The sequence below is a fragment of the Aquila chrysaetos genome, chromosome 5, assembly GCF_900496995.4.
Source record: "Aquila chrysaetos chrysaetos chromosome 5, bAquChr1.4, whole genome shotgun sequence".
Taxonomy (NCBI): Eukaryota; Metazoa; Chordata; class Aves; order Accipitriformes; family Accipitridae; genus Aquila; species Aquila chrysaetos.
In genome coordinates, this window is record NC_044008.1 from 54,119,904 (window position 1) to 54,408,261 (window position 288,358).

Sequence of the window (288,358 nt, forward strand, 5' to 3'; positions counted from 1 at the left end):
GTTAATATAATTAAAAACCTATTTCTTGTATTAATGATGTTTTCCTCTAAGGTGGTGTAACTACCAATGAACTGCAAAAATCATAAGCCTACAGAAAAACATAAATGCTGGCTTCTTTATGTTGTAGGGTGCCAACTTTGTCTTCCAAAATATCAGAATAGATAGGTTCCTTGCAGAAGGATAAAAACCCAGTGATGTGATACACCAAAGTACCCATTTAACATAATAATGCAGTCTCCATCGAAAAGTCCACATATGGTCTCCCACGTTATCATCTTAATTTCCTCTATATTTAGATCAGGAATTCAGTGTGCAGTAACCATGTCTACCATGCAACAGTTACACCACAAAACTTTAAGAGATTTCAAACACAAATAAAAGAAGCCATATGATACAGGAGAGTGAACCATTCAAAACCAGCACAGTATTTTCCTTCTCAAGGTACAATATTCAATGCCAGCATTCCTTTGCTACAGTAACAGTCTTATACATCCATTATTTTATGGATCCATACTTTCATGACTGTATTAAAAAAATGAATGTATCTAACCACTAACCTTTCACTGGAAGGGAACTCCAAAACTGGGATTTTTTTATACTAGAAATCCTTTAGCTCTGTGTTGTACAAACTTGTGAAATCATGGAGTCCTGATCCTAAAAAGGGCCTCAGAAAGCTACTTTAATACAATGATGTTAAATAATTTGTATGACTGAATCCTTTTGTCCGAAGCAAGCCAAAAGCAAGCATCGCAGAAGATTTGTAATTATTAAACAGTTGTCTTTAGTCTGCATCCATCTCAAGACTATGGCAAGAATATATACACAGCTCTGCCTTCAAGGCAACAGTATTTGCAGATGGTAAATAAAATTGCAGGTAGCTCATGATGATTTTAACAATGACTGTGAAAAAGCTGAGGGATAAACTTCCTTTGCAGCTGGTACTGGGAGGGTGGCGGACCAAAATGTTTTATTAAAGGAAATTAGGAAATGATGAAAAAACAGACTATCAGGGCTACATACAGCAATCTTTGCCTCTAAAAACATTGCCTATAGTGGCTGAAGGGGAAGGCATAGGGGAGGAGAAGTAACTCACCATCTCTAGAGATCAGCAAGGGCTAGCACAAGCCCTGTGGCCACAGCGAGCCGTGGGGGCTGCGCAGACACCTTCATCCGCCCCGTCCTGCTGCAGGCTCGCACTGAGCCAAACCTGGGAGCAGCATCTTTGCGCTGAGTCGGGGATTTGGCTCAGTGTCCGCGTTCCTGCTTTCTCGCTAATATCCGTGAATCCTGTGACTGAGCTTGGAAACGACTGTCTCGAGCTGAGGATTAGCAGCGTTCAGGAGAAAAAGGCATCGGAACTGCAGCACCCAGAGAAATTAAGCATAGGACAAAAAAAACCTGCCACAATAGTTGTATAAACGCCTTCCTGCTACAGATTTCAAAGCATGAGTAATAGTAATGGCCAAACAAGAATCCCACCCTTGTTTGAATTTCTTTTTCTTTTCTTTCTGCCTGCTTTTATTCTAACTCCCTGCAGCATGTACCGCGGACTCAACAGCTTACACAGCAATGCACAGAACAGACGGCGAAACCCCGGGCAATCTATTCCGCAAAGCAATGAATTTACTCAGAGGTTGACTGTCTGACACAATTTCCTCCTAGATCTCTCTAGCCTCTGCTCTGAGCATCCGGGGCAGACACAGGATGCTGGTGGGTGTGAGAAAGGGCCTCACAGACTAGCCCAAAGCCTTGACCCGATGGGTATGTGCGTGCCACCCTTTGGCACTAACGTGAGGCTTAGGGCAGGCTCCTTTTTGGCTGGGTTTTTCCATGTTTACACTAGTTACAGGACAACGTTTACAAAAAGAGAGTTACACAAGTGATTTTAAGGAGGCAGGGCAAGGACACAGCCTGCTGTTAAGGCTGCACTTTCCACCGTCAGACCCCACTGATTTGTTTCTAACACTTCAACCACTCGCTCTGAAAGTGCCCATGCTGTTGGGAAGCTTCCCATGCTCTTCTGCAGGCCCTTTGAAAAACACAGATTTGCAATCACCATCCCATAGTACATACATATGTACACACATGCAGATGGAGGAAATGGACTTCAGTGCGCACAGACAACCTGAATTTTGGCAGGTCCTCAGAGTGAGTGGTTCATTAAAGAAGTTATTTCCTAAGAAAATAAATTGGAGCCTGGAAAACTATAATGACCCCTTGCCTTGGGTCACCGACAAGGTTCAGCAGTTTTGAGCCATGAAGCATCTCTCTACTATTTGACTTGACCACCAACCAGCACTGGCACCAGGCTCTCCTCCTAAGGACCAGCCACTACAGGGGGGTGACACTGTACATCTGGGCCATAATTTTCTCCATTTATCTGCTGACTCCAGGGAAGAGCAACATGGAAGACTACAGTTGGGGGGGAGGAAAAACCTCTGGATCCTTTATACCTACTGTCCATCTCAACACCCACCTCAATGCCATGTGGGTCTCTCCTCTCTGCCTAAGCCCTTTTCCACCCAGTCCGGCCCATCCCCTCTTCCCACCTCCATCTCCTACAGTCCTGCCATCCCTGTCTCCTTCCTTTGCACACCCTGCCGGCTCCGGCCAAGCTGCTCCCTCCTCTTCTCCCTGTTCAGTGAGGCACAAACTGGGGGGGCCTACAAACCAAAAGCAACAGGCAACAACAGACCTGGGGCTCTGTCCTGACAGAGCATCATCTATCTTATCTGTAACCACTCCCAGGGAAGGAGGTTTCCTAGCCTGCCTAGGTGGTCTTGCGACAGTTTCATGATGATAACAGGATGTTGTCTCAACATCCAGCCTAAATCATCCTGGCAAATTAGCAAATCAGTAAATTAAGCTGCCATGGAAATCTGGGACTTTAATAACCATTATTACATGTTGGCAGACTGCTAGATTGCACAATAGTTTTCTTTTTGTTGCACTGAATAAATTTAATTCTTTCAACCTCTTCTCCCATTTCTTAATCTCTTCTCGTCGTTTCCTTCTGGATACTTTCCAGTATGCCTGTGTCGTTCTCGGAGCAGGGCACCCAAAACTGGATTCAATGACACTTATGATGCCTCTGCAGTGCCACGCACGAGTAAGTCACTTCCCGCACCTTACGGAGGACACTCCTTCAGTATAACTCAAAACAAGATTTGTCTCTTTTGCAATAGTCTCTCGCTGATGATTCATTTGCAGTCCACTAAAAATCTTCAGGCTTTTTCTACCCACCCCTCTCCAGCTTAAACCTGACTTAGTAAATGTGCATTTTGATTTCTTCTTTGCAAATAAAGTACTCTGTGGCTGCTTTTATCTCTTATCTGGATCCACTCTCCAATTTCTTAAGGCCACTCTGAACCCTGACCCTGTTCACCCAAGTGCCTGAAATCCCTCCCAGCCTGATGTCATCCAAGAGTGTTATAAACATACTTCCATCTTCCAAATCATGACTGAAACTATTGCAAGTTTTCCCCAGAAAGTGACCTTTCTGATATATCACACATTACTGCACTACTTGGATCAGTGGAGAGATGAAAACTCAAATCTTTTTCAAGCTTCATTCTCTGTGAAGATATTTAGAAATGCCACGTTTATCTGGTAGACTGCAACTTCTGAAAATACAGACATTAATTAAAAACTAATACATGTGGTAAAGGTAGGATGCATTAAATTCAACAGGAACTAATGCAATTAATAAATACAATGAGAAGGCTATTTCCCAGTGAACTCTGTTTCTGGGATCAGCCAGCTACAATTTGTCAGTCACAGGCTTAGACAACTGAAGCTGTCGGATAAACCCTGCAGTGCAACCTTATCCATCCTGCCACATGAAGACTAAGATTCAACAAATAATGAATCATAACCAATTTCTGGGATCAACACAAGAAGAGAAGTATATCAGGGTACAGTTCATTTCAAACTGCCACTTTACTTTCATAACACTGAAGCCACCAGGCACCATTTCTAAATTATTGTAATATCACAGTATGCATAAGCCAGACCAGATTTCTCAGAGTTAAGAATCTAAAGTTATTCAATTTAAAATTGCTAAAGTCTAATTTTAATAGATCACACCAAGTTATTGCCCCAGCTCTACTCAAGATCCCCAAACAAAGCAGGAAGATAAGGACCAGGGGAGTCTCCAGCAGGATGAGCACCCACTGTCCAACATGAAAGGAGCTTGGGAAATTCTGGTTACAGAATTTCTATAGCTGAACAAATACAACCTCTGAGAAAACATTCTGGAGATTTAAGAAACAGACACTTTAAAAACCCATTTTAATTGGAAAAACCATTTTTCCATTATTTTCTTTTCAGTGCTTATAACCCTACAAACCATTATTTTCCTAAACATTTTTCAGCTGCAGCTTTTCCATGACATGCACAAGAGCCTCTCTCAGGCAAAGTCTTCTGAAACAACTACAGGGGAAAGCATGTGCAATCTTATATATGTAATACTGGAATCAGCTAATTCTCAGCCTTCAGAAACCAACTCACAAGAAGGAATTTTCCCCCTTTTCTTTCCAGTGTGGTCAAGCTTACTGTCATTCAGCTTGATTGCACTATACAAGAAGTTGCACTTTTTAGGCTCCAAAACATATATTTTTTTTAACAGTCTGTGCATATAAACAGCTTCCCACATTGCATATTTATAAATAACATTGTGCAAAACTCTCACCCATAAAACAGGAGTTAATGCAGTTCCCAAAGTTCGAAGTTGCTGACAGTACCGGTGAGACTGCTAAATACCTGTATCTCCTGACCAGGTGCAAGCAACATTTCTGTTTGCAACAAGTTAAGAAAACCGCTTTTACTAACCACAAAATGGCTCTGTAATGAGAAGGCAATGAGCAGCTGAAAGACTTCTGGCTACAAAAAAAGTCAGCACTAAATAAAGCAGAGACAGGACGTGGCAGGAGATGCACACTTTGCGATGGCTTTCACTGGCCAGCTCCCTACCCAACCTACACGTGTGAATTAAGCTCTATTTATAAGTCTTCCACCGATGTGGGTTTTTTTTTAAATGACCTTAATATAGTGCAGTTGTTATTTTGTTTCTGTTGAACTTAGCAACAGGAAACTCTGTCAGTCCTGCAGCAAACTTTCCATTCCACTGGCACTCCCATTCCTGCACCAGAAAAGCCAGATTTCTAAAGAGGTGTTTGACGAGGTGGGAGAGAGAGGAAGAAGAGAAGAGAGCACACAGTCAAAAAATCAAAATGCCTGTAAAACATGCAAAATGGAAGCCAAATTCAATATGTTTCTTTTCTTTATCCCCTGTTTGAAAGGAAAAGGCAGTGCCCTAATCTGCGTTTTCTAAAGATATATTACTTCATTACCAGATACCTAAGTATTAGTCAGGAAAATTATCTTTAATAAAGGGTTGGTAAAATGAAAATCATCAGCATCTTTACACTCACACATTCCAGTAATGAAAGACTCACTTATCAGACAGCACAAATTTTAGCTTGGAAAGTTATTTGCTTTAGTCCTTGGCTAACTCACCGAGCAAACAGCTACAGAAATTAAGCCTTAACTTGTTAAAAACATAATAAACCTGAGTTTATTACAAGCTTTGGCAAGACTGTTCTGCCACCTAAAGAGCTTTACTGCGGGATGAGCAAAGCTTTTTGGTGCTCCACCCTGCAAATGTTAACTCATCCCCACAATATTTTCTCTTTTAACAGCTTCATAATGGTACACTAACACACAAACACAGCTGCTCAATGGCAACGTGCACCAACACAGGCTGCGAGCAATTTAGCATTTACGAAACACTTTCTTTTTCAGGAACAAGAAACTATATATGAAATATAGGAGCAAATGCAAATCCAGCTAGGAAAGGTAAGACCAAAAAATCCAGCTGCTTTAAACCAAAAACCCAGGGGTGCTTTAAACCAAAATTACATTCCTGTCAAGCCCAAAATTCACGTTTTTTTTAATCATAGACAGTCCTTAAATATGGCAAAGCACAACTAATAGAAAACAATACCAACTGATTTCTGATCCCTGGCATACTTTTTTATATTGTTTCACTGACATGAGCAATACGGGGTTTCCCCCCACATTTGATCCCTGTATGTCTTCTCATCATTTAATTTTTCTTCCAGCAAAGGCACTAATGCTCCCAGCCAGCAATGCCTTTAGACCTCGGAGTCTGTGCATGCACCAACACCGACCACAGCCACAGTCCCCTCTGCCAAAAACTCCCTGGAGGGGCAAAGCATGAGAGAGGATAGAAAGAATTGCCAGGACCACGCATGTGCGAAGACCTCGGAGGCACTGCCAGCCCCCATGCAGCATTGCCAACCCCAAGCATGTTCCAGGGCATCACTTTTATCAAATTATACACAAATCTTGGTACAGCCCTGCCTTACGAGGAACCTTTGGGATCAGTCTCTGTGTCACCAACTGAGAAAACATAAATGTGGCTTAATCCAGTGGTTAAAAAAACACAAGGTCTAAAAGCCCACGCTATTTTTAAAAGGCTAAAAACGTCATGGTGATGGACGCCATTCAGCTTTACAAAGGCTACAGAAAGAAAACCAGCAGGTTAGGTGGCTGGCCACAGCAACGGTGGCATTTCTTTAAAAAGCACAGAAAAAGACAAGGTGACAATGCATAAGTGGCACTCACCACTTCCTCGCGGGCTGCGCTCTCGACACGATCTTTCAGAAAATCCACCTCATCTTCAGTTTTCATTTCCAACTTCCCTGTGAAAACAGAGGGTTCACACAGGCAATTTAAAAACAAACTTATTTCAGAACTGCTGATATTTTTCTGTTTATTCAATCAAGTCTCAAAAAAAAGAAAACCAACCCCAAAAAAGAAAGGAAAACCCAACCCCAAAACCCTTCAACAAGTCCGTTTGACTTCCAACATCTGGTTTCATTCCTGACTTTGCTGCTTGTTTGTTATTAGTTTTAACAACTGTCGTGTCTGGGACTGAAGGAAACTATGAAACAGCAGCAAGCACGGGGTAAAACTGAAAAGCTCTAGGTGAGGCTGAGCACATCTGCATGTATTTGCCCATGTATTTTCTCGGCTCCCGTTTATCTAGTTAAAGAACCAAAATTTTTGCTATTTTTCTTCTTACCATAACCCAAAGATAACACAAGAAACCAGCCTTGCCTTCTCTCAACAGGTATTTTAAGTGTTGAAAAAAAAAAAAATTACAAGCTTCAAAAATGCAGCCCACCTGCACTGCCTTAATGATGATGATTAGGTCCCTGGACTAGGAGCGCAAACACTTTTCTGTTGGAGTTTACAAAGTCCCAGCTGATTTTCCCCCTCCTCACGCTCCCATGATGGTGTCACCACCACAGTGGTACAAACATCACCTCCCAGCTGCTTTCTCTGCGCAGCAAAGCTTTCATTAGTCACCATTCCCCTGGGGTTCCCTTCTGCATACCTTTTCCTGGCATAAAGTTAACGTCCTAATACTCTCTCAACCCTAAGATAATGACTCTCATGACACACAGGATACTTTTAGAGAAGTGATTTGACCAAAGCCACCTAGACGGAGAGTGGCTGTGTTAGGGCTAAACCCCCCTCTAAACCTGTTCCCTCTCTCATTTCTACTAAAACCAAACACTGGATGGATGACAACACCTTCTTAAAGGCAACATATGTTTGCAGTGAGTTTACCCATTCAGGGATTTAGCAAGAGGAGCCTTCCATCTTCACAAGTTTTCCATTGGCATTAAAGTCAACCCTTCATTTTGGGACTATCTGGTTTTGCAATGTTCTATTGATAAACTAATCCAACATCATTAAATCAAATTGACAAGATCTTGTCTCGATTAGATGAGTTTGTGGGCAGACTATCAGAAATCAGAGGTAATTTCAAATTTCTGCGAGTCCCATTTGTTGGCAAAGCAGAGATCACGGTTGCAATGAGATGTGCTCGTGGTCCGATGGTTGAGATCTTGGTCCAAAGACAGAACATGGAAGGAAGAAACCTCTGGTGCACTGAGGACAGGGGAAGCAAGCGGGGTAGTGATACTCCATGCTGGGTAAGAACTGGAGGACGAAGACATGTGCCCTCAGGATGAAATTCAAGGGGACATTTTTTTGCACTCTGCCACTTCTTCCTAAACTTCTATTAAAAAACATATCTCAAATGAAAAGCACTATAATGCTATCACAGTCCTGCTACTTTAACAAGGGAAGGGAATTGTAGTGAGTGCTTTTCCAAAGGGAAAACGCCATTGATGAGAATGAGGTGAAGACTGGTAAAATTCAAAATAAGGTGATATTCTTCTACCTGGCAATGAATGTTTTCTTTAAATGCTGAGATCTACAAGATACACGAGGGATACTTCTCCCAGGAGAAGAGCTAGGGAGCATGGGTTACAGTATTTGTTAATTTAAGATGCCAAACCCCAACCATACCACCTAACCTTGCTGGGGTTGCTTTCTGCCAAGAAGCTGCATCTACTTGGAGGTGTTTTGTCAGCATACACACATGCCATTTCTTCTCTTTTCACCCAGCCTGGCTACTGTAGTACGATTTCATATCCTAACTGCCCGCTTTCCAATGAGTAGACTCTATCTGCCTGACTTGCAAATAATGTCCTTGCAGAACCCATTACTCAGCTGTAACGCACTTCTGAGTCTAAAGCTAACAGCATGAGGAGCTGCCTTATGAAAAGTAGGATCTTCTAGCTTCATTGCCTTCCTTCAGTGTTGTGATCAGTCACTAGATATTTGTCTGGATAAGGCAATTAGCCCTTTGAAGTCTCTGTTTTGGGGGTAGGCTGAAACTAAGTGGAGGCAATTAGATAAACAGGTATATATTTGGGAGCAATTTCACAATAAAAAAATTAGAGCGCTCAATGATTTGGAGTAATGGCAACACCAATTATCAGCCGGTTACGTCTCTGACAAATTAGCATGACAATAAAGCCCTCTGATCACACCCGTTTCTGAGAAACAGCCTCGTGACCTACACTTCCTTTGGGAAGGCTTTATTGTATTCTATAGAAAAAAGACCTGATTCATTCTGAGCACTGACGACTCCTGCATGGCTACAAAATACTCTGTACAAACCTAGGCTGCAGGGAAAACTCCCCAGAATCGACACAAAGAATTGAAGGCTGCCACTGAACTAGTACACAAAACACGCTACCCAAAGTTTAGACATGGGCATAAAGAATGTACACAGCAATAATAATAAACAATAAATCTGTTCTCTTGAATTACTGCCGTATCAAGAGTTCTAGATGCTGCTTTATAGGAGCTGAATTTCAGAAATATTTCAAATAGTGAGCTTGGATTCACAGCGGTCGCTTGTCTCCGCTTTAAGCCAATACTCTATTTGGGCTTCCCTAACATCTTGCCTCAGAGCAATCCTAAAGTTCTTCAAGAAAAGATACTCCGGCTCAAATTTTGCTTTGTGCAGCATCCCACTGCAAAGAAAAAATTCTTCCTTATGGAGAGGTCAGACCATTGTATTCCAAGACCTTTTAGCACTAAATCCTTATGTATTTTAAATCAGGAACAGGGTCACCTCCTTTTCTCCCCTCCCTTTCCATACCCTAACACAAAATGATGCCTTAATCTTACCTTCCTACTTCAGTCAGTATCTTATTGGACTGTACAGTCCCTTCTCCTTTTAAAACCTCACCTACACAATGTCATGCCTCCAAGAATCCAACCCTCAGAGATAAAGACCTGCACTGTATGGACAGAGCCAGCAGAGCGGGAAGCTCCCACAAGAAAGGAGTCCTGCCAGGTATTGAATTACAGCCACTCCCATCCTATTGAACTGTCAATCCACCACAGCACTAAAATAGGTTCTTTCTGATCCACCTTTAAATCTTTCTACTTATTTACTAATGATCCCCTGACTAATGTTTACTGGTTATCTCCCGACACATAGACTTTCTAAAAATCCTGAATTCAACGTAAAAAGGATTTGCTAGACCCGCCACTGACCCCCTCCCAAATTAATCCTCTCCCCTGACCCCAGTTATTCTGCTATCACATATCAGAACAAATCCTCTGCCATCACCCCATTCTGCATTTAGACTGAAGAAACAGCTCCCAGCATTGAAGCAGTGAAATAGCTTTATAGCTTTACAACCTCATGATTTATATCATGGCTGATTTTTTTTCTTTTTTTATCATTTAAATGTTTTGTTTGTTTGTTTGGTGCTGGGAAAGGAAGAGGCACTGTATCATTTTCTCATAGCAAAGAAAAAAATGGCAACTGAAAAAGTTCAGCTGCTTCCATTTAACAGCTGTCTGAACAGGTGGAATATAAAGATCAGATTACCTCCATGCTTCAGTAATAAATTCACCTATGATTTAATTCCAGGCTGGAGCAACAAACCCATTTCTCTTTCATTGAATTTATCCCTTTATTTCCCTTTTTGCAGTTACCTGGTGGTGTTCTCTATTAGCTCCTGTCACATGGGCACCAGATGTCTACGCTGTCCCGCAAGTCCCACCGCTCTTCCCCATTACCACTTATCCGTGGGGAACACCGGTCCCACTTCCCAGCCGATGGCAGCAAGTAAAACTCAACATCTGAGTTCCAGTACTGCTTAAACACACTGGAAAACACCACCGGCTGCTCTGCCCAACAAAAAAGCTTTGCAGCCCGGAAAAGGCGGTGGGGGTAGGGCTCGCTGGCTTTTTTAAATGACCTAATACTGCCAATTAGGAAGTGGCTTTGCGCAGTTCGGAAGGACACTAGCAGCTGTTTCAAGTAGAGGAGCAAAGAAAGAGAGCCCCGTTGTACCCTCTGGCTCCACGTTAGCAAAAATAAAGGGGAGAAGCGAAGGAATATCACTAAGCAAATAAACCCTCATGCCCACGTGAAAGTGTATAACTTGAAGATACGAGTAATCCAAATAGCTCCCTCCCATTCATTCCTCTCCAGGGAGGATTCAGGTGTTACAAATTCTTCTGCACAAATTCACAGGAGATGATGTCCTGTCCTTATCGCCAGTGCCAGCCAAGAAACATGCATTTGAACTGGAAGTTTTAATATGTAACTTCAGATTTCTTTCTCCGAAGAAAAACCCCAAACACCTATACTTCCTCCGCAAGGCAGGCCTCCTGCTCTTATTTCCCTTCCTTTCCTGATGAGACACTAGAGGCACACCTACAAAGAAAAAACTAAAAAGTAGGAAACCAACTGATTCTTCCTACCTGTAACAGGCTCAGCTCGTTGCACTACTGGGCTGACGTTCCTCTTCTTTTTTGAGGAACTTAAATCCATTTCTCCATTAAGGCTGGCTCCCACATCCACTGCAGCCTGGGTCTCAAGCCCCACTTTTTCTGTGGCTGGTAATTCAGGGGAACAAGGTGTCTCCGCTGCAAAAACCACTGCATCAAAACTTTTTACCATTTTAGGAACTTTATCCAGAGAGTAGCCATCACCTGACGAAACCAAACTCTTGACTCCCACATTTTCCAGTGACTCAACAGCATGCAAATAGCACAAACATGGCAAGAAGTGCGATTCAGGTACAGGTTGGCTTTGCTTCCCATCAGGCTCAGCCAAGACCTCCCCCTGAGCTGGTTTTGCAGTGTGACCAGCATCGCTCTCGCCGGCTGGACAAACGGTGTCGGTGCTGGAGTCGCTGTCACACGTGGGCTCTTCTGCGATGGGCTGAAGCGCTGCCCGGGGAAGCATGCTTTCCGTATCCTCCTGCTCTTCCGGATAGGCTGCGACAGGGGTTATTGTCACCGGCCTTAACACTTCCTTACCCTCAGAGGCATCACTCGGGGCTCTCATTTCTGAAGCATCCTTTAATTCGGGGGTACTGCTGCGCGGGGAGATTCGTTGTAGGGTTTGACTGGGATAATGTTCTTGGTTCAGGGCCACATCCGGACAAGGGTTGCTCTCCACACCTGGTGACTTGCCTGCCGATGCAGGTTCACGGATGCTGCTTTCTCCTGCACCCACTGCCCTGGTCTTGCACACTTCTTTGGCATAGGCTGTCCCTTTCATCTCCGCATCCACATCGCTGCCACCTGCCACAGGCCCCTCCTGACAGCAGGCAGAGGGTTTCACAACAGCAGCAAGAAGTTCCTCCGACAAGACCTGCTCCCTGCCACTTGCACGAGCCTCCTGCTCAGGCTCAGCTTTGCCTCCTTCAGCCTCCTGCAAGAGGCTCTGCTCCGGAGAGCCCTCATCCCCTGCATGGTCCTCAGGCCAGCCGGCTCCGGCAGCTACCTTGCCATGCTCCCCGCCACGCTGCTGGGCGAGCTCTGCTGAGCCTGCTGCCACCGTCACTGCTTCCTGGTTTTGTTTAGATTCTTCATTATGAGTTACAGAGGGTGTGCCTGTTAAATTGTCCTCCGCACAGTCTGTGCCCTTGGCACACGGAGCTAACCCAGGGTCGTTAACTTGCAGAGCTGCCTCCTGCCCGGGAGGTGCCACTGCAGCATCTCCCTCCTGACTCACAGCCGGTCCTTCTCCTCTGGGTAGGGGAATGAGTGAGTACATCTTGCTGCTCAGCCCCTCCTGCTCCGAAGCACTTTCTGCTATCTCTGCTTCGGTTTGTGCAGGCTCTTTTTCTGCCAGGCATGCGCTGGTATCCTCCAGAGGGAGTGATGCAGGCTCATATTTGCTCTCTTGAGCAGTGTCCGGTTTGAAGCTGTCGCCCATTTCATCTTCAGCGACAGTTTGATCAGCAGAACGGTGACAGCTAGCGACTTCCTGACCTCCATCTGCAGAATATGCACTTCCTCCATCTCCGCTGCTGCTGGTATCAGCTCCTGCTGGCTCCTCTTCACGGGCTTCGGGGCCCTCCATTGCTTCAGCTGCACATTCAGTGATCTTACCGCTCTCCTGGCAACGTGCAGGTTCTGCACCGCTTTGATTAGATCCACCAACATCACTGTTTTCAGGTTTAGCATCAGGGCCATCAGTTTCCATACTGTCTTTCAGGGAGGGCAAGCTGGATTTCCCAACTGTGCAACCTGCTTCCATATGCCCTTCTTGCTCCCCGCTGCCACGGATTTCCAAACCAGGATCAGGTTTTGATGCACATGTGGGAAACTTCACCCCATTCACCGCTGGCAACGCTGCCCCAGTACTTGCAGTGACATCCTGCCTCGCCGCAGCATGGGCATCGCCTTGGCTTTCCAAGAAGCCCCTGTTTACCTGATCAGTGCATGAGTCTGCTCCAGTCTCTTTGTTATTGCTGGTCTTGCAAAGGTCAATGGAGACATTGCTAGTGCCATCATCTGCATTTGTACTGTCACACGCCGACACCACTCCCACATTTGCATCCTCCCCATCTGCACTCTCAGTGCCATTAAAACCACCGAGTAAGGGCTGAGAGGCACTGGCTGACTCTTCCTTAGCTGGCAATTGCTCTTCTATGTTTGCAGTCCTCCTTTCACCAGCCTCAGCCATCCCATCCTCTCCCTGCTGCTGGCCCGCAGCCCTCTCAGCTGCCCCTGTACAGTTCCTGCATTCAGTTTGGCCCATAGCCACATCCACGCCCTCCAAGGAAGCTGGGGCTTCGCCTGTAGTTTCAACCACAGTAACAGTACTGTCAGCTGCACGCTCCTCAGCAGCTTGCACTTCCTGATGGGGACTATCTTTACTGCACAAGCCAGCTTGATCCAAAACAACTCCAGCAGATGTCATTCCAGCTTCCTCATTTGTATTTCCACAGGATGGAAGATTTACAGCACCGTTTACACTTGCACACAGGCTCACGGTGCAGTCGTTCTCATCTGATATAGTCCCAGAGCCTTCAGCAGAGGTTGGCCCCTCCTCTTCCTTTTTACTCAACGTCACTTTATTTTTACTTTCACAGAAGCACTCTGAGCTCTTTGCATCCCCCAGGCTCAGCAAGTCATTTGGCAGGTCATTAAAAGCTCCCAAACTCCTGCTGTTGCATTTATCCTCCTGGTGGGTTTGGTCTGAGAGCTGCCTGATGTCCAGGTGAACAAGATCAGATGGACATTCCTGCCTTCCTTCTCTTGCCATTTCTTCTAGGCTCTGAGAGGTAGTGGCCGGGTGACCATCTGGCTCTGCTGCTTTAGAACAGCTGTCTCCAGAATCTTCCAGGACAGGCTTGGTCTGCTGTCTTAAACTCTGTAACAAGAAAAAAAAAAAAAAAAAAAAAAAAAGATTACTTTGCTCTGTCACACATTTACACTGCCTCCACCATGTACAAGATCTCCATGTACATAATCCTGTTCCATGCGACTCCGGCTCCCTCTGTACCTCTACCTGGTGTCGCCTGGGACAGAGTTACAAACAGACTGCAGTAGGTATTCTATGTGTTGGTTTTGTTACGCAGTAATACTGAAATTATTAGAATGACAGAAACGTTGCTTAGAAAGAGCATCTGAAGGTCGGCTAGTCCAACCTACTGCCTGAAGCTGGAGTATCACCAATGCAACAACAGGTCAACCATTACTTTATCTTGCCAAGTCCCCAAAACCTACAGTGATGGAGTACCCACCACCTCCCTGGGCAATCTGTTCCCATGCCACACCACCCTCCCATGAAGAAGTTTTTCCTAACGGCCAGCCTGAACACCCTGAAGCTGAAATTTGTCCCTCTACCCCCTTGTCACACCATCTGCCACCACTGAGAATAACTGTAATCTTTGTAATTGCTCTTCAAGCAGCTGTAGTCCTATTTCTTGAGTGCACTTAAATTCAAGATCAGTAAACAGCAGAATTCAGTCTACCAAATAATGCAAATATATACCAGTCTAGTCCCAAAGGGCTTGAGGAAATGCTGCTTAAGAGCAACTTCAGATCCCTGTCCGATGGCACTCCCCAGTTCTCAGTGTTGCTCAATTTTCTCTCTATTGATGGAAACACTACTTCAGACGTTGGAATTGGCTGACTATGTCCGAGCACCACCACTTGTCTCTCCTACTCCTAGAACTGAACTAATCATCTAATGTATTCCTGAGAATTGCATGCATAATTAAATATCTGAAATTTATTTCCTAAATGGAAATAAAGATTTGAAAATGATGACATACTACTAAAATTAATACATGCATTATCATGGAACAGTAGCAACATATTCAATTCCTGTCTAAACAGCATTTTCCTTCCAGAGCATCCACTTTGTCAAGGATCCCCCAAGCTTTTATAATTTGATACAATCAAACTTTTACCTAAAAAGAACAGTCTATTTCAATATCTCCTTTTTTATTCTCTTCTCTGAAGCATATCAGTGTTCATATCTTAGAAAAAGTGACTTATTAAATTAATGAGCAACCTCAATCTTTCAATGTACACCCCACAGAGCTCCCTTGGTTTGCTTGGGGTTTTGCACTGTAAGCTTTTGGAGGTCACACTGGTTTCTCACTAAGTGTCTGTGACTATCCACAAATACAAAACTCCAAGGTACTAGTTAAAATCTGTTATTTTTTGCATTTATTTGTAAAAATACTCCAAAAAAATACATGCATCCTAGAAGCCTAACTTAAACAGGTCCCTGCAAATTTTGTTTAAGACTTTATTTTGTCAGAAAAATAGAATTTCATACCAAAAATGTCAGCTTAAACACCCCTTTTCTCCCTGAATATTAAAACAGCCAGTATGTTAAATGATGCATCTCAGAGAACTTCTGGGTACTGCATATACAAATAGTGGCTAAAATCATCACTGCTATGTTGAGGATATTGCATTTACTCATCTTTCCATACTCTGAGGTTTGCAAACGAGCACTACCACTGAATCACAGACCGCTAAACATACCTCTGTTTTTTGCCATGAATCCCCTATTTAAAATAATCCTGCTACCCAGCTCCCATATATGCTGTCACCTATGCCAGAGCTTCCTGGTTTTGAGGCATCCCAAGATACATTAGCATCGGAGGCAGGCAGCATGGCATCACCATCCATTGTGTTGCAACAGGAATGGGACGCAGGGCTCTGCGTGCAGCAGTACCCACAGGCTGCTGCTATTTTTTGCAAGGGCAAACAAACAGGATCAAATAGCATGCCGGCTGTCTGGTGGCTATAACCCCGCAGCAGAGCATGGAGACCATGCTGCTGGTTCCCTGCCAGGATGGACAGACACAGACAACACAGCCAGGATGGACAGACACAGACAACAGTGATGCTTGCTTGGGAACAACCAAGTTTTTCAAAAGGAGGGGCTGTGGCAGCCCCAGCATCCTCACAGTGAAGTCACTCTGCTGATAGCCTGAAAAATAGAGCCGTCTGCAAAAGAAGCCAACTGGCTTTTAACTGACCCAAAATGAACCTAAATGAAATAATTACAGGGCTGCTTTCCAAATTCAAATCAGATTAGATGTGAAGTGAAACAGTACTGGAAAGAAAAAGTCTAAACATAGCTTTTTCCGATTTCATTGTCAGGCAAAATGTACCCATCTGGCATTCGCACAAGCAAACAAGAAGCGAGCTGGATATGCTGGCCATGCTTTAGTATCTTTTGATGGAAAGGGGAAGCGATTTCACAGTTAGCCTTGGTTTGCCACTCATACCACCAGTTCCTGTTGAGATCGGGAATAATTAACATCTCAGGCGCCCAGGGAAGGGTGAAAACGGCTCAGGGTGGCCCATACCTCCGAACGTCCCCCCAGCCCACTGCCTGCAGACGATACTCCCCTTCCTTACTTAAAGGAACAAAAATATCCTGTTATTTAGATCCCACACGTCTGTAAAGGCGGATATATAAGCTGATGAAGGAACACCCACAAGCGATGCCAGCTGCGCAAGACACGTGGGTGTTTCTGAGAAGTGGCACAGAAGTGTCCTGCTGTTTCACCTTCCCATCCCAACCAAGACCCTGTGGCATCGATTTTAAAGCAGCAAGGGGAAGCCCTTCCAAAGCCCCATAGCTCCTGCAGTCTGACTGCCATGGGGTCCAAGAGGAGCGCAGTGAGGGGACCACTACGGACACGCACTGCATGTGGCCAGGGCAGGCTCACCCTCCAAGTCCTACACCGAGGTGCTAAGGAAATGGCTGTTTTCTCAATCACCTGTCCCAGAGACTTTCCCCTCAGTCTCCTCTCTGAGCGCAGACTTCCCATCTGAACAGAGACGTACCCACCATGCTCATCCCCCACAAACCCAGCCTCACTGTGGAGCCTGCCTTACACTGCCCAACGGCTGCTGGACGCTCTGGAGGAACAGCATGCCTCCAGGGAGGTTTTCCCTGCCCATCTGAGCGGGTCGCAACCTAAATGGAGAAGACAGGAGCTGGGAGCAGAGAGAGCCCACAAGGCCAAGCAGAGCCAGCATTGCACAGCCCCAAGCCTGCTTCTCTTCTGAGCTGCCTAATACAACTTTATCAGACCGCCCCGTGCTCAGACGAGAAGAAAATAAGCAGGTGTCCGCCTGGATGTTTGATAACGACATCCAGAGAAAACGTCTAGGTAAATACACCCCCAAAGGGTGCCTACGCATGGAAGTCCTTCCCAGGTGCCAGGCTGCAGCCAGCCAGCTCCCCTTCTCTTTCATCATCTCAGCCTTTCCCTTACCATGTGCTGGTGGCTCTGCATGTGCATCTGAAGGTGCCGTATGTCACTCTCCAAGCTGGCTGCTACCCCTTCCTTGGCTTCAGCTGTCAGCATGTAAACATCAAGCCCACGGTGGTGCTTCACACTGTAGTCCCCCGAGTGCACGGTGTGAGACAAGGTGCTCCAGGAGTCTGGTTCCCTGGCTTCCTCTCTGCAATAAAACAAGCACGGGTTAATTGGCAGGCAAGGAGGGATGCTGCATTGCGGGACACGCACGCTGTTCTTCACTCTGAACAGTCATCTAATCAATGGCCCAGGCGAAACAGAGCCCCGGCTCCAGGGCGAGACAGACAAATACACAGGCATACTTCTTGGTCTTGAAAATTAATGTGATGTAGAATTAATGCCATCCACAAGCTTTATTTCACAAGGCCCTTCGCAGGTAGAGACACCTGCTTTTTTTCCCCAGACTATGAAAGACTAGCAGCAAAGGGCACAATAATTGCTTATTAAAATGGAATTTATTGCAGGTGGAGATCACCAAAGCAGCTATTGCAGAACAACAGACACCTGAAAAACAGAACTGCAGAGGGACACATTAGAAGGAATGAGGATAATCATGATACAGATGCTACAACTGCTACACTGAAACCAGCATGCTGCTTCACAAACACCCAACAGCCATCAAATCATAGCAATTTTTTCACTCCTGAAATGAGTTTAGCTTGCCCTGTGAAACTGCTTCTGTGCAAGATGTTCTCAATGTTGTGAGACAGCTGTCCTTCTGCAGCACTATCACGAATTTTCTTTTTACCAATCAAAAGGAAAGAAAGAAAAGAAAGATGCTGTTGTAGATCAGAATGAAAAAATAACTCAGCAGTGACACGTATTCAATAGAAATTTCTATTCAGTCATCTCTTTTCGAATGTCAAACCCTGATTTTGCACAGACTTGTGACTCAAAGCAGTAATTCTTCAGGTCTCACTGAGCTGCACAGAGGCTACATTGCCCCTTTAAGGGGGGTAAGGAAACATTTATCTTGTCTTATCTCAACTAAAGCTTCAGGTTTATAGATTTCATTTTGAATCAGAACTGATTCAGGAAACCCAAAATCTGTTTTAACTGTCCTGGGACAGAGTGGCTCATGCAGCACCCTCCCAAGCACTGCATGTCCCAGGAGAGATGTAGAGCTGAGCAGGAACAGGGGATTATGCTGACCTGCTCAGGGGTGCAAGAAATGGAAATTTCTCCATTTTCCTTTCCATAGGGCTGCATCTACCGACAGCCAGCCCCAGCTGAGAGCATGTCCCCTCCCTGTCGTGAAGACTAGCCCCTGTCACAACAGGCATCCCCAGATGTCCCTTTGCAGCACAGCTACAGATTTCCCTAGAAGGGACAGAGCTGTGATTTTATGCAAATAATTAGGAATTCAAGAAGGTACATATACAGTAAATGTATACCACCAACCAGGCAAAATTACACATAGATTTCAGCACTGTTGTCGACGGGTTTCTTACTTTAAAAGTAGCAAACCTTTCTAGAGGGCAAGTGCCCACCTAGCAAACCACAGGGCTACCTCTCTGGGAAGCCACACAATTTAGAAAGCAAAGTTGTAATGAGCAAACAATACCACGATTAGCAACAGGAATGGATAGAGCAGGGTGGGGAAACAGTTGGACAGTTCATCACATGGCAGAGAAACCTGTGCAGATGACGGTGGTGGCAGTGGCTGTCCCTGCTCTGCCCCTGCACAACCACCCACCCCCTTCTGAGACTCATTTTGGGCTCAATCTGCAAGGAAATTCAAAGTGAACCCACGTCTTCCACCATTCACCACCATGTAGCTCAACTGACTTCAGCAGAATTACTCTTGACTTAAACAAAATCAATATTTCTATAGAGAAACAGAAGGAAGCAGTCCACTTTTTGGTGGTAATTAATATAAATCCATGGAGGCAGTGAAGTCAACTGAGCCATTACAAGTGACTAAAGAAATTACCTTCCTTTAACAGGAAAAACAGACCTCTCTGGAGTATTTTTCTTTTCAGCTGTCATATATGAGAAACCACTGTACTCAAAGGCCACTCTCAGAGTACAACAGAGGCAGTCAGCACAAAACCCATATTCACCCACTCATGGGGACAACATCAGCCGGATTAAAGAACTGAGCGTGATGAGCCTGCTCCAGTTTCTCATAAGCTTCAAGTACACTTATGAGCATCTTCAAATCAGCACCCACAAAGCAGCCTGCACGACTCGAGCCTTAAAGGACCCTCAGCGACTTCAAAAGCCGCAAAATCTGGAGCAAGGTGACAGGCAAGCACAGTCCCCTGCAACACCATGAGCATGCCCACCCCTCCTGCAATCTACCACCTTCACATGGCCCAGACAGATCAAAAAATCACTTCTGCTTCCAAAGACAGCAATTTCTTTTCATATTCAAGCTAACAATCTGTGTTACACTGTATAAAGAGCTTTAAACCTTTTGAAAAACCAAGATCTTTCTCACATCCAGCCAACTACAAACAACTCCAAGCTCTCATTTTCAGTAGCAGCCACCTACGCTGCACAAAATTAAGCAGTAAGGTAGTAGATGGCTCAATCTATTGACTCCTTCAAATCATCCCTTTCATACACTGCTGCATCCTGGCACTAATGGTCTGCAGCAGAGAGGACAAATGAGTATTTGCAAGCATTAATTTGTTTGCACACCACTATTTCTGTTGTTCAGGCAATCACTTCAAAGGCCATGTAGATCATACAAGATGACACTCCTGCTTGTTTGTCTTCATACACTGAGCTTAACAGTTTGTGTCTTTCCTTTATGTCTCAAGATGATGATAAAAACACACTTTCTTCCAGGGAAAAAAAACTTTGCAGTCATGTATTTTGTACTCCCTGGTTGTGAAAGATGCTTATTTTGTACAAATTAGAAATTTCTGTAATGGTTGCATAGAAGCGCATACCCAAGCCCGTCTACTAGGAGATAAAAACAAATATGCAAATATTTACTGAAGATTTATTAACAAAAATGTACATAGAAACTCCAGCATTTGAGAAGTCTGAAAATCTGCTTCCATTCAGCACAAAAATTCAGTTTGCTGCAGTTTGCCAGCTACAAGGGAAATCTGTCTTCTTATGAGGTTTAACCATCTGGGCCAATTCTTTCTCATCCTCTTTTCAACAGCTTCCCATTGAAATACGTGAAAGATACCAGTGAACTGAAAATTTCATCAGCATCATCTCTGAGCCCAACTGTTGCAGAAGAAAGTATCTTGCTTGGTTAAAAAAAGCAAGGACTGCTCAATAAGGTTGACAGTGCTCACTAGCTCCACCCTTGGCAGAACCATGCCGTGTCCCACTGAAGAAGCCTAGAAGAAGTACTCCAGCTCCAGTCCCTGCTGCTTCTGCTGCGGTCTTCTGTCCCATGGAGGTAAACCCAGAAGGGAAATTCCTGGCTTCAAGAAAGGACAGACTTACCAACCTGCCCTTCATCTGCAGAAAAGTGGCTCAAAGAAGGATGCCAACCCCAAACAGGGCGAGAGAAGAAGCAAACAAGCCTCCAAAATACTCTTAGGCCATGACCTGCTCGATCCAGGAGCCGATCAGATTGCTTAAACCGCAGCATCACCTCCTGCCCATTTGGCACCTAGGACAAAACGATAGGTTGTGGTTTTTAAACCTCTCAGCATCACCCAAGTAGACTCATCCTTGGCGAAGGAGGAGCCATACCGTACTCAAGTGCTGAATCTCTTCTTGTCTCGTGGGGGAGCAGATAGGATGGCCCCGGGCCAGTGAGCAGCGGAAAGAGGGAGAGGAAAGCCTGCACCGACACAGCACAGCTCCCAGCTTCCTGCAGATACACGCAAGATATTTTTAAGAAGAGAGAAGATAAGTGAGAAAGGGAGAACAAAAAAAATGAGTAAAAGCTCTGCCAGCCTTCAAAAGCTGCAGAAACTGTGCTCGGTAACAAGGGTTTGAAATTCAGCAGTGCCGGTGCTCCCGGCAGGCGTACTTTCTGGTACAGAGATAACAGGTTTTAAATGGTGGGGAGAGGAAGAGGAGGGGGGAAGAGATCAAAAGATGAACAAAAAAGCCTCAGTGGGTTAAGCAAAACCTCGTGTTAGGAAGATTTATCCCACAGTTTTACAAATGGGCAAGGAAGGCAGTGTGGGAACTCAAGGTGTTATTTCCTGGGGATATCCCCTCCAGATTTCTGAGCTGGACTTTGGCTGAAACAAAACAAACTCAGTAGCGTTGCCAGCTCTTATGATCTTGCTGCAAGCCTGACAGCAGCTGTGGGTTTATTCTGAAAGCACCAGCTCCCAGATTCATGTGATAAATAAAAAAAAACAAAAAAACAAAAAAAAAAAACCACACCACTTTTTTTTTTTTTTTTTAAATTAAACAAAGTCCCTAGCATTACAGCTGCCATGAAAAACTAGGAAATGCTAGAATTTAGATGCTGTTATCTGTAAGGCAAATAAAAACTAAACTAAACTGAATTTTAATCTTACATTCTTTTTATTAGTATTATTGTAATATCACACTGAAAATACTAGATCAGACAGACTGTGATCTGGGATAAACAAGGAACGGTGCCTACCGGGACAGGATGCTGGACTTGCTGACAACTGCACAACACGTCCGTAACACAGGTAATTTAAATCAAGCCAACAATCCCTCCTGTGAAAACCCAACACCCAGACTTAAAGCAGTCACCAGCACCTAAACCCAAGACATCTTAGAAATTTGACAAAATAGAACTTAAATGCTATTTGCAGAAGTGTTGAGGTAATAGAGGCTTTGTATACATATGATCAACTTTTCACCCACAATCTTTAGTGATATACAAAACTCTAGTGCACACAAACACTTTCTTGCTCCTCTTCATTTTTGTAGTCATCAATATGCATTGTATATTAAACTCAGAAAACATGTGCAACCAGTATATGCTAGAATAGGTTAAAACAAACCAACCATTCGTAAATTTGACAGATATGTAACATAGCATTCATACTTCAGGTGTTCCCAAGTGTTCCAAATGTCCCAGAAAAGTAGAGAAAAAAATGTCTCTTATATAAGAAAATTTTATAGATCACTCACTAATTTGAATACTTTTGATGTTGAAGGAAAGAGTTAAAGTTCATCTGATGTAGAAATGATGACTTAGCCCTTACAGTGCTTCGCACAAACATGAGCTGCAGTGGGTTCAGACACTGAACTGAATTCAGGATTGCATAACCTACCCTTCAATATCAGATTAAATATTTAACAACTTGATTCAAAATATTTAACACTAACTTCTCAGTCCATTGATCAACACACTATACAGTAGGAAATCATACAAGACAGAAAAGCTGGCTTGGTCCTTCAACAGCTGTTTGCAGACGCACATATCCTAAGAGAACACGTCCAGTATTTCCTACCACAAAGGGTCTGTGCTCCTAAACCTAAGCATTTTTTAGGCCCCAATGTTAGACATAAAAAAAAAATACAGCTACAAACTGTCATCAACTGTATTTGCCAAAAAGTACAATGAGCATTCCATAAGAACAACTGTCTGTTACTAAATCCACTTTTCCATTTGTTTTATTTTCATCATCTTATCTAACAAGAAAGATACCCTGCTCAGGATGTAGAGCTGTAGGTCCAACACAGAACTCAATGTCAACGTGGAGTCTCATCAGTAAACAAAAGAAATTTAAGGTGAATGAATGAAATGCACTCAAGAGCAAAAACAGATGACATCTGTTGCATTTTAAATACAAAAGCACAGTCATAGAGACTACTTCATCAAGCAATGTTTTCTTTACAGCTAAAACCAGCATTCAGATCAGGACAAGTGATATGGAAGGAAGACTTGTCTCTGCAGAACATCTCTGTGTGCTGCAAGCGAGCGTGACCACAGACGCTGTAACACAACCCGAAGATGAAGCCATCGCTTTGCCTGCCTCTGACACAGCAGTTTACAAAGTCTTCCTCTACAATAATCTGTTCAAACTTTAATCCCTACCATGAACATCACTACTTCTAGCAAATCTGCTCCAGGGACTGAGTAACCTAACTGGGTGTCCAGCTAACCCATGGCTGAGGCAAAAAAGCCAGCAGTTCTGGGAAATCACTTATCTGCATTTTCTAAATTTATCCTGAAACAGAGCTGGTCTATCATAATCACTTAGCAACCACACAAGGCTGTTCAGGGCTTACGGCCCCTACAATTTCTGGGATCACCTCCGGATCAGGATTGCTGGGGGGGGGGGAATAATTTTCTTCTCATATCTTACCAAATCTTCTCAAATCTCTTCTAAATCTCTTCTTTCTCCTCCTCACTGGCCTGTTTACATGAACATCATCTCCCAGGACCTTCAATTTCCAAGCAGGATATCAGAGACAGTAAAAAGCTGTTTCTACCATACAGACAAAGCCACTTCTCTCTCTTCTGTATTCAGAGGTGGATACATACAAAACAAAGGAGAGAAGGGAGCCAACGAATGAAAATACAAGTCTTCATAGGGATGTGGGAACACACTAGGAAGTCAATAAAATCTGGACCATGCAGTGGGTGAGTAGGTGGAAGACAGAAACACAAACTCTTCCTGCCCCATCATGTTCACACGTGGTTCCCCGTCCCCCCACTCCCAGTCTGCTCCTCTGCTGTGGCCAGAAGAAACCTAGAGCACCTCAGCCTCCTTCTAATCATGACAATCAATCTATTAAAACAATGGTGTTTCAAACAATAATCTTAAAGTTCAGCAATACACAGCCACAAAACCAGTCCCTGTTGGATCACTGCTCCTCCCACACTTTTATAGCTAAACAGCATCCTCTCAACACATGCATCTTTCATCAGGTCCTCTTTAACTGCCCTTCTAATGCATTTGAATCTCCCTTTAAATATTAGTCTTGTGCCAGCACTTAGAAAGACAAAGTCAAGTGTTCTCTCCTTCCATACCATAGCAAGCCGTACCCGGCATACTGCCCAGCATCCCGAATAGCAAACAAAAGGATTTGTTGCTTGTTTTGGGGTGGAAGAACAGAGGGAGAAACATCAGCATTACTTCAATAAACTCTTCAGCTGCTGATTCTGCTTAGCCAGAAATAAAATTACGTGTAGCATCACCTGCCCAGTGTGGCAGCAACCTTCTGGCCACCTGCATGTCCCCAGCTATGCCCTGCTTGTGCTCCTCGTACAACAAATACTAGAACTGGTGTGACCAAGGGGAGACTCAGAGCCTTGCACACAGTTCCCAGCTTGTAATAATGGCAAGGGTGCACACAGGGAAGGGGGGTTCAGCCTATACGTTCTCAGGCGTATAAGCACCCTGTTTACATACAGCTGCCACAATCTGGCACTGAAGTTGTAGCAGCCGGCAATGTTTTCAGCCCCAGGAAACTAGTGATTTTGGAAAGCATCTGCACCACAGAAAGCTCTTCGCCTACACAAAGACTGAATTTAATGGAACAACCTAACACCAACATTCAATGAAAAATGTCAATCTTTAATTATCGTCCCAATTTGGCAGGGCACTGTAAGAAATGCTTAATTTTAAGATCACGCTTAAACTCTCTGCTGAACATGAACTGGACATTTCTAAAATTAAACACCTGCTTAAATGACTTGCTAAAATTGGAGTGTAAAGAAATGGGGTACCAGGCAAATCCACTTGCAGCTCTGGCTCAGAAAAGCAGAAAAGTGTATTCCATTATAAAAGTAAAGTTACTGAAAAAGCTTCCTCATCTGAAAGGCACCACGGAGATTACAGCACAGACTTCACCAATTACTTACATAAAATCAGAACAATAGCAAGTGATAATCTTGAATCACAAAATGTTCATAAAACCCTTCTGCTACCAGTGAGTTATTCCTCACGTGTGTTAATTAAATCAGTTTAATTTTGGAAATACACATTTGTACTGACTTACAGTTTCACATACTGAGCCACCTCGTCGTTACCAGGAGATGTGAAGCAAGAGCAATCCCAGAGCTGTGCAGAACTGCTTTGTAGCAATAAGCAAGCAGAGAAAGCAGCAAAAGCAAAACTAATATTAGAGTAAAGAACTCGGAGACTGTTACAACGCTGAAACTTCTCCTTTGCAGGGATTGGAAAAATGCAGTTTTTCTTATGGGCTTTACTTTTCTCTTACTCCCCTTTTTCAGGGGTCATAAATTGCGCTCAGCTGTGAAGGGACGACAAGCATTTGGCTTCATGGAAAAAAAATAATACTTTGGGGTTACTAGACAGAACTCTGTTCTACAGAAATGAAATCAGAAATAAAATCAGTGTTGGTACGTTTTACATAATGGCACTTCCGACTTCTCTGAAATTCTGCATGCTCGCTATTTCTTGGAGCCATTTTCCTTGCCTGACTTACAGAGCACTGAAGAACATGGAGCTGGCAGGCAGATTATGTTACTACACCAAAGTGCATTTGAAAACATCAACTACTGCAGACTGCAGCTGTCCTATTGCAGAGGCCAAGTTACTCACATGGACCATACCACCCCTCTGTTCAATAAACTGTGCTGCCTCTTCAGAGCCAGCCCTTCTCTAAAGAGCAGAGCAGCAGAGCTCTGCCAACGCCCTGCAGCCAGCATTGCCCAATTTAAACACAGGGAAGTAACAGACTTCAACGAAGGGACCCTTTGCTTTGGAATTTGCTCCTACCAGACTCAGAACTTGTTGAAACTCAGAGAGGGCTATGCACCCTGCCTAGTTTCCAAAGCTTTTTCATGCAAGTAAAGATAATCTATTTAAATTGTATTTAAAATTTGTATTAAAAAAAAAAAACAAAAAACAAACCAGCAGTGAACCAAGCTAGTAGCAAGCAAACAAGAATGTTCCTAGATAAAATCCTTTTTTTTTATTCCCCCCGCCCCCCGCCAAAAAACCTCCTGCCCTTATGCATTGTCCTATGCCATTTGCACCACAGGACAATGTTTACTGGGCAGTTTTAATCCTGAAGATAAAACAAGCACCCTCAGGAATGATAGACAATCGATGAATAAACACTGCTATTGGCACCTTGCTCTCCATCTTCAGTGACCTAAGCGTGCTCTATCACAGCTCCTCAGTTTGGTCTTGAAAGCAGCAGCACATGCACCTTGCCTGCCAGAGGATGCAGGAGCCAGTGCACAAGCTCGACGCTACAGAAAGGAATACTTCAAGGGTTGCAAAACTTAAATTGGAAGTGTCTTTCATTTTTTTACATGAAGAACTGCAACAGCTGAAAAGAGAAAGCTCATCTGATAAACAGAAATTCAAAATGTCACCAGTGTAACTAGTTTTTGAGAAAAATATTTACACTGCAGCTGAATCAAGCTGCTTTGCAGCCAAAGCCCAGCAAAACTGCAACAACGGAGAAGGTTTTGTGTCTGCTTTTTAATGATTACACCCTAATTACAGCAAAATTTCACCCTTTCCCAATGCTGGCTGGGAGAATCATTGTAAAATGCAGGGTCCTGCAAATTAGCAAGCAAGTGAACAATAAAATCCCCCCCAAGGATAATGCATCACAAAACACACTGCATTCATTTATTTGGCGAAGTGCAGTTTAATTACTTGTAAAAATAATGACTCCTTTGTATGGGCTCTTGCTAACATGCGTTGCTGCTCTGTATTTTGCTGAGTGGTACAAGTTCCGTGCCAAATTTGCGTGCATGGATTATACAGCGTGCACATAAGCAAAGAGCAGAAAAGAGATTGTACAGTATCCATTGTGTTTTGACAGCACATAAATGACATATACTCTCTTCATGGAATTTGCTTTTCTATATTTTGAAACTCAATATTTCTCCTCTCAATAGGGATTTTCAAGCCTCAATCCCATCTCATTGCAAAAAATGCTAAGCACAATAAAAATCTCTGCTGGGGAATCAGGATGTGACTGTTTTGCAGCTGCCACCCTCCCGTGGGGAAGAGCTGTGGCAGTCCCCATGTCACACAGCGCTCCCACTGCTCTGGCAGCCCCGAGCTCATAGCACAGTGCTCCACCACCATCCCACCCATTGAGAAAGGGGGCCATGACTTCCAGCATCCACAGATTTCTGTTTGCAGGGCTTCATGGAGATAGCAGGGTTTTCAGAGTCACAGGATATGTGGCACGGCTGCAGATGTTTATACATTTTATTTCCACCCAGCAGTCCAAGAGGAACTCACCATAATGAACAGTTTAAGAATATACTAAGAAGAACAGGAGCTGGGATCTTGACAGTAACATTACTGAAGTTGCTAGTGTCTTATTTTCAAAGATGAACTGTAAAGGTCATCAGAGAAATCCCTTGGATTACACCAGCAGCATCCGTTAAAGGGAATGGCACAGGGCAATGCCTGTAATCCAAGTACTCTTCTTTTTTCTTTCCACTGAGTGAGAACTGATATTCCAATATTGGAACCGGTTGTGAAACACTCCACCAAATACATGAATAGCTGTTGTAATAGTTTTGTTTACTTCCCATTTCTTTTTAAATTACCAGCTCTACTCATATTCAGATTGCAGTATTTGCAGTAAGCTCTATAATCAAGTTTTGGCCAACTTAAGCTTTCTGTAACAGTTTTGGCCAACTTAAGCTTCTTGACAGTATGTAAAGTGTGTTAACATGGTTAGTCTCACTTTGGAGAACTTTGCTGCAGTTATAGGATGAATTTGCACATTCCAGTTTTACAAGATAGCCTGCAAGAGAGTTGTATGTTTTCACAGTATGACTGTTGAACTCGATGGAGAAAAAAGTAACACTGTCATCATCTCTGTATTAATCCCAGCAAAGGAGGCAGAAGAAAAGGTTAGAGTACAGCTCCTGTCCCGCCCTGCACCTTCTCCTTCATCCTCACTTTGCATGTGTTTAGCTGAATTGTTAGAGATGAAACTTAAATGCAATCACTCCAGCAAAATAGATCATATTTTTTGCCCTCTAAGACTCTGCCCAACAACTACAGAAAGCAGAATAATTTGCAATTCGTAACAGAGAAATGTTGCGTGATAATGTAACAAAAGCAGACTCCTAAACATGACATTGGGTCACTCAATATAAACCCCAAGTATCTGACAATTCAATTCAGAAAAACAAAGTTAATAACAAAGCTTAAGAGAACCAGGCATCAGAATAACACACATGCAGACCAAGTCTCTTCCTTTACAAATAGCCCCCTGGGGACTTATTTAAGCTTTTGGCCTTTATTAGCCTCAGCTTTTAAAGCTAGATCTCCAAACATTTACTATTCAAAAATAACTTATCTTCTGAAGGATTCCTTGTAAAACACTGCAGTAAATGCTCATGCCACTAGTTACTTGCTAGGAGTTTGTAAGATCTGGCTGCTTCTTAAGACCACTCAAAAGAGAACTGTTTCTGCTGTTAACTACTTGCATTAATTCTTACCTACATTTTTTTACCTATACTGGTAAGATACCTACTCTCTACAAGATGCCACCTTATTTCAATACAATTATCATTATTTCGTTTAACCAAAAAATTCCAAATCTACAAAGTAAGAACACAACAATCAACGACCACCACCAGGAAGCCTGTTAGCTCTCCCCTTTGGGGCAGCTGTGCTTGTTCAAAGAAAAGCTTTTTCACTTGAGTTTGTGTATGGTTTGTCTTAGTCAATAGTACAGAGACTCACTTTGGACTTTAAGAGACACCTGGAAGCAGAACACTGTGCAACAGAAAAGGAGAACATAACAATATTACTGCGTTTCCCCTAAACCCTAAGGACGTGCTCCCATTATTGCTACCAAGAAGGGTAAAAGCAAAATTTTATAAAAATTGCCTTTAAGGGTAGAGTATAACTCTATCACTATTCAGTAATAATGTACAGCAAAGGCAAGCATGATACAGAATGGAAAACCAGCAGAGGAACCATCAAGTCATCCTTACTCTGTCAAAAGCTGGTGCAGCTTCTGGTAGCCCCTCTCCAAGGCCAAGCTTACAGGCGTTGCCCCTTCGTTGTTGTGGATGCTGAGAGCTCCTCTTCCACCTGGCTGCTGGAGCAGAAACCACGTCAGCCGCAGCAGACCCAGCCTCACCGCAAAATGCATCAGAGTTTCCCGAGGGATGTTCTCTGAGAATAAAAAAGAAAAAAAAAAAAAAGAAATGGGAATTTGTAGGCTATGGGTTAGGTGAATGCCATATCCCCACCTCCCAGACACACCACACACAATGGCTAGCATGGACCTGACAGCCCGAAAGCCGAGGAACCTGCAGCACCTGGAAAAACACGCTGGCTGCCAATATCCAGGAGGGACCAGTACTTTAAAGCGAGGGACACACTACAGTGGGACTGGAAGTGCTCAGGACCTCTCAGGGTGAGACTGACCACAAACGTCAATGTGACAAAAACACCATTTCATAAACAGCCACAGCAACCACCAAGTTGCAGCGCTTCCAAACAGAACCTGGCATGGTCAGGTGGGTTCTTCTAGATGTCCAAGCCTTCTCCTCACATACCCAGGACCAGGTTTCAGGAACAGACAAGTTTCGTTATTTAATGGGACATTGATTTGTCCCAAGGCATGAAAAAAAATCAATTACATTTGAAGAACCAATCTAAAGCAGTTATAGAAGAGAACAGTTTAACATCTCGTGTAGAGAAAAAAATGAAGATTTTGCTTTCCTGGATTGATTACGCCTCAGACCAGCTTTTCTCAACTTTATACAGTAGCTCTGTCATTCTCAGTAGCAGCATTTATAAACTAGCAATCTCTACTGCTGCTTTTTATGTTTAATAACCGTGACCTTATAATTTGGTAAAAGTCACTCTTGAGCCTAAGCTTTCATCTCAGAAAAATATCCCCTTACTCTAAAAGCTGCAGCCCTAGAACGATGCTCTGAAAAGCTTCAACCAAAAATGAGCTCCAGGTGCACTGCTAAAATACAGTATTTGCAGATCAAAGCCTGTTACTTCTGTATGAAGGGCAAAAGCATTTGGGTTAAAAAAACCTGCAAGAAAATAAATTTGTTCTTTTAATTAACAAAGGATTTCAGTATTGACTGGCAGCAACAACAACAACAAAGCACCAACTAGGTCTCAGTAAACCATGCCAATAAGCACACTTGGTATAATACCTTTAATATCATAGCAATGATTTATTGGGTTATTAATTTGGTTGCCAGCCAAACCCATACAGCAGGTTTAAGAATACAAGTACATGATGGCTTTAGGATTTAATTAAGTATTTTTTCCTCAAGAAGTATGCCCCAAGAGAAATCACTTCTTCAAAGTGCTGTTGTTTTTCTTGCTTACTTGCTTTCTTAAGGGACATTGTTAAGACGTTCAGTGAAAAGCAAAGCAAAAATGGGCAGTTCTCCCCTGCCTGACATACAATTTTTCCCAACTTTTTGGATCAACTCCTGAAGAACTGATCTGTATTCAAGAACCAAAAGCTTTCTGGCACTGTCTTTCTTCGAAATGACTCCAAATTAGGTCTCTGGGCTACAAACCAATTCTTCCCCCTAACCTCCTCTTGATTACCGTAAAGCAAAACCATGCTGTCCTGAATACATGAGTGTGTCTGAATGGAGGTTCCAGCTGATCAGAGAAAAAGGGAATAGCTGAGCTCACTCAGAGACAAATTCTCAGCCTGTGGGAGAGTAACGACACGGATTTTGGTATTAAATGCTATAGAGTATAATGATTTAGAAATAAACAACAAAACAAGGTAGTTAATCAATGATTGTCAGCCTTGGATTTAAACAAAAATGAAGAATAACACACCATATAGACAGACATAAGGGAAAGGTTACTGATGAGGTTGCAAAATGAGAAAGTGTGGATACAGGTAGGACTTACACACAGTGAAAGCAGATGCCCAAGGTTTCACTCAATGAACTTGTACTTGCACAAAGCTCCTACATTACCCGTACACTGGCAGAGTCAGCTAGTGTAATTAAAGTGGTACAACTCTTCCTATTGAGATGTAAAAAGCATAAAAGCACTTCTGTTAGAGCAAACGACTGCCATCCAAATAAAGAATGAGTTGCACTTGTCCGACCACATGTGTTCTAGCACGGGGTCTGCTGCGCTAGCTTCTTTGTTGAAAGGAAAAATCATCTTTCTAACTAAAATGGAAAGCCTTGCACTAAAACTGAGCAGCGTAGACCTGCAAAGCATAAGCATGAGTCCCTGGACCAAAATGCTTCCTCCTCCTTCAGCTGAGAGCCTTACAGTTAGGTAGAAGCATCTTTTATTCATCATGGTTCACCAATAAACACACATACCAACTGCAAGTTCTGCAAGATGCAGGCAAATATTCATCCTGTCCCTGATCCAACTGGGTGCCCCTGTCTCTTATTTCCATAGATGAAATAGAAATAGAATCATAGAATCATTAAGTTTGGAAAAGACCTCCATCCTCAAGTCCAACTGCCAACCCAACACCAGCATGCCCACTTAACCATGTCCTGAAGTGCCATGCCTATGTGTTTTTTGAACACCTCCAGGGATGGTGACTCCACCACTTCCCTGGGCAGCCTGTTCCAATGCCTGACAACCCTTTCAGTAAAGAAATTTTTCCTAATAACCAATTTAAACCTCCCTTGCCGCAACCTGAGGCCATTTCCTCTCGTCCTATCTCCAGCCACCTGACAGAAGAGACCAGCACCCACCTCACTACAACCATCTTTCAGGTAGTTGTAGGGAGCGATAAGGTCTCCCCTCAGCCTCCTCTTCTCCAAACTAAACAACCCCAAGTTCCCTCAGCCGCTCCTCATAAGACTTGTGCTCCAGGCCCCTCACCAGCTTTCTTGCCTTTCTCTGGACACGCTCCAGCAACTCAATGTCTTTCCTGTAGTGAGGGGCTCAAAACTGAACACAGTACTCAAGGTGCAGCCTCACCAGTGCCGAATACAGGGGAACAATCACCTCCCTGCTCCTACTGGCCACACTATTTCCTGATACAGGCCAGGATGCCGTTGGCCGCCTTGGCCACCTGGGCACACTGCTGGCTCATATTCAGCCGGCTGTCGACCAACACTCCCAGGTCCTTTTCCGCTGGGAAGTTTTCCAGCCACTCTTCCCCAAGCCTGTAGCGTTACATGGGGTTGTTTTGACCAAAGTGCAGGACCTGGCACTCAGCCTTGTTGAACCTCACACAGTTGGCCTCAGCCCATCGATCCAGCCTGTCCAGATCCCTCTGCAGAGCCTTCCTACCCTCGAGCAGATCAACCCTCCCTCCCAACTTGGTGTCATCTGCAAACGTACTGAGGGTGCACTCGATCCCCTCGTCCAGATCATTGATAAAGATATTAAACAGAACTGGCCCCAAAACTGAGCCCTGGGGAACACCACTTGTGACTGGCCACCAACTGGATTTAACTCCGTTCACCACAAATGCCCCCTCCCAGTTGTCCCAAATGCCCATCTGATGTAATCTGCTCATATGACTGCATCATCTGAAAATCCCACCTTTTTCCCATTCTTTTAAAACAATCTTCTTTATCATCAATTTAGTAGACACAGTAGTTCCAGCATTTGGATGGAGGTGTCTACAAATGCAACTGAACTGAATGTGGCCCTGCCCCAATGCCTTTGAGCAACAACGACGTGCACAGAAGATCTGTACAAGAAGACATGGCATGTTGCCATCCAGAGCATATTAAACATACAAACTCACTATCCAGGCCCATTTGGAAGGCTCTGCCTAACATATAAACTGGCATGAGGCCATCCTAACAGATGGGCACAGATGATGGCAGCAAAGAGACAAAGTACTGTACATACAACAACTGTAGGGGCCCCAGGCAATGGCTTTAGAAGGTTTTGGAGTGTGCAAAACTTGCATGGCTACACTTAAAAGGCGTGTGCCATCTGTGGGCTGGATTAACTACTAATATATAATGAAAAATACATCTGTTGGTGTATGATGTTGCTCAGAATAAGATGAGAACAGGTCTGCATCAAGTACAGGAGTGTTGCTGGATGGAGAGGGGAGGAAGACAGATGGATCCCTTCAGCCTTCCTACCTCTGAAGGGATGAAGCTTGTAGCACAAAATATTGAAAATTCAGTCAACGATTTCAAGGTATTGTCATGGTGCAAAATGTCCATCCCAGGCAAGGAAGAATAAAAAAAGCTTTAACACCGAATAGCCAGAGCTCTTTCTCCTACCCCATATCAAGCATGAGCTCCGCATCTTAAAACGTCTGTCATTTGAACATCAACAAAAAGCTTCTTGTAATTAGGAGACTGTGGAAATACAAGACACATGATACTGCAAAGGCCAAGGTTGTTTTGTTCCTTTCTCGTTTCCTAGTAATAGGCAAGAGTTGAAACATATGATTATTGTTCCATTATGGCAGGGCACTCTAATCCAGCTGGCAAAACATAAGACTTTAGATATATTATTTTTATGTATTTTTTTGCAGCTGTGACACACTAACAGACAGTTTATCTGGGTAACTAAGGACAAAACCTCCATAGAAGACTGTCAAATATACATTGCTAACAGTAAAGGATTAATGTTTAAGGTGCTATTAGCACAAAACAAACAAGCATTGAAGAAAAGAAAATTTTGGGTATGACACATCCAAGAACACACAAACTGTTCTCTAAGTGAAAACTTTCTTTTTAGTTCTGATTAAGTAACAGGAAAAAAAATACTGTTCCTTTTTAAAAAAATCACTCTTTATATAGAGTAACCCACACCTAACTGCTCAGTTTATCCTCCATGCGCTGAGACATCTCATCAGGGAAGAGACAACCATGGACTAGAATAGCTTGAAGCATCTCTCACTAGTCTTCCTGTGACAGTAACCTTGGCTTCATTCTCACCCAAATTCACATATACTCGGCAACTTTGAAATCTAGCATTAAATCTGGCCTCAAAATCTTGTTCTCCTTGCTTCTGGTGGAAATGTTCTCACTGCTCAGATCAACCCCCAAGAAACATGGGGGGCAAAACCCAGCAACAAGCTATCACTTAACGCTGAGGTCCTAGAGGAAGGCTCCAGCAGACAACAGTACTGAAGAAACATCAAGGCAGACACTGTGTTTGGAGTTACGAGTTCAGTTAATAAAAAGATGTGTGGGTAATTCTTTTTTAATCTTGTAAACAAGAAATTTTTCAAAGGACACCAAAGGATCTTCATGTCCCTATTCCCACTAATATCAAAGGGAGCAGAAATTTCTCATGCCAATGATTTCTCAGCCACAAACCGAGCGGTACATCTCAGTACTGAGCAGCACATTTCAGACACAGTCTGAACCAGAATTATGTTCTGCTTCCCATTTTCCACTGCAGAGGGCATTAAATTTAGGTATGGAAAAGATTTTTTACATCTTATCAAGGACTAAAGCTGAACAGATCGCTTTGCAGTGTTGACACAGAAAAGATCATGCCAATGTATACCATAAAGTCCTTTATCAGAGGGCAGCGTGGAAGGTAAGCAGCAGATTGGGAAGGGATATGAAACCCTATGAAAAAAAGTACCTGTAACTATTACACTGAAAGGGTTCTATGAGAAACTATAGAGTGCAGAAGATGAACAGATAAAAGCTTTACGTCTGAAAAACATCATCAGCTGCATATCTTTAACATCCTCCCATGCAAAAAATATTAGCTCCTAATAATCAAATTTCCTACTATTTCTGAAAGCTTTTTAAAGGGGTTTTTCAGGCTTTTTGCTTTTTTCTTTAAAATAAGGTGTTTTTTGGGTTAATTTCTCTCTTCAGACTTTCTCCATTTCTGTAAAAAAAGAAAACCAAACAAATTAACGATCTCTAATCGTGGTGACACTTGTGTTGCGCTGTACACTGCAACCCTACTGGTTTTGTACGCAAAGTTATTAAACTTGTAACCCAAATCCATTCAGACTATTTCAAACCAGGGCAAAGCATTTCCCTCTCAGTCCACCTCCTACCTGGTGAGCTCAGGGGGTTTCATTTCTCAAGCAATACTTACTGCACATAGATGTTTATTCTGCAGCATTTCTGGGAAGCTGTACATATTCAAGAGGTCAGTAACCGTGTTCCTAAAGTTAAGGAGCTGTTAAGTGTTTTATGTAATAAGGTGGTCTACTGGTTATATGCCCGTAACTGTGGCTGACTATCTCACAGCTCACCAAAGTGACTGCTTCTCCTTACCCTCCCACGGGAATGGCTCCATACCATAGTTGATCACTGCAACCCTCTGCCAATGTTAAAGCAGCTCCTGAAAGCACCACCTCAGAAAGCTCACACCACTGAAACTGTAACCATAGGTCTGGGTTTCACCACTTACTCATAACGACCAAAATGAAAAGGCTGTTTCCTCAAAGGTTTTGTCAGAATATTACTTAAAAGAGATTTTGAAAGTGATCTGTTTTCTACTGATCGTTAACTAAGGATTAAGCTCTCTAAGCTTTTCATACCTGGGCCTTAGATCCTCCCTAACTTTTTTTCTGCTTTTTTTCTGCAACACAAACAAGCCATAACCATTACTCATACCTCCAAATATTCTGTTCTGGTTTTCTAGTTAGCTTATTTTCTCTTCAGCCATTTAAAATAGAAAATCACAGTCCTGTATTTACATTGCATGCATCCTCAGAATAAATATTAAGTTTTGATTTCTAGATATAAAGTGTAACAATCTGTTCCATTTAAACAGCCGCCTTTAAATGCCACTGAGAACAGTAAATAACCCTACTTTTCACAGCAGTAACAACTATGTTCTTTACAGAGTTACACTGCACTTGTAATAATTAAGATGGACATGATTATATGGCACCTGAAAGTAATACTGTGTTTGGAATACCATGGTAACAAGAGTAATCCTTAATTATGGATATTCTGAAATTGTGGATGCCATTTGAGTTCATACAGGTAGACAGATAATTAAGAGCAAGGCCCAGGAATCACCTACCACAGAGGGACAGTGTATGGGTGGGAGAAGAGCACAGTCCTCGGGACACAACTGCCCCAGGACAGAAGTGATGAGGACGGCAGCCGTGCAGGGAGGAAGTCAGGACACACTTATTTGCCCAAGGGGGTTCAGACACACTCTTTACCTGCAATGTAAATCCTTTCCCTACACACACATGCACTCTGCTCTGCCCCAGCAACACAAGGACACACTGCTGTGCCAGCTGAGCAGAACCATGGCACCATGCATGGCACTGCTTCCTCCGTCACCTTCAGCCTTGACACGTGCTGGGCTTTTGTTTTTGCTATTCAGTTCATTTAACCAAATGGTTGAGTATCTTCTGCCTGCCTCAGCAAGAAAGGATGGAGCCCAAAGACCTCCAAAGTTAGGAAACTTAGGTGCTCCCATCCCCAGTTCTGCTAGCACGGCACCAAGTGGGATCTGGAAGATATTTTACTCTCCCAAAGTCTCATTACCTGGGACCTCTGTAAAATATTTTATAACTGTGGGTAAATAGATACTTAATGCAAGTCTTTCTGGGGTCCTTTTCTCTAAGCTAAGGATTAAAAGCTAAGACTTGTTCTCTGAGGTCTTCTACAAATAGCAAGCAGGAGGCTGCACCTCAAGTGTCCTACGCAGCAGGTGGGTTCAGGGAGAATGAGAAAAATAAGAGATGGAGAGCAGGAAGGCAACTTAGAAGTCTGATGCACAACATCCTAAGAATAAACCACACAGCAAAAACATGGCCACCGTTACTGGAAAAAGAACCAGAACACCACAGGTCCCTTCTCTGATTTCCAGTCAGCTCCACAGGTGTTGGTTGACTGTGCTACTTCTCCACAGGAATATAATGTTGATCACAACACCCTGAAACCTAAGTATACCTTTTGAGAGTAGCTCTTATGAGGAAAAGCTTGAGAGAATAGCTTTTATATATATATACATACACATATATATGTGTATATATATATGTATATATATACACACACACACACATATATATTAAGGGGGAAAATATTCCATAAAGAAATTGTTTCCTAGATACCTATTAAAGTCAAATCAAGATCAAATCAGAGAGGCAAAGAATTAGAAATAAGAAATTTGTGCAAGAGTATCACCTTTCCACACAAAAGCAGGCAGGAAAAGCTGTAAGATGAGACCACTGATAAATCGTTTGAGAGAGGACTCTGTTTTCCGAACTCGCTTTTCCCATCAGGTATTCATAACATCCAGCCACTGCTCTCCATTGCATGACCATTACTGTCAGTGGTAAGACTAGGCTGGGTACCATGCTCCACACTGCTGGCTGCTGAACAAAAAGCTCATCATCAAAGCCCCAATCCTACAAAAACATAGTGTGGTGTTAAATTTGGCACAAAGGGTTCATTTAAAGCTTGCTGAGGTCCAAACAAATCCACTTCTTTTTCAGTGGATTTTGGGTGAAGAGCTAAGAACTTACTATCACAATTGTCTTTCACATTGTACCAGAGTAACATAAATTAATAAATATTTGGTTTTGAGCAAGTTAACCAAATCATTAAAATAATATTACTGTGCGAATTAGAATAACCAATGCATTTAATCTTTGGACAGTTTCTTTTTAAGCAATAAAACCTTTTGCTGCTCTAGACCAATAAAAAAAAAAAGAATGAGAATACTGCAAATGAACATAGTGGGGTTTTGAAAATGCACTGATGACAATACAGGAAGAAATGTTCATTTTATTTTCAATTTGTTTGAATGAAAATGGTGTCTAAAGAGGTAACAAAGGAATAAATGTAAAGACTACCTACTGTGATAGATTACCAGGATTACTGAAGCTGAACAAACTTCTATGTCGAATGGCAACAGTTAGCTTAAGTAGGTTACATACAAATAAATATAACAAAAAAGGGGCACTGGAATGTTCGCAAATGTCTTCCAGCAGTTTTAAATAATCTTGGAGGTATTTCTAACATGCAGCTGAAAGGATGTGCTCTTAACAATTTGGCTATATAACCATACCATACCTGTAATCCTGAGCAATGGCAAACTCTTAAAGAATGAAGACCTTGGTTTGGTAACCAAAGCATAAGCAAGTAGATGATTCTCACATAGCTTTGTCAACAGTAATCCTGCACGTTTCCATACTAAAAGGTCAAACCTACTAATGTGTTAGAAAAGAGGGAGGGATGCTGCTGCAATAACATAAGGAAAAATAATGGATGAATGCAAACCACTGAAGATTATTTTAATGCTGCAGCCACCAGTTTGCTGGTACCCAGGAGCACATGGGGTGTTACGTCCCTCCTTCTCCTCAGTGTGGGGACCTTAACTGTGCACTTCACACTGCACAAACCTATTGACACGAAAAATTAGTTAAGCAGCCTCAGCAGATGGAGCTGGGTGTTACTTTTAGCAGCTTCTCTGCCCTCTGGGGTGTGCGACGGCAATGAACTCCCTGCCCTCTGCTCAAAGACTGGTCGGGGTTGGGTGCAGGCAAAAGCAAGGAGAAGCCTCCACATAGAGCCACCCCCTCCTCAAAAATCACCACAGAGTTGTGCTTGATGGTGGATCTTCTACTTAGCTTCTGCCTGCAGAAAGGCCATTACCTTTTGTAAAAGCTAGACTTCTACTTCAGTCCTTAGAAAAATCAACTTTTAAACATGCTTGACAGCAACGGCCATCTCTGAACAGCAGTTCCCCATCAAGCTGCAGCACTCAGGGAGCTGGCTGAGGCTCCCGCCTCACTCCTGCCTTCAGAGGTTTTGCTAAACAGCAGCGTTTTGTTTCAAACCCACAAGAGCCCATAGAGACATGCCAGCTTAGAGGCAGCACTAAGAATCTTTCAAGAAGGGATCTGACATTTTCTTTTGTTCTCATTTCTACAGCATTTTCTACTTTGAGAAGGTTATTTGAAGTATCTGGTGCTGACATTTAGCAAAAAGTGAAATATGAATTGGAATAGCTGTTCATAGGTAGTGACGCAGCGCAGGACGGGGTGTCCCACTGGAGGGGCACTGGCCAGAATATGTCCAATTGTTCAAATGCTTCCACAGTTTCAATCTTTGCTGTGCTCTTCTCTCTCCCCCACACAAATTAACCCACAAGCACCAGTACAGGGGTGCTAGATTTTACCAGAGGTTTTTCTAATCTAGCACTCCATCATAAGTCAGGGACATCTCTTCCATCTCACTGTAGCAAAACAGAGTTTTGTGACGAAAAGGATGCTTACACATGCAAATCTTTCCCGTCACAATCACAAAAATTCCCCCAAATTCCCCATGTATAATTATCTCAATGGAAAAAATTACCAGATAAATCTGCCTCCAGCAAAAAAGCTGATCAGAAGATGAAAGACAGACCAAGACATCAATAAACTGCCCTTTTTCAGTTATTTATGAAAGGGCTCGCTAGAAGGGAACTTATTTCACAGTACCAATATTCTTGGATGAAAGTTGCATTTAGTGCCATTATGTTTACTCACTTAGACTTCTGTCTGCAAAAACCTCACTACAAGATGCCAAAATGCCCAGCACTACAGAGCTCAGCACTATCGAGCTCGCCCTTTTCACACTGTAGATGCAATGGATGCTCTACAGGTCCATTAGCATTCAGAGCCCCACGAGATCACAACTTTCAGGCACACAAGCACATGCTGAGCAAATCAATATAAATCTTATGGCCTGATTTCCCCAAGTGCTGTTTTTCCAAAGAATAATCAAAGTCAGAAAGAGAAACTGGATCTCAGCCTTCCCGCAAAATCAGCAACAATTCAGAGCTTCACTCAAAGTTTTTGTTAACTTAAGATCACTCTGACGTATTTTTATCACTTAAACCAGAAATGTCTGCATTATCACAACTTTTTTTAATGCAGAAACAAACATCAGTGTCTTGCACACAGGGGAAAAAAATACCAAGTGTTTACCTCCTTGTAAACATATGACAGCATCTCAATTTCTATCCAGAAACCATTAAATGTGTTCAAGTCTTTTAAAATCTGCTAACGCTGCTTGAATTGCCTGTCCGTGTATTCACATTTACAAAAGCAGTCAGCAAGTCAGTGACAAGTAAAGCAGGAAAATCTCCTGCAGAAAACCCTGTTGCAGCAAGCAGAACTGATCTGCTATTCCGAGCAAGCCACATCCCATTCATATCCAAGTGTTTACACTATTGCATCCTGTAAAAGATAACAGATGCCTCACAGACATTTTTGTTAAGTGAAACTCTTTGCCAAAATACCCTGAAAATTTACAGCAAGGATTTGTACACACTGGAACTAGTCCCCCAGTCCTTCAATATGCTTCCTTAAACTCCCTTGTGACAAAAAAAAAAAAAAAAAAAAAAAAAAAAAAGCAGAACTCCAAGGACATGGACATGCCATAGCATCCCGAAAACCTTGGCACTTATGCTTCAGCAGTCGCCAGAGACTTTGGGCCAGCCTTGGGGTTTATTTATAAGCTCTCAGTAGCCCTCGCTGCTGTGGTTAAGGGTCAGGGTTTCCCACCTTCGCCTTCTTTTATTTGCAAAATTGTCCAGGCTTATTTTGGGGAACGCTTGTATTTGCTCAGCCAGTGTCCAACCAGGGATGCGATACAAATCGTCAGGGGCAGAGCCCTAACTTCTCCAAGAAAAATCAGATTTATTTTACACATTACAGTCGCTTTGCACCTGTGTGATAAAACCAACATTTACCAAAAGCGCACAAGGATATTTCCAGGAGCATCAGACCTTCTAGACACAGGCTTCTTTCAGGAAATCTCAGAAGCGTGATACTGATACACTTACCATTGCATACACACACAAAAAAAACCCTTTCTGGGTATATGTTAAAATATTGACAATTTACAACAGATTGTGCTATTTCATATGAGAAGACACAGAGAAAACATCCGTGCCTTATGTATTTTAAGGTGGCTGAAGTGCAAAGCATAGGACGTAGATGTAGTAGGAGCATGCTGGTGCACATCACAACCCATCTCCGAGCACGGAGACCAACACACCTTTTGAAAGGTGTGTGGAGGGTTCCCAAAGCAGGGAACCATTTCTCCCAGGCTTTTTACCTCTCTCCCAACCCACGAGTCTCACGCGTGCCCTAGAGGTCCTCACCGGTCAGGGACTGGTCTGCTCCCAGCACATTCCATTCTGCCGGCAGTTTCAGGTGTCGAAATGCCAAAGCCACTTTCTCATCCAAAAAGTCCACGTCTGCAGCAGGTGGTCTTGACCGGTCCAAGAACCGGGTGAAATTTAGTGCCTGCTGGTTGCCGGCACAGGTGGCCAGAAACTGGGCAGCGTCATAGGCTTCATCCTGGACAAACTGGAAACTCTCTTCTGCCACAACGAGAACAGGATGACCTTCTCTAGAGGCACAAAGCGCCACCTTCACTGTCTCACAGCAGTCATGGCCTGCAAAATAAAACCAAGGGATATGGTAAAAAAGAACAATTGCATGCACTGAAGAAACACAACTGAGCAACTTGTTTGACCACATAGTCTTTAACATTAAATCAGGTAAGAGAAAGTTATTGAGAGTTGCAACTCTAAATTAAGCACTATCTTGGGAATTTATATGTATCATCAGGGTAAGTATTTATTACAGACTTTAAAAGGAAAAGATGTATAACTCTTCTGTTTGGCACAATATAAACCAAGAAATGTAAGCCACTCTTATCTGACCACACTATTTTTGATCAGCAGCAAGTAAACTCCAGAGCGTTAAGTAATTCAAGTGAAGATTTTGCTAACATACCAATGGAAATTGCAGTCCAAACAGTCAGGTTATACAGTCAAACTTTTCTCTTCCAGCTACACAGGACTCCAGTAACTCACCAGAAACCAGAATCCAAGTGCTGCAAAACTATGTACTCCAAATGCTGTCACAACACTTGGCTTGTACAGAAGACACCGCAATTTCACCTAAAACAAAGGCCTAAAAAGCAGCAATGGCTGTGAGAATGCAACCTGCCCAGGCATGCCCTGTGCATGCTCTCAGATCTCAGGCTCACTGCTGCACCTGCCCTTTGGATTTGGGTTCCCATAACAAAACTAAAACTAAGCTGCTTCTGCTAAATAAAAACATGGAAATGGCCACTTTCTGTATTTACAAAACAAAAAGGTTAGAAGCTTGATAACTTTTAGGTTTATTTATTTATTTATTTAGGGCAAGGGAAGCAAGAGAAAGGATGCCCTGGCATGGCAGCAATTTCATTGACTCAGAAACTAAAAAAAAACAAACCAACCAAACAAAAAAAACCCCAAAACCAACAAAACCCACAACACCTTTTTTGCAATTTTGAAAGGAAAAATATACTATGTGTCCAACACAATCGGCACTTGTAATTGTCAGACATGCCCCTTCAATAATAAGGTTTGTGTTTCAAGTTCACTGTGCGGCACAGTTTCTTGTTCCAGTCTCGGACTGACGTCATGGCTGTTTTTGCCAGAACAGCATGGACCCTGCACTAATTACTGGAAAAGCTTCTTTTTGCCCATGACCTCAGCATACTACTACATTCATGAAACCCTGCTTAATTAAATACAAAATGACGATTTATTTTTAAAGGCTTGAAAATTCAATTTAAGCCCCTATTTGTGGTCAGTGGGAAAGTTTCCTTCTTGTGTCGGGGCCCTTTGCTGTTGATTTCCCTGACAAAAGGAAAAATATGTCCCTAATCTTCATGGTCTTTCAGCCAACCTTCTGAATCTGTTCTGAGGCTTTTGGCATCTATACAGGTTTTGTCTGCTGAAAGAGGCGATCCTGAAGTTAATTGAAAGGTCAAAACTGCTATTAGGACACTGCGGGTAGCACCAAAATTGTCAGAGATGAGGCTGCACGGCTTCCTAAGCAAAGCAAATGCAGCTGGAAAGGTATCAAAGCCAAGTGTAGAAGGGGAGGATGAAAATACACCCGGATGTCACTGCAACAGCTCAGTACAACTGGGAGGCTCTGAAGCTGAAAGGTGAGAAAGCTTCTTTCCTTCCAGCACCAGGCATCTATTAGCAAGAGGATGATGTGAAAGCTGAAGGAATAGATTTACTAGTATTGATGTTATAAAAAAAGAATAAGGGTAAGAAGACCTACTTCTACTGTTCTTGGAAATATTGCACATGCATTGGTAATACATCACCAGTCAATAGGACAGGCAGTGGCAGGGATCTCAGCAGCCCAGATGAAACCCATTCAGAAACTCCACCTGCCCTCACAGTAGGAGCCTCAAATATTCAAGGGAGAAGTGAGCAGATGGTGCAACTTTTGGGGAGCTTGCTTTTAACGCAGTTCAGAAGTGTACACCCCTCCGCTTTCTTGCTTTGCTTATCTTCTTAAGGACATCAGAATTAGGAGCTGGTAAGACTAATTTATTTTGTTTAAAACCTCCACAAAAGCAGTGAGTTGCATGCAGCCTGCCGAGAATGCCATACTACCCTACAGGAGCCGACTCAAGTGCTGCGAACTTGGCTCTCCCTCACGCAAAGTGGTAGAAGTTCACTAGAATGCAAAGGTAAAAAATTCATAATAAAAGACTCCTTAATAGCATGAGAGAAGCTAAATATTTTTTTAAATATTATTTTCTGTCTATTCCCATAAGAATGACATCTGCAAAATACCCTAGAATTATGGCTACTCTGCCAGAAAGCCAGTTGACTTTCAGGATTGAAGCAGAAGGCAAACACGGCCCATGAGCAGTTACAGAGAAATACTTCAGGACACTCACTTCCTTGTCATGAAGCCAAACAACTCCTCTGAAGGACAGCAAAAGCTCCTCCATAATGGCAACAACTAGAGGAACCTCAGTCAAGACACATCGTCTTCTTAAACCAGTACATCATGGATGTACACAAAATTCCCTTGGATGGAGCATATGTTAAACACCAGCCCCCAAATTAAGCAAAGCTACAGGATTGTTCAATGCAATGCAAGGGGAGGTGACAAAAAGGCCACGTCCTGACCTGCAGACAACAATGGTTCTCTTGAAACTCCTCCAGATATCTAATACAGCCTTGAAAGGGAGGTGACAGAGCTGATGATCCATTTTCATCTAATAGGATCAAACAGGCATCCTGCTAAACCCTGGGGAATGTTCTTCGAAAGGGCAACCGCTCACAACGCTTTGATGTTCTCCTTCCTTACATCTGAGAAGATGTCAGACTCGGGGGGTAAGAGTCTGGGACAGGTTCTGACTTTTGGCAAACAGTTCAAACAAAAAAGAAGCCAGTAAGTAACAAGCATGGCCAATACTAAAAAGATTGCTCAAGAGGTCTCTGCCCCCCTGCTTTGAAACCTCTACAGAAACGATGTAAGCAAACATGTCCCCAATACATGAACCTTCTGAAGGAATTGTCGGTGGGGCAACGCTTCTCTCAACATCAAAGACCATTGCTTGCTTCGCCTAGACTAATATCTGAACTTCAACAGACCTTTTTCCCAGACCATTAGCAAAAGCGAGCTAAGCTTTCTGGCACTCTCAGGAGATAAGTGGTTATCATCTGTTAAACAAGCCCAAATCTGTTTTTATGAGGTTAAGTAACTTGCCCAAGATCACAAAGAGCTCTGGGCAGTGTCAGAACAGACACTATTGCTCTTGATCATCTTTTCTGCTCCGGCTGGCAGGAGCTTTCCTAATAGAAAGCAGGGCTTTCTCCTAATATGGGTTAGGCACCAAGTCACGCACTTTGCAAGCATCAGGGTGTTCAACTATCGACTACTATAACTCCCTCATACACCTTCCCCAGAAATGGAACAGAAAAATGTCCAACTCATTAAAAAGGCAAAATAAAACCCTGGGCATGTCAGGAAGAGTGATAAGCCTATTTATAGCCTATTTGTAAAGGTTTGCATTTTGGTGGGCTCAAAACACATGTATCTGAATAAATCACACAGATGAGTGCACCCACAGAAGGGAAGAGAAATCTCTGTGCTTTACAACATGATCAGGTCTGCAATGCTGCTCAGCACCCCTCCTGATTGCCTTCAGTCTTCTCCAGAAATCAGGCCCTTTGGCCAAAATAGCAGTCAAAAGCAAATAATGAAATACTGAACATCACCACACTGGTATCATCCAGCAGTATCCCAGTTTGAATTTTAACTCTTCTGACAAACACGACAGTGTTTCTACCTTGCTGATGTCTGAGACTGCACAGAATAACTTCATGTTTATGGCTAGGCTTCTCTTCTTCATACTTTTTTTTCTGCCACAGTACAAAAATAGGTCATTTATATGCTGGCTTAACTGTGATAAAAGTCAAATAACCCACCCCTTAATTCTTCCTGCATTGCATTTTACCCCATTTCTCCTTCTGCTACCCAGTTACTTTAAATTTAGCTTGGAAACAATTCACTACGTCTAGCTGTTTTGAGAAGTGCCAATGTATGGCAGGAAAAATACAGAAATTAAAAACTATTTCAGTCTATGCAGAGATGGGTGCAGTGACTGCTTGTGTTATGATAAAGCAAATTCCTCATCTTCACGTAAAACCACACTTTAAAAATTACTTTAAATGAGACAAGAACTCTTGAACTAAAGAATTCCTTACTGGGCCACTTAGTGAAGCTTGCTTTGGGCAAGACACAAGAACAAAAAATGAAAACATGGGGTTCTGGTCTCTCTGTACTTATCCCTGAAGAGATAAGATACATTAGTATGATAGCACTGCCTCCTCTACATGATAATGATACAAAACAATGAGCAGGAGAAAAGGTGGAGATTTCTGAGCTCTAAGTCATTAGCAGACAAGTTAATGTACGGCCTTAGACCTGTCCATCTAATTGGTACCTGTGTCTTTGATATGGGGTGTGGTTAAAAAGGCAGCAGCAAAACTCTTCAGACTTTTTCTTGTTAAACAGGGTGCACATGGAGACAAAACACCCCTAAACAGAGCTTTACTAAAACATGATTTCATTTCCTACTCCTCTAAAAGTGGAAATCCTGTCCAAACCTCCTATTTTCAGAATTCACATTTGAGCTATCAAACAATGGGCCCCCAGCCTGGGCAGCTATTTAAAGCCCTGCTGGAAGCACATGTTTGGGTTTGCCTGGTAGGTGACTAAGGACTCCAGTGCTAATTGCATCCTCTGAGTTACCATGGTGGAGCTGGGTTGAAAGAGGTCTTATGAAGAGATTTAAGCAGGACAGGAAAGCCAGACAACAAATGCAGCAAATCTCATGGAGTATCTTGGATTTGCATCCAAGAGATGTTGCCATCTGGTGGCTTGTGGACAGGGAAGCCAAGGGATCTCCTATAGCCATGTGAAAAGTGCTTCTTTTCTTCTTCAGAAATCCCAAATTCAGATTCTGAAAATCAGAGCCCATATTTGAAGCATGTTTGTGTGATTTACACAGTTATTGTGTTCACTCTTGCAACACAGGAAACCTTATGAAATACATAGGCACAGTACCAGCAATAGACAGGAGCCTTTGTTTTTCCTTTTAAACCCTCAGCTATTAATATGGAGAGTGTAGAAAGACTTTTTAAGGCCTTTATACTGCAGATGCCTTAAAAATCTATAGATGTGTAGACCCCACACATTACATCTTAAATAATTTTTATACAGATTCAATCACTTTTTCCTGTGACTGATGTCATCTAGAACTGGCATCATTTCCTTTTAATTACACTGCCTAGAGCAATTAAGTACACCAAAGAGGATGGACTGCAAAAAGTCGTCTTGGCTACACTGTTTTATTCTATTTTAGGGGTTTTTTTGTTTCATAATTAAGAGTATTTTCAAATCCAAAACTGGTATTGCCAAGTGGTCATTTGTTATGCAACTTGTTTACCCTTTTCGTCTACCAGTACAAAGATTGTAATTCATGAAATACAGCTTTTTCTATGAAAAGTTGTTTCTTAGGGGAAAACAGTCTGTGGTAGAAGACAATAAAGCATGAACATATGTAAAGGATTTCACAGTAAAAGAAAAGTTTGAAGTGAAGATATTTCCAAGCAAATTGAAATTAATTTTAGTCTATCCTTTTAACTAGCAGGAAGAAAGTAAGAAAGAAAGAAAAAACAAAAACCTGAGAACTACGGAATTAAGAACAAGTTAAAGATCGAACCTGCTTCTCTACCTTAGTTAGCTTAAGTATAGAGAGAAAACTCCCAGTGAGTCAAGGCATTTGGAGTAAACGGGAGTGTTTCAGCCCTGTAGAAACTGCTGGCAACCAGCTACCAGCAGGCAGGCAGTCCCTCAGGCCCTTTTTCTGCCTCTAATTTTGCTCCTCCTCCCCTTTGAAACCCATACAAGAATCCCGCACCTTTTGAGATCAACCAACAAGAGAAACATGATTTAGGTATTACAGAGCAAAGGCTCAGAGTGATACAACACATTGCAACAGTACACACAAAGGCAATTATATCTCCCAAAATTACCTTACTTAGTGTTTCAGTGACTTAGCTTATAGACAGGGTATTTCTTGCCCTTCACTTGCTTCATTAGGAGCTGCTGCAGCTCTGGATTTACAGTATGGGACTGTGTCTCCCTAGCTGAAATTTCATTTCAAATTTCCTCCACTGAGCTCTTCTGCATCTCCCACATACTACACACCCGTCTTTAAATGCAAAGCAAAATTTGTGCCCAATAATAGAGCCGTTATTGTGATGGCACACAAACTTGCACTAGATGCACTGCACAAATACTCAAGCTCCCCCCACACCAGCTCACTTTGTGAGCTTTCTCCTGCAGGAATGTTCTCCCAAATCTGCCCAAGAGCTTCCTGACGCCGAGATGCCTCCACTGCCCACAGCAGGCTGTGGTTAGGGCTTCTGACTCATGTGGACAGGGGTGAGGTTGTTCCTTCTTTTGTTAGTTTGTTTGCCGGATCATGATTTGAGGCTTTTTATTATTAGGGTTTTTTTTCCAGTGGGGGGAAAAGCTGCTCTAGCAGCAGAGGCAGGCAATGAGGCTGCTGTCTTGCAGTGAAGTTTCACTTCCCTGCTTTAACGCAGACTTTCTACACTACCACATGCAATCTGCTTGGCCATTCAATGTCTCAGTTACCCTCCTTACCCTGCAGAGATGTTGAGAAGAAAAACGTATATTAAAGATTATGACAGTCTCAGTTACTACACTAATAAGGACTTGCTGAAAAGCTCTGTTTATTACCAACACTAAGTAGGACGAGCATCCATGATGTTAAGTGGACACATCCATCCCCAACAGTACAATTTCAGCAGCAACAATAGTTTAGCCATAGGAGCAGAGCTGATACCATCTCTCTGCATCCTTCTCTGCTTGGACGTTTGGTATTTTCTTAATAACCGAACTCCAGCAACCAAGCTTTTTCAACTAATGATATCCAAACTCAAGCAACATCCAGTGCCATTACATCTCTCTCTGCCATGCCGATGGACTTTAACACGGTATCTGATGAGACAGCATTTCAAATTGTTCTGCAGAACTAGAGTGCCACTGGTACTGAGGAAAACTTCAATTATAGAGACTTTGAACCAGATCATTTATAAACTGAAGCATTGTAACAGTGACAGTAAAGCAATAGTTAAATAAGTTTTTGGTACCTTTTGCCTCAGAAGCTTAGTTGGAAGATGTAACCTGGTTTGTCCTTAGGCTGGCAAAAGAGCTACTGGAAGCACACAAAGCATCATCTGCTGCCTAATTCTTGTATCCCAGTAGCTTATTTTGATAATTCAAGTTATGACAGATCAGCTCAGATGAGAATCTGTTTCTTACAAGGGGAAATTATTTCCCTTAAATTAACACAGTCAATAGTGGGGCAGGATAACAACCCCATCCCATCCTTCAGAGCAAGTGCAGAAATACAGGTAAGTATTTTGTCCTTTGAGTAACTGCTGAATCTACATTTAGCCACATCTTCAAGTAAAAAAAGCTGCTCCCATAAATTTACAATCAGGAGTGCTTTCTTTTATTATGTACAGAAGTAAAAGCTTACATTTGAACTGTACTATTAACTATATATATTTTCAGTGTTTAAGGCTGATGATAAAGACAGCCTAAAAAAGAGGCAGATTGCTCTAGTAATTATAGAAAATGCAGCAGTCATTTGACTCTGCAGTTGTAAGCTTGTATTTAGGTAAAGTCTTTCAGGATATAGAGAATTTTCACACACAATGAGAATTTAGGAGGTATTCTGACATTTTATACTTCCATTCTATTTTCTTTTAATTTCTCATCTAAAACCACCTTATGTTGTTGAGGTGGGTTTTTTTAATGTGATTTCCTTTGAAAGCTTTGCTAAAACATTCTACTTAATTTTGGCAGCAAATGTAATTAAATAATTTCTCTTTCTGTTTTTTATGCTTCCGTACAACACCAAAACTACTGACAAAGTCAAGAAAAAAATTTTAAAATCTGGTTTTGTTTTTACATTAGCTTTAACAGAATTATGGTTACCCTTTTCACCCCAGCCCCTGATAGACTTCATGTGAAGGCTCATAGGGACCATATGAAACTCTAAGGACTTAGGATGAGGATGAAGGAAGAGCCTCCAAGCCCAGAATAGAAGCAGAAGAGGTACAAGGCAGGAAGGCAGAGAGGCTCGGTATGCTTGAGTGAATCAGCCTTTCCTTCATCCCAGGGAAGTGCAACACATCTTGCATTGCAGGGACAAAGAAAGATGCTCAAAGCTGGAAGTGAAGGATGAGATTTTGGTTACAAGCTGTTTGCGAGAGTTTCCTTGCAGAGCACTTGCTAAGTGCCTGGGCTTGGATGTTTAAACAAGGGCTGGTCTCCCACACACTGTCTCTTGTTCATGGCTAATCCTGCACCAAGGTCAAATAACGCCAGCTCTGAGTCACCGCAACCATTTCCAAGGCAACTGGCCGAATATACAGTGTAAACACATGATTACAGATTCACTGTTGAGTTCAGGAAGAAGGAGGAGGATGAGGAAGAGCTGGGTTGAAATAAGTCATGCTCTTATTGAAATCAGAGTAGTCAGTGCTGAAGCAACACTGGACAAATGCATTGGTGTCAGCGGAGGGTATGAAAAAAATTGTTTTTTCCCATTTTGCTTGTCCCCAGTAACCCTTTCACCACTGAAGTCTTTTTTTCTCAGGTAGTTTTTCCAAAAGGAGGTACGAGCACAGAAGAAGGTGTTATTGAAATGGTTGCTTTACATGTGAGATGTCACCTCTTCCCTTGCACTGCGGCCCCAGACAGTGCTATCTGGCAGGAACGGGACTACCTTTCTGAAAGGTCCGCTAAATCTTTGCCTGATACAAGCTGTATTTTGGGACAGCAGCTACCCCTATCTAGCATACTACACCGCAAGATCAGGACTCTACTGGGTCAGAAAAAAAAAGAAAAAAAAGCCCATTATAACTAAAGAACAATTGAGAACAGTTCCCTCCTTTCCCTTTGAATCACAAACGGTGTCAGATTTCCCACTAACAGTGACAAAACGAACCCCAGGGAGCCCTCCCCAGTGACTCAGTTACATTTGGGGCCAGCAGGACAGGCAGAGCCCAGAGCATCACCCTGGGTACCATCTGGCAGCCACCACCCCAGCCTCATCCACCACTGCTCCAAAGACGTCAGGGCCAGTGGTGATAGGAAAGCATCACTCTCTCCCGGAAATCCCATCAAGTATGCCGGTTCCCGCATGGGCTGAAGGGGAACACTGAAGCTTTTCAGTTCCTTTCTTGGCGACGCAGCCACGGTCCCGAGGGGGAGGTGAGGTCATTGCAAGCGGCGCTGGCAGAGCCCCGCGCCTGCCACACAAAAGCAGGGAAGGAGTCACCCCTTCTTCTCCCTCCTCTGGGAGAAAATAAGCACTAATCTAATTGATTGCACAGCGCTCCAGTCATCAGTAACTGTAAAAAGACTTCTCTTCCCAAGCCAACTGAACAACTCGAACAGAACAAAAGGAGGAGGAAATGAAAAAATACGGTGGCCAACTTTTAGCCACTCATTCTCAGGAGGAGAAACTCCTTAGCCCAAATTTTACTTCACATGCATCTCTCATAAAACAATACTTACAAGATAGATAAAAAGGCAAACCCATGAAATACACTTGATCACTTAAGCTATACTGTGCATAGTGAAACATGAAATACACTTGATCACTTAAGCTATACTGTGCATAGTGAAAATGTCAGGCGTTTTTCTCACACTAGTATCAACATGCTGCATAGCAACAAGTCAGAATGAAAGGTTAATGGTAAGGACCGCAGCCTGGAACAGGCTTATTCCCACGGTCCTGAAGTCACTGAAGGAAAATGCTGCACTGATTTGTTTTGTTTTGTTAATGGCACAAAGGCTTAAAGAGAGTGGTGGGCTTTAACGTGAAAATCCACCCCGTCTGAACCGGCTGTGCTGGAGGGATGGCACCAAGCACCTACATTGCCTAACACTGCAAGTGTTTCAAAAACTCTGCGTTGGCTCTGATCTGCATGACAGGATTTAGGGGAAAAGGGTTGTATTTCACCAGGACTACAGCAATGAACCTCACCGAGGTAAGCAGATCCTAATTGTAGCTAGGACTTACCAGGCTGTACATCATTTGGACAACAGCATCTCTAACCTGACAAACATGTCTTCCATTATCTTGCTAGCATTTAAAAGCCTTTACTATATGTAAACATAACGGTGTATTTTCTACAATAGAATCCCATAGTTATACATTAAATAATTGGAATCTCAGAGTCATATAATTCTAGCAAAATCAAGCAAGAGATTTTTAAAAGACATAAGCAGTCATCCAAACTATGTGTTCTACTCTCTCTGAATGTGTAAATGAGGAAAAAGACAACCAACAAAAGAGCATTACATTTAACTCCACTTGAGCTAACCAAATTTCACAGACTGATACACTGATATGCAAAGAAAGGCAATTGTTTACCAGGAGAAATTGTCTCCAAACTCCCAGGATTAATCTTCCTCGTACTTGTGCAGTGTTGGACAGTTGACCCAGTGAAGACCAAGTAAAAAACTACATCATCTTCAACTTTATCTTCCTCAGTCAGTTGCACTGTAATAACAGAGTCACCCTAGGAAAACAGACAAGAAAAAAGGTTAGGTTTACATTTGCAAGACCCACATCATATAAAATAAAACTTCTCTACCTACAAGGCTCCTACTCCCTGTTTATACACTCCTTTCACATGACCCGGGGCCCATCCTAATTTTCAGATATGCAAGTCATCCTTAGCATGCCTAAGCATCACAGCCAGCCAACCAGCTAGAGAATATGTTGAGTGCAGCTCTAGGAAGAGATATATAGAAATCTCAAGGGTATATTCAAAATAGCAACTTAATATGGTGAAGTCACGCCAAGTCTGACAAACATGAGCATTTAACCCACACAGTTTTTTTTATACACACGTGCGCACATATATGTATGTATCCCCCCACATATGCATAGCTAAAACAACAGAATTGGAATAGTGGCCTAAAATTGCCTCTGTCTTCATAAATTTTAACAAATTCCCTAAACCTTGCTTGAGCTTTCACATTTCTCCCATCCAAGCTAGCCACTGTGCTGATAGTTCCAGTGTAACCAACTTAATCACTGAACACATCTCTCATCTGCAATCCATAAACACACAAAGATAAAAAAGTTTTATCTCCACTGAGATTTTTTTCCACCTTCCTTACCAAAAAACAGTAACTGTGGCTGTACAGGCAGCAGTAGCTCTTCCCATTCATCTATAAGCTCATGCCTTGGTGAAAAGCTCTGTACATTATCAAAACCAGCAGTTCTACAAGCCCTGAAAAGAAATCTGTCGTGATCTGTTGGCTGAACACTCCCACGTAGTTCTAGGGAGGCTTTGTTTCACTATCAGTATATTCTATCATTTTGCTCATCTTTGCTATCAGCAATAATTACGTTCATAAAGGGCACGCATGGTTGTCATAGTTAACCCAGCACAGGATACAGTAAGTACACCTGAAATTCATACACCTGCATGGACAAGAACAGGAGAAATATCCACCAACTTTAGTTTTCCACAGGGAAGGGAAAGCAAGGAAGGAAGATGGCTTTCAGTTACTACAGAACTAAGTGAAGCATTTTCATTTGATCTCACCATACATCATTTATCTGCCCAAAGAATTATATAAACTACAACACTGAGAACAACAGACTGTGATGTGACCTTCTGCCCCTTTTCTATCAAGATCAAAAACAGTTGGGTGCCCCAGTTTTACACTGCAGCTGCATTAGCCAGCTCTCTGCCACCATCCCATTGAGCATATGGTTAAGGCTGCAAATCTGGAGAAGATTTTATTATTATTATTATTATTATTATTGCAGATTATATAATTCTAATTTGCATATGTAATAGAATACGCATGTCATTTCATTTAAAACCGTCTCCTTAAGATCACTCAGTTCATCCCTTCTCTTTGTCAAATATATTGCAGAAAAATCCCAGACTTCCAAGCTCTCCCATACACCTGTGCTGCGTTAGCATCGCTTCCCACGCTCTGTCTCACATCTCCCCATTCTCCCTCATCTCAGGCTCCTTTTACGCCCCACTACAGCTTCCTCCTCCAAGTTCATGTCCAGTACTCCCCCTCTGATCTGGCCTGTCTGGTACCTCTTGCCACAGGCAGGACTGCACTTTGTTTTGATAGAAACAAGGTTTTGCAGTGCAGTACACAACCAGCCCCTGGTCTTAAAAACAAATATATGAGTCAGTCTTACAACACACAGGAAAGAAAACCATGAATTCAAAAAAGATAAATGGAGCAGCGAGTCTAGTTTGCATTTCCAGAGGTTGCAGAGTTACAAACGTACATTTTAGGAAGGTCTCAAGTGATAATATCAGACCAGCCTTCCAGCTGGGGGGAAAGGAACCATGCAGCAAAAGTATATATTGTATATAGTCAGTGTTGAAACAAAAACAGGTGCAAAAAGAAATAAATCAAGCTTTAAATTCAAGCATGACCAGCACACATGCTGAGTTGAAAACTAAATATTCCATTTCAAGCAAATGGATCCAGTTTTGAGCGGATGTTCAAAAAAACAAAAGCTGAAGTTTCAACCTACAATCCCTTTGTGCTTTGGTTTTTATATCCGCCTTTGTTCAAACTGTTCCTCCCTTAAGGCATGAACATACAAAGCACTTAAATAGACTTAAAATGCAGGTGACATTTCAGGACACTCATCAACAGGGTTGACTGTTTGAAGTGGTATCTGTTAAAGGACATTTTTCTTTTATTTAACTCAGAAATCAAGTACAGCTAGTCCAATTCCTGTGAAAGGAAAGCAAATCCGCACAGAGTGCGCATGAGAAGACACCCATCTATCCATGCGAACTACTCACATTTCAAGGAAAAGCAATTTAATTTGCAGCATTATTGCAAAAGGTAATTTGTATATTTTGTTATTGATAAAAACCTTGCAAATACACGTAAGAAACCTCAACACCAGAAGTTCCACATAACCTGAAATCCACCTAAGCTGAGACTTAAAAAAAGATGGCTGAATTTCTTATATAGATACCTGACCTAATTTTGAAGGTGGCCCTGCTTTGTAGGGTGGTCAGACCAGATGGCCTCCAGCAGTCCTTTCCAACCAAATTATTCCACTCTTACATTCTAATTCAGTTTGTTTCAGTTATCATTTAAGTCTAAGAGGAGCACAAATTATCATCAGCTGATATAAATTTAAAAGGCTCTTCAGCTGTGTCTAAGCAGCACTTTCTGGTGGGATGGTTTCCACCACCCTGCTCCCTCCTCCTCCTCCTCTTCTGGAGGACCCTCCAGCAAAAGACTGAAGAGGAATGCCCAATATCCTTATTATGATAACTGAGCATCTTTTTTGTTTACTTGAAATTTTAAGTTGTCCCCAAATATCTTCAGCAAGACCAATAATGTGCCACTTAGTTGCTGCGTACTTCAGTTTACTTACAAGTGTCATCTGAGCTACCTCTTAGCTGCACTGTGCCTGGTACAGCTCACTGTGCATTATGTGATCTGAGATCCCAGATATAGAAGAGCAAAGCACTAAATAAGAATGACCGTCCTCCTTCAACACACCTCTACTTCCCAGTTATTAACAATTTTGTTGTCCACTGCCAATTTTAAGTTGATTTTAAAAAGTTATATTCAAACAACATATTTATTTGAAAAGGAAATAATGCACAGAACAACCCTCTCTCTTTCCAACATTTTTGGAGTTAAAGAAAACCAGTTACAAATGCAGCCAAATTCCTCCAACCCACATAGAAGACTTTCCAACAGCCCTACTGCATTCAGCCTCCAAAAACTTTTTAATTGAAGTATGTTTACCTTTATTCATTTAATATTGTCCAAAAGATGTCATCTGTTCAGTATCATTGCCACACAAGGTGGTTATTATAACCCTTCTTTCATCCCAAACGGCTAGAAATGGGAGACCAGCCTGCCAATATCCCTTTGGTGAAAGTACAGACAGATCAAAGCCATTCCCTGGAATGCTCCAACAAATAAGAATAATTTAATTTCAAAACTAGTTTGGATTGACTAATATTTACTTGGCTTAAAGCCTGTTGGAAATGAAAACATTCCATTTTGGTCCATTCATGAAAGAGGTCACCCTCTCCCTCGTTCAGATCTGAGAATCTCTGGTTTCAGATAGCTGTAATGGGATGTAAAGAAGGTGGATGTGGCTCTTTTCTCTAAATATATTCCCTTCCTCAAACTGAAGGGAGAAAGCAGGTCTGCCTCGCCAAGGGATGGGTGCACTGGAAAAGCCAAGCCTGACCTTGGACTACTATAAAACAATCCAGAACGAGATTTTAGAGTGGCACCTCTCTGAACCTTTGGCTTAGTTAAGGCAGCTGAAATGCAATTATCTCTAAAAAGGCCCAAATACTGTTACTAGGTCTAAAAAACAAAACTAGATAGACAACGCACCTGTTTGTCAGCATATTTTGCTGGCGTTAGGACAACTCCACCTTTTCAGGTATTTGTTTTTCCAATGCTGCAGTTAAAGGCATGTGGATTGTGTGTAGGCAAAGTACAAGCAACTCTGACTAATCATTTCTTCTTTCTCAGACTTGGATTCTGTGTCTGTTAAAACAAACTATTTACCTTCAAAGGTTTGTTTTTTTTTTTTTTAAATAGATGACCTCAGCAATATTTGGAAGTGACGATGAAGCGAACAAAATCTTTAAGCTCAAAAGAATTAACATCTCTTATGTTATTAGCTTAAAATACTATCCACCTTCCAAAAAGAAATAATTGGTTTAAGCATGTAAAGACATCCTTCTCTTCCACTTCAGGCTCTGGAAATCTGTCTGGTTCTGTGGAATTGATACTATTTGGGACCACAAGGACAGCCCCAGCAAATGCAGAATTCAAGACCTCAGGATGAGAAACATGAGTTTAGCTGGCAGGGGGGAATTTTCCCTGAGGGCTATCAGTTCTACCAGCAACAGGTACATCGCTCTGCAATGGACTATGAAGGGAAAACTATTCTTATCACCTTAGCATGCTGGCTAACAAATTTTAAAGTTTTTATTTTTTTAAAAAAAGAAGGCAAACTGTATTTTTATAGCTGAAGCATGTGATTTCTAAGCTGGTTTTCCCCCCATGGTTCATAGTGGGCATTTTGAAGTACATTATCTAATGCACTAACCACCCACTCTGAACTCTCCCCACACACACAGTCTAAAAATACTTATGAAAATGAAGCATGTGTTAGATAGCAATACTGGAGCACTCAAGCATTACTTTAGCATTCTGCTTTTAATGAGAAAACACTAACAACCAGTAATTGTGAATTTGTTCTACACAGAAAAGCAGAATTGCTGCTTTTCCACCTCTGTTTTTTCATGCAGGAAAAGCCTAGCCAGTGCAATCCTAATGAATGGAATGTCCATGGGTTACATGGGTTAGAGATTCACATGCAAGGAAAGAAACATCCCTCCCAGTATACTTCCCTCTAAGAGCTGTTGTAGATGTTGGCATTATGATGCTTTATTAAAGAGCCTGGATTAGATGAGTAAACATAACCTGCCACTGTAACAAGTTTTGTTTTGTTTCCGCTATTCATAACATGAATGCTTGTTGGGTCATTGCTTATTGCATTATGTTGGGACACAAAAGGAGAAATATGCTTTTGAAACACTTCCCTCCCCCCTCCTTGGGAAGCTCTAAATAGCTCCCACAAGAGCTGCACTGTACCCAGGAGGACAGCACAAAATCACAGTTCTGGTTTCTTCCTCCTCCTTCAAGGAATTCAGGCTCATTGGTACCTTTATTAATTTTTATATGCAGTTGGACTTGCTGTTACCCCAGCTACTGCTTGACACAGAGTAGACAGGATTGGGCTGTAATTACAGCAGGAGGCGAGTCCTTTCACATCCCTGTGCTTCGAGTTTCCCCATCAATGAAGTGGGAATCATGGTTCAAACACACTGAGTATTTTTCATCCAAATGGCTTTTAAAGGAAAAGCTGGCTTTTCAATCATATGACGTTTTCTTTGGAAAGTGTACAGGACCAACCATAATTAAGTTAGACAAAATCAAAGGGAAAGTTGAGACAATTCCACCTCAAATTGAGAATTGCAGAATACTGCAGTTGGAGGATGGAAAAGACAACTGCAATACAGCTTTAGAAAATGTAGCAGAAATCACCCTGCAAGAAAAAAAGTAAAATGTAATTGTTTAGATGCTCGATGATCCATTACCATCTACCTCTGCCAGTACACAATAAGATCAACAGCTAAACTTTTGCTCCCAGACAGTGTCCCCATCTCGGCTGAGTATCTTGGAAGATCCCTCCCATCTAAGGTTACTTCGGGTTGGTGTAAACATACGCTTAACCCCCTGGAGAACCACATCTGGAAAGGACACTCGCAGCACACGGACAGACGGACATCTCCATGCAGAACAAAACCAGGCACAGCTGCACGGGCTCCTGACTGCAAAAGGAGATGGGGGTTTGGGCAACTATTTTTAGAACAAACACGACAGTGCTCCCACCTCCTGGAATAACCCATTTGATTGAGAAAGGCTTGGATTCCAGTTTTTCCAGGTCTCACTAAGCGCTCCAGCCAGTCAGCTGCAACACAGGCACCAAGCACTATCACTGCTGGCTCATAAAACCAAGGGATACTCTTCCACAGCAAGAAAATAACCTACATCCAGCAAACACTTCCAGGCTGCTATTCCCAGGTTAACAGAAGCAGATGAGCAGCTCAGCCCTGAGGAGTGGAATGCAGGGATGGGTCCTACCTTCAAAACATTCAGCTGAGTCCCCTCCCTCTCTGCCCTAGCATGGGGTGAGTTTGTCAGTGGATCTCACTTAATCTTGAGAGCATTTTCTCTCATGGGAACATTATTAGGGCTTCTAAGTTGCCTCCTCGTACTTCACTCCCACATGCTGCAACACCACAGCTTGAAACATCCATCTCCTTTTGCAGATGTGGCTGTTTACCCGGCAAGCTCCCAGCACACATATATAAAAGGAACAGACCATGGGAGGAGGTCAGAGCTATCTGTTACAGCGAGATAACAGCAGTCATTACAGACATCCTTAATTTCATAGAATCATAGAATCATTTAGGTTGGAAAAGACCTTCAAGATCGAGTCCAACCATCATCCATGCCCACTAAACCATGTCCTGGAGTCCCTTGTCTACACGCTTTTTTAATACCTCCAGGGATGGTGACTCCACCACTTCCCTGGGCAGCCTGTTCCAATACCTGACACAACCCTCTCAGTAAAGAAATTTTTCCTAATATCCAATCTAAACCTCCCCTGCCACAACTTGAGGCCATTTCCTCTCATCCTATCTCCAGCCACCTGACAGAAGGAGACCAGCAGCCACCTCACTACAACCCCCTTTCAGGTAGTTGTAGAGAGCGATAAGGTCTCCCCTCAGCCTCCTTTTCTCCAGAATTTCACCAGTACATATTGACCCAGAGGAGCATTTCAGAGAAAAATCGTGTCAAATGCAGTTTATCCTGCAGAACTCCAGTCCCCAGAAACAAAGGTAGGGCTGTGAAATATGTCTGAACATGAGCAGCTCTAGAAATCCCTCCTCACCTGGAGATATCCCCCTTGATAAAGGCAATGACCTGGGTCAGGAGCATGGAGAAAGACAGATGTCGTTCAGCTGGAGTGTTGCAACCTCCTGCAGATAAAACTTCCAGGGAGAGACTCCAGAAATAAATAGAATGGCAAGCTGCCAAGTTTGGGGTAGATTCGGGTTCTTTTTCATAGTCAATGACTTCAAACTCCTTGATCTTAAAGGTGCATGAAGCAGAGATGGTTTTTGTTCTCTTAAAATAAATTAAAAAAAAATATGAAAGAAGACAACAGGAACTACACCAATGGTTTAAAAAAAGTAATAATAACAACAACAACAACAAAAAAATCAATCTCCAAACCTAACTTTATTTCCCTTTTAAATTAACAGCAGTGCTATTATTTCTGCAGGCAAAAGGTTTCAGGTTAACGGCACAGATACTTAGTCCCTCTGTGATGAGAAAGACAGATTTTGCAAAGCAGTCTCTTACCCTTAGGAAAACACAATTGCAGACTGTAACTTCTTGCCCACAGGCCACCAAAAGAGCAGAATGATGGTACATGTTTTTCTGCCAGCCCGCATAGCAACTTGAGGTGATACCTTCCATGTTTCATTAATGCTGCACTGAGCCCAGTGATCTCTTCTTCCAATGCTAACCACAAAGCCATGACTGGAACACTGACATATATGCAAAATAACTTTCTTCTCTCCACCACTTTCTTGCCCCCAAGGTGAGAAAGAATTTGGTCCAAAAATAAGATTAGCTTAGCACACTGATGGATAAAAAGTTGATGCAGGGCAAAGTAGGGATGCAGAATCAAAAGACCAATTATTTAAGACTCTTTGGGTAAAAGGAACATGTGGGAAAACATGGATAAATAGCCCTGAACTGTTGCCTCCAGGCCCAAGCTGGCTTCCACAGATCCATCCTGAGTGCGACCTGTGCTAAAAACACAGCATGGACTCCCTCCATTTGCCTGTCTGCAGAGCCAGCATTGTTACAGCTGATTTATTAATGCAGTCTCACAGCCACACCACATCCCAAGCCAGTCCAGGTGTCTAATCCTGCAGCAGCGTTTCTTTGCAGAGATAAATAGTTTGAGAAGAGGAAAGGGTGGATCTCCTACTCTGAACCAGTGTGAGCAACACCATCTCCTGCAGAAATGGGTACACTTGAAGAAATCTGTTATTAGTAGCCCACATCCTTCGACAGATCACACCCCTGTCGGTCTCCAAATCAATCAGGTCAGAGACAAATCTTTATTGAGTGCCAAGATGCTATTATAAGTATTACATACATATTAATCCAGGCAGCTTGAAGGAGATGTCTACAGACTGCCAACAGAAAATCCATCAAAGTAACAGTATCTTGTTAGTGCTGAAAGAGACACATGATTTATCTTTATGGGTACATCTTCATGACATACCACTTTGCTACACAGAGTCAGGCAAGTTATTAGATTGGGCTGTTAATAGCCAATTTAGCTGTATCATTGCCTTAGCACAGGGCTCCACATGCTCTGCAGCACTTACGTTACCAACACTTGTTCAGAGCATACTTAGTCCATCTGCTTGGTGCCTTCTGTGCTATGCAGACAGCCTTCACAAAACTGAACAGCCAAGGTCATTTCTAACAATTTTTAGCATACAGGAAGACATGATAAAATTAACAGCAAAATGGCAAAAAATCAAAGTTAAAAAGAAAAACAGAAAGGATAAGAAAAGTGCCATTCAACTGTGTGTGTTATATGCAAACACCTAGGGGAAGAACTGCTATGACAATTTTATTGTTTGGGTGCAATTGGCAGTATAGTGAAGAAAATATTTATTTAATTTTTCATTTATTTGGGCAGTTTAGTATTAGCCAGACCATTCATTTAAAACATTGCATGCTTGCTGTCCTCAGTCACCATGGCCTATACTGCCTGAATAAGCAATTATGGACAGTAATCCCAAATCCCTTCTACTGCAAGCCCAATACAGCTCTGGTACAGAGAAGGAGGTACACAAGCAACAATACATTGGGGGTTGCCCTCTAAACTATGCATGTCTCCATGTAATGCCACCACATGAACACAAAGACAAGATGAAAGACAGGGGAAATTTCTCTATAGCAGAATATCCCCTCCAGTATCATCCAGTTTCCACAAGTACTGATCTTACTATTAGAGGTTTTTTTCAGAAATTGTGGAAACTACTACAGTCAACTCCTATAAACACACCCAAATTGATAGGAATGTCTTGCTCTGGCCTCATCCTAAAGCCTCTTTCTTCTGTTCTTCACTACACTGTTGGAGAACCGAACCAGAGAATTTTATTACCAGCTGCTTGACTGATTGATAGTATTTCCTGCTAATTACTCACATAGCAATAACAACAAAACTGTAGTGCTTGGGAGAAATAGCAGGCAGTCTGAATGTATTCAGTGACTAACAGAAATTTAGCTATTCTCTTGGCACTGGAAAGGTGGAGAGTCACAATTCCTGGAAGATGAAGTACATATGATGACACATTATTTGAAACAATCTCCTTTCACTAGAGTATTTTCACAAATAGCCTTGATATGTCTTAAAGGAAAAAAAAAAAAAAAAATCAGGTTTGAACACTAACACCCAAAGGCATAAGAGAGCAGAAGGATGGTGTTTTCCTAGTACTTCAGCCTCCTCTACAGTACAGCAAAACCCTCAAAGAGACAGGGCTCAGAGTGTGTTTCAGAGTGCTCATTTTCCTGCCAGCTGCAAAATATCCTCGCCAGTCTTTAAATATTTCACAACTACAGTACTTAGAGCTACTATAATTATTGAAGCCCTTTTTAAAGTAACATTTTTTGCCGGTAAAGAATAGAAACCATTATAACTATTATCTTACTGAAGAAGTAGCCCCCGCAACCACAGCTACTAGAAAGATGAAACTTTTGCAATGCTTAGAATAAACACTTTGAAACAAATATACAAACGCAGGCAGCCCGGCAGAAAGCAGCACTGAAAATGTGTCCTGCAACAGAACTGCCACTTGATGGCAGTGCACAGCATCGATCTTTGCACAGAACAATTAATCACAGTTTATTTTATTTTCCACTTCAGCACAATATGGAATTGCTTTACTGAGCAAGGCAGAGGACGAGCATTTGCAGAGACACCGCATGCAGCACAACCTTCAGAAGCAGACAGGAGGCACTGCAGATAGAATGCAGGAGATTTGAGAGGTTATTTGAAAACATCATACCTTCATCAAGTCAACATCTTTATAACCACTACTCTCACATCAGCTTTGCTGTCAGAACTACCTATAGTCTAACAAAATGACTGTCAGCACTTTGTTACAGAAAATAAAGCAGGGACATGTATCCTGATGAATGAGATGGGAAATTTGTTTGGTCATTCTAAAGCTAACATAAGAATATTTATGAACTCTCTCTATAAATAACATTCACAGAGGAAGAATAGTTGAAGAGTATTTTCATCCTCTTAAACACCAAGTCCTGATCTCTGTTGCTCATTCCTCCTGAGAGGAGGGGAGGCAACACTGTCAGCCAGCACTAAGGATGGGACACAATCTCTTAATGTCCTTCCAGATATTAACCAGCCCATCAGCTACCTCAAGAAAGAAACCTAAATTCAGAGCCCAAGACATACACATCATTTCACCTAGTTTTAATAAAACCCTTAGTGTGACAATACAAGGATTCCTTTTGCAGTTTCAGAAAACAGGCTGAAGCAATCTAATAGCTCCCCAAAAGAGAAGATCTTTGTCTCCCTGCTTTCCTACCCCTCTACCCCATACCAGCTCCAGCATCTTTCTCCTGGAAGTCATATTATTTAAAGTTCACATGTAATGCCGCAAAGGGGTGGTGAGTTAATGGCAAAATTTCAGACAAGTGCTCCAGACTAAGCTAGACCATTTACTGTTTACCAGCACATTCATACTCACAAAACAGGATCACAGAAGAAAAGATCAAATAGATAATTATGGGAGGAGGGCTTTGGACCCAAATCACCAGCATTTTTAGTTTCAGATAACATGGAAGAAGGGTTGAGAAAGGGCCACTGAACTGCAGTTTAATCAATGGCTTGTCCTGGAGGAAGGTGATGCTGATAGGCAGGTGGCCTATTCTGACTTCTCCAGCCAAAGCTGCTTTCAGTAAATGCAGTGACGAAGTGACCATTTCGCAAGGAGTCCTACACTAACATCGCACAGGTCTCATGAGCTAGCAAACACCTCACTTAAGAGGAGCAAGCCAAGCAAACAGCCTCATGAAAACCAAACTGTGCAACCCAAGGTCTTCACTTAGGTACTCAGGAACTGAGAAGCAGCAGGTAGCTTGCCAGAGGATGGTGCAGAGCTCAGGTGCCAGCTGCCAGGCACCCATTTCAACAGAAGGGATGGCTTCTTGTGTGATGTAGACCAGAATTTGGGAAGTGGAGGATGAAAAGAATCTAGATCAAGGACTTAAGTGACAAAAACTTAAAAGATGAGGTCAAGCACCATTTAGCAAGGAAACTATTTTGCCTGCAGAATAAAAGCAGAACCAGACAAGTTGCAATGTGCTCCTGTGAAAAAATCAGTTTATTCAGGCGCCCCAACTGACTTTCTTAAAACCAACCAAGAAGCAGGTTCTTCCACAAGCAAATATTTTATTTGTAAAAGGTTCTCAGAGGCCTTCTACTCATTCATAATTCAAAGACATTTTGAAGGCAGGGCAGAAAACTAGTTTGTCATTAAGAAGAAATCAAATACCCAACAAATAAAAGACAAGAAGTTTATCAGATCCTCTCACCACAGAGCTGAACTAAACATCAAGGCTGATTCTCCTCTTGCCTAAGGACCTTGAGAGAAAGTAAGACAGGGCTTCTGTATAGTGATTTTCATGAGAAATTCACACATCAAAAGCATGCAAGGTATGTCATACTTTTTCTGCTGGACTGATCTCAGATATTCAGGCATCCCAGTGGCCTTTGTCACCATACATGCCACAAAGCAAACAAATTCAGCGTTAGTAGAAGAGTAACTAAAGCACAGCTTCCAACCTTATGACAACATTTTACTGTAGGTTTATAAAGGTATTTCATTTTGTCCTTTTGTCCCTTTGGTAGAGACTTCTGAAGATCATTAATTATCTAGAACACAATAGTGCACAAGTCACACCTGAGATGGTTTCAGCCACGGTAACAAGCTGGCTGCCAGGCAGGCATGCCTGCACAACACCTCGCTGCACTCACGGACACGGGGAAGTACAGCACTTGGGACACACACTGCTGCCACAAGCCTCAAGCTCTCCATACTGTGAATGTTTTTCTTTAATCCTTTAATATTTATTCAAAAGAGGTTTTTTTCTTAAAACATGAACATCAGAGGTTATCACAATTGTTTTTCTCAGGAATACACAGTGCACTTCAGTAGGGCATCAATTGGTGTGAAACATGCAAGTGGGAGAAAAGTATTACCAGCATTATCCTTTTCTTCCCATTTGAGATTAAAGCAGGACACACTGGGAAATCTACAGTAGCAGTTCATTCATTAAAAGAAGAGAGAACCTACTGCACCCAAAACCCAGGTTATATTAGGAGAGAGTCAATGCATTCTTTCTGAGGCTTTTGAAGTTCATACTTCATTAAGTTGCATGACATTTCGGCTTGGAAGTGGGAGCTCTCATCTCTATCAAAACTCTCCTTGAGAAACTCTGCAGGTTACACAGCTCATAAGTGGCAGTTTATACAAGAGACTCCATCCACAGACCTGATTAAAGACCAAAGTCAACGGGAGCATTTTTATCAATTAAGTGTTTGCCCTCCCATGCAATCAGCAGTTATGACACATTTGGGTTTGTCACTCCAAATAACGTGGGCACACCTTAGACAAACCATGCAGAGGAGGAGTGCTGTGATTTAAAACAAGTTTGTTCCTCTTAATCAAAAAGGAAAAAGGAAAAAAGTTTGCAACAATACATCATCCTTTTCCAGCTGCTAATCTTTTCCATTTCACACCCACTGATCATTATCACCATGAAGAAACATTCTCCTCTTAAAGGCAGATCCAAGGTTGTAGCCTTGGTAGTAATCAAGAGGTGACACTTAATGCTTCCCAACTTGTCCCCTGCATGTCACCCCAGTCCTTTCCCAACACATTCATACCCAATACTGGTCTCAGGTGGTTGTTCTAAAAAAAAAAAAAAAAAAACCAAACCAAAAAAAACCAACCAAACAAAAAAAATCCAACATTGATTTTAGAGTGGCAGGAGATGCGACTGGGTTAGAAGAATGATCAATAACATTACAAAGATCCTATAGCTAGCAGAGGCTGAAATCAGATGCTATGCAGGTCACTTTTGAAGTAAGATCTTTCAGGACATTCTATGCAGCTGAAGGCTCAACCTTGATAATTCATGCACGTGCACTCTATATTTATTAAAGTTTGGTTAGAAATAAGGATACAGCTTGTGATCCTTGATCCTTTTGTAATTAAATCTCCTGCTGAATTGTCATGGTTTAACCCCAGCCAGCAACTAAGCGCCACACAGTCGCTCGCTCACCCCCCACCCACCATGGGAGAAAGAGAATTGGAAGGGTAAAGTGAGCAAACTCATGGGTTGAGACAAGAACAGTTTAGTAATTTAATAATAATAAAAAATTGTAATGAAAAGGAAAATAACAAAGAAAGAGAAATAAAACCCGAAGAAAGACAAGTGATACAAATGAAAACAATTTCTCACCACCAACCATCACCACCATGCCCAGCCAGTCCCCGAGCAGTGGTCCCCTGGCCAACCTTCCCCCTAGTTTTATTGCTGAGCATGATGTCATATGGTCTGGAATATCCCTTGGGTCAGTTGGGGTCAGCTGCCCCAGCAATGTCCCCTCCCAAATTCTTGTGCCCCCCCCCCCCCCCAGTCTCCTCACTGGTGGGGGGGGGTGAGAAACAGAAAAGACCTTGGCTCTGTGTGAGCACTGCTCAGCAGTAAGGAAAACATCTCTGCGTTATCAACACTGTTTCCAGCACAAATCCAAAACTTAGCCTCATGCTAGCTACTATGAAGAAAATTAACCCTACCCCAGCCAAAACCAGCACATGAATACTCTGCTGGCCTCTCAATTAATGATAACATCTATAAAAAGATTAACACTTCACCTTTACAAAGCTCTTTCCCATTTTCTTTCTTTTGCCTGCATGTTACCAACAGTTGAGTTTAAGCTAAGTGACTAACTTAAATTATTTAATTTATAAACAGAGAACTTAATGAATCACAATAAAAAGGTCACTTAATAATAAACCTCCATTGTTTAGAGCATTGTTAACTCTTTTTTCCCCTATCTGCATACTCCTTGATGATCTGGATATTCCAATAACACATTGACAATGACTAGGAAGTACCTTTACAATACTGAAGTTGAAATTTTGACTTTTGTTGGTAGAGAGATACAGCTTTTATAAATAGGTGATGATCAGTGAGTTCATTGCAAGTATTTAACAAAAACAAACAAAACTGAATCTCCTGACTTCCCACCTCCCATCAACCAGACTTCTGCAACGCTCCCATTCCACCCCAGCCCCGGCAGCAAACGGAACAGTTTGGTCCTTCAGCTTTGAGACCCTGGGCTTCCCCAGCACAAAGCCTCAGGCAGATCAGAAAGAAGTAAGGTTTGAAACACTGTCCTTCATCCACTATGCTGTGCCCAATAAGAGTGCCCATATCGATGGGACAGCACTGAAATACAAGAAGGATGCGGGTAAAGCCAGTTTCGGATTTAATCCAGTATGTGTATATTAATAGAGATGTCCCTGACTACAGTCTGAGGCAGGCAACCAAAGGACTGTCCAGCCACACAGACTTTTTTTGTGCATCCTGCAGTAAAATGCAGCTGAAGAAATCAATGAGTCCTAAGGACCTTCTAGTACAGAGCCCCTTTTCCACAGAATATCCACAGCCCCACCACCAAAGACTATGTAAAGCACGATCCATGTAATCACACACTGGGAAGAATACAACCCGTGAGAACAGCAGCAGCAGAAATCAGATACACTGAATCCAGCCAAGTGACAGTTGCTTTTTGTAACTGTGACCCATGCTAGTGAAAAAGCTGGGAGATAAAGCTCATTCTCTGTTAAAACCCTCCCCACGCTATGCTGATTATGGCTCTGGAGACTACATCTGCCTTAAAGTCAAGCTTGTATCACAAACTTTTAAGACCACTGCTGTAATATGGAGAACTCAAACCATCATCACAGTTATGTGAACCACAGAAGACCTTGTCAATAAATTCTCCACTCTACTACTCCACTTCTTCAGAACATCACTGCTGGCAGCAAGACAGCAGCTCATGTTAGTACCCCATCAAGATACCTGAGGAAGGAGGAAGTGGGTTTGAACATTTCAAATTCACACCACCAGCTACAAAGTAACACTGCCTTTTATAAAGGCAATTACATGTTGATGGTGGTACAGATGGGATAGCTGCTTGACCTACAGCTTATTTACGCACCAGCATTAATGGTATCGCACCACAGTGAACATTCCCCGTGCTATATTGAGGAACACTTCGCTGCCCTATCTCTCCTGGCACGAGCTCCTCTGCCCCATGACTGCACTGCTGTAAGCAGCACCAAGCTCCAGGGCCAGGACAGCTCATTAAACAGCATTAAGGGCAGGTAACGAACAGCTCTGGGTGTGAGATACAATGCTCCTGGGGGGACCAACTGAGCGAGCCAGGGGCCATCTGTTTGCAGAAGAAAGGCTGAGCTCTTGTCCCAGACCAAACCTGCAGCAATATAATGCTTAGCTCCGGTTCCTGGCAACCTCATTAACCAGCGAACAATCAGGCAACACTTAAATGGGACAGACTTCTTTAATCACAAAAACACGACACTCATTATTATTACAGGATGTGTTTTCCACCTTATCTCTTCGTCTTTACACTTACAAAGGCCAGTAGTCTCATCATTACAGGCTGTAGGACCTCCCAGTGGCCACAAGCTCTGCAGAGGCAGGACAGCTGATTTTTACAGAAGAGGCAAATAAAAGTCTAATCAGCCAAAAGAAGTTATCAAGAAGGATGCTGCAGATGGTCTTCTCTCTATTTATGTACACTGACTTGAATAATGCAAGAATCTTTATCTCTTTTTTAGTGTGTATGTGGAAGTACCATCTTTTCCATCACCCACAAAACTTTGGTCCCAAGTACACCACACATCTCAGGTTCCCAAAACACTTTTCATAATGGTATTAATCTGGGCAACCCGGTAATTATCAGAGAGGATAAAATGTGCTTTAGCTCTCTAGTCGGCTTCCAGGAACTGAACTGGAGACATGATTTTTTACTTTCTCCTCCTAAAAGGAGTTCAGTAATGCTAATTATGATAAAAACAACTACCAATGGAGCTTTCAGGATGAAACTCATGCAAGATTTAAAAAAATTAATAAACAAAATTAAGTAATCTTGAATCTAAACTATTGGCTTAAAAGAAGAAGGGCTTAAAGGATCCAATGCAAAGGTATCAAGAACAAAAGGGTGAAATCTGGGGGAAGCCATTTTTCCTGAGAGTAGACAAATGTAGGGAGATCCCGACATGTCTGTATTGCCTGTTATTTCCAGTCGTTTACTTCACAGAGATGAAATTCCTTATGGAGAAATTCACAGGATACTGTTCTCAGTTATTTGAAAACAAGCTCAACAAGCATGTAGGCAGAAAATGAAGTTGATATCACTTTGAAGAAGGAACCTGGTGAGGTTTGGTGTTCACTTACCAATGGCCAGGCCACAAGACTGTTGTGTCTGCCTTTTGAAGAATAAAAATACCAGGAAGATACATTTTTCTTTATGATCTGCTCACACCTAACCACTCTCAGATGAGATGAGCTGTCAATTAACAACACGTGGAAAACAAAACTGATCTTAAAATGTACAAAGCAAACAGGAAGATTAAATACAGAATTTTCAAGGTCCTTGAGTTTCTCTTTTTGCACACACACCCCCCCACACACACCTCTTCCTTAAGCTACCAAAATTTGTCTGTTTTGAAAGGCAGCTGATTGCTTATACACCTGGCCAGGAGAGGAGGAGGAAGAAAGAAAAGGGAGTCACTGATATATTAATAGTTGTCATCAACTTATTTGCATTGCAAAGAAACACTATATTGAGTACCACATAATCATTATTTTACACTGGGCTACATATGACCTCAGCCCAGTCCTCCTCACTATCACGTGGGGATGAGGACTTTTAAGTATACCACTCCAGCATTACATATTAAATACAAACCCACACAAAATGGTGGGAAAATAAACTGAGTCAGAAGATAAGACTAGGAAAACAAAGCCTCAAGATTAGTTAAGTCATACACTGTTCAAAAGACAGGATAATTTCATCCTGCTTTCTACCGTTCATGTGTTTCTACTGTAGCATCTACATCATATATTCGCACAGAAGTTTCATTCTCTTTTAATGTGTCCTAAGTTTAAATTAAGTTTCTTCAAAGTCAAGGTGCATTCAGTAGACTTGTGATTTAACAAAATTCAGGCAACACTTAGTTTCAAAATACAGAATATGGTGGTGTACTCCAGGAAAGTCATTCTCCCAAAGTCAGGTCACACTACGCAGTGTTTTAATCTTGCTTCAAACACAAGATTTAGTACAGTAAGAGAGAATAAATTACAATACAAACTTCCTGCTAGTAATTAAAAGTAGGCAAAATTTGAAAGCTTCCATGGCATTAAAGGCCGATATGATCCATTACCTATAACACACAACACTTTCTAAGATACAGGTCTATCACCAGTCCTCATCATTTGTCCTTCCTTCCCCCTAAAAGCCACATTTGCAAGCAGTTTTCCCTTCAAATTTTCCATCCTTGCATCCAGCTCTACCCTTGTTAGTGAGGTCTGTGGGTACGACCATAAGCACAGGAAGGCTTCATCAGCTAACCCTGCTCTGAACATGGCAAGGCAATATGGAAAGTAAATGGTTACAAGCCTGGCTGGCAGCTTTGGCACAAATTTAACACACATGCATACACCCCCACAAATCCAGGTCTAATTTGACAGTCCCCATGTTCTGCAACAAAGCTGCTATTCAAGAGCAAGAGGAAGCTTGTTCCTTATTAATGTTGCCATCGAGGTTACAAGCTTCCAGGAGGCTGACGTAAACTATTCCCTGCTGCAGCAGTCGTAGCATAGCCCAGCCGTTCACTGCTTCCAGTTCCTCCCTGCCACATTTAAAACTCCAACCAGAAAAATATTATCACAGTGGGCAAACACTGCACACTGGGTTGCCCTGTTTTCCACACAAGCGATTTCTTCTTACAGCCTCTCAACACATCAAGTCACAAGAGCACAGCCATGCACTCCAGCACGCTTTTGAGAGGAAAAAATAAAGGCAAGGGGATGCCTGCATGGTGACACCATTACAGGTCTCAAAATGTCTTCAAAATTGTCTGCTGGAAAAACAGAGGAGCTCTGTGACTTACCTGAGCATTACCACCAAGCATTTGCAACTGAATTAATAGAAATAACATATTTGGGGAGCAAAGAGAAGAGGAGCAGCGTCTCCAAAAAGGGTGGTGGGAAGCATTTTGTGTGAATACTAGGAGAGGAAAAAACTGTTTAAGTTTTGTACTCACATATAATGGAGCTTGCTGTGGATTAAGTTTCATGACCTCAGAACACTGAAACAAAAAAGAAAAGACAAGTTTAAGGTATTTTTCATAAAATTTTAGGTACTTCTTCATAAGCTGCTTTAGCACCCATACCATTACTTTTTCCAATAGTCACTTTTACACAATGATTTTCTATTTTCTCTCTTTCAGCTAAACAAGGATCTGTCAATTTTTTATTTTTTTTTTTTTATTTATGCTCACATTAAGCAAAGACAACTCTCAAATGACTGGTAGAGCAAAGCACTCCTCATCTGAGCCATCGGCAATGTTGCCAATGAGGACGTCCCAAGTGAAATTCACTTCTTCACATCCATCTCAGTTCACCTTTCCTCCTAGCAACCCTCACTTCATATCTGCTTTTTATGGCAATTATCAATCCTTAACTGCTATCTGTCCACTGATTCCCCCACTCCCACCCAAAAAATGTTTGTAAAGATTTGTAGCTCTCTCTGCTGCTAGAAAAGAGCAATTACTCTGTTGAATACTACCTTGCCCAAGTTAATTTGGTGCCATTTTTCCCCCTTCCACTGGATTGTTTGTTCAAGAAACTTTTCAAAACTACATAAAAATTAAACTATCAAAAATGCTCCTTGAAAAACTGAGGGAAAGCTTCCAGAACAGATGATGCTCATGATTCTGCATCAGCATTTTTCATAGTCAAAAACTACCATTACTCGTCCTACCAAGGTGATTTTAGTCAAAGAACTTTCCTCTTTCAGGTTTGCCCCTAGAATTTCTGTATAACCTGGTGAAAGTTATTTGTATTGAGCTTTGAGTCAGTTGAACCAGAATTTCAATTGCATTTGTTTCTCCATTGCAGTAGAAAATACTCGCCCTGAACAAAAGCTGTAAGATTTCATTTAATGTGTGTATTAAGAGGTCCAGGATCCTAAGATGAAGGAATGCAAAACAATTAAAAATGGAATTTCTGCTGTTGCTCATGTCTGCAGTACTGGTAATGCTCTGTAAATACTTCAAACCCTTTTTTAAAAGAGATGAAATACCACTCTGCTTTTCACACAAAAAACACAGGATCTTGTTCATACTTCGTTCCTTTCCAAATCCCACAGCTTGCCTTTAGTGAGACAGAAATTAAACCACAGCCTAAGTTTTCTTAGCCGATTCAGCTATCCTTGCTCCCTCACATGCTCTCCTTATTTTACAAAGAAGCATTTTTGTATCGGTTGCTTTAAAATGCCTGAGCTACCTGCCAAGATTGCTTATCAAACAGTCCCTCTGCAAAAGGTCCTCCAAGGCAGCCAGTGGACAGACAAGTATTTTGCAATAGTTTTAAATCGACTTCAATTCATACCTATTTTCAACCTCAAGATTCCCCTTCCAATAGCATGAATGCCTCAAAATGGTTATGCTTGATAGTTTTCACTGTATTTTCAGCTCTTACAAAGACTTAGTCATGAAAATAGGGGACTAGTAGCACTAGCTATCATGTGGGCTGGTGAGCTCCAACAACTGCTCTGCAAGCAATCCTCACTTGTGCCCTACAACACGCTCCTGCTACTCCAGTCCTACTGAGGCCTCAAAAAAAGAAAAGAAAAGGAGAAACAAAAAATGCATAAACCCTGCCAATCTCCCTCATGACCTACCAGACCCTCCCTCTCCTATTGTGAACCTGGGCGTCTTGAACAGGGGTACCAAAACAATATCCAGCCAAGAGTGCTTATTGTATCTTATGGAAATTAAATCTTGGTTGGAAAAACTCCTTTTTATGTCCACTTCACATTTGGATTTTTATAGTCTTATTGCAATGGACCAATTCCCCCAGGAAGCAAAATTAAGACCTGTAGTCTAACACAGCAATTTCGTAGTATTTGGATATGACTTTTAAAAAAATATTACAGTACAGAATCAAAACAGTTGTGTCTCAGATGATAATGTTTAAATGGAGTTAATACAAAGCATCATTTTCTCACCACATCTTTTCAAGTCTTGGCAAGTAACTGAACAACTTTGCTTTTTCCTGATAAAACATCCAGTGTGATATACCTTCAAAGACAAAGAATCTATACTTTCACATTTACATCAACTATTAGGATTACTCCTTATCCCCAAAATTCAGCCATCATTCTACACTAGCAATATTACTACTGGCCTTCTATAGAATAAGGTGCAAGTTAAAGGATGCCACATGAAAAACTCAGGAAAACAGAACATGATAGGTTTGTATTTGCCCAAGACACCACAGGCAATACATATATTCTACTCAAGTTTCTCTTCACTCCCAAATAAGTTTTTTAAATTTTTATCACCTATTTCAGTTTCTTGGTAGTTTGCTCTGAGGAAAGGAAGTTATTCTAAAGTACTCAAATATATTCCTCTCTCCTTTGTTATTTAACAGCTTTACCTCTTCCCTATCATGGTTCACAAGTATGTTATTGTCGCTCTTGCCATTACACACAACAACTTCTGTGATCTGAAAGCGAATTACATCTACATTCACTCAAAAAGCAAAACTAACAAGCACACACTCAGGGAGGTCACACCTGGATTTCAACCACAGCTGTCTGCTTTGCTTCAGCAAACGCACAGGGCACCAGCCAGCTTCTACACTCGGTAGAGTATTCTCACCACTGCCTCATCCCTCCTGTTCCACTTTGTTTGCTCTACTCAGTCATCAAGCCAACACTTTTTAGAAAGTCTCATCCAAAGCCTTAGGAAGTAAGGAGGAAGGCCCTAAGTGCAAGCCTGGGGCATGCACCTAATCCCAAAAAGCAGTAGCAGGACCTAGACAGTTTTATTTTCCCCTCCCTGATGTAGGTTTGAGAAGCTGGGAGGTGTTCACAGGAGGAATCAGGTATCTAAGCTGGAACTTTTGTCTCCTTTTTTATTGACTGCTTCATTGGTGCTTTAGCCTACCTTTTTCAGCAAAACCATGGGGGGATCTGTATTACACCAAAATTAATGCTTCTTTCTGTGACATTAGGGTTGCAATGCCATAGGACTGATCAGCTGTGAGCCCCCTCCCTGCTTTCACGATTTTTGTACAAGATGTCATTCTAGCACCTGCCACCAACACCCACCACACCTTTATAAAAAGGAGAAACCACAGGTCATGTGCTCCATTGCAAGGTCTGCTCTGCTGGGTTTATCCAAAGTGAGAAGCTGTCATGTTACACATCACACCTGATACACTCAAGACATTTTAGCTGAAAGTCCCAATGTGTGAACACTGCCCAAGCTCCTTTGATGAAGTTTGTCATCAGTCCTTCTTTATGGAGCAGACAATATCAGTATTAGTAAGAATGTTCCTTTTAAGACCACTGGTGGAAACCAGTAAAAAGAGCTTTCCTATGCTGTCTAGCTCAAACAGGCTGCACTGAAGTTACCAAAGGTCTGTATGAAACATCAGCTGCAGAAGAGCATGTCCTCAACAGAGCATTTAGGTTCCTGTAATTCAAGGAATAAAGTGAGATGGCATCCTCTGATCTTTGCCACCCAACAGAAGTGCAGACCATTTTGTCCTGTTCCATCACCTTCCTGGCAGATGCACGACAGCAGCTGAGTAGAAAGAAATGAGAAAGAGGAGAAAGACACGTACAGATCAGGAAAGGATGAGTTGGCATTAAAAACTCCCACTGGGTAACATCTTTCTGTGTAGAGTTGGTTTTGGCTGCAATGAAAGTGCCACAAGTCACAGAGTCCAAAACAAGTAAATCATTGATGTGTAAGGAAGGGAGAATATTGACACTTCTCATCAAGGAAAAAAGGGGAGGCCTGTGAGTTCAAACTCATGACCAGTTTTTGTTGGGGTTTTTTGGCAAGAGAAATACACAGCAGCAGCAGTGAAATAAGGTGACACTGCTGAACACTTGGTCTTGTCAGACAAGAAAACAAAAATCCTGGAAATACTTCCTGCAGGAAGATTCCCCCCCCATCTTACTAGTTGGCCCTTACATCAGTAACTTAAAATGATTTCTCATTTCATAATGCACGTCACTCCAATATTTCAAACGATGCAGACTTAGTTTGCAAGGAGACAGGCAGGTTTGGAAGATGTTTTATTTTATCTTGTTAGGAAGTGCTTTGGCAAAAACATATGTGAAAAACTGAGTGACAGACAAGCCTGAATGACTACTCTGCATCAGCAAAGGACTAAATTTAGGTTTCTAGACAACTGAACTTCTCCAACCAGTGGGTAGGCAGGGAGCAGCCTCTGAAGAACTTTAAAAAATTTTAATACAGTAAGAAAACAGAGAACAAAAGACAGACCATACTGGTCATAATCAAACCAAGATTCATAAGGACTCTGATATAGTTAATTAGCAAGTTGGACTACTTTAAGTGTAAAAATAAGGAATAAAAAAAAAGGGGGGGGGGAGAAAAAAACTAAACTGTGTTTTCTCCTGTATTAGAGGAGCACATCCTTCAAGTTGATGCCTGCTCTGAGCCCCAGAAAGCAACTTCTATCTTCTTGGACAGGTAGCACTTGCTCTATCAGATGCAGTAGACTGCAGTGAGAATACCTAGCTGCCTTGAAAGCCAAACTAACAAGAACAGGCAAATATAAATCCCACCTCTCCTGCCCAGCTCCCACCCAGCAAAAGTAGTCATGCCCTCATGGCAGCCAGCAGATTCTGCTCCAGTAGCAATTGCCTGTACTTAAAACATTCATATTATTTCCTGAAAATAGCTGAATCTTCTGAATTTCAACGTCTGGGAGTTTTATCACATGCTCTATAGCTATCCAGACACTTACCTTGCAATGTTTCTGGAATTGTATTAGGTTTTCCCCCTTAGAATAACACAGTGAAATCCCTTGCGTTTGCAAATTTGAAAGTAGGACATGAAATAAAAGTCCACATTCAAGCTCTTAAAAGCAACAGTGTTTTTAGACATTATAAAGATGTGCATAGGTCAGTAAAATCAAAAGCTACTGAAGCCTTCTCAAAATGGGAAGGACACCTTTCTGCTCTGTTAAGTATTAAAGAATTAATACAGTGAGTTGTATTTAAGTCTCTTCTAGAGAACATCAGTGCTATTTTGCACAAAAATTCATGGAAGAGGACAAATGACTGTGCTTGATTTCTCTGGGTATGGTAACACCTGACAGGGAAAGAAAGAAAAAAAAAAAAAAAAAAAGCAGCATTTATTTGCTTTACTGTGGTTCCCAAAACCTCAGCCAGGATCAGGGCTCCATTGGTTACGTGCTGTAAAAATGTCAATGCAAACAGAGTTTCTGCCCTGAAGAGTTTACAAACAAGCACAGGCAGTGGGAAGGGATACAAACACCAAGTGCCTAAGCAATAAATCCTCTCCATCCACTACTCCCAGCTACCATTTAATTTAACCTTAATTAGTTGGTTTATTTCTTCTAGGCACCCCAGACAAAGTATACCTCGAGGACAAATCTGAAAGCGAGGCCAATGGTCCTCCAGATCAACCCAGCCCGTGCACAAGCAGTAACGCTGAAGGTCTTTGAACACCACGTAGCTAGGAGCTGCCAAAATGGCTTTTCAATTTTCCCATCACGCCCCGTTCAGGCTTGCTCTTTTTGGCAGTAGGCTTACATCAAATGCCGGTTTCACCACCCAGCTTCTGCATGCTTCCCAGCATCCACTCCTGGCTGCTTGGCTCCATGAACCATATGAGGAGATTATATAAGAAAGAAAACATCGTGCCACTCTTAAGACTTTAACCTCAGAGTAGTCTGTTTAGGGATTTTTTTATTTTTTTAATCAGAAGAGAGAGCTACATGATGGACAGAAACAAGAACAACCACTCTCGCCTCCAACGAGCGACCAAAACTGCAACAAGTAAGAGGACGAGGGGCATTTAATCCATGTGGTATGTCTGGGAAAGCCTACCTACCCCTTTCCCTCATGCACTAAATACACCTCAGTTTTAAGTGTTTGAGTTTTTTCAAGCTTTTCAAGTTCCATTTTAAGGGTTTTTTTAGGTAAACTTCAGTTTTAGATATACTTTTTAGACATAAAGTTTAAGTGTTGCTGAAACTTACCTGAATCGCAGGACTTGACCTTTTTTTTTTTCATTTTAGCATTTGACTTTAGAAACAACGATCTGTACTTGCAAAGCTTTAACCATGCACTCCCAGCTGTACAAAAAAACCAATCTTAGCCATAAAGAGCTTGTGGTTGTAGGCAGGAAAGAACAGCCAAAAACCACATGAAGAATCTGATGAAGTTACAGATCTCATGGAAAGCATTTGAATAGATAAGCAGGAATGCAGAGAAAGGAAGATGGCTTTCCAGCTGTATGGGGGTGATGCATCACAGCATCACCAAGCTAAAAGGCAAAGGAGGATTTTTTATTATTTTTTAAAATGTAATAAAATTTACTTTGTACCAAAACAAAACAAAACAAAAAAATCCTGTAACAGTGGTTTGTAAGGACTTCAGTCCTTGAAATGACTAAACTTTGTGACTTCAATGCTCTGGACTAACACTTCACCAGGTAGTCCAAACTACATATATCCCACAGAAATTAGAGAACCACTCTTTATGCTCATTATCTGTAAGAGAGCAAGCCATAAACAGAATTTCTTTTGTACTGTAACATTGCCATCAATTAATATACCCATGGTGGGACAACCTGCCTTATAGCCAATCCTCAGATACTCACCCTTTAGAAAAACAACCCATAAGCTGTGAAAGAGTTTAAAGAAAGCCAGGGATCTCCCATGAGCACGCATTCGCTCTCCTTGCTGGGCTGCATTGCTTCCTTCTATATGGCTGCACTACAAAAATAAAAACAAGCTTCCAAAACCACGTCACTTCTCATTCAACAAAGCACAGTGTCCTCAAGGGCACTCCCCCACACCCTGGTTTTACAAAATGTTAATTTATGAAGTGCTTAGAAATATCAAGAGGATTGGGTTTCAGGCCCTACAGTGCTCCTGCTCTAAACTACACAAGATAAATAAAGATGCGGAAACAGCAAGTGGGGGGACCAGAGAGGAGACCAACTGGCCCTATACAGATGAATTCCTGCCGAAGCCACAAATTTCATGCAAAGAGAACTAAAATAGCAACGTCTCACAAGTTTGTTGTTCTCCCCTAGTGTCAAGGGAATTACTGAGCTGGAATATTCCCCTTTTCTTATGAGTGGTATATGACATTACTGCATTGTATTACCCATCACCAGTCTCCTTACTTTTTTGTTATAACACAATTATTTGAAAAAAATGCCCTTCTTGGTTTGGGGGTTTGATTTATTTTTTTTTCCCCTACCTGTAGCAAAAAGACTGAAAATGGAAAGAAACAATGAGTTAGGTTTTTTTATTACTTATATTTTCTTGTTTGGTGTTTTTCCTGGGTATCCTCCTACAAAGTTCGGACTTGCAATAACTTATTCTCATCACCCTGTGGTGCTGGGTGAGACACAGGTTTCCTCACACACTTTGTCCCACAAGCTTCATTCATACTGAATGAATGCCAGAACTCACCATTCATAAAATGAATGATGACACCAAGCTGTGTGGTGCGGTCGACATGCTGGAGGGAAAGGATGCCATCCAGAGGGACCTTGACAGGCTGGAGAGATGGGCCCGTGCAAACCTCATGAAGTTCAAGAAGGGCAAGTGCAAGGTCCTGCACATGGGTCAGGGCAATCCCAAGCACATATACAGGCTGGGCAGAGAACTGACTGAAAGCAGTTCTGAGGAGAGGGACTTGGAGGTATTAGGGGATGAAAAACTGAATATGACCCAGCAATGTGTGCTCGCAGCCCAGAAAGCCAGTCACATTCTGGGCTGCATCAAAAGAAGTGTGGCCAGCAGGTTGAGGGAGGTGATTCTCCCCCTCTATTCTGCTCTCGTGGGACTCTACCTGGAGTACTGTGTTCAGCTCTGGGGCCCCCAAGACAAGAAAGACACAGAACTGCTTGAGAGGGTCCAGAGGAGGGTCACGAAGATGATCAGAGGGCTGGAGAACCTCTCCTATGAGGACAGGCTGAGAGAGTTGGGGTTGTTCAGCCTGGAGAAGAGGAGGCTCTGGGGAGACCTTATAGCAGCCTTCCAGTACCTAAAGGGGGGCTGCAGGGAAGATGGGGAGAGACTCTTTATCAGGGAGTGTAGTGATAGGACAAGGGGTAATGGCTTTAAACTGAAAGAGGGCAGATGTACATTAGACATAAGGAAGAAATTCTTCACTATGAGGGTGGTGAGGCAGTGGAACAGGTTTCCCAGAGAAGTTGTGGATGCCTCATCCCTGGAAGTGTTCAAGGCCAGGCTGGATGGGGCTTTAAGCAACCCGGTCTAGTGTTCCTGCCCACGGCAGGGAGGTTGGAACTAGATGATCTTTAAGGTCCCTTCCAACCAGAACCATTTTATGATTCTATGATTCTAATTGGTATGTTAATGCACTCTCCTTAAAATCCCTGTGAAAGGAGACTAAACAAATCCAGGACAAAACCTACAAACAGCTTTGGCAGGAGCAATAAACCCATAACCCAGTTCTTCAACAACGTGCATACAGAAATTTGTATAAATACAGTAGCTGCAATTGCAGTGACTAAAATAAACCTTAAGACAGAAAAAGAACATATATCCTTTCAGGCATTGTACTACTAAATGGAGAACGACTTTCCCATAGCTATACTAATGTATGATTTTGTATATCTGGTCAGAAATAGGAGGCTGAAGGAATTAGAAGTAACCCATCCCAAGTTTATTTTGCAGACACATAGGAAAGTAATACCACCAACAAAAGCTATCGACCGTGGAAAGGAGTGGACGTGAGGAAACAAGAAACCACACTTCAAACATGTGGCAGCAAACAAGTTACCAGGATACTGCAGTGTTGTGTTGACTATCACAACCGAGTTTAGAACTAAAAGAACCCCAGATATTTGTGTACAATCATCTGAATTTATATAACTTGCTGAAGGTTATGTTTTGTCACTAAACTGATTGCTTAAAAAATACACATATCCCTCACACAGCACTTCCACAGGTGATCCTGCTTCCCAGCTGCGTCCTGTCTGCAAACAAAACCATATGCTGCCATTCAATTACAAATACACAGGAGCTTCTTTTGGCTGCGAGGGATGGAAAGGAGGTTTAATGGTGTTTTGTGTTGGCTTGGTTCTACCGTCACTCTCCTCCAAAGGCATGGAGGTAACCCAGCAAGCCACCCTCGGGAAAACCAGATGCACACAGATTGCTTTCACAGCAAGAAAAGGAAAAGAAACTTTGTGACAGCCTTCTCCCCCTAGAAGAAATTGAAAAAGAACATATTTAATTGCGAAATCAGCCTAAAATCCCTTCTTTTTTTCTTTTAACAGTGTTGGAAACCTCAGTAGCACAGCCTTCATGTACAACAGCCCACCAAACAGAAGTCAGTGACTTGCTACAGCTGAACAACTTGCAGGTTATGCTGCAGCAGAGGGGCCAGGAGCCTAGCTGCAACACAAGCTAACAGAGCATCACTGATTTAATTGACTGATGATTTAATAAAATGCTCTGGATATAGATTAACTGGCTTTGCTTAATGTAGCTCAGCTTCCTGGCAGCAGGAACTGGCCCAGTGCTGTTCCTGGCCTGGGAGCTGGAATGCCCAGGAGCTGCATCCACTGCTGCTCTGGGGTCACCCACGCTCCAGTCAAGCCCCCAGCCACACCACTTCCCTTCCCCAAATTTATCCTATTATCCTTCCCAAAATAACGAAGCTTAACACAAAGCTAAGGTACAGGCAAGCATAAACACACACGCATAAAAAAAATAAGCTTAAGCTTTTTCCATGCTATATTAAGTCCCTTACCCATCTCTGCCAGCCCTGTCTTACTCCAGAGATTAATACCTAGCCAAATACCCTTAGTCTCAGGACTAAGTTTCTTCTTTTGCACCATTTCAACCTCATAATTGTCAAAAAATCATTTAATGGATTACTTAATTCCTACCCAAAGCCTGGAAAGTGATGAAGCAGTGTGGGGTTAATAAAAGCAGCACCATTCCCCATGCCTAGCAGAGGAAGGCAGCAATCTCTCTCAAATGTGCACACCTGGTTTCCCTGCGCCCATCTCTTCACCCATCAGTAAATATAAAAAACCAACTCACAAAACTCAAATAACAGCAGCTATCCCTCTACAGTCCATATGCCCAATTTCAAAGAAAGAAAGATACTGTAGAAGTTGGAAAAACAGAGAGTAAAAGGATTATTAGCTAGCTCTAATTATACAAACTGATCTCATCCTCTTGTCATAAGCCTCTTTCCTGTGTCCGGAATCTATTTGTGCAACATAAAGACCAGACTTTTGTAAATGTCCAAGGGTCATCAACACAGGGTGATTAATTTCCCATTTTACAATACGCACATACTGTCGACGAATTCACTTGTAATAAGATATAACCCTGCCCTCACTTGTCAATTTTTTCCTTTAAAATATTACAAATGTCAAACAATATTTAAGATACCCATTTGTAAAATCCAAACAACATTTCAAAAGGAGCTATCATGCTGCTATACTAATAAATAAAAATCACAGACCACATCTTCAGTTCAAGTAGCTACATCCTAATAAAGTTAAGAACTAACAGCCAACTTTAATTAAAGTGCAGCATGTACACAAAAGCACACGTATGTTTATACTCAAATTAACTCCTCCAACAGGTTCTGGGGCAGCTGTTTCATGTATGCACGAGACTTTCATCTCAGGCTCAAATACTGACTTCCAGAAATCCTTAGCAGACATTCTAGATGCCTCTTCAAATGAGTAAAATCCAGTTTATACCTTCCAATATACTTTTGTCATCTGAATACACATTTTAGCAGTAAATTGTGGGGAAGTTCTCAATGATAACCAGCTCACTTTTCTAAGAGTGATTATTGACTTTGGGTGTTTAACTAGGAAATTCTTGAAAAGCCCCTATTTTCAAAGGACAAGTGAAACCAGAATTTTCTGCAGAAATGGGGTCCATCCCAAAGGGTATCAAGCTGGGCAGCCGAAGCATCACAAAATTTGCTAGTTACCTTTGAAAACAGAGATGCATTACATGGGACTAACAGTGTCTCCAGATGCACAGCACCAGGTGAAGAACAGTGGGAAGAACAGGATTTGGGAAGTATTCCACCCTAGTGTATAAAAGGATAAACATGATGGATAGTTGTTATTAGCACTGAAATGCCCGCAGCCTTACATAGGCAGTGCGAGAAAGCAAAGCTTCTAACTTTTGATTCAAACAACTCTTGACTATAGCATGTGTCCTAAAAACAGCCTTCTCCACCTTACTATTCTCCTCACTTTCAGGGCTGTGTTGTTTTAGGAACTACGTTGAGCAATGATGGTTTTGGCAAAAGAACCAATAACCTGAAGCCCTAGAGCTGAGTGATAAGGCCCTGATTCTCTCTGTGCTCCCCAAGCCACAGCACTTGCACTGCATTCCCAAAAATGCAGGCTTGGAGTAGAAAACAATTCATGAGGCCCAAAGGAACATGCACGTTTTTTATGCTGACAAATATTATTAAATACTTCCTAGCATCTGTGAGCCAGGTAGTTATCCAACATGTATTTTCATAAGTGCATGCACCAGGCTTAACTGCTAAAGCCACAGGCAGACTTGGAAAAACTGGCATCAAGACCAAGATCCAAGGGACGCCTCCACTCTCATTTCAGTCAGAGCAGCTTCAGTGCCTAATGTTTTAATGTGCTTTTCCTCTCTGAAGAATACATCAGACTCACTTTTCCCTTTAGGCTCCCTTCTGCAAATGCTCCTGCTCTGCAGCTCTAGGCATCGCAGACTTACTTAGGGAAAGCCTGGTTGGCACTTTTTTCCAGAAGAGGAAAGCTTCATCAGAAACTTCAGGTTTCCTACTGGAGAACCTGTACTAACTCCACTCCCTGTGGCACAGCACAACCACATCTGCCACTGCAAAACTGTTTCTTCTTAAGTGCTCCTTTTCTTTCAACTCACAAAACTATGGGAAAACGTTCTCCCCTAACAAATATTTTAGGTAGTCACAGAACATGCTCATTTTACTGGAGCATCCCTTCTGAGGCACGACAGTCTCAAAAAATGCACATCATTCACCTAGCAAGTGCAATGATGGAGTCACTTGGTACTGCATCCCCAGAGAGGAAAAATTAGACCTGCAGCTCTGTTCCCAGGACAGTGTATTACCCTACACATCCAGGAAATGCTCCACAGAAAGTAGAACCCTAAGCAACAGAAAGTAGTATACCTCTAAATCTGACAAGTACGAACACTCATTCAAATCTGATTTTCAAATTAATTAAAGCATCAATAATAAAAATCCAGATAGGCACAGTTTCTTCCCAATTCCACTACCCCACCTTCTGGGTTCGAGCCTTTCTGCAGCTAGCTCATACTCAAAAAAGCAAACTTTGCAGAGACACCCCACTTCGCACCTGAAATCATTTCTTTCTTTCAACTGCCTTTACAAAGCAGCCTTTCAGACTGATCCCTCAGGAATCGAACAGGTTAAGTGCCCACAGGTCCCAGCCTCCCCAGTAAATCATTTATTACCCCAGCTCAGGGACAAGCAGCTATGCCGAACCGAGAGCCCACGCTGTGCAGCTGTTTACCAGCCAGGCAACTCTCTGCAATTATGTTATAACACAGGATTAAGCTTGGGGAGTTGAAATACATCCCTTTATTACTGGGGTTTGTGGCTTTTTTGGTTTTTTTGTTGGTTTGTTTTGTTTTTTTCAAGTTATGCAGCTATTTTAAATGTTACAGAGCTCATTAAAATGAAGTTCATTAAGCAGTAACTACTGTATGAATGAAATGAAAAGATTATCATTATAAGCACAATTATGGAAATACTAGACCAGCAGGCAGAAAAAGGAAAGGGTATGAGAATGCTACTCCTAAACTCCTGTTTAGCCTTTTCTTTCCAGATCCTCCAGAGCAGGCACACCCAGAAATCAGACATGATGCAGAGGCTAGTTCCCAGGCAGGAGGTCAGGTAAGAAGCTTTCACTGCCTATGCTGGGCCTCCCCAGAGATTTCGCTGCTGCTGCTGCTGCTGTGCAAGAAGTCTTCCCCTTGGTTACCCCCAGGAAGGGTCTGGCACCTTCCTCAGCAGCAAGCACTGCTTGCTGCAAGCTCACCACGCTCCAGAAATTAGCAGCAAGAAACTATATGACAAATGAAGCTACAAATTGCTTCTCTTACATGGCAAATGGTGTCATGCATTCCTTCTTTAAACATACATTTGGCTAACGAGCACCAACTTTCATGATGAACTTGGAGACCAGCTCTCCGCCAGCCACTTACTCATTCCCGATTAAGCAGGTTTCATTCATAATTTTGCCAAAGACTTCATTTCTTTGTCAAGCTCTGACAATAGGTATAATTCCCCTGCCCAACTCCACTGAAAAAAGGAAATCCAAATAATTACAATAAGTACTCGTCTCTCTACAGTAACAGCAGTTTATGATTAATCCACCCAGCTGTTGCTACAGCTCAGTAACGCCAAATGATTTGGACCCAGTATCATTAAGGCACTAGTCTTCTCAGGCAAGACCATGGAAAATGTGAGACACTGCAGAAGGTAAACAGGTTAAAGACAGTGGGAGGAGAAAAGAGGCAGCTTGCGGTGGTTTTCCTCCCTCCCTTGACAGAGCTCAAACATGGCAAGTGCCCATTTGCAAGCAAGACTCTCACAGTTTCTTTGCTTCAGGCTAACAGTTTTTGCAAATTCAAGTCTTTTTGGAGAGAATGGGTGTAACACCATGAGTCAGAACAGCTACCGTCAGTATTGCAATAACCATATATTCGCTTTTAGGTCAGATCCATCCCCTGATCTGGTTCACCACACCAAGAAGCTGGTGTTAACAGAAAAACAAACCCAGAAGCCTCAACACCACAACCACTCCAGGACAGACAGATGGCTGTTGTGCCGACCAGGAGGTACGTCCGAACAGCAGCCGGCAGGACCTGAGCTCTGATCCTGGCTGGCTCCCATGGAAATCCTCAGGCTGTAACCATGTGCCTGCCCTGGGGACACGAAAGTCGTATCTTGAAATAATAGCGGAAAAACAGCTGATGCTCTAAGTGCTATTTTACACCATGGCATATGGTTGATGCAAGGGGCGAGACCACACCCCCCTTTCCTTTTCTTTTTTCCTTCCACTGTAAAGAAATTGTATTTTATGGCAAAATAACTTGTCAAATTTGCTTATAATGTGCTTTGATATCAACATCCCCTTCTGCTGTCAAGCAGGTAAGCTGGGCAAAACCATTCCCCCAAACCCCTCGCCTCAACCCTTGCTTGTACCTGAAAGAGCTGCCAAAACATTTAACCTTACTTTAACTGCATGAAGCAGCACAGGTGGCTCCAAGATGTCCTTCAGGTCGTTCCCACACTAAGCAAGGAGGAGGATGAGGGCAGGTCACGACGCTCAGCTCCTAGAAGAGAGGGAAGACGACAGAGTCACCAGGTGAGAGGGACAGCGTGGCACCCAAACCAGCATTGCAACACCTTCACCGAGGGGATGGAAATCATCCTCTACCTTGCTAGCCATATGGCAGGCATGCATTGCCTCCCGCAGTAGTCCCATGTGGTCACCCGCCACAGGCTTCCATGGGGCAAACATGGGGCAATGACCACACAAAGTATAGGGCTATATATAGACCACATGGGCATCTGGCACCATCTAAGAATAACTGTGCTGCTGAGTGGTATTTACTACTGTCCTCCTGTTTGGTTTATCACCAAAGCTGTTGATCTGCTGTCCATCACCGTATCCCAAACCTCTAAGGTGGCCTTAAGTCCTTTACAACCATCTTAAACATAACCCCTCCAGGACAGACTTCATCATACTATTTGTGAACTCCCTTACGGCAAGGTATTTTAAAAGGAACAAAAGCGTCAAAAAGTAGACAATGGCAGTTGATGGCCAGCAGATGAAGCCCAAATCTACCAGCAAGTCTCTGCCAAACCCTTCTAGGTTGCCTGCACTTTTCCACAGGCTGTTCTGGGCCAAAATCTACTCAATAGATTCATACATAGGGATGAATCTGGACTACTGAGCACAGCTGGAAAGAGCAGTTAAAGGGGATTAAATGTTAAGAGGAGAAAAAGCCCAGGTTGGACTTTAGATTATTAATGCTGTGTGGGATATTTTATTAGCTAAACCAAAGTCATCAGGGCACCTCAGGCCATCATTTGGTTACCACACCAGGAAAAGTTGTGGCTGTGCACACATCACCAAATGCAAGCACAACACACTGACTGCCTCCTCCTGTTTTACCAGATAGAGGAGACTCTGCCCCTGTGCTCTCCCCGCTGGGAAAGCATCCATAATCAGGGAATCTCACAGCCTGAGCCAACCTGCCGAGTTCAAAGTGCAATTACAAGCACAGAAGTAACAATGGCAAAACTAGTTACCGGCTGGGAAATCAATTGTATTGTGTGAATTAGCTGGGGAACATACAACACTGGAAGATGATGCGTTGCACAACAAATGTCACTCATTCATCTACACAAGAACAGCATCACCTGAACACCTCAATGTCAGTTTTACACAATGTTTTCTTAAGATTTATTGCTAAAAGTCTCTTTTATCCATTCTGCTGGTGGGTTCCTGCTGAGAAATGGGGAGAGTATTTTGCAAGGCACTACAGGGTACTGCATGATAAAAGGCATTTTACTACATATATATGTATTTAAACATAGACCAAATTGGAAAAAAAAAAAAAGTTCGCTCTCTTGCTCCTCTTAAAGTATTAGGATTGTGCATTAATTTCTTCATTGCGGTGTCATACTTTCTGAATTACATTCTTATGGTAAACTACTGGAGCTGAAAGAGGAATTACCCGAACTCTTAAATCCCAGTCGAGAGCGCACAAACCCTCTTTGGATTCATTAACCAGTAAAAACCATCCTCGCAGTCACAAACAAACAGACTGGAACTTCCCTCCGGCATTCCTGTAGTATTACTTTCAGGACCACATTTTAAAAGACAGTTACTGTGTGATAAAGCAATCATTAACTACGTTAAGCAAGCAACATTAACCCAAGGCTCCTACTAGCCATCCCATATTGATCTCCCAAGTAACTGCTCTCTCCAGGGCATATACTACAACAATACAGTGGTTTCATCCATTTGTGAGACACTGATAACTTGGCTTTTAATACCACACTTCTTTTTTTTTGGCAGAGAAAGCAGGGTTAACTGCTATTCCTTTGAACCGACAAGCAATATGGGTATGGCTAACACTGCTGAAATAGATAGTGAGTATGCTGTGAATCACTGCAGGTTTTTCATCACATCTGCTAAGGAATGAGGGTCTGTGTACGGAGACACACATGCAAAGCTCACTTGGATGCTCATGACTTGGAAAGTATTAGCGAGTGGAGAAAATCAAGTGGCCTAGCAATAAAAAGCAGTAATACAGATCATAAAATTCTTCCTCCGGGCTTTTTGTTTGTTTGCTTTTATTCTGTAGGAATTTTTAGATTGCTACAGGAAGAAGCAAAGAATATTAAAAAGTCTTAGATATATATTTTAGTTCTGTATGTAAAGAGCCTGCACAATCAGTAAGGCTGACCACATTAAAAAAAAAAAAAAAAAATCAATTCCCCAAAGAACTGATTTCTGCTTCCTTTGAAACTGCTATGGGGTAACTCCCACATGCCTAACCACATCCATTTCAGAAGAAGAATTTCCCCATGTGGATTTCTTCTGCTCCTCTTCCTCTACTTGGAAATCATTACCAAGTGTAGATGAACACTGATGTAGCTCCTCTTTTCTGAATCTTAAAAGGATGGGTTTAAAAATTTTGTTTCGCAGGTGAGCTCATACTGTTTTACAAATAAAAAAACTTTATTGTATCATCACATGAAGATGATGACATACAGTATCTTTATAAGGAAAGCTGTAAAAAGCAACCAGGTTCCTACACCGCACCGCTCTGCCAACTTTCCCATATTCTGACCTGTAACTCTGGATAATTTCTACCCAAAAGGGCCCATAGTCATGATAGTCATGATACCACGGTGCTCACTAAAGTAAATGAGAATGTAAAAGACAGTCCTTTTGATACTTGTCTTTACACAACCTATTCTGCTTGGATTTAATAAAAATAGGGGAAAAAAATCCATCTTGTTTGCTAAGAGAGGATTATTTGATGGCAGATTGCTCATGGTCTCACTCCCTACATACTGAGACAGCTAAAGGAGCACTGATGAATTACTGAAACATGTTTAGGGAAAAGAGAGGGAAAGAAAGTTTAAGGACAGCATTACAGCTATTTACACTTTTAAAAAGACAAGTTAACTGGCCCTGTGGATTACATATGCAATTCCTGTAATAGGTAAGTTCTTGTCCCAAAAAAGAGCCCAACAACTTAGAGGTCATCCACATCTGATGTCTCCTTTACAGGCAGAGAAGCCAAGCATCAAAAGGTACTCTCTCTACACTTCTAAATGAAATGAATGGCAGTGACTAACACAACAACAACAAAAAAAAGGAGTTATCCTGTGTTGAAAATCTATTTAGGAGCAAGCAGTTGGGGCTCTTAAACACACACGCTTGGTAGAGCCCCAACACTTGGACCTCAGGGTTTCCAGTTGCTCTGCTGGTTCCTCCCCAGCGAACGCCCACCTTTCCCAAACGCCACCCAGCACAGAGGAAACCACTCCTCCAACTTGCTCTTTTTTCCCCCTGAACACAAACCCATTTTATTTTTCTGAGAAGTGTTGCATATTTTGTTGCTCTGCCAGCTGATTGCTTTGACACGTCGAACAAGTTATCTCACCATCTGGTTGTAATTGCCATCATGAAGCTTTCAACAAATTCAAAAAACAGCACCAAGATCAGGGCACTAGTGGTCTAGGAGATGAATGGCTGATTATTTGGGATTATTAGATACAGCTGGAACCTTCTGATAGCCAAGACACCCAAACACAGCCAATCCCACAGCTACAACACCCAAACAAACCTCCAGAGTATTTCCGAGTTCTGGCTGTTGCCTGCTATAAAACCTCCTCACAATTTCATATCAAACAATGTCAAGGCAAACACTGCTTCTCCTCCTCATCTCCCAAATTGCTGGGTGTACAACTGCATGATGCTGTTATCTTTTGCTTTTAATACACAGCCTTTACTTATATACCATGATATTTTCATTACAGGACATCCTTTTCCTGCTTCTATTGCATCTCCCAAGAGAAACTGGCTCACAAGACCTTTTCGGACGTTTGTCCCGTGGTCTGAACCGTGTTTCTTAATTCCTTAGGAAAGGGAGCCTGGACACACTCCACTCAGACAAGGCATTTCCCACAGTCACATGCTACAAAGCCACATTCAGAGCAGGAACTTCTTCCCTTGGTTGACCTCAAGGGAAAGTCAAGCAGGTCCACACCAAAGCTAGAGAAGAGCAGCAGCATCCAAGCTGCTACAGCGCTCAGTGAGACAAATCAATGGACTCACATTGGCAATATAAACAGAAGAATTAAGAATTATTTGCCTAAAATCTGCTTTGCTTCGGACAAGTGTAAATGCAACATGGATCCACTAACCGCTGCATCACACTACATTTTTACCAGCAAAGCAGTGGGCAGATTGCAGCTCATCACGTTTTACGACACACACACAAGGTTCCTCTAAAAGTAAACGATGGGTTTTGTTTAGAGGACAGCACCTGACTTGGCACACTGGATGAAGGAAAGGCAAGAATTTTAAAACAACGAAAGTAAAACATATCCATATTTCACACGATTGTACACATTGCAGAGCAAGCAACAGCATTAAGAAGTTAACTGCAGTGCCATTATTCCTGATACCAAAAGATGAGAGAAATTCTTCCATATACACTAAGTTAACTTCTGAAACTTAAGTTCTTTTGACAGCGTCGCCCTGAACTTGTAGACAGAAATCTTGCCATATCGGTGGAAAAGGGAAGCAAGGAAGCACCCAACTGAGAGCGCTTCCCTGCTCACTCCAGACACAAATTTTCTCTCTACAACTTGGAGATCTGCACAGAACTGAAAGAAGTTTGGGGTTTGCTTTCTACTTCCACCAGCAATTGCAAAGCAGTGAAACAAAGAGACTGGGGATGCTTTATGCCTTTTTTGCGCCTTGACAGCAACCTGAGCTCCATAAACTCCTCTTGTGCAATAAACCCCAGGAACCTGTTTCCCCAGGAGAAGACAAGGTACCATGGGGACTCTTCAAGCAGTGAAACCCCCCTGACCTCTGAGAGCACAGTCCTGCACAAGTCCTCTTGAAAGGCATACGACTGACATTTTGAAGGCTGAAACCAGCAAGAAAAAATAAAACCTGGAAAGAATAACAACATTTTTGTGACCCATTACAGTTTTTACTAATAATAAAAGCAGGACTTGGTCCAGAAATTTGATCATCTTTAAACTGAAGCATGTCACAACATTCATCCTAAATAGCAGCTGCTTCTTTCCAGACAGTCTTGTAAAACCACATCAGGATTGAGATAAGGACTTCAAACTGTTTCCACAAGACCATCATGGCTGGCTGACTGTGGGATATATTAAAACTTAACTCTTGGAGAGTTCAAAATCTGTGCAACACATTAACACTCCATTGAACCACCATGGCAAGACCACCATCCCCCTTGTTACGGGGGAAGAATATCAGAGTGATCAGCTAAAAAAATAAAGCAAATTGCAGCAAGCTGCAATAACATCTTAAGCCCATGGCCACTCCTAAAACACAAATTCTTTTAATTCTGCAACAGATTCTTCTCCTTCCCCTCACCTTTTCTTTTCTTTTTTGTTTGCTTGCGCTTCCCATCCAGGGAGCAAAGCCACAAGAAGCATCTCTCCTCTAGCATGACATTCAGGTTACAATCTGAACAAGTTGTGCCTTCTTGCTAATACGGGCCAAAGCCCAAAATAAATCACCTTCAGAAGACCAGGAAACAGAGGAAGCACAAACAGTGAAGCCAAGGACTACTTCAACATGGTCACCATCAAGAGCTACAAACACAATGCCTCAACGCAAAGGAAAATGCTGCTTAACCACAGTCCCCCACTTAACAGAATGAGCCTATTTTCTTTGAAATATTGGGTGCAGCTCGTGAGCAGCACAGGCTAAACGTTTCCTGGGAAGGTGACATGTCACCCCCTAGAACCGGATACAACCCTGAGAAAAGGCAAAGTGGTTGGAAACAAGAATCATGTGAAAATTTTGGTTGGAAGGGCCCTTTGGAGGTCATCTGGTCCATCACCCTGCTCAAAGCAAGGCCATGACATCAAGGTTATGACATTATCCCCATGCTTTCATTGTTCAAAATTGTCCCAGTCAGCTGTGGCCTCTGTCTCAATTCCCACATGTAAAATTGAGCTGAATAGGCTCATCGAGCTCCATCGCCACAGGAATGAAGTCAAAATCATCATCAGTTGCAAGGCACTCCAACTCCAGCTGTGTAGCCAGCACAATTCACTTATTTAATCTGACTTTCCCCATGTACAAAATTGATTTTCTTCTTCATTTACACTCAGTTAAAAAAAAAAACAAAAAAACCCCAATAAAATAAAGAACTCTTACTGTAGGTAGAAAACATGAGATAAGGAAGGGAACATATAGATGTTGAACCCAAATATCAGCACTGGCACATTAATACAAGCTTTCTCCTCCATGTTAAGGATCATCTTGGTATAAAATACAAAGTGCAAATCTATATTCCTGTCTGCCACTGCAGCTCCAGCCAAGACCAAGGTCCCTCCATGCTCCACAGAGGCGTGCAGCAAGAATCCCTTTGCCACCATCTTTACAGGTTAACCAGATAAATGCTGGGAGGGGATGCAAAAGGCCAGAAAATGATCCACCCAAGGCTTTACAGATGACTGCTAGCACAGCCTGTAATCCAGCCAGTATCTCCTCTCCACCCACACAGCAGCAACATCCCCGCTTTCTTCAAAAGCTGGCTGCCTCCATCCACCACCACGCAGCTGCCCAGCCCTGCTGAACACTGGCCAGGCAACCGTGGCATTAAGTCGCTTTACTGCTCGTATCAACATGTCACTGGAGCTGTGCAGCACTTAATTATATAAATTAGGAGATCTGTATAATGGTCCTAAAACCAGTAATGAAAGAGAAGGTTTAATGATGCAACAAAAATCTGCAACCCAGCGCTCTGATTATGGGTGGGTTACACAACAGCTCAATTAAGCATTTAGGCAGCTAGCTGCAGACTTGCATAGGGCAGATCACGTCTTCCCAGAGCCATCATCTGACTCCAAACATGTGAGATCCATGCAAGCACACCCTACGTACCTCCCTTGCCCCAGAAGCTCAAGGGTGAAAGTGAGGAGCTCAGTGTTTGAGCAGCAGTGCCATCCACAGCAGAGCAGAAGAGATGCTCCCAAGCAAAGTCAGCCCTTTTCCCAAATCTCCCTCCCAAACTCACATTCAAACTCAATGGATATGTCTAAAGTCTGTCCTAGCAACCCCTTGTATCTCACAAGTAGCACTCGCTCCCCTCAGCATTAACATCCCATTATATAGCAATGACATAATTCCAGTGAAACTTGTTCAGTTTACAACTGGGGTGACTTTTGCACCACGCCGTGTGATTTAACTCCCAGCTGCAGCCTTGTTTAAGCAAGCATTATCAGCACAGGGTCAACAGAGAGAGATCACCCATCAACTCTGACAACAAATAGGGTAATTCAGGTATTCGACGAGCACTCAGCATGAACAGTTTATATGGAAGAGAATGCTCCTACCCCAAGATTTCTGAGTGCAGGTTTTTTACTGAATAGGCTCGAATACTTCCAAGATAGTATCGATTTCCATTCATAGTATTGATATGACATAAGGGAGAAATCATTTGGCTTGAAATATTCTTTTACACTGTATTGACCTTTTATGTCAATAAACACAGTATAAATTGCAGCTTAGCAGCCTAATTTTACCTTCTTTTTGTAAAGTGCTCAAATGAAAAGCACTATACCAGCATCAGGGCTGAGAAGTATTATTTGGATTTTGAAAAGCAGTTAAGTGTCATGGTCAATCCACATGTTCAATATCGAAGGGCTCAAAAGAAAACTGACAGCACCAAAACTGCAATGGTAAGGAAGTGATAGTATCAGTTTGGAACCTGCTTACCAATATTTGCACAGTTCAAACAAAAGCCTCAAGAAGAGATGCTATGCCTTATTTAGAAACCTTTTAAAATGACTAGTATGTCACTGTTCTTATTAGAAAAATGCCATACTCATATTGCTTTTTCACCTATAAAATAAACTGTTAATTCTATTAAAATCCAGGTTGGGAACTTTTCACTTCTACATATGACCCTTCCTGTATACTGTTCCTCCTCCACACCCCAAATACATTCCCACCCACACCACAGTCCATGAAAGGCAGAAGCGATGCCATCAGCAAAGCAGGCAATGAGTGAGGCACAGTGTGGTAGCAAGGAGGAGAGAGCTTGTATGATTTTCAGAGATTATTGAGGAACCTCTGAATGAAGTCTCTGGGCTCCTCCTGTACTAAAGGGCCTGCAGCTTGTTTCTGTGTGCATTAACATGTGGTCTGTGGTTACAAAGTGCACTGGCACATACTTAGTTCTGATGCATCTGAGCTCTTGCAAGGCACTTCACAGTTTGAAGTCACAACACTGTTCGTCACACAAATATCACTGAGTGCACAGCGGCAAAGCTCAGCAAATTAAACTGCATTTATATTTTGTTTCCTTTATGTACAAAATAATTTTGGCCAAGGCAGAAGGTAGTGCAGGATGCTGTTAGAAGCTGTTTGTAGCTGCACCAGATCTGCAGTTACTACGCTGAGGCGGATGGCTGAAAAGGACCAGCGTGCAACCATAGAGCATCTTTTACCATGCAACCCTTCAGCACGTTGCCTGATTTGCTTTCATATAGCCTTCCCCCCCCACCAACAAGAAGATTGTTTTCATTCAGATGCTTTTTTTTTTTCCCCCCTCTCTAAAGAGGCAGGCACCTGCAACAGTATTTTTAAAGAGGCAGGTCATAGTAACGCAGTATATCACAAGTAGAAAAGCAAAGGACATTATGAAATAGCATTAGCACATGCTACAGATTTTACCCAGTACCCAAACAGCCCAGTGCTTCTGTAACTCCCGAGCGCATGCCGGGGGAGGAAGCAAGCTTTCACCACCAGCAAAAAGATTCCTGAAACAAGTCAGCAAATATCCATATAAGTTGCATCTCAAAGCCTGACATCAAATATAGCCTAAAATTAACTGAGCCTGCTGCTGCTCTACATTCACGCAGCAAAGTCCCAGCACAGCTAGGATTTCATCCTCCCATGTGTTTCACACAGGGGCTGGAGGTGGCCAGAGTGAGACCTACTCATTATTTTCTCTGCAAAGTGCACTCCTCCCCACTTTATCATTAATCAAGAGTTACAACCAGTCACCAAACTAGCACTGTGATGACTTCACTACCAGCTGCTAGGCATCCTGGAAAAAAACAAAAACAAATTACATTAAGGCTACCATCACTTACCAAAACCTACTATAGGTACACCAGGCAATTAGGCAACTTTGCTGACGTATCTGACAGTACTTCCCTTCATGGACTTACTGCATCTTTCTTCCTAACCATCCCCTGAAGCAAAGAATCTTTAGTTAAAGCAATGACAACAGTTTTTGCCCAACAGAACGCCCTCCCCCTCCTCACCCACCCCAAGCAGGTATAGCAAAGTAGCTTTTTGCTCAGTGTAATGAGCAGTGAAGGACAAACAAGAAGTTAAAGCCGAATCTAATTGCTGGGGCACACCCTTCTTCCAGCGCACCTGTAAATGACCGCTTGTGCAACGCCGCCTGAGTGTCAACAAGAGCTGTAGGCGCTACCCAGGCACACACACAGCAATGAAGCAAAGACACTACCCACATTTCCACGTGCGTGTAGGGTTTCTAAGTGCCTATCTACCCATCTACACCTATGCAATTGGTGATTCACTTCTTGCAAACACGGCCCCAAACCATTTGGATCTCCCCTTTCCCGTATTCCTGCAATTGTGGCTAATCTTCTGGTCAGACATTGCCTGCCTTCTTCAGGACTTGATCGTCATCCTGCACAGCACCGGATGAGGTTAGCTGGTAACAAAACAAAACAAAACAAACAAAAAAAAATTAACTGGTCTTCCTGAGCTGGGAGCTTCTCTTCAATGGCATGCATAGCCTTTTCAATACTTTTCAGGACCAAGAAAGTTTTTGCTCCTTGCTTTGCTTCAGCTGTCCATAGCCTGTATATGGTAACACATTTGGTTACCATATGACCCGAGACTTTTTTAACTACAAGTGGGGGAAAAGGGACAAAGGAGCACATAGAGATGATGGTCACAGGGAGCACAAGCCAGTGCTAAAGTCTATCTGGCCAACAGCCCTTACCATAGGCACAAGCTGTCCTCCTAAACAGGCTGCAGGAGTTACCCAGTTCCACCGTCTAGCCCCAGCTGCCGCCCCTGGGACCATCCTGCACATGCAGGAACTCTTCCACACACATGATCCATGCACACAGGGTGCACGGAGCAGCAGCACAATGCCAGGAGACTGAGGCTCTCAGAAAGCATCACCTCTCTGCACACAGAGTGCATCTTTCAGAGGTCACTGGAGGAGCTTTTCCCAGCCATGCACAGATGCTCAGTAGTTTGCCCCTACAAGAAAGCTTTAATGACACAGATTTAATCATCATCCACCTGCTGCACCAAGAGTGTAACTAAACCCCCCATTCAACAACATAGAGGAATAACCTTAGCAGCAAAAGTAGTGCTCTATAAACTATCATTTCTTGAGACAGATACCTGTCCCTAAGTGTGCCCAGACTGGTCCTCAGTCAGTGTCTAAAGCACTGATCTAGTTGTCTGGTTGTAGGACACCAGTTTGCTCAACGCTAATTTTTTTTCTGAAGGAAAATGTTTTAAGGCCGGGACCATACCACAGTATTTAATATCGTTCTTACCTTGGGTCACATATCTTTATTCTCTGTGCTTTTCATTTGTTGATGCTTGAGTTATCTTTTTCAAGATAACGATTTTACTTTTGTTTCTTTTTTCCCCTCCAGGTGCCCTGCCCTTAACAGCAGCAGACTTAAATCTAGATGTTATTCCACAGATAACTTCTATTGCTAAACAACATTTTTCTGATCTATACTTACAAAGCGCTCCAGCATATGCTCAATTAAAATGCTCACCATGACGTCTAAGGGCACGTGCACTTTCTCCATAGCACGTTTAGGATTAGAAAGACAGATTTATGCCATGGAGAACAGTGACACACTGATGCCAGTTTAACTTTTGTGTGTCTTGCACACAAATAAGAAATAATATGCTTTAGATAAACGAACAAGTGCTGGTGTTTCTACAAACGACAGAAAACAAAGACACCAGAACTTAATGCCTGCCCGGAAACCTAAACGAAGAATGGGTTTAGATTAAGAAAAGTATTGAGATAATCACCACATCTTCCCCGATCTGTTTAACCTACCTCCTAGCAGTAGTAAATGCTCGTTACATTGTTTCCCCCACCAAAAGAAAAATGCAAGGGGTGCAAGCATACAGCATAAGCATTTAGCACTAGAGGTTGCTAGAGATCACAGATAACCCATCAGATCATTATAAGTGATCGGTGTCACAGGTGAAGAAAGCCTGCTTCGTTAAGAGTTACATCCTCACAGAAAACCTCTTAAACAGCCAGCTTGCGACAGGCGAACAAGTCTTACATCTCTTAGATCATCCAGTAAAGACCTGACACTTAACAGTGCCAGGAAAAGATTCAGCTAAGCTTCAGAGAGGCTCTTCTACAGGTAGCTGCTGAGTCTCCCCCATCGAGGGCTTTCGGTTCCGGTGAGGTTTCAACAACTGGTTTACACCAAACTCAAAACAGTCACCACCACCAAGAGGCCTTATCCACCCCAAAGCTGCCACCGCCCGCGAGTCTGCTGCTGGCCGCATCGAGGGCCAGCTAGGCTGAGACTCACGTTTCTTCTGCCGCATTAGCTTTCTGCTGGAACAGCCTCCCCGATCCAGGAGAAGGGGCTGGAGCGCCGGGACCAGCACAAGGAAAGCCCTGGGCCTGCTCCTCGGGCAGCCCCGTACCCGAGGCCTAGGCCAGCTGCAGCGACAGGCGAGCACGGCGCAGCGCACCGCCGGAGGACTCGGGGGCTCTCCCCACGGGCCTGCTCCCCAGGGACGTGAGGGAAGGGCTCTTTATTGACACCTGAAGTCTTGGGGGTGACGCAAGAGGAAGAGATCTCCCGAGAACTTCAGGTGGACGAAGGACAACCAGCAGAAGCCGATTAACTCCTAAGCAACAGAGATCTTTTCATCTAAACCTCCAGAGTGGCAATGGGCTAGCAGGTATGCATGTGATTAAGAAGGAATGGGAAAGGTGGGGTCAGACACAGAAATAGAGAAAAAACGAAGTTTTTCCAGTGTTTCCACGCGAGATAAACATCTACCTACTGACTTTATTTTTTTTTTTTTATTTTAGGGTGAGAGGTTGTTTCTGTTTCTGGGCTTTTTTGAGATGACACTAGGGTCAGAAGAAAGCATTAGGATCATTCAAGTTCTATTGCAGGATGAAAAATTTCACCCCCATTTTCCCCTCAAGCCAATGACTTCAGGATTAGGCCTGTCTCTAAAGGCTTACAGGAGCAATTCAAAGGTGGAGACCAAGCCCAATAACCCTGAAGGATTCCTCTTCAGTAACTTTTCCACAGCTTGAACTACAGCTGTTTTCCTTTGCAAATTCCACCTCTCAACAGCCAGAGCATTGGGAGAGGAAAGGAACAAAGTGCTACGCTTGGAAAAAAAGCTCAACATGGAGATACAGCAAGAGATCAAATCCGGTTTTGCTGCCAGCAAAACTCTACTCACTAATGTACTGATCTAGCTCCTTCTGTGCTTCACCGGAACACCTGAGGTTGGACTTTCTTTTTTCATCCTCAAGGCTACAAAACAAAATTATGAGCCAACCAGGACTAAAAGGTTTCTCTGCACCTCTGGAACCAGCATCTAATTTCTCTCACCTATTTAAAAAACATTAAAGTCTCCACTGGAAGTAAAAAACAGGTTCTTTATTTGAATCTTCCACACCCCATCTGACCACAGTTCGAAGCTCCTCTGCTGGCCCCAACCATGGTTCCTTAAGCAACCAAGGAAATTAAATACAAAACATTAAACAATGCGGAGGGTCAGACTTAAACCAACAAAGACAAGGAAATTGCAAGTTAAGCCTCCTGCTCTGCCCTTGATTCACCTTGTTTTGTTCAGCCACTGCTCTGTTCTCAGACCCTTCCTCTCTCCTAATGCCTGAGAGCAATAGGACAAAGAAAACAGCATGGTCTAAACATAGATGGCATTCGTTCCTATCAATTAGGCTGGGTTTTGATGTAAATCATGACAATTTTACCTGATTTGGAACTCTGCAAAGCCAGCAACATTTAACAATTTCTTGTACAGTTTGCATTATTCCAAGAAGGACAGAGTAAAAATTACCTGGGCACCTGGAAGGGAAGACTCCCATCACCCAATTTCACCCCTCTAAATATTAGGCACAGTCTAAGCTAGTCATCTCCTCCCTGTCTATAGACCAGTTTGTTTTGGTGATTTTAGGATGGAAGAAGCATGGTCTGGGGGTGCCTGTCTTCTCATTGTTTGCAGAGGTCTGCAGAACTAGCTTGGCTAGCGCCTGCCTGAATTTTTAGCTGGCTGACATCAAACAAGACGGATCTCATCCTTCTCCAGTAATCATCAATCAATTGCTACAAAGTAAGCACTTGAGCCTCCAGGAGAGCCAAGACCTCAATCCCCCAGTGCATTCAACATTGCTCAGCAAAGTGTGCAGTGGTTTAACACTAAGCAGGTCACCAAGGTCAGCAGCAATACTCATCTGGCTGGTATTAGATATGCGACCTAGCTCTCTGCTGCATTAGAAGGAGGGCACAGTGCTCAGCCCCTTGCAGGACCAGGGCACAAGAAACAGAGAAGAGACCAGGAGTAGTGCAGTCTGCTCCTTCCGCAGCTACAGGAAATTTCCATTTTGCATGGAAGGTGCACACACAGGTATGCTTACACTGCCCTGGAACAGATTCAACTACATCTCAGTGCTTCCAAAGGGAATTTAAGTTAAATTTTGACAGAAAAGCCAGCAAAGGTTTATTCAAAATGTTTATGAAAAGTAAGAAATCTGAACAGTTGCAGTTCACAATTACAAAGGATCAAAGAAGTTACATAAATCCAACCTGGAAGTTATTAAAATAAACATAAAAAGTGCAGCGTAAAAGGATAATTGCTATCACTGATGAAAAATTACTGTCTTGGAGGCTATTATTTTTGCAGATATCAAAACTATTGGAAATAACTGGGGGCAGAACTTGAGTTTGGGTTTTTGTTTTGCTGTTTCCCCATACAAACAATCAGCGACTTAAACATGCAGTCACAGTATCCTGAGTGAGATAAATATAGGCAAAACATAGGTATGTTTTGTTATATAGCTTTTTATGTATCATCACAGAACAGATATCTATCAAGCAATGAAAGACACACTCATCCACATGACAGCTACAGATTAGAACTCAACAGAAAATTTAAATTGTAGGACTTGCAGTAGCTGAGGCAGGGTCACATTTGGATGTCAACAGTTTGTAAATCCACCTACACTATTCAACTCCTGAAGCTGTCGGGGTGGAAATACTGCAGTGCAATGAAAAGATTCACAAGAGAAAGATTCTTAGGGTCTTGTTCATCACCCAAAATCCCATTACAAGCACATCTGGTTTCTTATTTCCAGCAAGACTCCTAGAGTAACAGTGCAAGAACATACAATGCTGTTCGGCTGGTGGTCCAGACATGCTCCTTCCCCACCCCCATGGTGATGAGGACCTTCTCTGTCCAACATCTCCAACACAAGGAGATGCAGCAGCAGGACAAGCCTCATATTCTACTACCTTGCACAAAGAAAAATAAAATGTGAATGATACTTACCTTCCCATGAAGAAAGATTACATGCTGCATTGGGGAAAAAGAAGCAGCACTGAAATGCTGGCAAGCTGACATTTTTCCTCATTAAAAAAAAAAAAAAAAACAATCTTTAAAATAAAGGCCTTCAAGACAGTTGCTTTCTTCACCGATAGCGTATACTGTTTACAGTCATAGTCTGTATTTGCAACGCTTTGGTAATGGATTAAAGAGAAGTTTCATAAGCTTGTACAGAAATGCACTAAAGAGGACTTCAGAATTTGTGCATTAAGAAAGCATATATATTACATAAAAGGGGAAACACGGGCTAGATATAAAGTGCTGTTACAAATTTAGGAAACATTAAAAGGATCTTTTATTCTCACTATACTATAGGAGGGATCCTACATAGGACACAACTGCTTAATTGGAAAAAATGCACATGCTGAAAGCCTACTGCCTGTCTTCTGATCAGATGCAACGATTACCATCACAGGGGTTCTCCAGAGGGTTTTAAAGAAGAGCCAAACTACCAGCCCATCACTTTAAAATACAGTTCAAAAGATTGCTCTGTTTCTTCTTTACATTGTGTTTCAACAGGACAAATCTTCTCATGGCACAGTGTAAAACTGAAGTTTTAGGAAGATGAAAGACAGACAAGAGTACCATTCTGGGGACTGAAGATGTGCAAAACATGCTGATGAACTGTTGTGGGAAACATCTGTAGTACACAGGGAATAAGGTCCACTTCGAGGATCCAGCAGAGTCTCTGCTTTGCATTTCTTTTCTTAGCCGAATGAATTTGCCAAAACAATGCATTTCTCAATGCTTTCCAGCTGTAATTCAAACCCTCTCCCTTACTGCTGGATCTTACTCTTCCAGGAACATCTCACAATTCAGTCACTGGTAATAGGTCTTCCATCACAAAACCAGAGAGATCCTTTATTAGTAGTACTATTTCCACAAGCATCCAGGGTGTTAACAAGCAGCATATGCATAGGGATGAGGAGATGGAGGAAGTTTATAAAAATGTTTACTTGCTATGAAGGTCAGCTTTAACTTCCCATGAGTATGATTCCACACACACTTGTGGTAAGGCAGGTTGTATTATTCTCTTCTTTCTTGTCCAATAGTTGCTATTGCTGGACCTGGCAAGGCAGCATGTGACACAGAAAAATGCAGCTGCATTTTTGCCTTGGAAGCCTCTACAAGAGCTTGTGAGTCATGAGCCAAAAGGCCCACATAAAAGCAACACAGAAGAATGCAGATTCAGTCTTCCTTTTATCGTAAGCATGTGTGTCTTCATTGGATGGTCCCGACGCACATCAATGACAAAAACAGAAGTCACTTTGAAGTTATGAGAAGGGAAAAGTCCCTTCGGTCAGGTAACTCAGGCTTCATCTGCCCAAGGCCACTTTACATAGAATGAAAAGACTACCACTGACCACAGAACATCTGAGGCACACAACATAATACGTGCTGAGACATGCCTCTGAGCTATGCTTTTCTAGAAGACTCGGGGTAATGTGGGGATTTTGTTGTTTTGGTGTTTTTCTTTTTTTTTTGTAGAATTTCTCACTATAAGCCCAGGATACCCTCATCATACATGCATAATGCTGAGCTCTTCTGCAACACTGTCTTGCAGTAAAACATCCCTCATCTGCCTGTTGCACTGCAAATAAAGTTTACAGTGCAACAATTTGTGTCTCAGATGTGTCAAATTTCTGATTAAAAAAATGACATTTTACCACATTTGTTACTCTTGCCTCTCAGGACTGATCAAGTGTTTCAACCTTGGGTTTTTTGGTTTTGGGGTTTTTGGTTTTTTTTTTTTTTGGTTTTGGTTTTTTTTTTTCCAAATGAAAGCAATCCAAACATACCTGCTCCAAGCAGTGTAGGAAGGGGGTGTGTTAAACACAAGACAGAAGGGAGTGTGAGAACAATCTGGACTGTGGTCTGCAGAAGAATGTCTCGGCACTCCTCTTTATCACCAGCTCAGGGTCATTGTCAGCAAGAAGCTGTTCCCACACTACATCATGTTGTCTGCCTGCAAGCAGCAGCCCAGCACTGAGCCAGCTCAGCAGAAGCGGGCTGGAGAAGAGCAGTGGAAGGGGAAAAACAAGGCACCAACAATTACCCTTCAGTGAGGATAAACAGCATGAGTCCACCTTAGTTTCCATCCGCAGAAGATGTTTTGTACTGGGTGGATGGAGCATGAGAGGAATGAACACTAAAGGTGTACAGAGGCAGCATCACACAATGCTGTTCACGCACCTACCAAAAGAGTACCAAAAGCTTGCTCTATTCGGTCCAGCTGCTGCATTAATATCTAACCCACCTGGTAAAAGAGATCCTTCATGTCCTTTATTCTCCCAAATATAAAGCTGGAAAGCCAGTGGCTTGTGTTTCCTCCCATTTGAAGGGTCCCGCCAGCAACTTAGCTCTCACACCCAGCTTCACTCCTGTTAAAAACTAGATTTGATCATTGTTGTTGGCCACACAAACTTACTTCATCCACATCAGCATCCACAATGATTAACTACCATAGCAAGCATGTGTCCTACCTCTGAGGTACACCATGTTCCTGGGGAAGCGTTGCTGTTACAAGGTAATGAAAGGCAGAAGCAGGGACTGGAAGGAAAGTATCCTAGGGCAGCCAGAAAATCCTTACCGATTTTTGATGGAGAATTTTCCAGTCCTTTCTGATCTGGAGCAGCAGGAGGAAAGAATGCTAAATATAATCCCATGCCTTCATGCAGCAAGGAGGGGAACATGAGCACCAAGAGGAAACCTTCTCAAACAAATGTCACTAGATGCTACACAGCTTAAATGGAAAGGATGAGCATCTGGGTTGTTGGTGTTCAGACAATGGTCACTTGTGGTAGGATTGAGAAAGGTGCTCAACATGTCCAAAGAATTCAAAGAGTATGTTCAAACACAGGAAAGAAATACAGGTATATCCCAAGACAGACACAATCACAGCAACTTAAGGAGCGTACCTCAAAAAAGCATAGGCTTCATTAAGTTGCCATCTTTTAACTTTTGCTCAGTTTGAGGACCCAACTCTGTTCAACCTCCAGTGAGAGCCACTCCCACTTGCTTCATGTGAAGAGGTTCCCCACCTCTAACTTATCACCCTCCTAAAAGTACTGTGAGGGAAAGGAATGAAGGCTGATGTTGGATACTTGGGTCTGACAGGTCCAATGGGAGGTCTCTTTCAGCAGCAGAAACTCCCAATTCCTCCATGAAAAGGCAGCTCCCAGCAAGTTCATCCCAATTCCACCACCCTCCCGTATTTGTATAATGGGGGTTTGTTACTCCTGTGCATTCTAAGTCACAGGCAAAGTCAAGAACAGCTGGCAATGCTCAACCAGCCGTGCTTTGGCTGGTTAGATATTATAACACCAAGGTACCTACAACCTTGGGCCTTTTGGACATTTTGCGTCAGGCAGCCCACAAACACTACACAGGAACACTGCTGGGTCTTGAAAGACATTACAATCTTTGCCAATACTCTTTATTACTCTTCAGGAAATGACAGGCTCCTTTTCCAGAGTGATAAAGTCCAGTGAATTCTCCCTAAACTGGATGGAAATCTGGAAGCTTAACAGTCATAGTAAATTGTGCATTATCTGTATTACCAAGCCAGTCTTACACAAATAAATACATCTAAATTAGACTGCAATCTGCAAATCCTCCTCCATGTGAATAGCAGCTCTGACTTTAGTGGGGCTACTCCCGTAAGTCAAGGAAAGAAGGGTCTTCTCTTTTATATTATGTAAACCATGGGTGAATTAAATTCCTCCCACACAAAGCTCTCACACAATCCCTGCTGCGGCTTGCTCCTGGCTCATAGGTTGAATATTCATCTCCATACAGCTTCAAAAGCTGTATGCTTTTCAGCATCACTTTCAGGCACTTTTTTCTTTTTTAATATGAGGAATGTACTGTGAATTGAAAATTGTTGGGGTTTTTTTTTTCCATTCCCTTGTAATGTAACAACAAGATTTATGTCCCTTGCAATTAAAAAAATTATAGTCCAAGAGTCTAGCTAAAACCTTAAAAGGACTAAATATAGAGAGAGACCTGGAAGATGACTCCTTACCACCATCTCCAACACTAATATTTCTTTCAGGCCTAGGGCTCTAGGTAGCAATTGTGCATCAAGGCCATATTCTTGCCTGGGCAAGTTTATTTGCTGTATGTTTTTAGTAACATACAGACCACACATCTTAGAAGGTCATGGCAGCACAGAAGCTAAGCATAAAGCCTAACAGCAGTCAGGAAAGAACAGTATTATCCATAAGTGTCAGCAAACATCATTCTGCATCACTATTTGTGCCTAAAAAACCTACACCCCATCTACCTGTCTGCAAGAGGACTTCTCACTTGGCATCAATTATAACATAAAAAAAGGGACCATGCACAAGGGGTCACATGTGCACGTATCTTCCTTATCCTCTCTATAGGACCTGAGTTTTAAAGTTGCTCAAAGAGCCCCAACATTGCACATTAAAATGGAAAACTCATTGAATGACACCAGCAACCTCCCAATACACTGTCCAGCCTCAAGATGCCTAACACCTTGTTCACCCCTTTTCCCAGGGCTCAGGAAGAAGCTGGGAGAGACAGCAAGCAACAGAAGCTGCAGAGCATGGCAGAGCATGGGAGCACTTCCACAAGGGAAGGAGATCCTGCAACTGCCAGACTCCTCCTCCCCCTCCACAAAAGTCCAATTCAGCTCTATAAATACACCAGCTGGATAGAAGGCCAAACACACCTGTGATTTCCATGGGGAGGGACAGGTTACAGCGTAAGTCAGCTTTATCTTAGGAGGCCACATTGACAAATGTCACTCCAGAGCCCTCAAGTGAATGGCACTTCAACTATCCCATGGTGTGATATGAACATAAGTTTAGGAGAAACTATAGATACAAATCAACTCGCAGGAATACTCTATAGTTCTTACGTTAATCCCTTTTTCCTTTGCTTTTATGCATTTAATTTAAAATACCAACCTGTGCACTGGCAAAGCTTTTCAACCTGTGCAGTACATTGAGCAACGGGCAGACTTCACAGATGCTTTGATTAAATGCCAGTAACTTACTCCTTTAAGTATATGATGTTTAATTAAAAAAAACAGATTAAGCAAAATTGGTTTGTTAGTCAGACCAAGGTCAGCTGATATAAATAAAGGGACTGCAATCTTAACAGATTTTTCTTACTGCATTGCAATGGCTTGACTACTTCATTTCATTATGTAAATGCACAGAGGTCATGACCGAGCCAGCATTCAAATAAAAATTGTTCCAAGTCACTAAACATACCCCAGGTTCTTATAATTCCCCATGCAAATAAAGAGCAGCAAATGTTTATCCCTCCATTTCCCCCAGAGTTACTGGTTTACACTCCAGTAGCTGAGGCAACCACACCACACCAAGCAGCTCAGTGCCTTTCAGAAAGATTAACTTCTTAAACAGGCATAAACAGCAAAGCTTCAGCTCCAGCCAGCTAAGGTGAATGGCGGACACACAACTCATGGGCTGCGGCACAGCACAGGAGACCATGGGATGACCTCCTCGTGGAGATCATCTTCCCACCTAAAACTCCATTCACAGCTGGGTCAGCTCTGAGTTTTTTAGATTAGCCAAGGTTTGGTTTGTTTGCAGAATGTCATTCCTTGCTAAACAAACTGCTGGAAAAAAGAAATAAGAAAGAAAAAAGGTGGTAACAACTGGCTGGAAAGAAGATAAGAAGGAGCACAGCAACAAGTGCTAAAGGCATCCGGAACAAAATTGTGTGTGCTGACAACGTTCATGACACCTCACAGCATTGCCAGGAGCTGAGGAATACTTTAAATTCGCAAAAAATGTCAACTCTCCAGATCCTGCTGCACATTCAGCTCAATCTCACCCCATGAAGACAACAGCAATTCAAGTCTAGATCTTCCAAGAGACTGTAACTCCAGGATTTCTAGGGATGCTGAATACGACTAAGCATACAAAAAGAAACCCACACCACCACACTTTAGCTTCGTAACACACACCAGTTTAACAAGCGCTAACCTAGTTTAACTAAAATTGTACAACCAACTTCCTCCTTCCTTTCCTTCCTCTCCCACCCCGGGAAAAGACATGAAAAACAAGTTAATGCTGCAGTAGGCAAACATTAATAGTGACTGAAACCACTTAACCATCTATTCTTCTTTCCCTTCCCCTCATTTTTATTTTAAGAAAACCCACATAAGCTCCCGAGAGGGTTCCAGCGTAACAAAATTTTTCCGCCTTTGCTAGATTGATTATAGACCTAATTTAGGATTAAGTGCAACTCAATACATACCTTATCTCAAGCCATAAATATTCAAAATTAAGAGATACTGAGGGAATTGTCTGACAGGACCACAGAAAAAAAAAATTAAATTCTGCATCATCGACACAGCAAGCTCATCCCACAAGGGTAACAGCAAGGAGCTGAACCAGAGTATGCAGCAACTTGACGGGGACTATTCACACATATTTTCAGGGACCTGCCAAACACTTCAGATTTCACAAGAAAAACCTCGTGTTCTGTAACTCAGCTCTACGCTGTTTCACTTCGTTCAAAGTGCGACCGATGTTAGGAGCCTGATCAAATTCCTTGCTTTATCCACGCTTGACTTAAAGCCTTGGCTCAGTGAGGGAAAGCAGACCAAGTTAACGTGAGCTTTTCTTTTTTCAGAGGATGCCGGCTGTAAGCGCTGGTGCCAGCACTGCAAATAACACCAGCAAGTCGCAGGGAGCTTCAGTTTGGTTACAAATAAAGGGATTTCAGCTTTTGATGAAGCAGTTGGTATTTCTGCATCTCTTGTTAGACAGTCCAGTCATAAACTTCTGTTTTCATCTGCAGATAATATATTAAGCCTCTTTAGAAGTCCAGCCTACTCTGATCTCGGAAGTGGGAATTTCTTCAAATAACTAATCAAATCATGCTCACATGGTTGGTTTTCAGCTGTCTAGTATTGACGAATATCAAAAAAGCTTCAAAACATTTATAGGTCAGATAGAGGCAATGCAAGTGCCTCGCAAAGGCAGCAGTTGCCATTACAGGATGACTTCTGCAGAGGGAGTGCCACAGCTGGCCATGTCAGCTCCAGACGAACCTTCCCCCCAGTTTCTCCTGGAAAAGCACCTTCTCACTCTGTCCCTGCTACAGGCAGCACCACAACACTTTTTGGCTTGTAGCCTTCACCCACACACACATCCATCCCGAACTTCAGTCCAGGTCCAGCTGCTGCCCTTGAACTCCTCTCCAGCTCCAAGGATCTCTATGCCCACCATGGGGAGAAGAGCAGCTAAGGCTCACCCAACTCCTCCCTGGGGAAGCAAATCAAAAGTCTGAATGGTTTCCCTAAAGGGCAACTGCCAGACCTCTGTGCAGGGCCTGTGGGAGAGACAAAGGAGGAACTGGAGGAAGAAATGCTTTGTTTGCTGCCAGGAACCAATGCCTAACCTCAAGGGCGTGGGGAAAAGGGTCAAGATGTCCATGGGGACTGCTGGAACAGGACAAGAGGAGGTAAGAACACCTATTAGATTCAAAGGGGCATCTGTGGAGGAAATCATAGAATGGTTTGGGTTGGAAGGGACCTTAAAGATCACCTAGTTCCAAACCCCCTGCCATAGGCTGGGACATCTATCACTAGATCAGGTTGTTCAAAGCCCCATCCACCTTGATCTTGAACACTTGCAGAGGAGGAAGAAACAGAACTGCTTGATACTCAAGGGACAGACTGACAAACCCATGGCAGGAAGGAGAATGAGGAAAGAATTGATGGCTTGGGTGAAATGGGAGGAGTGAGCAAACAAGAGAGAACTGGGTCAGGGAGAACCTGCATGACTCAGCCAAGCACTTGCGCAGCAGGAGCTGGAAATCTTGATGTTTAAGAGTGTGCACACGCAAATGGCAGTATTATTTTACAATCCTACAGCACTTTTAAAGTGCTCCAAGTGCTTGATAAATATTAATTAAGCAATAGTACCCACAAATCAGAAGCATAAGATGGAGATATAGCTATCTCACTTAATATTTAACAGTATGATAACTCAGGGAGCAAAAACTACTTTTAAGAAGTTACATACCCACACTTCTCCTGTCTCAAAGAACTCAGGCTGTGTCCGACAGCCTGGCCGCACAGAGCTTGCTAAAAGAGGCCAGTGTTCAGTATTTGAATTCAGACTCCTGTTTCAGTGCGTGACCCGATGCCTTGCACACTGCAAGTGATCACACTCCAGCCATCTCCCTAAGTCATTCCTTGATCCCTAGCCAAGACCAATGCAAAGGTAACACTGGTATGTGGTTATAAATTGTGATTTTGTGCTTGAATTGTCCTGTCTGCCTTCCGTAGCATTTTGGCTGCACAAATTGTCTTCAGCAATTTCATCTTAAAGTTCATGTTTTACAACACTGATTTCCCTTAAAAATATTTTTTTTTAATTGCTTTTATTAGGTCAACCACATTTGCCGAGTTTTAACAGACTACTACTTTCTCAACTGCCTAATTTCAAATTCACCTTTACATATAGCTTAAAAGGAGGCAAAAAGACATAACAGCAAGTAAGCAGGACGCGATGCTTAACATCAAGGTTTATGCAAATACACTTTACAGTAACAGCTGAGGTTCAGGAATCATGAATTTACTCTGCAACACAGGAGAATTAAGGAAGGAAAAGGAGGAAAACTTGGAAATACGTATACTCCTGATTAATACAAGGCTACTAGGAAAAAGCAGATGTGAAGTCACACCTTGCCTTATTCAGAGGAAAAGCCAAAGTCTACAAGAGCCAAGCTGAACTTTTTCTATGCAGTGGCAGATGGTGAAATACAGCAACATTACTCCTTCAACATTAATAAAACATGTTGTATACAGAGCATTTTTTTTTTCCAGTCCTTGAAACCTTGCCAAGTCATAAGCTTTTTATGGGAACATTGAAATGGATGTTGATCAGAGCCATCCCATATGAGTTTTAAAGTTTACCACCACTTAGAGGTAAGGACTTCCCCCCCAGTCCCTCATACATCTGCAATTTGTAGTTTTTTGAAAAGCCTGATGAACTAAAAGCTCATACACCCTCGGTCTGTGAAGATACTGAATTCACTCTTGGATTATGAGCTGAACTGAGGCCTTGAAAGCACTATGAACTTCTCCACCCCCTAAAATGAAGTTCCTCAAAGGTAAAATTTTACATTTTATGTATGAAAAATAGCAGCTACTTGGTAAACAAAATTAGAGAGCCAGAGGTCCCCTCATTACCAAGAACACTATATTCTCTGTCGCATCCTTCCCCATGTTCATCAGCATCTGCTTTTTCCAAGTCCCAATCTTTATTTTTCAAAAAGTTAACACTGATTCATAAAAATACAATTAGCTTGGAGTACAAGGCTGCTGACGTCCAGACAAGTTCTTGATCATTTTGTTGTTGCATCTAATGTCACAGAACTTCAACTGAGTTGGAAAACTTCATAAAAACTAAGGGGCTTCTTCCTTTCTAATTAACACAGCAATGAAATTTAACAGCCTGGCATGGAAACTTCTCTCCAGCATTCCATTTTTGGAATTACTCATCTACTCCCACACTCTGCAAGACTTTTTACAATATGCTACCCAGTACTTTACCCTTTCCAGTTTAAAGGCTTCAATTTGGAGTCCTCTATATCAAGACAACTAGAGTGGCAAAGATGTTGCACCAGAAGACCTGCAAAATATCTGTCATCCTTAATATCTGCTCAGCCTACATGCCTCCTATGTGTATTCTGTAACTTTAAAACCAAAATCTGTGTCCATTGCAATACACATCCATTCTATCATTGACACAAACTTAAAAAGATATTAACTAGGTGTGCAATGCCTTAAATTTAATAGGGAAATGGACAAAAAGTACACAGCCTATGTCCACATAGGTCTGTCTTTCAGGTCCCTGGGCTGGGAACTTCTGTGTTCTTTGTATACCATGCTGATTTGTTTATTTAAATAATGACAAATATTAGTTTAAAATTTATAGTCATTGCTCTATAAGATGTCTCCAATCCTATCAGGATAAAGAGCTTGCACTAAACAAAACAGTTTGTTTATACTACTAGTACATCTAATGGGAAATACTTAGAATCCCACATGTTCAAAGCAGGACAAAATTACAGCCTATCTTTCCATGCAGGGCTTCTCTCTTGCTACCAAGAGGCCAGAAGGACCACGTGCAGATCACAAGGCCTGAAAGTTCAAGTCAAGAGAAGCTGGTCTGCAGAACCTCTGAGTCTACCCAAAATGTCACATGCCCACCAGGCCCAGCAAACAAAAAGTAAAGAAAACCAAGAATCACCTCATGCTATGGCAGCAGTAAAATGGCTAGAAGATGCGGGAGAATTAAGGAAGGAAAAACCAAGCCAAAACCAAGACATACATATGCTGTTGGTTAATGCAAAGCTACTAGGAAAAAGCAGCTATGAAGTCACACCTTGGTTCATTCAGGGCAAAAGCAAAGGACTACAACAGCCACTCAAGCTCACTCTGGGCAACGAAAAATGCTGCAATAAGAGTTTAAGGACAGCAAGACTATGACCTCAAGCCTTTCACACATTATTTGTGTTGGCTGTCCCACCACTCCCTTATTAAGGAAAAGCCAAAACAAAGATATTTATTCTGTTACTCTTACTATTCATTTCTATCTACAAACACACAGAAGTCAAAGGTTTAGTAACTGTAGACAGCCCAGCGCTTAGATGAAAGTTAGTTTCTGTTAGTCTTGCCTGACTGGGATGTACAAAAATTTGGAGGAAGGTTTGGAGATTTTTGTTTCAGATAACCTTAAAATTAATTTTAAGATAAGGCAGATTAGAAGAACTAACCATCTATTCTATAAAACCTTGTATCTGTTTCTACTATTGATAATTACTCAACAAAACCTCTTATGGCATAGCACGCATCTGTATGGGAACAGAAGAGGTCACCTCTGTGTGCAGAGACCCAAAGTAGTTAGTTGCACAGATACCACAACTGTAACCCAACAGCCCAAACACAGCAATACTGCAATTTTCCATCTCAAAGAAAATTACGTTCAGTAAAGCTGAAAGTGAGTTTTAATGCTACCTTAAAATAACCAGTCACACATGCAAACCAATTACTGGTGCAGGTACTTGAGTGTGAAAGCAAAGGCAGAGCATGACCCTGTCCTCCTCTTTTGAGTACATTAAAAAAATTACATGTTTCTATAAAGATGTTTCTGTGGATCCAGGTCCTGTATTTTGTCTCATACTCATACATACTCTGGAACTGTGCTTGTACAAGGACTAGCAGAGCAAAGCCCTCCTCTACAGTTGATACTCTTTTGCGCTAGGACCACAAGTAGAAATTGCACAAGATAAATACTTAAAATCAGAGATACTTAGTGAAATCTCCTCAGCACACTTTACATGCCCTCTTGCCTAGTGAATGCACCAACTCTCCCCTCTATCTATAGACTGAAAAAGCATTTCCTAATTTGTACACGAACGACAGCCAGTCAGTTTTGAAGGGGAAAGAAGGAGAAAGGAAGCACTCAAAACTCCAAGGATTATTTACAAAAAAGCTGAAGCCCTATAAACTTGGCTATTGAAGAAACATAATCTTCTCTAGCTTATGCCAAGTGGGTCAGAGGAAGAACCTCAGAAATCTTCAAAGTTAAAGCAGATGGGGAAGTGAGTAAGTGCCCATGTGAGCAAAGAGGAAACAAGCTTCTGTTCATTTTAGCTTGTTTCAGAGCTTGAGTTTTCTAGACACCATCAAAAATATCAGACCTTTAACTGACACGAGCAGAAGAGCTCACTTCTGTAACAAGTATTTGGGAGAACTGCAGAGCAATTACTTAAGACTGCTATTGATGCCAAAAAAAAAAAGTCCTGGGGTCTGCAGATTGAGGATGTTGCTTAGCTCAGTGGTAGGAGACAGGTAAAGTCGACGCTGAGACTGAAATGTTCTTTGCTTTGCAGCTGTGAAAAAAATCTCCTAGGATTCTTTATCATTAGTGCTTCGGTATTGCCGATATAAATATTTATGTAGCTGTAAAGTAGGCTCTACTTTAGAGCTAATTGTAGCTCTAATTAGAGCATTTTTAAAAAAAAATAACACATAAGCTTGTAACTACTTTTTTTACCCTTTTTGAAATTAAAAAAAGCAGCAGTCCACACATGCCACAGAATGAACATACATTGCATTCCTTATGAAGCTGAAGCTGACCTCTTGGTCCTTTCTCAGGCTTTACATTGCTAGACAAGATTTGGGCCAAAACCATTTCCATACACAGGGATGCATCTCTGTCTAAGGCTAACCTCATCATCTAAGTGGTGAAACCTAAAACCAACTAATCTCTCCCAGGGTTATGCTTGTGGAACTGGGAATCCCTCCATCTGCCTCAGCAAAATAGAAAGATCACGGGCTGCAAAATAAACAGCACATTAACCACAGAACAATAGACCCTCCAGTCAATGTGCTTCATGCCACCCACCAAGGGCTAGCAATTTTCTATCAGATACCTCCCCCTAAAAAAAAAAAAAAAAAAAAAAAAAAATATTCTTACTTTAAAGAAAGAGCTTGTGCAAGTTGACAACATGCAACTTCTTTTGGATCCATACCAAGGAAGGACTCCCTTCCTCTCCAAATTCCTGGGAGTTTTGCAAGCTGTCTGCAATCAAAAGCAGCAGACACTGAAGGAGCACAGAAATACAGTTTACCATGTTGCTTTTAACCAGGAACTTTTAAACTGATTGAGCTGGGAACAGTGGAAGGAGTATTCAGTGCTATAGTTTGCTAGGGAGACAAAGAGCCAAGGACATGCTGAGGAGATGCTCGTCTTCCAAAGAAAATATTGCTACGAGAAACAGGCATCCTTCCACCACTTATTTTAGGAGGCGGCTGCTGAGCCGCATCAGCTATTCCACTGGTGTCTCCGTGAGTGTTTTTTGCCCAAGACTTCTGCTGGAAGAGCCAGAGCTTCAAAACTTGGAAGAAAACTCCACAGGAAGAGGCATTGAGGGGTTGCACAACACCAACCCACTCTAGATACACACATCTTCATTTATGCAAACTCAGGTGATCTTCTGATACTCAGGCTGGGTTGTCTGGAACATGGACAAACCAGAAATAAGTATATAAAGTCTTTGCTTGTTTTTCTCTGTGTGTGTGTTTAACTATACATGAAGAAATTTGCTAAGATGAGAAGTGTGAAGGAGTGGGGAGAGGCTGTGTGATGAGTAATAATAAGGGGGGAGCTTCAAACTGCAATCACTTTAGCATTCTTTCCTGTTATCAGTTATCATCACAAGCCAAAAAGTTAACTACTTTGCTTTATGTAACTTTTTACCATGACAACTATACTTTTTAGCAAAGATCTCATCATCATTCTCACAGCAATTTTTTTAAATTTAAAAAGCAATTTTTAAGATGCAAATTGAGGATTCCTCCATATCCCTCTCTGCACTAAAAAAAAAAAAAAAAAAGAAAAAAAAATGGAAAAAAATGTTAAGCTTGAAGGACCATGTAAAGTTGTGTTTGCTACAGTCATACCTTTTCTCTGCACTCTGGTATAGGGTGAGGAAAAAAAGAGATGCAAGTTAACAGAAACTCATATCAGCTTTTCAATAGCATCTCCACAAAAAGGATTTTTTTTTTTTTATGTGGCACATGCATTTGACCTGGGTCAACACTGCAATTGTTGAAAAGGGATCACCTGATAAAACAGAAGCACCCTCCCTCCAAACTATATTGCAGGAATTACAGCCAAGCACCCCAACCGCAGCAAACACAGTAAGAGCCTTCTCGAACAGCACACGTTCTGTGTCAGCAAAGCAGCATTAATACAAAACTCAATTCAAATAAAGGAGTAATGACCCTTCGCAAAGGGTAGGGCTTCATCAGGGTTCCACCATACCATACAAAGACCATCTAAGATATTCAAACCATTGCAAAAAAAATTATTAAATCAAAAGGAGGAAAACAGTGTCAGCCTCATACGCATTTCATTGTTGAATAATGACAGTGTTTACCTTTCCAGCGTAATGCATTACTGCTCTGGATCCAACTTTAAAGCTGAGTACACGACAGAATTAATTATGTCCTTTCCTCTTAGCTACCATTCCCTGGGTTATTTATTAGCTAGGTCTGCATATATTCATAGATGTGTCTAATACACGAAGTTAAAAGGATTTAAAACTGCTGCCTAAATACTTCCCTGGTTTGCAGGGTCCTCTCCACTGTCTGGACAGGCAGCAGCATCAATAAATGCAGTCTCAGGCTGAAAATTAATCACTCCTTAAGCTATGTAGCAGTCGAGGGAGACATGGGGGAACTGCAAACACGCTGCGACAGGCAAGTGTGTCTCACAAGCAAGATCCCAAGCAACAAGTTCTCAGACACAAAGAATAGATGGCTCTACTAAGGTCTTTTCTCTGAATTAGTAAAATGCAAAGGATGCCAGCACATCCAGCTTCAGCTTTGTCTTACAGTCCACTCCTGCTTGCAGCTTACCAAACTGCCAGGCAGACCATATATCAGGACTAGAAAGTCCACCTTAGGTGGAACACCCACAGCTTGGAGGCCACCAGCCAGTTCGTGTGCATCTCTGGAAAAGACAAAAGCCACACTACACAAGACTTGAATTCAGTACCTTGGTAAAGGAATGGCAGATAGATGAACTCAGACAAGCTACCTAAAAGGAAAACGAAAGGGAACCCATGAGTATCTCTGGAGTTTTCCGTTTTGCTAAAATGAGGTTTTAAGGCTAAAGACATATTCATGCTCCTGGAGTCCGCCCCAAAGAGGGACAAATGCCAGGGAGAAGCAGACTGGAGAAGACTTCTGGTGTAAGACTGGATCAATTTTATTTCACTGAGGTCCATCATCTCAAGGGACAGAGGCAAGAAGCTTCCACACCGACCATCCACTGGAAGGAGACAGAGTGGGTACTGCTATGGACCCAGCAGCACATAACACACAGAGAGAGACAGAGAACCCTTTCGCAGACACTTTACAAAGAACAGCAGCACTTTTATCTTTGTCAGCATAGATGCTAGGATACTATACTCCCATGCAAATACGGCAGTCGCTGTTTGGCCTTATCCAGGATTACAAGCAATTCCAACTAATACAGCAAATTAGCTGTATATCTGGGGATGAACTTGTTGCCTTGCATCAGAGGTCAATCAAATCTTCTCTCCATCACACAGAAAGGAAAACAGAGTACATTTTGGTACAGCAGCACACTTAGCTCTTCCACCCATCACCCAAGCCGCCACTGGGCTGGACTTGGGCTCACAAGAATGCCCCTGTGCTATGTAGCAGCACATGAACTGGGTTTGCAAAGGTATTTAGAAGTAGACAAGAACATGTGTTTGCAACCAACACTCAGAAACCCTGTTTATCATTGATCAGCTTGAATTTAGCATTTTAGAGGTGTAGATGGGGTTCAGAAGATGGAAGGGGAGATGTTAAATTTGTTTGGGTTCTCCCATCTTTTGGACTAAAAAAAAATTATAAAATTCTCAAGCTTCTTATGATTTGCCCTCCATGTCAGAAATTCCTGCCTAGAACTATTGAAGAAAAGAGGGAAGAGAAAGGGATGGAGGAAGAGCGACTGTATCTACAAACCTGGAAGTATTAAGGCTTCATTTTCCTAACAAAATGACAGTAAGTGATATTAACAAAACAAGTTTACCTTCCAGAAAAAAAAATAAAATAAATGTAGAGCATCTCTTGGGAAAAAAAAAAGTATAAATTGGTGAGATTATGCAGTAATATGAGTAATATGCAGATGAAAGCTGTATTTCATCATTCTGCACCATGTCCACTTCATTTGATTAAATTAATAAATGAGGTCCTTATGTCATACTACAGGCATTACGCCTACTTTTGTTTACTACATCTTTCTAGCCTTAACCACAGCACACGCAGCACAGCTGGCTGGCAGATCACAGTTACAACACAACATGCAGAAGAAGTTAAGATAGGGGAAGTGATTCTAAAAAACCCACAAAAAAAAAAAAATCTTGCTTCACTTACCTAAGCAAAGTTATCATCAGAGAGTTTTCCAATACTAAAGTCCAAGAAAAAAAGGCCTGAAAAAAAACACAGAAAAAGGCAAAATTTTAGTAAGTAGGATAATACTCTCACTCACTTTTTTTCTTGGGAACACAAAGTTAGTGATTTAAAGAAAAAGAAGTCCATTCACTCCATCAGTTGCATTTAAGATAGTTATTTGTAACAAAAAGGTGCTCCTCAGGCAGCAAACATATCAGAAACAATAGGGCAGATTTTCTGCTGCTGTTGCCAGTATTATACCAGTGCAATTCCTCAAATGTCAATCACATTGGACTGCAATAAAACTAGTGTTAACCAACAGACAAGTCAGGCCTAAGGCAATTAGCTAAGCTGCCTCATTTAGATTTTCAGTCATTTGTCCCTCCGGTCGAGCTGGATTATCAGACATTCGGGACCAAGTTGTTGGGCAGGAAGTAAGGAGGAGTCACCCACCCCAGTAAGACTGAAGGTGGCAGAAACCAAAAGTGTTGGCTTACAAAAAAATATCCAAACCACCCCAGGACTAATTGCAAAAGACTGTGAGGCAGCACAACGTGGATCGATATTAAGAAAGCTGTGATGCACAAGATTTCATTACAGGCGTAAAAATCCAAAGCACAGCGCAAGTTACTGGTAGAAATGGCATGCAGCCATGACAGGTCTTACCAAAACCACCGCTACCAAAAAAAGCACTCGAAGCTTGTTAAGACTCATGAATGCAAACTGAAAAAAAAAACCACCACCCAAACTGACTGAATATGGATGACTGCAAGCCTCCAAATCAAAGAGGGAGTTGATCACTGTTTAAGAGGAAGAAGTCATTGCTTGTTCCAAGATTAAAAACTTACAATTCTGGCCCCAGCTGAAGCACTATCATTCACTAATCTGGTACAATTTAGTCGGGCTGATCCTCCGCTCAGACAGACAGGGCATTATCAAAAGTTCCTCTATTCATTTTGCTTCCTGTTAGCCAGTGAAAGCCCCTTTTATATGCTCCTCGAGAGGCTGTTAAAACCAGGGAAGACTTTCCGATACAGAAGATAAGGTAGTTGGATTTATTCATGAGAGGAGGAAGGGAAATTGTACGGGCTGATTACAGCTGCTCCAAAGCTGAAAAGTGGAGGTTTGGAGGAGGGAGGTGGAAGATGATGGATTTCTTATTAATAAGCATTATACCAATAGCATTATTGTTAGAACTAGGCATTACCTCTCCTGATATTCAACTACGGAATTGAGATTTTACTCTTAAGCTGGCATCACCAAATATGCACATGTGGTTGAATAATTCAAAAATACATGGACGAGGCAGAATGGGATAATTTAAGAGACTGAGCAAATAATATTTTTTGAAAAAAGAACAATACCTGAGATGAAAAGGATAAACTATCCAGAGTCAGAGGAAAGACACTGCCTAGAAATGCTCTCCAGATTAAGACAGTTCATGTATAATTTTCAGGGTCAGATACTGCTCTTATTGCCAACATGAGCACTCAGACTTCAGCAGAGTAGGATGGTGATTTCCACATTACTTAACATGTGTCAGCAATTTTGAACAGTTGCTTTGCAGATTCTCAGAACTAACCAAGCAAAACCCCACCACTGAGAGCCCAGTATAGTACTTGGCGGATGAAAAGCTGCCTGGAAACTCACTCTATCAAGACTCTAAAAAACATGCCCCCTATTAATGTTCAAACAATCTGGTATAGTTAAAATAGTTTTAAAATGTAACAAGATGGAAATACAAACAAAAATACATTTCTCAAATTTAAAAAGGTCGAGCCAAAGCAGCAAAGCTCTACCAAAAGTTAGGGCTAACAATGACGGTTGTAGGGGTAAACCCTGCCTCTTCCTTCCCCTCTCCCAGGCTATTCTTCTCCAAATGAACTAGCAAAATAAACAAGAATCAAAACACCCACAGCAGAAAATAGTGTACAGCTTTAAAAGAAAGAAAACAATTCAGCTATACTTCATCATTATTCCATCCAGTCCAAATACACACCAAGTTATAAACTGTTTTCCCCTGACAATGCTAAATGAGATCAATACAAGCAAAAACAATAAAATGTTTTTCAACACACTATTATATGGACAGGAAGACTTAAAACATAAGGTGATGCATTTTTGAACAGGCACCAGTTTGAACCAGACAGGGATGGAGTGCAGAAAGAGAGAATAACCAAACAGGGAGTAACCAAACCTAGAATGGTGTAAAGACCCAACAGAGATGGTCCACAGGTCGCCACGTGGAGGGTGAACTATCAAAGATGCTTATGTAAATAGGGACAATGCTGCCAAAGGCTGCCAAATTACCTCTTGCTTTGCAGAGTACAACATGCAACCAAAAAGCAAAGAGCTACAACAAAATCCGGAGCTTATTTTGATCCAGTTTCTTCTTTAGGTTATTATTAACTCTACACAAAACTTCAGCACAAACTGTACAGACACTCCAGTTTGCTCAGTGGTCACGTAATTTCTTCCCAGTGATCAAGCAGAGAATTAGGGAACCAGGAGGCAACAGTCACTTTCTATTCTGTCACCAGCCTGCATCTCTTCAGACATATCACTTAAGGCAAAGCTCAGCTGGCACTCACTCTCCCCACTTTGTGCTGCAGTGGAGATCTTGCTTGTTGCAATCACCAACTTCAGTTGTAAACTACAGTGTCTTACCTGGCAAATGCTCAGATTAGTGGGTATTTCAGAAAAAGCTGCCAAGTCTGATTCCCCACACAGTAAATAAGGGTAATATTGCTCACCTATCTTCACACATGCTTTGCAACACAATATCTGAAGAGACAACATACTGTTCTAAATCTGCAATGCACAAAAGCAATTGTACATGTTAATTTGCAGTTCAGCATTATTAATAAGGACAAGTTTATCAAAGCACAGAGGGTGTTTCCTACAGTGGGAATGTCGTAATGGGATGACAAGACACAGCCTACTTGTTGTGCACGTTCTGTAAGATTGTTGGGTCTTTCTTGTCACAACACAACTCTTGTTGCACCAATGTTTAATTAAAAACAAGTGAAGAAAGTGCACCCAAACCTTTCCATTTGCTTTCAAGTCTGAGGAACCCACACTGGCAAGTTACAGCTGATGAACCATTGATACTCACTCCATTGCAAGGAAATGAAGAGGCATGAACTAGATGTTCCTTGGTCAACTCTTTTCAGCTTGATAAAGACCCAACTGCACCAGATGCTACAGCTGATGTGAGGGAGTCAGACCAAGTCTGAACAGTCTTACCCTCCAAGTTGACAGACTACAAGAAAAGCACAACAACAGGCCAGTGCCCACTGTAATGGAGCTGGATGCAACTAATTTTGTTCTGTTAAAATATGACTTTACACATGTGACAGTTTCAGGAAAGCCAAAAAAAGAACAGGTTTACTTGGCTCTTAGATTTCACTGCCCATCTTATGGTTGTTGTGATGATGCCAGGGTTTGGGGTTTTTTTTAATCCCCCAAACCAAAAGTTCCTACTTCTAAAGGCCATGTTAGGTGCGTCCCCCCCCCTCACAGGTCTGGCTGTGGATACAGAGATGCCTAGTTTCTAGCCTCTGTACTGTAAGAAGTTACACTTGGAATAGCTGCAAGTGAAGGCAATGGAAGATTTCAATAGTAGTTTCTTTGTCACTCCAAGAATCTGCTTCACCACATAAGCCTGCAATTCTAGATTTCTGCATACATTGTGAGGGGCACATGGCACGGATGCTTACCAGTGGCTGAAGTTGAGCACATTCCTGGACAGTTGTGCGGTAACCACGTTTAGACTGTTAAAGAAGGTTTCAGCAGAGCTCGGAGTTGAAAGTCAGCAAATAAATCCAAAATTCAGAGAGCACAGCCCGCAGATGCAATTCAGTCTTTGCAAACTGATGCATTGAAACAGTATGGGTTTTCCATCTCATCCTCCAACAGAAGCTGCAGCACATGCTTAGCGGTGCCAGAAATGTTAGAGGGCTGCCAGAGCATGCACAGGAGAAGGTTTGTGTGCAAACAGAATAAACAGCCTCTCCTAAACTCTTGTAGCCAATTAAGCAACAATTCTCCACTGAGAATACAGCATCACCCAGCTGCTTACCTAATCCTCAACTCCTGCTTCTTGAGCTGGCTTTCAATTTTTAAGTCTTCCACTTCTTTTCAGAAGCAAAAGACAAATGAATGCCAATTCTCTAGACATCCAGGTTAAAAGGCAAATAAAAGCCCTGCAAAGACCATCAGTACTCAAACGTGACTTAACACTAACAAGCTTTTACCACCAAGTCTGCAAACATTAATACATGTAAGTAGCCATGCTAAATCCACCCAAATTACCTATCTGCAACGCTCTCCTCCAGCCTGAACTGGACTTTAAGGCAAGGGATGACCAAACCTGGAAGATGACTATGGATTTTCTCTGGTCTGCATCCCTATGTTAAGCTACTCAGTGATGCTAAGCAGATGCATTTTGAATGTGCTGCTTCATCTCATGTAAAGGAGGGAGAACAGGAAAAAGAGTCAGAAATAGTACTTATCTGAAAAAAGCAAATATTTTAAAATTAAGTACTGCTACTGCTTGTAGAATGGCCTGGAAGAGAGATACGAATGGCCTGGAAGAGAGATACATCTGAAATTCCTTTAAATACATGTGTTCAGTTTTGAAACTGCATACGAGTCAATTTGACAAACAAGCTTAGTTGGCATTGCTCAAATGAAGCTGAGGGTCCCGTCCCCCATCCTCTTCCTAAGTAAGCAAGCACAAGTTTCTGGCATAGACACTGGTGTGTGAGATTTTAACATTCCCCTTCCCATAAACAGTCATACATCAAAGGTCTAAAAATTTGCTTCACAGAAACATTTGCACTAGTAAAACTCAATTATTCTAGTATTTGTATGACACATGTAGGAGGAGTGCATAAAAAGGTTATGGTGAGCTCATTTTAGAATTTAAACAAGTACTTGATAAAAAGTTTTTGAGTTATTCACTCAGCTCCAGTATTAAATCAGGCTTCCAAAGGAGTCTCTAAACAATAGCACAGAAGACACTGTATTTATAACAAAAAGGCAGTATTGAAGCTATCACTCTGTCTCACAGCGCAAGTCATTCATAATTAGTCATAAATGCACACAGGCATGGTATCATATGTTGGTTCACAATCCTGCTGGATTAACTGGACACTTTGAATATTTATACTAATATTCCTTTCTGGAGAGGCAGCACCATTTCTGTCTAAATATCTTAAGTACTGCTTTTTATGCTAAGAAAGAACAATTTCTTCAAGAACACCCAAAGTTGAGAGATGCGCTCAAGAACAGTACTAAGCAAGTTTGGGACAATCTTTTATATTTATTTATTTTTATACCAGCCCACATCGGCTGGCACACAAGTATTTTTGCTATGCTCCCCAAAGCTTCGGAACCAAACTCAACTGACAATATCACTCAGTTATAAACTTTCATACTAAGTTTACATACAGCACAGCAATTTTTTGCATACCTGCTCCCTGCATACATACCAATTTTTTTTTCCAAACCTCAGAGCCCGCTTGGAATAACGACCACTGGAGGAAAAGCAGGGGACTTCAAAGAGATAACAGGAGTGGTACTCCACTTCTCCACTACATGCATCCTCTCACCACCTCCTTCCTTTCCCTTCTCCCCATCCCTTTTTCTTCCACATCACAGGCTGCTCTTGGTAGTTCAGCTCGATGAATGTGAGCCAAGATTTCCTCTCAAAATAACTACTCCAAGACCATTTCAGCTATGAGCATCACCCACAGAAACATTCCCATTTGCATATCGTCCTCTCTCCTGCATCGGTCTGCTCCCCAATAAACACACTGACTGCTGATACAAGGTCATAAAGTTGTGGGGAAAAAAACCAAAAACAAAACCAAAAAAACCAGGATACCCTCCCACTGCATCCAGCCATGCTCCCAGAGCAAGGGCAGGATGAGTGAGTCTCCCAGTATAGCTGGTTTCAAGCATTTCTGACAGCATTACTTTAACAACAGTATTTCATTTCCTTCAGCCATCTCATTGAGAGTGCTCAAGTATTAATGAAGTGTTTTAACACTCTCACTGTCTGGAGGAGACACGGGGTGTCACCTAAGCAGCTGCTCAAGGGTGAACACATAGCTGCTCCATTCACCAACACAACCAAGGAAAGGATTTTTGCACCACACGAGCTAAGGAGAGGTTTAGGGGTGAGAAGCATGAGCCAAAACTACCACATTAACAAATACCACCAAGCCCTGGGACAACAGTGGGAGCCTTCCCTGAGCAGAACCTGCAGCACATCAATCTAAGACCACCATAAGCCACCGCCCCCTCCCCACAAAAAAAAACCCAAAAACCACTGAAGGAAGGTATCTTGCCATTTCTGAAGAAATCACGATTCAGATGGTTTTGTTTTGCTGTTACAAAGCCAAGCGACAGCAGCAGTGCCATCAGCAATGCACCTCCCGAAACCTTTTTTTTTTTTTTTAAACCCTTAAATTCAACTTTGCTGCTGTGCCTTCCTTCAAACCTACACCCTACCTCCCCATCTGCATGTTCTTACAAATCTACTTGCAACATTGGTTTTCCTGACTATGGGTAAGACAAAACACCTGCATCACTGCAAATGTAATTATGGCAAAATACCACGGCTATTTGTAGACTTCCTGTTCATCAAATAATATTAGCGTACTTTTGCCCTGAGCAATTATTTACAGGGCTGGAAATCCTGAAGAGACACTAGAGATAGCAGAAACAAGCCCCCTCCATTATGCAATGATGCTTTGTATTAGCTTTTGGGATGACTCAGAGGGGAAAACAAAATCATCAAAATAATTCTTTATAACTCTGTCCAATGAAAAGGAGAAAAAAAATTTAGTTCAGTTAAAACTCTGCATTAGCTTACTCCAGTCGAGACAAGGGGGCATTTTACACTTCCACTGAATTGGCAGCTCAAATTCAACTTCAGGCTCCAATGCAGGCTTTAAGTCAAATTCCTAAGCAGAGCAAAACCCTTATTAGCCTGTCTTCACTGTAATTTTAATCTTAGTTAATTCTGAGTATGTAATTTATGTTAGGAATAACCCACTTTTTTCCAGAACTGGATATATTGCATGCAGAATTATTCCCTGGCTAGCACAGTTAAAGTTTCCCTTAGAGAAATATTTTTTCAGATATAGATAGCAAAAGAAAAATCACTGAAAGCTTTAAAAACATGCAAAAGCATTTTCATAAATGCATCACAGCCAGTTGTATTAATGCACCTAATATGTCTCTAACCCACCAAAACCTGGCCATACAGTCTCGCTTTAAACCAATGCTATGTACTAGAGAGATTTTTGATCTGTTTAAAAACTGACATTTCTCTTTCACCACACACACAAGGGGAGGGAGAAGACAGGAAAATGGTTGATATTTCTACCGTTTCTAAAGGAACAAAAGCATCCCATTCCCTCTCCCCTCCATTTTTGCCAATTTATGATTAAAATTGCAAGCAGAAAAGTAAAAAGAAAACATCTCATTTTCACGTCCCACTAATGTGACAAAATTCATAACAATTTCTCTAGTTTAAATGAAAAAGATTTTAAAGCATTGTCTAAAGTTTACGAAGTCTGCTTAAAGTCAAAATTGTCAATGCTGCTGCTACACAACACTCATCCATGTCGGCACAAGCAGTATTTACATCCTGTAGCCAACGTAAAGCTCTGAAGCTCAGGTTACTATCTCTCCCAATCGTAAAATGTTCATTACGTATTTCCTGCATTATTTGCATGGTTTCTTAGGGTTTGGGGTTTTGTTTGGGTTGGGTTTTGGGGGGGGGGGGTTGTTTGTTTTAAATGCCTAAATAGTAGAAAGCTACTGAGATCTCCCACTCAAGCTCAAGAAAAAACACCAAGTGAATAATCAGGGTGGTTTCCTACCCTCCTTTCTGCACTTGCTGCTGCAGTTGTGTGTCATTCCCCTTGCTCCAACTCCTCTTTAAGAGGCCGTTTCATGTAACAGCAGTTCAACTCTTTATCACCTATCTCCAAGCCTGCAAACGAACACATCCTTTAAAGTGAAGCTTACACCCTGCCACAGCCTATTTGTATAATCTGAATAGGAGACACAGGGAATAGTTATGCATTTGCCATGCGAGGGGTTGCGATTTGAGAGTGAAATCCAAGTGAGATGCATGGACCAGTAGAAGAGCCGGACTCTGCCAAGAGCACAAGATCAGGTCTATCCTGCATCGGGTCTTGCAGCCGAAGGCTGGCACAAGAACACCAGATATTTTAATGACTTGCACTAGAACCCTTACAAAATTAATTACACATTTTTAGCCTCTAGATTTTCCTCCATTTTGTGTGGTGTACACACTCAAAAGTTAATAAGAGGGTTTCCAGGACTCAGCAGCACGTATGGCCCCGCACTGAGCCATGCTTAAAGCGGGCAGCTGTGCAAGGGAATCAAACCAGAGAGGACATGGACAGATGTTTCCATTCACAAACAGTGCCAAGGAGCCGGGAATGCCGAGTTCGCTACCTTGGCGTTATTTGCATTTCACAACATCCAGTAATAACCATGCCACAAGCAGTTTAAAAAAGGAAAATAGAGCACAGCGGAGGAGCATTTCACCACCGCCTTTGTTAAGAGGGCAAAAACGAAAAGCTTTTTTTATTCCAATTCTGAAACTTTGCCTTGTTTCATCTTGCTCACTGTCATCCAAACAGGAGACCAGCATCCCAAGCCTTGTCTGTGTGCAGGACAGCCTTGAGCTAATTACCTGCTACTGCCATTTTGCAAGAGGGGTGCACATATGCTTGCTTTTGGGGCATCAGGGATGAATAACTGGGCGGTCCCTGAACCACCTGAACTTTCTTCTTCTGTTTTCCAGAATAAACTGATTTTTAATCTAGCACAGAGGACAGCTGCTCCTTTAGCAACTGTGCCACAAACCAAACGCTCCGAAGACCAAACCTGGTGCTCTTGGCTTAAAAAAATATCCTTACAAATGGTTGGGAGGGGGCGTTTCAGAGGCTTTCATCCAAACCTCAATCCTGAGGCCTAACAGGTTTGAGAATTAGCTGCCAGATCCAGTCTGGCGACTAGAACAGCTACTCCAAGAGCTGTCCCATCCACCCAAACACACTGGAGCGTTATACACAGACCACATGCGACGACGCACTCCACCTGTCCCAAGGTGTTCCCTGCGGCAAGAGATAGGAAGGGTGATGGGAAAAGCATTTTTTCACACCAGCTTTAAAATCCACAGAGTCCTTTCTGAGCCCACATCAGAGGTATAGAGAAAAAAAAAAGTCAATACAACCCATTTCTATTAAACTCAGTACTTGCTTGAGCTTTTAAAGGGGTTCTGTACTTCAAATACTTAAGCTACACATGCTGTATCATATTTCTTTTAAAGTGTCATGCTGGTGAACATTGCCCAGACAGGGCAACTTTACTGCAAGTGAGTGCAAGGCTCCCCTCCCACCATCACCACAACGGGACAGATTCCTTCCCAAAGTAAACTAGACACTAATGCTATTTATGGATCCCGTTGCAGAACCAGACAGGCTTCCTAGCCACTATTCATCAACGTGCAAATAGGTTTTATTTCACAGCAGGAAGAACAGATTTAAAAGAAACAAAAAAGTCCTAAAGTTCTGCCTTACTTCTTAAAAGGTATATTTGAAGAGCAGGCGAAAAATCAACATAGAACAGTAATACCTGCAAGTAAAGGGTCATCAAAACTTCTTTAGAGACCACATTGTTTTTAATAAAAAATTGACAACTTCAAGTTAGTTCCTAAAGGATTATTAGAGGAAACCAAATATCCATGGAAAAAAAGGCCAGCTGATGTACCAAGTGACAGACCTCCAGAAGATCACCAGCTCCATCACTCCCCCACACCCAGAAGAAAGGCAGGAACATAACCGTGAAATCTTCCTTACTTTGCAGAAAAAAAGACGACATCAGCTTCCAGGGAGACATAGCTGGACAACATTCACCAGCACTACTTTTAAACATTAACACTGCAAAGTCCACTGACTTGCCCTGCTAACTCTTTGGGGTTTTAGTGGAAAGTACAACTTTGTTCTTACAAGCATTTTCATAGAAGCACCTTTGCATTTAAAATGCCAACTGTAAATGCATCTGCTATTCAGATAAATCACCCACAAGCACATAATTTGATATGCAAGAAGTTTACAAAGCTCTCAAAGAGCCCAAGGACATTTGGAAGGAAGATGCAAGTTTAGAATGAGTCTCAGCATATCATCAGCAAAAAACAATTCTATTCTTAGATATCTCCCTTTGGTGTTTCCTATAATCTTCCTTTTTTTTTTTTCTCCTACTCCTTTGAGAAAGTAAGTTGTTTGGTTCTTGGAAAAAAAAGGAAGAACCTGTTCTGCAAGGCATATGAACAAAGCAGTATCTTCCAAAAAAAGAAAAGCTCATTCAGAAGTATGTAAATATTAGGGCTGGTAACACAAACAATAAAACCACAGGAAACACAAGAAATTAAGAACAGATCAGGACTTAGTCGATTTCCTGGCTGCTGGATATATAAGCACTTTTCTGGGCTGGACGTATCAGACAAGATTTATTTTCTGAATAACAGACACTGTGGAGTTGACACAGATAATTTAAAGAGGTAAACAAAACTCAAAGTCTGTTCTGATCCTGCCTGTGCTCCTTAGCAGGCAAGGACAGTGACCAAGGCAACTACACCCAGGATGTGGCACATGACGGCACCAGGGGTTCAGCATCCTACACTAAGAAAGTTTGCTAACTTCAAGGAGAAGTTAGCAAACAGGATTACTCCTTTATTTTCACAGTATGCTGCTTACTGCCCAGGACATCCAAAAGTTTGGTCTTGAATGAGGCATGGCTTGGTAACGCTGAGGCTGAGCAAGAAGCAGAGGTGACAATTAGTTCCCAACATGCAGGGTGGTCCATGCCATCACCACCCCACAACTCTCCCTGGCTGGAAGGCACAATCCCAGAGCTCCTCAGTGCATTCCCCAGCTCGGGCGTATTCCCAAATTCCACATCGCTGCTAGGCTCTCATCTAGCAGCATCCCAACAGCTCTTTCTCTCCTCTCCATCATGGGAATTTTTTTTTTTTTTTTTTTTTTTTTTTTTTTTGCCACCTGCCCAGAAGCAACATGGTCCCAACTAGACAGAGTTTTACATCTCTTGTGCAGGAGTTCAAAAAGCCGCTCTGCTGAGCATCACAGCCACATTAACACAACCCTGCTGCAACAGCTCCCCGGTCCTCATTCCGACCTCCATGAAACTCTAAACCAAGTCTTGTTCTTCATCCTCAAGTTATCCAGTGGCTCAGATCCAGCTTATCCAAGAGTCAAAAGAATCCCCACAAAGAAAACAATTTATCTCCTTCAATGCAAACTACCAAGTGATGTAGCATTCCCAAAGACAAAATTTAACAAGACTTAAAGCATGCTTCCTCCAAAATGGCTGAAGTTTCTCTTGGCACTGAAACATCACAAGCCCAAGGCATAAATACACACAGGTATTTATGCAAACTGTATTATTCTTTTGTAATTAATATCAGAAGTACTGACCAGACTAGGTTTTTAGGAAAAACTGGCAAAGATTTTACAAATTAGATGCTGGAGTGGGGAAAAAAAATGAAGACTCTTCTAAGCAGAGCATTAAAAAACTTTGAGTTTACACTCACTTGATATCTAAAAATGATAAAAAGTATCTCAAATGCTCAATCTTTTTATATAATGCAATTGTACAGGAACCATATGATTGCCACTTATCTGCTATCTTATAGTATTAATTGACATAGCAGAGGGGACGGGTCACGCAAGCAATCCAGTAAAGAAAGGCTACAAAAAGCACACTCATGTTTTGTAGTTTCAGGAAGATGTATACATTTTCAAACACTTTCTTTGCTACAAGTCCTCCATCCTCCTTAAATAGTTTTGAATTTTCATTTCAAAACTTGCTCTCCACTTACTGAAATGTTTTCCTTTTATACGCCCACTGTAAGCTGTTGCTGGGATAGGATCTCTTATTAGTCTCGAACAGCCCAATGACTTCTGAACTTTGAGATTATAAAGAAAGTTAGTTCCTGAACACTCACATGCAAGTCGATTGGCTAAGAAAAAGCAGCACAAAGTCCTGCCAAAATCCTGGCTAATCTGATAAAGGAAAAACCAGGGAGGTCTAAGCACTAAACCCCATAGTTTGAACAGAGCCAATTCCAGCTGCAGAAGGAAGCACATCACATTTAGCAGGGTACCTCTTCTTCAGATATGACATCTGAAGAGACAACATTTTACCACCTTAAAGGTACTGCCCACAAGTAAATTTAAATTCCCAAAATACAGGAAAACATGGGACTCAGGTGACTGTATACAGATCAATAAATGCTGCTTGTAACCTGACTGGAAGGAGGGAGAAACAAATTAATGAGACATACATGACATGCAGCCAGTTACTACGTAAGTACTTCTTTAATTTTCCCACTTTCAATGCACTTCACAAACAATTAATCCTCTTAACATCCATGCAAGCATATTTATTATCCACAGTTTTAGCTTGTAAGCTCTTCAAGCAATAAGCTAGTTCTTTTTCTAGCTTAATACATGGCTCATGAAAATGACTGAGGCCGTTTTCACTGCGAGACAGCTGCCAAGAAATCAGCTCCCACCACTCCACTCCCCTCCAGCATCTTACAAAGGAGACAAGCAAGAAACCTACCCAAGAACATACTTTTAACCTAGTTAAAAGCACTTTTAACCTAGTTAAGTGCTCAAATCTCAGCCTCCATGCTACATGCACCCTTCTTCAGGCTACACTACCAAAAGACTCAGTCAAAAATAAATTAGTAGCCCTGGCCAGAGTGGAAAAGTAGCTCCAGATTTTGGAGACTCCCAAGCCCCCATTGCACAAGCAGATTCACACTCCCGTGCCCAAGTCAGCAGAACTCCGTGGAGCCACCAGTACACAAACACAGCCACACGGCAGGTACCAATATAACCCCCAGCATCCTCTCACGACAGACCTGAAGACAACATATATTTATTTTCCTGTTGGCAACCACAGTACTTAATATAGAAAAACCTGCAGTTAACAGAAACATTTGCAGCAACGTTTTGCCTTGCATCACACAAAAGTGTAAAGAGTCACCTGGACCTTGTGAAATGAATGTTCATTACACGAAACTTCCTTTTACGACAGTACATGTAAAAGGGATTTAGTCTTTACTTCTCTACTCAGCTGAGACAATCTACCTTCTCTGCAGCTGCTAAGAGAAGAGAAACTATAAACATTTACATTTAATGCAACAAAAGGTTTGCTCACCACCTCTTGTGCTCCACTGTGTTCTTAGACGATGATCACTCATCATAAAAATGGGTGGAGAGGCTGCAAACCACGCAGCAATGGAAAAACTGACTCCCATGTTCAAGAGAAGCTCCTGAACAGGCTGGAAACCTCACTGAAATGAAGTGCTGTCATTACTCCCAGGATGGGAAGTCTTTTGGCTATGGATGCAAACACATCTGCTACATAGCACGTGAACTAGCGTGTTTTACTTTAATTTCCAGAATCATCCTCTGCACCAACTCAGACCTTCAGATCAGACTACGGAAACTGTTTTACTCTAGGTCACAAGTAAACTCGTTCATCTCCAGTTTGGTTTTAAAACAATTAAAAACCAGCACTCCCCATGCCGTCAGTACCGCAGCCTTGTTACCGCAGTGAAAGGTTTACGGTAGCAGGGAACAAAAGAACAACAAAATTCATCATGTAACATCAGAGGTACCTCACGTAAGCCTCACTCCTCAGCTGACTCATTACATGATATTAACTCAAAAAAAAAAAAAGGGCAAGTCCCAGTTTTGCTGCCATCTTACTTGTGGGTTCGGCAATCAGCAAGTGTGCTGTGCTATGCACAAGCTCATGTGCCAGAAGAACTTGCTTTGTATATGGGTCAAATCTGGCCATCCTGTCTCCCCTTCCCCCCCAAAAAATAAATCACTTCCCCCCTTCCTTTAACACCTGCTTCCTCCATCCGAGCATTCATTGTCCCACCACTGTTATGGGACTGAAGGCTTCAGCATCCCAGAGGAAACTCAGGAGGGAAACCAGTGTATAAAGCGACCAAGACTCTCATTTGCTTCAGCAATCTCATGCCTCAGCATCCCCTATTTTCCCTCTCTTCCTATTGACAGCAACTTCCAAGATTCAGCCGGGTATTGAGTGCCGCACGTGCCAGGAAGCCAAAAGTGCCACACATCCTGGTATTGAACCCCACCATGCCCACGGACACTAGTGTGGACCATTTGCCTTGCTCTTGCACGTCCCCGAGGACCCACAACCAACGTTGTGGGGAAGGAAATGAAGCCGGATAGACCATGGCCTGACCCAGCACACCTTTTTGTATGGTCACACCGAAGGGAAGGACCTCACACAAGCAGCAGCTCCATGCTCCCCTAAAATGCAGCAGGAGCAGAGCAACGTCCCTCCCGCAGCCCCAGATCAGGGACATGGTGAAAGGAGTCTTTGGACAAACTCATTCTCGGCATCAACTTCCATTAGGAGGTTTTTATCTTCTGCAGGAGGTCACTGTGCAGATTCACACACATCCCCCGCTTCGGTCTTCCCTAAACTGAAAACAGGGATACCTGCAAGAACACGACGAGTGGGCCAGCATCCGTGTGTGACACATGCCAGGTGTGTTAATCCATGGAAAAAGAAAGGGTGAGTCAGTAGTTTGAGTCTGAAGACAGTCCGGTTTAGAACAGCTGCTCCATGCCAAAAACCTTGTTTGTAATGGTTTTATTAACTGCAGCATTCAGACTTACCGAGCAGTTACACCACTGGGGGCAGAGACACATTGGGAAAGAGATTTACTTTCCCAAGTAACTTTGCCAGAAATATCAGATACAATTTAGATGAAGCTACAGAATACGTCACAGGTTTTAACATAGCTTACTGCTCCAATTTGCATTAGTCATGGGTGATAAAAACCACAGGGGATTCAAACATGACACATCGTGTAGTTTCTCTCAACAAAGTTTTGAACATCATCATCAAATGACATACACCCTTCTGCTTTAAGATGACCACCTTAAATCATGCTCATGGAGAGTAAGTCTCACCAACATTCAGCCTCGTATTTAAATAAGTAATTCATCACTTATTTTCCTTCCCACTTGGAAATAAAACCTGAAGTAGCTGCTACAGAAGAAAATCCTTAAATCCTTCCTTCTACACTGGATCAGGCTAATCTCAGCAGTGCTGTCACACTGTAAATAACATCTTACATTAAACAACAATTTGGGTAGATCTCTCACCATGTATTTTGCAAATGTAATGTTAAGTTAAAAACAGTTCAGCAAAAAGACCGAAGGGTAATGATTTCTGTGAAAGGTAGACTAGCCACCTGAATGAAGTCAAAAAAATACACCAACAGAGACAAGAAGCAGTCAAAAGCTACTCTGGCAAATGCTCAACATTTTGCATAGTCTATCATAAAATTTCACAAGTGCTTGAGACTAAGATGCAATGGATCAGTTGCAACTACCTGTGCTCATACACTTTAATAGTATCTCAGAAGTGCAACTATGCAGAATCCAACTCACTGATACAAGCGATCAGGCGCCATCCCACGATTTCCAAGGAAACCAAACAGTGACCTCATGCAAGGATCAAACATACAAGAAAACTGTGACAGTTCACTTGCCACATCTACTGATTAAAAAATTATCACCAGTTTTGGAAAGACAAGGGAGCAGCCAGATGGGAAAATAATTTATTATGAACAACTTATGGAATCGCTGAAAAAAAATTTTTGAATGAAGAGCTTGGATCATTCTAAAGAAATGTAAAAGTGAATTCCTGGTCCTTATGAAGGGGAAAGAGATTCAAAGAAAATACAAGTGGTCAAGAAGGATTAACTTTGTCAAATGAACCCCTGCTACAGAATTACAAGTCAACCTGTGAAACAGCACCATTCTGGATGCTGCAGCCAAGGCCAAAAATCAAGGTCCTCTATGAACTGTGGAAGCCCATAAGGTCCACACCACCAGCAATCAGCCCTCATAGCAGCAAGAAACCCTGCAGGAGGCTGCCCAGAGGCACCAAACCCAACCTCGCACACAAAACATGGAACATACTGTATTTCAAGCCCTCAACACAAGTGCTGTAGGAGGTGCTGACAGTAGCTTGAGGGGTATTTTTTCCTTACGCTCACTCCAATCCAATTCACAATATCTGAGAACTTCCCAATGCACCTTTGTTACAATTCAGCATTTGGACTGTGAGAACTACATCGCTACACCAGCAAGGAATTTAGCTTTTTCTCCCTCATAATAAAAGTCACCCAATAAACTCTTCAGCATCTGATTTTTAGGGGTTTTTTTAAATATATTTAAAACAGTCTTGTTAGACTGCCTGACCATGTCACAACATGCGATCCATTACAACTACAACAGAATTAAAGCTTACTTTTTGCAAGATATCATATTGCATACTTTTTAAGGACTGTCGACTACTTAAAAATATTTGTGATTACTGTACTTTCTTACCCTGTTCCTCAACAACTGAGAAGCGTACCTAAAATGGTTATAAAGAAAATTTTAAAAAATTATAAAAATGGCAGTGCTTATTTTTGCAGAGAAGATATATCTTCACTCCAGAAGAAATAATTGCAGTCTTAGGGAGCTTAACAGGAAACACTTTGACTTCTAACTCACTGGCTTATCTTAGAAACACATCTATCTCCCTTGTCGTCTTCACATGCTATAAAACAGGGATGGGCACCACAGTCCAATGTCGTCTTTGCAATCGGAAAAGCACTTCCAAGGGTGTAGCTCCAGGAGCACTTCTCCTGGTGGAAGCACCGGAGCCTTTGCCACAGCAGCTGCTCGTGAGACCGCAAAGGGTCACGAGTCAGGGAACTGACGCAGGTGAAGAATGAACTTTTTTGCTGAACTGATCCAAGGTATGAAACGTACGGGAAAAAAAAAACCAAACAAACGTATTCCTAACTGGAATCCATTTCCCAGTCTGACTCGCTGAACGGACCCACAAATCCCAGCATGGTCCGACTGGGGAACCAGAAGAGGCTGCTTACGCCTACACCAACACACAAAAGAGATCATAAAATTACAGTTCCGAGTTTAGGATAACACTGAAAAAGTTTTACCTATTGCATGCTTCCACCAGCAGTCTCTGGAAGGGCATTAAACTGTTTACAGGATTTGTGGCGTCGCATCGTATTTGTCACGTAGACATCAACAGAGGAGTCGCCCTGTTTCCGTGACAAAGGGCCATAAATATATAGGGATATATCTTTTTGAAAAAGATCTGTATAGCTTGACTGCAGCAACAAGTTCCCAGCATAGCTGCTTTCCCTGGAGCACTGCCATCATGTTTTCTTATCACTAACCAAAGTAACTAACCAGCTAACTCCCAGCGATGTGCTTTGCCTTCTAGATCCACATAAAGGTCATTTGCAAGGCAGAAAGGCAGGTTTAAATAAATAAATAAATAAAAAGACAACATTATGCCACATCCACAGCTTTGTTTCCAAAAGTAACTAAGAAATGCAATGCCAGGCTGCAACACCAGGACTGAAGTGTTTGACTGTTCGGTAAGTACAAGGAGTGGCCCATTCCCTCCCCACAGCAAGATTGTTGACAGCTGGTTTAGAGGAGAAAAAAAGTGAAGCATGACTAAGGTATTCATAAAAATCTCATTGCATCTAACACCCTAACAACAAGTTTTGAATTAGAAAAAGTGCAGTGCTTCCTGGAAATGACTGTTCAGGTGGTACACGCCAGCCCTGAACCAGGCTCCCAGCTGGATTATATCCCCCCTGGCAAACCCCATAGCAGCAAAGCAGAACTGTATCTACACCCAAAGCTATCAGCTGCTTCAGAAGTCACTCATTACCTTTATCTATCCTACAGCTGATCAATGCAAGCAAGCAAACACATGAGCACTTGGCACCAAGCAGCACCCACTAATCACAAGCTGCAGGCTGCAAGGTGCTTCCCACCCCAGCTTTCCACATCCAGCCTTTTGTGTGCCTGCAAATGGGATGCTGCTTACGTTATCCTCCGGCTGGAAACCACACCAACCGCCAACTCCCTGTCCAGGAGGCTGGTAAAACACGGGGCCACGATCACTGAGGGAGGGCATATTGTGCCCTTCTGGCCTCCTGGACTATCGAGCCTTTCGCTCAAGTTTTTAACTTCTTAGCACTGCCTTCCATTGGTAGAGCAAAACCAAAACCAAATAGTTCCTCCATACTAATCAGCTATGTGGTTTAGTTTACTTCAGGTTATTTATCGCCCATGTGGGAAACCCCTATAGAAATAACATTTAATAGCACTCAAGTAGATTGCAGAGATAACCAGCTACAGTAAGAAGTAGAAAAGCTTCCAAGCTGCTTCAAGGACTGTTTTATAGGCACGTGGATCACCACCAAATACCAGGCAGCGAAAACCAATATGTTGGCATCCTGGAAACAAAGTGGAAAAGAAATAGGTACAGCAGGCATGACAACACCTACTAATGATTTTTTTGTTAGGTAGCTATCTGTTAAAACTTATTATGCCAGCAGAAAATTACATGAAAGCACCCGCTACCTTTATAACACAGGAGTGTGTGCATACCACCAATAAACCTACCAATGTTTTTTTCCTCTAGTATAATTTATTGACCACTGCCTTAATTCATACTTTGGAAAGAATAACCAAATTCTTTTAATGGTACTTAATCCTCCTCTTAGCACAGGAGTGTAACCTAGACCAGAACATAGCTTACTCAGGAGTATATCCTGCTAAGAGATTAGTAGCGAGTTCTTCATAAGCCTGAGTCTCAAATCTTCCCTATATAGGCTGTGTTTAAAAACATCCCCCATCGGACAGTACCTGGCAGAGCTCTGTTTCTATGAGAAGCTCTGACTTCTTAACTGCATTTTCCTCCTTTGATGTTGTGAAGCTGTAAATCAGGAACATCAAGCTCCTGCCTTTCTCTCTGGCTGCAGTCCCCGGACGGACTCTGCTACTTCGAACACGCCATGTCCTCACCTCTCAGGCTATGCCAGCCATCCCTTGACCGCCGGAGCCTGGCAGGAGATGCAGGCTGGAACGCTGTCATGCAATACGGCACATCCACGCTACCTGCAGGAGACTCGTCATTCAGGCTACCTACAAAACCTGTCTGCCTTGCAGAACTCAACATCCATGCCCTTCTAGCAACAGCCCCAGGCTAGCCTGTCTGCCCAGCACCGGGCAGCGCTGGAAGGACAGACAGGAGACGTATTAGGCTCTACCCATGAACACGAAAGATCGGTACACGCTTGAACTCATGCCAAGGGACAACACATGCCCAGATGATCCTCACCTTGCCTAACGCACCCTTACCCTGCTATCAGGCTTGTTAAAAAAAAAAAAAAAAAAAAAAAAAAACCAAGCAAACAAACAACAAAAAAACCCCACAACCCCAACTGTCCAAGCAAGATATTGTCACCATGGAAGGTGACAGGCTGGACCAGAGCGGCCCAAAGCACAGCAAGCTCCTTCTGAGCGAACGCTCCTCTAGTACAGACAGCAGCTTCTATTCACAGGCACGGATGTTATGAGGTTAACATCAATCTACTCCCACTACTAAAGTATCTGTGTATAAAAATACACCTCCTCTAACACAGTAGTAAATGAATCATTAGTACCTTACCTTTAAGGAACTATGTGGAACTTGGTTCACCTTTGCAATTCCACAATAGCACGGCAAGGGCGTGCAAAACATGAAACACACACCTGGCAAGGGACTGATTTTAAGCCGAAGAGAGTTACCACAAACGGAAATAATGTAGCTTGGCCCTTTAAAACTGATTAGATTACATTAGCCAAAACTCCCAGCACACAAGACATTCATGGATCTCAGACCAACTGTCTAAACTCAGCTCTGAAGCTACGTGCTTTACATATTTCTACTGCATCGCATATCTCCATGAGTACCTAAAGTTTTACGGCTGGCCAAGATTACAGAGAACACCACAGCGACCAACTGTCCCACAGAAGTACAGCATTTCTAATCCATTTATCAAGTCCATATCTGGTCATAGACAACAGAATCGGTACAGTACACTCTTAAAAAAAAACAAAAAAAAACCAAACACACACTTTTGAAACTCACTTTTTCTCACTTCTGAGCTCCAGCTAACGTGAAGCCCCATACAGGACACTGGAGCAGAACCAATTCCAGAGGTCAGCAAAATTGATCCCTACTAATCCCAACTCCTTTACATGACTTGCAGGGATAACACAGTCACAGAAGGTGGATTAATAAACCCCAACAATTTACAGGTTAAGAAACAACTACCCTTTCACAATCCTCGTCCAGAAGAAACTCCTGCATTTGCTTCAAAAGAAGAGTGTCTCCGCTCGAGAAGGAAAAAAAAAAAAAAAAAACCAAAAAAACTTTCAAGCAACAGAGTGAATGCATAAAACAGGCCCCACGGCAACGACCCTCTGAGTAACTTCAAAGACCCACTCGGCCCCAAAGGTGAGAAAACCCAACACCGGCCTGTTGCTTCGGAGACTCTGATATAAAGCCCAGATTACTTTCCTTGCAATAAACCGAGATACAAAGTTGCGTCAGCGAGGCTGGAGGTTTGGGGTGGTTGTGTTGGGTTTTTTTTTTTCAGATCAGGACATCAATAACTGCAATAGCGCGGAAGCGGAGGGAGGCCGGGGCCCGGGCTAGGCGGGGGGTGTCTGTGCCGGGGGGAGGGCGTGTGCCCGGGCGCACACTCGGGGCACGCTCCGCGCCCGCCACCCCCCCGGGAGCGGGGCCGCCACCCCCGCGCCGGCAGCCGGGGGACCGCGCCCGGCCACGGCCCCGGCCCCGGCCACGGCCCCGGCCCCGCAGACAATAGCGGCGGGGAGCAGCCGCGCGAGAAAACACGTAAAATCAACGGAAAAAGCCAAATAATAATCACAAAACGAAAGGGGATAAAGACACGCGAAGGAGAGGGGCCGCCCGGAGCGGCTCCCCGCGAAGTTGCGCGGAAAAAAAAAAACCCCGAGGAAGAGGAGGAGGAGGAGGAAGGGCGGGGGAAGCGTGCGAGGACGCGGGAAGGGGCGGGGGGCGCCCGCAGCCCCCTCCCCGAGGGAACGACCCCCCCCCTCCGCCCCCTCCAGGGGCCTCCCCAAACTTTCCCCCCCACCCTTTCGCCCAACTCCGGCGGGGCAGACTCACCGCGGGGGCCCGGCGGGCGGCTTCGCCCCTGGCAGCGGGGCCGGGAGGGAAGGGAAGGGAGAGGGAAGGGGACGGGGAGGGGGGGAAAGAGGCGGCCGGGCCGGGTGCTCTCCGCCCGGGGAGGCGGGCAGGAAGGAGGGCCGGGGGCTGCGGGCTTGCAACCTGAGCAGCGCTGCCGCCGTGCCCGCCCCCGCGCCGCGCCGCCAGCCCGCATGCGCCGCCGCCGCCGCGCCGCGCGGAGCGGGGCCGCCCCGGGGGAGGGGGAGTCGCGGGGCGGAGGGTGGCAGCGCCGGGAGCGCGGTTCGGCGACGGGGTTCCGCTGCGCTTCCCCCGACTCCCGGCGAGGGCACGGGCCGGCCGGGAGAGGGCCGGGAGCCCCGCTCCGGGCGAGTGCGGGCTCCTCACCTGCCGGCCTGTCACCTGGCCGCCGCTCCAGCCCGTTTGCCCTTCGCCGCTTGGCTCGGCTGCCGGGGGAGATGCGCCCGCTTGAGCGTAATGTTGTGCTGCTGGGGTGAAAGGACACAGGCGACTTTTTGTGCTGCGGGTTTATTTTTGTTCGAGGGGGACGTTTCCTTCCCACGCGCTGAACTTCAGCTTTGAGGGCCTGTTTTGCTTGGGGTTGCCCTTCTCGCGTTCCTGCCTCCAGCAGTTGTAAAGCCTCTTCTGGTGCTGAGAGCACAAACCGTCCAGCCCTGAACGTGATCTGCTGCACATCTGTACCTATCACGGTTTAGCAGCTCAGCTTGAGCCCCACCAAGCCAGCCCACGGCCTTCTCCTGCTCCTCACCATCTTTCCCCGGTTCTTCTACGGTTATGGAAGGTGTGTGCGTTTGAGCAAGGAACATCTCCCATGCTGTTCCCACACCATGCCCCAGAAAACCGGTGGAAATGGCAACCCACCGTTAGCAAACGAGTTCACGTGGCCTGTGGTCCGTGTGTGGCTGGGCTTGAGGAAGATGCATGATCTTTCGTGGTGGTGACTTGCCTTCAGTCACCGTTTTTGTTGGAAGCTCTTTGGAAATGTGTACATGCGGTGGCCCAATGTTTCCGCTCGGCTTAACCTACTGCACACGCATATATCCCGCTAGCCCTGGCAGCAGCCGGCTGATCATGTCCACCAAGAAAGTAACAACACTGAGATTAACATGCGTGTCCTGCCTCACAAGAGCTGGGCAGCCTCACCTCACGACAACCGACCCCAAAACGACTTTACAGTACTTTCCAAGGAGACCTTGCTGCTGGCCAGAGCACCGGGCAAAGACTGCAGGTAATTCCCGTACATCATGTTCTCTCCAGGTAGAAAAGAAATAACAATACTGTGTACGGTGCAGATTTTCTGCTGAAATCGCTGTGTGTGAACTTGGCATTGTCTTCCAACATATGCACTGTTGATTCAGTTTAAATCAACTGAAATAATAAAAGTGGTTTCAACACTTGTGCAATGTGGTCATTTTGGAGGCTGGAACGTACCAGCATCGTACAGCCTTTTCAACCAGGATGTAAAGCAATAGTTTTTCTTATGTGGCTCCGATAGGGTAAGGCACATGAGAGCAGAGACACTGGAAATACATTTTCATTTGCCTTCCTCCCACCCCTATAAGAAGGGCATGTAAGGCAGACCACTTGGAAGTTCCCAGATTCGAGAAGAGGGGACAGGCACAGTGATGGCTCAGGAAAGAGCACCATCTAGTGAAAAGCCACCTCTTGCAGAAACTGTCACCTACAAGTCTCCAACCAAATAATGACTAACCCAGCCCAGCCCAAACTACCTCATCACATCTGAGGCAATCGTGAGCTAGGTAGCATGGTAACAGATAACAGATGCCTAAAATTTTCCATAACACACGCACCGAGATCTTTAGCTCTACTCTCTTGGTTGTCCATCAAGGGGACATTACATCTCTGCTTGTCAACTCCAGCCTGGCAAGTCAAACTCTGTCTTCTGCTGCCTCACCTGGAGCTGACACAGCCCTGGCCTTGCTGTATAGGCCCCCCAGACGCGTTGTGGGAATCAGAAGCCCCAAAGAGAGGGCTCAACCTGAGTCTGTACCGGCTGCGTACTTGCCCATACATATGGGCTCACACATGCCGCTCTTGCAAATAGTTTGGAAATGCTTTGGGGGAGTCTTCTCAGCGCACGAGTGCAAAGGTAATCTGCCAGCAAGGCTGTCCAGGAGTGTTTACCATAGTCATAATATTCTAAACTAGGAGGCAAGGAAATTAGCATGGAAAATATTGAGGAAAGATGACACAGCAGCTTAGCACCAAAGCAGGAGGATCAACTGATGAGCCCCATTCATCCCAGGTGTTCTGGCCCTTTCGGTCAAGGAGGGTGAATCAAAACACAGGCAGACAAGGTGTAATTTTTCCTATGGGTAATATTCCTTGCCAGAGTGGGCTTCTCCAGCTGCCTGCATATCTCCAGAGTGCCAGGCGCTGGTGGTGACTTAGGAGGGGAATTAGCAAAGGTAGGCAGGGCTGTGAGATGGGTAGACATCTCCCCAGACTACCAGGGGGTTGGACAGACGCTCAGTTTGGATCTGAGCCCAGGACCCCCTTGCCTGTGGGAGAGCTCGTGGTGCCCTAGGACCAGAGACCTGTGAGCATCTGCCACGAAAAGGCTGTATGAGCCACTTCAGATGCCCAGCCCCTGCTCTCAGCAGCACTTAATACATCTTTTTACCTCTCCCTTCCCCAAGACGTAGTCTGTGCTCTAGTTTTGTCTTTAAATTGTTATCCACCCCCAAATTCTTTATCTCAAAATATCCCATCTGCATCCACATATAACCACAAACCAAAACAGAGGCAGTAGATGAAGCAAAATTTGTGCAGCAGCTTTGTGGATGCCAGTCTCCTGACAAATCATTTGCCTTCAAATCATCTCTGACACTGGTTCCCCTGGGTTTCACCATTTGCCATACGTCCAGGTCTGCTTTTCAAACACTACAAAAAAAAAAAAAAAAAAGATCAGATGTTCTTTACTTGCCTCTTTCAGGTTCTAATTTGTCACAAGCTTTGCTGCAGGGCTCCCTACTTCTTGCTGGGGAACCGGATTTAAGTGCGAGTTGCGCTCATGAATCAGACTGGAATTTGGATCTGCACAACATAATCTGAACATTTGTGTGTAGTGGCATGAATTAGCAATATGAGCGCATTGTTCCCATTTGCTGGAAATTAGCTGTCCTTGCAACTGAATAGAAAACAGAGTGCAATGTAATGATGGAAGCAGCAACTATTAAAGATTTGTTTTCATCATGTTTAAGCAGCTACAAAACTCCGACACTGAGCATTAATGTGGCTGACAACAGCGCACAGCATTTTCTTTGTGTTCCTGTTTGTTTGAAGACAGTGCCTGGTGGTTGAGATAACAGCAGCTACACCTGAAGAGATTTTAGTATCTTCTTCCTTCTTCAAACTTCACCAATATAATCTCTAGAGTCCTGTGAGCAGTACAATCTTTGCTGCAAAATTATGGACTGTGGCTGAGAGCAGCCTTCAGACGTTTCCCCGTTCCCGTGAATGATATATCTCGGTTAACATGTAAGAGTTCTTAGTGTGTCACAATCATGAGACATTGGAGTTCGCCCTTAGGACAGGAGATAGCCTGGAATGGGTGAACTGCAATAAAACCCACCCAAAGCAAAACACAAACAGTTATGACCTGCAATATTAAATTAATGAAATCAAAGAAAGTTCCCTCGGTTCTTCTGTCCCTCTGTGGGAAGTCTGTGGAGCTTTGGTGGGAGGAGAAGGGGTGCAGCCTTGCACCTAGCTGTCACCCACCGTGTACCTCGGCTGCTCATCACTGCCCTTTCTGATTATTTCTCAATTCTGGGAGGCAGTGCTTATCAGTTGCTTGTGCAGATGTCATTTTAGTTAGTTGCTCAATTGGTGGGGCACATCTAGCAGGTCCCCCTCTCAGCTCATGGGGCCCCTCCATGTGCTGATAAGCTGTGCTAACACCAAGCTCTCAAAACTCCCCCTTACATATGTTGTTGGAAACCCTGATATAAATACTGCCTTTTTCTTCTGGTCAAAAATTTCCAGTTACTAATATTTAAAGGACCTGGAAACAGGTAAAGGAACATCTCTGCTGACAGCCCCAGCAGAAGCACACCCACATGCATTCGTGACAGGCACAAATAATCTTATTTCATATCATATTTGCTTTAAATATTCTCAAGACCAAAGAAATCATCTGGTGAGCTCCATGTTGTACCTGCACCTGCTGCCTCCCTAGGTCTGTATCTGCAACTTCCAAGCAGTTAACACAGAAACAAGAAATAAAAGCAACCAAAGAACAAGAGCTCCGCAATCAGCTTTCCCATCCCGCAGGGATAAGGTGTGTGCAGATGTCTTGCAAAGAAGGTGACGTTTTTTCGCCTTTGCCCTCCTCCCGCCCGGGCTCAGAAATAATAGTAACTATAACAAGAGTAACTCGCACAGCCTCTTACTGCCTCCGCCAGACCTTTGGAGATCTGACAGCGTTTGCTCATCCCAGCAGAGAGACTAGAGCCGTACCTGCAGGCTCGCCCTCCGTTCAGCCCTGCAGCACAGGTGCTAGGTAGAGCAGAAAGGGAGGGATGAAAGGAGACTTGCAGCTGCAAACACTGTTATCGTTAAGCCTCCTGGGGGGGTTTCTCTCACACTTCAGCTTTGTGCTTCATGCTTTGTCAAAGGACACTGTTAACAGGCGTCTGCTCTGGCCATCCTGTTCTTTTCAATATGCCTTTTAATTTAATACTATTCTATTTCTGTCCTTAGCAAGGTCTGCTGTCCAGTTACGTGCAAAGCAAGGGATAGGCAAATCTATGCCAAAAGGCTTTATTGAAGTATCAGAAAACATCCATCAAAACAATGTACGAAACTGAATTATGTGGGACCCCAGGAGTAAAAAATGACAAACACAGAGAGTTAAATTGATAGCAGACCAGGATAAAAGCTTTTAGTCAATGCAGGCTATAAAATTAATCAAATACAGTATACTCCCTAAAAATTAGAGCAGTTTCCTCAACTCCTGCACTCTACTCAATTTCAGATCTAAATAACATACAAAGTAGATTAAAATTAACCAATACAGCAGATCCCACAGTAAAGCAACTAATTAAGAAAGCAACACATGCATTTGCAACCAATTATTTATTGCCATCACCACGTGTGGCCAGGATGTGAACGCATATGGCATCCCTGGCTTCTCTTGAACCAATGCCAGAGTTGATGGGTGTATTTGCTTTTTGTGTGAGGCAGTAAGAGAAACTGTCAACATCTAGGTCACTCGGAAATATTTGCTTGAATCTTGCAAGTATTATGAAGGGTGAAACAGGCCAAAATTTTATCTATTGTGTGGATGTGCAACAATATCTTTTTCTCTGTCTAGGACATGAGTGCTCCACCTCTGACTTCCACTATTCAGGTTTTCTCTGTAGGTGTATCTGGACTGGATGAGACCTCCCAAACTACAGAATGTGAGAGAGGAGAGTCCTCCAGGTGTTGGCAACCAATAGCCCATAGGTGATGGCCAATATTTCCAGCTTATCCAAATTTGTAAACACCATCTCCCATTCATATCGTTGCATTAAATACCTGCCCAAACTTTTCCTATTGGTGTTCGTGAACCTGCCAAATGAAAAAGCAGTACCAGAAGAGATGCCTTCCTCAGGAAGGCAAACAGAGAGCATGTGTGTTTCACAGAGATCCAAGTGCAGCCTGGGAACTCACATCTTGGACCGTCAACTTCAAGCATATTCACAAAACCTATGGGCTGAACACAAAGTGCTTTAAAAACTGCTCTGAATTTCCATCATCAGCCACCCACCAGCTGTTTTGCCAATACCTGTGTGTTACAACATGTACCTGTAGCAGACTGTGGTAGTTGGCTTCATTTCTTGAGAACAAAGTAGACTCCTTTTATTGAGATTTCCAGTGCTAGAAAGCCAGCAAGTTCCTCTCCTCGTGTGATGAAGCCCCATTTTCTTGCACGCAAGTTCTGTACCCATTGCCAGTCAGCTCAGCTCTGCAAGATGACATACACCTACCAGATGGTCCTAGTACTTCTGCACCAGAATTGCTGATGTGCACAGGGGTCAGCAAAAATGCGCCATGCTTTTCCTCGGCTTAACACGCTTCCAAATCACAGAAAAGTACAAAAGGCCATTGAACATCTCTGTTCAGCAGCACAAACAGTTGGCCTGTTAACAAGTGCAGATCTCTTGTGGCAGTGGGTTAAAATAACTTCAGTTCTCAAGAGGGGAAAAGAAAGCTGCTTCACCATGCACTGTAAACCCATGCCATGTGGGTCCTAGGAAATCAAAGATACATTGCCACAAATCCTAATGCCAAGTGGCACAACGGGGGCTTGGGCATTCACTGGGTGCTGTGCATGCATGCAGCTATGAAGTATGGTTCAGCATGGCAAGCATAATGTTGTGACACATGAGGTGCCACTGGTCATCAACTTTTATCATTGCACTGCTTCCCTCTGCCCTTCCTCTGAGGAGTTAATTCTGAATATATATGGATAGCACATGACTTTGGTAGGGCAGTTGTCCCTACTGCCAAAGGAGGTTCTCCAGAAGTCAGGCTCACGGACACTCTTCTCTCCACATTCCCCAGACCAGGAGAGCCACCATAGCAGCATCATTTCTCCCTTCTCCTCTCTGCCTTCAGTTACAATAGGTCTGGCTGCTGGGGGCAGCCTGGGCTTGGCTGGGTATTTGCAGCAGCAGGCATGTGGGACATGCTGTGAGGTGGACACATTGCAGGGTTGGCATTCTGGCTTGTCAGGGTCTCCCCTCAGTCCTGTAACGCTAGACCACCTCTCAATCATTTCTTAGCATCTTGGGCTAAGAAGCCCGTTACATCGGCTGTGTCAAGAATGGGATACGGCATCTCTGGCATCCCAGGCTGGGCAAGTTGTGTTTTGCGACACACACTGACGTGCTTTTGTGTGGAAGGGATCTATTTCACATTAAGCAGCCGTCATACAGTATTTTTGATCACCACCTGTAAGCAAATCCAAGCAAAGCTCATTCCAAGGTCAGCTGGGTATTTCTGCAGACTTATCTGCAGCCTTGCAGGCTGCAGAGTGGGCCACCGCACTGGCCATTTAAACCTCCAATAGATCAAACAGAGACAGAACTGATCCAGACTGGCAAGAAAGAGATTAGGATCAAACAGCCTTCTCTGTCCCTGCAGCTCTGTATTGACAGGTGTCCAGGATGTCATTACAGTCAGCAGACGACTTCAACTAATGAGGTCTTTGTCTTCATAACTTTTTTTTTAATTTTTTGCCAACACAGAGTGGTTATACCATCCTTAGGCATATTTGAGCTTGGTCTTAGTGGAGCTGATACAGTATATTATTGAGTACCTGCCCTGGGTAGCGAGGCGGGCAGGGGCCATGGCAGCAGCTGTCTTGGGTAACCTGCCAGCCTGGAGAGTTTGTTTGTGACTGATTAATTAGCCATGTCATCTGAGAACCTAAGCAAAAGCTGTATTTCCCTTTTTATTAACTTCCCCCTCCTCCCACTGTCTGCCTGGGTTAGCCAGGAGCAGAAAGTAACTTATGTGCTTACAGTAACAGATCGGAAAGTTGAGAGGCACCTTATCAAGCAAGATCACTTGACAGAACAGGAGATGAAATGCCTCACGTAATAAATGTCTCAAATACAAAAAAACCCTTGATGCTACACAGATAGACATAGGATTTGGTGGTGTTTCTTTTCCGTAACTATGCCCTTCAAAATCGTTTGCTTTGATTTTGATTCTCTCTCTCTCCTTTGTAGTATGTTTCCAAATGTTGGCATCCATTTTCTCATGTTTGTCACAAGCCAAGAGCGTTGGCACATGTATATATTCAACTCCAAACCACATGCGAGGGTTTAGTGTTACACAGGGAGAGAATCAAGTTAACATCCTTGAAACCGTCACCCATTTATTCCACCAAGATGGGAATAAAGGTGCCCATAGCAGAGTTTGTCCTGCAAAGCATTAGGCATCTTGGGATGGTGTTAACATCACTGTTTCTCATTGAAGATAGTGAAATTACACTTTTTACAAATTGGGAACAGTTTATTTGATTGGCTCATGAAGAGCTGTTGAAAGCCTGTATGTACGTAGACAAACAGGTCTCTCCCTCTATCATTAGTCTGATTTACACACTAATCCAAATATCAGTAAAACTATTTGTAATTCCTTTACGTTTGTGTAATTATTAAAACCACAGACACTCCTGCCACACTAGGTATCTGATTCTGAAAGTGAAACTAGGAGGCTCATCTCTCTGTGCCAACGTATGGCCACATCAGGTTACTCATGTAATCACATTCAGTTCCTTTTTCGAGCATCTTTAAAATGAAAAGAGGAACTGAGTTATTCTCTCAGCAGTTGTGGCAACCAGAAGAATAAAGCAGACATTGCAGCTGATGCTGAACCCCCTGGGCAAAGGGGTCAGGAGTTTACATCTGTGCATGAAGACATCTTGCTGTGCATATGTAAGGCTATTCTGAAATATTCTGTACTTTAAAAACAATTTTATAACTAAGAATTCATGGGCAGAATTTGCCTGCTCATTTACTGTGACTCTTTATGCTATCTGATAATTACTTCTGCAAATGATTGTTTAGATACTGAGCTGTTTATTCTCACACAGAATTTAATTGTGCAAGGTGTGACTGCCAATGATAGAAGAGCAATCCCTTCTAAATATCTGGCCCTCAGCTGATATCTACAATCTCTACATGGCAGCAATTTTTCCCATCTCTCATTACGTTCAGATGAATCATGGAAGTATCCTCTTCTCAGCTACAGCTATAGCATCCTCTCAGCTATCACCCTCAGTCTGCACCAATGGGGTATCTGGAGAATAACCCATGGTGCCCCCTGCTCCTCAGACTTGAGCACGCTGCTTTCAACACCTGTCTCTTCTAGCACAGGCAGCAAGAACCCAGAAATTCAATGCCCTACAAGCCTCTGAGAGGTTTTCCGACAAACAGCGAACACCTAACTACCCACCCTGATATAATTTATCCTAAGTCTAAAAGAGAGGACAAGAGACAGCTCCAGAAACTTAACGGACTACAGAGGGTTTAGATGTTTGTGCAATACTGCTTTGCTCTATGTTGGAACAAAGCACTGTGATGATTATTATAAAAGTGAGAATGAAGATGTAGACTAATCACCTGCCCTCATCTATAAAGGGTGTTGGTTGTTTTCAGCGTTTTACTGTATGTATGGCTTGTGTAATACGGCACACTGGAGTGTGTGGTGAAAGACTGAATGAAGAAGGGAGCTGGTTGTGTTTGGCAGGGAGGATACACACGATGTGTCTCGTTATTATGGCCTTGTAGGATCACAGAAGTTAACTTCTATTAGATCATGTATCAGGCTTCCCCACACCCTCACGCTGCTTCTGTTAGTTCAGTTAGTTCCCCGGAGTCCATTTTTAGTGTTTTATCAGTTGAACTTTAAGTATCTCAAGCAATGAGATAACCATCCTTTTTTTCCCCTCAGAGATTTCTGCGATCTAACACCTTGCAGAGCTGTGTCTGGCTCCCCTGCCTGAAACCCTTTTCTTTGAAAGCCATGTAGCCATTTGCATGTGATCCACACTCACTAGATGGAGAGCAGCACTTTATTTTCTTTGCATCCGTTATTCAGCTCTCACTCGGCTCCGAGCCCCCCAGGGCTGGTCACGGTAAAGCCATTATCTCTGTGCACGTGCACACCACATGCCTTCCCTGGGCAATTTCCACCATAACTCAGCATCAGCTGCTTAACTCAATGGTTGAAACAAGTACAATGAATTAAAAAATAGGGTAGCAGGAAGCATTATTAGTCCCCAGGGAATTGGCTGCCTGCCGAAGCACTATTTCCTAAAGCTTTTAGAGCAGGTCTTGCTGCTGTTGCTTTCTTCTGCTCCTGCTGTCATAAGGAGCCCAATGTCTTCTGCACTTTCCCCATCAATCACGTCTTGATCTGTGGACTCCCATCCAACCGGCCACTGTCTCTCCTTGCTGCTTGCTCTAGACAGAGTCCCTGAAGCAGGCTTACACCCCACACTTGTGCTGTGCTTTTAGCAGTGCTTCTCAGGGGTGTCCTCAGGAAAAAACCTCTTGTGAGAAGACATACTCTCTGGCTGAGTCTGCAGAGCCAGAAGGACTATACCTCTGGTGCTCTGATGCAATAGGAGCAACAGCCAGACCCGTATAATGTTTGGTTTTATAGGTTAGAAGCAACACTTTTAAACTGTGTAAGCTACTCAGGTGCCAGCACTGATGGTATAGCATCAGTTGTTTAACTTTAGTTCTTCACCCAATACACCCATGCTGCTCCCTGGTGCAAGATGGATGAGTGACTGCAAATGTACCAATATCCCCAAGGAATAAATGTGTTGATAGTCCCCTCTGGGCCTAATTTTCTGTGGTAGGGGACTGAAAGTTTGGACTTCTTATTTGCAGCACAACATGCTATGGATAAACGAGCTACTGATCTCTTCCAGAAATGAGTTGCTTATGCAAAACAACTGAGTAGATAATATTTGTGCTGCTGCACATGTCGTTTCTGTTTAGGGATGGAAAAGAAACTGATAACTGAGGACGATTAGCTTTGGTGCTGGGCACCACCTTGCCAGCGGGTTGTGAAGGCACGCTTTCAATTGTTGAACTGGGAATGGGATTATGCAAGGACATAGATGGGAAATGAACAGCGACCCACCTATATGTTAATAACAGCAATTAATTAACACTTACATTCAGAAATGTTGGAATAGCTAATCAAAGAAGCCAGAATCACTGAACAGATGGGTAAACTGAGGCAGAAAGTAGTAAACCTTAGGCTCATTTAGGTTCCGGCCCTGTGTCTTACTAGGTTGATGGCAACATTGAGAGTACTCCAGGCCGGACTGAATCTGCACCCTCGTCTAGCAGCTTCATTAGGCAATGCTGCTAATTCGGTGTCTGGATCCCAGAGGGCCTGTTGGGAAGGCATCTCCCCCACGCATACACACCCTCTGATGACGGCATTTCCACTTGGAGAGCAGACAGAGGTGTAACATCTGCTGGAACAAGCTGAATGTGCTCAGCCACATTTCATTATGACCGAGACAGACTGGGGCACAACATCTCCATCCGAGTACACTGTGAGAGCACTCTGTTCCCCCTGGTACTGGGAGTAACGAGATGATAAAACACAAGCACGAGCAGCAAGTTTGTCTTCATAAATATAAAAGGCAGACATTGAAAAAATGCCAGACTTCTGAAAAATTAACACCCTCTTTCATCATCTAATGAAAAAGGACCTCTGTCTCTTAAAAAAACCATTTTCAACTATTCTAAAGTATATTGAAAGTATTTAAAGAAATTAAGTTATTTTAAAAAGAACTGTTGACTTTACTGACGGTGCCCTACTTAATTTTCCACATTGGTGCCTTTCTTAAGAGTAGCAACTGGTGTTTATAGTCACCTCTCTGTTTATTTCACTAAAGTAAAGGTACAGCTTGGCTTCGTTTTCACGGATCCAAGCCATTTCAAACATCAATGGCACCTCATATATTGCTCCATCTCTGGGTACATACAAACAGACCTGAGCTGTGAATCTGCAGCAGGGCAGCAATATTTTTATGGATTTCAATGTTTAGTCCTCATTATGTATTTTTTATATCATTTTAGTAAACACAAAGAAGGTTAAAAGCTTTGATGAGGGTCAGCCCAAAGCAACGTGAGCCCAACTGGAAGGGCAGGTGGCACCGACTGCAGAGAGGGCAAAAGCAGAGTATTCGGGGCAGGAAAGCAGATGATGCCCTGGTGAACGGTGACTATGGTTTTGAGGTTACCATGTCTGAGAAACTCGAGATTACCTTTTGCTTGCTTTCTTATAAAAACACTTTATACCACACAGTCTTAAAGATATCTGGGTTGGAGTGCAGTAGCCCCTTGGGGGCCTGCATTTACTCGCACTATTTACTGACGGTTCGTCTGATGACGATGGTGAGTTTGGAGGCAAGGAAGGGAGGGACGCAGCCACTTACATCACCCCTTTGCAGAGAGCAGAAAGCATGGCTCTGACCCAACACTTTGCAACACGCCTGGGGATCCTGAAGCCAAGACATGACACCACGGAGAAGAGAGAAAAACACACGCCGGAGCAAGGAGCATGCTTGGGAGTGAAGACCACGCCAGAGACCTCAACCCTGGAGTTATTTTTAAAGTATACAGCAGTGGCCTCTACCGGCTCTGATCAGGACATCAGTTTTGTTTCTTTTTGCTGTTTTTCTCCCTGCTCTGATGGGGCTGCCTGCAGCAATGACCCGGCTTTGCAGGGTGCAGGTCCCTGTTGCCCAAGGGAAAAGCGAGAGCCAGAGAGGAAGAAGCGAGTTTGCAGGATGCACGACGACACTCTTCGGGACCCCTAAACTAACAGCGCTATTTTGGCACATCCAAAATGTGACTGAAGAGGGGTTTGATGAAGCTTGGTCCAAGTTCCTGAAGTGAACCTGCGATGTGCTGCCTTTTGGGGCTGAGCAGCCGGGACCATTGCTGTGCAGCTTTCCTAATGTCTGTGCCCGACCTGAGCTCTCCTCTGAGCCTTGCCGGTCAGCCCAGGATCAGGCACCGCGCCGCAAGGCAGGACCACTGGTGCCAGCCCAGTTTCTTCCCTAACGCTCCCCCTGCCCATCCTCGGTAGTGCGGGAGACTCGAGTGGAGTGGAGTACGAGGGCTGCCCTCCTTCCACCAGCACATCTCTGAGGGAGGGGGCTTTCAGGAGCCACCTTTCCCTCTGAAGGACCTCCCTGCCTCACGTCGCGTTTCTGCCCGTGCTGCCTGCAGGCAGGAGTGACAGGCCCGCCTGGTTTCACAGAGCAGTGGGATGCGCAGGCAGCTGCTTTCACATGCACATCTTTAGTTTCAAGATCCTTTTCTACCCAGAATTATCACTCTGAATCATGGGTCCTTCGGCCACTGAATTTCAGATGGCTTTAGAAACTGCCATTACCAACTTTCCCGGCTGCTCTCTGGGACCCATGGGGAACATCGTGCACTGCTCTGTGTTTCGAGGAGAGGCACGGGCAGGCAAGCGCCATGGCCGGCATCACCCAGCCTGGGTGGGAACAGCACCCAGAGCTCCCAGCTCGCCCTTTAGTGCCTCGGCTGCTCCTCCCACCACCCACCATCGCTGCTGTGACCCTCCAAGAGCACAGACCTTCCAACAGCAGCTACTCCTTTAAGACCACGTTACTGTTATATTTATGTATTTATGATCAGCAGCCCAGAGCAGCTGATAAACCCTAGATGCTAGGGCTATAGGCAGAGACACGGTCATGTGTAGAAGGCTGCCTGCATCTGCTCCCCAGCTGCTCGCTCCCCCGGGCCATCCGAGAGGCCATTGGGTAAGGCGGCTAAAGGCTTGTGGGAGAGCTGCGGCAAGCTTCCCCCCATATTAAGCAGCCTTTAATTTGGCCCTGGCTGGGAGGAAGTGACAAGGACAATGCAGAGATCAGACACTCAAAATTTTTGTGCTCAGCATGAATATCTTACATGCTTGTCAAGCTGTGCAGTAAACGATGAAGGGCTGTAGCCAGCTGTAATTTAACACAGTGGGATCAATCCAATATGAAGAGCAACAGACTGTATCTTTCCTCCACATGGACATCCAAACAAACGTTTTATTGATTTAAACATTTCTCATCATTTATGGGAACAATTTATCACCATGGTCTTTTAAAGCATCCCATTTTGTACTTTAAAGCTGTAGATGGGTTCAAGGATCATACAAGCTTTTTCAACTTAAAATGATTAAAAATTGCAGCAAAACAGGGGATGGCCCCACTCTGAGGGCATCTGCATAATTCTTGCTCTTAATTACTTGCTTTGCACTGAAGTTGCTTTTAGCAGCGTATAGGACAAAAAAACTGAAGCGGCTCCAGATCCAAATAAGTTGCAATTGAAACAGGAGAGCCAGACCAGGCAATGTGTATGGGTCTGGGGACTGTGAGCATTGAGGACAGCTGTCCATGCCTCTGACTGCTTTGTAGGAATCCAACACAAGGCTTCTTACAGCAAGCATTGCAAAATGGAAGATGCTGTTTTAAGTGCAGAACCCGCACCTCCTTCTTCTAGAGCACTGATATATCAATACCATCCACACGGTCTAACCTTGAGACAGAGGCAGGGTATCTACTGAGCTTAATTCTCTTTCTAGGCAGTCTCAGTCTTCACGTTTTGAATTTTAATGTTTGCTCTTGACACAAAAAGTGCTTTACCTTAGCTACTGAACCCAGATGTTCTCCCTTTGCTGATCTTTCTGCCAGGACAAAGCAATGAAAACCCAGTCTACTCACAAGTCTATTTTCCTCTTGCAGCATCTTCTCAGCTGAGACTATTTTTTACCTCTTTAAGGGTCTCCTTCAGCTGCTAACAAGTTCCGCTTTCCAAAATGTTCAAAACTCTTTCTCCAAATATAATTGGCTTAAAATTTACCCGATTTGAAATAGATATACTGGTTGATTTTCTTTGTAGGTTTAAACCTGTCCCACTCACAAGCTTTTCTTCTTAACAGTGAGGGATAGAAACTGCTATTAAAATCAAAAGCTGAGTTGCCTGCTTAATCCCATGACTCCAGGAGTTGGGCCTTTAAGAAAGAAAAGCGAACACTGTGAGGCCTGTGATAACATTGCAGGAGTGGCAACAGCACCGTTGCTTTAACTGTGGGTGTTGCTGTGAATACTGGCTGCCATTCGGCGTCAGTCTCGGCAGGGGATGGAAAATCCGGCAAAGCTCTTTTTTTTTTTTTTCCCTGCCTCTGTCTGTTGTTGCAGGAACAAAAGCGTAAATCACAAGTCCTTGGCACTGGGTGGGATTTTGCGCTCCGCTGGGTCCTGGTGCTAAATTACATTACCTCAGATCGTTTGCTCCCTTGTTCATCAGCCAGCAAGAAACATGAGGCTGCAAAGGGTGTCTACACATAGGAGTGTGTGTCTGTGCGTGACTGCATGTTTGTCTTTGGTCCCACACCCAGCATGGTCAGGGCCAAAACGTATTAAAGAAGTGTTTAAAAGCGGTATTGTAACTTAGATCACTCTACGTCCACTACGATAACAACAGCGTGAGGGGATGCAGTAGTGGCTTGCCAGTCCAACCAAGAGTTAAAACATGATGCTGTGCAGTGCTGAAAATTGGAGAAAAGCAAGTCTGATCTGACCTGGGACCCTCGGTACTTTGTACCTGTGCTGGCCCATATCTGGCCACAACACAGCTGTCCAAAGAGTGACTGCGGTGTTGAATTCGTCTCTGGTTCAATCTTAAAAAATCACACAATCTTAAAAAGTCACTCTGTGAAGGGGCTTAAGGTTTTCCCTAGCACAGCACGCTGCCCCCAGACAGGTCCCCTCGCCGATCCCTGGCAGCATCCGTGTGACACTTCTGTGGGCGAGCATCCCCCCGTCAGGGGCAGGCAGCCCCGGACCTGCGGCTCGGCCCTGACTGCGCGGTGACCAAGCTACTGCTCTGGCCCAGTCTCACTTCAGTCCTGTTATTCACTGAGCCCATTTTGCCACCGTCACGTTTGAGCTGCGTTTTGGTACCCATTAACATCTGACCGTCAGCCAGAGAAGATGAAGCCTAAAAAGATGCCCCGAGTGTTCTGCAAGAGCTAAGCCCAAACTGGAAGTCGCAGGTGTCCCTGTGCCTGAACTAGCCCCGTGCAAGGTTTTGAAATAGTCACATTTCTAAGTCAAATGCCGCTAAAGACCTGAAGGCTAAGGGAGCTGAGCACATCTTCCCACTGTGCGTCAGCCCCGCCGCCGGAGCTGTGCTGCTTTACCCTCTCAGGACCAGCCCCAAGCAGAGCAGCAGAGGCAGGGTGAGCGGGTGCGCAGCAGCGATGCTGGCCCAGAGAGAGCAGCCCCAGCTGCAGATGCTGGCTAAGACGAGCCAGATAACGCTGTGATTACCCAGCCATTGACGGCCGTTGTTATTATTTTGCTGTTTCTTCAGCAGCGAGTGGCTGAGCTCACAGCCCAGCTGTGCCAGGCACGGCTTGTACCGCGGAGGAGAAGAGGCTCTGCCTGCCTGGGAGCACACGCAGTCATGGCAGAGGGCAGAGCCGGAGCTTTCCCCTGGGCAGGAGAGGGGCAGGCACAGGGATACCTGGGTGAGCAGCGAACAGACCCCTGCACCTGCATCCCTTCTCCCCCAGGAGAGGGCAATTTTCAAACAGGAAAGCCTTGCCTAGTGCCATCTGAGCAGAGTTAGGGATGAATCCCACGTTTGACATCTCTGGTTGTCCCTGTACCTGGTCGGACACCAGCGGTAGCAAGTTTTGGCAGTTTTGGAGTTTAGGTAGCGCAGACGCAGCCTGATGGGAGCTCATTCCAAAGTGACATCATTTAGCAACAATTCCCAAGAAATAGGTCCCAACTAGCAGGGAGGAGTTGTGCCTCCAGGCAAACAGATGCTGGTTCAAGGCTGTTATCAGGTAAAGCGTGTGGGTGAAAAACCTTCTCCGCAGCTTGTCTGTTGCCATGAGAAGCAGTAAACAAAGCAGGGACAAGGCTGGACTCCAAACAAATGAGGCTGCTGACTGGCTGGCACCACATCCCTGCTAGAGACGGTGATGAGACTCTTCCTTCTGATGAGGGCTGGGGCTATGCAGCATCGAAGTGTCTCAGCTCTTGGCAGGCAGCTGCTCCAGCAAGAGCAAGCATCTCCAGATCCAGGGACCCAGCAGTCCTGGGAAGATAACCGGTGCTTAGATGCTTAAAGAGGGAGAGAAGGGTGGAAAGAAGTTGAGTTTACATTTGCTTCACTTCTCTCGTCTCTCCCGCTACACACACGCAGCAGCAGTGGGGCTCCAGGCACTGCCCACGGTGGGAAGCATTAGCCATCTCTTCTTGTGTCCCCTGTTCCGCTCTGCGACATGATTTCCACCTCTCTGATCATTCATGCACTGAATTCCTGCTGGAGTGATGGTGCTGAAGGCTGCAGGTCACTCAGGAGGCGTGCGAGTTTCCAAGCAAGCAGATAGATCCTGCTCGGCGTTGCCATCTCAGCCAGCTCCGGCTCTGTGCTTGTGTCTTGGGGCAAGAGGTTGTTAAAATGCACCAGAGACCTATTTGTGACCTGGTGTGTTGGTCCGACCAAAGGTCATGTTTTCACGAGGGCATTTTGGAGTCAGAACTCCTTTTTTTTGTCTTAAACAAAAAAGAAAGCAATGAAAACATGTTCAACATTTGCTCAGGGTTGGCTTTTCCAGCTTTTTTGCAGCACCTTCAGGCAGCCAAGACTTGGGGAGAAAAAGAACCCAGGAAGATGTTTTATGTGTGGATACGACATACAGCAAGGATTGCCAGCAAACTACAAGGCAGTGATTTCAAGCAGTGGGAGTGGAAACCCCCTCCTTCGCCTCCCCTCTCCTCTTTGCATAAGGAAGTGCTGTGCCTACAGAGAAACGTCATAGCTGATTGTTTGCAGTGCTGAGAAATTGTGTGCATTGTAAGTAAAACTTCTAGACAGCTGCATTGTAAGTAAAACTTCTAGACAGCAAGTACACATCTGGGCAGATGCACACATATGGTGGAGGGAGATGATTAAGGGAGTGGGTGTAAAGGGGGTGGGTTTGGCACATGATTTGCTTCCCAGCCTGTTAGAAAGATTGGGCAGAGATGGGGCTGCAAGCAAGTGCTGGAAAGAAGGCGAGGAATTGAATCTGCAGTGCCCTGGCAATCCCACTGCACTCATTTTCCTCATTCAATCTCCAAAACCTTAGGAAAATCCATCTGCTTACATGTCTGGCAGGACGGTGAAGGCTCTGCTGGTGTCAGGAGTTCAGACCCCTCCCTGGCTCACTTGCATGCATCCACATGAAAAGTGTGTTGTTTGAATGGCTTTTGGATCTGTAGTGAAGAAAACTCCCTTCATGGAAAGAAGGACTGGATGAGCTTACCTGCATGAGAAGACTGGAAGCCCTGTTTCAGCAGGAGATAAGGAATCTGCAGGGTAGGCAGCGTAATACCATCATCAGAGAGGTTGTCAGGGACCCTGGTGCCTCCAGATGAAATGTATTTACATCACATGTACCAGGTCATGCCATGGAGAGCTTCAGGCTGAGTACACTGGATTTATGCTGTGCTGTATCTTCTGAGAGAGCGTGCTTCTGGTCCATACACAGGAGGAAGGAAAGGAAAGGTGTGAGCTGGGGTCAGATAAAGGCCCACCAAAAGAAACACAAAGTCTCTGATTCTTTGGGACATCTTGTGCCTTACCTATTGATGGACAGTGCTGAGCCCTTCTTGTTCAGCTGGTACTCAGGTGTCTGTCAGCTATTTTCTTTAGGTTTCTGCATATTGCTTAACAGTTCAAGCTCTGTGTTTTTCACTAAGCATGAATACTTGGTTGTTGTTCTGCAGTGGTACTGCACAGCTATGTTTAGAAAAGCCATCTATGTGATGTGGAGCATCTGCCAGCTACCTGGTCTCCCTGAGTGCTCTCCCAGTGACACCTGACAGTGGAGTGTCCTCAGAGCTTGGGCCAGGAGCAGCAAACCAAGGGATGCCCCAGAAGCTCAGAGCAGGTCTGGGCCCTATCTCTAATGCCATTTCAGATTATGTGACATGAAAAACTTGGTCTGGAAATCACATGAGAGCCAGCTTTCTCATGGGGTATCCAACCAGTCCTGCTTCCAGCTGGACAAGACAAAAGCATCTTTATTACCATTGAGCAAGCCTGTGTGCCCATCCCTACTGAGAAGATCAAACCCCGTGTGTCTTGGCAGTGGTGTTTGTGGTCACATGCTGACCTGTCACACTGTCTGATGAGAGCTTCTGACACTGGTTTTACATGTAGCTAGAGAGGATATAAGCATGAGTCACGTAACTCCCAAACTGTGTGTTTTCTTCATTAGCTTCAATAAAGAGCCATCACACACTTTGCAAAACCAAAAGCTTGTGGGTTTCCTTTTTGTCTTGCCCTGGGGGCTGGGTGAAAGGAGGAGTCTATCTAATCCCTGCTAATGAAATTCCTGTTGCAAGGCACACGTGTGCGTGCAACTGGCATCCAGCTGGATCCCGAGGAGAGGGGGAACACGGTTTGGGGAACGGTCAGTTAATCATGGGGCTTTGGAGAGCAGCGAGTACAGTGTTGCACCTGGGTGGCTCCCCGAAGGACTTCCAGGTAACAGGAACGGCAGTCATGAATATGGATGGCTCCTCATTATTTTTGTTTATATATAACATTAACATTACGTAACATGAATATTATACCAAAGTCAGGCTGAAAGTAGGAAAGCAAATCTCCTCCCTTTTCTTCTTGAAAGTAGCCCATGTGCTGGTCCAGGATCGCAGCAGAACACTTGCGTTCCCGTCTGCACCGATGAGTCTGGTCCAAACAGAAACATTGCATTCAAACCCAACTTTGACTCTGGGCAAACCCGGGGCAAGGGAGGACTTTCTCAGCGCGGCCCCACCTGCACCTCCCCAGAGCTCAGCTAGAAGCCTTCGTGAAGGAAAACACAGAGGCGAGACCCAGGGGACTGTGACACCTGGGTGCTCAAGCACAGCTACTGAAATAACTTCAAAGTAAAAAATAACTGCTCGTGCCTATCTGCTGCCTTCATAATTGAATGCTTCCAGCTTTATGTTACGCGGCGTGATCTCTAGAGTTTGCGGCTTTTTTTTTTTTCCTTTTCTCCCTTTTGCTGGTAGACAGAAGCTACAAGGAGGCTGCTGAAGTCCGCGAGGATGCCCCGGCCACGCCGCAGGCTCCCCGGCGGCCCCTCCGCGGCCCCCGCGCGTGCCCAGCTCCCCTGCTGCCACCTGCTGCGGGCGGGTCCCCACTGCAGCCGCCCGGCGCGGGGAGCCGGCTGCTCGCAGGCGCTGCCGTGCGGCTTCTTATCCGTGCTTCTCCCTGCTTTCCTCCACCTCCTCGTCACTTCTACTCAGGGAAAGTTTCCCCTTTCCCTCCATTTTTATACCTAGTCTCTGCCCAAGTGCAAACGCGACCAGTTCACGTCAAGCCTCAGCGGCGGTAGCTGATTTCACAAAGTTAGAAACCAATGCTTCAAATACCTGAAACGTTTCTAGGATTGTCAGCAATTCTTTCTTCACACAATTTCCAGTTGCTTCCTATGAAAATATCTTCCCATCTCTTTCCCCCTCCAGCTGCACTACTGGAAAGCAGCCTGGCTGTGGTGCTTTCTGCCCAGCCAGGCTTCTGTCCGTTGGGATGCCCGGGATGCAGACGAAGCCCAGTGCACATTAAACTCATCAAAGTCCCTTCTGATACGGCTTAGAGCACCCCTGTGTGTAGGATGTGAGGCAAAGACATGAGTAAACAGCTACGGTGATTTTTGTCTGAAAATCCCAAAGCTCCTTTTTTTCTCTGCCTTTTATTGAGGGAGGGGGAGGCCCCTCTGCTTCCCTCAAGGAAATTCCCCAGAAAGCATAGCTTCAAGAAAAAACGCTCTTCCAGATGAGTAAGAAAAAAATGAGACCTGAACCCCACCTTCCTCTGACTCTTTGCATCTGGAATTACAGGTTTGTATTTAATTTCTCTGTAATGTAATATAGCACATTTCCTTACACCCTTAGATGCCCACATCTAACGGAGTGTTCCTGAAAATTACTCAGATGAAATGAGTGCTGTACACCAGACTTAGACAATTTGCTATAGTTACAGAGTAATCATGGAAATATGGAAAGGCTTTGCAAGTGTAGCATTTATGGGCAATTTAAATTGAAAAACAGCCATAGCTCTGATATCTGGAAAGCTACTGACAATGCTGATATCTATTCTGTGCAGGGGAGCCGGATGGAACCGTCTATAACTAGCAGCTGTATCATGATGGGTATAGAGGAAGAGCAGATTTAAGATTAATATTTATTTAATGTAACATATATAATAAATATGTTTTTCTGTATATGCACACATAAAAGAGAAGAAGAAATGCTAATGATATAGGAGTCACATTCTTAATGTACTTAGCTGTCTAACTCATAGGAAATCTGGATAAAAGATGTGAGATAGAAATGACTGTGCTATCAATTATACAATGCCTGCTCCATAGGGCCTGCTCTTTCTCTGAGATTTCTATGTCCTACTGTTACATGAATAATCATGAATTTGCAGGGGATGTATGCTGGTTGTAGTCTGTCAGGTTTTCTTTTTCATTTCTCATAAAATTAGTACTTATGTACGTGCAAGGGGCAAGAGTAAGCAGGCAATAACATTAAAGAAATCATGCGGTGAAAAAAGCCACAGAGTGCCACTGCAGTAATTTCTTGCATATATTATATAAACAATACATAAATGTGCAGTTTCTTGGGCAGACAATTGGGCTGCCACACATAAAAACAATGTCTTTTCTACTTTCCAGTTTCCACTCAGAGCAACCCCACAAATAATGCTTATTCAATTCCCAGCAGCTTCTGATCTCCTGACTCAGCCCTCTCTGAATAACAGTCAGGCACGTACGTAACAAAGAATGTTAAATATTAATGCCGAGGATTTTGTCACTGATTGTGCTATTAACATGTAGGGAATCATTCATCCTTTCCACGTAAATAAACTCTGCCTAACGCATTAGACCTCTGCAAAGTCAGAGTCAACCTGACAATATATTCCTCCATTTCGAAAGATGAAAATAGGGGAAGAGAGAGATGTGTGAACCACTCTTTAATGGCTCACTGCACTTTTACTTGGATTTTAAACCTAGACTAACAGGACCATTAGAAAAAGAGAAAAAAAAAAAAAGAAAAAAGGTAATGTTTAAGGTGATCCTGGAGGATGCAGCTGTTAGGTGGTACACTGCCTAAAGCAGAGCCTTACATGAAATAGTGACAGCCGTACACTTGAGTGGGTCCGACATTGCCAGCACAGGTCCTACCGTGCTCATTAGCTTGCCCTTTGCACCAAGACCTGCCAACGTACCTGTGTTTCTCCACTCAGGCCTGTCTTAGGGAATGGTTTCTGCTGGATTGGAGAAATTTAAGCACCCTCATCCCTTTAAACATTCAACCATTTACAGGCAGTGATGCTGCTGATGGACATTGTCTGACATTGCATCTCCCTGGCCTGTCACAGCACGCGTCAGTGGCACCTTTTAAGAGCAGTGGCTCTTTGGAAAATCGAAGCTTCTATGCCACAAATAATTTTCAGTTAAGTGCTTACTATTATGCTCATTTGCTATTTTTCTAGTGTGGTACAGCATCTCCAGCTCACGTTTCCAGCTCAGGTAAATTGATACTGCCTCAGTGGCTGCACTTTTGCCCTGAAATCTCAGCGTCAGTGGTGTCGTGTGGGTTTTAGATAGCTCAGGAGCCCCTTTGGTTCAGAGGGCACAAATGCAGATCATGTTTTGCAGCCCGTACTCTTGTGAATCTCCTCTCTGAGGAGGCAACAGGGCTGACATTCAGGAGCACAGGTTGTGCTGGCGTTCCCCCGTCCTCCCTGAGCTGCCGACTGTGCAGTCGTTTAGGTGGCTGCAATAATCAGGAGCTTATGGCAAGTGGAAAGTGACAGGCTAATTTAAGGAAAAAAAAGTATTATTATGCTTTGTGAAAACAGAGCCTTAGTCAGATGAGCTCGGAATTTCAGTGGAAAATATAAAATGCATTGGTATTTTTTTCCCTCATTTCTCCTAGTTTCGGCAATTCATCTCTCCTTTTAATATTTCCATGCAGCAGTATTAGGTGGCAAGTCTCATGCTGCAGGTGTTACAGCATCCAGTAAGGGTCTTTTTCTGCTCCTGACCGGCACTGAACAACATGCCCTATCCAGTAGGTATATGTGTGTATGTATACATCCATATACCCCATCTGAACTGTGGGCATGGAAAGCTTTCACAGATCCAAACCCTGACTTCAGCATGATTTCACACTGCAGTGTATTCAACGTAAACCCCTTTTTGCCCACGTTTAAGGTGGCCGTTTCCCTGAACCAGGCAGCAGCTCTGTCCCTTTCCGGTGGGAGGCAATGTGGCGTAGCTCAGCTCTCGCCCTTTGCTGGTTGCTGTGTCCTCCTAATTTGCTTATGGGTCTTGGCAACGTAAACCCTTTGCTGGTTGCTGTGTCCTCCTAATTTGCTTATGGGTCTTGGCAACGTAAACCCTTTGCTGGTTGCTGTGTCCTCCTAATTTGCTTATGGGTCTTGGCAACGTAAACACTTTGCAGCGAGACCCGCAGCACAGAGGACTGACAGCTATTTTATTGATACCCAGATTTCTTCCACATGCATTTTACCTATGTCTGCCAGCAAGCAGGCAGCAATACCAATAATTAGACTTAACACTTGTATAGCTTTTTACATTGCATTCATTATCCGTATTACTAATGCCACTTGTCAAGTATAATAGCAGACACAATCAAACATTGTCTAGGACTTTCCCTTCTATTAAGGCCGGATTCTGGCTTTCATAAGCAAAGTTTCATTAGCAGAAGTGGTGGAGGGAGGGGGAGATAAGGGCTGCTTCTGCATGGATGGCTGTCACCAGCGGAGAGCAGCAGCCACCAGCCTGCTGCCACTACACACCTCAGAGAGGTGCAATGTCCAGTCCTGCTGCCACCACCCTGCAGCCCCCAGCCTCAAGCCCTGTCAGCTCAAGGATTTGCCATGACATCCCTCAGACTTGTTTAACCCCTGCTAGACATTAAAGCCAGCTTCTCCTGGCTCCTGTTTGGCCAAGAACATCTTCGGGGCCAGGATGCAGGAATGTGCGCTGTCACAGCTCAGCACTTTTCCGGGGGCCCTAGTCTCTGCTCTGCTGGGGCTCCTCATGCAGACCATGCGAGAGGGTTCAGGGCAGGAGAGAGGGACACGCGAGTGTGCATGTGAGCGTGTGCACCCATGCATGTGTGTGGAGGAGACCCTGAAAACCAAGCCGAAAAGCCCTGCTCTGAACATCTGCTGGTCTCTCACACCCTGTGATATCGAGTGCCTCTCACAGCAAGTGCCCTGACATGTAAGTGATGGCTCTGGCAGAGCCATGAAATATGCATCGTTTGTGTGTTTTTAGAGTCATACTTTTCCTCTAATTACCTTCCTTTCACTTGACAGCCCGCAAGCCATCGGAGAGGCTGCTCCGTCACCACTTCTTGCTTTTCTTCCTTTTCCCTTGTACACCTTCCCAATAGCATCTGAGCACTGCTGAAGAAGGGTACCCTGGTTTGTCCCACTCTGCACCACAGTGCAAGGGTCCCTGGTGTCTTGTTCATGCAAGGGATCAGAAGATAAACCCCTGATGCTGTAGGTGGAATAAAAGAGGAGAATGGCTTGATTATGGCTGTGGGGCTCTGCTCCATTCACAGGGCTGGGCCAGATCTCCCATCCCACTGCCCTTCCCAGGAGGTCTGGGGCTGCTCAATGAGCTATAGGGCTAGATCAAGCCCCCTTTGCCTGTGTAACCACGTTGATATGTATACCTGTGTGATCAACCTTTACACAGACACCTATTTCCCCATGATAAAAGAGCTTATATCATTTTATCCATCTCCATGCCAGGTCCTTATTTGTTGCAGCTCAGCTTTGTTTTCCATTTACTTCTTGCAGCTCTGAATCAGTTGGATTGCTGTGGATTTCATCGATGTGCTCTTTTAAATAGAAAGACGTTAGGCCTCCCTGTCCTGCTGCCTTCGATGCCAGGCAGCCCGTAAGGCTCAGGTTCCCAACCGGCACCATATGGCACTATGGGAAATGATTCTTCTCTGTCAGAGATACCTGGATACGGCCAGCAGTGATTAACAGAGAGATCACAGTTGTGCCTAGGGTGCAGAGGTAATTAGAAACACTGATAATCACAGTGCAATGGTAAAGTACATCTCCCAGATTTATTGCCTCCTTCCCTGCTGATCCTGCAATGAGATTTAATACAAATTTACCCAAGCTAGATCCATCCTGCATAGGAAACAGTAAGCAAAGTGGATGCAGGGACTTTGCTGGGAATTGAGAAAAGCCCAGCAGGGACATTGGGGTGCTCATTTGGCCAGTCTGCCACGTCTTCCCTCACTTGAGATCCCACCTGCAAGTGGAAGGTGACATGGGGCAGAGCAGCCTTCTTCCGAGGGCAGGTGTGATGGAGCTTGGAGAGCATCTCCAGGATTGCCCCAAAGCCCTCTCCGGGGAAACGCAGTTATGAACGTGCTGCACTTTCTGAGCACGACCCCTGCAAGGTGCAGTGGATCTGACACACGCAAATAGAGTTACTGTGATTTGAAGAATTTGAAGAATTAATGAGCTGGAGAACTCAGAGGAACAGTGGCAGGCAAGCAAAGTGGCACTTAGTGGCACTGTGATAGACTGGCTTGCTTTTTAGTTTTGCCAAGGCCTTGATACTTGGCCTATAGCATACAGGAGTGCTGATAATAATTTGACTTCTGAAGTGCTCCCACGTCAAAGCAATCGGTGCATTGTACCAAACACAAAACGCAATTAAACTAATGTATTGCGCTAGGGAGAATAAAGCCAAACATCAGATTTGAGTTCCAATTTTTAAATGAGTGGATGTGAAAAACCCTAAATTAACCACCCACTGCATTTTCTGTATGGAAGTGGTGCCACCAGTACAATCACAGGAACTGTACCAACAAGCAAACAGATGAAGAGAGAATTTTCAGGCCCAATTTTAATGCTGTCAACAATTACAAACACTCCTGAGCTGGAGATTCAAATCAGGTGAGCTGAGGGGGGAGCAGGCTCTAAAGTACAGGACAGAGAAGAAAGGTGAAGTGTGTGCCTGGCAGGGCCCTGGAAACAGCCAAAGGAGTGATACCTCCTAGTGCTTAGATATCTCCTCCTGGAGAAGCCACTAGTGCCACAACTGTCTCGCAGGTGGGGAAACTGAGGCACAGAGTGGGAAAGTAGCTTTCTAGATTTCACCTGCTGACAGAGCCAGGATGAGCGGCTGGACTTTCCATTTCACTTCTTTGCTCTATCCCTTTGGCAAGTACAAGGGATTTGTCCTCTGTGTAAACCCACCCCTGTTTCCTTTCTGAGAAGCCTGTAGCTCCATGCTCCTCTTAAATGTTAGGTTACCAGAAGCAATGGAAATCTGCCAGCAAAAATTTTTATTTCTCCCACTATGTGGACTAATTTGAGCATCTCTGCGTGAAGGGGTGTTGCAGGGTGTGGACATCCCCCCCATGTGCACTGACAATGCTTTCTTAGGAGTTAGGAGCTGCGTGCTTTGTTCCTCAGCAAGACACCTCCTCGTGTTACCTGGTTATCTCTTTTAATAATATAAAATGATTGCGGGTGGATTTCCATGGCAGACTACGTTCCACACTGTTGTGTCCACATGGTCTCTTGTAAGTACAAAATTGCATGGACTGTAGGATTTTTCCTGCTGCTGCTCTTCTGGCAGTGGACTCCCAAATTATAAACACAAGGGGATTTAAAACAGAACAGGCTTATCCCGCAGTAGGATTATCCCTGAAACATGGCACCTTCCCCAGCCTCACCCTCTAGCCATCCCAGGGAGAGGGGTCTCAATTTTAGCAATGGTCTAATATATAAAGTGGAGAGACGAAGGCTGCCAGCATAATACCCAGCCATGCCGGGATTCCCCTCTACTTACAGCTAGAAACGTTCCTGTATGACAGCAATGAAAAAAATTAAAAATCCCCCAATGTAATGAAGAAGCCAGAGAGCTGCAACGTTTCGGGTTGGATTTTATTACCGTGATGAAATGACACAAGCTTCACCTCTCCCTCCCTTTGCTCTCTCCCCTTCTCTTTGCCTGCTGCCCCTGCGCACTCCCTCCGCGCTCGCTTCGCAACCGGGGTGGGGGCGGCGGGGATGCAGGTAGGACAGGCAGCCCTGGGCTCCCTCCCAGCCCCGGACGCCTTCGGCTGGGATCCCTTGGGCTGCATCATTGGCATGCGGCGCCCGGCAGGACTGCATCACCGCTAGAGGAGATGCCAGCGCAGAGCCGCGCTGCGCCGCACACCGCGCTGCGCCGCGCAGGCAGCGGCACCGCCGACGACTTGGGGCGCCCAAGGTAAGAGCCAGCCGCTCCCTCTGCTTCACCGAAAAGGGCGGACAGGCAGGTGCCGGAGAGCCGGCGGGCCGCGGGGTCTCGGTGCCGAGCGCTGCGCAGGTGGGGAGGCAGGGAAAAGCTCTCCGCAAAAAACTAAAACCAAAGGTGCCGCTGAAAACCGGGGGTGGCCGAGGGCGCGGAGCCGGTGTCCGAGTTGGGATGAATCGGTGGGAACTGCCGGGGACTCCCTCAGCTTAACGAGGCCGGGGGGGTCAGAGCAGTCGCGAGCGAGGCAGCGATTGAAACTAGCCCCGTTGCGCTGCCTGGCTGCCCTTGCTCTCTGCAGAGAGCGGAGGAGCTGCCGTGCTTTGGAGTTTTAACTCGGGCTGAAGCAGTTTTGAAGAGTGCTTCTGGTGCGTGGCCAGGTCGCGGTGGGCTGGCGGGGGAGAAGGAGAAGGTGTTCGCGTGGGGGCAGGGGCTGTCGTGTCCGCATGGGAGCTGTGGGTGACTGCGTGGGTGGTGGCACCCGGGGCGGGGGGCGGGGGTGCCGGTACCGGCGCACGCACCAGCCCCGTTACCCGGCTGGTTACCGCACTGCCAGCACCCATTTTAATTGTCCTCCTCCCTTCATTATCCTCCCCAGTCTCCAGGAGAGCTTAAATGCAGCTAAAGCTGAAAACTGCAGTTAGTCACCTGCGTCAGGAAGGATTAAATGAATCCATAGACAGAAAGCAATGATTTTGGGAGCCCGTGGGGCTGGCGCTCTGAACGGCGGCTGTTGCAGGACACGGATTCTCTGGCAAGAAGTTCCTGTGCATGTGTGCATGCCTATAGCACATCCTGTAACACATCCAGATGTACATCTCTGCAGGGACTATTTTTCTTTTAGAGAACAAGTGTTGTTCGAGGGAAATTTTCATTACACTTGTCAAACTGCAGTAATATGATCCATAACACCAAGATCCCATTAAAAATAATGGGTGGAAACTGGCTCCGCAAGGACATTACTTGTCAGGGATGACCTCGTCTCAGGAAAAAAAGAAGAAGAGTAACAATCTGATGATTATAATGTGTAGGTAAGGAGCAGTGCGGTGCTCCGTGTGTGCTGAGGGGAACCCTCGCTATGTTTAGGTCAGGCACTTGTAAGCACATACTAGAGCTTAAAGGGGTCTCCACAAATTTCAGGTAGGATGAGAGCAAGTCCTGTGTCTGACATGGCATGCAAATTGCTGTTTCATGACTCCTCTGGATCCCTAGTGTTATCATTTGGGGGAAGAGAGAGGAAAAGGGTTAATTCTCTGGCGTGTTTAGCCAGCTATTGAATACACAGTCATGCTGCACTGATCATCCAAGGGTGAAAGCACTGAGCCAGATGTCTGCTTCTCATTTGGAAATACACCTTAGTGCCTCTGCCCTAAATGACATGTGGCCCTAACACTTCATGCAGTGGGATGCCCATGGTCAGACTGCCCCGTCCTACAGGACAACCTGGAGGAAGGAGTGGGAGCAGAGGCAGCATCCAGGGCTGCTTCTGATTCTTCTTCCCAAAGGAAAAGCCCTTTTCCACCCTCCAGCAGAAAGAGGAGGGGAACACCTCCCTCCCTTGCAAGAGAGCTGCCACAGGCAGCAGTCACCTACACGGGCGCCCTGGGTCTCAAGAGCTCCGTGAGGTCCTAGTCAGCTCCTGATGTCTCCCTTTTTCAGGGCCTTGCTGTGGAAGGCATGTCCACCGGTATTAGATGAACTCAGCTGGACATCAGGTCTGCAATGACACCTTTGGTTTTCCTGACACTATTTTGTGAATGCATAATGCGAGTGCTGGGGGAACCCTCCCGGAGGATCAAAGCCAGACCCAGAAAGCAGCCGACAGGAGACAGCCCTCCTGTTCAGCTTGCCCAGTTATGAGAGGTCTGTCCCATGAAGCAGCTATGCTATTTGCACCCATTTATGTTCTGGTACATCTCTGAATGAAAGTCACTGGTACCTGACAACTATTGATTGAGGGAGCCGAGCTGGAGGTGGAAGCCCAGCTTTCATGCCTCCTTGTGCCAGGTTCTGACGCATCCCCTAACCTGCGAGTGCATGGCTGGGCACTCCCCAAAAGTCAGCCTTGCACATGCAGATGATCTCTGCAAATCTGGCTGCTTGTCTGCAGGCAGGGTCTTGGGCACCAACTTCTGAAAGCACAGTCAAAGTGAATGTGAACAATCCCATGAAGAAAGAAGAGCACATGACCTGGTGTTTCATACAGGGGCTGCGCGTGGTTAGTTTCAAAACAGGAATTGATCCAGCCTCTACGTGCAGGGAAAAGGCAGGATGCTGAAGATGCATCCCTTTCTCGCCCGTAATAACCTCTCAGCTGGGAGCATTGCTTTTGGTGAAATGAAATAGGAGAGATGAAAAAGGAAGATGAAAAATCCCCCATGATCCATGGTGATGCTGTCCCACTTGTACAGCACATTGCTGCTGGACAAAGCTTGGTGAGGCAGGTCTGGGTTTTGAGGCACAGCCTGCACTTGATGCAGCATGAGCCTGGCTCCCTTCCTTGCCTGTGCCGAGTGCCAGCCCCCAGGTCTTCCCTCCTCTGCTCAGAGCTGTCGTGGGTGGCTTCTTCCTGGCCTAGCCACAAAGTCCCTGGTTTGCTAACAGTCCTGCTGGGAAAGCCAAAGTGAGCCTTGAAAATCCTCTTCCTGCATCGTCAAGTCAGCAAATTGATTTTCCAGATCATGAGCTGAACCTCTGAAATTGTTCTCTTCTGAAAAGATTATGGAATTACTCCTGTGCTAATAAAAGCTTTAATGTTACAGTGACTAAAAGTCCCATAAGGACTTTAACAGCCAAAAAAAAGACACTGTAGGAAACGGGACCCTGTGGTGGCTGTGTCAGACCTTGCTTCACCATCTGCGGCAGAGGGGAGGAAGATGACTGAAGTTGGAAAATGAGAGGAAGGTTAGGAGAGACACGTGGTCTGCCAGGAAGCTGCTGAATCCATCAGAGATACCTTCCACAGCACGCAACTTTATCCCTCTTTCTGCGAGGGCAAGCGCGGAAGGCAACACATTACCTATTGCTTTTCCTTTGCAGCAGCTCTCTGGGAAATACTCATCCCCTCCGGCAGCCGGGATAACCCAGCTCCTGGTGACCTGCCTGGAGAGCCCTCAGGGCAGGCAGCAGAGTCAGGTCGCCATCCCCAGCTCCCCGGGGCAGGCTGCTGCAACCTGCCACTGGATTATCCGAGTTTAGCACTTACCCTTCTACCCTCTCAACATGATGCTGTCGGGCTCTGTAGTTCAGGATCATGACACTGGTTTCCAAATATATGGTAAGGCAGCGTATGCCCTGACCCCACCAGAGGAGTTTGGCATTTATTAGGGAGAAAATATGCTTCTGGGGATGAGTCTGCCACGATCCTGCTAGCTTTCACAGAGCTACAGTCTCGCCTCTGCTTTACTAACCCCAGTTTTATTGCACCCTAACTCCACGGGTTAAAACTGGGTTGTGCCAGATTTGAGTGAGAGCAGCGTTAACCCCCTAAGATGGGACAGAGAAGCAGCGCAGGGAAAACGTCTTGATGCCCCACGAGCTGCAACGCAAGGGGAAGGCTGGTCTATATTTAGGTAAGGGCTCTGCACAGAATGGGTAATCCTCTTTCCACGAATTATCCAGCCTGGGGATTAGACTGCTTTAATCTCCCCCAGGCCTCCCCTGCTTGCAGTCGGGCTCAGTGGGAACCAGGGGGGCAACGGCCGGAGGGAGGGAGGTGCGGGCAGGTTGCTGATGACTCATGTGGCTGCTGCCAGCCTTGCCAAGTGCTCCAAGAGGTCATCGCAGGCCCAGATGACACACGAGTGACGTGCAAGGCGAAAGGGAACATTATGGCATCCTGATTAGGAAAGAACACGAGCTTTATAAATAATTGCGGAGACGAGGGAGTGCGGCAGCAGGTAGGAGGAGGGACAAGAGACCCAAAGCAGCAGTTTTCCAAAGTGTAATATCCTTGCTAGACTTTTTCAAGCTGTTTCTCTAACCAGAAAAAGGGATGCTTTTTGAACTGCAGCCGATATATCTGAGAAGATGCTCCAAACCCACCTGCTTGGGCTGGCTCTGCAAATGCGATTCTGGGGATGCAAGTCAGGTTCATCTATTTGGAGTGCGAATGGATCACTGTCAATACACCATTAAAATGTTGAAGGGAGGCCAGTAACACAGCTCAGCGACAGTGAGGGGGTGGGGAGGAACGGGGTGTGAGGAGGGAGGCAGGCTGGATTGCACCAAAACCTGAATATTTCATTCACAGTTATGGGGTGAGTGCCCTGTGTGCAGAGAAGACAGATTTCTGTCCTTTACCTACTGCACAGCTGCTAGAAAAAAGGAGTCCTGTCACTAATCTCAACCTGGGGACTTGTACGTGCCATAGAGGAGATATTCTTGTCACCCCTACATGTGGGTTTTGGGACAAAGCTTTGGTGGGGGCAAGAATGAGAAAGGCTGAGCTGTGCCATGCCAGGCTGGCACCCAGCTCCGCAGGGATGCCAAAGGGCCTCTTCCCCCCAGTGCTGAAGACAGCGGAAAAAGGGGGGATCTTTTTCTGAGGCAGGAACAGAGTCCTTGTCCGGGAGACTGAGATAGCTGGCACCACTGATTTTCTGTATCTGGGTTTCTGGTGGGGCCACTCTACTTCCTCCCCTAATCTCTAGAAGCTGGGATGTATCTCACAACTAGGATGGTTTGTCTTCCTTCACTCTGCTTTCCAGGCTTTAACTAAGAAATCAGGGCAGGGTTTTGATTTCCCCAATTCTCTTTGCATTTTACTGCTCTCTGGACATCTTGTCACCTTGTCCTGGAGTTACATCCCCCTGGCTGCTAATGTTGTGGACCCCCACAGTACAGCTGCCATCCCCCAGACTCACGCTGGCCACCCTTGTCTGAACTGCTGAAAAGTCAGGTGTATTCATGGGGAAGTTAAATGCACCAAGGCACTTTATTTTTCCTGCATTTAAATCAATTTATTCTACTCTCTGCTGCTTATCCTACATAACCTAAATCAGGATTTCGACCCTATTGTATTTTCCCCTGCCCAGAACTGGGACAAATTGAAAACCTCGTCCTGCCATTCAGCATTCCCACTTTTACTCACATCATCTAGAGGATGCCATTTAAATAACTTCAGGGGAGTTTGAACTGAACAGGGAATAAATGATCAGGCTCCTAACTCACTGCTAGGAAGGGAAATACCTTGGCTGGCCCTGCAGCTCCTGCCTTGCCCAGACACAGAGACAGAGTCAGTGCAAACCCTGGTTTGTTTCTGTGTGTGAGGTTAGAGCTACAAATCACCGGAAAAAACCTTGATGAAAGAGGGAGAGCAAAGAAGGGAAAGACTGGGGAAAGTCTTTGCCTTTAACGTGAGCTAGTGTGTCTTTCCTCCCCGTGTCGAACATCCTCAATTTCCTGTTTAACTTAAAGTCAACACATCTGTCACGTTAGCATCTCCCGCTGCCTGGTTCCCCCAAGCCACCCCCCTCCCATCTGCTCTCCCTCCTGCCTCCAGCCTCCCTCCGCTCCTATTGCTTTGTGGCTGGGGCGTGTGTGTGCGTGCGCCTGTGTTTTCTGCTGGCTGATGGACTTTTCCATTGGTTGTGCTTCAGTACCTGGATGCGGTCACAGCGGGAGGATCGGCTTGGCTTGCAGAGCATTTACTTCTAATCTCCGGCTTGTGACATCCTAGCAGAGAGGGGCGACCCTTTCAGGAGCAGCTCCACGGGCTAAAAAGAGGGGAAATGGCTGGTGAATGGCTGTGATGAAATATTTCCTAGTTCTGGTAAGCGATGCTTTTCTCTTTGGTCCCTTTCTGGACAATCAGTCCGGATGCAAAAGTAATAATGCTTAATGGGGTAAAAAGGAAAGGGAGGGGAGCTGAAAAAGTGACAGAAAAAAACTATGAGGCCCATTCGGTTTGTACTGAAGCTTTTCCAGGGGTCAGTGCTCATCAAAGCAATTTAATTACTATTAGCGAGAGGCTGAGAGCTGAGCAGATCAGACAGCGTGTATGCCCAGGCAGTCAGAGCAGCTTTCACTTGCATGCAGTTTCATCGCCCACTCTGTATCTTTTTTTCCTACGTGATTTCCAGCTTGGTCTGGGGCACATTCAGAGCTCACTGCCAAGCACCAGTGGTGCTCTCCATGGAGTAGTCCTACGTGAGCCGCTACCCGAATGCTGCCTTTTCTGCCTTATGCCCTTTACTGCAGGAGTTTTGGAAGGTCATTCATGAATTCTTGCCCCTAAGTTGATGCATAAAGCCCCTCAACTTTTCTAGCTGATAAACCATCTCCGTCATGAAGTCTTACTGCATTTTTCCCTGAAACCAGTCCCCTAGGTGCTGCAAATAGCTGATACATATAGAGGTGCAGATAAAGATCTTTGGAAGTAAGAGGGTCTACCTGGACTACACACTGCTGGGACTGTGAGCTATCTGATGTCCTGGACGTTGGCTTACACAAAATGAGAGGTTTGAGAGCCACTTTATCTCACAGGACTCTCAAAATGGGCGTCCTGCTTCTAAGTCAAGTGACAGCAGAGCTCCTACACTAGGGATGAATTTAGGGCCCTTGTTTAAAGAGGATCAGGGAATAATAAACCTAAGAGCAGCCTTTGCAATCTGGCTATATTGAATCTGCAAAGGTCTGTACCTAACATGCCTCTGTTAGACAAAAACCAAAGGAAAAATAGAGTGGTGATGCTTTGGAAATTTTGCTGACGGGTACAAAGCTATGACATTCTTGACAGACCTGTGTTCCACCCAAAAACTGGCACAAAATTTGGCTTGGAGATGCCAAAACAAATTCTTCCTGGATTTATTTATAACAGGCAGAGTTAAAAACTACTCCTGGAGAACACTGCAGAGCTGATTTGTTTATGAAAATATACCTCTCATTATGTTTTCATACAGAAACCTCCACTTGCTAAAACCTCACACATTTCCTACTCTTTGATGTAGAAACCATGACACTTAGAGTGGGGCACTCTGGTTATTGTGCTTATTCTAGAGCAACCTTGAAGTTTCAAGCACCAGTTACTTTAAATCTAAAGAAAAAGATCCTCCTCTCCTAAGCAGCAAGTTTTGGCTTGGATTTTTATTTCATGTGTGTTTCAGGGTGACAATCTTTTGTACCAATCTGTCTGGTGAACAGTGGGTGAACACAGGAAAGTGGAAGGGGCTTTGCATGACTCTGAATCCCAGCACTGTGCAAGAAGGAGAGAGTGCAGGAAGTGCCAAATTTGTTGTCTTTAGGGGGGTTGATGATTGTATCTGTGAGGAAATGTTCTTATAGAGGACAGCTTTTTTTCCTCTAACCTAAACACCATGGTTTGTTTCAAAAGGTTGGAAATCCTTCATTCCATGTTTCCTGGAAAAACACTTCTGAGCACCAGAAATTACTATAAATTGTTTTTCTTGTTGAATTATCTTCTAAAACCTGCAGGAATGTTGATGTCAGTATCTTTTCTGTCAGATTTGTGTTTGTGTGCACTTGATTTTTCTCCCACGTTCAGTCTGAGGTGTTGGCCAGTGATGATTGTGCTTTCCTGGTCCCTGCTGCAGTGCTGCCTGGAAGGGTTAATTTCCCCTGTTTAATTAATGGCTCTGTAATATTTATAAAGAGAAAATCCTCATACCCATCTGTGGTAATTTTGGTACATCTGCCAAGACGAAATTCTAGGGCCAAATTAATATTACAATATGCTAGATGTACGGATTTTTCATAGCATCCCAAAGATATTTCCTGAGACATGCTGATTTGATGTTGGGGAAGTGAAGGACACATCCTAAAGTCTTTGTCTCTGGATGGAGACAGAATTGAATGTACTACAGTATTAATGAATGTTATGACCTTTAGTTGAATTTTAGTCTTTTCTCATGAGCTATAAGGGATGGATTTCCCTTGTGAAAAAATCCTGTTGGTAAGGGCAGGGAGTCATATGAGATCCTAAATGAAGAATACTCTAGAACATTCCTGTGAAGACACTTGGCATCAGTGTCATTGTCTCTTCAAGACAAGGTAATCAAGGAGATGGAAGATGAAACCTTTCCTTGCCAGGGAAACTTCCACATTATTTGATTGAAATTGGAATCCAGTCACCTCATGCTTGTCTCTCCAGATTTTTCTTACCACATCTGCTAAATTACCACCAGCTATTTGCGTTTTAAATGAGGGCTTCCTCCCGCACAACCCATCTGCTCAGCCTGTTTGTTCTTCCTGTGCAGTCACGACTTCATGATCACGTTTATGTCAGTAGAAGCACACTGGTGTTAGGGGGAGAAGGAAGAGGGGAACAAGGTGGCCTTGCAGATTCCCTTGGCTGGGTTGAATTCAAAACAGGAGTTGGGTTAAAAGAGGGGGAAGAAGCTCTTATGAAAGAGAATTAAGCCAGGGCAAGGGAGCCAGGAAGTTCAGGCCACTTTGAGGACAAAACTTTTTTTCTAGTACTATCCTAGGGAATCTTTACCATTAGACATCATAGACTGTCCCACGTCTAAGGTGACATAGCTCACCTGGGCATGTTCTTGACTGCCTTAATGACAGGAAGGAAGAAGATATTAAGGCTTTTTTTTGCTTGGAGATGGCTGAAATGCGAGAGTACTTTATGGTATTTTAATCTGCCTCATTAAATTGGAGGGGATACAGACTTTCAGAGATGTTTTCTGCTCACCTTGGTGTGACAAACCTGAGGATATGATTATAAATATAGAGGGATGTGATAAAGATCTACAAAATTGTGAGTGACGTGGAGACAGGGAGTAGGGATGTTGACCATCTCTTCAAGTCCGAGACCAAGGCAACATCAGAACTAGCTAATAGAAGCCAGGTACAGATCAAAGATACCTTTACCTGACCGTTGAAATGTGAGGCAGTTCTGGCCCATAGCCTAAATTACTGTCTCCAAATAATAAGCACTGCTATGGCCAACATGGCTTCCAGACCAGAACTGCCCTATGTCCAACCAGCTTGAATCTATCTGTACCCGTATATAAATAAGATACAGATACTGACAGTCCTTTGTAAGATGCCCCAGAAAAAAAAGAAAAGCTGGATGTGCTGAGATGTACTCAGCTGTGTTTTATTCTCCAAACTCTTAAGGGAGGGCATGAGCAGGATAGCTCCCACACCCCACAGCTGTGAGGGTCCTGTAGACTGTATGCCAGAGATTTGGGGTGTCATGACCTGGCTTAGTTCAGCTTATATGACAGTCACTCATGCCTGGTGTGCATTTTCTATAAGAAGAAGGATCTATAATGAGGGGGATAGCCCACCTATGGCTGAAAGCAGCCGTCTCTTAGGTGGAGCAGAGCAACCAGAAGAGCAGAATGTGTTATATTCAACAGTGGAGATGCTGGGAAAGGATAGAAAGCAGTATGCAAGCCCCAAAGCAGTACTTTTGACTGAAGAAATTGCTTGTGATGGCCCATGCATGGACACAGCCATGTGAGAGATGCCCTCTCCCTTCTTCTGCTTCATGATTGCTGTTGTCCTGCCTAGGAGAGAGACCCAGCACTTTTGTGTGAGGACTGCGGCAAACCTGATGCTGGGCAGGCTCCTACAGCAGATGCTGCAGGACTGTACGGCAGCTGGTTCTCAATGATTCAGTGTTTCCAGTTAAACTCGGTGTTTTGCTGTGATTCATGGCAGATCTTGTGGGAGATGGGTTTGCAGGAAGCTGGAATTCATCCACTCCCGACTGGGTGATGGATGGATTTGTTCAGGCTCTGGTTCCCACCATGCTGTCAGCACAGCAGCTGCCTCCCTGGACTCCCATCCTCCCAAGCTGATGGCGAGTGAGGAGAGTGGTGTCTTCAGAACAAGGCAGCCCCGGTATTTCTACCCAGCAGGACCCTGGGCACCATTGCAACATGGAGAGTTTCCCAGTCCTGGCCTGAAGGTGATCCCTGTGGGGTGTTTTGTAAAATGTGAAAGGGTGAGTAAAATCCCTGCAGGAGATTTTTGACCACGGGGAAAGTGCTGTATGAGCCATTCTGCTCCTGCACGTGATATGTATGATTTACATCCTTCCTACTCTTGAGGACTGAGCTCCAGTACTGCAGTGGTGAGCTGAAGGCAGGTCCTCTGTCAAGACACGAGTGGTCACAGCCAGGTCTCAAGGACTGCTCCCACCACATCTCTCCAGGCAGCAGGGAAAAACATGCCTCCTCCATGGGACATTTCTCTTGCCCTTTTTGGGAGGTGGTGACGCTGCTGCAGATTTGCCAGCTTTAACTGCTCTAATTATTGCAGATTGCAGGTTCCTGACCTTCTGAGCTCGTATCCATGCCCTTCTTGGGCATGTGTGATGCTCCTGGTGTCTCCCCTTTACCTTAGCACTCAGAGGAAACCCCTGTAGAGGTGGTGGTTTCTCTGAGGAACCTCATTTATGTAGCAGTCCTACAAATAGTGATGGTCCTCAAACAAGCCCAGTGACATCTAGTTTTGCAGCTACCGTCCTCCTCTGAGGCACGTTCCCAGGGGGATTAGCACAGCCAAGATATGAGGTTAGAGGTAGATTGAATTGGATGCCTCCATGAGGGTGATTGAGGGATTGGTGAGGTTTGGCAGACAAGAATGGAAGAACACAAAAATACTTCTCTGGCTGTAGATGGCACAGAGGATCTAGTGCACCGGACACTCATACTGATGGATAAAAACTCTTTTAGATTTACGAGCTGTCCTGGGTGGGTGGATCCTGATTTTAGTCTCAGGGCTGTAAATGCAGTGAAATAAGCAAAATTCCTCTGGACTTATACCAGAATAAGTGATACATGGGCTATTATGAGGGATATGGCACCTCATAATGTAATAAACACAAAAAGTGATCATTCTGCTCTCTGTATATGGGGCCCAGGGCGCTCTCTGCCCTGATAGATGGGAGGGAGGAGAAGAGGGGTGATTTGGACTCATGGCTGCTTGGGGCCACAAGAGGTGTAGGCTTTTTACAAAGCCCTGCAACAACTGGGAACTGGTTCTCAAATGCTTTCAGCCCACTGCAAAGGAGGAAATCTGACCTGAATTCATCTCACCTACTTCCACTGAAGCTCAGAGTGGGCACCAGCAAGACCAGCCACTTCTTGCGGGGGTACATTTGTCCTTCTGAACCCCCACGCCACATGCACTCACAGCCCAAATTCACAGATGTTTTAGCAGGGCTGTCTCATTGCAGGGATCTAGTGTGCATTAATTATGAGCATGTGTATATGAGGTGTTAAATGATTTATACACAGACCCAGATTGAGAAATCCCAGTGGTTTCTTCTCCTGATGTGTAGCCGCTGTTGGCAATTAGTCAAGCTTTCCTGGCATTTAGGAGGAGCTGAGGAGCCTTTTCGCTTGCAATACAGACCCAAAGTTGCCAGGCTTGGTGGAGGCTGAGCCTCCCTAGTGAGCCAAGGCTAGCTGTGACCAGCATGAAAGGAGCGTGGAGCCCATTTCCAGCGCAGACGGCACATGCGTGACAAATCCTGCCATCATCGCTGCCATTCATTAGCCCTCTGGGGACTGTGGCAATACTTTGACATTGGGTCACCCTTGGGAACATGGGGAATGCCTTTTGCATTCTCAGAGCCAGAGGATGGGAATTCAGAGCACAGTAATTTTAATTAATCTTGTATTTATTATTTATCACTAATTGAATATGCTTTTGGCGCTTTTTTTCTTCTTTTAGATAAGGGTGTTTGGGGTGGTTATTACTATCTATTTTATAATGCTGGCAAGATAGGATCCTTTGTTCTTAGGAGCTCAGACACTGCAAATCATCCAAGATGTTGCCTTTGCTGTGGCTGTGCCTGGCATGGTGCCCAGGGGTGCTGGGCAGCACAGGCACCTCCATCCCGGGGTGTCCAGCAGCAGGGGAGGGAGAAGCCAGAGCCTCGCTGGGCTGCTCTGGGGCTACAAAGGGCTGGGAAGGGTGCAGGACTCAGGAGCTCTGGTAGGAAACACTCACGGACCATTTCTGACCAGAGGGCATTTGGTATTTTGACACTTACGTTTTTGAAAAGCCAGCCATGACCACTGACTACAGCAGGACACTTCAGGGCCTCCTTCTTACAGCTTTATTTTAAAGCGACACTTCTTTAGCATGGGAGTTAAAAGCAAAGTCTGCACTGAATGCTGCAGAGCCAACCCACTGAAGGATGTTGTCCTTTCAACCCCTCTAATCCCCTTAACACACACAGGACTGGCACTAAAGGAATGAGGAAAGATTAGGAAAAGCCTAAATTTGCCCCCCCTTCCCCCCAGAAGTTCTGCAGCCTTGTCTGTAGCCACAATTTACACCCTGCCTGCTTTAAAACCAGAAAGAAGTGGCAGAGAGCTCAAGTCCTGCTGACTTACAATTACAGAGCACTGAGCACAGCAATTTCCCAGCCATCAGTAGGAAAGAAAGTAAGATTTACAGGTGGAAGGCAGCTGAGAAGTTGGAAGAGAGGAATGAAAAAGAAGGTGCTTCAAAGCCATGCTGTTCGAAAGCTGCTGGGGCTAAAGCAGCAGGCTGAAACGGGGCTCCCGTTTGGCTTTCTACCACAGCAAGTGCGCAAAGGAGGCGAGTGCTCAGGATGGAGAGAAGCTTGGGGAGGATGGAAGCGCTCACCCCGCCTCGCACGCTCCGCGCCAGGCAGCTGCTGCCAGTCCCCGCTGTTTCAGGCCATGCAGCTGATTAAATATTGAACGGGTTTGGTTGCTGTTGCTTGAAAGCTTCTGTCTGGATGAAAATGAAGTTATGTGAGGACAAGTTTGTGCTGGTGCAATTAGTCTCTGTTTAAATACGGCTGACCATAAACAGACCAAAAATAGCTTTCTGGGTTTTAACGTAAAGGCACCGTTAGGACGTGGGTTTGGGTTACTCCTTTTCAGAGCTAAGGTGTGGGAGAGCTCAGGGAGGGGGTATTGCAGATGGGGGTCAGGATGAGTTATCTGAGAGACCCTGTGGCATTCAGAGGCTGTTGCAGGTGCTCAAAGCCTGGTTGATGGGAGCTAATGCCTGAGGTTTGCATGTTCACACAGCAGCCTTGCTCCAGGCTCACCTCCCACACACCCCAGCACCCCGGGAGAGACGGTGGTGGATGGAGATGCAGGCAGAGAGAGGGGAGGGAGAAGGGATTTGTGGTGGGTTGTAGGATCAGGCAGAGGCAGGAGGAGACTTGGGATTACAGGTAGGGGCCAAAAATGGATGGAGGGTTGACATTTCTGGGAGGCTGCTTATAAACAACAGGAGAGCTCTACAGAGAATGGGGCACCGGAGACCTTGAGGTACCTAAGCAGTAGAAAAAGGAAGCCAAGGGTGGAGGGATAAGGTCCTTTACGGACTAACGGCACAGCCAAATCTCAAATATAAACAAGAAGAGTTGCTTTCAGGTGGACCATTTTTCTGCTCTCCAGCCAGGCCCACTGTTGCATTCTCATTTTCTGAGAGGATATGGAGGGCATTTTCCAGCTTGTTAGCTGTGCACAGTTTGGAGCCTCCTAAACTTTATGGCTTGGTGTCTTCCTGACAGAGCACCAAAGGGGCAAGCCTTCATGGCCCCCATCAGTGGGTACTAGAGATTTCCAATCACACTCCTGAGCTTTTGGGTAACCTGGGTACTGGATTCACCCACTGAGGTCCCAAAATCACTAGTAACACCCACTTGTGCTTTCATGGGTTTGTACAAAATTTCTTCTTTCCTGCGTCCAGCCCCACTGAGGGTGCAGTGATTTGGTCTCTCAGTGGGCTGTGTACTGCAGGGAGTGTCACAGCAGGCAGAGCAGCAGAGCTTGGCCCGAGACATTTAGTCACTTTGAGCAGTCAGAGAAGACACGTTTGAGCTGGAAAAGAAAGTTCCCTTCGTTGTCTGAGCGTCCAAAATAGATGTTCAAATATTCTGTCCGGTGACCAAGGGAAAACTTTGGAAAAATCTCTCTGATCTGGTGAAGTATAAATATATCCAGAGAATAGTTATCTACCTGATTTTAATGTTGCTGTAATCTGAACAGATGCTGGATAGTCTGCCATCAAAGTACCAGGCCACCCAGCAGGTACACAGGCCATCTAGCCTGGGGAAAAAGGACAAGCTGGGTAAATAGCTGCTGGTCCCACTGGGTCACGTGGAGGTTTGGGCAGAGAAAGGAGAAGCAGCGTTTCCATCCTTCCTGCAAGGGGAATTTAGACCTTGCACTGGACTGCATTTGTTTTAATATAGAATCATCACTGAAAATTGGTTTCTGGTTGTCTTCATCTATAAATTCAGTCAAATCTGCCATAATTTTACTAAATAATTCTAGAGTCTGATGGCAGCATCCTATAGTAGAGGAGTCCTGTAGAAACATCTGTGAGTAAACATACAAGCAAAGCTTTGCTTACTTGCAGCCTAAGTGAACTGGACAGTATTTGCTAAACCCAAGAAGGAATTTAGCAGCTAATTTTTTTCAATGGTCAGGAAAAAGGGATCATATTTACCTTTCTTGTTCAGTCTAAGGTGGTATGTCTGGAGCAGAATTTGCTGTTCACATTTTCATTATTCTTTAGAGCTAATTGAAACTTGATTTCAAAAATTACATTAATCAGTTCAGCTTATAGTAGCCATTGATCAGTTCCTAAGTGTTTTTTAATGGTGTTACGTGACAATTGTTAATTGTACTTGATTAGAAGAACATGATCACAACAGGGCTGATGGATAGATTCTCAGCTGAGCAAATCTGGATTCATCTACAGCCCTGAGGTTCTGTTCCATAACATATTTGAAATCAAATTAAAAATCCTGACTGGTGTTATTAGAATGGGATGTGTGTTCATACTGATAGTCATTTGATATAATTTTGGCATCTTTTTTGTTCTTTCAGAGCATCTAGTGTAGCTGTTCGGTTTCAATTACTTTTTCCTAATTGTTATAAAAAAGTTGTCTTTGCACCGGGAAGACTTCCAAAACAAAATATTTCCTTTGACATTTAAAAATCAAATTCTGAAACAGATTTTTATTCCTACTAGATTTAGATAAGCCATTTGATTAGAAACCATCCAGAATTTCCATCTCCAGTGTACTGTAAAATGCAGGACCTGATAGTAATTATTTAATTAACCATTGTTTGGGTTTTTTTTATCTCACACCTGCTATAAAATAATACTATGATTTTGGCATGCTTACAACATCTAAGACCGTGTGGCTCAGCAGAAGTGTGACACATAAGGAAGAAAAAGCAGTCTATTACATCTGTGCTACACAGGTTTTCCCTCAAGTGAGAAATAACGCAGGGTCTGCCAACCCCAAAAGTTGCAATAAAGCTCCCCAAGTAAACAGTTCAGTTCAGAACAGACTTTTCCCAGGGGTCTTGATCTCCTATGCATCTTCCATGCCCAGGACTAGTTCCTCTTTTGATGCTTTGTGAAGGCAGCAACCTGGGGGCTGTGGGATGGGGGCTCAGGGGCAGAAGGTGAGCCCTGCTGTGCACAACCTACTGCTCTCACCAAAAGGAGCTCTTTAACTCTCATGGAGGTTGTGGCACCTGAATTATAAGAGACAACTTTTGTCTTCTTCCAATTAGCAGGTCTAGCTGTTGTTCAGCTTCTTCCTTGCTTTCATTGCCCCCTTCTTTCAGTTTAAAGTGCATGGGAGGGGCTCACCGTGGAGGTATCTCTCCTGGATGGGAAAGGCTGTCGTGGAGGGATGGCTGTGGGAGTGATGGTGCAGGGCTTGGGGCCATCCACCCACAGACACCCACCTCCCTGCCGGGGAGGTGGTGGGTGCTTCAGTGGCTTTTCAAGGGCAGCAAAATGAGCAGCTCCTCGCCCTGCCTTTACAGTGGGCTGGGTAGTGGCAGCTGGTGGATCCCTACCCTGTGGGGGTACAGGTGATAATGGAGCTGCTTCCCTGATTAACGTTGGCAGCGGCTGCTGAGTTAATTAATATAGGATGCTGGCAAAACGGCATTACTAATTTGTCCACAAATGCAGGCTGGAGCTGACTGGGTTTGGGATGAATTTCTTCCCCACTGTTAGTGAAAATAATTTTCAAGATCTGTTTCAAAATGAGTGTTTGAGCAGGAGATGCTACGGCTGTTTCCACTGCAAGAGTCCATCACGAGATTCAATCTGCATGAGATTTCAGTGCAGAGTCTTCCTACCTGGCTTCATTTTGCATCCATCTGGCCCTGTTTGCTCATGTCTGGACTGCCTTGCCCTTGCCAGGGGTAGTGATTCAGGTTTCATCTTCCCACTAGGAAGGGGAATCTTGCTTGCTCCAAGCAAGGGAGATCAGGTAAAGCATGAGAGGCTCCTGAAATGTGTCTGGAAATAATTCATTTACTGTGGTTCCAGAAGCAGAGGCTTGCTCTGACCAGCTGTGCATGGTTAAAGCACATAAAGGCAGAGATCTTTCAGGATACAGCTCACATGCAAAGGACAGACAGGATCCACGAAGCCTTTAGTAGTTTCACAGGGAGCAATGATTCAGGTTTGCATGCACTCAGACCACCCCAGTGAGCATGCCTGTCCTTGCAGCTGGAAAAGAGCTGTTAACAACGTTCATTACAATAGGAACCATTTAGGCATTGGCTTGTCTCCATGCTAAGATCTCTGCATCAGCAACCTTTGTTTCCTGCCATTTCCAGGTAGACAGATATTTTCTTTGGGGGTGTTATGGAGACTGTAAATGGTTTGGATCAGGATATTGCATCTGTGCTGTCTGCTTTCATCAGATGCTCTTTCTAAAGGACATTGGAGATAACAGTCTTCTGAGTGGGGGATGGAAAAAAGGTGGAGTGAAATGGGAGAAAGGGTGAAAATGGAGTTGCTTGTTCAGTTACTGAGCATGGAGGAGGGTTTTTCTTTCTTTTTTTCCAGCAATTGCTGAGTCAAGTGTGCATATCAAAGTTTACTGAACAAGCCCTTTCTGCATCTTTATGCAAAACATTTCTTGCTTGAAGACGGAGCCAATTACTGTGCATGTATCTACCCAGCTCTAGGAGCCTGCCTAGCTCCTATCTATATTTCATGAGTCTCGACACTCCCTGAGGCTTGCCGCACTCTGCACTGCCTGCAGTGAAGAGCTTCTCAACTGCAAAAGCAACGATGACTCAAGAAAAACGCACAAACAGGTGAAGCTCCCTGGATTTACTTCCCCTGGCAGCCTTGGCCTTATCCCCTTGATGCTGGGTGGCATTTGGATACTCTTTCAGAGCCTGCCAGCAGTCAGGCACACACAGTAGCCACCGGCTGGTGGTCAATCTACCTGCCATTGGGCTGACGTAGAAAACAAGCTGTTCCTCACACCCTGTGCAAGTTGGTAGCCAATAACAGTACTGACCTTCCAGATCATGTTCTGGTGTCTTTTCCATCTTTAATTCATAGAAGGGTTAAAGCTCTCTTACATCTTCTGGCTCAGCTGTACAGTCAGCGCGGGGCTCACACTTCTGGGATATTGCCCATCAGTTTGCCTTTGATTTTCAGCAACCCCAGTGACGAGGTTTTTGTCTTTCCTCTTGAGAATCTCTCTCTCCTTCAGCCCCAGAAATACTGCTGTCAGAAAGCTTTGGTTAAACTTCAGCCTCAGTTTGAATTTCAGGCTTTCACATCTGCTGTAAATGCCCCAGCACCTGGCCAAGCTGCTCTCTCATTCAGCGTGACTGGGAATAGATCAGTAGGAATGCAGCACTCCAGCTCACTCTCCTGGTATACTCCCCATGCAAACGTAGGCAGCTCTGTTTGAGAAGTAGACAGCGTGGGGTTTTTTGACTTGTTGATTGCTTAGAAACTTTCCTTTTATTCCCAGTTGAAATGTCTTTCTGGCCAGTTCACACTCTCCTTGTTCTTGCATTCATGTTAGATTAGGAGCATTTTTCCATCCATCTTCTCTTCCACTGCTCTCAGCACAGCTGGATCCAGCTGGACAGTATGGACAGTCCATTTACACTATCCAATGAAGCCAATGGGTTAATGTAAAAAAGAAGCTCCCCATGTCTCTTTGGAGAACATGCTCTTCCTCTCTGGTCAAAGAATGTTCATCCAAACATTTTATTCTCAAAAGAAAAAAGATCTGTTCTGGACAAATCAGAAATGTTTGAGAAGCAAATATTTCCTTTTGTCCATTTTCACTGAAAATGACTGAATCCACTGCAGAATTCTGAATCCTTGGAGAAAACCTGCCAAATTTTGAAGAAAAATATTGACTGATATGAAGAAAAAGTTCATTAGCATCTCTTTTTTCATATAAAACTAGACTATTTTGTGACCCTTTCTCCCTGCTTTATCTGCCTGAATGAAACAAACAGACAAGCAAGGAGCAGAAAACACTTCAGACTGATTTTTTTTTTAATATTCAAGATTATTCCCCTAGTTTCTAGTAGATTCCTCATTTGCTGGGCTCTCTTAGTCAGCATCATGTGGAAGAAACAATGTCTGTTCCTATCAGCAGAGCTGTATTTTTAGAAGGGATGCAGAAAATAGAGGTAAGGCTGTATTTCTTCAAGTAATATGTGGGCTTTCCCATGGTGTTCCCCTTTTTTTCTTGTTTTGAATTTGCTTTAGGATTGAAATACTGTGAGTCTTGACTGGTATTTGAACCCAACTGTGCCTATGTGATTTCTTTATATTGCTTTTATTGTGGAAAGAACAAATGACACATCAGAGTTAAATCTTCAGTTGTTGATAGTGCAGCTTAGTATTCTTCCAGTTGGGATCAAGCCAAAGGAACAATCATGTTTATCTATGCAATGCATATCTCTGAAATCTGCAGTTCACATTGCTCTGGGATGCAAATACAGGTGATTTTATGACAGCTAATAACCGCTGTAATTAGGAACCTAATTAAGTATCCTCTGATCTTGCCTTTCTCAGAGTCGATCAGCTCAGGGGGCTGACTTGGATTCTCCATCTCTCTCTTTACACAGTGTCATATAGCAAGTAAAGCATGGGTGATTTTTAGCACCCTCTGAAGTATTAGATACTGTTCATCAGCATCCCAGAGCTCAGGGATGAATAGACCAGCAGCATGAGCCGATGTGGCTAGTAAGTTCCTACAAAGTATACTGAATGTGTTAAAAAAAATAAATCACACAGAATGACTGAGCTAGAAAGGAGCCAGGAAGGGCAGGAAAGCTTCGCCACCTTCCAGCAGAGAATGTCAGCAGTTCCTCAACCATCTGTAGCAGCGCAGCAGGCAATTTGTCAGGTTAGTGTTAAAATGACTCTGAGAAAGATCTAATCTGTGGCTGGGGGCAGGTGCTGAGGGTGCTGTACAGAAGGATCAGCAGTTTTGCCTTCACTTGGCAGCCAGGGTTACTCTACCAGAAGAAATCAGCGCTGTCCATGAGCCAAGGGAGCTCTCTGCATGATGTCATGCTGCAGGGGAACCCCTTGCTGCAGAGACCATGGGCAGTGCTTCCCTCCTGCAAAGCACACGAGATGGGAGAAGCAAAAAGAAAAGTCAGGCAAAAATTCCCTGCCTGTACTGGGGCCTGTGTGACCTCGGACTGGCTCTCAGGGAGAGGCAGGTATCCTGAATGAGCTGGGCAGAAGTGGCTGTCGATCTGTAGGAACAGCACTGCAGCACCCTTGGGATTATAGTGGGCAAATATCAGGGATTAATTTGGGTTCATGAAGCCCCGCTATGTTTTGCAATCCTCTGTACTGAACAGCACACTTGTGCTGGCCACCCATATCTGGCCACAGAGAAGTTTCCTCAGACTTTGTAACAGTCAGACACATAGCAGCAGACTGGGGACCCTCAGAGAGAAACCTTTTCTCAGTTTCCGTCAAGTGAGAAGACTAATTTCTAAGAGATCAGGTGAAGTTATTTCCCAGAGAAAATCCTGCTCATCTCACAGTAAAATTTCAAGGTACACTGCTAGCAAACAAGAAATGTCTGCAATGTTCTCAACTCTGCATCAAACTCTGGTACCCCAAATTCAGGCACTGTGCGGCTGGTGCTGAACAGACACCTCCTGCAGAGCCTGGATCTCCACCAGACTTGGAAGGAGAGTCTTGATGAGGGCAGTTGGGCAGGTGAACACTTAGGAAGCAGGTAAAGCTGTTACCTGCACTCTGTAGAGGAAGGACACTGCTTTTAGACACCAACTTTTACTAGAGATATGACCTTACAAAACCCAAAAAAACCATGATGGGCCAAATGCCTTAACTGGAGGATGTTGTGTCTGGCTCGGGTTAGTTTGGAGGTGTAGTGTGGGTTGGCCTGTTTTTTGCTCTCTAGCCCTGTGGAAAAAATATTATATCTGGACCCTATGTGGTGGTGAACAGACTTGCACAGCGGTGCATGACAATGGAAAGCAGTGAGCTGTGAATAACCATGTGTCTTATCGGGGCAGCTGTGGCCTGTGGCCCATGAGTGCCTCCACTAAGGGCCATGGGCCAGTCCTGGAGGAAAGTCTGGGCACCAGCACTGCAAAGCATGGAGGTCTGGGCAGGGCCCAGCCGCAGTCATGGTTTATTAGAAAGTATGGAAGCCTCCACTATCCAAGGCATGTCTGACCCTCTGCTTCTCCACGGGGAAGCGAGAAATGTGTTTTATTTGAAATAAAAGATCCTTCCACAGACCAGTTTTAAAACCCATCTCATCCTAGTCACAGCAGCAAACCCATTTACTGTTGAATAGAGGCAGGCAGCGCTTGGCCCTCTTCCAGCACTGAGCTTAAAACACAACATGCAAGTCAATGCCTTTTGCTCACAGCTCTGTGCCAATCTCTAGATCCATTTGTAGTTCTCATGCGCACAGGAACTGCAGAGACTCAGAGCTGTCCTTGTTCCATATTCATTACCTGGATTCCTTGCATCTGCACCTCACAGGAGAAAGCTAACGAGTGAATTTAGTGTTCAGGCAAAGCACCAACTTTACCGCCCTGAAAACCAACCTCCTCTACAGCACAGGCATACCAGTTTTCCCAAGCAACAGCCTTTTGGCTGCCCTTGTCCAGCTGAGATACAACATTGTCTGCCTCTGTTCCCAAGCATCTCACAGCGTATTTGGGAGGTAGAAAGCACTCTATCCCGTTCCCCAAATGCAAAATAGAGGCAGAGACAGCAGTCACACAGAGCCTTACAAAAATTCTGTTGCAGAGAAAGAACTTTCTATATAAAAATGTCAAAAATTGACATGTTAATCATGGGTCCATATTCCCATATTCCTCTTCCGACCATCACTTCCCTCCAGGGACCTCATGCAAGCAAGAGGGGAAGTGGTCAGCTCTTGCCCCTTCTGCTTAGCTTGCAGTGACAGGATCTGTTACTGCAGGCTTGACACTGTGGGCTTCAGTGCTCTGGCTGCTTATTCCTAGGTAACCAGAAAGATTTTGCAACCACCAGCAGATTTTGCATTTGTCACTAAAGCGTCATCAGAAAGCTGTCTTTTTCCCTAGCCAGTATGGGTTAGATGAAAGGCTTGATATCCACCCACCATCTGCGGGCCATTCCCTGGCTCCCCGTCAAGTAAGTCTGATGTTACACTTTGATAAATAACTTTTGATCATCGTCTCCTTCTTGCCACTTTCTCCACCTGGGATATTCTATCCTCTTTCCCCTGAAGAGGCACTAGCATGATCTGCCTTGAAGTATTCGTTATCCCCTTGAAATTTGCCAGCTAATCCCCCCAGGCTCATCATCTGGAGGACACCTGCTCTCACACTCCATTTCTTTCCTGCCTTCTCCTGTATGTCACCCAGGATTCCTGCTTCTAGCAAAAGTCTTGAATTTATTTTTTTTTAGGTTTACTCAGGGTGTGATAGACTGTACTTCTCTTTTCCCCCTTGGGAGCAGGAGCCATTTGCTGTGATAATGTTATCTTCTGGTGTCATTTTTGTGTGAATAGTCCCAATGTAGCTGGTCAAGGGAAAACCATTTCACAACCTTCCTGTTACTGCTACCCAGGATCCACTACCCAGGGAACCCTCTAGCCTGGGATCCCCTCTCTGACAGTGGACACCAGCAAGTACATCCAAGAAACTCTTCAGTGGACAGTTACAGAATAGCCTACACCAGAGTGAAGTGCCCTTGATGTTCACCTGATGTCTTGAAGAAGAACAACTTATTTCTCCCAGTAGAAAAAAAAAGGTTGTAGAAACTCAAATGAAACTTATGTTCCCCTTTCTCTTAAATACATCCAGTCCCCTCCTTCAATGTTGCCAAGGCCTTGCCTTTTATTCCCAGGAGCCCCGCAGGTTAGTGTGTAGGTAGGGATTTCCTTGTGCAGGATTTCAATCTCTTGCTTTTCAAATTGCCTGAATGTCCCTTTGTCTCCTATTATGAGACAAGTCCATCTCATTCACATTTTTAGGACAAAGAGACTCATTTTTTTTCCTTTTCTTCCCTATTGCAAGAAATAATTTTCATGTCCCAGAGCATGCCTGGAAACAGAGCCCACACAAGGGGTAAGGAAGGCAGATACCGCGTCGAGACCCCTTAGCAAGCCTGCTGCCTTGTCATGCCTTCCCTTCCACCCAACACGGGGCTTGGGTGAGTGCTGATCTGGCAGCTGCTTGGCCACCAGTGCCATCTGCCAGCAGGTGACTTCACCCAGTCCCAAGAAGGTGTCTTGCAGAAGTGTTGCCAACTGACTTTGGGTTGAAGGGAGGAATGAAAATAGAGCTCTGCGCGGTGGTGCAGGACGTGATCTCTAAAGCTAGGTGGGGATGAATAGCATCAACAGTAGGAGTAAGTGTGATCAACACATTTCAGACTGCACTGGGCTGCAGACTCTGCCAAATTCAGGAGTTCCCTTATGAGCACTGGGGAAAGCAGGAGCCAGAGGAAAGCCCGTGCTCTCTGATCCCACTCGTCTGCTCATCAGAAGCCAGGTGGAGGGACGCTGCTGTGGGGACAGTTGGCAATAGGTGAACTCGAAGCCCAAATCCTGGCAGGCGGTCCCTACCGTGCTTTTCAAGAGTAGCTTTCCGTGCTCTTTAAGGCCCGTTGTGCCTGGCTCTGCAGCATACAAAGCATGGCCAGCTCTCCTAAATCACAAGACTATCAAAATGACAGTCAAAATGGCCCTGAGGAGCCTGGCGAGGTTTGATCTCAGTATGTCAGGACGTGGACTGGAAGCTGGGTAATAACATGCTGACAGATGAAATCCTCAGAAGGGGCCAAGTGCAGCTGCCCACCGCAATCCCACAAGACGCTTGCTGACAAGAAGAGCCGTGCTCCAGCTGAGGTTTAGAGAGGCATGAAGGGGAGAGGGTGTCCCGGTGCCAAATAACGTTTTTGCAAGCAGGCTAAGGAGAAGTGGAGGACAGCCAGCTGTGTGGGAGCAGACAGCCACTGAAGAGGCACAGACTTGAGTCCTGTCTGTTGGTGACATGCACCAGGGCACATGGTGGCAGCAGCAGTGGGATGCACCATGTCCCTGACTCCCAAAAGGGAGAAAGATGTTGAGTTCCTCAATGCTTAAATCTTGCTAAAAGCCATGTTCCTCCATTATACTCACTTCCAGGGAGATTGCAGCTGGAATTTCTGCTGTACAGTCCCTTGGCAGGCTTGAGATGGGTCAAAGAGACTGGGCTTTGGGAGGGAGTAGAGGGATTCCCCTCATTTCAGTATCTGCTGGAAGGATCACGCTTAGACCAGGGACAATGAGGACCAGTCCCCAGGTCACAAGACCCCTGCTCTCCCCAGCTGTCAGAGCAGCTCCTTTGCATGGGGACACCAGAGTTTCAGGATCTCTTTCCATTGCCTTTCCATTTTTAGGGAGTCTGATGACTATTAGTGTCTTCAGCATGTCTCCTTTGGGTAGAGCTGAAATAAGAGGAATGGAAGGACAGCTATGAAACAGGCTGGAAGTATTATTGATTCTGATTAGAAACAGCACATTGGAGGTCATTCACAGGAGACTCCATCCTTGCGAGGACAATTTCAAGATCACAGTGGTTTTGGCAAGGACAATCTGAAGTCCAGAAAGTTGAACTTTTGAGCTCTGCGTCACTGGTTACAAGTTTCACTTTTCAGTTATGCATGTATTTTCCCTAGAGAAAGTAAGTTACTACAGCTATTTTGCAGACAAGGAACTAAGCCTAAGAGTAACTAAATGTCTTCTCTAAGGTTAATTGAGCCATTTGTGGCATTACAGGAAACTGTATGGAGTTCGTGATGCTGCCCAAAACATTAAGCCGTCTTTCCTCTAACCAAACCTGTCTGAGTCCTGACAAATGGTTGCATAGGCATGCATTTCTCAAACTGTTTTCTTACTCTTTTCGTATTTTACAGAAGGATTACAGGTAAAACATAAGCAGAAGTAGCCTGAATTCAACTATCCTGGCATAAATTACACTGACGGCAATTTGACTTTAACTCCCATCTGTACTGTCGTGCCCCTACCCACAAGCATGAGTCACACTAAGCAATAAATAATAGCTAAATCCTTCTTCTGCCTCGACAGGTGATTTTGAGGATTTTCTCTCTGCGTACACATGAGTTATGGTGCTACAGCCTGATGATGTATTATAGCTATTAATTTTGGGAGATGAAGCTTTTTCATCATTAATGTCCAACCTGAACACAGGAATTTATTAGGCTGTTTGGGAGGCAAATGCATACACTTCTCACTGCTATGAAGTGGTAAGCCTAATGGTTTGGGGTTATTTTCTCCCTTTTACTGGTTCAAGGCAACTTTAGTTTCCAAGACTGGGTACTCCAGCTGCTGTTATGCCTTCTCCTCTCTCTTCCTTTCTGACCTTCACCCTCCCACCCCTTGCTTGTCCTACCTCCTTTGGTATATCTCATGCTCTGCTGTTGCTTTCTCTCGTTCTTTGGCTCCTGCACTATCTGCTCCTTGTTTCAGTGGTTTCCTCCTTTCCTCCTCTTCCTTTCCTATTCAACTGAGGCACAAGCATAATTTCAGAAGACTGTGAGACAGTAGATCACCCATGGCATAGCTGAGAACCACATGACTTTGGGTGGTCAAGATACCGCCCAAGGTTAAGGCTCTGTGTAAAAGAGCTGCTTTTGCAAAGAGCTATCCTAAAGACTCCTGCAGGAACAAGAAAGGAATATGGGGTGCTTGGGAAAAAACACTGCCAAGCAACCCACCTTTCCATAACATTAGGGGACCCACTACATGTGCTCAAATTAGCCATACTCGTCTTCTGCTGTGTAGTGCAAAAAACCTGCCAGGGGCTCTTTTGAGTTGAAAGTCTCCATATGGGTATAAAACATGAGTATAAATGTAGCATTGCTATAAGTGAGGTCTTATGTTACTGTTAAGTCAGTGCCAACATATTCCAGGCCCTACGGCAATTTTAGCTTGTGCATCTAGTCAATGAAAAAAATTAAAAATCTATTTTTGTGATTCTCTGAAACATGCTTGTTTCAAAAGCAGGTTTTTCAAAGATCTGGGAATCTGAGATATCCAAGGTGCAGTCTCCCAGCTAAGACAGGCTTTGCAAATTGCCACCTTACAGATGAAAACATCACTTTGTGGGTATGTTTTGTTTGTGCTGCAGTGATATATGCGATGCACATAGTGAATTTGATAACCAGCTAATGGAATCTGTTGAATGACCATGGATGCTACAAAGTTCAGGTCTCCTCAGTAGTGTTTCACATCCAAAAAATGGTAAAACTAATCAAAATGCTATGAAAATGGATGGAGCAAAAGCAATTGCTCCCGTATTTTCCCTGCTACATAAACTTGAAAGGAGTCTCAGAGTGAACATCTCTTTAAATCTGCTGCTGCTTGCACTTGTATTTCTCCACAGGCTAGGTGCATAATGAACAGTGCATTTGCAATTTTGAAAGCTCTTGTGGCCAGAAAACAATTGTGTTGGAGGGCTTACACAAAATTACACAAAGAAAGAGGCTGAATTTAGTTTGGGAACCACCCCTCTTATTTGATCTCAGTCTTAGCATCGTAATAACTGTGCTCCTCAGACCTGATTGTTGAGCAGCCCCAAAGGGAAACATAGTATCAAACCTATTAAAAAGCACGATGGAAGCGTAAGTTTGGCTGCAACTGCGACAGGCTGCAGCAAGGGGGATTTCTTGGAATGAGCCTGAATTCTGGCATGGCCAGTGCTTGGTACACTTCACTGGAGCTGGCAAGCCACTGTCTCTAGAGACTGATGCCTGAGCATCCCAGGCTGGGAAAGAGCTGCTCCCGACAGCAGGAACGGTTCCCTGGGAGGGATCTCCTGACGGAGATCTCTCAGCCTGTGGAAATGTGTCTGGTAGAGGCCTTTCTTAGCACACTCCAATATCATGGTGGAAAACAGGAGACGACCGCACTGCAAGGGCTGCTGTGAGGTACATTAAATGATTTGTCCTTCTGTCTCCAGTTTGTGGGGAGGTTCATTGGTCCCCCAGCAATAGGAAGATGATCATGGACAATAACTGACGATGCTCTTCAGTAACTGAAACACTGCAGTCATTTCCCATTTGAGACGAGATAGGAGATGAGGAGACACCGCATCCTGGCCACAGCAGTGTGGTAACGGGGCAAAGAGTGATTTTGTGGCACAACACACTGAAGACCCTTTGATTGCATGGAGCCAAAGGAGAGGGGGAGTTTCAGGCTTCAGCAAGGCAGAAAGGTGGGAGGGACAAGAGCAGGGAGTGCTGGGGCGGGGGGAAACAGACCTTGACACTGCTCTATTAGCTAGAGGCAGGAGAAAGAATGAGGTATTTAATAAAGATACTTGCTCAAATAAAATCCCTTCTGAAAGGAAGCAGTATTTAGAAATCACTCAGGGTTGTGTCTGGTTTAATGACTCTGCCACTGCAGCAAATCTATTCATCACAGCCATGTATTAATGAATTAGTTAATTAAGTGGCTCATTATTTAATAACACAGGTTGCAAGTGTGATGAAATAAAATACCCCTTTGCAGCTAGAGGCACATCTTTGCCAATAAGCTAAGCAGTTCATAGTTAATCAGGCATGTTTGCTGTCTGACACAGGCAGAATTTGCTGAATTACAGGCAGTTTGTCTTCAAGGTTATTGCTTACACTCATCTCTGGGAGCTTGTCAGGGCCTCCAAGCCCAGTAAGGTTAGACCTAATAAGCTGTCTGAAGGCAAACACACGTAGAAATGCTCAAACTCATTAGAGGGCACCAGGGCACTGTTTTTCCTGAATCAACACTAAATTACCGATTGGTTTATACTGCCAGGTGCAATGCTGATAAAGAGGTTGGTTTATTAATAAGCAGTAAGGCCTCAAAGACTCTAGCTCTCTATGATATTTAAAAAGACAAAGACATAACAGCAACATGTGCTGGATGTTTGGCACTGATATAACTTCCCCAGGTGATCTTGGGAAAAGCTTCTTGATTTGTATCTACATTGGGACACCTTTGAGTATTCCTCAGTATCCAGGTCAGGGTTTGTGCCTCAGCTCCACATTAGGAAAAGATTTGTGGGGCAGCAATGCTCACCCTTATCTTGGTCATCATGTCAAAGATAGCTGGGTGTGAAGGTTGGAAGGAGGCCTTAGCCTGCTGGCCTACAGGTGCCCTGGGAGCATGGGACACAGCACACAGCATTTCCATTTCAATGCTCAGATGAAGTTTTAGTCTCTCTACCTCAGGTCATGATATGCAAAACGAACCTAAGAACTTTTCCCAGCCTTTCATGGGAGCTGTGAGCACTGTAGGCTGCTTACGTACTATGATAATAGGAGACAAGGAAAAGAGGGAATAGATATCTAGGAAAAGTTTAGAGACCGTGAGTGTTTTCTCAGCTAAATGATTGTTAGTCTCAATAAGATGGCCAAATTCCAGTTCAGGCATATGCATTTCTAAGTTTTCTTTGGGTAAATTATCATCTCCACAAAACTTTGGCACTTAAAACCAGACACTCCTCTCCCACTAGTCCTCCTGCTGTAATTCACCCCCATCCTCCATGGTTTTGTTCTTTTCCCCTTCACCACCTCCCTTCTGACTAAGCTCCCGGCTGTGATTTCTCCCTGCTTTTGCTCCTTGAAGCAAGTCTGTTCATTATTTATTAGCTACCATACTCTTATACCATCTGTCTCAACTCATTATCCATATTCAGCTTGTCAAATTGACCTTTTATGGCCTTTCTCTGGAATCCTAATGTGTAGTCTGTCCCTCCTTATATAGCTTTGTGCTGCTAAGCCATTGCTTTCCAACTCCTACTGTTAAACATTCCTCTATATCTCACAAACACCCAACTTTCTAGTCTGTGTCCTTAACTTCAGAAAAGCTGTTTATTCTGCTTGACTGATGCTTGTTCCTTATTTCATCTGCTACACATTCACTGTGCCAGCTTGCTGCCGTACATACTGTCTTCAATATGACCTTTAAAGCATCTGCACCAACAGAATATCAGGTTTTAAGATATAATCTCCCTTTATCAATTTGGGGGACTTTCTGTCCCTTAGTTCATAACATAACATAGTGGATTACAAGTTAAATTCAGCCCATAGCCACTTTGCTGCGACAGTCACCACCACATAAGGCAATGGCATTTTAGTGCCTGATGTGCTAGAAACTAGAAATCTCCCCCCAGTGAGCTCAGGATGGGTTAGTATGAAAAAGTGTAATGGCATTAGAGCAGTACAGCCAGATTCTTACTTAACATAAATCAGGATAGTTCGATCAAACACAACTGAACGATTTGTGGTCATACCACATCCAGCTCTGCCCCCAAATTCATGAGCTATTGTAAATGCTTCATCTCCAAACATTATGGCTTCTCTTCACAGAAAAATGTGTTGCTGTAGCAAAGTAATGCAGGACTCTAGGATCAGATTACACAGTAGGTATTTTGTCGTGGTGGAACAAAACATACACAGTATGCACCTACACAGAAATGCATAAAAACCACCACAGATCAATAGAGATTATCCAGAGACTGTAAGCTGACTTAAGTTCAATAGACTCTGTAGCAGAGAATTTTGAACTAAAATGCTTTCTCTGTTAAATAATTAATTTGATCTGCTGGTAACACACTAAATTGCTTCAGCTCTGTTTTCACTGCATTTCTCAATATACCAGGACTGCATCAGCACCAATCTTCTTCCAATCTACAGTGTGGGAAAAGTGAATAAATGAGTCCTGTCCCAGAGACCCCAGCCACCTCTTAGAGCAAATCAATGATTTTTACACCAAACAGAGGACTTTCGCTCCACATATCCTACCCATGCTGCAGGGGAGCAATCATTAGGTGCCATCTGTACTGCTGAAAACCAGTTCTTTGAACCAGATGATTTCAAGTCAATGACTTTCAAATATCTTTCTCTTCTTTTCATTCACAGCTACTAATACAGAATCTGTGGCAAAGATAGCTTGCTTAATAAGCTCCATGGAGAGTTTTTGAACCTGTCTTACATATCTATCAAATAATTTCTTAATAAAAAAAAGTCTCAGGAGAAACTTGTTTTTATCCTTAGTTTTCTACTTAATGCAGCGCTCTCCTCTGAAGTGACAACAAAAGACACCTCTTCATCCAGAGTTCAAAGCAAACTCTTTTTAAGGTAGGCCCTGCTGCAGACTTTGATTTTTAAATCTCTTGTTGTCCAGACCCAGTTAGCCTCCTGTAAGTATTTGCAGCCACAGTTGGTTGTAGCCGTTAACACATAACTTTACGTCTGAAAACCATATATTGACCTGCCCACACATATAATCATGGTGCCTTTGATAGCAAAGTAGCTCCTTTTTGCTTCCAGTTACTATGTCACCGATTAAGAAAACTAGAAAACTCACATACCCACCTTGATTTTTCTGAACAAGAGCAGAAAAGACACCTAAGAAATTACATCTGGAGCTGACATTGCTCCAGATACAAAGGGTTTCCAGCCTGGGACTGTGATACAGCCCTCCCTCAAGAACGACTATGATTTCTTTTGCACATTAATTAGAAGGACAAATTTTACTTCCAATCTTGTGAGACTGGAGAGGGAATGGGAGGAATCAGAATGAATTTTTTTCCTAGTAGTATATGCAGCACTCCCTTACCTGTCTACATTCATATATAAACTTGCATCCCAAGGGCTGACCTATATTTCCAAAGAAGAGACCAGGTCTTCACCTGATTAAATCAAACTGATTCACCTGCCAGTGTTCAGATCTGAGAACATCCTACTGGAAATTACCCAGGGACTCATTTCTCATCACCACCATCTGATTACGCTATTTGATGGAAAAGCAAAGTAAGGGAAGCGACTGCTGAAGACCTGCAAGAGACGTGACCTGATACAATTACCCCCTTAAATAGCAGTCAATAATTTATTTTTTTTTGACTGAGTGATGCTCCCCACAGCCAACTTCTTCCAAAAGTGTTTTGGTGTCCTATGCTCTCAGACTTTTCTCCCTGTCTGTTTATTATTTTGGCAGTGAAATAGAGTTGCAAAAAGTCAAGCAAGAATTAGTAAGGATTAGGGCTGAGCTCTAAGAGAGATGGCCTGAGATGGGTTTATAATCCTTAGATGTGAAGGCGAGAGCTGCTGTTATTACTAAGCAGTAGGTGTCATTTCTTTTCCACAGTTTGTGGATCAATAATATGTCAGGGCTTCCATCCTTCCCTGGCCATTTCCCCCTTTATTCTGAGCACAGTTTGGACCATTAATCCCCATTCTTACTCCTTGACTTCTGATTTCACTTGGTTTCTACCTCTCTGCATTAGAAGCCCCCTCATTTCCTTTTTTCTAACTTCACTCACGTATATATTCTCTCCAGATCTTACTGCTTTTCCCTCTGCAGGATCCTTGCCAAGAACCCAGCCTTGCCATCTGTCCAGGAAAATGATGATACTGCTCAGCTTTCTTCTGGATGTTTAATTGTGTGGCTGCAGCAGTAATGTTAATGTTAGCAAAAAAAGAATAATCAGAGCCCTGTGGAAGAAAAGCCTTTTTCTGCCTCACAGCACAGAGGTCAGATACTTTTATTCATATGCACATAACTAGCAGGATTACTTTTCCTATACTATATTTCTCTATATTGCCTTCTTAAAGATGTACCTGAGATAATATTATATCCATGAGAGTAAAATCAGAGAGTTTCTGATGCAATTTTTTTTGATAAGAAAATGCCAGTTTTTCAAAACCTGAATTATTTAGGGGGAAAAAAATCAGTTTCAACAAATGTTTTTAATAAAAAATGGATCAAGTAGCTGACACACTGGCATTTCTTAAATTAAATGTTTGTTTTTCAGTTTAAAACAACTCTCCCTGAACCTGCTTTTTTTTTTTTGTGCCAATGAAAAGGGCAACATTTTACAGTATAAGAAGAAACATTTTTAATGGATCTGATCTGAAAGTATTCTTTTTGTGAATTATGGGGTTACAGACTAATCTTGTAGAATTATTTTTTATTTTATTATTTATACTGGTTGGAAAGAGGGAAAGTTTCAAAATTCTCCTGAGGGAAAATAGCAGTTTTCTCAATTAAAAAAAAAAAAAAAAAAAAAAAAAAAAAAAGAAAAGGCTAGACTGCAAGAGTTCAGTGAAAACCTGACAAGGACTCTGGGCAAAGCACTTACTTTTTCCGGGTCTCAGCTCTGAATCAGGGAGCACAGGGACCTCTTTTCTCCGATTTCTGGTTTATTTAGGCTTTTAGGGGTGCAAGTTGCCATCTATTCATATAACCACAGCTGCAAGGGGTTTGAGCAACCGATCTGCAATTCACACAAGAGGTAGGTTGTGCTGTTCCGATGTGCAGTCTGCAGGGACACAAAAATGCCAAGAAGCCAAGGGACAGACCCAAGGATGCTCAGCCTGCAGCACAGAGCAGTCCCCCAGGCACTGCAACACTTCACCTCCATCTAGCAACATGGAGATCAGACCTTGCTACAGTACTCAGCCTGTCTAACAATATTTGTGTAATTGCCGACTGCCTGAAATCCAGGATGCTGCTCCCCTGGGAGCTGTGAGTTGTTAAGCATCTCAAAAATCTGGTGCTTCGTGTGTACAAATGGATCCATTAATTGCATCCTCATTGAAAGTCAGAGATTGGAACATCACAAAAACCTATCTGCACCATTTCCTTTGTCCTTTCAGAGAGGAAAATTTCCTCTCAGGATTGTTTTTACAGTGACTTTGTGACTGCAGCTTTGTGACTGCAGAGTGTCCTTATGGTCACTGTAGGATCTGGGCATCTTCCCATTGCTGCCAGAAGAGAGCAGCTCTGGGGGTGAGGATGCTTTGTTAGAGGAGCTGCCCTTCAAGCAGAATATTAAACTGCTCTGCCATCAGTTTTACAGGAATTATTCTGGGGAATGCTAAAGATCCCTTGAAAGCATTTTTATAGTGTCCCTGTACTGCTCCTTATCCTTAGCATTCATATAACCACTCCCTTCAGCTGTTGACTTTGAGAGTTTTCCCCTTCTAAGCATGCAAAGGCAAAGAGAAGGATCTGGATGTCAGCTCCTAGCCTTGGCTCTCTCCCCACTGCATACATACACGCACCCACGGCTCCCTTCAGCTCCAGCTCCCACAAAGCAACAACCTTACTCTCTTTTCTTTTCCAGAAACTCCATCATGCCCCAAGGTTCAATAAAATTTGTAAGAAATCACCTCTCCATAACTGCCCTGCTCACTAATTTGCTATAAGCTCTGTACTCTGCTAGGGCTCAGCTCTCTAACAAGCCCTGGACTCTCTTCATTTAGTGCCAAGTACAAGAAACTCACCCTTCTCTGCATCCCCTCCAAACTCTGTTGCCCTTCAGCCCACAGTTTATCAAGTGAGCATGCCAGGCAGCTCCCTTATATGCTCTTTCACAGGGGCAAACGCAGGTGTTAAGCTGTTCTTCTTAAAGGTCCCTTTTCCTAGAGTAGGTACTGTTTCTATTGTGAGTATATCCAAGACTTTACGTTTCTATTTTAAGTTGCAGAGCTCAAATGACTGAATTCCTGGCTAAGTGTGCAACATCTGAGCTGACTAAAGAGCTAAGGAGTGCAAGAAAACTACAAGGTGAATGGCGTGTATTAAAGAGTTGCTGTTAAGTAAATCAGAGTGTGCAAGGTACAGCACTAAGTGAAGGATGCTTGCTAGCATCAGGATAACTGATGTGATAGACTGGTGAGGAAATAAGTTTAAGGTAAATATGAAGCAGAATATAGAGGAAAAGCTATAGTGCAAAAATTACTTAGAGGGAAAGAAAAAGCAAGGTAATGAATTGAGGAATAAGTATTGTGCTATGGAGAATTACAAGCAAGGAAAGGAATTGTATTCCCAGGTACTTCAGGTTTTGGTGTCCAAACCTCAGTTTAATGGGTTACTTTGGGGAGACCCAGAATGAGGCTTTCCTGCCTCTGCCCCTCCCTCCCCTGTAGAATCTGCCTTATGGAGCCTTACATTTGTCATGTGTTTAAATCTCGCTTGCATGTCTCAGAAAGGTAGCTGTCAATTTAAAAGGGCCCAAGGTTGTAATAGGCTCGATGTGATGTGTATATCTGTCTCAAGCTCTCATGCATCACTGTGAAGGGTAATTATAGCAAACCAAGCCTGCAATCTTCATGAGAAGTCATGATTTCACATCTAAATGCTAAATGGGGCTGCTAATATGAGTAAGTGCAGCTCAGCTTGAGTGAAAGGGTGTTAAAGAATCAGGTCTAGAGTGAATCAGCCTGTGCCTATGTGGCAATGAAAGGAAACAAGTAGTGTGAAGTATCAAAATAAAGCATTTAGGAGTCCTAACTTACAGACTGCCTCAGGGCCCTGCCCCTTCTCCTAGGGTGATCCCAGAAAATATCCATCCTACAAACGGAATGGGAACTTGGTGACTGCTATTTGCCATGACCTTTTTTCTGAATTACAAATTCTTCCCGACACAGGTGGCTGTCACTGGTTTATGAGACTCATCAGCTCATGCCATTATTTCCTATGGTGCCCAAGATGTAAGTGATCCCATACGATAAATAACAATCTTTGTGTATCAGTGAAAGAGCACGGATGTTTCAATAGGTCTTTTCTAAGTTTGTGATCTTCTTTGGTCCTGGTATTTTGGGAGGCAAAGAGCCCAGCTTCCAGCCTTGGCAGATTTTTAATAGAGAACAAAAAGATTTCCAGCACTTGGTCTTCAAGAACATACTTTTACCTTTTGAAAAAGCAGGTGTAAAGCTAGGGGTAGGGTCTGTGGAGACCCGGAATCTGATCAGTTCTGTTATTGTTCATTAGTGTTGTTATTACTCCATTTCCTAACACAAGTTTTCAATCCACTTCTGTAGCAACCAGAAAGGGACAAATAAGGTGAGGTCACTGTGCTTCCTGCACCGACGTTTGAGGTCGCTTTGAAATATAACCTGGCAACACATGATATTTAAAGACTTACAAAGCAAGGCCTGAAGTTCCTTAGCTCATATTGTTCTTTTTTCTTAAAAAAAAAAAAAAAAAAAAAGCTCTTTCCCCTACTTTTCAAAAGAAAATATGTCTCTGTGGAACTACATTTTTACTGCCTTGGAGAACATGATGTTCAGTCATGACACAAATCTTTGTGTAATCAAGAAATTTACTTCAAGACTGGGAGGTTCTGAGACTCAAAAGTGGTCTTGGATTTTTTAACCATTAGTGGTGACACTCCAGCATTGAAACAAGAGCTGTAGAACCCACTTAAGTGTGTCTGTTGGCTGTCAGATATATTAACTCTCCTGTAGAATAACACCTCCATTGCAGATGCAAAATTTCTCTTTACTGCTGCCTGCACTGTAGTCTCCTGATATCTTTCTAACCTGATCAGAATGCCTTTGGGTTTTTGGTTGGTTTTTTGGTTTGTGTTTTGTTTTTTTTTTTACTTTATTGATTGTCTTTTTCAGCCCTGGAAGAATGCCCTGCTGTCTTTTTAACTTCATGCAAAATGTATTGTGTGATTCAGCACAAAGAAAGGGAAGAGGAAATACCTTGAATGCAGTGACAAATGGTAGAGGGGTCAGAGAAAAGGAAGATGCTCTGGCAGGGCCTGCAGAGGCTGTGTTGTAATTATGTGCCATAAATATATATGTAGCTAAACAGAAATGCAGGGGAAGCTTTTATGCAGTTTCTCGGAGCAGCTCCCATGAACAACATAGGCAAGGCATGGCCATGACTCCATGCAGAGAAGTTAAGCCTCTGCTCTTTCCTTATCCTGAACATTTGGGCTGCCAAAAACCCCACAGCATTTGCAGAAGGAGTGTGCCCTTCTGAGCATTTTGTGAGAGTGCTTCTTCTGAATTTCTCCTCTGAAGTCATTTTAGCTGCATGCTGTTTAAACCCATACTGTCTGCCAAATAAGATCTCAAAGTGCAGAGGTAGCACTGTTATTTACAGTGTGTGCATTTGTGTACACTTCTGTAGGTCAACTGACTGTGTAGGTAACAACGCCCACATATATACAGACATGTGCCTGCCCATGTAAATTCATAGCTCATTTACACTTTATTTAGGCAAGTAGCTCAAAGCTTAAAGTGAAATCCACATTTAGTGCATGCCTACGCTGTGCTGGCTCCTCTAGCGTGACTCTACTCAGTTTCCCACGTGAGTCTCCTTTCAAACTCCTTGTCTACAGCTGTGTGCGGCAACAAATGCGGGAGAACACTGGAGAGCCAGCTGGCTGAAAACCGCTTGAAAAATAATGGAAATCAGGTGTCCAAAATGCAAATGTGTTTAGATGTGACTTGGCTTCCCTTGGTTTTCCCTGCAGAGAGCAGTGATTCTACATTAGCTTTGTTTTTTGCTCTCTGTGAAAATCATCCCCTGTTGATGGTTAGATACGGGAAGAACAGACCTTGGTGTGACTTTTGGTGACTTTATCTTGGCAGACACTGCATGCTAGTTGTACATCTGTCATACAGGCAGAGAGACACTAGGGAAAAAAAGAAGCTGTTAAATAAAATTAAGTTTGGGATCTGGATGAGAAAGAAAACCAAGCTCATATTTTGTGTCATTATGATGTTAGCCAGTTGTAGGTACCAGGAATGAGCGTGCTCTGGGTAGGTGGATAGAAACATATTTAGCAACCTGGGAGCTCTGTTTGAGCAATCCAACCCAGTACTGTTCTGCTCTCTGTAGAAACCAGGACCACATGTAGGAGGCAGGACTTCTGGGAGTTACAGAAATTGGGACCACACATTGCTTTACATTCTGCTTTAGGTTCCCACTTCACTTGGTAATTTTTAATCCTCTTTTTTGTTCTGAAGCTTTGGGTTTTGATGATGCAAAAACATTCCTCAAACTGTTGCCAGTTTTTTGCATTGGAAAAGCATGTATTCAAAATGTTGGGCATTAAACTCAATGCATATGTGCTTGCAAGCTTACTGTTGTCTCATCACTGTTGTTTCCTCTTTCTTAGGACATGACCTTCACCACCACAATGAATCAGGAAAAACCTATCAAATCCTCCTAGCTCCCTGGCTGTGCAATTTGATTTTCCCTTGCTGTTCACCAGACAGCAGCACTTCCCACCCAATGCACAGAAGAAGCCAGCAAGTCACAAATGACAGCTAAAAAGTGAAGCTTTATCAAAAGCTGTGTGAGACTCTGTCAAAGAGAAACTTTATATAGTAATTCTCCTTCTGAGCCTGGGAAGCTGTGTATCCCATCAGTTCCAAAGAACAGAGAGAAGATATGTTCAAGTAACCAATACCCAAAATTGCACAAATCAATACATATATTGGAGTATATACACACAGTGATCTACAGCATTTAGAAATCTCCATTCAGAATGGATGATGGATATAGAAACACAAACCTCTATCAGGGGGGCAGGGAGGCAAACCAAGTCTCAGATGACTACAGGTACCAGGATGGTAACTATGAAGGGTACGCACCCAATGATGGCTACTATCGTGGTGGGGATGAGCCTGCTCATGAAGAAGATGCCCAGAGTGATGTTACAGAAGGCCATGATGAAGATGATGAGGTCTATGAGGGGGAGTACCAAGGGATCCCGCACCCAGATGACATTAAAGAAAAGCAGAAGAAGCGAGCTCCTGCTGTGGCTGATGAGTACAGAGACCGTGCTGACCTTATGGCAGAGAGGATGGAGGACGAGGAGCAACTTGCCCACCAGTACGAGAACATCATTGAGGAGTGTGGCCACGGACGCTTCCAGTGGACCCTCTTCTTTGTTTTAGGGTTGGCACTGATGGCAGATGGGGTGGAGGTGTTTGTGGTTGGATTTGTTCTTCCCAGTGCTGAGAAGGATATGTGCTTATCCAGTTCAAACAAAGGGATGCTAGGTAAGTGCCACTTGCAAACAGCTCTTCTAATGCAGTAGACAGTAGCTAGAACATCTTTTTCTAGTGACCAGCTGATTTCACTATCTTCTGATGACTCTCGTGTTGGATGTCATGCACAGTCATGGCTGGGTGGATCTGACTCAAGAGGGGTTTGCTGCTGAAAATGCAGCTACTCAAAAGCAGCAGAATTGCACCACTTCTAAGCCCACCTTATGAATGTGCTGTTGTCCCAGTACTGGTCACTGCGGGCTGGATCTGAAAAAGGCAGCTCACAGTCAGCAGATTCACAGGGCACAACTCATAGGAGTGTTCAAGGACAAACAAGTGAAAGATTAAAGGTGGCTTTTCCTACTTGAGGATCTAGTGACTCAGATTTCAATGCTTTTAGAAACTGCATGGTAATGAGAAGTCCACAAAGCAGTACCATCCAAGTATGACAGTTATAAAAGACAGGGGTCTGTTTGCTCTGGATCACTTGGCTGTTACATTGTGGCTCCTGATGCTGTCCTTCTCTCCAAGGTTTTCCACTTTGCCCAGGTTCCCCTTTTCTTCAGCCCAAAGTCCCAACGGGCCTATCAGCTGTGCAGTCAGTTCCTTCTGCATGCTAACTTCTCGGTCAGAGCAGTTTGCTAATATGTACTGGATCAGCAGTAGCCAATGGAGGTTTCTTCTTAGGTCTGTGGAACGCAATTAATGTGCTGTATGGGGATTAAAGGTTGAGGCTACTGGCAACATCCCTTTTGCATCACCATTGACATCTCCCTGTGGTCAAAATACAAAGGCTTAGTTATTGGGAGTGAGTCTGGGTGGAAAGGTTTGGATGAACAATTTCTTTCCTTGCACATTATAAGCCAAAGACAGCAAAGTCTCCCAGATCTCCAAGAATCAGGAAAGTATCCAGCATGGCCTGTAGTGAGAGCCAACTGTGCAATAGTACAGTGCATCTGGAAGGAAAATAAAGTAGCTCTTGGAAGAACTGCTTTAGGAGGGGGAGAGTGTGTCTTGATGGACAAGTACTGGGGTTGTAGGGGAACCATCGGGGCCTGTAGTTCATACATTCTGGCCCAGAAGCCCTGCCTGAGGCAAGGTAAATGCAGATTTTGGATTAGACCCCAGCCCTTGAGTCCATTCTATTTGCATTATTTTCATGTGACAAAAGCGATAGATAATTACCCTTATATAGACCTCTCGTCTTGGTGTACTGAGGTCCTAGACACTTTTCTCTTCTGTTTCTTCTTTTTTCTTTGAACTTGAGGATCAGGATGTTTATTTCTATAGTTAGCTAGGTTTGTACTTAGTTTTGTGCCTTAAAGAGTTCACTAACTTTTTTGCTTCACAAACCACTTAAAAATTCTAGCTAGAAATATCTCAGGTCAGATATCTATAAGCAAATCGCTCACAATTGGATCCTGATTTCAAGGGGACTTCCGAATTCACGAGCTCCCTATGGGACACCAGGCTGGGTGCCTTTTCAGTGATGAGCCCTTTTTTGAAAAGCAGGTCATTTATTTTGGTGACTATATGAAAGCTGAGATCTTCTGAAACTCTGGCCCCATAAATGTCTATCTCCATAGAGCTCAAGCTCTGGCAGACACCCGAGTCAGAAAACTTCAAATGTCACAAGAAAATCTATCTTTGAAGTATTTCTGGCCCAACCAGAGGTAAAAATGAACAAGAAATCTCCCGAGAGCTCGTTTTGCTTTTTCCAGCTCAATATTTGCAAGGCTGAAAGTTCAGGGTGTTCTGATAAGCCCTGAATAAGCAAGGAGACATTTGGGTCTGTATCCAATCCCAGCTCCAGCCTCCCGCACATTAACCAAGCTAATCTGGAACTGCTAATTAGGGGAAGAGCACTCTTTTTGCTGCCTTTCCTGCCCACTTTAAAAGACAACTTTTGAGAACCTGGTTTTGCAGAACAACTTCTTCTGTCCTTAGCTTGTTTGTTTGGGGGATCTGCTGTCAAAGCTTGTATTCACACTATTTTGTGGCTTAAATATGAGGAAAAAAAAGAATTTTCCTAAAAACAATAAAAGTTGATTCATCTTAGTTTGAGGCAGAGAAGAAAGTGGGTATTTATGGTAGCACTCAGTTGTTACTGATTGGTGTTGTACATGAGGCAGGTCTCTGATTCGGTCCGTCTTATTTGTTAAACATACTTTCTCGTCTGCTGGATATTTCTCCGCTGCAGGTTTACTCTTGGATCTGAGGTTTGTGAGACGATCCTTTGTGAAAATGAATTAAGTGTGGCTTAAGAATCCTTAGATTGCAGAGCAGTGCACTGATATGAGTAATGAATACCCAAGGACATCAAGAAGTGAGGGTGTGAGGAGGCTGGAGTGAGTACGGGGCTGCTGGAGGGTGTAAGAAGAGAAGAGTGCAGATCTCTGGGTCTGGAGAGGAGGAGGAGAGCTTTCTGCCAAACTAAGGGGAGCAGCAGGGAGCGGAGAGTGTTGGCGGTTTGGCAGGCAGCAGTGCAGGGACATGAGGTTTGGGTGTAGACCTGCCTCCAGCACAGCCTGGTGTCCCAAATACTGCTCCTGCAAGAGGTTTTCATACCTTTTTTGAGCAGTGGTGGGTACCCAGTATGATAAGGACAGACAGATATCAGGTCCTGAAGGGAAAGGCTTGGCAAGTGCTATTGATGGAGACAAGAACATAACCTGCCTCAAAACCTTGCCTGGATTAGCTTCAGCACCCATCCACCTGCAACTAGAAAAAAGATACCTCCTAACAAAGCTCAGAGCTTCCAGCACATGCTCGTTTCCCTCCATGTTTCCATTTCCTTGATGGTCTGTGGGTTGTGCTATTGCAAATTGATTTTGCTAATACTCAAAGTTCAGTGATACTTACAGGTTGACTTGGTGGCAATCAAAGAGCTCATCACCTCAATTTCTGCCTAATGTGCAGTGACAATCTTGCAAGAGTCGGCCTGCACAGAATGAACGGAGGGTTGATTAGAGAGGGCACAGGTTTCCCTCAGATTATCACGAGGTTTTAGGGAAGCAGGGTTATTATCCACACATGAGTTACTGTCCCTTATCTTATCCCCATGTACCAATAGATGTCTGCAGATAAGCTTGTGTTTATTCCCAAGCAACCGTTCATCTCAACGCATTTTTGCTAAGGAAACATATCAGGTTATCCCAGATGGAGTTAAGGTTGCTTCCAGGTGGCTGCTGACATCTAAACGCACGAGAAGGTCTCAGCCATAACAAGAGAAGCTCGGAGGGAAAAAATGGGAAATAAGTCAGGTAAGTTATCGAAATCTTGCAGAAGTAGGAAGGGATAAATAAAAGAGCTAAAGTAGATGCCCCCTAAAGACCAATTTAGTGAAGTTCAGCTTCTGCTAAAAGGATATTTTGCGTTAAATACTCTGTATATGGCATATTTTTCCTCCCTCAGAAAGCAAGCATGGAAAAATATCAAGGAAATTATAGCCAAATTATGCAAAAACTACAAATAAACAGATGCCCACAGTGTTTCACAAAATGTGTGAAGTGAATATGACACATCTTAGAAAACGTTTACATTTTGTACTGAAAATAAACATCTCGCCATCAGATGCAAATTAACAGCTATTTTAGCCCTAAATATCCCTAGTGGGACAAAACACATATTTGGAGTTTTCTGTTATGCGAAATGCTATTTTGAAGATGATTGCAGGGGTATTATAAAAAAAAAAAAGAAAAAACAACTCTCTATATTTTGGCAGTTTGATTTCATCAATTTTTAACAGTAGTTGTTAAGAATAAGTTTGGTAACTTGTAACATTATTTTTACATATTCATTTGATAAATCTGCTTTGGTGAGCTTTCACCAGCAGTAGTCATAATAATAATAATTATTTTCTTAAATTTACTGAAACAGAATATTCCTTTTCAGTATAATACATCTTGTCAGAAACAGATTTTTTTTAATTTACTAAGGATAATCATATGAAGAGTCATAAAATTTGTATTTACTTATCTGCTGAAAGGCACACAGTATCATTATTTGGAGAAAAATTGTATAAATGTATATCTTCAGGTGCTTTTAATCACCTATCAGAGGACTAAATATCATATTTGCAAGTGTAGAGCAGTAAGTACACAGCAAGTATAAAAGATGGTGCCACGGTAATGTTTTAAACTTTTTCACATCCTGCATATAAAAAACTCAAGGCACAGTTAAAGCATCAGACTTCCCAGATCCCCAGAGCTGCAGTTTTGTTGTCATCATTTCACAGTTCAGTAAACTGAGACAAGAAAATTTTTAAGGGCTTTACCCATAACTGCAAAACAGCCACACCAATGCTGAGAATAAAATTGTTTCTTCAGGCACACAGCTCCCTTTTCCTTTTTATGATTTAATAATAATATTTTAAGGAGAATATCATCTTACAGACTCTTAACCTCGCAATGTTAGATAAAAAAAAATAGAAAAAAGATCCTATTAGTAATTATGCAGTTATGTAGCAATTCAAGCTTGGCTGTGTGAGTCAGGTTAAATAGGATGTGTAACAGTATCCTTGCTTTTAGTTGTGTGAAGAGGATGTTTTATTATCAGCTGAGATAAAATCTGGCCTCAGCTTCTCATTGACCTGAATTCACCTGATATGACAGTAAATCCTAATCCCCTCGGCAGAGCTCAGTGGCTTTTCTCCACTTCTTTTTTTATTTTTTTTTGATGGATAAGCGCAGATGAGCGCAGCCGTGGCTCCCTTGCTCTGCTGTGGCTTGTGGCTGCCTGTTTTGCACCTCCACGGCCATGGACCCCCAACACAGCAGCCAGCTAAACCCTGACAAGACCTGGCCGCGTCCACGTCCTGAGCATTGGGCACAAATTCCTAGCTGCAAATTTGCTCTCGGGCAGAAACGGTCCCGCAGCCCAAGGACCGTCATCACCCTGAGTGCTACGGACATGTTAGGGGAAAAAAGGTATTTTCTGGGAACACCCCACATCCTGTACAGTTCCAATATGGGGATGGCTGCGTCCCCATTTATAAACACTGTGGGAATTTCATCTGACGAGAGCCAGCATGAACAGGTTTTCGTTTAACAGCAAAGCATTTGTTTGGCTTCCTCTGTTGAAAACTTTGCTTTAGCAGAGGAGTTGGGTGGGGGAACCAGATGGTCCTATGAATATTGTAGTGATGGACAAGTCCCATGGGGGGGCTGCGAAGCCGGCTGAGTGCAAACAGCCACCCACGCCCTGGGTGCTGGCAGCGCTGGCTGGAGGGTTCGGTGCGCGTCGCCTTGCCAGTGCTGCGTCAAAGCGCTCGTCGATTCACGCACCCACCTTTGGCTTTAATGTGCAGAATCCCCTCAGTCTCAGCAGCCAGATTCGCCCGATTTCCGCCCCCAGATCTCTGAAAACGGAAAGCCGCCTTTCACACAGGCGATCCGTTTCTCAGTGGCAGAGCCGTTAGCTGCAGATGAAGTCTCTCTGCTTGTACTTAATCAATAAGGCAAGTGCAACGAGACTACCCTTACATTTGATTTCCATTTACAAGGTCAAGGAGATTCATGGGGAAAGCACTAATAAACCTACAAGGAAAAGCAGATTAGGAATTCCAGGAAGAAGGGGAAAAAAGGCCCCTTAGCTCATTGTCTGCTGAGACGGTCCCCTGTTCTGGGACATGCTGGCCATCGCTAGAGCAAGAGACAGTCAGGACTACCACTGGTTTATTCCTCTCTTTAAATTACTTATGCACAATTGGATCCTGTGCCTTGCCTCATCCATCTCACAAACTGTCCAGACTCACAAAATTTTGTTTGTGTCCATAAAGTGCATCCACGTATAACAGATGCTACATCGGTAAGAGCATTTGGATTTCATTTTTATTACAGTTTGAATTGCAAGATATATAAGTTCCTAATCCTTTTCTGTTTTCCAAATGGTTTCCCTCTTCCAAAGCCGCCTTTTTCTACTGCGGGGCTGTACTGCTAGTGGCCTGGGCTTTGAAGGCAGGTAGGATCTTCCAATATCCTGTGGTTACTGGCTCCATGCAGACCTATTAGCAGAGGTGAGACAACCCTGCACCTGGACCCAGGTGGTCTCCTCACCTTCCTGACAGCCCCAAGGACTCTGGGACTAATTCTTCCCAATGAGCTGGGGTTTTTTCTGTTCAAATTTTCCATTGATTCCACGAGTCCTTGTCCTGACTTGAAAGGGATTATTTTCAGATATGCCTTATTTTTAAGAACTTTAATCGCATTAACTGTCAATGAAAGAAATTCATGCTTGTGATGGAGATTTAAGTAAACCTTGAATTTTTCTTTTCTTTCTGAAACCCTTGAGTCTACTTTTAATTATACTGAACTAGTAAAAATACAGTTTAGCACACACATAGCCGTATATTGTATCTGCCTTTCCTTATTCCTAGAACTTCAGCTTTTAGGTCCATAATTCCTGTCTAACATGGAGCATACAACTTCAATGAAGGCTAATAAATTTCTTAATGTGAAAATGCTGTATATGTTACCTCTTTTCTAGTGGGAATAAGCCCAGTCAGTGGTCACATATTTTCCTTATAACTTCAGCATTGGATGAGTCATAACCTGAAATTTATTCTTAGAACTTCTGCTCTTTGGTTTTCCACCAATTTTATGGGAGGCTATTGCAGACTTTCCCGCAGGCATTCATTATACTCCATTACTCGTGGAATAGTCTGCAAATAATGGCTTATTCAGAGTTGCCCTTAACATTTCACCCAACCACTGCATGTGTTAATTTGGAAGCTGAGCCCTCCTAGCACAGCCTAGGTCTGTGTGGTTTGAAGCTGAGGTTTGAAGTCAAGTTTCTGGTACAAACCACTGTAATGTTGTTCCATAGAATATTTGGTGGACAGAGGTAACACAGGAAAAGAAATACCATTCAGTGATCACTTTTCTTGGTCTAATTCTCCTTAAAATTTGCGTTTCCTTGATATGAGCTGGATCTCCTTCAGAGGAAATAAACATCATTGTGTTCTCCAGAAGACTGTCTCTCCTGCATGGAGACTGTATGAGTAACTATTACATTCCTCCCTGGGTCCCTGCCACCTTATTGTTAATCCAGGACACAGCAATCTGCAAAGCCTGATGTTGTTCTGCACCTTGGGTCCCAAGACCCATCAGCTGACAGAGCGTTTTATAGCAGCTGCCCCAAAAGTTTTAATGATATTGGCCAGAACATGCAGTCTTCCCAAAAGAGACCTGTCCATCATAATAAAGTGTCCTGCTGATTTTGTTTCAACCCTGAAGTACACATTTCTATAACCAGGATCCATCACCTCAGAAACTGGCCAAGCGGACAGTCTTTGGTCATCCCTGAGGTTTCCTTTACTACAAATTTTCATTGTTTTAAATTTCTAGGAAACAATGCATCCATTGGTTTATCACATAAGATAACCAATGAAAGCCACATCCTCTAAGTGAGTTTGTGACATTAACAGCTCTGCTGCATTTTATGTTGCTTATTGTTTGATGGATGCTGTGTTGCAGAGATATAATCTTCCCTTCCATCACAAGTTTGAGTTCCTCAGTCAGAATCTGCAGGGGCTTGCCCACAAAAGCAGCTCCACTCCACTTCTTGATGCCTGGTTTCAAACACTGCCCCATCCCAAGCTAAGCCCACTCTTCCCCTGGCCAGAGAGGTGGCTGCCCTGCTGCCAGCCAGGGTACTCAGCTGCAATCAATCATGAGCTAGAAGACAGTAACAACCTCCTCCACCTCCTCCTGGCCTGGGACATCTTCTGTTATTAAGGGGATTTGGATGAACATCTGCCATCCAGAGATTTTCTTCAGGGGAAAAAAAAAAATTAACTCTAGCAGGTATTCTTTTCTTCCTCATCGGGGTCCAGTGGTGTGGGCTGAGCTGTGCTGTGAGCCGCTCACACGGTGCTGGCAGGGCTCACTGTCAGATGGGTGGCTGTGATGCACCAGGGAGTAGATACAGGGTTCATCATCACTTCTGTCTGCTGGTTGCGATCAGAGCTGCTCCATTAAATGTAGCTGGGGAGCCAGGGTAAATGCGTTAAGCCTTACAACACTGCATTAAGATTCTTCTTTCAGAAAGATTTTGGACTGAAACAGTTTTTTGCTTCAGCTCTCCCTTGTAATTTGCACTTCAGCGAGCAAGCTGGAGGCCAAAGTTAATAGAGAAAGAGATTTCAGATTCTGAGACGTGTACATATCTTCTCTGCTGCAGATCAGTATCTGAATCCTTTACACACCTTCAGGTCACGTCACCAGGACAGCTCAGGTCAGGAGGGTAGGGCAGGGAGTGTGGGTATTGATTGCACAGAGCCACTTGCTTACGGTGGAGGTACAATTGCGCTTGCAAAATCCTGTGCTATGGTTCTGGTACAAAGGCTGTTAACAGGCAAGAACAGATTTTTTGCCTTTGACACACAAAATCCTGATTGCCCTTTAGACATCGTATGGATAGAAAAGAAAGCAGAACCGTTCCCAGAGAGGTGACCCCACCACTCTGCTATGGAACAGGGGGGGATTTCAGAAGTCCGAACTTTTCCACTTCTAATTAACGTGAGAAAAGTATCCTTCAAATGCTGCAGTGGATCTCTGCTGCATAGCTTTTAATTTAGTAATGCATTTCAAATCAAGTGCAGGCATTTGCTATCAAAAGACAGACGGAATCAGCTGCCAAATAACCCTCTGCATTAGTCCCTAGCTAGCTTTGCTGGATAGCACAGAACAGCATTCAGCCATCAGACTGATCGTCTTGTTTAAACGTTAATTGCAAAAAAAATTTCAGCATCACCTTGTTTCCCAAGTGATGTGTTTAACAGAACAGGTCCTGGGGAAAACGTTGGCTCTCAAGAGAAGTCAACACTTGGTTCAAGGTGAGGAATCACCCTCCAAAGGGATGTTCCCCAACCATGCCTGAAAAATGTTTCTTTTAGCTGCATTTCTTCAGTCAGTGAAGAGGAATGTTTCCTATTAAGGCAGTGTATTTACTTGCTCAGCATCCACTGCCTTCACTAGGGGTCAGGGATGCAGGGAACACTGATGCTTTTCTTGAGTTATGGTGTTTCTTTCAACCCCAGCTCAGCTGGGTCTTGAACCTGCCATGCCCCCAGACTCCCAACATCTCCAAGCATCATTTTTTCCTTCAAGAATTCCCTGCACTGCAAGTTCTGCTTTCCAGCAAGCAGATATTCCTCCATCCTGATGTAGTTCAGCTCCTCTGGATCATATCCAGCCATGATCAGGCCCCATCAGGATCTCCACAGCAGGACTGTGCAACCTATAGGCATAGACTATAATCCTGCCTGTGGTGTCTGAGATGATACAGGAGGTGTTCTGGGAACAGCCTCTTGCACCTCTGTGCTCCCCAGCAAATACAGTGGTTGCCACCACTTTCTTTTGAAATGTGGTGATGGTGATACTGCTCCTACTCTGTGGACCACTAGCTTGCAGTAGACAGCTCTGAGACATGCTGCTTAGTAGCCAAGGAGCTGCCAATGCAGTAAGAGTGTGCTTGGATGTGCTGCCCCAAACACTTCCATTTCAGCAGCTGGCAGAGCCATCAGAGCATGCAGTAGTCACCTGGTCACCAAGTGTTTTGGTCCTGCCATGCTAAGGCAGAGGCAGCCTCATCCACACACAGCAAGCAGACAAAGCATGAAGGGCTTTGTCTTTTGCACTGTGAAACTCAGAATAACTTCAGTAGCATTGATCCACCTGCTGACAGTCCATCGCCTTGTGCTCTTGCCTCATCTGGGCATTTTCGGAGGACCCTTGGAGACATATGCTTCTCTCTGATCCCTTCTATCCCTACATCTTTCCTGGCTCAGAGGAATGAACAGACAAGCCTAAAACAAAAATCTGAAGCCCAGAGGCCAATACAGCCTTCAAAGACCTGGTCCATGTGCTGCCAGCTGCTGGACTGATGAATTCCCAGACGTTACTCCTTAATAGCAGTGCAAATCACTTCACTCTAGCTGATCAATGTTTCCAACCCTCCAGTACTGATTGCTATTAGATTTTAAATGCTTAATATCTGATCCTACTGTCCTTTCACATCATAACTCCTGCAGGCTTCAACAGGAATTTTGCCAGCAAAAGGACCATAGCTTGTGATTCTTCCTAGGACTATTGCTCACTGAAGTCTCTACATCTGGAAAGTAGATAAAATAAATGAAAAAATATTCCTGGACCTTTGAGCATTATTAATTAGTGCTATTTACACTGGTACCCACATAAAGGAAAAGGCAATACAATAGGTGGCCCTTCTGGTGGCAGGGTCAGTAGAAGAGCCAAGGACAACTGCTGTGTTTTCTAGGCCAGAGTTACAAGCACATGGTGAGCTGGGTATAGGGAGCCTATTTGGAGAAGAAAACCATTCTCTCCTATTCAGCCTGGGACTGAATGTAGTCACTGAAACTGTCTTTTGAGCACCCTATAGTAGAAGATCTAATGAAGTCAAGTTAAAAAGAAGAATCCAGTTTTCTTAACAATGTCAGCAATAACTCTATAGAGCAAACTGGCAAGACAAGCAGTAGGTTCTCCCTTCTGAAAGTTCCACATCAAGACTGTGCTCTTTTCTCTAAGTTGTCCCTTAGTTAGATGCCAGGTCTTGGCTCAGTAATGAAGGAAGTAGCTGTGCTACACAAGGTAAGTCTCAGTAACAGACCAATCCTTTCAGATAAAGCTAGGAAAAGCAGAGAGTGAAGGAGATGATATACTGCAAAGGAAGCATGGGTAGGATAGGTAACCTGCGAAGAGATTTAGCCATGGTTTAGCAGTCTGTCTGCGCTCACAGCTTTCTGAGCATAAACAGCAGCCAGTGAGAGCCTCCTCCCTACACATCCTCAGTCCCATTATGCTCAGGGGGGTTAGCGGAATTAAGACATCAGACTTCTGTTGTATCATTGGTGGCACATAGCTGGGACACGTGCATCCTAAGCTGCTTATGCCTGGCCATTGCTTACGTGCAGGGGATATGTGAGCAGTGAGGTTGGGAAAGAAAGATGTGGGTCTGGTCAAATGAGGGTATGTCTATAATGATGCAGTGCAGTAGGGAGTGATGCAAGCTCAGGGGCACAAGATGGGAAAATTAGGTTCCACCAATGGATAGAGTGTCTGGCACCTGAGACAGCTAATTTGGGGGGAATGGGGGTATGTCTACTTTATAGCATAGTAGGCCAGGTTGACATCAGCTGCCGTACGGCCGCTTTAAAATCTGCTTCTACATCACATACAATTTCCACCTGGTTACAAAACTCACTGTCTCTCTCTCTCACTTCTAGGCTTGATAGTCTACTTAGGAATGATGGTGGGAGCTGTCTTGCTGGGCGGCCTCGCTGATAAACTGGGAAGAAAGAAATGCCTCATCATATCACTTGCAATCAATGCTGCCTTTGCATTCCTCTCCTCCTTCGTCCAGGGATATGGATTCTTCCTCTTTTGCCGCCTTATTTCGGGCCTCGGGTGGGTAACTGGTGAATCTGTCCCATGTTCTGGAGGAGTCCCATCATGGCTCAGCAGTTTGGGTGTGTGGGGTGGGAGAAGGAATGCTGCTTGGGGGATGCATCTCTGGTACCGAGCCGGGATGGCACTGCTGTTTAGCACGTGTGGTTACATTACCTCACTCTTGACCCTTAAAGCATTAGTGGTAGCAAAGTTTGGTCATGGACATTCTTCTGGTACTGCTCAAATTGTGCAGAAAGGCAAGTGAGACTGATAAATGTCACCTCGGTTTACAGTCCTGACTGCCAGGGCCTCCAATGAGACCTTCAGCAGTTCCCATCACCTGCCTGTATTTTGCCTCCCTAAAATAAGTTATCACAAAATAACAACAGAGAAGATGTCTAGGTGAAAAGCAGGCATTACACTGGCTTTATATAAACTGTACAGGAAATTCAGCTTTCAGAGCATGAGAAGGATCTTGTTTATCCTTGATGTCTAAGACCAGTCCAGCCAAAGAGAGATTTGCATTTTTTCCTACAAGTCTCATGTTTGTGCAGCGTGTCTGTGAGTGTGACCTCCCCTCTTTATATGTGCAATCCTAACTACAAAGACATTGAAGAACACTCTGATTCTTCCCATGTGCTGTTTTTTCTCCTCAGTATTGGGGGATCCCTCCCCATTGTGTTTGCCTATTTCTCTGAATTCCTATCTCGTGAGAAGAGAGGGGAACACCTGAGCTGGCTTTGCATGTTCTGGATGATTGGTGGCATTTTTGCTTCAGCAATGGCTTGGAGCATCATCCCACATTACGGTAATTGGTTTATGCTTTTGACTTTCAACACCACCACATTCCTGCATCACTACGCTACCCCAAAACCCTGCACAAGTAGTGTTAGTCAGTCCTTACACAACCCAGCATAAACAACACTGAAAATAATAGATAACTGAAGTGCACACAATAGGTCTGATAAATTGACTGCATGATTGATTGACTGATACTAACGCTGTAAATAAGACTGATAAGGGCTGCTTTCCATCAAAAGCTTCAAATACACCCTTTGAATTATACCGCCAGAGCCTGAGCTCTTAATCTAAATGTCAGCGCATTCTGGCAAAACTGGACTAAGATTACATTGCAAAAATTGATCCAGTTATCAAAAATAACTAATTTTAATCAGGGAATTACTGGGTGCTATGAATGACAGCAGTGAGGACAGCACGTGTTCTTTTCCTTAGCCAAGTGTCAACACTCTCGGGGCTGTGTATCTGGTGACACACCTCCCCAGCATGTGATGGCCTGGAGTCACATCTGACCACCTAAGTGGGTTCAGGAGTGGAATGGGTTCCCTGCCCAGAGCTGGAAGTGAGAGAGAAAAAGTAGATGGGTGTACTTGGAAACATATTACTGCTCTGAGGAGCAAAAATCTGCATGTCACATGGTATTCCTTGTAACTCATGTATATCCTAGGAAAACATCAGAAGCAAATATCTACTGGAAAAGATTAATTCTCTCGGTATTCAGTGACACCAGCTGTTTGCAAAATCCTGTTTGAGGAAAGTAGGGCAGGCCATAAAGACCATGAAGAAAAACACTAACATTTACCTATCTATCAATCCATTTTTACCATGTTTAAAGTACATTCAGTATAAAGAAATGTTCATGCTTTTGATTGATGTGACAGAGACTGTTGGAAGAAATAGGCAAACTTACTGCATAGTGGTGTCAGGTTGAAATAAGTCTATTATCTGCAACTACATTTGCTTTAAAAAGTCCTTATGTATTTGCATTACATTTATTTTTCAGATTACTTTTTGATGTTGTGCTTTTATTGCTTCTTCTTTTGATTTCCCATGTTCCACCTACTATTTTGGAACTTCGTGAAATGAGTAGAACACCATGACTGTCTCAGATGAGACCTCTGCAAAAATCATTGCTTGGTTATTTCCTTATTATGTGAATAAAAATGTTTATAGAAAAAAAAAAAAAATTGAATTCAGCATTCCTTCTGAGATTTGAGCCTAGGGAAAGTAAATGGAGCAATGTAAGAACAATGCTGTACTTCCTAGTCCTTAGCAGGGGAATACCTGACCTGGTCAGACATCAGGAAAAAAGCAGGAGAGGGGGAATCTCAAATGCAGGATTAAATCTTGAATTCTAAGTTTGAATCCCAGCTCAGGTTTTGTAGGTCTGGAAAAAAATAAACTTGTTTTCCTAGTTCGCTTCCATAAAATGTGAAATACGTGTGATGTACAAGATTGAAAGGAGCTGTCTCTAAAGTGCCTCTCAGATCAGAGAAGATATAACCTTTGTAAACTTTTTGTAACATCTCAGAACAGCAATAAATTATGGCCCTGATTCCTCTACCCTTTCCCGGCCTTACTTGCCTACAGCTGCATGGAGCTATTCTTATCACTAGATGATTTCTAAACTCAAAGATAAAAGAAGGTTTTTAAAAGGCAGAGCCTGAGCAAGTATGTTCCATTTTCTGTAATGAACATGAACTCACTTGCTGTTACCTACTGAGCATGCTATTAAGCCCGTAAGAGCTGTCAGTACTAAGAATAGCAAACTTTCAACCTGTCCCTGTGTCATAGAGAGCTGTAAAGTTCAGAGCTGCTTTAGGAGAGAAAAACTCAGAATGCCTGGTCAGAATTTTTACTTTTTGGCTCTTGCTCTTTCCAGGCTGGGGCTTCAGTATGGGAACCAAGTACCACTTCCACAGCTGGAGAGTCTTTGTACTTGTCTGCTCTCTGCCCTGTATCGCCTCCCTGGTGGCACTGAAATTCATGCCTGAAAGCCCACGTTTTTTGCTGGAGGTAAGATGATTCATCTGAACGTTGCAGTCTGATATTAACAGAGGATAGCTGGTCCCTAATGTGTCACCATCAGTCTGTCTTTGTCCCATCAAACATGCATAGCACAAGCTCAGAGGCAAAACCACTCCTACATGTCTGCACTAGCTCCACAGATTGCTTAAACCCCAAAGACTACAGACTAGGGGGTCAATCAATGATGGTTAGCATTTCACTGCCAAATGTGGTACAGAAAGAAGGTGGTGAGGGCTGGGAATTTTGTAAAAGTCCAACAAAGGCATTCTGAAAACATCTCACAGAGTTTGGGCACATAACTACTGAATCCTAGTGGAAGAGCAAAAGACAGAGTACATTTTACTGAGTAAAATACATGAACTTCAGAAATCTTAAGCAAGTATTCTTTATTCCCATTTCACAGATGTGAAATGAGGTAATACCTAGCTCAAGTTAACCCTGCAAGTCTTTAGGAGAGGTGGGATCAGAGCCCAGGTCTCCTCATCCATATCCTCTTCTTTCATCTGGTTTTAAAGCTCTGTTCCTGACTTCTCTCCTGCCTCAGACAGCTTTAGGGTAACTCCTTTCTTCAGCACAGAGATGCTGCACTCTGTGAATAAAATCCGTGCTTTCAGCTCTTTATATTTAATGCAGCCAGTGCTGTATGTGTGCTTCTCCACTGTATTGGACCTCTAGAATTGGTTTCTCTCTATGCTTTGTTAAATTACAGAGCTGGGAACTCCAACATTTGTTTTCCTTTTCTTTGGTGTTTTCAGATAGGTAAACATGATGAAGCCTGGATGATCCTCAAGCAAGTTCATGACACCAACATGCGCGCCAAGGGTGAGCCAGAGAGGGTTTTTACGGTGAGTTTAACAAAGCCATCAACATGTAAAAAGAAAAGCTGGACATACCTTCCTTTGTGTGTCACAGCACCAGTTTATTCCACCTTGGGACTCTTTCAATGTAATCTCCCCCAGCAATCAGGAAAAGGACTCTGAGATACATTTTGTGCATTTAAAGTTAGATGCCAGTCTGTTTTTTCAAGAATTAGTTGATCCTGTGAATTGCAGTGAGTACTCTTCATTCCTGGTGTTACTCTACAGCATAGAGACCAGTGATTTTACAGTTACACAAATGCTTAATTGGTATGCTCTAAGAGACTAAAACCAAATAAGAGAGATATTAGTCATGTGGGAGATCTGAGTCACTCCTTTCTCCATTCTGGCTTCTAATCAAACTCTGATTAAACTTCATGTACCTTCTAATGAGCTTCCCAAACTCCACCTGCCTCATACCCAATCTTTAATCTCTCCAAGGGAAAGTGGGATGAGTGGCTATTACTCATTAGTCTGCTGCTTGTTGTGAAAAAGGTCACAGCAATGGACTGCGTTAATAGTAAAATCAGGTAAAAGGTGTATGCTGTGGTTAGTTGCAAATTACGATAATTCAGTTGTAAACTCCCAGTGACCTAGCCAGGGAATAGCTCTTGATTAATGCTTTTAAAGATGAGAAGGCACGTGCTCTTAAAGGATGGAGAAAAGGAGATACAGTTTTGTGTAAAACAAGTCTTTTTGAACAAGAAAGAGAGCAAGGCTCTGCATTGAGCAGAGTTGTCATGAAACAGGGCCCCTCAGGAATGATCCTTCAAGAAAATTAAAATTTAATATCTGTGCATGACAACTGTGTGCAGGTTCAGGTAGGAACTTAATGAGGATGTGTTATTTTTAAGCTACCGACCATTTGACTAATGTGAACCTTGATAGCCAGGGCGAGAGAGATCATCTCTTTAAATCCCTACCTGGCTTTGCTGTAATGCCGAGCTGGGCTGGCCAGTCCTGCCATGTGGTGGGAGGGAAAGAGGACTGAAACTCAAATAGGTAGATAGAGAGAGAGGGATATCAAAGCAGGGCACTATGAGAGTCTGAGCTGAGTAGGAGAATGAAGGAGCAGCTGTACAGCACCCATTAGTGCTCGTTACTCTATCCAACAGTGTCTTGACTGCTACGGCATAGGCTGATCTCAGTATTGCACCTCAAGGTATGGCACGCCAGCTGAATCAAGATGTACCGACATCCGTTGGCATGGGCGGATGATCAGTGTGGCTGGTGTAGCACAAACTGTCAGATTTTGTGTTTTTCTGATAGGACAGAAGTTGCCAGTTTGTGGTGAGTCAGCTGGTACCGGGACAGTTCCCAGATCTGACATTTAAACGGTGCCAGCAAGAGGAACACAGAGACTCCACAGCTGAGCCAAGGCACTCATTCATACTTGGAAATTTATTCAGCAAATTTTCACCTCCTTCTCATGTTTACAAACATATCTGGCTTCCTTGAATATGTCCTTTATTTAAAGTTACTGAGCAAATACTTTCTGGGACCTCTTTTTAAGGTTTCTTGAGCAGCCCAGTTTAGGTGTTCAGTGTTGAAAATTCAGATTTTTTTGGTGAAGAGAATTGATTGCGTGGTGTGAGCTCACTTGATGACAGGATGCATTTTCTGATGCAAAGATTCCCATCTACACATTCATTTGTCATAGAAGTTCTGCCAGTGGTACTTAAAAGGTGCTGAATGAGAAATACTCCTGCCAGTTGTCTTTGAAGAAAGAGATCCTGAGGGCACAGTTTGATGCAGATACAAGTGGCTGATCTTGGAGATAATTTTTGCTATAATTGCCTAAGTCCTAATTTCTAGTGGGAATCTAAGGGATAGAGATATAAGGTCGTACACAGGCACATTAAACAATAAATGAAAGATTGAAATGAGTGTGATGCATTTAAAATATTTCATGGAAGGAGAGAAAGAGAGAGAGAAAGGATGGAGGGATAGATGAAAGGAAGGAAAGAGGGCAGGATTCTTTCTATAATAAAATCTCTAGCTGTAATTAAATCAATTACAGCAAGCTCGTCAATCAATTACGGTTAGCTCAATTGTTAGTGATAACATTCAAGGAAAAGATAGTAAGAGACATCAGGTGGAAACATTGTCCAGAAGACAATGGAATTTAAAATCCACCCAAGATCAGTTCTAGAAACTTCAGTCCAATTGTTTTTTTTCCTCCTTTTTATTTTATTTCCCAGGTTTCCTATATCAAAACTCCAAAGCAAGTAGATGAATTTATTGAAATCCAGAGCTCAACAGGGACCTGGTACCAGCGGTGGCTGGTCAGAATCACGACTACTTTCAAACAGGTAAAGAGAAGAAAAAAACATCCCACAGGGCCTTTTGAGCTTCAGGCTTCAGTGCCTCATTACTTCAGGTCATTGTGTCTTGAAACCTGGACTCTCACTCAAAAAAAATCTGTTGGTATTTGCAAAGGGCTGTAATCTGATTACACTTCCTATGCAGATGTGAGCATCTGCAAACTGCCACACTGCCAGCCAGGGCCCAAAATGCCCCTGTGAGCATCACAGTAGTCCAGCTGTGCAGAGCTTCCAGGAGCGCTTGATTTCCAGCCCCAACCACTCTCCTTCTGAGCAGATAAATATTGATTCCCTCTGTCCCAAGCCTAAGTGAATTTACCACCCGCAGTGGATTCAGAAGAGTGTTTGCTCCTTGTTCCTGCGGACACTGAGTTTCTAACAATGTTATATTGTCTCTTCAGCTAATTTAACCTTTCACACATGCTATGCTTCTTACCTATGTCCATGCAGAACTTTGTGGATAACCTTGCTAGATCTTCTAGTCTAGGAGGATGAGCTTAAAGTAAAGGACAGTCTTTCTTAATTAATAGCAATGCGAGTGCTATACTATTACTATATTTATGTGGCAAGTTAAGACCATGAGGAGTTACATCCCCTCATGTTCCTGGCAGTATTTTCTGCAACAGGTCAAGAAGAGCAGATCTTGGTCTGCCTCCTTCTCTGCTTGGCTTCATCCCTACCTGAGGTCATCTTATGTCTCCTAAAGTGCCAGCTGTGTTTGGGTTTTTGCTCTTCAGTGAACTTTGGAGCTCGGTTTGAAAGCACCCCTGAGACCATACATATATTTGAAAAGACAAAATTGTCAGAGGGTCTGAGAACAGGCTTGTATCCACATTTACTGATATAACCTGAGAGAGACACTGCATCATCCCAGCCCAGCCGTAGTCACGCACTCCAGCTCATTACAGAAGGTTCAGATCAAGTGCCCTGGCACATAGCTGAATAATTGATCTTATTGTAAGCCATTTACCTTGATAAATATAATTTTGAACAAACACTGAATGTAAGCCACACAGCTGACCTTCCCCCAATGAGCCCTTTTTACTGACATTAGATTTATGATGCACTCAGAAATTAATCTGTCAGGTGTCTGCTAGTGTGTCCTTGCAGCTAATTCCTTCTTGTGGATTCGTAGGTCTGGGACAATGTGCTATATTGTTTAACAGCCCAGTACAGGATGAACACACTGATGCTGGCTGTGGTTTGGTTTACAATGGCCTTAAGGTAAGGTACTTCTTCAACTTTTTCAGGAAATGAGAGGGGCCTCAGAGTTTGAATAATTATTTACACATTTAAATAAACTATTACCAAATTAATCCTGGTCTTATTTTAAAGAGTCTTTGTGTACTAAGCCTTGCTCTCCTACAAACTATTCATCAATCTGACTGCTTATATGAGAGTACAAGGTTCTTTGACCAAATCAGGACTTGAGCAGTGGTTAGTAAGGCAGTAGTATATCGACTTTCATCTCTAGATCTTCCATTTGATCTTGTCCACACAAAAAAAGACACAACTGTACCTGATTCTCAACTGTTCCTTCATCTAGATCAAAACTATTCAGGTAAGCCTAAATCTAAACTACAGGTAAATTTTGTTTAACTCACACTTGCAGAAATCTGCCTGCTGGGGGAGTTTCCAAATTTCTTATTGCTCTGCTAGTCTCTTGGGCAGCAAGGATAGCACATTGCTGTATTTCCCAGCCAAGGAGTCAAACTTAAATGAATTGTCCTGCTTTAAGTGAACAAAAATGGATCAACATGCTTCTGAGATCAGCTGAATGTTTAGAGTAGGGAGAAACTTTTCTTGGTCCTGTGTCAGAGGTGAGCAAGAATTTGTATCAGAAATGCATATGCATGGGGAATTTAACAAGTGTACAAGTTATGGAGTAGATCATTGGCAAACACTGCAGTATTTGCAGTGCCAGTGTCTTGTATCCCTAATGTATGTCTCCCATCCTGCTATAGTTACTATGGCCTTATTGTCTGGTTCCCTGATATGATCCGGTATCTCCAAGAAGAGGCATATGAATCCCGAGTGAAGATCTTTGATGAGGAAGAAGTGTCACACTTCACCTTTAATTTCACCCTGGAAAACCAGATCCATAGAAATGGGGAATACAGAAATGATAAGTAAGTGAACAGAACTTGGTTCGATGCATGCAAACTGAAATACATTTCTACAAAGCTATTTTTTATTTTCCTTCAACTTGAAAATCTCTGTTGTTCTTTTGGACACACAGTCTATACCTCTCAAATCCCAAAGGCAGTTTTCCACAGACCAAATATCCTTTTTATCCTGTTTTTCACACACTCTGCTTCAGCCACTCACATCTCCAGACCCAAGGGGATGCCAGTGAGGAGTCCTGCTTCCAGCAGCCCCTTGCTGGGAGCAGGGCAGTGGGAGCCCACCTGGCTGTGCTGGGCAGCTCTGGATGCAGAGGTGACTTCTCTTTCCTTAACACAGACTGACATCTACTGGTCTTGGGCAGCAGAGACCAGCACTGCTGCTGCTGCATTTCCAGAATGAAAAGCTATTTTGCCTTGAAGTCCTCGATATGACTTAGCCCAGTCTCCATCCTGCAGCCCATTAGTGCGAGCTGTGCCATGGCCAGTTGTACTCATGTGCTTCTCCCACACGGGCCAGCGTCTCTGCACAGAATGAGTGTGTCACCTTCTCTTTTAGTGCTTTGATCAGTGAAGTTACTCTAGCAGAACATCATTGCTTTCCTCCCTTCTCCTATTTGGGCTGGGCCTGGTGGTTTTTTTTTCTGCATCCAGCCTGGACCCCAATCACTCTGTGTTCCACAGCAATATAAATCCTAGTGATTTGTAGCAGGCCATTATTACTTTTCTAAATCCCAATAAATGGGTGGAAAAATACCCCTGCGTAAATTCTGTGGAGATCCCATTGCCCCGGATAGACTAGGCAGAGTGTTGCTCCAGCTGCACTATGTGGGGAGGTCCCACTGGATGTTCAATGTTACATAGAACACTCATTGTTTTAATCTTCACAGGTGAAACCATACCTCGTTACCCGACCAGGTTGTTCCTCTCCCCTCAGAAACTATTTGTCTCCATTTCTTTGGCATATATCTGATTGACGTTGGTGGGGGACTCCAGCATGTGTCCGCATGTGCTTCAGGAGACCTTCCCCACAGCAAGGAGCTATGCTTGATGGTGCAAACCTAGCCTCGTAATTCCTATTCCCCTGCCTACTGAGCAGCCAAAAAAAGTCTGGTGAGAAGTAGATAGTGGTCAAATTTAGGAATTGGGGACCCTTATGCCCAGAGGAGATGCTCAGTTTTCACTAACTTCATTGAGAACTGAGGATGCTCAGCACCCTGCAGGACGAAGACATAAAACGGTGATGTACATCACTTTTCTCCTGCCTTGGTCCTCTCCAACTCAAAAACTCAAAACCTGATCAAGCTACATTCCAATAGTGCCCAGAGCATATCTCAATATGATTTACAGCTGTGTTTTCCCTCCAGCCCTTGGCTGCGATTTAAAACTCAATTGAACACCAGGCCATTGCTATAAGACTCTTTGAAAGATGGATGTTAAGAAAGCAAACTACAGGAAAAGGGCTTCTAACAGCCTTTGGGAGTAAATACATCACAGACTATTACTGAGCAAATGCAGAACAGCTTACGTTTTGCTGTAACCTATGAGACCTTTTACATGAAGCAAAAGACTTGAATAGTCTTCTTGTGGCATTTTGCACATTAATATCTGTTAGTAGCTTCAGTTAAGAAGCCCTGCAGTTCTCATTTAATGGTGTAAACAGCCATCATGCTACACTGTGTTGTAAGTGCTCAGTTCAATTAAGTTTCTGGGTGTATGTTAGAAGGCTTTTTATTTGGTGACAGTCATGGCCTTCTTAACTAGAGCAATAATGTTTGCTCTTAATAGCTCCTTACATCTTCCAAACATGCCTGTGCATTAACTAATACATCTTCTCTGTGTCCCTGCAAAATTTCACAGGTAAATCAATATTGTGTCATCCTTCAGGCAGGCAGGTCAGACATGTCATGCTTCCCATCAGAGGAGAAATCAATCACCTGACACAGTTGATTATTTTTAGTGTAATCTGTTTTCATTACATGATAAGCAATAGTCCTCAAACAGAGATGGTTACAAGCAGAACTCAGATAATCTCCCCACTCTCTCTAGAAACCCTACTGCATTTTTGCTTAAAAAAATCACTTTGAGTTTAAACACCTGTCAGAAGCCTTTCAGCAAATAGCTCAATGGGCTCCTGATAATGTCTTTTTTTTATTTATGCTGAAGGAAGGGGCAGAATAAGGAAGGCAGCAAGGTCAGCTCACAAAGAAAATGCCATGCACTGAGTGAAATTATGTCCTCTTTGGACGGTTAGTACTGAACATGAGAGGATTTGTGTCCATTCAGCCTTAGAAGCACATTTTCTTAGATATGACTATTTTGAGGAACAGAAAAACTGCCAGAAATCCTAAAAGGTCCATCTCTCATTAAAAGAAACCCTCTTCAAACTCTTCTCTCCTACTAAAATACAAAATGTGTAAGAATGGAGTTGGAAGGACAGTTATGCATTCAAGCAATACCTTTTCTGTAAATGACCCTAGAAATTGCCCTTAGTGCTCTGTCTCCTGCAACAGCCATTACATGCTATATAGTGTAGAAAATACCTTATAGCAGAGAGTGAATTTCTGTTTCCTGCCCCACAGATTTATTGGCATGAAATTCAAGGAAGTGAGATTTGAGCATTCATTATTTGAGGAATGCTACTTTGAAGATGTGACATCGAGTGAGACCTTCTTTGAAAACTGCACCATCATCTCTACTGTCTTTCATAATACTGGTAATGGAATTCCTGCTATGGTCTCATCTCTGTAGTTAGGAACTATTTTGTCAAATTCTGGGAGAAAGGCTGATAGGGTTCTGTGTGTTTGTGTGTGTGCTGGGTAATGAGAGTGATGATGGAAAAAAGAGGGTGATACATTTGGAAGGAATTTTCGGGTTGCTCCATCAGTGTTTTTAACTACACGGCTTCTGGTGTCATTGGTTGCTGCATGGGAGATGCAAAAGTCTGCGCTTGGACCTTGGCAGGTTAAAGTAATGGCAAAATGCTTAGCACTTTAACAGCTCGATTCAATGAATCCAGCTTAAACTATGATTTTAACCAACCTGTGGCTGATGATCGTAAGCAGTAAAATATTCATTAATTTATCCCGAAAAAGCTTTTCATTTCTACTCTAATAGAGAACAAACCATAATGCCGTGAAAGCAAGAGCCTGCATTACCCTGTCCTTGCAGCATGGGGATTCTGGTCCAGGTGACTCCACAAATAAAAGGAGTGTATGAGCTTACACCCACCAGGTGCCAAGCAAGAAGCTAGAGTTTGCCACTAAAATAAAAACTCCCTGGCCATTCCCATCTGGTGAGGAGCTCCTCTCAAATCTTTGATTTGGTTTTGATCCCATTGCTACTGTATCAAGGGAGATCAGCCAAACAGGATCAAGACTTTGCCTTTTTCCCTTGCAGATCTCTATGAACACAAATTCATCAACTGTAGGCTCATAAACAACACATTTCTGGAGCAGAAGGAAGGCTGCCAGCTGGACTTCGAGGAGGACAATGATTTCCTGATCTACCTGGTCAGCTTCCTGGGCAGCCTGTCTGTGCTGCCGGGCAACATCATCTCTGCGTTACTCATGGACAAAATAGGGAGGATAAAGATGATCGGTGAGTGGGGATGATGGGTGCCCGGCACAGGTCGTGGGTGGGAGCACAACTCTGCAAAGAGCCAAGATCAGTGTGAAGGTCTCGCTGCATCTGCACACACCAACACAAGGCGAGCTGGCTCAGGTGGGGATGAGCCATTCCCACATCAAATGGAGCAGAAGGGTAAAAAAACTTGAGGGTGAGGCAAGTGATCTGCTCCAATCCAGTAGGCAAGTTACCTGCTCCCCGCCTCCCCACTCTGATTTTCTGTGTATCTGTGACATCCTCCTTTTTTATTTTGACTTTTATGTCAAAGCCTGTGTTGTGGTTTAAGCCCAGCTGGCATCTAAGCACCATGCGGGCGCTTGCTCACGCCTCCCCCACTACTTGGTGGGATGGGGATGAGAACTGAAAACAAGTAAAACTTGTGGATTGAGATAAAGGCAGTTTAATAGAACAGAAAGGAAGAAAATAATAATAATTATTATGATTAATAATAATAATAACAACAATAAAATGACAATAATAATAAAAAAAGAATTGGAATATACAAAACAAGTGACGTACACTGTAATTGCTCACCACTCGCTGACTGATGCCCAGTTAGTTCCCAAGCAGTGATCTGCCCCTGCCCTGGGCCAACTCCCCCCAGTTTATATACTGGGCATGATGTCACATGTTATGGAATATTCCTTTGGCCAGTTTGGGTCATCTGTCCTGGCTGTGTCCCCTCCCAACTTCTTGTGCCCCTCCAGCCTTCTTGCTGGCTGGGCATGAGAAGCTGAAAAAATGCCTGGCAGTACAAACACTACTTAGCAACAACTGAAAACATCACTGTGTTATCAACATTCTTCTCATCCTAAATCCCAAACATGACACTATACCAGCTACTAGAAAGAAAATTAACTCTATCCCAGCCGAAACCAGGACAGCCTGTATGTTTGTCCAGTGCTCAGCACAACAGGGTCAGAGCTGCTGCAGCAGGACCTCTTGGTGCTGTTGAATTGGTGCCGATGTCCATAGCACTCAGTATAAATAAATAAACACTTAGCTTGTAGCAATGAATGTTCACAAAGATTATTTGATGCAGCTGCTTGACAGCCCAGGAGTTCTCTCTTCTGGTTTTCTGATTTTTAAATGATTTTACAGACAGCTTCAGAGAGCATATGGTAGAATAACTGACCATGTCGCAGCCAAGCAAGATGCCACCCTTTACTGTTATGGGAATAAGCTACCACCTTATCAGCTTTATGATTACTTTGGGAATTTCTGGTGTTGTTCCCTCCAGGGTTCAGACCTTGCTTTCCAGGTGCTGTTGGAATCACGCCTGGAGGTACAGCCAAGTAAGTTTAATAAAATCAGGGATGTGGCTCAGGGGTAACGGATGACTCACCCTCTTGAGCTCACCTATCTCTCTCTTCTGAGAACAGAAGGAAGTTTAGTTAGCTAACCTTACCGTCAGACAGGTTAAGATAAGCAAGATGACCCCACCAGTGTGTCAGGAATGTACGCTGGGGGGGGAAATAAGCATTCATGTAATGAATTTGGAAAAGACCCAAACAAACCGGAGGGTCTGGGGGAAACAAATTAAAGCTGAATGAGAATCAGATTGTCCACCCTGCAAACATGTCAGCATTTCAGCATTTTCATCTGGAATTGAGATGACAGCTGGAATCCTAAATGCTTATTTCTTCTGCAGAATGAAAAGTACAGGACAAAAATTAGTAACGACACGCTGAAACGTTTCACTATGGAATTTTCAATTGAAACAGCCTTCTGGCATCCCACCCGAATCACTCTGTTGAACATATTATTTCTGGTCAGCTTAACATGAAAACTGAATTTCGCTTTTGTGTTATGTGCCTCACTGGGACTTCAGTTCAGTTTTGTCATTTTCTGCTAGAGCCTCTCCTGTGCCGAATGTCAGATCACTTGGTGTGCACACAGTGACCCTAATGCTGCACTGTACCTCTTCAGCAGAGGGAATATCCACACCACATGGTGGGGGATATAGTTTGGCCAGGTACCATGAAATAGAAGTGGATATGGAGTCCTGCACGGCAGCTTTTCATAGGCAGGGTACCGCAGTGGCAAAATGCAACATAATGTCCAAAATGAAGCATTTTAGTTCCAGTTCAGCATCCAAATTATTTCAGATGGTGTCAAATTGATTCAAAAAACCCCAAATAAATAAAAAAAATTGTTTGGTTTCCTGGCAGTAAATGGACATATTTCAGCAACAACAGAAATTTCCAATGAAAGATACTTTGAGTTTGCAAAAATTGCATCTTTCAGGTGAAAACTCCCAATGGGGTAGAAGGCAGTGAGGTAGCCATTAATATTTCTGAATCTGAACTGTGCCTAACTGAGCATGAACGCTCTCACTTTCTCCCTCGGTGGTGTTCATAAAATTATGGCTCCTGTGCAAATGTGCCATGAAATCTAATGATGTTCTTATAATTAAAAGAGACCTCAAGTGCTTCATACAATTGACTGTAAATTATCCTAATTGAGACTATAAATGCATCAAGTGTTTTCAATATGATATGAAACGCACCAGCTCTTCACTCAAAACTCAAGCTGGAAAACCTTCACAGTGATTCTTCCTCCTCATTGACTTTCATGTTTACTTGCCTCTGCTCTTCCTGGGTCCATCTGGAAGTCTCAGATGCTGGAAACCTGCCTGGAAAAGCCTGTCTTCAGAGTCTCTGTAGAGCAGGACTATCAGCAAGATCAGATGGTCATTGAGAACATTTTCAGGCTGGTTTCCAGCATCAGAGAATGACGGATAGGCAGCATCAAGGTATTTTGGGGTTCTTGCAGATTTAATTTGTTCTGGGGTGAAATTCCATCACTTGAAAGCCATCTTTACCAACAAATGTGTTTGCTCAACTGTGGACAGGGGAAACTGGTGCCAACATTTTTCTCTTGGTTTCCCCCTGTAGGTGGCTCAATGTTGATCTCGGCAGTGTGCTGCTTCTTTCTCTTTTTCGGCAACAGCGAGTCAGCAATGATCGGCTGGCAGTGCCTCTTCTGTGGGGCCAGCATTGCTGCCTGGAACGCCCTGGACGTGATCACCGTGGAGCTCTACCCCACTGACAAAAGGTGCGCAGAATATTTCTCCTTTTAGTCTCCACCCTCTGACTTTGGCCTCTCAGTTCCTGATGGAAGAAGTCAATGCTCACTCTAGATACATGTAGTGGGAGAGGTGTATTTTTTTTTTATTTTCACCAGTCCTTAAGGGTTGGGTAGTTCTGCAGCTATATTGGATCAGCACAGACATTTGCAAGCATAATTCTGCATTCACGGTGGCTTGTACACAGGAAGTTGCATGGGACTATGGAAATTACAGGCAGATAAAATATGGAGTCTGTCATTTCCATGGAAGTGCATGGAGGTCTGGCCTTTCCGACTGTATCCCCCAGCCTTTTTTCATAGCTTATCACCGTGACAGCCTTCCCCTTCACAACCTGGAGACAACCATGTGCACAGAATGGTTTGGGAGATGAGGAAGTACAGGAAACTTTGGGAGGATGTGCTGCAGATGAAATCTTTCCTTGCAACATCATTATAAGCCTTTTTTTCCTTTTTCAGGCTGTTGGGGGAAGTCAGAAGGGAGGGAGAAGGACTGTGCCTTGAAGGCAGCGTGCTTTTAGCTGCTGGGTGAAGCAGAATTTGGAGGAGAGCCTGGGTTGTTTGTCTGGTGACAGCTCACTCCAGCCAGCGCTTGGAAGGGCTTTGACAAGTTCTAGAGCAGGTTGTGTCCTGCTGTCTTTGGGGAGGGAAAAGGCTGTCATAGTGGGCCACTCTAGGGCTAGGGAGAAGCTGAGATGAAAAGGAGAAATGAATACACACAGACATTCTCCTCATTCACACAGAAATGCAAAACACCGACGTCTATTTATCTATTTATTTTTTCTGCCTGACTTTACTTGCTAGAAGCATAGCCTGGGCAACATAAGAGCATTCACAAAATTACCCATCCAGACCTTCTGTAGTTGTGCCAAGAACCTCCCTCCTAACTGTTGCTTTCTGCTTTTCTTCCCCGCAGGGCAACGGCCTTTGGCATCCTCAATGGGCTTTGCAAGTTTGGTGCCATCCTGGGGAACTCAATCTTTGCCTCCTTTGTAGGGATAACCAAGGTGGTTCCCATCCTTCTGGCTTCCTCTGCTCTGGTTGGAGGTGGCCTGCTCGCTTTGCGCCTGCCAGAGACTCGAGAACAGGTCCTGATGTGAGCAACTGAGGCCGGGGGGGTCGGGGGGGGCAGACGTAGAAGAAGAACAAAAGAGAGCCGTGTTTGGAAAAATCAAAATGTCCATTTCTATACTGTTCTGCCGATACCTCAAAGAGAGAGGCCAGAGGGAAAGAAAAGCCCAAAGGGATAAAAATGAAACCCCTAGTTTCTGACCCTTTTACAGCCACGACCGGTGCATGCAGCTACTACACACCCCTTGCAGAGCTTGGGTTTAACCTTGCCTACACTGGGAGTCTACCCTTTCCCTCTCCATCCCAGTGTAACGACACAGGATGCCAACAGCGGCTTCGTGCATGTGTGCGCCTGCGTGGGTGTGAGCGTGTCTGACGGGAGAACAGATCCTGACCCCCTTATGCCTTTGCCGAGCTGTGAGATACTGCCTGCCTTGCCCAGCACTCCTTGGCAATTCATATCAGCTGTGCTCAGACAAGAGAGGCATCTGAAGGGGAGGCAGGTAACAAACCTGCTGTAGGTGAGCTCCAGCAATAGGGACAAGGGCTACAAATGTGACTAGTGGCCCTATCGGTCTTGATTTTGGGGTTACCACCTGAAAGAGTGAGTCAGTCCTGATTTCTGGAGGATATGAGGGTGGGCGCTTAGCTGTCTCAGAAGAACCAGGGTCTCAAAGCCCTGTACTGTCTTCACTTGGGCATAGAGAATCACTAGGCACCTTTTTGGTCTGGGAGAGAAATATATACATAATTTTATATACATATATATATGTATTTACACATACTTGCAAACATACACACACACATTGAAGTGATCAGCTATTGAAAGTTATCATTTTTAATTTCTGCACCCTTAAGAAGATCTTAAGAGAGACACTAAAAACTAATCCCACTAATTCAAGATTATCTGGACTCATGATCAACTTAGTGACACTTCATTCTTTACATCCAGACACGGAATATTTAAATGTTTTGATGGCTGGGAATATATATTTCTATGATGATTAAGAATTTTTTTCCTACAACGTTCACAGAGGAGAAATTGATATGATGTTGGAGCATTCCACAAACCAAATGTGTACATATTATCCAGTGTAAATAGGGGACTTTTTGTGTAATACCTAGAGTATGGTAACTGTGAATTTACCAGCATTTTAGCCATATTATTTAAAGAATATGATGCTTGATTTTCTTATATACTTGGGTCTCATTGAAACACTGTAAGCACAGTTACTTAAAGCCATTTAACTTGTGACACAGGGAATGCACGCAGAAAGCTTTTACTGTACAGAACATTAAATTCTCCATTAAGTGGCACGGTTAAGTTTGATATCCTGTAAAGACCATTTTTGAAATTCCTATGCCCTTTTTATCATATGACTTAAGTCCTGTTGCACCTAGAAGCAGTGAGTTGTGTATTTTGGGATATATTTTCTTGGGAAACAAGAATGAAATGCATACTATTAAATAACACCACCAATGCTCACAATTGACTAGATAGCGCTAATTAGACCCTTTCAACAAGCTCAGCAACAGACCAGAATTGATCAGAAACTGTCACATAATGCAGAAAATTTGTCTCACCAGGATATTTTGTGACATAAAAAATTCTTTTGTACTTGTGCTAATGATCTTCTGATTTACCTTTCTTTGGATCCCTCTTGTTTCCTTCTTTCTTTTCTTTTCTTTTCTTTTTTTTTCCCTAAGAAAAACACACAGGGCTAGGCTGAAATCCAGCAGGACTGAAGTCTAATAACTCTGCCTTCAGCTGCACAGAGACAGTCAAATACACTAAGAGCTGACACCAGGGCCAGCCCCACGCAACTGTGGGAGTCAGTGTTGCTGCAGAGGACAGATGAAGGACACAGAGCATGGTTAGATCACAAGAAACAAATCCTTGCCGATGAGGCAAAACCCTTTAATAAGCATCATCTTTATCATTATGTCAATCAGGGATAAACACTTACGGAGCAGCTAGGCTGCAATGGGCTCTTTGGGATTTTTGAGATTTATTCTGAGGTTTATGAAATTGATAAAATCACAAGCTGCTGTAATAACTGAGCTTATTATGCCTCATTTCTTCATTTTATGGGTAGCTTAGGGCCTTTTTTTGATTTGTCTTCAAAACAGCAAGGTTCCTTCTCTAAGGTAGGAGTGAATGTAATTATGTCCTTTGGCAGCGGTTCACAGCTTCTGTTGAGAATCACAGCCCAGAATGTGGTTTTTTTTTTTCTCTGAGAATGTCTGGTCCTTTTGCATGGTGAGAAGCAGCTAAATATGTATTTCAACACAAAAGATCACCATGGTCTTTATGTTTCATCCATTTTGTTGAGCCGTGCATGCCAATTACCACATTGCAATTGGGAGGGAAAAAAAATTGTTTCATTTTCTGGGCTATTCTGTTGTGCTGCTTTGTGGAGCCAGAACTTATCTCTATTTATTTTATGAGGCACTCTTATTTACATATCATCCAATGCTCTGACAGCAAACCTGACTATTTGTGTTCTCCATTGACAATTGCACACTGACACTAATGACATCATTTATTTTGCAAAACTTTTCTGTTAACTTTCAGGGAGGGAAGAAATTGAGGTCTTGAGGAGATAGAAATGGCAAGGTAATATTAGGAAATATTATCCAATCTTAGAAACCTTTCTACTTCACAGAATGGCTCTCTTGCAGGCTGCTAAACCTCACCTTTGAGAGATTAGCTGTGACAAGGTAAAGAGCAATAGGGTCTTCTTATCAATGTTACCCGGGCTACCCACACGACTGTAGAAACTCTTTGCACCCCTAAAATGCATGGGTCAGTCACCTGAGGGCTAGGGGTTGATGCCTGTGTGTCATGACAAGGCTCCTGTCCCTGACTTGACCAGGGAGTTCATGACCTAATAGGAAAGGGCAAACACACACTGCAGCTGGTACACAAGGGCCTGGGAAAGGACAACAATGAACAGAGAAGGAAGAAAGGAAAAGCTAAGGGGAAATCACGTCGCCTAGCCTTAGACACCTATGAGTTAGATGTCTGGATCTGAACTCATCGCCCTGGGTTCCCATTATTCTCGGTTGAAAGGCAGAGGCAATATATGTGACCACGTTCAGGCACCATGCCGAGAAGAAGATGGCTTGCCCTGGATAGCCCTGCTCCTCTCCTTCCGTAACAGAGAAACCCAGGGCAATGGCTCCAGCTCAGGCATCTGCCTTTGTGACACCTCAGCTGATGTCTCCCATCCAGCTTCAGTGTGAACAAGGCTTAGTCAATACTCCTGATGTGTTTGTTTATTGTCCTTGTCATGGTGTAAATCAGTGTGGGCCTCACACACTGCTCTCCAGAGCAAAACGGTTGATGGGTGCAGTCCCCTCAGCACTGGCTGTGTTTTGATTTGGGTCTCAGTTTCAAGCCGTGGGCTACCTGCTAGTTTGAGCCCGAGCTACAGACCCTGGAGCACCGAGCAGGGGGAGATTTCTCATCAGGCACCTCCTCTGATGGCTTAGCTTTATTTCTACTGTAAAATCAGCATTACACCTGCAGTGCAAGGGCCAGCATGCCTCCTCCAATGGTTCCCCCTGCCTACGTCTGCCACAGTGAACAGTTTCCTTGTCTTGGAGTTTTGATACACTGGACCATCCACAGAGAAGAGGAAAAAACTCCTGACCACAGGTCCACTGACGATCCCCGCAGAGCACGATTTCCTTGGATTCATGAACTTTACAGCAACAGGAGCACAGACAACCAAGACAGGGGACTTGCCTTAAATCCCGAAGACCTCTTCTAGAGGACAGCTGGACCTCTTCATGCATGCGTGGCACACCAGTCCAGCCACTTAGCCAGGGACTTTGTGGCATGGGAAAGGTGGTTCTAGGGAACTTGAACTGGCCTGCTCTGACTTAGTGTCTTTATCTGTCCAGCAGTGTAATGTGGGTCACAGGAGGAGTTCATCACTGAGCTTCTGAGCATGCAGAAACAGGCATTTAGAGCACTGTTGATACTATTACAAAAGACCAGTGGTATTACGGTAAGAGTTCTGCCTCCTTGTGTTCCCTGTTGATTTAACTAGTTGTCGTATGACTATTCCTTTACTTCAGCTGTGCAGGACAGCTCCTGCCACTGCCTTTGGCTCTGCTACATCCTACTGGTGGTGGCTGCAGCTTGGGGCTGGATGGAGTGATCCCTTCCTCGCCCATACAATCCTCATCCCCTTGAAATGCTATGTGACTTACAAACAGCGGTGCATGGATCTTTTGGACTAAGAAAAGGGTCACTCTTGGAAAACCCATATCCAGAGCCAGATGTTCTGCACACTGGGGAGTGGACAGCTGCATGGAGCTGAGCTTTCTGCACACGTGCAGGTCTCTTCCAGGTCCTGCTTTGAGACCTCCAACAACAGAGTATACTCTGATACTGTTAAGGAGGCCCTAGGTCTATTTATGTTCCCTGCTTATGTCCTTTGACTTCCCAAATGACACACAAAACTGGAAGGTATATTTTTAGGTTTATGTAGATTTGAGCCCCATACATTATATTTTCATCAAGTTTCTCCCTCAGTTTCTTACCCTCGTATTAGCAAATGCTGCTTTTAGGAAGAATCAAGCCTGGGAACTGCAAAAGAAACAAAATGAAAGAAATTTCTTTGCTGTATGTGATGCTAGTGCTGTATAAATGTACACACACTGCAAGTTCCACTGTAAATAACACCCAGTGTTGTGCATTTAATGAAACATTTCATTTAGATGTTCTGTCGACTCAGTGTGTGAAATAGCCAATTCCAGTCCCTTGGTTCCTTTTCTTCCTTTGAAACCTTTCTTCTTTTATTTTTTTTTTTATTTCATCTGTGTCTGGTTGTCACTGGAAATTGCAGCTATTCCAATGGACTTTGTTTTTGTTCTCTCCGTCACATTAAAAAGCTGGAAGAAAAAGAATGACTCTGGTAGTGTTTGTGTTTAATGTGTACTTTGAGTCCTTTTACAAGGGCTGCTGTGGGTGACTTTGTACCCTGACAATGTGGGGACTTCCTCTGATGTTTGCTACTTGTACGTCCTTGCTCTCTCAAACAAGCCCACCTCAATTAAGTCTCCCTTCTATCACTATTTTTCACACTGTGTACTTCCTAACACACTACATGAGAAAATCTTTATCCTGAAAAGTTTTCTGGTGGAGGAAGGGTGAAATATTTTCAAGTGTCATGCAAAACCAGAAAGCTAAACTCTGCTTTGTAACAAGAATATGTCCAAAACAAAAAAACACTGCTTCTTGTAGCTTGGCACACCATTTGACCATAGCATACACTCTTCTGGATGTATTTCTAAGGATGTGTGCTCTTTTTTTATTTGCAGCTCTTTGTACAAATCTAACTATCCACCCCATGCTTTCAGAGCAGGATGACAGAGACCTGCACAATATCAACTGCATGGGAAAAGAGCTCATGGTGTAAGCAGTGGAGGCTGGTTGGCAGACTATGGGGTTTATGCATGGATTTCAACTTTATGTATTCCATAAAATGCAGTGATGTCTCTTCCCCCAGACCCACTGAAGGGCAGCAGGGTTTTGATTCTGAGTCAACTCTGGCTTGCTGATAAGACATTCAGGTGCTGAAAGGCTGTCAGGTCATTCAGCATTTAGTCCTCTCTTCACATACACTGCATATGCAACATGCTAAAGCTAATATTCAAGTGAGAGATAAAGAGCTACAAGATACTGGAAATGTGATACAGGAACCATGAAGATAACTCTGTCATCAGGAGACTAAATCAGGCATTATTCCTCAGCTCAGGTTCAGCCGAGTCCCATAGACCCATCTGAGCTGGGGTCCCACTTGGTCACTCAAAGCCAGCAGCAGTCTGGGGGCACTGGTAGGGACTGGTCTCAGGTAGGAGCTGGTAAGGACTGGTCTCAAGTGGGAGCTGCCAGCTGTGAATTTTGCAATACTCATGTCCGACTGTGGAGTACAGAGCTATGGTAGTCAACAGTCTGTAAGCCCCTTCTGTGTGTTCCGCCTTTACGTAGGAAACCATGTATTAGCAAACACAGTCAACAAGCATTTTCTCAGAAGTAGGCTTTTAAATAAAGGTCAGAGATTTGCACTGAAAGCCTTGGAGGTTCTTTCGAGTGGTCCTTACTCCAGGCTAGTTGACATTCTGTGTAAGGCTGAAATCTCAGTAAGCAGGAAAATCCCGTATTTGAATGTTCAGACAAGGTTGCTGATAAAAACTGCATAAAAAAACCCCCGACGAATTTTAAAGCAGGGTACAGGGAATGTAAGAGCAGGATTATGTGACACGGCTGCCTGAGATAGCATAGGATGGTCTGGATGATAAGAAAACCTTTGCAAATCTGTGTTCCTATTTTTCCATATTGATGATTCTACCTCAACCATCTCATGTTTCTCACTGTGTGGAGTTTCTGGCACAGATTCTCGTAGCTAGCAATAAATGACCCAGATTCCCTGGATGTGCAGATTCGCCCAAGCTGTCACAGAAGGTTACCTGGTGGAGAAAGAAGGCTGGAATGATGGCATTCCCAGCAGCCACTAAATCCAGCAATAGGTCTGAGTGATGCTTCTGATTTGTGAAGTGACTTGATATTGGGAATATGATTTGAGTTAGATTATGGGAAGCTGGCCCATTATTTTATCAGTGCTCCTATATCTCAGACCCTGGTTTTGGGACTCTTAAAGTAGAGACCAAATGTGGCAATTTGAGTTCATATTCATTGAAAAATCAGGGGAAGAACAACAACTTGGCCAGGCACTTGGTACTGGGAAATGGACCCCTGTTTTTCCAGCTTGTGGCAGAAATTGCTGAAGACTGAGCACCCTGCCAATGCACAAACACTGATATGACTTTGTGTCTGATATTAAGTGAGTCTGTGGTTCTCAGACCAGTTTCTTGTAAACAGATAAGTACAAAACAGAAATAACTAGCCAAAGTTCCCTCAGATATTTTTTTTTTTACTGTTCTCAGTGGGCAAGGAGAATTAACTGAAGAACTTGCAGCCGTCTTGGTCCATAATAATGTAAACAGGGCTTATATATAATTTTTAACATATTAAGTGTATACAGTTGTTACTGCACTAACCCATAAAGTACTAGTTGAAAAAATTACAAGTGAGATATAAATTTATTGTTCAGCACTTGTTTCACCTATAAAAATATTTGTGTATCCATATCTACATATATAAATATGCATGCATATGCATTTATACGTAAAACTAAATTATTACACCTGGCCGTACTCATTCTGCCTCAGCGTTTTCGGGCCCGAAATTAGTCTCAATAAGACCAGAAGATGGCAGCACCTGCACACACCATAGACTGCTGGTCCCTGCTCACCAGCACCTGCAGCTCTGGCTGCAGGAGGCTGCACCCAGCACCAGGAGTCCTGGCCAGGAGCCACGCCATGCACAGACAGGGTGCTGCAGCAGTGCCATCAGGTACAGGTCACAGGGGTCTGACCCCCAGGAAAGTCAGGGAAAAGGGGGTGAAAGAGCAGTGATTAGAAAGTTTAGAGAAGAGCTAGCCCTGTGTAGTGCCAAAGCTTTTGAAATGGGAGTTGTGCAAACCTGAAGCAAAGCAAATGTAATTATGGGGGACAAAATACAAGAGTTTCTGCTTCAGCAGACTAACGCAATGGTTTTCAAGCTTTCTTAGCCTGCAGCTCCTAAGTGTTTTCCAGGGGAGATGTAAATTCCTTGTATAATTGTGGTGAGATTCCAGTTAGCGGAGAAAAGCTCTGGGCTAGCCAGTGTATTACCCACAGACCTGGGAACAGGTCAGCGCAAGCAGTGACTCCTGGGCAGCCTGCTGAGATGCTGCAGTGGGTGGGTTTTGTAGACAAGGTCTCCAGCCCAGCTAGTCATGGCAAGATGTCACCAGCATTGCCTCACCGGTTCCTCTTTCTCCAGCCTCAAGCACGGGCAGAACCTCCCGCAGTTAAAATCTGAGCTCTTAAAATGAGAAGTGCCTCCCCAGAGTGGTTTCGTGAACCCCTCCCACATCCTTTTATCATGAATGTAAGACAAGGGACAACACATATATTTCTAAGTGCTTTGCTTATCACCTCAAAACAACCTGCAGCCACAAATCCTCAATGCCTTCCCTACGTGGGTGATAGGTGATTCAGATCAGAGGACTGAGCCTGCCAAAAATTAATCAAATAACACCAGCAAACATTGCAGTTGTCCTTCTTACACCTTGTAGAAACCATGGAGCTCAACCTGAGATCTGAGATCTAGTTAAGCTCAGCCTTATGAGCTTGCTCCCACCACAGCTGGATGCAGCTGCTGTCTACCATGGATTTTACATTGACGCTTTCTCTCTGAAAACCAAGAGTTTAGGTTTCTCTGGAAAGCTTTTGCTTCACCATAGAAAATAAACCAAAGAGCTATCCAGTAAATAAATCAGACCTAACTGCAAGGAGACTGAAGCCAGATCTCAAGTGGCTTCATTCCTGCCTTTTGTAACCCTGGCAAAGTAAAGAGACTTACTCCAGGGATGACATACCTTCCCAGGGTTGCAGCCTGTCTCCATGGTGGAGTGCCATGGGCAGGAGAGCAGCTGGAGCAGGCTCCGAGTTGGCTGTGGGGTTTCAGAAGAAGTTGGTAATATTTCTCCAGAGGGAGACCTTTCTTAGCCTTGAAATCTTCTGCTTCAGACTGGGAAGAGAATATTGTACTTAGCCTCTCAAAATACATCTTTGAATGATAAATTCAGTGCTTTTGTCCTTTCTTATTCAGGATAAGGACAAGAGCTTTGAAAACTTCCCCGCAGCCCCGTTCCTTCCCTTAGACCCCTGAACAACAAACTGCTGCGCAGAAACCAGCCATGTACTGAGCCCTTAGGCCTATAAATATTTCAGAACAACTTTTTTACAGCCCTCATTTGACCCTATCCAAAGAGACCAAAAAGAGTTCACAGCCCTGGCTTAGCCCAGCTGTAGGACCCTGCTAAGTCACTTTGTCCCCTTTCACATCTCACCTGGAAGAGGACAGGAATAGTGTCACCTTTGTGTTGGTCTCTGGGGCACACCTCTTGCTCTGTGTGTGGTCACCCTTGCATTAGGGGCCCAAGAGACCTTCTTTGGCAGATTTTCAGAGGTTTTGGTTTTGGGGTGCCAGTTACTATTCAATGTCCTGAAGCTCTGTTACTTTGCTGGCATTTGTCTCTGGTATTGCAGCATGTCCCCTCTTCCAGGTCAGTTAAAACAGCTTTTTCTTTTAAGTGGTGCAAATTTAATTCCAAGTAACCAGTATCTGTATCTCCTTCGGTCAAGGTTCAGTATAAAACTTGCATGGGAGAAATGCTGGTTAAGGACAAAAAAAGAAGTAACTCTGGATGAATGCCACACCCACCACAGAGGAGTTCAAGGCTGAAGTTAAGTGTATCCCTAAATCATGACCATGGTTATTGCAACCTTCTGATGTCCACTGGGGATGAAATACTGCCTTAGATAGGCTTTAGAGATAGGATTTCACAAAGAAGAGGAAACCTAAATGGGAAAATGATGCAGGGAAATGTTAGAAAACAAACAAACAAAACCCCCAAATTCAAACCCAAACTGTTTTCTGACCATTGTCTGGTCTTAAAAACGGAGTTTTAGCAATTGCAGCTTTTCATGGTCACTCCACTTCTAGCTCTGTGAGAAACTCTTGTCTGGAAATTTTGACATCCCAGTCTGCTCCTTGGCAATGCACAGATAGCCTAAACAGCCTAGTGATACTTGTCTCAGACTGCTCATTCAACAGCAGTGACAATATAAACCTCTTGTACCCTCTAAGAGAGACAAGACCAAAGCTTATATCCACTGTTGCAGGAGTAAATGGTATCACAGAGAAGTTGAAAGACTTTCCCAGCTCACATCCTGTGCTTGTAGGGGAGAATTTGTGGCCCTTTGCTGGAAACCTTGTTCACGTGAGGATGGTGTTTTGAAGAAATTCATTGACAAGAGGAGCAGCTTTGAGATTGGCTCCACTCAAGCCCAAGCTGAGGGGAAACTCAGAGACTGAGCTACTTGGGATGTGTCAACAACCTTCAGTCTACTACCTTTCCTTTCTTAGGGCTGGCTTAAGACTTGGAGGCAGGCTTACACAGAATTTTGACGTGATAGTGTCTGGGCTTTACCAGACGAATAGAACATTTTATTCTCCAGGGTTGTCTTTCTGGTAGCATTTGCCAGCATAGAATGCCGAGCCCTTGCAAAGAAACAGAACAATCTCAGATAATTTCCAAGAACCACAAGCAACACAGAGAAAAAGCTTGTAGCATGAGGTAGCTACTTCCAATGAAATGAGCACGTGATCTTAAACAGGGTAGCTATTCTTGAAAAGTCTTTGCCCCAATGGTCTTATGCTGAAGGATGCACTAAAATATGAGCAGTTACCAAGCTAATCAGAAGACAATAATCCTCTTCTGACTGCTGGTATCCATTCTGTGTGAGGCATTGCAATGGGCCTTTCCAATGGCTTCTGGCTTTTCCCAGTACAGCGCTGGTGAAGGAGCAAAGCAAAGGCAAAGGCTTCAGCCCAAATCTCTGTTGTGCTTGCAATTCCCAGACTAGCAGAGGTGTGGGTGGCAGGTTCTCTGAATGAAAATTAGAGTGGTGGTGTGGCTTGCTGAAAAGCTGACAGTTCTTTCTCACTTCAGAAGAAAGACTTTCTGAACTGGATCTCTGAGGTGATTCATGGCACAGCAAAATCTAGGAAAATCACCTTCTGTCTCCTTTTCTTTCTCTCTGTTTTCTCTCTTCATCTTCAGGTATGACTTCCCCACGTATCCACCCTTGTTTGATGCATTTGGAATCTGGTGACATGATGCAAATGCAATGTTGATTTTTAAGCAGGATTATGTAAATCCAATATGTTCAGTCACTGTAGTCCTGGGAATTCCCTTATCAGCAATATAATCATTGAGAATGAATTCTTCCATTATGTGAGATAGTGGCAGGGAAGGAATAAGGGCTGAGCTAATCACCAGGCATATCTCAGCCATGATTTCCTCATGCATGACAAGGAATCAGCACAAAGTGAAATGTTTGTACAACAGAGATTTCTACTGCAATGTCCCTACTTTTCAAAGGGCACACCCGGCATTTTTGTATAACTGCTTTTAATTTAGCTTTATTTATTGTCATTGTTGTTATTACTATTCATAAAAGAAAATGTCAAGGTAACCTGGCTGATGGACTTACAAGCATTTGGTAATGACTTCAGCAAATCACAAAGAAAAGTGTACCTTCCAAATTGAGGCATAAGCAAAAGCAGGGCAAGGTGATGATGAGCTTTAAAGAATAGGTGTCCTTTCAAGTCAAAGATTCATTCCAGATTGAGATTACTATGCAGTAAATAACGCACCTGAGTCTTTGACAATAGAAAGCAAATTTACCCTGTTGTGAATGTACTAATCACTAGCCTAGCGACTCACATTATTAGCTGAGAATAATTATTTTCTCCAAGGAAAGTATAGACCTTCAAAGGAGATAACATCTTAAATCACAGCAAATTTTAATTTAAATTCAAAGTGTAGGAATGCACATAATACCCCCATCTCTCTGTTATCTGGCTGGGATGGTGTCATTATAGTGTTTTAAAGACAGCCCCAATCATTGAACTAAATACCTGCAGCCTAACACTCTGCAATTTCATTTTCTCCTTGTCAGACTGTGTAATTGATATTTGTACTGGAGGTAACAAAACAGAAAATGTGAAGGTGTTGATAACTGCCATTACTGTCTCTTAAACTGCCTGAGAGATGGTGAGGACTGGATGACAGTGAGGAACTGGTACCTTTATAATAGGATATAAAACCATTCACATGGCCTAAGCCTGTAGCCAGTGCCTGCTTGGATTGGGATAGGTATGTGATCTGATACGGGTTTGTCACAACATCTCGTGTGACCACCTGTGCTAGCAGAGAGCCCAGTCCTGCAAAGAGCTGAGTCCATTGACTTCAGCAAGATATCTTCTGCTTGCTGCAGAATATGACTGGGGATTTGGAGATTCAACCACTGGCAGGTGACGTGAAATTGGGCTCTCCTTGCAAAGATCCCAGGTTAAGATGCATCTGCAGGGACAGATGGAGGAAGCTGAAATGTTTGCCGTTGATTTTGTTGTCTATCTTCCATGATTCATGGTGTCTCGAGGACTGACAGCTCCCATCTACAGTCATATCTGGGGAAGTGACTGATTCTGTTCCCCTTGTCCTCAACTCAAGGACAGGGTAATGGGATCTGTTTCATGGGATTTTTGCTGAGAGTGAATCCATCAGGTGAATTAGAGTGATTTTTCTGCCTCTGTGGGAGTTTGTTTCCTCCACCGAATGCCTTGGGTTCAGTAAGAGCACTTCTTCTACAGAAAATTGCTTAAAAGTGTCAAACTACAGTGAGGGTCAGGTAACTGCAAAAATTCTCTGAAGACTCCCAGAGGCAGCTTCAGAAGATTTTCACAAAAGTACATCTGAAATTACACAAGCTACACACTGCACTCAAGATGCTCAATTACACTCACAGCTTATTCCCAAAACTAAGCACAAATATAAATAAGCTAGATGAGCACGTTCAAATGATTCCTGAATCCTCACTCATCACTACAAGTGCCCTACCTCAAGATCCAAAGTTTATTGGCTATTAATGGTATATGTGCCATTGGAAGAGAAAAAATGTGTCCTAAAGTCAGCACTCTGTGACTAGTCAGACCCCAGGAATTTCCTGTCTAGAGTTTGTACATCCTGAGGAACACCGAAATCTGTCAGAAATGCAGGAGAGGAAAGACACGGGTTTAGAAGTGGTCCCAACAGATGTGCAAGAGGTATTTGGTTCATTGAAGACCTGGCTGCAGTGAGCTGGAGGCAAAAGGACAAGACAGTGGCTGTAAAATGTAGGTGACAGGTGTCAGGATTAAAAAAGTGACATTCTGGCACCACAGAGTTCAAATTCCTGAAATTTTGTTATGACGGACTGAATCTAATTTTCTTGAGCTCATCTGTGTTTCTTCAGTTTGCAGCAGAAACCTTCAGGGGTCAGGTCTTTAAGACACCACATTGACACAACTCCAGAAAACTCGTGTCGATTCAGTGGAGCGCATTGCAAGATCTGTGTTGACTATATTGATACTGGTATTCGTCTTTTACCACCCTGGTTCTACGTATGCCCATGCCTGAGAGAGTTGAACGGATGCCTAAGCAGGTCTTTTCTGAGGAGTCAGCTGTAACATGGGCCATTCTCCCACTCCAGAGGTAATGTCAACCCAAGAGCCAGTACCTGTCCACAGACTGCTTGCCTTTCCAGGTGCCGCAGCAAGTTTTTTCTTGGCCATCATAGCTCTGAAGCTGTGTAAGTGACCAAAGACTTAATCTTCTCCATTGCTTTCTGATCCTTTTCAAGTTTTGCTTTCAAGTTTGTGCAACACAAAGTGCGATAGGGCTGATGGGTTGGAGAGATGCAAATGGCCTGCAGAGATGACCCTAACTCTGAAGCCTTTGAAAACCAGGACTTCCGTGTTGAAATTACTCATCAGGAAAAGAAAAGAAAACAAAACAGAACACCACCCCACGCCCCTTCAAATGTGAATCATTTGTTGAGAGCATCTTCCAGGGTGATAGATAATTGCTAACCATTCTGCCTCCAAAGCAGCTCAAATCAGCCTGGTGACATTTGTCACAAATGGAGGCAGTTATTAACAGGCTGCATACTTGTAAGACTTCTTTACAATGCAAGTTGCTTCTTACTGAGCTGCCTTTATCCCAGCTTTTGGGCCATTTTATCCATATATTCCTGACATCTCACTCCTCAGTGGTATCTGAATATCCTTAGAGGAAAGAGGAGTGAAAGCCTGGTTGAATCCATAGCTTGGGGCAGCACCAGGAGCTCTGGAGGTGTTCCAGCAGGGATGTAGGACACTGCTCCAGCAAGCATTCAAAGGCCCTGGTGCCTCCCTTATCGGTAAAACAATTACCAGAATAAGTCTCAGAATATGGCCAATATACTTGTCATCCAATGCTCACTACTGGAGGAGAACAAGATGCTTGTACCCATCCACTTGGCAACACTGATTGAATAAGAAGTTTAATTTATTTGGATTTCAGAGAAGCTTTGGCAAATGTAGAGTGGGGATCACTTTGATTCTTTTCAGCATTATATGAAATGTATATTTTTAGCACTTGAGTTCAGAATCAATTTTTCAGGAATTTCCTGGCTTTAAGCCTCTGAGTTTGAAAAATAATCAGTAAAATGTTAAGAAAGGCTGAAGGAAGGTAACGGGGATGGGGACAGCTGTGAGCTCTTGCTGATGTCCCACATTGATTGCTGTTTTCATCCTCGGTGTCAGGAAAAAAAACAGATAGGAGAAAGCAAATACAAAGCAGCCTCCAAAAAAAATATGTAAATGCAAATCAGCACATAATAGTAGCAGTGACCCAGGGGCAAGCACTTACTGGAGAGTAAAGGCTTTCAGACTCTCAGATGAGATTTAAAATCAAAGTCCTGAGCTCTTCTTGTCAATAACAGATTAATGAAATGAATAGACACACTGTGTATATTATGGGAAGATGTCAGAAAAGTAAGTACTGAAATCCTGGCTGTATTTTTGTGTGCAGCACAGTATACTGAGTTGCTCTAAGGACTGAGCTTTTGTTTCTTTGAAAACATGCCCCCCTATATTTATACACAGATGAAATTAGACTTACTGCAATATGTATATTATACAAACAGACTCTGGTAGCTCTTGCAGTCAGATGTGATTTAGAAATGCAGATTACTGCTATTATTAATAACTATGATCATGACCAGCTGGGGTTTATAACCCAGGATATGCTAGCCCCGGCAGTCTGTTACTAATGTCTATGTCCTGATCATTATCTTATAAAACAGCCAACCAAAGTGCTATACTGTGTGTAGGAAATCATCCCCTCTGCACTGCTAAGTGACTAAACACATAGGTACCATTAGTCCTCCATTATGTACTCTTCCAAGTACAATTAAGTGTAGACAGGGTCTAAAACTGAAGCCTGTTGTTTTTCCCAAGTGCATGATGTAGGTGGAGTTGGCTTATTATGCCCATTTCAGTTTTCATTTTTGTTTTGGGGTTTTTTTTGTTTGTTTTTTTTTTTTAAATGCTAAATGGTCTCATTAAAACCTCATAGAGGAAGTTTATTCATCCTACTGAAACATTTTTGGGCTCTTCCAAAACCAGTAATCAGAGTCTGAAGACAGTCATCTGCCTTGCTAATGGACCACTGTTACATGTGTAATTGATTAATTAAGGAAAGAAAATCACTGCTGAGACCAAGGGAGGAATCCACAACTTCAGCAGGCACTGAAGTGAAATAGCAGCTCCTCCTAGGCAAAGCAGCTGAGTTTGTTTCAGGTATTTATGTCCCCATTATACTGCTCTACCTTTTCCATACAGGTTCTTAATTGGAGTCTCAGTGTTTGCTGTGCAGGTAAAAAAAAGGGAAAACAAGAAACACTCCAACCCTCCTTTTCCAGCTGGCAGAAGGAGCATAGTTTGATTGGGGTTTAGCATGTGTGTGTTTATTTGTATGTAGTTGTTCGTTAGCTTTGTGTGCGTGAGCAATTGTGTACGTGTAAAGAGGCAAGGGAGGGAACTCAAACAAACAAGCTCTTTGGCAAGCTTTGGGTGAGCGTGGTGACGTCTGCTATTCTTTGCAAGCTGTGTTGTCACGATTTACCTCCTGTGGAGGTTATGCCTCCTGCCTCACCGCTTGTTTTACCAGTTTGGAGCTTCACCGGTGCCTCATAGCAAAGCTGTTTTACAGGGCCCTGGGTGAGGAGAGATTTCACACATAGGAAGAGCCAAATATAAATATCTTGGCAGATATTTTGAACAGGAGAAACAGCGCAAAGTAGAGTCATCTCTCGCAAGCCCATGGTGAGTGTATTGCTAGGCGGGTGAATCGTGCTCCATGGGAGCTCTTTCAAGGCATAAGTCTTCTTGAAGAGCAGAAAGAAGTGGGGCACTAAAGGATGCTGCCTGCAGAAGGCATGGTGAGTGCTGGGGTCTTGTTGCCTCCATATAATACCTGACCTGAGAGACTCCTTCTCCTTTGAAAGGACTTTCTGGTGTTTTTAGTGATATGGGTACTAGGGACTGCATCTAAGAGAAATGAAAATATAGGCTTCAGTGTCTTCCGTCACCAAATCTATTGTTTTTCTACAGCTCTCACACACCTTCCATTCTGGGTGCATGAACTTGATCTTGCACAAGGCTCCAGGCAGATCCAGAGATCAGGCAGAGTTTATAGCGGGTTGGGAAGAGCCACAGAGTGTTGAAAATTGATGAAGAGCCCTAAACCTATCTGCAGATAAACATCTCGAGCCCTCTAATGGCCAAGCGTTGGCAGTTCAGCCAGGGACCCTAACCAAAGCCAGTTTTTAATAGTTAAAGACTGAGCTGTTCAGCTTGCTCTCTTCATGTGCCCAATAGAGACCTCCTATTAGGCATTGCCACTCCATTTGTGCAATGGTCAATGAACTTTTGGAGAGCAGATGGCTCTTACAAATACCACAGACAAATTTTCTTTGGAGCAGAAACAGGCAGTTTTAGTTATTTTATGTTCTTGAGGATATGTAGAGTGCAGGTACAGTTTTGGAGTCCTCACTCCCTTTATTCTGGCATAGGACCTTTCATAGCCAGCCCACTATACATCCTCCAGGAGGTTATTTCTGCCATTGCTGATGGACAAATAAACTGTTTGTGTTAGTGATGAGTTACCTCAGTTGGTCATGATGAGTCAGGAGAGTAACTGAGATACGGAATGGTTTCCACTCAAATTGTCTTACTAGATGATGATTTTCAAGTGCTGGAAATTGTAGGCAAGCAGCTACAAAACAGCATCCCTAGGTTACCTTCAGGTTTTGTGACATGTAAATTTGTGACATGTAAATTTAGCTTTTAGGCAGATAAAATGAAATATATGGAAGTCGTCTGGGTTTTATGTCAGCTGTGAGCAGCTGCTATCCTGAAAACTTTGAGAGCAGCATTTTTATGCATTTATTCCTTAGAGTTTTTGTGACTTTCTGAGAGCCAATTGAACCTTCTTCTCTCAGCTTCCTTGAACTTCTGCTTGTGAGTGGCAAAGATCTGAAGTCGGGTATATTTCCTTAGCTGCATCTTAAGGTATTTGCCCCTAACTGCTATGAACAACTGTAATAAGGAGATTTTGGAGGTCATTTAGGTCTGCTTTGCTATCCAGTGCCATATAAAGAATTGACAAAGTACTACTCATCTGGGCTGAATTTTAAGTGTGACATTAACTGTGTTTAACTCCACTTGATATAAGTGAGGCTTACAATGAGTTTTAAATGTTTCACTGAATAAGGATGGATTCAAGCTGGTGCTTATTGTTAAGCATGCACATAAGCACCTGACTGATTCAGGACCTAAGAGAGATAAATGAAGAGAGTTACAGAGCAGCTGGTATCTCTGCCTTCCTATCAGTGCAATTTCCATTCATTGAGCAGGTGAAAAGGGAAAGGAATCAGAAAAAAGAAAAACTAGATTAAATTAAAGAAGGAAGGGAGACAAATAGGTGTTGGTTGGGTCATGGGCATGTTCAGAGTGACACATGGACTCCGTCTGACAGATCCCCTTGTATGAATCTGTCCTTTCTTTGTGAGGGGCAGTCCATCTTATGGTTATGAATGATGGCCTAGTAGAAGGATCATCAGGATAAGTGCAATCTTATTCATAGTCCATAAACTAGCAGAGGAGAAGCTCCTGGTCTTCTGATTTATGTCAGCTTTGAGACCAAGCCTGAAAACCTGTTATTATGGAGCAACTTTGTATGCATGTGCACGCACGTATGTGTCTGCGTATGCAAAACCTGTCATTGTCAGACACAATAATGGCATTTTATTGGAAAGAAATTAAACTTCGCTTGTCTTTTTTGGGCTATGATTCATATTGGAGAGGCAAAACTGAGGGACCTGCTGCCACCTCAGCTTCACTGACTTGTGATTGAAGCTTATTTTATTGTAGATCTTGTTTTCTTACACATTCGGATGATAACATGGTTGAGAAGGGAGAGCACAAGAGTGACATCCAGAATTCCTGGGTTTTCTTAAGGATTATGTAGTTCATCTGTTGTTTGAACTCTCTCAAATAATTTCACTTCCATCCTGGATTTCCATTTTACCTATAAAATAGGAATAGTGATACTTCTCTACCTACCTAACAGGCCCCATAGAATCATAGAATGTTTTGGGTTGGAAGGGACCTTCAAAGATCATCTAGTCCAAGCCCCTGTGGTATGGGCAGGGACACTTTCCACTAGATCAGGTTGCTTAAAGTTCCATCCAACCTGGCTTTGAACACTTTCAATGATGGGGCACCCACAACTTCTCTGAGCAGCCTATTCCCATGTTGCACATATGTGCGATTTTGTGGTTTTCCTGTCACTCCAGGACTGTAATGGTAGCTCTTCATTGAACTGTCACTTCCCCCTTCTCTGGATGGGAATTTATTTCTCACACACACACCCCTCTGAGTTCATGCTCTCATCTGTTGGGAATATTTAACCCTTTCATGATACCCAACCCAATTCAAAGAAGTCAATTCATTCAGACTTGTGAAGACATTGATACTGCAGAAGGAAAATAAATGAGTAGCAGATGTTTAGTCTAATGGACGATGAAAAGCTAAAGTGTTTTAAACAGTAATTTATTACCACTGAGACTAGCAATGGGATTTAGGGGCAGGAAGGACTGAAGCTCCTGAGTTAGTTCATTTTCTTGCCAACACCTCCATTTTTCCAGTTGAAGGCCCAAAGTTTGTATTGCTTAGTTAAAGTGGACAGCATCTGTAAGGCACAGCAGATAGCCTGTAAATGGCTACTTAATAATAGCAGCCTGTAAAGACCCACATTCTGCCAATGTCCAAAGACAGAATAAAGATGGCATGAAAGGGCTTAGGACTGAAGACTAAATCAAGAGAAAACAGAATGGAGGATGAGAAAACAATGAAGTGATAGCAGCGAACACGACAGGCAGGGACAACTGCAGAGCAGCCTCTGCGGTCTTGATTTGCAGAGGGTAATCATGGCAAAATTTTAGTTCATCCTCATGCAATTAAGATCTGCTACAACAGATGTAGTCTACAGTTTCCTTGGAGCTGTTTCAGCCTTCAGAGACCAGCCTGGTAGCATCTCACATGCATTTGATACAGCGTGAGAATGTCTGGGTCTCAGGGAAAAGAGAGCGCGAATCTGAGGCTGAATTGGAAAGAGGAGCTCTTTGCTAGCACAGATATAGCTCCTGTAGTTTCCCCTGGTAAACTGCACTTTTAGGAGCATGTCTCCTTTCAGATCCTCTACAGAGGTAAATACAGAGGCTTTCTGGCATTACTCTGTCTCTTGTAGAGAGTTTTAAATGTGCAGTTAAGCACTGAACCGTTTTATAGCCCTGGCCATCCCAGCTACATTGACAATGATTAGCAGTACTTTTCTGGCCTTCATTTAGCTCCTAAACGAACAGAACAGAGTCTCCTTTGCAGCCCTGACACTCTTCAGTGGATCTAGGGGAGATGGCCACCCAAACTTGAGATCCACCCAGGGATTTGGGAAAAGCAGCAGGGACGCAGATGCCTGAAAGCTTAAGACTCCCATTGCTGTCTGACTCTTTACCTGCTGCCTAAGAAATGATGCAGTTATAAAGTATTTGCATGTTGATGGTAACCACCAAAAGCAGAGACTATATGAAATACTTAACTTTGTAATTACTTACTGCAGTAAAATGCAGTTAAGTGCCCAATTCCCCTCTAAAAAACTCCTCCTTTCATGCCTTCCTCACTATCCTGCAAAGCACAGCAAATTAACAGCGCAAAGGGTTAGATCATAATAATGTCCCAGTGGAGAAAATCCTAAAGTAGTCAGTCACATTAATGTAGCTACCTGGGCTCAAGCATGGACTGTTGCCTGCTGCAAATACAATTTTCTTATACTTATTTGACATATGCAAAATGAAGTGCTAGATGACATGCTTAGCTTCGCTAAATGGATTTCACTGAATAACATACACTTTCTCCTCCCCCTTTCCTTTCATTATGTCCCTCCCAAAGTCATCACATATATGGATGGATTATTATTTTGCAAGTAGGAACCAGAGAAAAAGCTTTTTGAAGATGTTGTCTTTTTCAAAATTATTTAACTGAGTTTTGCTTTTGTATAGAAGGCTTTGGGCTGGGAACTATCAGTGAGCACACACAGAGGAACAGTTCTGTGTGTTCCTCTCTGCTATGAGATGTGCAGGAGTCGTTGTTGAGAGGCACACGCGGAGAGCCGGTCCCATGGAGCTGTGCTGCAGGCGGGGGGGCTGCTTCCCTCTGGGCTCACTGCTGCTCCTTCGAGGTGTGTGGCTCCGTTCCTCTGTCAAAAACCAGTCCTCAGCAATGGCTCAGAAGCAAAACGCTCGCATGTCAGGAAATGCATCATTAAATTTCACCAGTCAGCTTTAAGTCTGGTGCTGGTGTTACTGCCTTAAAACGTGCTCCTTCCTCGTGCCATTGCTTAAATTGTTCTACAGTCAACTGATCTGAAACAGCACTCAGACCATCAGGGACCATAAGCACTGCAGCTCCACTGAAATCAATGAAACTTTGCCGGTTTACCCCACTAGAGGCTTGGGTCATCTCTTCTGTTTGTCCCAAACCAGGCAAGTCTCTGGATTTCTATATCCATCCAGAATCGGCAGCATGTTGTGGATGTCTGATGTCTGAAGTGTAGTGCATCCAGTGCCCTGCAAACTGAGCCCCTGAAGAGGTACGTTCATCTGACAAACGTAATATCTGGTATCTGCTAAGACAGAGAGTCACTAGAACAGACTGGCCACTTAGGCAGAGAAAATATAAGAGATTGTGCTCAATGTACTGTATACAGGAGTCCCTTTTTCAGCATATATCCTATTAAATTAACTGGAAATGAGTGTTCATCAGTCTCTAAGGGAAAGACCCTGAAGCCTTTTCTTTTCTCTTCACATCAGACATTCATCAGGCCTTTGATCTTACTGCTCGTGACTACATTGGCTGACAGAAAAGGTCAGAAAACAGCTCCGTAAATACAAGTTGGATTTCCAAGGGCCAGTTCATTTAGTTCTTAGGTAGGAATTTTTCAGTAAAATAATGGTCAAATTCAGCAGGCCAATCCTGTTCTTTTTATTCAGTCAGTGCTGTCGGGGTTGTGTGGAGACTTCAAATTCCCCATTGCTTTTCTCCAAAAGCAGGATGAATTCAGAATCAAGGTAAAGTTATCTTATTTTTGCATGCTCAAAACCTTCAGCTCTTTCTTCTTACTCTAGGCTTCCTCTTCAAGAAAATACACACTGATGACTGTCGGATATTCTTCCAGTTTTTGGCAAAGAGCTTAGGATTTGCTTTAGGGAAAGTGGCTAGCCTCAGAAATCCTTCAAAAGAAGGCTTCTTGTTACTTCTGGTGGAGAATGAATATCTCCTCTGCTTTGGTGATAAAGTTAAAGATACATCTAGAGCCATTTGCTGAGATTCCATTTGCTTATAAACATGGAGATAAAGTTCAGGTTTGGCTTTGTTAAAGTGTCTCCTTTTAGTGCCTCTTCTTACATGCTACTATGCTATACAAAACTGTACTTTGAACAAAACAGATGTTTTTTATCATAAAATTCTGCTCTGAGATAGGTGAATCTGAGACAGGTGAATCTCACCTATGCTCTTCATTGTTGAATTGGGTGGCAGAGTCATTCAGGCAGAAAGCAGCTCAGCCCTCCTACTTTCCTTCTCCAATCTGTATTTGTAAAACAGATTAAAAGTAAACTCCTGAACCAGGCTCTGGAGAGAAGTTTAATGCCTCACTTGCAATCTGTATGTCCCCAGTTTGGGGAGTGAGAGTCATCACGCAGGCTCCGTGGCAGATGACACCTCCTGCAGTTATGCCACCATAAAGGGGCCCTCCTTGTGCCTTGTGAAGCTTTCCCAAGTCATAAATGGTGCTTTCCTGTCTCTCCATATCCATCAAAACCTCTTAATGAATTTGATTGCACTCTGAAAGTGCACCCTTGCCGTAGGAGTGAATTAACACCAAGGGGAAAAGTCAGTTTTCCACTAATTCAAGTAATTTTTTTTCATTTGTCACATTATCTCCTCAGCTTTAAAATTGCTAATGCTCTGGGTATAAGCTACTGATTAATGTCATAAACTTTCACCATCCATCTATGCACTTGTATAAAGCATGAAAAATGGAAGGCAAACTCAGACCATCTACAGAGCTTCTCTAATCTACCCTTGAGTCTCTGCAGTGACTTGCGCAAGCAGAAGTACTTTGTGGGATGTCACGGGTAAGTTAACAAGTCTGAGAGATTTTAAGTGAAAGTTTGTCACAAAGCTGAGGTAAGAACACTGTACTGTCAACTCCTTCTTTCAAAGTGAGGACGATCTAGCCCAATTTCCTTTACCAAATGCTATCCTGGTGATACTGCACAAGGAAGGTTACCTCTTGAGCTGAAGATTTGCTCTGAAGACCCACAGAGCCTTCAGGGCAACCTTGAAATAATTCCAGAGAAAATCCTCTGGCAACTTCATATTTGCATTCGCTTTTGCAATTGCTTTCTCTTCTCACCGACTTCCTGCATGCAGAAATCTGTCTAAATGTTTGCAGAAAGCAAATCTAAGTGAATGCAAGCACCAAAACAAACACTTCTTCTTCCAAGGGAAGGGAACAGCGTTTCCCGGACTCCAGCCGGGAGCAATATGTAAAAGCATACATAACAGTCCAGGTTTTTGCCTGCCTCCTCCGTAGTTAATACTCAGAACAACACCCAGAATTTGAGCGACTGCAGGCCACCCTATTGCTGGGCTATACTGGTTTTCTGGGAAAAGAAAACTGAAAGGCAGTGATACTTGGTCCCCTTATCAGATGCCTCATCATTAAACAGCCCTGTCTTGCTTAACTGCTCTAAATTATATTTCTGTTCTGTCACACTGACTAATGGGCACTGTGGCCATTATTTTCATTTTAAACTAGATCCAAACTCAAGTCTCCATGGATGAATAAATGAATTAATTTATTTTATTGCAGTACTCAGTCCTCAATAAAATGTCAGAGGTAAAGTGGGATTTTATTTTTTTTTCAATGCTCTCAGATAGGAATATTCTGGGCACGTGCTGTACACACACTTCCTGGGGAAATTAATTATTGTTATTTTATTATTATTACTGTTTAACACTTGTATGGTGTTTTACATCTTCAAAGTACTTTGCAAACATTTAGCTAATTAATTAAAGTGCATTTCATGCAAACTGTTCCATTTCCATCTGGATTTACAATCAGCCCTCCTTTATGGGGAAATTATGTCACACATAAACTAAAATAAAAAGCTGGTTGTAGCTAGGAGCAATAGCTTGCATGGAGCAGTGGGAGGTAAGAAGTAATGATGCCTCTACAGCTGTCACCCTCGGCTGGGGTCCTGGCGGCTGCGGTACTGCTCGCAGCTCTGGACAGCCCCTAACACCGAGGGACCCGCAGCTCACAGCGAGGTGCACACCCAGCGCAAGATTTAGAGACAACCCAGTGGCCTTATTTCAGAGGAGGGTTTTGGAAGTGTTGACGGCCGCCTGTTGTTAACAGCATTCCCCCGTTCTCTTTTCATCATGGGATTGACAGCAGTTATTTCAGCCTTAGCCCCAGTCAGAGTGATGGCAATGACATCCTCTAAACGTCTCCGTCCTGGAGATGAAGATAACATTCATCGCAAAGACTTTTTTACCCCTGTTGGAGTTCAATGAGGCTTGAAAGACGCTGAGTGCGAGTGACTAAATGGGAACATTGCTTTTGACAATGTGGCATTGGGGAACCTGTGGCTTGTTGGTCAGCCTTCTCCAGTGCCACGTGGCAGGTCCGGCTCTGCTTGCCAGTCTGTCTGTCTCCCACATCAAGCCGTTAAAGGCAGAAATGTGCTCAGCCATTTGGATGAGGGGAGGAAAGACAGTCCTCGCTGCACTCAGAATTGCCTTTGCTGGCTCACAAAGGATCAGTCCGGGTTACCTCTAGAAGAGGCTTTGCCAATGACTTTGAAATTCTCTACAACATTTACTAAACAACCAGCATAATCCCCAGAAGTACCAGGTACAATTCAGTAGACGCAAAGAGGGTCCTAAAATGGAGGAGCTCCTGCTGTCTCAAATAGATGGGGCTAGAGCCACCACTCAACTGCTGAGGCTAAGGACATCTTGGTTTAAATGGCATCTTGGTTTAAATGGCATCCTGCTTCAGCACCAGCGGCTAGGAACTAAACATATATAATACATATATGTGTATTATACATACACATAATGTGTTACACGTGGAAAACAAGAGGTCTGGACAACCATCACATCAAGAATTGTGGAGAATTGATGTGAGAATGAAAAGACAGCAGGAAAAAAATCCACAGCCGGCAGAAATCATGAATTTTAAAATATATTAGGACCAAAAGAAAGTTTAACAATGCAGATGACCACTAGATTTGCGTGTGGTTCTGGAGAAAATACTAAAAAGAACAAATGTCAAAATGCCAAAAAAATTCAATCTGAACACAATATGCAAACATTTAAATAGGAAGAGTAATTAAGCAGCAGAAATTTAGTGTCACAGATGTCTCATCTTCCATGTCCTTTAAGACAAGACGGGATGCTCTATCAGAAGTTTTGCATTAGCTGAACAGCAGTTTGTACGCTCAGTTCAGCCTAACTGGATGAAGTTTAGAGATATCTGACATGAGAATTTTGATGAGGCTATCTAATCTTTTGTCCTTGAACTCTACGAATAGCATAGCGTAGGACACCTTTCACGTAGAAACTGATGTAAAAGCTGCCTTAGAAAGAGTTCAGCGCTGGTGGGAGGATTGCTCAGCTGACAGCATGACAGAGCACCGCTCCAGATCAGCAGCATCTGGGGCTTTGCCAGGCTTGTGCTGCATCGAGGGGCTGCAGCTCCTGTGTGCAGGACTTAAACTTGCAAGGGTGAGCATTTCTAGGGAAACAGCAGCATTGGGAAGGGATGCTCTGGAGCAGTCAAGGAAGAGGAGAAAAGCAACATAGCTTGTACCAGTGACCTGGTAAAGATAACCCAGCAGAAAAGACTTCACCAAAGAGGAAAAAAAACATTTTTGTCTTTTTTGTCAGAAAGATTTTTTAATAGCGAGATGCTGATTTTCTTGCAAAGACATTTTAATTGCTTTTTCCTGTTCTGCATTAAGCTGAAATTTTGGCAGTCAATGGCCAGTATTTTCCAGCAGAAAATTAAAATATTCTCTTTTTAGGACTCCAATTATTTTTTAGGAACATGCCCAGACTTTGAAGGAAAACATAGATATGTCTTTAACATTTTTCCCTCCAGTGAAAGTGAATGTTATCTTAAAAAAATAGGTTTTAATGAAAAACCTTGATTGCTGTAAGAATCTGTACAGTCACGGTAACATAAGAAGCATGGTAAATTGTGTCTGTAATACTTTAAAGCTACACTGCTTCTCTCCTTGTGTCACTGCTATTGGGCTATGTGGTCATACCCAGTAAAACTGTGGCTTGTAATAATTACCCAACTATTACCCCAAGTGCATGAAAATCCTGATCTTTCACTTAAGCGAGAGCAGAAACTATTTTTGGCCCCTGGTGCAGTCAAGATAGTTGTGTTTTTCTTTACAACCTGTTAAACATGTATAAGATCTAAGAGGAAAGAACTAGGGCAAATGAAATCTCAAAACAACCAGAAGCTCATGGCTGTGTTTGCTTTTTGAATTCTAACAGAGAAATTGCAATGTTAAATTCTGATGCACATTTTCCTTGAAGGGAAGAAGGATCAGGTGAAAGTTAGCTATGAATAGGCATTTTCTGCATCATGGCTGCATTCCAAAGGGAAGCCTCACCCTCCATCTAATGATGCCCTTTGGCTCTTTATTTTTTATCTATGTTGGTTTTCCACTTTGACGATCATTTCTAAATTGTTGCTTATTATTGTAATATCGGCTCTTTGCAGAACGCTTCAAGCAAGATGTTTTAAAATACAATGCATAAATACTGTTGTAACTACTACTGATAATCTCTACCATGCCTGCAAGAACTCTCCCAGGCTGGGAAGTGAGGTGATCCCAAAGTTCCGGCAAAAGGACAAATTCAGAGTTTCTCTTGTCTTGATATTTTTGAGTGCAGAAAAGTCTACGACCGAACTTTTATGTCTTCATAGGACAAAGCAGAACTCCTCACACTGAGACCTGAACTGGCTCCAAGGACCACAAAGACCCATGGCCTTGGCTCCTGGAGAACCACAGCAGCTCCCAGGTAGGCGGCAGCGCTGCAAGTTAAAGGCGCTCTGTAGAGCTTTCCAATTTGCCTGGATGTTCTGTGCAGCACATGGGGTGGGAGAGCTATTCATCTTCCGTCCATTCCCTCTTCAACCCTACTGACAACTGAGCATCTACTCCTGGTAGATGAACATCTCAGTGGCACCAAATGACCACGCACTAACTATTGCCCTCAAGTGTGTGCAAATCCTGGCCCAGACTGAGTTTCCTTTCTCCCAAGATGGGAAGACCTCCCCCTCCTACCAGAATAGCGGGCAGGATTAGTCATGAAAGAAATCGCTCAGCAATATAGTTCATACTCACCTGCTGGGTGCTGGGGCTTCAAAATCTGGCCCCCAGTGGATTACTTTCCTAAGCACAGGAGGGAAAGCTATGCATGGATTATCTCTTGGCAAACACTGGCTTTAGCTAGAGAAATCAAAGGGGAAGATAGTTAAGAAATTATTTTCTTTTCCCTCTGTGCCTTGCTGCTTTCTTGCCTTCCTAAGACTCAATTTCTATAGCTGAGCTTCAATTTTCAGCTCTGTGTCACCTCTCTGAACTAAAGATTGAATTTAGTGTGATAGAATCGCTGAAGAGAGATTGACCCATCAAGTTCAGATCTTGCTCTACTTTCATACTTCATCCTGCTTGTGTGTATTGGGGTAGCTTGATAGTCGAAATGCCTGGCAAATTTTCAGATTGTCAAAGTGCAGTCCAAGAGGCTTCTTGCTCCTTCCCCCTCCTTTTCCCGCTTCTCAAGTCAGAGTCCAGCTAAGGTATTTCTTGTGTATGCTATTCCATTGGGCAAATGATCCTAATGAAGAGGTCTTTTTTTCCCAACAAAGTCATATCTTCCCAAACTGTTGAAATCAGCTTGCTCGCGCAGAAAGGGCAACTCTGCAGGCTTGAGGTTGCAGGAGGTTTGGAGGGACAGATCTAGGTAGAGCACCAACATGATCTTCTACTTTGTCCCCCTCCCCTTGCTTCACCTGCTTTCTGCTTTTTCTTGAATGCTGGATTGAACAGTGCATGTATCTTGTTCACATTTGACCCCTCTCTAAACTGATGAGGGAGGCAGTAAATGAAGATTTCAGTGGCCCACACTCTGCTTTTATGTAATGAACACATGTCACGTGGGAAGAGTCTTCAGTGACTTATGCCATGGCTGGCTGGGATCAGCTTTACAGATGTACCTATCAAGGCATCCTTTGAAAAAGGGACTTTGTAAATCATTCAGTCATCACCATCTTGATAGCGCTCACACATCCTGACCACAGGGCAGGAGCACGGCAGCTTGGGCTATGCAGAAAGTCTTTATTCAGGGGGTTATTTTAATTTCTTTAAGCTGCCAATATCCTGTAACATTCCTACAGCCAAAGAACTATTTGTTCTTGGGCACCATTTTCTGAACAGGGAATCTGTCAAGTACATTTGCATGGTTTAATTTCAGTGACTGTTTGTTTGTTTAAGCCCTGATCCCCTCCAGGTTTTGAAAAGTCACTTTTTCCCTGCATTTGGTAAAGGCTGATTTCTTCCATCCCTCAAAAAATCCTGATGAAGCTTAAAATAAGCCTTCCGTTTCAATCCAAAACAAACAAAAAAAGTTTGTGTCCTTCCGTACTCAGCTGCGTACTGCGTTCTTGGAAGCAGGTCTGTTGGTTAGCTCACAGTCTCGGACTGGCTGCCTTTCCTCCTCCAGTACACGGTGAGTGCAGGCACAGTATTGTCAGGGCTGGCATGAACAGGCTTCCTGGCAGGACTGCTTGGTGATAGAAGAGAGGAAAAAAACCACATGAATTTCTGAAACCTCTTTCCTGCCATTTTGTGTCTGGTGTTTGGATTATCCTGGGTTTAATAGTCTGGATTGCAGCTTTTCCCGTTGCTGAGATGCTAATAATAGCTCCGTCTTATGTTGATTCTCTAGTGTCTAATAAGTAATGTGGGTTCAGCCCTGGTATCAGCCTGAACATAAATACAGATGCTTTTCTACTTGCTGGCCTATTTCCTTCTGGGAACTTAATATCTTTCAGAGTATTCATGTATCTGGTTCAAATCAGCCAGTGGACATCACAATTTTTAAAGACCCATATTCAAAGAGACAGACAGTTGCATACATAGTGTGGATCACAGAAACCTCATTTTCTCAGGTCTAGAAGCTATCTTCTTTAGTTTGGCTGCAGATCCATCCAGGCCTGCAAGAGTTCTGTTAATCGAGGCTTTGTTTTCCCCATTACATTCAGTGACAACTTCTGCTCTCTTACCTGTAAACCACAATAACCCATCAGTCGCTGCCCTTTTCCACCACAGCCGTGGTGAGGAAGGGCTGTGGCTAAACCACCTCGCTTCTGTCCAACTGAATCTAGATCTTCCAACCCATTGTCTTCTTAAAAAGAAAAGAGTGAGAATCCCTGGCTCCCTTTTCCTTTGGTCTGTGTTTCTAATTCATTCTTAAAACAGCAGCAACTCCCACCCTCCTCAGCCCCCCAGGCCCCAGAGGAGCAGAACACTGTTAATTAATTCTAATGAACATCAGACAGCCAGCTCCTCTCTCTCTGCATTGGGACAGGGGTTACTTTTATCTCCATCATTTTCCTTCCTTGATCTGATTTCCCCCCAGCTAAATTAAATCTCTGTCCTCTGTTTCAATTGATTTTTCTTTTCTTGCTCTCTTTTTAACTAATAAGTTTACATAAATGTAAAAGTAACAAGACAAGGTCTCAGAACAGACACGTCAGCTGTCTAATGTGGCCCAGGCTGTTATAAATCAATAGTAGTGTAGTTTAATTTGTATTTTCATAACTCATTCAGTTCCCCCTCCCGTCTTCCCTCCTAACCCTGAAAGCTAAGTTTTATTTAAATGTCACCAGGTCCTGGGAGACTTGGATGGAGCTGCCTGGCCCATTGGACCATTCATTTGATGCAAGAGCCATGAAACTCAGATTTATGTCACAGAAGCAATATTTCTTGCATTAGCTATTTATGGATTTACACATCTTTGCATTTCTCAACAGTAAATAAAATAAATAACAGGCACCAAAAGCCTGGCAGCATGACAGGGACCTTTATAGGATGCAGAACAGGGACAAAATTAAAAGTGGGGAGAGTAAATAAATCTGTGGACAGGGCTTCTGGCACTTGCATTGGTAATTGCTGCACTCTGTGCTTTACTGTCATCATTATATCTGTGGGGGGTCAGAGGGAGTAGACATCCTCCAGAGAGAATGAGGTTCTTGCTGTAACGTGAGACCAGCCTCGCAATCTGGCACGGGCAACAACCTGGGGATAAGATGGGAAAGAGATGGAGGACTAGTGGCACCTTTGGTTATGAAAGCTATATTTCTTATGTTCACCTAATAAACTTGGAAAGACTTGACCTTGTGTAGGCAAATGTGATGGCTGCCAACAGCAAACTGGCTTAATTATTTGAAAAAAGCTTTGGGGGTTATGGATGATGAAAGGCAATATTTGTATCTATTTGGATGAAAACATAATTCAACAAGCTTTTTGGATTGTGAGAAAAAGTTCAAAAGTATTTACAGTGTCTGTTGTGTATAACTCAGAGATTGCCAAGGAAAACCCCATTGACTTGTGAGACTCCCTGAAGAAGGGTACAGCAAAACTACTCAGCTCTAAGAGTGCAGGATTTGGCCCTATTTGCATACAGCACCAGTGGTGCATAGGAAGCTGTGATGGAGAGTGACAATTTGCATTGCTTTGCCCTAGTTAATCTGACTGCTCCTGGCTTTCTGACTGTCCTTGAGCTCCCAGATTTACTGGGATAATAAGGTTCCCATCAAAAGGCAAGTTTAAGCATGCACTTAACTTTCACCACATTCAGCTTAAATCCATGGTCATAAGTTACTGCAACTTAACTATGCGTTCTACTGCCTTGTTGAATTCGGGCCGAAAGCCAGAACAGATGTGTACGCACAAATATGTATGTGTGCATATATACCCACATATAAAAAGCATATAACATTTGCTGTCATCATAGCAACAGAATGTCTGTGAATTGCTGATGCCTTGGTAACAGCGTCTGTGTGTGTCTGCACATATGTGTATACTGAGTTGCCATGGGATTGGGTGTGGCATATGCTTAAATAGAATAAGTTCAGAAAAGCATAGGAATAAGAAAACCTAAGACGACATCTGTCTGCCAAATCATTATCCCTTTTACAGATCTCCTTACAAGCCCTGCATGCGGTTCTGCTCTTTGTTATAACTAAGGAAGACTGAAAGGTCTCCAGAGAGCATCCTTTTTTTGCTGTGCTTGTCCCCAAAGCCCCACATGTGCTAAACAAAGGATGGACAAAATTTAGAGAAAAGTAACAGCATTACAACACAATGACATGTGGACAGGAGTGAAAACTGTTTTCTTTGGTGAATCCTTTTCCCCTGAAGAATGAGTGCAACAAAGCACCAATAATAACGCACCAGGGAGAAGGAAAGCAGTGCGAAGTCAAATATATCTACCTTGGTAAAATCATGGTCTAGTCCAAATGGAAAGAAATACCTGGTACTCCAGAGCAACCATTAACAATTAGAGATAGTTCTGAATCCCTGATTTTCTAATATAATAGTTAACAACACAAAACACTGATACAAGCATCGATACCTAAACTATTGCAGTAAGATTAATAAATTTGTTGGGTGCCTTCTGAACAGAAATAAGTCAGGCTGCTCACGTTCATAGTCAGAATTCAAGGGAGTCATTGCTACATTGGCCCTTTTCTGAAAGCTGTCTTGAATCATGAGATTTAGATGTAGCCATAAGCTATCTTGAAATTAAGTAGTTCTCCATATTTCAGGATAAAAATCCCAATCACTAGACAATAAACATCAAACATCTGACTACCACAACAAATTTTAGTTGTCTGTCATAAGAATCTACCAGAGTCCTTTGCAAAACCAAACAAGGAGGAGATGGGTTAAAGACTTGCTGTGCCTTTCCCCTGCCCCCAACCCTGATGATCCTGAATTTATATCTTGTATGTGATCATTTTAACTTGTACTGTACACAATTGCCCAATGACCTGAGTGTCTATAAAAGCCTTCTTTGAATCAACCCCAAATTTTAGAAGAAAACACCCTGTCAAAGAAAAAGGGTAGTGAAATATACAGGGCAGAGAGAGCACTGAAAGATGGACGTTCATGGTATGAGGTCATCCTAATGGGAGTAAAAGGCACTGATGTTAAAAAAGGACATTATAAAGAAGCACTATAGAACAACTGTCACTGTGTGAGAATCATGAGAACACTGTTCATATCAAAAGAAATCAAAGCTATTACTTCCATCCTATGCAATCATGCCCATGAACTCAGGGATCCTTGAAATTTCCTTCCTGCATTTTTCTTGCATTGATTTAACAAATCATTCTCACTGGTTTTATTAAACTGGAAGTGTAAATCCTGGCCTGACTACCATTGCATCTCAGCCAGTAGGAAATTATATTTAGCAATTATGAAATTAATGCCTGAAAGGATACAATAAACAACAAAGGAAGAATGAGAGAAAGATAAAATATGAGGAAAAAAAAAACAAAACAAGAAGCAGAGTTGCATTACGCTGTGTTTGATTGCAAATTGCAAATACGACTCATGGCAGCGCTTCACATATTGTTCTTCTAAGTATTCATGCAATCAAAATGTGGGAAGTGTCCCTCTGCAACAGGGACAAACTCCTCCACAGAGCTGCCTTCAGCCCTTGCCGCATATGAAATGGATTTTTTTCATGTTTCAGAGGGTTTGATTAATAGTGCCTCTCTCCACATCCCTGCTCGTACCAGCAACAGTGTTTTACAGGTGGACTGGTTTGCTGGCGAACCCGGCCGAGAAGTGCTGCAGACTCGCTCCACGTGGGCCAGTGAATACGCAGTCCCCAATGCACCATTTCATTTACCATTCCAGTTCTTGTTAAATGCCAACTTTCCGTAGAGAACCACGTGTAATACCAGCTCCTGGAAGCCTTTTCTAGGAGCTTATACCAGTAGTGCACAGAGCTGGAGTTTAACCAAAGCCTGGTAAGAAAAGGCTCTGCAATGTAATCCATTGAGCCTTGCAAGACCTCATCTCTAATGTGATTGTATATTTAAAAGGAATGTAATTTCAAAAGCAATGAACAGTTATATGAGCATAAGGAAATTCTTATAAGAATGGCTGATTTCTTCAGCTCTTATGGAAAAATTCTGTAGAAATCCATAGGAAAAAAATAAAGGTCTCTGAAGAAGTTTGGGGTGAGGAGGTTAATAGAAAAATCGTATCTCTGGTGTGGAATTTATTTTTTTCAGTGCACCTCAGTATAGCATTCTGTAGGACAGCTAAAATGAAAAAAAAAAAAAAAGTCTATCAGAAAGTAACATTTTCTAATCTAGTTGACTACAGTTCTGCCCTGCAAAGAAATAAAGACTCTCTCATCCCATGAACCTAGCAACTGTGAAACTGTGAAAAGCAGGTAGGAAATAATTTGTCAATAGATTTGCAGATATCAAATGGGTGGGAGAGGTTAGGGCAGGCACAAACCTCTGCACAGAGCCATAGCTTGTCTAACATTTTCTTTAGCAGCTCAGGGAAAGCAAATAGTTTTCCATGAACCTTTTCAGTAGAGGGCAATAAAGAAACAGGCCCTTAGCAGCTGCTGCCTTTAATTGCTTTTCAGGTGTTCTCAACACCAGCACCTCTTGCCTGCTGCACAGACCAAAAGCCAAAGGAAGATTTCAAGTAAGAGGCCGAAGAAAAAACAATTCCACTAGTTCAGAAGACTGTTCAATGGGTTTCATGTTGAAAACGGGGTGTACTTTTTCAAAGTTTGCATTTTTAAGGTAAACCTAAGCAGCCCAGTGGCCAAAATAACTCAGTGTGGGCACCTAATTCCTTTCACCCCTTGCAAAGCCGCTCTAGAATCACTGATCCACCAACCAAGGGAGTGCCGGGAGTCGGTTCAAGCAAAGCTCTGATTTAAGCTACTATGCAGCAAATTACAACAAACACTCCAGTGATTTCATCTGCCACAAAGAAAGTCCTAAACACCACTAAAAGCAACAGGCATTAGCTTTCCCTGGCAGTGAGATTTTGTGGGTTTATTTATAGCCTATTAGTGCTCATGGAAGGTAAGGAACAATAATCTAAAATGGAGTTGGCAGCTGTGCTGCCAGTTAGAAAATCTGCCACTTTAACAATCCAGCTTGCTCCTGGACCAAAAATCCCTTGCCTTGTTCTGCTCTCTTGCCTGTCCATCCTTATGGACTTTACACCCTCACATATCCGGCTGGGCTAAGGGGTCCAGGCTCAGGAAACTTGCATTACTGCTGAGCAATTTTAACCAAAACACAGAGAGTGCAGAACTATTGAGAAGGTCCAGAAGGTGATTGTTCTCTCCCAGAAATATTCTGATAGAAGTAAGATTTTTTTCCCCTCACTTTTTGGATCCAACTTTGCCTTGCAAAAACCTCAATATTTTAGGTGAAAACTATTCATTTTCCATAAAAAGGTCTAGTCTATCAAAAAGGTCTGTTGAGAGAAGACAGCCTCTAGAGGTATTCTCAAAGATACTATGGGTAGTGACACAGTATTGTCAAAACCCCACACCCCAGCCCCAACCTAAATAACTACCTTTCTCCATACAGCAACCCCCAACTCTAGCTTTCTGTTCCTCCATTTGCCTGTGAGAAAAAGCAGGGAGGGAATAGGGAAGCTATAAATGGAGCTGCAACAGGTGACACCAGCCTTCCTTAAGACAGGATGAAAGAAGAGTGCAGTCATTCTTGATTACTAATTGAATAACTGAATTACAGGCTCACCAGAAACCTCAGGCCTGGGTGAAATGATTCCCAGGTGGTACTGTCTGCTGTGGAGGAGCTCTCCTCCTCTCTGTCCTCATCTCCAGGAGAACAGAGAGGACCCTGCTTCCCAGCAGCTGCTGTCCATAAGCATTAGGCAGTAAAGAGTCAAGAGAGGGAGAAGTTTGTTTTTGCAGTCAAGGCTCTGGAAGAGATGCTGCTGTGTATTTAGAGCGTTGGCTTCTCTGGGTAGCTGTTTTCCCACCTGCAGCAGAGGTTGGATGCAGTTTGTGAACCATACTAGGCTTGGCTATGGACTGCTGTCAGTGCACTAAGTGATTTTCTTAGGGATGGTAGTGAAGATGACTCCAAATTTGGCTGAAAACTGCTGGAGAGCTTCAAGAAGAGAGGAGCAGCAGGGAAGAGCTGGGCAGCTTATACACCTGCTTGATTAAGGTTCAGATAAATGCTGTGCATATCTTTACTCCTGATTTTCTAGGGATACTTAAAGCTTTAAATAATACTAATGATAGTAATACTCAAGACTCTCCTATTTCTAATATCCACCTCTCCTACCTTGTATTGGATCTGAATTGCCACCCTTGGCTGGCCCAGACCTGTGTTATAGTTAGAGCAGCAGCAGAAAAAAAGAGCACGGAGATGTGTTCCCCTTCTTCCCCTTCTCTGTGGACTGGAGTAAAGTGAAATGCCTGGAGTCTGTGTGCCTTTGACTTAGAAAGGGGACAGAGCAGCTATACAAAGCAGGTTGTGGAGGGCTCCCTGTTGCTGTTTGAAGAAGCTGTTGGATGAGAGGAGTGTCAAGGACTGCAGGGTAAGTAAAGAGAGGAGTGTGCTGGTGGAAGAAGGGCTTTAGGATCTCATCTGTGAGTGTGGCAGAAAAGGATTGACAGGAAAGGGCTAACCTGTAAGGTCATTTCAGTTTAAACAAGAATAGTCAAAGTGGAGTGATTCTTTCCTAAGACCACCCTTTAGCAAACTGTCAGTGGAACCGCACACCCCACCCCCTGCCCTGCCAAGCCTTGGCTTTTCAGAAAGGACGAATTTAAAAAAATGTTTTAATTTCCTGCAATGCAAACCTGCTTTGAGCATGTGAAGCTCCAGCTTCCTGAGGCAAGGACCTGCACACGTTACCTGCTATACAGCAAAGAAAGTTGCTACAGTCATCCTGTGTTACTAAGAGTATTGCGGAACCATATCCCCAGAAAAGAGAGGAGAAATAGATTGACACTGTGCATGTGTAGACCCATCACAGCACGTGGATTCATGGGATGGGACAGAGATGAGGAGTATATGCTGGGAGAAGGGAGGAGACCTGCAGGATAGCAGACCTGACTGAGTATTAAAGAAGGGATCGTAGGCCCTGAGGGACAAAGCACTGTTGACTTCAATGTCTAGAAGATCCATCCCATGTATACCTGGGCTCCAGTGCAATCCCCAATAAGCAATGTCTCACTCCATGAATTACAGCAGAGGCAGGAGACATCACATCCTACTTATACTGAGCTACAGCCCAAAGGCTCAGCTGTGTACCAGAAGACTTTTATACCACATGCCAAGGCCTCTGGAGTCTTGTTCTTAACTTGAAAGTAACCTCTTCCCTCTCCCGCTAGTGGGAATAATCCTGGCTGGTTTCTCTTCTGTACACCTGATTTTTCTTTGCTAGAAAACTCAGATTTGAATCATCCTGGAGCTCAGACTTATCTGGCAGGTTTAATCATGAGCTATGCCACATATAAGATGTTGAGCTTGTGGAAGAATAATTCTGAAAAGGACAGCTGGGACCCAGATTCTGGTGATCGGTGTATTATCTGTGTGGCCTACAGAAGAAAATGGTTTGGCTGCTCCCATTTAAGCAGCAGTGAGCAGCAGACCATAAGGAAAGGAAATACAAGGTCTTAAATGAATCCAATTACTCATGCCATTAATTTAGACTTACTTGAATAGTTAGAGCATGCTAAATAAACAACAATTGATTAGTTAGATCATGTTCATTTGAAATTTAACCATGAGTGGATGGATATTTATCTTACAGTCTAATTGTAAAAGTTTGCCAATATGTTTCTGGTGTATTTAAAAGGAGGTCACTCAGACTTTTTCATCTTGGATTTGCAATTATTCCCAGGATCATTTTCATCTGCAAGCCTTTTTCCCTGGGTAAGTGATGCTGCTGTAGTGATGACAGGTGTAGGTGATGCTTTTTTGCATATTGCAATTGAACTAGACACACATACAAAAGAGCATGTGTGGAATGAACCCTAAGGTTTGCCTCTAGTTCATGGGAAGATCAGCTACTGCTCACAGAAGGAGCCAACTCTGATTTTTACTCTTGAGGGAAAACAGCAAAGTATTACTTGAAACCTGCATTGATTACAGCAGCTGTAGCAGAGAGAGAGTACAGTCTTCATGGGCTTTGCAATGAAATCAAGCTAAGAAAGAGCTGGTGGAGCAGATGGGCACACTGAAGCAGCTGAAGAACAATAACTCACATGTATTAGGTAGTGGGAAAAATAATTTGGATTGTTTTATTTAGAAACAAGGAAAATTCCTCTTCCTCCCATTTCCTCTTGATAAAATCACTGTCTTCCCTCTAACTTAAACACTTTTGGAGGTGACGTCCTTTCTCTCTTGCCACATACACAAAAAAATAGATGCAACTTTATCCAATGCTTCCCTGTGACATGTTCTACCTCAACCTTTTCCCTATGTAAAATACAGCAAAGATTATCTCCCCTCTGAATTATATTAAGTACTCAATCTCTGACAAAGAAAAGAGTGAGAAATCATTTCTTTTGGGACTTAAAATCTTAATCTGAACCCAGGTAAAATGATTATAAAGTAATGTGCTTCTTAACCACATTACTATCAGCCAACATTTCCTGTCCATTAATAAGTTTCTGAGATTGCTCCATGTTAAAAATGGAATTTAAAAAAAATATTTATTATTTCCTCCAGTGGAAACAGAATTAGGTAGTAGGTACATGTAAAAACAGAATATTCTCTTATGTTCTGGGGGTCTACATAATTTTCTTTCTGGAAGGCACATCTTGATTTTTTTTCAGACATTTATGGATCTTTGTTTTTTTCTCTCCATGAATTCTGTATTCAGTTCCAGTCAGTCTGGTTTCTGTATGCTATTTCTATGATGGAAACACTTTGACAATATTGAGATAAAGCCCAGTTCTCCCAACCGTGGAATATATGTGTAGAGAGAGCAGAATATTAAAATAAGCTCTGTATTGTGAATTGCGGTAGCATTCTGCCCGTGGCTTATAGAAAAGTAACAAAGGTTTAGGTAGCAAAACCGGGCTGTTTCTTTGCAGATTTTATTCGCTTCTTTAATTTGATGATCTTCACTGTTTATCAACTCAGTTGTTTTTATCTTTGTCATTTTCCATGTCTCTGAGTGCCTGAGTCAGTCTTCTTCAAAGAATGCCCTTGTATATGAATTATTATCTTCTCCAATGCATTTTTAAAGAAATTACTCTCAAGTTCCTGCTTGGAAAAAAAAAAAAAACAGATCTGGCAATTTTGGAATATTTCAATTGTGTCAGGTTGTATTTCAAGTAGACAGCACTATGTGCAGTCTTCTAATTAAAATGAACAGATATTATCAACTTATTAAATTAGCTTCCCATCTGGTAATTCCACTTTTTAAAATAAAATCTTTTCTGCTCAGAAAAAATCTGAAACCAACATAACAAGTGCTAAACTGATATTGATACTGTCAATGCACCAAAGTCTTCCAAAAGATGAGGGTGACAACAGTGAAGGGAAGAGAGAAGTTGATAATCCTTGTACAAAGTCTAGTAGTAGAAGATGAGGACTACTTGGTGGGGAAGGGGATGACAATGTTCCTGAATGTTTTACTGACTCCAGGTTAGTTTTTCTTGTAAGAGTTTTCCCTGAAACTCCGAGCACCCCCCTTCCATCAGCCTGTGAGTCCTACGTGAATGACTGCTGTCCCTATTCTAAATAGCATGAGTAAATTTAGAAATAGATGTATCTTATTAATGTATACCACATATGAATATTTGGTATTCCAAAAAGGAGGGAAAGTTCAGCTAAACAGTTAATTTATTTTATGCAAAGCCATTTTCACACCCCTCAGTTCACTCTTGGTATCTTCCAGCATTGGCAGCAGTGACCATTTGGTAGGTGAGGTGTGGGTCCGTGTTTTCAGTTCTGGTCTCAGCTTCATCACCATGTGTCCCCCCCACCCCCAGACAGGGATGTCAGGAATGTAGCTTCCTTGCAGCTGTGACACTACAAGCTGCCAGTAGTCAGCCTTTGCTCATGCTTGCCCCTGCCAGGGCGAGCAGCAATAACACATGCTCCAGACCAATCCATGTAATTCTCCTCTGCTTCATCCCACCGCTAAGGGATGTGCCGAGAGCCACTTTGCTGCTGTCTTCAGCTGCCAAGGGACAGGCGCCTGCCCTGGAGTCCTGCTCCCGGGGGAGGACAGCAAGAGGAATTTCTTCTCAGCTCTTATTCCAGAGCGCCCTGACCTTTTTAACTGAAGGATTATCTAATTTTGAAAAAAGAAATACAAAGAAACAAATTCCAAGGACACTCTCATGCAGTGTAGCTACATGAGTTTTCACTTATAAAAACTAAAATAAGGCTGAACTTCAAATGCTCTTTATTTGGATTCATTCTTCTCCTTTTTGTTTGTTTGTATCCATGGGAATTTGTGTGTAGAGCTTAAAACATCCTTTTTTCTTATTTCTTTCTACCTCTCATCTGGAAAATCACTTCCCGATGCCTTGAAGACTCCTCAGGGCTGGAGGCTCATGGATTAGCAAATACTGCTCTGGCCATCCAAGACATTAGAGAAGAAGACCGGCTCTATAGTAATTCGTACACATTTCCACCGCCAAAACCTACACAGCAGGGGAGGAAGAGTGGACAAAATAGGGGTCTACAATCCTGAATGTTTTATGAATCAGAGGAATTTCAGGGAAAGTAAAATCTAATAGATAGCATCTGCAGTACCTGGCAACGGTAGCCTAAAATAGATTCAAGTTCTTACAGGCTTATTGCATGTGACTCAAAGCCACCCTCTTGAAGATGCAGAGGCTTTAGGATTTGTGGGAGGAAGGACTGGAACCCAGCGCACCAGTTCTGGGCAAGCAGGGTGACACGATGTGTGCCAGGTGATGAGGACAGATCCATCATGTCAATGGTCTCCATTTTCTTGCCTTCCCACTGCCTGGAGTCAGTAAATAAGGAGCAAAATTACAAAGGAACAGGTATGGACAACCATCTGCTGGAAGAGAAAGGAATATAACTGGAAGAATTACTCAGCCGGCTGTGAGAATACCTTTTGGCCAAAGGTCCTCCCAAATAGCCGTGTTCACTTCTGAGAATGAAGATGCCTCAGCTGAGACCGGGCAGAGGGACATAGTGTGATGGGCGAGAGCAATCCCACACTGGCAGCACAGCCAGGACCACTGCGTTGCTCACTGCAATTATCCTCCTATGCTAAACTGTCAGCAAGGGGCAACAGCACAAGATGCAGCCTGACTTGTCAACAAATGTGGGAAGATTTCTAGCTGTGCTGATCCTTGAGATAACAACTAAAACCAATGTAGTTTACACCAGTGATAATTTTGATCCATTTTTCCCATGGACAACCCACTGAGATTTCTATACCAGCTTAATTCTGAGTGGCCCTTAACAAAGCCTTCCACTATGTCAGAAGAGCTATTGTGCTGTGTTAAGGGAGGGATCATTTTACTTATTTACAGCTTTCTATTACACTTATAATACACACAACGTAAGAAATAATTAAACCTTCTCTCTTTTTTCCCTTTCAGTGAGTGCCTCCATCCAGTCGTAAAGTGGGTGCAGATTCAGAAGAATGTATCTCCTTCCAGTAATGGGTCTGGGATAAAGACCTCATCAGTCTGATATCCAGTTGGGATCCTGTCTCAGTAGTGATGAGGCAGTAGCATTATTGTTGGATACCAAAGCAAGAAAGAGAATTTTAGACCTTAAATTATTGTGTTCGGCTCCCTCCCCAACAACCCTGACTCCACAGAAATGGAAAAAAAAAAAAAAATCAGAGGAGCATTTTGTTAGCAGATGAGGCAAGAAATTCAATACAGATGACATTTGCTTTGCAAAGCAATAAAATAAGCTCAATCTGTTTAACTGTTAGGTACTTTAAGATAGGATTTAGCACAGAACGTTTTCAAAACCCCATAGCAATGTTAAACAATCAGCCTTTAGGACAGATGTGGGGTAGAGATGAGGAAACGGAGGCAGAGAAGTTGAGAGACACCTGGAAGATGAGCTGTGGCAGAATTGCAACCAGGGCTCTTGGGCTTTGGGGTTTTAGCCCAGGAGCAGAATATGTCTAATCATGCTTTACCAGGTGAGGTAACCAGCATAGCAAAAGCTAATCAGCATTTCAGCAGCAAGCTGGGCATCTTTAACTTGTGTTCTCCAACACAAGAGCGGTGGGAACTCAGGGTGGTGGTCTTACATGAGCCATGATGGATCACACACCCAACCGCTGTGATTTCTTGGGTCCCAGGGCCGTGGAGCACCTTGTGCTCCTGTCCCAGCAGTACTGTGTTAATGACTGCCAATGTTTGCAGCCCTAACGAACACACTGCTGCACGTGACACTGATGTTCCTGTCTCTGCTGCTTGTTCTTCCAAGACACAAACACCAGAAATCTGTTTTAAAAAGGCAGCTCTTTTCTTACTTCAAGGGAGTGTGCCAGTGTTTAGCATGTCAGGGCAAGTCATCCCCACAAAAGTGCACATCTGCTTTCTGCTGAGATAACATGAGATCCCCGATTCAGGCCTGTGTCAGGAAGTAATTCAATTCATTGCAATTAGATTCAAAGGGCGATGGCTCCCACTCCTCTGCATAGGTCAGTGAGCTCCAATGAAGGGCTAGCAAGGAACCAGCCAGAGCAATTAACACATAAGCACCCAATCAGTTACTGCAAAATGGCCTAAAATACAAAGCCGAATAAAGCTTTGGCACATGCTATTTCTGACACACAAAAAAGCTTCTAATTAATATTGGAACAGTATGCAAAATACCTATCACAGCTTCACGAATATTCAGAAACAACAGCTGGTCTTTTCATGAAAGCTTGTGTTGAGACCTAGCACAGGTTAAAAGTTCATTTTTTCCATTATACTGTATGTATATATACATAGTGATACATGGAATTATGGTGAGGGTGGGTGCATTTATTGGAATTCACTTCCTAGGAGGGGTGCCTGCCTGTATGTACCTGCATGATGGAATGGTCTTGTTCATTAGCTCAGGATGCTCATAACGTGTATATTCTATTAAGCACATATTGAATATGCATCTCATTTTCATTTCAATTGGGATCTGAGGGCTGATTTCATTCATGACTGTTGATTCCTTCCAGGCCATTTGCATTTTATTCTGTTCATTATTATTTATATGCTCTGTGCTCTCTGAGTAATTTAAATATCCCTCTCATGATTGCCCCCAAGTGATGAATTATATACCCTCCTTCAAAAACCAACACAACAAGCCCCACGTTAATCCTCTGTGTATTTATGGGGCTTTCTGTACTTGGGCTTTAGTGCCTTCTGTTGGGTTAGGAGCAGGTGATGCATTGCACAGTGAAGACGATTTACTGCATGACAAGTTATTGTACCGCCTGTAGTTTTCCAGTAGAAAGACATATTTCGCCCCCAGCTCTGGTGGGTAGTATTTCCCTGCCCTGTCAGGGTGCTAGGTCTCCAGGAGCAGTTGACAACATGACAGCTGAAGCGCAGATACCTCCTCTCTTCAGAAAATCACTCCAGAGTTTTGTCCCTGACTCCTGAACCAGGACAAGAAACACTTCACTCCCAAATCCTCTCCCTCCCTAAGCACACCCTCTTGCCTTACATTTCATAGTGTCAGAGGATTAATTAAATGTTCTCCTCCTGTTTTTATAGGAAGGCTGTGTCCTTTTAGGTGAGGTACCGTGGTTTAAGTTTTTTAGAGAGAGGTTTTAGTTGAGTGGTTTGCATATACAGATATATGTGACTGAATTTGCCCGGTCCCTGAACTCCACGGGGTTGCGTGAAAAACTGGAGATTCTTCCTGACGCATGGAGGCTCCCCAATGCCTTTTGATGATTTGACAGGTACTGCCTGAGATCAAATTTGCACAATCCTTAGCTTGGAAATGAACACACAGGAAACTTCAAAAGAGCTGGAATTGCAGTTTAAATTGCAAACAAATTGTGTTTTCATTGGAAGAGCTATGCAATAATTAATTGCTTACTTAAATGTAGGTCTACATCAGAAAAGGCTTTTGGGGATTTAAGAAGGTCTGCACATTAAATCTGACAGGAACATATGCTCCTATATTGTTTTGATCTACCCTAAGAGAGCTGGAAGGACACAAAAGTGCAATAAAAATAAAATACAAACTGAACGTTTCTAGGTGTAGGAAAAAGTTGTTTGCTTGATTAGGTTTTGATGCAAATGGATAAAAAGAGAAGAGAAAAAAGGCAAAGGAAATTCTTTATTCTTTTAACAAATTAACCCCTCTGTCCACAGTTCAGGCTTTCATCCACCCATCAGCTAAAGCAATGGCATCATGCCACACGTGCAGTCTCTGTTCAGAAAGGAAAGAACGAAACCCTGGCTCTCAGGTCTGCCGTTGCTTTTCTCCACTTCCTTGGGGAGCCCTGTGCTGTAATATCAAGGTGTAATAGAAGACCGAATGTCCTAAGACACTTCTCCAACATGCACATATTAAGGACAGTTTTAAGTTGGACAGATGTTATCTAGAGATTATATTTTTGGCTCTCCAGCCACGAAGTTAACTGATTAATAATTAGCATCCTGGCTGCTCCTAGGGGGGATCAACATGGACAGAAAGAACTCGCAGTGCAAGTGCAATTTAAGTGCTGAGGATTCCCATATAGACAGCAGCAGTGGGGGTACTAGCAGCTCCTCAGCCCATCAGGCATGCAGGGTAGATGGATAGGAGAGAGAGGTGTAGGACAGATAACACAGAAAGAAGAATAGCAAAGCTTTCAAAACTGTGCTAGGCATCCTTAAACAGAACAGGGAGGATGAGATGTTGGCCAAACTTTTTATTTCTTACAGCAAAGGGTGCATAAAATTATATATACTTGCATTTTTCCCAGTAAAATTATTTTAAGGAAGCACAGTAATACCTTTAGTAACATATGTTAAGGTTGATGATCAAAGCATTTCAGTTTTCTGTGTTGAACTAGGCGGAGTTTCAGCTATTTATTTTTATCTGTAAAACCTCACCTGCCTTGTGATTTGGACATTTGACTGATGGATGCCCTTTCTCACCAGGCTGCTGAAATCAGCAGAGCCCTCTTAGCTGAGCTTTGTTTAGCTCTTTTCCTTAGAAAAGAAAGTTTAAAATCTATCCTGTATCTCATTGGAAAGGTGGCACAATCTGCACCAACCGGCCCTGCCCTGGAGTTATTTACAGCTATTGACTATCTTCATCTGTACTTGAAAAGACTGATTTGAATACATGGAAAATCTGAAGTATCCTGGCTGTGAAAACAGGCAGAAAAGTGAAGATTTTGTCTTTAACCAGCAGACGACAATGTGGACTCAACTGCCAGAGAGGGATAGACCTGTAAAACTTTTATCTCTTAAGGGGAAATATGTCAGAAGCTGAAGGACACCCTTTGGTAAAGGATATTTTCATGACCAAAGACCTGATCCCATGAGTGGTTGTGGACAGGCAGGTCTTGCCCCCATGGGGACTCCTGGTATAAATCAGAATTGGATCCCAGCCTCTATCTGTATTCTGAGACAGAGCTCCATCCCAAACACCTGGCTATAGGGTTGTCTAGAAATTACCAATGACATTGTCAGAGCTACTTAACTGACTCCCCTACCGCAACAGAAGCCGAGTGTATGCAATGTACAACACACAGTGGAATAAATCTCACCCTTGTATCTCATTGCCTGCTACCTGCATACTTCAAATTAAGACGCTTTCATGTCAGTGCACTGAGATGCCCAAAACCATGTCATGAGCTCAGAGAACTTCTAATAGGGGAAACGGAGGGAGCAAGGGCTCAATAAAGTGCCTTTGGGGTTTGCTCTCGCTGCATCAAGCCAAGGAGAGTCACTTTCTAGAATTCTTGTTGCCAATTGTCAGACACAACCCGCTCTGAAACCCAAGCCAGTTTCCAGGTCACATTTGTGAAGAAATCCATCTTCTTATTTGGATTTTCAGGGCCTTGTAAACTGGGGCAGCCAGCCTTAATTACAAACTCCTGTTACAAAAGTTGCTTATTCCCAAAACCATGGGAGGGGAGGATTTATTTCCAAATAAATCATAAACTTTGCCTGTACAGAGCTGCAGCTGAGAAGCTCACCTCTTTTCTGCCAGCTTCTGAGATGTGCCCAATGAATCCCTGGGAAGATACATTTCCCTATTTCATTGTAAAAATAAAAGCCCATTTAGCTCTATGTACAAAAGGCCCTACTGACACCAGAGGCTACGCTTGGTAGAAGTCAATTACGTTGTACATACCCCTTAAAAAAAAAAAGGTTCATGCTTCTTTCATACGTAAACTGGGTATTCCTTAATTTATCTTGGAACAAATGCTATTAAAGCAGCCTGTAATGCAGCAGGGCAGATCAAAGGGCTCTGGTTCTTGCCTCTCCGCAGCAGCCCCTGAAGATGCCAATGGTACACGCTCCCCAAAAACCACGCTGCTCCGTTATTTCACTCCTTGAGCCTAAATTACCACCACTGACTACAAAGGTGAAACTGGGGGCTGCACGATGGAGATAAGACCCGGAACTGAAGCACTCACAGATGGCAGTTGCTATAGAACAGCACAAAGGATTCTTTAATTAAGTCTTCCCTTCGCCCTATTAAAATTCAGGAAAGATTACCAAGGAATTTGTACTGTATCTGGAAAACAAATCATAACAATTACAGCAGGCTGCCCCAGGCTGGCTAGATTGTAGCTTATTATTCCACAAAGCCTTGATAAATGTGTAAATTTATATAGAAGGCTTCTGCATGTCATCATTGCTGTGCAAAGACTCCCTGCTTTCTATATCCAGTTTTAGAAGGAAGACCAGCTGGCTAGAGTCCCTTAAATTATTTGCTGTTGTTGTTGAATTTTTAAAATACATATAAATTATGTCTCCCATCTACAGTTTATCTACAAGCTGTCAAACTGGGACTCATTCATGCTCTTTTTGATGCCTACTGAAAAGCCATCTAACAGCTCAGTTAACCCTCTGGCCCCACATCCATTAAACATTACAAAAAACAATGGCTTTCAGATTCTAAACATGCATTTTTAAATGCCACAGGCTTCTCTTTAAGGAAAGTGGCAAACTTTAAAGCATAATCATTTCATACCTATGAGCTTAATTGCCTTACAGGCATAAAACAGGTTGATTTGCATACATGCACATCTGTAATGTCAGTTTGTGTTTCCCCCCCTAACTGATTAAATGGTGGGTCAAGGAGGGGGGGGGGGGGGGCAGGCTGGGTGAATCAACCATTATATGCATTTCCACTTAAAAGGGGAGCTTTGAACAAAGATCAGGGCTAGACTTGTTCCTCTTCATCCCATCCTTTGCGTACGTGATTCCATGAAGTCTGGAGCGATGGTGTGAATTATTGACAAGGTTTATGGATTATAATGCCAGAAGGGACTGCAGAGATCATCTAAGCCAACTCCCCTGTATAAAACAGACCAGAAATGTCTCTGAATTAACATCTGGATGAAGATCAGAGGTTTGGAAAACATGTCCACTCTTAATTATAACACATCCATCACTGGATAATCCACTAACAACCCTGGGGAAATGTTGCTAGTGGCCACGTTGTTTAACAGCCATCTCTTAGTCAGAGCGCAGCCGGATCCAGCTTCAGCTCTTAGCTGTTGGATTTTGTTCTCCTCTAGCCTACAACTCTGAAGATCCCTCACTTCTGAGTTTTCCTTCTGTCTGCAGCTATTAGAGATGATGATGTGCTGCCTTTAAGGCTCATCAGCAATACACTGAACAGATTAGATGCCTTTTGTTTTTAAACAATTATCAGGTTGCTCAATCTTCACATCTTTTCCACCTCTTTAATTTTTCAGCGTCCTTGTTGAAGCAGGAACACCACACTGGGACATGGCACTCACTCGAGCCAACGTCCACGCCTGACACAGTCTCTCTGCTTTTACTGTTCTGCTGATTTTATATCCCAGACCTCAGGCTACAGTGTTGCACACGGAGCTCCTTCACTATGCTCCCGCACATATTACTATTTTTGCAAGTTTAGAGTCATTTATATGAAGCTGGTTCAGTGTGCAAGATACCTTATGATGTTTGCTCTAGAAAAGAGGAAAATGTAGATTTTTGAAAGATAGTGCTTAGGTGTTCTGTTTCCCAAATACAGCAAAATAAATGTAAGGTCAGCTTTCTAATAGATACGTTACCAGGCACCTTTGGCTATTGGTCAGAGGTTTCACTGGAGATGTCTTCGTGGAAATAGGGTATCTTAATTTTGTGCTTCAGTAATCCTTTCTATTCTACACAAACCTGTACCTGCTAATTCTCTTTTCTTTCTCACAAGGCTGTGGTTTCGCGAAGACCTCAGCATGTTTTGCCACTGTCAGTTAGACCACCAAGATCTTTTCTGGGGCCATCAGGTACAATTAGGTGCTGTGATAATGGTGTCAAACTACAGAGATTAGAATTAAATGCCAAAAATTCTTACTCTAGTGTTTCCCAGGAAAATGGGAGATTTACGTAGGTGGACTATTTGTCACAACAGTAGCAGACCGCTAGTTTTTAGCCATGATGTGTAGATATTGTGTAAAAAAAAAGGGCAGGGGGTTCAAATCCCAGTAAGACTAAGGATGTTTTTGTGAAAGTTACTAAAGGTGATGTAAGAGACGTTCAGTTTTGGCACAGCAGTCAGTTGCTGGTCTGTCCCCTGTCTCTGGTTGTGGTGACTTCTTTTCTTGCAAGATTTTAAATGTTCAAATACATGCAAACCCCATTTGCAAAGAAAATATCAGGCACTTCCACAGTGCCTGAGAGCTCAAAGCACTATGTGAGCTCTCTGCAAATATTTTAAATTCTGCTCATTTTACTTCAGTGACACCTCGAGTCCAGGACTCCAGGGTCTCAACCCACCATGCTGGTAGACAAGCTTAGCTAACTCAAACAAATCTGAGGTACAGCACTCCACAATCTGCAGGTTGAGGCATGGGCTGTAATGTGATGTAACCAAGGCCATAACAAGAGAGTTGGCAAAGAAAAAAGGAGAGCCCTTCAAACTTCCCACAGGAGGGAAAAGGACATAAGAGCTTCTGGTTTTGTAGGGTGGTTTTTTTTCCTTTTTGATTTGAAACTACATTTGTCATTGCATCTCTGTGTAAATAATCAAAAGTTGATACTCAGCAACCTTCTCCAGATCTAGTCCTTATTCTTGCTTTTATTCAAAAGCACCCTGGCTGGGTTTGTCCAATGAATCAAAGTCTTCAGCTGATCATGAAATTAATAAATAAGGTGACACATTTGCTCTCCACTGCAGATGAGATTTCCCATTTCATGCTTCAGTTGCCTGAAGTAAGAATGCAAGAGAGATTTTTTCTTATAGTGGTAAGGAAAGCTGATGAAAGATTACCTTAAAATCCCTCATAAGGGATGAACAAGCAAGAGAGAATTTTTTTCTTCCCTTAAAAAAGATAAAAGCAAAGAAATAAATAAAATAGAAGGGGGCATACTTTATATTGATTTTCTCGGTCTGCCTGCATTAAGGCATCATTCTCCCAGGGACTGCAGGGAAAGACAAGCTCAAATGAAGAGATGAACAGATGCCACCGGCGTGTGGGCTGGCTACCAACACGAAGTGCGGTTGCAGTGACGTTCGCCTTGCTGCCCACCTACGTCTTTCAGGGCTTCTGTTTGCAAGTCCTGCCCAGTCGTTTCTTCAGTGAGCACTCACAACCCTGTCCCTAAAGAAGTGTTAATTTAAAAAACAGGGAGGCCTGTTGTACTGAAAGAAGGAAAAAAAATTGTTGCCGATTTGGAGGGCTTTTGCATACTTTTGCAAAATGTGGAGTATTAGAAGGACATTTTCAATTTCAGTTGGATGAAGTGGCCTCCAGTTCCTGGTCTAAAATTGTTCTGCAAAGTTGTAGAGTGCCATTAAGAGACTGACGCACTACAATGGTCAGAGAAAAGAATTCTAGCCCAGACTTACGTTCATGAGTATACATACACATCACCCAGCCATGCATTCTTTATTAAAATTATCCCATTGATAAGTAGCTAGTAAGTTAAATTACAATATAAATAAATAAATAATGAATATATTATCTCATCAAAGTAGCTATGGGGTTTTTTATTTCTTTTAAGAAAAGGAGACAGGGGAGGTCTGTGAGTTCTGAGATATATTCTTCGCAGGGATGAAAGCATCTGGGAAAATACAAGAGATCATTACTATTACTTAGAAGATGGCTTAATTATATTTTTGACTGAATGTTTGAAGTTGGATGGCATGGTGCCTTCTTCAGCAGCTCATAAAAGATTGGAGCTTCTCCTTCAACTTCATGGATTTGGAATGTCTGCCCTATTAGTGTGAGGACGGAAATACTCTATTATTCTGAAAAGTGGTTTTAGGGCAATGGAGAACTTCAAAAAAGAAAAGATCTCTTTTACCTCCCAGGCAAAAAAAATTGAATAAGGTTAGTGTTTTCTTGTTCAGAGTGCCAAATTGTTCACTGACATACAAATCTGTATCTCTCTGATATAATAAAAAACAACTGTTTTTATTAAGAAATAGTGTTTTCCTTTCAAGAACAAATGGAAGAGGAGCGAAGATCATAGAGACAGTTAAAGCCATCTTTAAAAGAATAGATTCACATTTTCTTTGAAAAATGAGAAGGGAGAGAGCGGTGTGGCCACATGAAGTATTTTGGTCACTAGTGGTCAAAACAGCAAGAAATGGTGCTGCTGAGAGGCTGCCTCTCTGGGGACTTCATTTCTACCTCCCCCTATATAAAACAACAATTACTTTTGACACAAAAAAAGCATTTTTTATTTGTTATTTGTATAAAAGACCCCGAATTCTTGGTAAATGTTTATTTGTTGATTAGAATGTGCACTGAGTGTAAAAGTTTTGGTAAGTCATTTCTGAGGCTGAGACTCTTTGACATTGAGAATATGGATAAGGTATCAGTAAAGTCACTGAAAACCAAAGTGATTTTGAGAAAATATTTGTAAGATCACTGTGACCTGAATCATGATAAGAATAAAGAAATGATGTTACTACAAATGAATTAGTTAACCAGTGGAATAAGATCTCCCAAAAGTACTGTGAAATAATGGTAAATGGATATGTAAATTCAATAATTTGTTTTCTAGGAGAAATTGATTTGGAAGATTTTCCCAAGATTTTATTGCTCTGTTCTGCCAGACCAAAGAGATTATGAGTATGAAAAGTTTAAGAAAATGTTGGAAAAGCTTTGCTTTGTACTAGTTCTTCTTTGATTAATAGTAATAAAGTACGTCAGCTCCACATTTTGGTTTCTGCTTAAAATGCTTTTACATTTCTAATTTTAGTATGGTTCATTATAGGCAAAAATGACAAGGGTTAACTTATTTTTCCCATTCTCGGTCTAACCTTAATATCAGGAATAGCGTGGATTTCTAGTCTCTCCTTCACAAGGACCTGCATCCTACAGCAAAAGGCTCATTATCACTCACTGTGGTGATGAATTCGTGAGCTGAACAGAAATTTCTCAGCTGTTGAAGAATGTATTAAATGCTCTCAATATATATTCTAGAAAGTTAATGAGTATATATATGCATGTGTGTGTACAAAAATGTTAACTTATAAATAAATCTATCTCCCCTCTATGAGTCTTTATGCCATAGTAAGTTAACCCCATAAGCCCCGGTCTATATTACTTTAGAGAGTACGAGGTTTTTCCCCTGTTTATGCCAAAGGAATTACAGGCTGGTTGATGCTACCCTCGAGTTCTGGGCTGGATGAAATCAGGGGTTACCGAGTCTAGAGTTCATGTGCACTTCTCAGAAGCTGAATGTAAAAGACAAAACTGCAGTTAACAACAAGCTGCAGGACAGAAAGACACAAGAGTCTCCAGCTGTGTAAAATCCCTGAGCTAGACTTGGCCTCCTTTATTTGTAGCCTGCCACTCATTAATTCAGCTCCTCTGCATAAAAACACCAGCCTGCCAATGTGACACTCCTTGTTCCCTTGGATGACCAAACTGTACCAATAGCTACAGCCGGATTCTTCTATCTACAGCCAGGCAGGAGATCAAGAGCTCTCAACTTTAGACTGATCTGATACCACTCTTTCTATCCATATCTAGCATTTCAATATTACTGACTGAATATTAGTGTCTGTATCACCTTTTTAGTCTACTTATAGAGGAAGAAATCTACAGCGCATTTAGACTATGCCCAAATTATGAAACACAGGAGGGGTCCCCACGTCTTGCTCTTGCTCCTTGCTCCATTTGAACCCTTGTTTCAGGACAAGGCCATCTCTACAGATCTGATGCACTCTTAATTCAGATTTCAGCTACCCAGCTTGGGGTGAGATCCTAGTAAAAATAACACAGTTTGTACTTTAGAAATAAAGCTCCTTCTTCAGACTTAACTCTGTCTTGGAGCTTCATGTGACTTTCAAAGACACCTGAAGTCAGCTCTCTCCTCTCTAATAACAGATAAACTAGAACAGATTTTTTTAGCTTATTTTTTTCCTTTCCCTGGGTCTATTGAAACCTCAGGTTTTCAGCAAGTGGAGTGTAAATCAATGAGCCTTTTCCTTATAATTATCACCAATAGCTGTACACTGCAATTTACAGAGCAGAAAGCAGACTCTACCTTTCCTGTGGTTTGATCCCCTCTCCCCTGCATGCTGCTGCCTGCAGGAGATTCAGAGGGCAGCAAGGCTGCGAAAACTGTGTGGGATGACACCCTAAACAGGAAAGAATCTGTTGTGCAAAAAGCCTTTTGTCAGCTGAAAATTGCACTTGTAATAAACCCAGAAACCCCAAAGCTTGTGGTTAAAGGGTAACATCTTTAGCTCTAATTTATACTGACAGCACAATAGAGCTATTGCTCAGGCTCTGCCTCCTCTTGCCCCATCACAGCAAGGGTGTTATTAAGTGATAAATCAATTTCTACAAGGCAAACTGGAGATTAAGTCCTTATACAACATTCATTTGCAATTGAAAGCAAATAGAAATACCCTGGGACAGGGGCTTGGTGACCCTTTTCAAGGGCCAGGCTTGAATAAACACCCCACATACCAGCACAAGGCTGCAATCAGTATTACAAGTCCAGAGTGAATGCTATTTCTCAGAATCTGGTCCACCAATGATTTCTTCTTTAAATTAGTAAAGCCCCTGAATAAATAATTTGGGTTTAAATGGTCACTGCTCGCAGAAATGTCATTCTTTGGATCTGGTGGCAGGTCTCAGCTGTTGGAAACCAGTGCCCAAATAGCCAGACCAGCTTAGACCAGGACCTGTCTCATCTCAGATCCTGTGCCAGGCAAGGGGCAGAGCCTGATAACTCAGAAGAAGACGCAGGGAAGCCTGGCAAGGAGCAGATCCGTAAGTGACCTACTCATGCACTCCTTCCCCATGTACAGCACAAGTTTTCCACCATGTGAGATAAGAGCATCTCCCTCTGTTCTGTTGCTAAGGTGGTTTCTACCTCTCCTTTCATCCAGGGAAAGCCTGAGTGGAAAACTCACTACAGCTATTTAGAGTGCCATTAACAAAAACCAAATGGAAACAGCCCCCCCATCCCAGCTGCTGCTCATCAATTTAACTACTGGCGCTGAACACTGTGTGGAAACAAGGAGAATAAATGGGAAAAACAAGACTTTTTCCATTCAGCCTGGCGACAGGTCTTTGAAAGGGCCTCCACAACCACCCACTTTGAGGTGGTATCGAGTGCTCAGACAGCAGACACAGACGGCAGACAGGGACACCTGTGAGCCGGGGGACATCACGAAGCACCGCTTAATGGAAACACAATTACTCAGAAGATCAAGGTGAGCTTTTGAGGAGATGTCTGCTTTCTTTTCCCTGCCAATACCCCTTTAGCAGTGCTGGAGGAAGCAGTGACAGCCTAACATCTCTTTTTCACTTGGCATGAAGCCAGATGCTTGAAAGATGTGATTACCCTTCTCCTTTGGCTCCACTTTGCTTTGAGGAAGAATTTTGGAAGCATTTGTCACCTTACCAGTTGTGCTTTCCTCTGGTTCGATGACCTCTGTAGCATCTCACCTAGCTTAGAAATGAATGATGCACATCTTCAACCATTGCAGGAGTTCAGAGATGACCTTTAGGTCAGCTTTATCTCCCGGTTTAATCTTAGCATCTTCCACTGAGCCAGTTGAGGTTTTCTTTTTGTTTGGGGTTTTTTTGCAAGGAAGTCTATAACTGATCTATCTTTGGTTTTGGTAGCTCTTTGACAGTAAGAGAGCAGGAGGAAAAACTGTTGCAGTAGAGGAGAATGAAACTATTTAGTTGCAGACGGATTAGTGGCTTGCAGGCAAAGTCATTTCAGAAGCCGTCAGAAGGGAGAGGAGATCCTACCTTTCCACCTCTCCCTCAGTATGCCCTTTGCAGAAGTACCAGGCTTTTTGTAATCCCAGTTTTTGCACACTGGAATGGGTTAGGGAGGGTTCCCATGAACTTTTCAGCTGGAAGATGTGAGGGGGTGGCAATCCCTGTGTGTTGGAGGCTGAGTGGAAGTTTCTACATATGGCAGAGAAGATGTGAGTCAAGGGCCTCCAAAAACTGCGGGTGCTCAGCTCCCTGCAGGCTTTTGCCCTATCATTAATAGGCTCTGTGTGTTTCAGTGCTCTCATTAACAATGCAGCAGCAATACACAGTGAGTAACACAGTGCCATTGCTGCAAATGGCACTACTTCAGATCATTACTATAGATTGCTGTAGCATTATTCCTCTCCCAGCAACAGTTTCATTTGAGTTCAACCAGATTCCATCAAATATTCAAATGCAAGCAGATATTCAACCGCAGTGGAAGTTGGTTTGCTGGTGGTGAGTCAAGGCTTTCAAAGGTTTTCATGGTTTTTCAATCATTCCCTCCATCCCTGAGGTGTTAGTTTATTGCTAACTACCAGGAGGGAGGACAAAACTTAGCAATCAATGGGGGAAGGAAAAGGGAGCAAACCTCTAAACCACAGCTGAGCAATACTCAATGCACTTTGTCCCCAGAAAACTGTTTTCAGTCTTTCTGCTTTCTTTAAAGCTGGTTATGTTGTGATTTGAAGTAAAAAAAATGCCATACTCTAGAGTCCTGTGGCTGGTGCATTTGATCTCTTTTCATCTCACGTCATACAGATTAACTATAGTTTAAAATAAAGTTTTTACTGGTCTTCAGCACTTCATAAAAGCACACAAACCTTGAGAAAAATCTCTTGCCTTCCTCCAAATCTTTGTTGTTTGCATATTTTCCAACTCATCTGGGAGCTGCCCTTGCTGGACATATCACCAGCACAAACAAGACTTATTCTCAAGGACAAAAAAGAGTAACAAAGCTCTAAAAGGGACCAAAATGACACTGAATCCCTATGAAATCCAGGGCGCACTCTCACATATTTTCAGGGCTCACTGTCAGTATAAATGCCAGGTTACCCCAGACCATCTGATAAACCTCCTGGATAGATTAGCACGACGGAGACAGTGAGAGACTGGGAGGTAGCAGCAGGGAGGACATGTGCTGGGAGCCAGCTGAGGTCAGGTCCCCCACGAGGAGCAAGGAGATGGGTCTGCTGCTGCCCTAGAAGCCCATGGCCGTGCTGGGCAACAAGGGCTGGCAGAAGCACCAGCCGCATCCCCGCTGCTCACCCAGGAACAGCAGCATGGCAAAACTGAGGGCCAGATTCAGGCCAACTCCTGCAATAGTCAGACTGCACACAAGATGTGTCCAACTTAGACACCACAACTTCTTCATCATGAGAACAGGGGTGGGCGGCCTCAGAAAGTAGGTGACCTGAAACCACTGAGCTCCTGCTCCTGGATTCAGGGCATGGTTACTCACACCTCCAGTTCAGCAGCAAAACCAGGTTGAGAAGTTGTACGACGGCTGCCGGTTCCTGATCTCGCACCACCATCCACCACCCCCTCCACTGTACCACCAGGGCAGAGTGGTGACATGCCTCTTAAACTGCCTTCACCTTCAAACGATGTCTCACGTAGACATCAACCCAGCCATCATGCAACAGCAACATCTAAGACTCAAAAAGGCTGTCTTCCTGGGGCTGTACATGTTGTGCCACAAATTGTTTAGGAAGTACGTTGTAGAACAAACCACCAGCATCATCTTTGCTCATCACAAGTTCTTTATCAGAGATCCAGTCTTCCCCGTTCATGTAACAAAGTAATTTGTTAACCAACAGCTAGAAGACCGTAAATAAAGAGCACACAAAGAGGGGAAGGGAGATATGGAGAACAAAACATCTGCTGTTGCTGGAAATAGTAATGTGATAGCATTCTAGCATGTGGGAATTTTAAGTTTAACATCTTTGTGTTGGAGAATTTGTTGCACAAAAGGCAACAAAGAGAATTCAAGGCAGTTTTGTCCCTGTTCTCTTCATGATAGGAATCTGTTTCTTTTGCAAATAAACCATGTTTTTTCCCAGCTCATCCCTCTCTGAATGGGGGAGCAGGCAGAAACAAATTAATCATGCTTACACTGCCTATTTAGTGTTCGCTTATTGCTCTAAGCTCCTTTGTGATCTTTCTCAAAATATTTTCATCAGCTTGTTTAGGGAGAAACTTTCCTCCAGGCAGTAATGTATAATACAGTAATACAGGACATGGCAGCAAATTTCGTCTTGTCCAAAAAAAAGATTCAAGGTGGATTTGGTCTCCCATTTGAATTCCCATTTGCTTACCTAAACAATAATGCTGTTATCCCCACTGTGAAAGGAAAGTCAATACGTTGCACATAACGATGTTTTCCTGTGGTCTGTCTATTCTCTGCATTCTAATTTCCAGTGTTAACTTCCAGACACATCTAATGTTTCATAAAAGGCAATGATCCATCTCAAATTCCTTGGGACATGTCTCATTTTCTGAAAGATGTGTGTTGTTTACTGCTGGCTGAGGAAAAAAAAAATATCTTTCTTGCTGTTGGCCTTTATATCCCAGACTTTATGTCTTTTTAAGTCCTGATGGAGAAAATAGAAAAGGTGTTGACCACTATTTTATGGAATTTCTACCCAATCAGTTTTTCTCTCACTGATTTCTTAGGGTGGATCCTACATCCTGCAAGTGATGTTTTCAAATTGTTAAGGGCAATATTTTCATAATTGTAGCATTCAAATTGATGCTTGAGGTCTTGGCTGTGTTTAGTGACTGTGTTTATCTACTTTGCCATCTTTGTCTCAGCCCTGCAGAAGGGCCCCTGTGCCTGAGAGCCGGCTGTCTTTTATCTGTTCCTCTGTTGTACTGCAACTGGTTTGCTAGGCTAATTTAATGAAAGGTATCATTTCTCCCTCTGCATCTTCCCTCGCTCCTCTTCTGGGCAACATTTCAGATTCCTGATAATTATATGAGGAATGCCCTTGGGCTTTCTGGTCTCCTTTTCCCAGTTAAAGTCCTACACAGATATAAAAGCATCCCTTTTCCCAGGGACAGACCTTGGCCTTCCCTGAAGAAGTGGAAGTAGAGTTTACAGGTAATATCTTCCCTGTGTTTTGGTGGAAACATCTCGACACCACCTCACTTGTCCCAGTTGAGCCTGCACAACTTTTTCTACTTATTCCCAGCCCCTCGGGAATACGTGCTGGATCTGCCCAGCAGTGGAGAAAACAACATCATGCAAAACCTGCCGATATTCCAGGGAAGACTGATGCCAGGAGGGCCTGAGCTCTTCTGTGTCATTCAACGCAGTGACCAGAGCAGTACGAAGGGGAAGGAAGGGCTGCCTTTCCCACAGAGGGCACACAATGGGACTTTAACCTCATGCTCTGACATAGGGCTTTGTGTCTAATTACTCCCTCGTACAAGGCAATGAAAACATATGAAGGAAAATTCTTCCCCTCTCGGAATTATTGATGGAAATATTGCAATGGACTTATTTGATAGGACAGGGGGACTAAATGTCAGGAGCATTCGAACAGGCAAGGAAGGTCTCAGGGGGTCCCTGAGTCACAGATCAAGCATATCCGTGTGGGATTCCCCACATGGTGTGCTGCTCAGCACACCTCCAAAGCCCACAACCCTGATGAAACCACGTGGCTTGTGCTGACATGAGCATACACATAGAAACCCAGAAAGCCAATGCAGCACACCAGCTTCATTGCTCCGTGCCACTACACATTACAGAGAACAACACTTTACACCCGCAATAATGCTCAGGCATCAAAGTCAAATAAGTACTAGCTTTATGGAGGATTTTATGTATTGATTTGTAAATAGACAAACCAATTTTGCCTGACTCCCTTAAGACATTATTGATATTTTCTGCTGTAAAATCTTTCCTTCTTTTGTGTGTATTTATCAAGGACAAGGCAAATAAATGACAGGACTCGTGTTTTGTAAGGGTAGCTCTGGAATGAACTGTCAAGGATTTTGTTTCCTATTTCCCTTGATCCAGTTAAGTCTTAAACTGGTATTATATAGCAATGAGTAGAATTCTTTTACCCATTCTTTATTGGTTTGGTTAAATTTGGGATCGATCCAAAGCTTTGATAGTTACTCAGCCTCTTATATGAGTCTCTTGGATTTACAGATTCTTAATTATTCACACAGAACATGTGACCTCACATAAGAAAATAGAAATAAGATTTAGTGTACATCTTTGGATCTTTAACCAGCACTTCCAATAACAGATGGACAATCCTCTGGTGAGGAGGTACATTCTGGTGCAGGAGACCTGAGACCTGATGATCCAGTGCTCAGCACCTCCGTGTGATTCCTCTATAAGCAGGAACCAAAGTTAACTAAATGCAATAGCACTGATTATTGAGGGTACTCAATTGCTCAAAAAAAAAATAATGATCATGACCTATAATATATTAACAAATTGTACTGAAATCTGTTGTGCCTTCCACGGGTACTGATTAGCTTGGTTTAAAGGAGAGTAAATCCCATTGTGGTGCATATGTGCAGAGCTATGGAGGTATCTAAACATGCCAAAGCAATGTCTTGCTGGATATTGAAATACAGCAGGGTGCGTAATTCCCATTGTTGTTGTATATGTAGATTAAATCCTAGCCCTTTGTGATCCTGGCACAGAAGAATGTCCCAAGTGTTTTTACTAATTAACCATTTCCAGAATTTCCAATCCCCAAAGCATGAGTCAGATTCCAAGAAAGCATGATATTTTAACTTATTTTTAATGTACCTTCTGCTTCCTAAGCCCTAAATTGAATCCAAGCTTTTCTGTGCAATCCTGGCAGCTAAAAACGTACTCCCTCTTTTTACTGTAGCTGAGATTTCTATCTAATCATGCATCTGCAGGAGTTTCAGTGCTAAGAAAAACATGAAATATCATAAGAGTCAGAGGGTTTCATTCTGTTTGCTAGTGAAGAAAGAAAATATATTTCCATCAATTTCCTCCAGGATGTGGGTTTTGCATTACTATTCCAGGGTGTTTTGATTTATAAAAAGATGGGAAAGGCCTTTATTGAAAGAGACTCACACAGGTTATTCCCGAGTGGTCTGAGAACATACACAATTCAAGTTAATAGAAATCATCCCACTGAATGAGCAGCACAGCACCAAGCCCTGTGCAGGCAGGGTGCCCTGTGCAGAGCTCTGGGTAGGATCCCAGCCCATTTGACAGGTTCCCCATTACCTGAAAGAGCAAAGTGACTTCTTTTCTCTTGCTCTTACCTCTTCTGGGCCAAAAGCAAGAAACCGGAGCAGCCAAACTCCTCAACTCAGAGAGAATATCAGAGTTTGCAAGATACAGGTGGTCCTTGCTGCCAACAGTTCACAGACATAATAAAAGGTGGCATAATTCTTTATCTCCCTTTTGACAATTAACTACATCAGGACTCTAAGGGGATGGAGAAGTTAAAACCTGAATACAGATGTTCAGCATGGCGTGGGCTTTGCTTTCCTGTTTCATTATCAGCTGCTTTCTGGTGGGGACAAAATGTCTCTTCATCTCTTGAAGGTCTCCAGCCCTTTGCACACCGTCTCTTTAGCTAGCAAGATTTTAAGGACTGATGTGGATATTTTGGTAGTGGTGACAGCTTCAGTATTCATCATGCCAGCTCTCCTATTTCTGGAGCAGCCAACCCAGGCAGCTGGAGGGAGACCACCCGCTATACCTCTGTCGGGTGATGGCGAGGTATGTGTGCACAAAATCAGGCTGGATCTATCTCCCTGTCCTGGCCTGACTGCGTGAGCCAATTTCTACTGAAATCAGAAGTGAATGCAAAAGCCAGGAAACCAAATTCATTTCTGGGAGAGATCCACAAACTGAAAAACTTTAAATGAGACATTTTTCATCCACAAAGGACAGCACTCGGGGTCACCCTGTGCCATTAAACGTTTTATTGGGTTTACCTTTCACCAAGCTTGAAGGGTCTTTTAGATCATTAAAATTTAAGTGAAAGCAATCTGAAAGAGGGGAAGGTGTGGTGGAGCCAAACTTCCTTCTGTGAGGCAGCCACATCAAAATGCCTACATAATTGACACTTGCAAATGATTTCTTTGGAATCCCCAAAGCAGCTTAAAAAATAATGATGACCCTCTGTCCTTCTGCTCCATTACCTTCAACATGCTTTTTCTTTCACATGGATACATGCCATAACACGGACAAATACCAGGCAAAGTTAGTCTGCGGAAGAAGTGCTGTTTAAATCCAGCGCTAAGCCATTTCCACATGAGCAAACTAAGAGGTACAGAGGAATCACAGATGAGGAGGAAGTTAGTTATCCTGAAACATTAATCGGCACTGCCAGCACAGCTGTTTGACTAGGAAATGATATGCGGGGCCATCGCCGTTGCTCTTGGCTGCCAGTTTGGAGCTCATCAGGTGGAGACAAAAGTAAAGGCGTTGTGTGCGAAACAGCAGATGCACAGTGACTCCCTCAAATACTGCCAGGTCAGGATTAAGGGTATTTTGCTTCACTGCCCTGATCCAATCTCACGCGGGAAGGGGATGGCTGCAGGACTGCAATTCTCCCGACAGCTGCCGTAGGTCGGCTCGTGCCACCACGCTGCCCCGGGTCGGGGCTCCGCACCAGGGTGGTCACGACATTTTTGCCGAGGAGCAAATTGGCTCTTTGTGGTGCCAGTTGCTGGTTTTGCTGTGAATGCATCATCCGGATTTCACTCCCTCTGATGATGTTCGCAGAGAGACAGGAGCAGGTTTGAGGTTTATTTAACTTTTTTTTTATTTCCATGAGAGATGAGGGAGTCCTGCTAATTACTGGGATCTGTTTCCAGGGGGAAATGGAGACTAAGATGGATAGCTGCTGTTAGCAATGCCTACTTCATTTTCAAAGACTGCTTTTTGCTGTTGGTTTTTTTTTGGTTGCCTGTCTAATAAGTGCAGAGCAACTACCAAAGTCATTACACTCAACAGGAAATGGCTTTGGGCCACGGCAAGCTGGGGTTGTTTTTGAGCTGGCAACTGAAAATGAAATTTCTGTATGCTATTTACCAGCCCTCTGCACCTCCCATTCCCCCCCCGCTTCCTCCCTGCCTTGCCCTTCGTCACATGGTGGTGTGAATCTGTCGTTGATGGATGATATCCAAAATCAGGTCCTCTCCCTGCCGTCAGATATGAATGACAGGCAGATCATGACTGCTGCGCAGGAAGTGGCCTCAATTTTAAAATGGTTAACAAAAGCAATTTCTCATCCTAGGAAATAATGACTGAAAAGAGAAGAAAAA

The 288,358-nt window shown here is 43.4% G+C and overlaps 2 protein-coding genes across 7 annotated transcripts; one reads left to right on the forward strand and one right to left on the reverse strand.

Moving 5' to 3' along the window:
• Nucleotides 1–5,879: 5,879 nt before the first annotated feature.
• LOC121232400 (A-kinase anchor protein 13-like) lies at nt 5,880–137,174 on the reverse strand. The gene is made up of 11 exons (XM_041123583.1): nt 136,992–137,174; nt 115,761–115,816; nt 85,082–85,181; nt 70,802–70,846; nt 52,069–52,216; nt 41,366–41,662; nt 29,320–29,503; nt 17,463–17,652; nt 11,173–14,080; nt 6,649–6,725; nt 5,880–6,423 (listed from the first exon to the last, which is right to left on the reverse strand). The coding sequence occupies exons 4-11, from the start codon at nt 70,832–70,834 to the stop codon at nt 6,352–6,354; spliced, it is 3,909 nt and encodes a 1,302-aa protein (XP_040979517.1). The 5' UTR covers nt 70,835–70,846; nt 85,082–85,181; nt 115,761–115,816; nt 136,992–137,174; the 3' UTR covers nt 5,880–6,351.
• Nucleotides 137,175–163,730: 26,556 nt separating this feature from the next.
• Nucleotides 163,731–233,299, forward strand: SV2B (synaptic vesicle glycoprotein 2B). 6 transcript variants are annotated; one of them, XM_030015142.2, is made up of 14 exons: nt 163,731–163,970; nt 169,595–169,767; nt 200,180–201,068; nt 212,302–212,482; nt 213,121–213,272; nt 215,145–215,278; nt 216,046–216,135; nt 218,349–218,459; nt 219,607–219,695; nt 220,436–220,600; nt 223,177–223,310; nt 223,994–224,194; nt 227,119–227,278; nt 228,225–233,299. In XM_030015142.2, exons 3-14 carry the CDS (start codon nt 200,552–200,554, stop codon nt 228,406–228,408), a joined length of 2,118 nt encoding a protein of 705 aa, XP_029871002.1. In that variant the 5' UTR covers nt 163,731–163,970; nt 169,595–169,767; nt 200,180–200,551; the 3' UTR covers nt 228,409–233,299. The 6 variants fall into 6 exon arrangements, with proteins under 6 accessions (XP_029871002.1, XP_029871007.1, XP_029871004.1 ...); XM_030015144.2 differs by lacking the exon at nt 163,731–163,970 and adding an exon at nt 197,691–197,753 and having other exon boundaries at nt 169,508–169,767; XM_030015146.2 differs by lacking the exons at nt 163,731–163,970; nt 169,595–169,767 and adding exons at nt 193,378–193,394; nt 197,691–197,753.
• Nucleotides 233,300–288,358: the final 55,059 nt, after the last annotated feature.

What these genes read in the sequence shown, in the direction of transcription:
- LOC121232400 (XM_041123583.1), bottom strand. Translation starts at nt 70,834, where the DNA reads ATGAAACTTAATCCACAGCAAGCTCCATTATAT. An exon ending in TTTGGAGACAATTTCTCCTG is followed by an intron (nt 41,663 to 52,068) that starts GTAAACAATTGC and finishes TTTATTTTGCAG; the next exon opens with GCCATGACTGCTGTGAGACA. An exon ending in CTGCACCAGCTTTTGACAGA is followed by an intron (nt 17,653 to 29,319) that starts GTAAGGATGACT and finishes GTTTTATTGCAG; the next exon opens with AGAGGAAGCCAGGGAACCAG.
- SV2B (XM_030015142.2), top strand. Translation starts at nt 200,552, where the DNA reads ATGGATGATGGATATAGAAACACAAACCTCTATCAGGGGGGCAGGGAG. An exon ending in GAGCATCATCCCACATTACG is followed by an intron (nt 213,273 to 215,144) that starts GTAATTGGTTTA and finishes TGCTCTTTCCAG; the next exon opens with GCTGGGGCTTCAGTATGGGA. An exon ending in TCACGACTACTTTCAAACAG is followed by an intron (nt 218,460 to 219,606) that starts GTAAAGAGAAGA and finishes GTGGATTCGTAG; the next exon opens with GTCTGGGACAATGTGCTATA.